Source organism: Phyllobates terribilis, unplaced genomic scaffold, assembly GCF_046119375.1.
Source record: "Phyllobates terribilis strain yellow unplaced genomic scaffold, ASM4611937v1 Scaffold_5__5_contigs__length_657084704, whole genome shotgun sequence".
Lineage (NCBI taxonomy): Eukaryota > Metazoa > Chordata > Amphibia > Anura > Dendrobatidae > Phyllobates > Phyllobates terribilis.
The window spans coordinates 372,853,422-373,129,276 of NW_027362765.1; the positions used below are offsets into that span (position 1 = coordinate 372,853,422).

The following is a 275,855-nucleotide window of genomic DNA, read 5'->3' on the forward strand; positions in this document are numbered from 1 at the left end:
CTCTCCATCTCCATCTCCTCCTCTTCAGCCTATCTACGCTGAACAGACGGGAATAAACTGGTGTGGGTAGTACCCTCTGTAGCACAGGCAACCATCTCCTGTTCCTCCTCCTCCTTCCCAGGCTCATCCCTCCTCCTCATTAACACCCAATCTGTGTTTAGAAGATGAAATGAGGCTGGGTAGTATCACCCTGTGTACTTTTTTTCTCCATCTCCACCTGGTTGACATGCAAAGCTTCCCCTTTAATTGTGAGCATCCAGTGTTTAAGTAGACAAAGAAACAGAATGTTTACGCTGATTATGGCGTCATCGACGCTCCCCATCTTGGTTGATTCCTCTAAGTTTTATAGAACATCACTGATGTTAGACATCTCAACAAGATTCACCCAGTGTGCTGTCAGGGAAATGTAGCTCTGATACCAAAGCCTAAGAACACTTGGTGTTCGACATGCGTATGGTTGCGTAAATTTTTTCCTGCCTCCGTCCCCCCTCCACCTCTTACCAGAGGTTTCCCCACCTGTTATTAATTTTGTCATATTTCCCCTTAATTTTTAAAATGTTTGTAATAAAGGACTATTAGTTCCAACACATAGTGGCAATATGAATCTGGGTGCTGGATCATATCTTTTCTTCCTGTGCAGTCTGCAAATGTGTCCATTTAGTGCTTGGGCCTGAGGGTGTGTGGCTGGGTATTTCCGTTTGTGTTCTTAGGCCTGGTGTAGGGACAGCTGAACGCTGTGTTGGGACAAAGAATTTGACATGGTTGCTCAAAGTACTTGTGAATATGCAACCACAGGTGCAGGGTGGGAGGAATCCACGCTTGCGTCCTGGACAAGGGATTGGCAAGCATGTAGCACAGGGGAAGAGACAGTAGTGTCACCCACAGGCACTGATTGTGGACCCAGACGTTAGGCCCACTTAGTCAGGTGCTTTGAAGACATGTGCCTTAGCATGCTAGTGGTGGTTAGGCTGGTAGTGGTCTGGACCCTGTTGATCTTGGTATGGTACAGGTTGCAAATGACCATTCTGTTGTTGTCTGTACTTTCCTTAAAAAGTGCCAGACTGGGGAGCACCTAACCCTTGGTCTGGGAACTTGTCACGTGTGGGTGCTCCGGGGAACAGTTGCCCGCCTTCTCCCTCTGGCCACCCCACTGCCTCTTCCTGCCTGTTCGGGTGCAGAGGATCCCTCCCCCTCTGCGCTGCTGTCCTCGCTCTGCATGGCACCCTTCCCAGGTTGGGTCAGTGACTTCATTGTCCACCACCGCATCTTCCACTTCCGCACTCTGGTCCTCCTGACTTGCTGACTTATTAACATCACTTGTTGGCAACAGTGTCTCATCATCATCTACCTCTTGAGACACTAATTACCGTTCCCCATTGTGGCCTAAGTGCAGGAAAACCTGAAGACACGATCGCCATGATCTGATAAATCCATTCATCCAGCACCATGACAACCAGCACTCGCTGAGCCTCCTGGTTATGTGATCTCCTGACTCCTCCCACACATGTGACCGATCACATGACTGTGACATCACCGCAGGTCCTGTAAGCACAGAGCAGCCATATATCCAGTATGCGGCTCTGCAGGCGGAGGAGGAGGTATGTGGAGATTCCCCATTACCGGGCGCAGCCAGCATTAACCCCTTAGGGTCCCGGCTACTTTTAGTAATCAAGCATTTGTTTGTCAAAACTCAGAATTAGTGATGATTGAGCATGAAAACGCTCGGTACTCTAATCCAGCAGGTTGGACGGGCTCGAGTAATGAATATAATTGAAACTCAATGAGAAACTCGAGCATTTTTCCGGCAGACCCTAACAGGAGGGCTGGGGGGCAGTAAAATCACTGAAATGGATGGGAACAGTGCTCAAATGACATGGGAACAGCATGGGGATGACCCCTGGAAGCATTTCTGACTCCCAGGTCGCTGCTGAAATCAATGTTGTCAGAGTTTTACGCCACTTTAACGGACTCACAATAAAATATACGAAAACGAAGATAAAATGGATTTTACATGAAAAAATGTTAGGAAACGTTCTTTCCTGTATAATGACTTCTATGTAAGGCAAAATAAAAAAGAGAAAAAAAAAACCTCCCCCTCCACCCCTTCATAGCCCGGCCATCTCTCTCCGTATTACCCCAACACCAATGACTGCAGTAGATGACATAGTAGAGGGGGAAATAAAACTACACTCACCAGTAGTCACTAGTAAATTTAATCTTAACATTTCACTACTAGTGATGAGCGAGCGTGCTCGACACTACTCGGTACTCGCCCGAGCATCACAGTGCTCGGCAAGTATTTCCGGGTTGCTCAGGCAGGAGCTCGGGTCCCCACCCCACATGTTTGGCGCTCTTTACAGAACCAATGGACATGCAGGGATTGTCTAACACTCACTGTAATGCCGTAGCCATGTTGGTTGTGACATTACAGTGATTGGCTGGCCGCATATCGTCATCTGGTCTATATAAGACCTGGTGCCCCTATGTTCGTCACAGTCTAACCCGGAAACAGGCAGAGTATGGAGAGGTGCTGCTGTGTGAGGGACAGAATTAGCAGTATAATAGTTAGGTATAAGTATTCCACACCAAGATAGATAATCCATCTAAACTAACAGTCCTGAGGACTAATTCAGCTGCATATATTCAGTGGTGATAGCAGGAGTTAGGCAGGCAGGGTTTGTGGACACTGGACACTGTATACAGCACAATAGGGTCCATTGCACGTTCTGTCTGCTCCTGCTGTTACAGATATCCGTAGACATAGCCCGAGATATCAGGGGCCAGGGCTAATTTTTTTTTAGCTTAATCGTGATTAGTAGTTTAAAAAGCAATACAGTACACCATTTTGCTGCTCCATTTGCTTGTTAGCAGAATACAGGCATTTTTTTTTTCATTCTAATCACATTTCTGTATTGTAGAAACAGAGACAATTTTCCATCATCACATGTGATCCCATATTACTACCGTAATAATACAGAAATTTTGTGGAGCGTGCCAAATATACTCGTTTTAAAGTCTGGCAGCTGTGAGTTGTTGAGCCTATTCACACGTGGTCGCTGAACAATACTATACTAAAAGGCCACAGCCTAAAACCGTGGTCATCACACCTGATCCCATATTACTTCCGTAATAATACAGAAATTTTGTGCAGCGTGATAAATATTATACTCCATTTAAAGCGCACCTGTCAGCTGGATTATGCTCAGTAAACTACATACACTGATAGGTGGGCGACATTACACTGATTAATATGATACCTTGGTTGGTGAAATCCGTCCTGTGGTTCTTGTGTAATCTTTACTTTCAGTTTTGAGATAATGATATGCTTGTGTGCCGGGGTGGGACTGTGGGATGGGCTCTATCTGGTGCTCTGCTTATGTATGCTGTTATGACAGCTCACTGTGCCTTCACTGACCTGCCTCTTATTTTACATAATGCATCTAGTAGTGCGAGGCTAGGTAAAATAGGAGGCAGGTCAGTGAAGGCACAATGAGCTGTCATAAAAGTATACAGATGAATATGTAAGCAGAGCACCAGATAGAGCCCATCCCACAGTCCCACCCTGAAGCACGAGAATATCATTATCTCTAAACTGAAAGTAAAGGTTACACAAGAACCACAGGATGGATTTCATCAATCAAGGTATCCTATTAATCAGTGTAACGGCGCCCACCTGACAGTGTATGTAGTTTACTGAGCACAATCCTGCTGACAGGTGCGCTTTAAAATGGGCAAGCCGCTTAGCAAGGGACGGGGAAGTGGACGTGATGGTGCATGCAGAGGCCTAGGCCGTGGGCAACCTGAAATTGTGCCACAAGAAGCACCCACATCTTCTCGCCCTACCTTCCTGTCCCAATTACTAGGGGGACCACAGCACACCACTATTGAACCCAGAGCAGTGTCAAAGGGTTGTTGGTTGCATAGCAAATAATTCTTCCAGTCATTTTGTCACGCAAGGTGGTGGAAAGACTAAGTGCAACACGAAGGGATAAGGGGAAGGAAGCCCAGACACAAGAGAAAGGGGAAGTGGAGACCTCCTAGGCTGATCTGAATCACTTTGTCTCCCCTAATGTCCCTATATTGGTTCCTCACCAATCGCCGCACTGGAACCTAAAACCCTGTATTTCCCGCTAGTCAGTCCCCACTAACAGCTAAGGACAACAAGGTAGACAGACACAGGGAAAAGTATCTTAGGTTGAATCGACTTCTGAGAGATTACAATACGTCCTCTCAGCTCCAGGAGGAAGTAGCAGCAACAGCTCCAAGCCTCCACAAGGGGTCATGTGAATATCACCGGCACCTAACTATAGCAACAGGAAGTATTTAAACACCCAGGTCTGAGTGTCAATCAGCAGGAGGGAGGTAGTCGCTGGGTCCTAGAGTGAGACAGATCAAAGAAGGTGTCTGTAATGCCAAACGAAGGGATCTCCTGCAACCAACTGCAGGGCGACTCTCTGTCACATCTGACACACCCGTGACACATTTTGGCACCACCACCACCCTGTCTTTTGACACCACCACCACCTTGTCTTCCACACAGTCTGGGTCTCAGTAGCCGTGAGTCAGGACCACATATTCCTCACCCTGATCCTCTTTCCTCTCATCATGCCGAATGCCCGAAGACAAGTCATCCCACCCTTGGGCACTCCGAAGAGCTGTTCATTTTTCCATTTATGGATTCGGGCATTTCGCCCTGCCAGCTTCAAGCAGGGCAAGAGGAGATCACATGTAGCAATGCCCAAATATTTGAGCAGCCGCGGGCACGCGAAGGCGACGGTGGGAATGTGCAATTACTGTTGCAAGAGGTGGATGATGATGAAACACAATTGCCAGAAAGTCAGGAGGAGGACCAGGGTGCGGCATGGAAGACGAGGTGGTGGACGATGAAGTCACTGACCCAACCTGGCAAGGTGACATGCATAGCGAGGACAGCAGCACAGAGGGGGAGGGAGGTGTAGAACTACAACAGGCAGGAACAAGCCGTGGGGTGGCCACAGACACAAGGCAGGCAACTGTTCCCCGGAACACCAACACGAGGGAAGTTGGAACTCGTAGGTCTTCTTTTTATAGACTGTCCAGATAACCTCAAAAAGGCCATTTGCTACCATTCCAGCATCTGCAGGGGCAGCAAAACTACCAGCCTGACCACCACCAGCATGCTCAGGCACAGGGGCGGACACAGACTGTAGTGGGCCCCTGTGCAAGAATTTTTTGGGGCCCCCCCCCCCTGCCCTTCATAGGGGGCATGAAGGCCCCCCCCCCCCGTGCATCTCTCATCCCCCTGTGCATCTCTGATTCCCCCCACTCCTAGTTAATTAATTGTATTTAAAAAAAAAAAAACTTGTTATACTTACCTCCAGGGCCGGCTCCAGGTTTTTGTGGGCCCTGGGCGACAGAGTTTCAGTGGTCCCCTTTAACACATACCATGATTCATGATGCACAGATACCACAGAGAAATATATATATATATATATATATATATATATATTATATATAGTACAAGGCCAAGGATTTCACTTACTACATTACATGAGCGATATCTATTGTAAATTCTACAATAGCCCAGAAACCGGCGAATCCTCACAGCGCACAGTTCAGACCGGACAGTATAGTCCTCCATACGGTATTATGGGCACCATATAATGCTCCATACCGGATACTGACCCCCTTATAATGCTCCATACAGGATACTCGTCCCCATATAATGCTCCATACAGGATACTGGTCCCCATATAACGCTCCATACAGGATACTGGTCCCCATATAACACTGCATACAGAATACTGGCCCCCATATAACGCTCCATACAGAATGCTGACCCCCATATAACGCTCCATACAGAATATTGGCTCCCATATAACGCTCCATGCAGGCTGTTCCCCCCCTTATAATGCCCCATTACACGAGCGATATCTATTGTAAATTCTACAATAGCTCAGAAACCGGCGAATCCTCACAGCGCACAGTGCAGACCAGACAGTATAGTCCTCCATACAGTATTATGGGCACCATATAATGCTCCATACAGGATACTGACCCCCTTATAATGCTCCATACAGGATACTGGTCCCCATATAATGCTCCATACAGGATACTGGTCCCCATACAATGCTCAATACAGGATACTGGTCCCCATATAACACTGCATGCAGAATACTGGCCCCCATATAACGCTCCATACAGAATACTGTCCCCCATATAACGCTCCATACAGAATACTGACCCCCATATAATGCTTCATACAGAATATTGGCCCCCCATATAACGCTCCATGCAGGCTGTTCCCCCCTTATAATGCCCCATTACACGAGCGATATCTATTGTAAATTCTACAATAGCTCCGAAACCGGCGAATCCTCACAGCGCACAGTGCAGCCGGACAGTATAATCCTCCATACAGTATTGTGGGCACCATATAATGCTCCATACAGGATACTGACCCCCTTATAATGCTCCATACAGGATACTGGTCCCCATATAATGCTCCATACAGGATACTGGTCCCCATATAACACTCCATACAGCATACTGGTCCCCATATAACACTGCATACAGAATACTGGCCTCCATATAACGCTCCATACAGAATACTGTTCCCCATATAACGCTCCATACAGAATACTGACCCCCATATAACGCTCCATACAGAATATTGGCTCCCATATAACGCTCCATGCAGGCTGTTCCCCCCTTATAATGCCCCATTACACGAGTGATATCTATAGTAAATTCTACAATAGCTCAGAAACCGGCGAATCCTCACAGCGCACAGTGCAGACCAGACAGTATAGTCCTCCATACAGTATTTTGGGCATCATATAATGCTCCATACAGTATACTGACCCCCTTATAATGCTCCATACAGGATACTGGTCCCCATATAATGCTCCATACAGGATACTGGTCCCCATACAATGCTCCATACAGGATACTGGTCCCCATATAACACTGCATACAGAATACTGGCCCCCATATAACGCTCCATACAGAATACTGTCCCCCATATAACGCTCCATACAGAATACTGACCCCCATATAACGCTCCATGCAGAATATTGGCCCCCATATAACGCTCCATGCAGGCTGTTCCCCCCTTATAATGCCCCATTACACGAGCGATATCTATTGTAAATTCTACAATAGCTCAGAAACCGGCGAATCCTCACAGCGCACAGTGCAGACCGGACAGTACAGTCCTCCATACAGTATTATGGGCACCATATAATGCTCCATACAGAATACTGACCCCCTTATAATGCTCCATACAGGATACTGGTCCCCATATAATGCTCCATACAGGATACTGGTCCCCATATAACGCTCCATACAGGATACTGTCCCCCATATACCACTCCATACAGAATATTGGCCCCCATGTAACGCTCCATGCAGGCTGTTCCCCCCTTATAATGCCCCATGCAGGATGACACCCCCCTTTTAATGCCCTATGCAGGATGTCACATCTACCCCCCCCATATAATGCCCCTTGCAGGATGTCACTTCCCCCCTTTTAAATGCCCCATGCAGTATGTCAGACCACCCCCTCCCTTATAATGCCCCATGCAGGAGGTCACCCCCCCTCCTTATAATGCCCCATGCCGTATGTCACACACCCACCCTCCTTATAATGCCCCATGCAGATGTCAATTCCCCCCTCCCCCTCTTATGCCCCATGCAGGATGTCACTTCCCCCCTTCCCCTCTTATAATGCCCCATGCAGGATGTCACACTCCCCCCCCCCCACCCCCATATAATGCCCCATGCAGGATGTAAGTTCCCCCCTCCCCCTCTTATAATGCCCCATGCAGGATGTCACACTCCCCCCCACCCCCATATAATGCCCCATGTAGGATGTCACACTCCCCCCCACCCCCATAGAATGCCCCATGTAGGATATCAATTCCCCCCTCCCCCTCTTATAATGCCCCATGCAGGATGTCACACCCTCCCACACCCAAATAATGTCCCATGCAGGATGTCAAGTCCCCCCTCCCCCATATAAAGCCCCATGCAGAATGTCAATTCCCCCCTCCCCCTCTTATAATGCCCCATGCAGGATGTCACACTCCTCCCCACCCCCATATAATGCCCCATGCAGGATGTCACTTCCCCCCTTCCCCTCTTATAATGCCCCATTATGGATGTCACACTCCCCCCCCCCCACCCCCATATAATGCCCCATGCAGGATGTCAATCCCCCCCCTCTTATAATGCCCCATGCAGGATGTCACACTCCCCCCCCACCCCCATATAATGCCCCATGCAGGATGTCAATTCCCCCCTCCCCCTCTTATAATGCCCCATGCAGGATGTCACACTCCTCCCCACCCCCATATAATGCCCCATGCAGTATGTCACACCCCCCCAATATAATGCCCCATGCGGTATGTCACCCCCCCATATAATGCACCATGCAGGATGTCACGCCCATTCTCCCCCCACAATATAATGCCCCATGCCCCCATACATAAAAAAAAAAATCAAATACTCACCTCTCTTCTCACCTGATGCTGATCCGGAATCCACAGCGTCGCCCGCGTCTTCACGCTGTGACAGCTCAGGAGAGATCGCGCGCTGTGTAAAGACATCACCGCGCCCTCTGACCTGTTACGTCACAGTCAGAGGACGCAGAAGACACTGCGGAGGCAAGGGGAGGGGTAAGTATTGTGCCGGCGCCGTCACATGACCGGAGATGTCCCTGCGCTCAGCATGGGGTCGGGGGCCCATGCTGAGCGCAGGCACATCTCCGGTCATGTGACGGCGGGGGGTCATGTGACGGTGGGGGGTCCTGCGGGGGGGCCCCATGAGGCGACGCACAAGAGAGGGGCCCCAACGGGGCTCCGAGGGGGCCCCGACAGCCTGGGCCCCATGTTGGAGTCAGGGCAGTCATGCCCTGATGGCGGCCCTGCTGGAGGCTGGAGGGGCCCCCTCTCCCTCAGGGGCCCCCGTTCAATGAACCGGCTGCACGGGCGGTAGGTCTGCCCCTGCTCAGGCACATGACAGCAAAACACCCGACTAAGTGGGCCGAATGCCAGAGTCCAGAAACAGTGTCTGCGGGTGCCACCACTATCTGTTCCGCTATTGTGCTTGCACACCAATCCCATGTCCATGGAACAGGCAAAGATGCCTCCCACTCTGCACCTGTCGTTGCACACTCGCAACTACCATCAGCAAACACGTTCACGTCCTTGTCCCAGTGCAGAGTTCAGTTGTCCCTACCCCAGTCCTTGGAACGCAAGAGCAAATACGCAGCCAAAGCCCCACAGGCCACACTGCTAAACTCACACATTTTGCGAATGCTTGCGCTCGAACTGTTGCCTTTTAGGCTCGTGGAGACGGAATCTTTCTGCAACCTGATGGCGGCGGCCGTCCCTCAGTACTCGGTCCCCAGCCGCCACTATTTATCCCGGTGTGTCGCCCCGCTTTACACAAGCACGTGTCCCAGAACATTAGCCTTGCCCTCAACAACACAGTTACTGGGAAGGTCCACCTAACCACGTACAAGTGGACAAGTGCTTGTGGGCAGGTATGGTACATCTCGCTGATTGCACACTGGGTTAATATAGTGGAAGTCGGGACCCAGTCAGACCTTGAGATGGAACACGTCCTCCCGATGCCGAGTATTGCGGGCCCTGGGTCAATCAGGGTTGCCCCCACATTCTACAGCTCCTGCACCTCCTCCTCCTCTTCAGTCTCCATCTCCGAAATTACCACATCAGTCGGAAGCTGGAAGCACTGCAGCACTGCCCTGCCTCAGCCAAGCGGAAACAGGCTGTGCTGAAGCTAATATGCTTAGGTGACAAACCGCACACCGCTGAGGAGTTGTTGACAGCTCTAAAAGAGCAGGCAGATCTGTGGCTGTCACCGCCAAACCTACAGACAGGCATGGTCGTGTGTGACAATGGCTGGAACCTGGTGGCAGCTCTGAAGCGAGGCAAGTTCACATTCATACCATACCTGGCCCATGTGCTTAACCTAGTGGTTCAGCGGTTTCTCAAAACCTACCCTGATCTGCTTGTCAAAGTACACATTTTAGAAAGTCAGCTACAGTTTCCACCACCCTTGACGTGCTTCAGCAGCGTTTGCAGTTTCCAGCTCACCAACTTGTGTGCGATGTCCCCACACGTTGGAACTCAACGTTGCATATGTTGGGAAGGATTTGTGAGCAGCAGAGGGCAGTTGTTGAGTACCAGCTTCAACACTCTCCCATCGGCATTCAGGTCAGCCTCCGCACATAAGACCTCAGGAGTGGGCATGGATGTCAGACATCTGTGCTGTCCTCCAAAACTTTAAGGACTCCACCAAGATGATGAGCAGCGATGACGCCATAATTAGCGTCAGCCTCCCGCTTCTCTGTCTTCTGAAACGCTGGCTGCTCACAATTAAAGAGGAGGCATTGCAGGCGGAGCACGATGAGATAGAGCAAGGAACCATACAGGGTGATTCCACACAGCCCAGCCTCATCTCATCCCAACATGCATTGGGTGACAATGAGGAAGAGGAGGAAGAACAGGAGCTAATTTCCTGCGCTATAGATGGTACTACCCACACAACTGTCATACCATCTGTTCAGTGTGGATGGCCTGAGGAGAGCATGATCTGTCATCCTCTTGGTGAGGACACGGAAGTCTTGCCTGTTAGCAGTCTGGCAGTCATGGTTTATGTTACGCTGCCTTTCCCATGACCCTCGTGTTGTCTAAATTTTGTGTGACAGTCATTACTGGTTGGTGACACTTCTAGACCCATGCTGCAAGGACAACTTTCTATCTCTCATTCTCGCAGCGGACAGGACTCCTAAAATGGTGCAGTACCAGAGGGCCCTTGTTGCGGAATTATTAAAAAAATTCCCATCTGAAAACGCTGGTGGCAGAGGTCACAGTTCCTTGGACAATCAAGGAGTACAGGCGAGAGAGACACAAATCCAGCAGAGGCAGGGGAACACTATCAAAGGTCTGGGACACTTTTCTCAGACCCTCCCATCACACAGGCCCTGATGCGCGGGGTACTCTCACAAGGAGGGATAATTTTACGAAGATGCAGAAGGAGTACCTTGCCGACCGTACCAACGTCCTCCATGATTCCTCTGTGCCTTATAATTATTGGGTATCCAAGCCGGACACATGGCATAAACTGGCTCTCTATGCCTTGGAGGTCCTGGCCTGTCCTGCCGCTAGCGTTTTGTCAGAGCGGGTTTTTAGTGCCACCGGGGGCATTATAATTGATAGGCGCATCCACCTGTTAACTGAAAATGCTGATAGGCTGACTCTTATAAAAATGAACAAGGGCTGGATTGGGCAGACTTCTCGACACCACCGAATGATAGCAGCGTAACATAAACTCAAATCCAGTGTCTTTTTTTGGAAGGTCTATTCCCATGCACTTCTTCACACCCAGACATGGGTATACACTTCCTGAATTTTTCTATTTTTTGTTGTCCTCCTCCTTCCCTCATCCTCCACTACCATATCACCAGGATGACAATGATGCAACACCCACATAATTTTTTTTAAAGGGAATTTGTCACCCCCCTGGGACCTATCACACTGCTAATATGGGCATACAGGTGAAAGAAATTTGGATCTACACTTACCTGAATGGCTCATATTAGCGGTCTGCTTGCTTTGTAATTCCTTTTTATTAAATTAGTTCTGCCAAGCTTCGCATCTGGGGGATGCCAAGAAATACCCGCCTACTAGCTCCATTTCCATACTCACCCCACTTCCCCTGCACGTCACATGGCCCTGTGATGTGCAGTTCCCGGCCGGATCCCGCGCCTGAGCAGTTTACCGTGTACGGACGGCTGCCTATGCACTAAGTGCAAGGGCTGCCAAAAATTAGAAAGAGGGACTGCAATACACCCTCGAAGACATGTGGAGGGGGGCCTCAGAAAATATTTTTTTCTCCCATTTTAAAGGCGTGGGACTCCCAGACTGGTAAGGCCTATGCACTAAGTGCAAAGGCTGAAAATTGTGTGTGTGTGTGTGTGTATAGATAGATAGATAGACAGTTGTGCTCAAAAGTTTACATACCCCGGCAGAATTTTTCCTTTCTTGGCCTTGTTTCAGAGAATGAGTGATAACAAAAAAACTTTTTCTCCACTCTAGGTTATTGGTTGGGGGAAACCATTTATTGTCAAACTACTGTGTTTTCTCCTTTTAAATCTTAATGACAACCAAAAACATCCAAATGACCCTGATCAGAAGTTCCCATACCCCATTTCTTAATACCATGTATTGCCCCCTCTAACATCAATGACAGCTTGAAGTCTTTTGTGGTAGTTGTGGATGAGGTTCTTTATTTTCTCAGATGGTAAAGCTGCCCATTCTTCTTGGCAAAAAGCCTCCAGTTCCTGTAAATTCCTGGGCTGTCTAGCATGAACTGCGCGCTTGAGATCTCCCCAGAGTGGCTTAACGATATTGAGGTCAGTAGACTGAGATGGCCACTCCAGAACCTTCACTTTGTTCTGCTGTAGCCAATAACAGGTCGACTTGGCCTTGTGTTTTGGATCGTTGTCATGTTGGAACGTCCAATTACGTCCCATGTGCAGCTTCCGCGCTGCTGAGTGCAAATTTGCCTCTAGTATTTGCTGCATTCATTTTTCCTTCAACTTTTACCAAGTGTCCTGTGCCTTTGCAGCTCACACATCCCCAAAACATCAGCGATCCACCTCCGTGGTTTACAGTAGAAATGGCGCATTTTACATTAGGTATATAATATATGCGTGCAAACTTAACAATACTAATAAGGAAAGAAAATATGTAGCCCTGAAAAGGACTATTGTTTTAATGGTGCAGCAGCAGTATACTAGTACTGCAATAATAGCAATTTAATAAACCCTGCCTATATTTATCTAATACAAAACTATCCCTCCTCCATGAAAACAGGGAAGGAAAGAGGGGGAGAGTCAGCTCACCGGTATGCAGTCCGCAAATCCTCTATCCAGAGATCCTCGCAGGGCGCCGCCCTGGCTCGGGTCGGTGCAGTGATGAGAAAAAAAGGGGAAATCTCCAGCGTAGGATAAAGTTAAAACCTAGTCATTTATTAAATCCAAGATTAAAAAAATGGAGTTTATCCTAGAAATACAAGCAGCATCACATATATCATCTCCAGTGAGGAAAAATCCATCCTCCACCAGCTATCCCTACACCGAATGCAGGTAACAGCGGTTTTACGAAAGAATGGACAGTATGTAGCCCTGAAAAGGACTATTGTTTTAATGGTGCAACATCGGTATACAAGTACTGTAATATTAGCAATTATTAAACCTTGCCTATATGCCTCTAATACAAAAACTATTCCCCCCTCCACCAGCTATCCCAACACTGAATGCAGATAACAGCAGTTTTAGTACAGAAAGGACAGTATGAAGTCCTATATTATTGAGAATAATCAGGGGTGTACATAGAAATCAAGGGGTCTCATAGCAAAAATCCTAATTGTCCTAAAAAAATATTTACTAGTGCAAGCGAATCACAGTACTTATGTGCAGTCACAGTAGGGCATACCTCCCATCTTTTAAGGACAGGGAGAGGGATATTTATAGTGTCACGGTCACAGTAATTGCCAATATTGAAACCCCTTAGTGTTCTAACCCACTATAATAACACTTTCATGCCCCCTTAGAGTATTATGACCCTAAAATGCCCCTCACACACTGTGTGATTACCCCACATTGCCAACACAGTATGTCGTCTCTAGTGCCCCTTACACAGTATGATGTCCCCAGTCACTTCTCCCACCCCTCCACCCCCTTCATGGTATGATGTCCCACAAACAGTTTGCTGGCCCACAAACAGTTTGCTGGCCCCCATATACCTTAACACAGTTTAATGTCTCCACAACCTCGCCCCTCCACACACGGTATGATACCCCCAGTCACATCCCCCATGATAAAATGCCCCTACACAGTATGATGGCCACGATAGCCACCCACGCAGTATGATTCCCCCACAGGTCCAGATGCACAGTATGGTGGCTCTGTGCATTCCCCTCACGCACAGTATGATTATCCCACATTGCCAACACATATGGTATCTCCTTAGTGCCCCACACAGTATGATGTCCTCAGTTCCTCCCCCTCCCCCCCACGGTATGATACCCCACAAACACCCACACAGTATGGTCCCCCCACAGTTTCACATGCACAGTATGATGGCCCTGATAGCCTACAGACAGTATGTCGGCTCCACACACAGCATGCTGCAGCCACAAAACCTCACACAATATAACGGTTCTTACAGTAGCCTACCCCACAATGTGATACTCCCACATTGATCTCCCCCACAGTATGATGCTTTCACAGTCCTCCACACTGTATTATGCTGACAAAAGTAGGGCAAAGTACAAAGTATGATGCCCACACAGAACTCCACACAGTATGATGCCCCTCAAAGTTGCCACCACTCATTATGATGCCCCCACAGACACCACCATAAAATATGATGCCCTGACACACTTTGATGCCCCCCCCACAGTCCCCACCACACCGTATGATGCCCCCACAACCTCTTACAAGAAATGCAAGTTTACTATGCGGGATGCTGCTCTGACCTGACATTTGTTTGTATCGAGCAGATGTTCTTCATGCAGTCCGACCTACTGTGTGTCCTCTGTAATTTAGGACAAGTTGTGATTGATGGCAATTGTCATATTTAAAATCCTGACAGAGTGCACTAGATAAAAAAATACTTTTTTTGCTAAATAAAGGTATTTAGAAAAATTTTTAATATATGAATGTGTATCTTTTACATTATTTATCTATTTTATTTCTCGGAGAACCCCTTTAAGGGTGTATGTACACATGTTGATTTGTCACTTTTTTGCCACAATTGCAAGATTTGGTAAAAAAAAAGTCCAATACTGATTTATGTAACTAATACTTCCCAATTTTTCCAAAAAATACCAAGCTCCTGCAAAAAGAGGAAACCTCTCAGAAAAGTGGGCAAATCTCCAGGGTGCCGGAAACCCCCTAGTAGGGCAGATGGGTCTGGGTCAAAATAAGAAGAGAAAGGGTGTGCAGCCTAGAATATGGCTTGGTCTGTTATAAATGGTGTATATTTCTGCAACAAAAAATATGGCTAATTTTGCAGGATGGAAACCTGATCTTCCGGTAGAGCGATTTAGAATAGTTGGCAAATATGATATAACTACGGTAAATCCTCATGGTTCCTCACCTCTTGAGTTCTGCGCCTTTTGAATTTTTGCCATTTTTCTCGTATTTTTTACTTCAGCTTCTCTTGTAGTGACCATATATATCACTATCAATGTATTCAACCTAGTTTTCTCGAGTAGCTGAGTTGTCTCCCTCCACAATCAGAAACTGCGCCGTATTCTTCAATAGACAAGCCCAATCTTGTGGATACCGCGCACACTACACCAGATCTGTATGAGCCTCATCTGTATGAGCTCCTATAAAACCATCTCAAAGAGGATGTACTAACTCCTTTTAATACGATATTGAAGATCTATCCTTGCGATAAGTCAACAATAGCAGATCAATAGGGGTTTGATACCCGATACCAAACACCTGTTATTAGCTCTCAGAAAAGTCTGGTGGCTGGGAGCATCGTTGTGAAAGGGAAGAAGCATGAAATCAGCAATGTGACTCTCAGGCTTGGTGGAGGTTCCAGAGGTCGGAACCCCAATCATCAAGTCATAGCATGTCCTTGTGATATGCCATCATGTAAAAGATTATACCCCTTTAAATGTTTTCCCTTATTATTCTCAGTAATTGTATTTTCTACAAGGGATTTTACATCAGCTCATCTTCTTTCTATTTAGATTCCAACAAAATCCGATCCTCTAAGTGGAGATTCTCTGTATAAGAGAATTTTCCTGATTGACCTGTCAAGGATGGATAGAGCCAGAGATGGAAATATGGCAGAGAGTATGCTAAATCTGACCTTAGAGATACTCAAGCGAATTACTGGAGAGGTGAGAGATTCTGATGGTGTCAATTACATAATCTACAGTAAAAACAGATGATATGACCGGAGAGGTGAGGACTCTGGAAATGCCTCAAGTAAGATTTATTAATGTGTCTCTCCATGAACAGGATTACATGGTGGTGAAGAAGAAATCTACTGAACATTGTCAGACCCCTGTGTCTGAGGGATGGGTAGAAACATTGAGCCCAATCGCGAGGTCTCCATCACACCCCTCGATACATGAGGACATCAATGACCAGAAGATCCTAGAACTCACCTACAAGATGATTGAGCTGCTGACTGGAGAGGTGACACTGCTGGGAATGCTGGGACATTATACAGTGACGTTGACGTTATGAAGGGATCGGGGGGATGATGTTATCATTGTGTGTGTCAGGTTCCTCTAAGGTGTCAGGACGTTACTGTCTATTTCTCCATGGAGGAGTGGAAATATATAGAAGGACACAAGGGTCGGTACAAGGATGTTATGATGGAGGTTCCTCAGCCCCTCACAACAACAGGTAGACATGACAAAATGAGAAGATTTCACATATCTTTCTTATGTATTGAATTGATTTTAAATGTATTAATATACTGACAAGCAAAAGGGTAACAATGTTTTGAACTTTTAACATTCAATCTCCATATCTCACTATCCACTACTACTTTGAACATGAGACTACCATCATTACGTAGACCATTTTTTATTTTACTCACTTAAATAGCACCATTAATACCACAGCGCTTTACAGACATTATCGGCATTGTCCCCCATTGGGGCTCACAATCTAAATCACAAAATCAGGGAGAACATACAAACTCCTTGCAGATGTTGTCCTTGGTGATATTTGAACTCAGGGCTTCAGCCTTGTAAAGCTGCAGTAATAACCACTGAACTACCATGCTGCCCATAATCGTGGCTATCTCACACATATATTTGACTTGCAACTGTTTTGCATATGAATAGTTATGCAGATTCTTGTCATTGTTACTTTTTTGGTTCTAAAAATCTAAATTTGAATATTTATTATTTTGTAAATCCACCTTTGGCTTTCAACACTGCCTGAATCCTTCTGGGCTACTCTCGATTAGTTTCAAACATGTATCATCCGAAATCTGATCCCAAGTCTCTTCTACACGTTCCCAATGTTGGTGCATACTGGTCAACTTACTTGTGTAAGTAGACAGCTTTTTCTTCACCTCTATCCACAAGTGTTGGATTGGGTTGAGGTCTGGGGACTGTGGAGGCCAATCCAGCACCTCTACTTCATTGTCATTGAACCATATCTTCACCAATTTCGACGTATACTTTGGTTCGATGTCCTGCTGGAACACTATGTCGTCCTTTTCATAGTACTCGAGAGTATGAAGGATTTTGTCTTGTAGGATACTCACATATAGCTCAGCACTGAGACCACCATTGATCCTACTCAACTATCCCACTCCGTTGGCTTTGAAACAACCCCATAATATCAGGTTTCCTCCACCGAACTTGACAGTTCCTTCAATTTCTCTATCCGTTAGCCCCTTTTTCCCTTGTTTCTTCCAGACCCATTTGCACCCATCAGAGTCTCGTCTATTGACTTTCGTCTCATTGCTCCAAATCACACTTTTCCAATATTCTAATGTCCACTTTTCATACTTTTTTGCAAACTCACGCCGACGCTGCTTATGACATGTAATATGGCCGCCGGAAAGGTCCTTGATGGGAGATATGCTTCACTGTGGTTGGTAGCTTCGGTGATGTAAACCCAGGAAAGCATGCTCCAGCACATATAGTGGTTGTCATTAAGATTTAAAAAGAGAAAACACAGTAGTTTGACAATAAATGGCTTCACCCAACCAATAACCATGAGTGGAGAAAAAGTTTTTTTGTTATCATTCATATTCTCTGAAACAAGGCCAAGAAAAATTCTGCCGGGGTATGTAAACTTTTGAGCACAACTGTATTATGACTTGGCCTTGCAGGACGCCAAGGAGTACGCCAAATTGAAAACGGAGATCTTGGCACGCTTGGGAGTGACTCTGACTTATTAGGGTGCAACGGGTGCACAACTGGGCCTATTGCAGTGACAAACCTCCCCAGTCCCAAATGTTCGACCTCCTACACCTGGTCCAAAAGTGGTTGCAACCTGAATCTTCCTCCCCAGCACAGATGGTGGAGAAAGTTGTCATGGACAGGTTCATACACTCTCTTCTGAGGTCGATGCAGTCCTGGGTTGCCCAGGGAGATCCCCGTAATGCTGATGACCTGGTGAGATTGATGGAAAGGTACCAGGCGGTAGAGAGTTCCTTGGGGAAGCAAGGGGTTGTAGCATCCTGCATACTGGGGTTCCCAAAGTGGTGCGGCTACCCAAAAGAGGGGCACTAGAGCCACATCTGGGGGGCGTCCTAGAGCCCAGGAGGGGTCCGAGTTGCTGCCAAAGGCCCCATCCAAGAACATACCCCACGTCTCATAGCCGCCCGTTGCACCATAACCACCGAGCCAATGGATTGCAGCGCATGACGGCGCTTCCCGTATTTTGCATATCCTGCTGCAGTGCTGTACCTCCCCTGTGGCTCACTTTTGATGCCACTGCATATCATTGAGGTCCCGTTCGATTGCATCGCCATGGATCTAGTGGGACCCCTGGTTAAGTCAGCCAGAGGACATCAGTATATCCTGGTGGTACTAGACTATGCTACACGGTATCCGGAGGCCATACCACTATGAAACTCCTCCAAGTGTATAGCCCGGGAGTTGGTCCATATCTTTTCCAGGTCGGGGTTGCCTAAAGAGATCCTAACGGACCAAGGGACTCCATTTATGTCAAAGGTGATGAGAGAGTTGTGCAAGTCCCTGGCTCCCTGCAAATCACACAACTCAGTCTACCATCCACAGAAAGATGGCTTGGTAGAGAGGTTTAATAAAACCTTAAAGGCCATGTTGAAGAAAAGAAACACGGCTGGGACTGGGACTGTCTACTGCAATACCTTTTATGCTCCATCAGAGAAGTCCAACAGGCCTCTACTGGATTTTCTCCTTTTGAGCTGTTGTATGGCCGACACCCCCTGCAGACTCCTGGATGTAGCAAAGGAGACCTGGGAGGCTCAGTCTACACCCTACAGGAGTGTAATCAAATATGTGGCCCAGATGCAAGAGAGGATTTCTGAGGTGATGCCCATTGTGAAAGAACACCTCCTCAAAGCACAAGAGGCACAGTCGAGGGTGTACAATAGGTTGGCGAGGGTGAGACACTTCAACCCTGGGGATCGGGTACTGGTGCTGGTACGTACTGTGGAGAGAAAATTCCTGGCTAAGTGGCAGGGCACCTTTGAAGTAGTGGAAAAGGTTGGCGATGTCAATTATAAAGTCCACTAACCAGGGAGAAGGAAGCCCTACCTGGTGTACCATGTCAATCTGATTAAGCCATGGCGAGATAGGGAGCCCGTGGAAGCTCCGTGTTTGGTGGCGAAGTCGGAAGCCGACGTGGGAGAGGTTAAGGTGCCAGAATCGCTGTCAAGTGCCCAAAAGCAACAGTGCAAGGAGTTGCTACAGCAGAACAGGGACCTGTTCTTCGATCTACCGGGGTGTACTCAGATTATACAGTATGAAGGGCTTACGGAGCCTCATGTCTGAGTAAACATGAAGCCATATCAGATTCCTGAAGCCCACCGAGAGGTAATCGTGAAAGAGGTGAAGCGCATGCTGAGTCTGGGAGTCATTGAACAGCCAAAAGTGGCTGGTTCAGTTCCACAGTCTTAGTGCCAAAACCAGATGGAGAATGGCGGTTTTGCAATGACTATAAGAAACTGAATGAGTTCTCTGTTTGATTCGTACCCAATGCTGAGTGTAGATGAACTAATTGAAAGGCTAGGGCCGGCCAGGTACATTACCACCCTTGACCTCACAAAAGGATATTGGCAAATTCTTATGTCCCAAGATGCCAAGGAGAAGACAGCCTTTTCAACGCCAGATGGGTGTTTCCAGTACACAAAGAGGCCGATTGGGTTGCAAGGAGCTTCAGCTACCTTCCAGAGAGCGGGGATCGGATCCTAGCTTCCCACAAGAAGTATGCAGTGGCCTACCTGGATGATATTGTGATCTACAGCCAGGATTGGGGAAGCCATCTGAGCAAAGTCCAGGCGATTTTCGATGCTCTACGGAAGGCGGGGTTTTCCATCAACCCGAAGAAATGTGCCATGGGCATGGAGGAAGCCAAATATTTGGCTATGTCGTAGGCAGAGGCGAGATAAAGCCCCAAATAAAGTTGACCCGATCCAGGGTTGGCCGCAACCTCTCTCAAAAAAGCAGGTCAGAACGTTCCTGGGCATCGTGGGCTACTATCGCCGGTTCATGTCTAACTTCGCCATGTCTGCCTTTGACAGACCTCCTTAAAGGGACAAAATCTGCTATGGTTAAGTGGTCTCCAGAAGCTGGGACGGCCTTCCAGGAACTAAATCAGGCCCTATGTAAACAGCCAGTGTTGGTGACACCGGATTTCTCTAAAGTGTTTGTTGTCCAAATGGATGCATCAGATACTGGGCTGGGTGCTGTCGTATCACAAGAAATGAACGGGGAAGAGCACCCCATAATGTATTTAAGCCGCAAGCTGACACCTTGTGAGAAGAATTACTCCATAGTGGAGAAAGAATGTTTGGCCATCAAGTGGGCATTGGACTCTCTAAGATACTACCTATTAGGCATGAAGTTTAGGCTAGTGTCAGACCATACCCCATTAAGGGGGATGAGCGAAAAGAAGGGGACAATGCCCAAGTGACCAGGTGGTTCCTAGCCCTTTAGGATTGTAGCTTCCATGTGGAGCATAGACCTGGGAAACTGCATGGCAATGCTGACGCACTATTGAGGTTCCACTGTAGCAAAAGGTGATAGCGGAAGGTGCTTTGGGCAGAGGGGGGTTATATAAGATGGCCGCCGGACAGGTCTTTGAGGGAATATGTATCACCGAGGTTGGTAGCTTCAGTGATGTAAACCCGAGAAAGCATGCTGCAGCACGTATAGTGCTGAGAGGGTTAATAGGGCATATCAGGGACGGTTTTTACGAGCAGTCATAAGAGATGGGAAGGAATGGCTGCTCACATATCCCTACCCCAGGGCGTGGTTTTTGTACATAAAATGGAGACCGAGTGTCTCATTCAGTGTCTGTGGCTGGAGGTGTGGAGACCTCCAGCGTGTTTGTGCTAAAGGACACTGACTGCGAGTGGGTGAACCCGCACTACTGTATGGACTGTTTATTTTCTGTTTTATTACTCTGTGCTGGACAAGGCTGTGTTTTGTTTTGCTTATGCGGAGCAGTTTTCTTGGGAAATCTCCTACATGGCTGCTCTGCGATTTGAACCGGTGACCTTTCGCTTGGGAATCAACCTAATAACACACTGAGCTATTAGGGAATGTGAGAACAGGTTGTAATTTGTAGTATATAGGAGAAAAAAAGATTTTTCCACCACCAGGAGCAAAACAGTAACAATGCAGTGATATGACAAGAATCTGCATAACTGATCATGTGCTAAATAGTTGCAAGTAAAATTTATGTATGAGATAGGCAAGATGATTGTTTATAAAATAATAGTAGTCTCACATTCGAAGCAGTAGAGGATGGTGAGATCTGGAGCCTGAGTCAAAAGTTCAAAACATTGTTACCCTTTTGCTTGTCATGCGTGTTCGGGGTCTGGGCTGGAGACCCACCTCTGCAATTGATCATGGGTAATTTATTACTTATTTCCTTGACACTAATACTCCATGTGGAGCTGTGTGTGTTCTGTGGGATTCCATATCACTGCTTGAAATCTTGATCCCTCTCTTTTTACTATCTTACATGTGATTCTGACTGGGTAGGGGTGCATATGTTGAGAGAGCAGGCCACAGCACGGGACTTTGTTCCGAATCAGGTCTGATCTTACTTTAGGCTGCCTTTTGTGTCACAGTGCACATATACAGGTGCGTCTCAGTAAATTAGAATATCATCAAAATGTTAATTTATTTCAGTTCTTCAATACAAAAAATGAAACTCATACGTATATTATATAGAGTCATTACACACAGAGGGATCAATTCCAAGTGTTTATTTCTGTTAATGTTGATGATTATGGCTTACAGCCAATGAAAACACAAAAGTCGTTATCTCAGTAAATTAGAATACTTTATAATAACAGCTTAAAAAATGTTTTTAAAATCCGTAATATTGTCCTACTGAAATGTATGTTCAGTAAATGCCCTCAATACTTGGTCGGGGCTCCTTGTGCATCAATTACTGCATCAATGCGGCAATGTGGCATGGAGGGATCAGCCTGTGGCCTGCTGAGGGGTTATGGAAGCCCAGGTGGCTTTGATAGCAGCCTTCAGCTCGTCTCCATTGTTGGGTCTGGTGTCTCTCATCTTCCTCTTGACAATACCCCATAGATTCTTTATAATAGATTCTCTATGGGGTTAAGGTCAGGCGAGTTTGCTGCCAATCAAGCACAGTGATACTGTTGTGTGTAAACCAGGTATTGGTACTTTTGGCCGTGTGGACAGGTGCCAAGTCCTGCTGGAGAATGACATTTCCATCTCCAAAAAGCTTGTGGGCAGAGGGAAGCATGAAGGGCTCTAAAATGTCCTGGTAGACGGCTGCGCTGACTTAGGTCTTGATAAAACACAGTGGACCTACACCAGCAGATGACATGGCTCCCCAAACCATCACTGATTGTGGAAACTTCACACTAGACCTCCAGCAGCTTGGATTGTGGCCTCTCCACTCTTCCTCCAGACTCTGGGACCTTGATTTCCAAATGAAATGGAAAATGTACTTTACATTTACTTAGTGTGTCAATAACTGCCTTCTTTCAAGTCACCAGTCTTCCCCATGATTGTGGAGCCTACTGAAACAGACTAAGGGACCTTTTTAAACGCATCGGAAGCCTTTGCAGGTGTTTTTTGTTAATTATTGTAATTTACTGAAATAATGACTTTTGTGTTTTCATTGGCTGTAAGCCATAATCATCAACATTAACAAAAATAAACACTTGAAATAGATCACTCTGTGTGTAATGACTCTATATAATATAGGAGTTTCACTTTTTAGATCGAAGAACTGAAATAAATTAACTTTTTGATGATATTCTAATTTAGTGAGATGCACCTGTACATGACTCATTTAATGGTACAGATCAGACCTTTGCGTATTATGTTTGTCCCCACACATGGATCCTCTATACCCTGATTAACTGTATTTGAGGTTGTTTCTCTTAGCCCTCCTAATGGGTTCTGTGTACTGTTTCACTTGTACAAACTGTCTGTGATATGTAAATTAATCATGCAATACAATTTTTAAAGAAATTTAATAAAGTAATATTTTCATAATAGCTCTAACTCTATGTCCTCTATTTTGTAATAATTGAGAGAGTTGCTGTATTCTGGGACACTGGTCCTTAAATGCTAAACTAAAGATGATTTTCTGGAACTTTTTGTGCATATTGATATTTTTATGTAGAAATTATATAAAATATATCTTTTCTTTTGTACTTCACATTTAAAAATGTTACGATGAAAAAAAAGTCCGTTATTAAAAGGAGACCGAAGTCATAAATGACTTACGTAGAGGCCCAAATAGAGAAAAAGCTTGACAATGAAGGCAAAGGCACCCGGCATCTGATTCTGTGCCATCGACATTTTACAAGAAATGTACATGGATTCTGGCATCCATGGACAGTCTTTGCAAGAGTCACTCCACTTGTCCCTGTCCCAGGGAACACTCTGGAGTTCACTCTTTTACAAGGATCTGACCTTATCGGTAAAGATTCCTGGGCTGCGTCTACGGTGAAGCTGCTAGTCAGTGAAGCAAGAGCGAATAGAATAGAGAAAAATAAAATGTGGGGGAATTATACTGTTTGAATGGCTTTTTAGGGGGGCATTATACTGTTTTGAGGGATTTGTGGCCGGCATTATACTGTTTGGAGGGCTATGTGGGCTACCTATACTGTTTGGAGGGCAATGTGGGGCCATTATACTGTTTGGAGGGCAATGTGGTGCCATTATACTGTTTGGAGGGCAATGTGGGGGCGTTATACTGTTTGGAGGGCAATGTGGGGCCATTATACTGTTTGGAAGGCTGTGTTGTGGGTCACAGTGGGGGTATCATACTGTGTTGGAGTCACCACATTTTGCTGGGTAGGTACAGTAGGGTCATCATACTGTGCATCTGGAGTGTGTTGTGTAGGAATTCACTGTATGATACTGTGCTTGTGGGGCACTTTTGTTGTCATCATACTTTATGGGGGCAATGAAAGGGGAATCAAGAGCTTCAATAGGAGGAAAATTACTCTGTAAAGGCTGCAAAGTTGTGAGATATTCTGTTATGTGCCCCACCGAATATTATTTTTTTTGGGGGGAAGGGGGGGCAATTAGAACTTCTGCTATGGGTCCCCATGATTTTTATGTACACCACTGGAAGCAGAAGCTATGTAACTCAATTATGTATGTAGAAACCATGAACTTAACTATGGGATCATTTTCCAGTTTTATTTGCTCAGAGTCAAGATTGAAGAGATCAGGAATTCAAGATACAATAAAGTGGTGAAAGTGAGGTATTGTGGCACAGGAATAAAAGTGAGGCTATGTATAGTATGGATCCGATGAGGGGATGAGATGGTATAATTGATGAGTTGTAGTCTAACAGCCAGTGAGCTGAAAATGGAGACTGAAATGAAATCTAACTCTATGTAGACACATGGATTGCGTGATCTGTGTCCACATCAAACGAGACCAGAAAGTGGCAAAACAAAACCAACAACAATAGCGTTAAAAAAAAGTATATTGATAGCATTAAAAACAAAACCACTCCATTTTTGTCATCCTTGACTGGTGGGAAGTTCTGAAGGTATAGAAGAAGGATGACTTGTGAATCACTTAAGTATTTGGGGGAGAATGCGGTCTTGAAATGGAAAGGAACCAAATGGCAACAGACACTGTCAAAAATTGAAGAGAGAAATTAAGATCTTCCAATTTTTGACAATGTATTTTAAAATTAGATAAAGCAGTATATTAGATAGATTTGGATAACAAAGTAAGGAGTGATAAATGTGCATAGGAGATTAAAAACAGAAGATCATCACCATAACCTTGCGACTTATAGTTTTTACTGTAAGTTCGGGTAAAGCGTTATAAAACCGAGGCATTTTTTTAAGTTATTATTACTAAAAAAAAAAAAGTTTTATTTTTGGCAGATGACTTTACCAGGAGCTCGGCAGACTCTCTGAAATCAGATTTAAAATTAGATGATCTTGATGTCACAACAGCTACGTATGAAGGGTCTGCTGTTATCACAGATAAATCCTCGTCTTCTGATTCATCACAGACTGATAAGCAAAATGAAATTCACATAAGGAGTGAGAAACCTCAAACAGCTCAGAAAGGTGAGAAACCATTTTATGCTCAGAATGTGGAAAATGTTAGTTTTAACCAGAAATCACAGCATGTTATTAGGGAGGAGCGAACTCATGGATGTTTGGGTTCTCCAGGTTCGGCCATACCCAAACTTAACCTCGGACCCCAGAACCTATTCAAGTCAATGGGAGCCCAAACATCTGGCGGTTCCCACATTGGCATCTGTGTGACAGCTTGGAAAACAGTGGCTTTGAACAGCGGGAAACTTACTAACGTTACCGCCGGTCACAATTCCCATGCTGTCACACAGAGGACAGAATGTGAGCCAGCAGCTGTGACCAGCGGTGACAATGTTACCGCCGGTCAGGCATTGGCTGATAACTGCTACTCTCATCAGCGTCGCCTGCTCTCGCTGATAGCTGCAAGCGCAGGCAACGCTGATAAGAGTATTCACCAGCCGGCGCCTGTGCATATTAAGAAATATGCCAGTGACATATATAATTAGTGCAGTGCTTGTTTGTAGCTTACTGTACATGTATTTAGCTAATAAAGAAATAAAAGAAAAAAAATGTGTGGGGTCCCCCTTATTTTTAATAACCAGCTGAGGGAAAGCAGACAGCTAGGGGCTGGTGTTAATATTCTGGGAAAGAGGCCAATATCCATGGAGCTTCCAAGGCTATTAATATCTTCTCACATTTGTCTGCATAGCCTTTACTGGTTATTTGAAAGGGGGACCCCCCAAAAAATTACATGGGGTCCCCTCTATTTTTAATACTCAGCCAGGTATAAGCAGACAGCTGCGGGTTGATATTAATAGGCTGGGAAGTGGACATGGATATTGCCCCCCTCCCAGACTAATAACACCAGCCCTCAGCCGCCCCAGAAATGGCGCATCCATTAGATGGGCCATTTTTGGCGTTTAGGCTTGGCTCTTCCTGCTCGCCCTGGTGCATTGGCAAGCGGAGTAATGGTTTTGAGGTTGATGTCAGCTGTGTAATGTCAGCTGACATCAAGCCCAGGGGTTAGTAATGGAGAGAAATCTATCAAACACCTCCATTACTAACCCCGTAGTCAAAAATAATAAATACCCACACAGAGGAAAGTCCTTTAATTGTAAAAATCACTCCCTGGCAATTACCCTCATTTACCCATTTATTACCATACAAATAAAATTTATACCTACCTGTCCGCCGTAATCCATAAGGAGGTCACACGATGATCCCTAACTCTGCTACATCCAGTGTATGGATCTCTGTTCAAAGAATGCAGCTTCATACACTGAAGTAGCAGAAACTGATGGGTGTCGCGCTGCTCTCTGCGAGACCTGGCTGCTGTGAACTGAGATGGCATCAGTAAGGTTATCTCAGTTCACAGCGGCCGGTTCTTGAGAGGCCAGCGCCGCTATGAACTGACTGATGAGCAATTGCAAGTCCAGCACTCATTAGTCCGGCATCCGGCACTTGAGCTACCATGAGACCCAGGGGCTGTGAACTCAGGTAACCTTAAACCAGAGTTCACAGCCATTTGGTCTCCCAGCGGCTGTGAGGCCCAGAAAAATTGATGTAACCTTTAGGCTGAGTTCACACGATGCGTTTTTCATGCGTTTCCGCGGCGTTTTTGCAGTTGCGGAAACGCATGAAAAACGCATGGTAGAAGGGCAGCAATGTTCCCCAATTGAAATCCGCATGTGCTGTGCCCATGATGCGGATTTTTCCGCAGCGTAAACGCTGCGGTCAAAAATCCGCAGCATGTCAATTAATTTTGCGGAAACGCTGCTCTTTTGCCGCCATTGACTTGCATTAGACCGCATGGAATCCGCATCACTGTATATGTTGATGCGCTTTTCATGCGGTCTAATGTGCGGATGGTACCCGGGGGTGGATGAGAGGACTCTCATCCAGACCCAGGTACCATTAAAAAAAAAAAGAATAAAATAAAAAATATATATATTCTCACCTTCTGACGGCCCGCGCTGCGTCCTGCTGGCTTCCCGGGCACTTCGCGGTTGAATGAAGGACCTTCGCTGACGTCAGAGTCATGTGACCGGGTCACGTGACGCTGACGTCGGAAGGTCCTAAAGTCTTCACTGCCGGCAGCCGGGACCGATGAAGCAGGACACCGGGGGCCATCAGAGGGTAAAGTATAGATTTATTTTTTATTTTTTGACATTCACACACTATATAAATCCATGCCGGTTGCATGGATTTATATAGTGTAAAGTTGACAAGCACTTTCCAAGTGATGCTAAAATCGCTTGGGAAGCGCTTGTCAACCCGCATGCGGAAATGAAAGTGAAGACCGCTTCATTTCCGCATGTCCCTGGCTGGAAACCGCATGTACAATCCGCATGCGTTTTTTCCTGCCAGAGAGATGCAGAAACGCTCAGGAAAAAATCCTGAGCATTTCTGCATCGTGTGCACATACCCTTAAGGGTGATTTTAAGGTTACTAGAGTTTCCAGCTGCTGCAACACCTGGAGGCTGTGAACTATGGTTACCTCGGGTGTGTTTTTTACTGTAGTTGTTATTAAATAAATAAATTAAAAAATGACGTGGGGTCCCCACGGCCAAGAGAAAGCTAACAGCTGTGAGCTAGTGGTCTGGGAAGGAGCCAAAATCCATAAATGTTCCCTGCCTATTAATAACCTTTCTCAGCTGTCTGTGTAGATTTTACTGGTTGTTAAAAATGGGGGACCCCCCCAAAAAATTATGTACTGTCCCCCCTAGTTTAAATAACAAGCAAAGGCTAAACAGACAGCTGCAGGCTGATCTTAATATTCTGGTAAGGTCCATGGATATTGGCCCCCTCCCAGGCTAATAACACCAGCCCCCTCAGCCGCCCCAGAAATGACGCATACATCAGAATGTTACATTTTTTTTTACCCAGGAATCATTCTTACTCATGATAGGACTCAGATGAAGGTAAAGCCATTTTCATGTTCAGATTATAGGAAATATTTTAGTCACAAATTACATCTTGATTTGTGGTTTAAGCTGTAATTTCAATCATGTTCGGGGAAAATGTTACAAAATAGAAACAGACTTTCAAGGTATTATAACAAAAAAAAATTTTTATTCTTGACAGGTTACTGTACCATGAACACAGAGGGACAGATGATATCGTCAGATTTTGAAGCAAATGATCTTAGTATCATAAAAGCTACGTATGAAGAGCAACCTATTATCACATCACCTTCTAATTCATCACAAACTGATAAAATGTACAGAAGTCTTATAAACCATCAACCGGTTCACAAAGGAGAGAAGCGATTTTCATGTTCAGACTGTGGAAAATATTTTAAACAGAAATATCTTGTTATACATCAGAGAATTCACACAGGGGAGAAGCCATTTTCATGTTCAGAGTGTGGGAAATGTTTTCCCACTAAATCACATCTTGTTTTCCATCAGAAAATGCACGCAAAGGAGAGACCATTTTTATGTTCAGTATGTGGGAAAGGTTATATTCAGAAATCACGGCTTATTAGACACCAGAGAAGTCACACAGGGGAGAAGCCATTTTTGTGTTCAGAATGTGATAAACGTTTTACAAGTAAACCCCAGCTTGTTATACATTACAGATGTCACACCGGGGATAAGCCATATTCATGCAAAGAATGTGGGAAATGTTATGCAATTAAATCACATCTTGTTACACATCAGAGAATTCACACGGGTGAGAAGCCGTATTCTTGTTCAAAATGTGGAAAATGTTTTTCCCAAAAATCATATCTTATTATACATGATAAAAGTCACACTGGAAGGAAGCCTTGTTCATGTTCGGAATGTGGGAGATGTTTTACCAAGAATTCACTTCTTGTTGCACACCAGAGAATTCACACAGGGGTGAAGCCGTATTCATGTTCAGAATGTGATAAATGGTTTCGCAATAAATCATATCTTGTTGCCCACCAGAGAATTCACACAGGAGAAAAGCCATATTCATGCCCAGAATGTGGGAAATGTTTTACTCATCAATCAACTCTTCTTACACACGGGAGGACTCACAAAAAGGAGAAGCCTTATCCATGTTCCCAATGTGGAAAATATTTTAAGGATAACGGACAGCTTATTATACATGAGAAAAATCACACAGCGGAGAAGCCATTTTCTTGTTCAGAATGTGGGATATCTTTTAAACAGAAATGGAGTCTAACTAGACATCAGAGAAGCCACACAGGGGAAAGGCCATTTTCATGTTCAGAATGTGGGAAATATTTTAAGCTGAAATCGCATCTTACTACACATCAGAAAAGTCACACAGGGGAGAAGCCATTTTCATGTTCAGAATGTGGGAAATGTTTTACAAATCAATCAAATCTTAATACGCATCAGAAAATTCACACAGGGGAGAAGCCATTTTCATGTTCAGAATGTGGGAAATGTTTTATAAATCGATCATATCTTGTTAAGCATCACAGAATTCACACAGGGGAGAAGCCATTTTCATGCTCAGCGTGTGGGAAATGTTTTACACAGAAAATAACACTTCTTAAACATCAAAAAATTCACATGAGGAAGTAGCAGTTTTCTTTTTACAATAACAAATCGGACAAGATAGAAAAAAAAAAAAAACATTTACGGTCACAATAAAGTTAAATATACAAGAGAAAAGAGACAAAAATTGAAAACTAAATGATTGTGAAATGCATGAAATTATCAATAGATTTCTGTTAATTCTATTTGCTTTTGGTTAAGATAACAGCCCTACATATCAACCATGTGCGTACAATATTTCACGTTAATATACTGTATATAATTGCACCTGAAAACTTGTTTCTGCTCGTTAATAAAAGTTTTATTAAAACTTTAACTATTATAAAACTGTATGTGTTTGAGCCCGTTTGTTTTTTATATATTATATTATAGCCTCAAAACCTAATGTCGTTGAGGGAGAGGTAATGGGCATTTTATGTAGAGGAAAAGGAGAATTACACCATAGATCCCAGATATTATTCAGTGTGGTAGGAGATACTCTAGTGTTGTAGACAATCATTCTATATGGGATTGTTAAATACACAGTGAGTGGAAAACTAAACATACTGCCATACAGTACATCAATTACTGCTCTAGTTTTGCTTGCTTGGAAAATAGTCTCAAGTAGTAGTAGTAAACGCATAGCTCTCGGATTCAGCAGAACTGTCTCGATCTGAGCTAGGAGTCCCGCTGTCTCAGGAGGTCAGGGCCATGCCCCAAGTTCTACTCAGTGAGCGATGTCCTCGCTGCAGTGGTCTTCATTGCTACGTAGCTCTTCCTCCTCAGGGGATTGGGCCGGCATCTCTACTATGCACACAATTGTATTCAATTTAAATAAAAAAATATTTTCTTTTATGTGATAAAATCTCACCAGGATTTGAACCCACAACCTGCATCATTGTAGGCAGTAGAAAAAGCTGAGAACCTCAGCCTGCACTAACAAGTATACTCCCCTCTTATCTCCTCTTCCCACAATCGTATACAAAATTTCTCCCGTGCATCCCCCCCACTCTGGAACTCTCCACCCCAACACATCACACTCTCGCCTACCGTGGAAACCTTCAAAAGGAACCTGAAGACCCACCTCTTCCGACAAGCCTACAACCTGCAGTAACCACCGCTCCACCATACCGCTGCACGACCAGCTCTACCCTCACCTACTGTATCCTCACCCATCCCTTGTAGATTGTGAGCCCTTGCGGGCAGGGTCCTCGCTCCTCCTGTACCAGTCTCCGACTTGTATTGTTCAAATTTATTGTAATTGTTTGTGCTATGTATACCCCCTTTCACATATAAAGCGCCATGGAATGAATGGCGCTATATTAATAAATAATAATAATAATTATATATACTTGAAAGTGCAGTGTGGGCTCTATATACCAGTGCATGTATAGTCCCTGTATTCTAGAGGGAAAATAAAAGTAAGTTTTTTTCTTTTCTTCGTTTAGTGGTCTGTATTTTACAGGTTGTAATTAGTTTTTCAAAAAGATTTGTGAGACCCTGGTGCAGTGGTCCTATCGGTAGTCCGTGAGCTCTGCAAACTTCCTGCTACCTGCTGGCATAGAATGACCCAGGCATGAACTTGCACCGTTCCAACCAATCAGAAGAGGAGCCAGGAATGCCGACAGTTAGGAGGAGCTTTGAAGGGCTCTGATCAGATGACCATTGACTACCGATGTGGCCATTGGTCAAGGTCCCATAAGTCTTTTCGATTAATTCTAGTTGTAATGATTTATACTTTTTTTTTTAAGGGGAGGATGTAGTGAACTAGCGTGGTAAAGCTTCTTTTGATTCCTTCTCTTATACTTTTTTTTACTCTTTTGCAAAATAAAATCAATTTTTATGTAAAAAAAAATGTTTGTTTGTTTGTTTTTTACGATTATTTAAAGCAGCACTCCAATAAAATATTTTATTCTCTAGCCCCTCTGCCATCTGTATTGTGTACTTGGTTAATGCATTAGTATATTTACTGATTGTCGTCTTCCCCGGTCATCAGCGCCTTTCTGGTTCTCTTCTGCACCACATGCCTGGAGGTGACAAGTCAGAACCACACAGCGTCATCTGTTTGGACCGAATTTTAAATCAAATAGCCAAAAGGTCAAAAATTCCATTTTAATTAATTCAAAATAAAACATAACTTTTAATTGTTAAATTAAAAATCTAAGTAACTATTGCAAGTCACAATGCTTGGTCCTATCTATGTATGACGAATCCACAGCGGTCACATTGCTGCGCTAGTTGGGTCATTCACTTGTAATACACATTAGAATAGATCTACTTATTTGGTGTACTGGTCCAGTAGGCTCACATGGTATCACTAAAGTAGAACAGAAGGCTAGCCGTTCATTATCTAACCATGAGGGATTGTATCTAGTGATGAGCGAGTACTAAAATACTTGAGTGCTCGGTACTCGAATCGAGCAGATCAGATGCTCGGACGGGTTTTACTTGAGTACCGAGTATATTGGTAGTCAATAGGAAACTCGAGCATTTTTCTGGAAGACTCTAACAGGAGGACTGGGGGCAGGAAAATCTCTGAAATTGATGGGAACAGCATGGGGGAAACCCCTGGACACATCTCTGACTCCCAGGTCGCTCCTGGGAACAATGTTCTCAGAGTATTACTCCACTTTTTTTGGACTGAAAATAAAACATATTGACTATCGCCTATGACTACAGTAGATGACATTGTAGAGGGGGGAAGAAAACTACACTCACAGGTAGTCACCGGTAAATGTAATTTTAACATTTCACTACTTTATCTTGCATGTCGTGTGTGTGACATGGTCAGACAGAGGGGGGTATTCCTCTGTGACTGAACGGCTCTCCCCAACTTGGGTAATTATGCTGTAACAGCTAATGGGATTTTTGATTCTATGGTGGTGTTGCATGGGCACTTTTTGAAATGTGTTGCCACTGTGGCTAGAGACTCGCTTATTCTTTGGTGCCCATGCTACACCACTGATTTTCAACCTATATCCCCTCATTAGTATAGCTATATATGGGTACTTTAGTGTAACCCCAGCGTAATAATTTCCCTTTATGACATTGGTTTTGTGTCTTGTAATTCCAATAAACTCTGTGTGGCTATAATTTTCTAAACCACTAGGTGGCACCATAGTACTGTATTGTTTATTAGTACTATTTATTTTAATTACTCACTTATATAGCGCCATTAATTCCACAGCGCTTTACAGACATTATGGGCACTGTCCCCATGGGGGATCACAATCTAGATTCCCTATCAGGATGTCTTTGGAGTGTGGGAGGAAACCAGAGAACCCGGAGGAAACCAACACAAACACAGGGAGAACAAACAAACTCCATGCAGATGTTGTTCTTGGTGGGATTTGAACCCTGGACCCCGCTGCAAGGCTGCAGTGCTAACCACTGAGCCACCATGCTGCCCGGCACTTTACTAGGCACTTTAACCCCTCATGAAATTTGTTATTTAAACATTCTAAGGATTCATCTGAATAAACGCTTATGCCACTTTGATGCCTATCTTTGCAATAACTCATACTTTTTTAATGTTGAACCCTGTTTTTAATCATGTTTAAATAAAGACTTGTGATTTTATTAATAAGGTCTCTATTCTCTTCATATCAGTTTATACAGTGGTGGCCAAAAGTATTGGCACCCCTGCAATTCTGTCAGATAATACTCAGTTTCTTCCTGATTGCAATCACAAATTCTTTGGTATTATTATCTTCATTTAATTTGCTTGCAAGGAAAAAACACAAAAAGAATTGTACTAAAGCCAAATTGGATATAATTCCACACCAAACCTAAAAAAGGGGGTGGACAGAAGTATTGGCACCCTTTGAAAAATCATGTGATGCTTCTCTAATTCATGTAATTAACAGCACCTGTAACTTACCTGTGGCACCTAACAGGTGTTGGCAATAACTAAATCACACTTGCAGCCAGTTAACATGGATTAAAGTTGACTCAACCTCTGTCCTGTGTCCTTGTGTGTACCACATTGAGCATGGAGAAAAGAAAGAAGACCAAAGAACTGTCTGAGGACTTGAGAAACCAAATTGTGAGGAAGCATGAGCAATCTCAAGGCTACAAGTCCATCTCCAAAGACCTGAATGTTCCTGTGTCTTCCGTGTGCAGTGTCATCAAGAAGTTTAAAGCCCATGGCACTGTGGCTAACCTCCCTAGATGTGGACGGAAAAGAAAAATTGACGAGAGATTTCAACGCAAGATTGTGCGGATGGTGGATAAAGAACCTCGACTAACATCCAAACAAGTTCAAGCTGCCCTGCAGTCCAACTATCCGTCGGCGTCTGAATGAAAAGGGACTGTATGGTAGGATACCCAGGAAGACCCACTTCTTACCCCGAGACATAAAAAAGCCAGGCTGGAGTTTGCCAAAGCTTACCTGAGAAAGCCTAAAACGTTTTGGAAGAACGTTCTCTGGTCAGATGAGACAAAAGTAGAGCTTTTTGGCAAAAAGCATCAACATAGAGTGTACAGGAAAAAAAAAGAGGCATTCAAAGAAAAGAACACAGTCCCTACAGTCAAACATGGCGGAGGTTCCCTGATGTTTTGGGGTTGCTTTGCTGCCTCTGGCACTGGACTGCTTGACAGTGTGCATGGCATTATGAAGTCTGAAGACTACCAACAAATTTTGCAGCATAATGTAGGGCCCAGTGTGAGAAAGCTGGGTCTCCCTCAGAGGTCATGGGTCTTCCAGCTGGACAATGACCCAAAACACACTTCCAAAAGCACTATAAAATGGTTTGAGAGAAAGCACTGGAGACTTCTAAGGTGGCCAGCAATGAGTCCAGACCTGAATCCCATAGAACACCTGTGGAGAGATCTCAAAATGGCAGTTTGGAGAAGGCACCCTTCTAATATCAGGGACCTGGAGCAGTTTGCCAAAGAAGAATGGTCTACAATTCCAGCAGAGCATTGTAAGAAACTCATTGATGGTTACCGGAAGCGGTTGTTCGCAGTTATTTTGGCTAAAGGTTGTGCAACCAAGTATTAGGCTGAGGGTGCCAATACTTTTGTCTGGCCCATTTTTGGAGTTTTGTGTGAAATGATCAATGATTTGATTTTTGCTTCATTCTCTTTTGTGTGTTTTCCTTGCAAGCAAATTAAATGAAGATAATAATACCAAAGAATTTGTGATTGCAATCATTTTCAGGAAGAAACTGAGTATTATCTGACAGAATTGCAGGGGTGCCAATACTTTTGGCCACCACTGTATGTTAATTAGGAGATGCTTGAATAATTTGGCCTACTTATCGGTGTATTCTTTCCACAACTCTGCAGCAGTGTGCTTTTTGTCACCTAAACAAATTAGTTTCAGCAGAGCCTGTTGCCGCTTCACCGATGCAGTGCTTCCAGTTTACGACTAATATGGACGACACGCTCCGAGATGACAATTCGGAGATTGAGGAGGAGGAGGAGAACGTGCAGTAACTGGTGAAGGAGGTGGAAACCCTGATGGAAATAGAGCCTATAATCTTTGTTATCGGTAACACGTGTGCCATCGCAGGGTCCAACTGGGTCCTGGACTCCATAAGGTTCACCCAGTGTGCCATCAGGGAAATGTAGCGTCCTTGACCACAAGCTCTTTTCCATGTGTAGGTCGTTAAGTGGACCTTCCCAGTGACTGTGTTGGTCAGGGCACTGGTGATGTTATGGGACATGTGCGGGTGTAAGGCGGGGACTAGTGATGAGCGAGCATGCTCGTCACTGCTTGGTACTCGCCCGAACACCTCACTGCTCGAGATGCTCAGCGAGTATTTCCGGGATACCCGGGCGGGAGCTCGAGCATCAGGTATTCCACAGCTATATATACATGTAAATGAACAGTCCTTCTGAGGACTAATCCAGCTGCATATATTCCTGGTGATAGCAGGAGTTAGGCAGGCTGGGTTTGTGGATAGTGTATACAGCAAAATAGGGTCCATTGCATGTTCTGCCGCTGACCAATACTATTCATTAGGTGCCCAAAGTGACTTATAATTATTGGGTATCCACACTGGACACGTGGCAAGAACTGGCTTTCTACGCCGCTAGCGTTTTGACAGAGCGGGTTTTTAGTGCCGCTGGTGGAATTATAACTGAAAAGCGCATCCGCCTGTCAACTGAAAATGCTGACAGGCTGACTCTTATAAAAATTAACAAGGGCTGGATTGGGCCAGACTTCTCAACACCACCGGATGATAGCAGTGTAACAAACTCAAATCCAGTGGCTTTTGGGGGGTCTATACTCATGCACCTCTTCACATCCATACATGGGTATACCCTTCCAGATTTTGTCTATTTTCTGTTGTCCTCTTCCTTCTTCTCCTCATCCTCTGCCACCATATCACCAGGGTGACTGTGATGCAACACCCACATCATTTTTTAAGGGTGTTTATGATGCCTGTGTAAGAGGGTGACCAGGATCTGGTCATGCACCTTGTCTGTATATATACACATAACACTATATCCTGTCTTAAATGTAAACATGTGTTATTATCAATTGCCTGATGTGTCAGTTATAGGGTCAGTATAGGTTAGTGCAGATGGGATATTAGAATAGTAGAAGAGTAAGGCTAAGTGGGGGCACTATAGCTTAAAGCAGATATAGTTGCAGGTTAGGAAAGAGTTAAGGGGTTTGTGAGCTGCTCAGTGTGGGAGGAGCAGATTCAGTGAAGCACAGAGACATTTCCTGGTTGCAGGCAGTTCTAGAAGAAGAGAGAAAGATGTAAGGTGATAACAGGTGGTGGTCCAGGGGGCACCGTTGGCACAATCTGTCCAGCAGAAAAGGACCCGTATTCAGATAATCTGAAACAGACATTTCTGTACGTTCGGGACCTACGGTCCACAGGATTCACAGTGAGGTGTGTGTCCAAAAGCCTTCATTGAAGGGGAAGTCGGACGGGAAATAGTCAGTACGGGATTCTTAAAACTGCGAGGGTCTCATAGACCAGGAACGTCCGCTATGGAAGGGATAGCTCAGGACAAACGGACAGAGAACATCAATACGTGCGGTGTATCAGACGGTAACCCTGGAATAGTATGTGATCAATGCTGTATGCTGTGTGAAGATGATTACAAGTGTTCTAGTAAAATTCTTTTTTATAAAACGGAATGGAAGTTCCTAAATGTGTGTGCGGCGGTTCCTGAGGTGAAAGAACCGAAGACAACAGAGAGCTGCAATCAAAACGTGAGTGTTCTGCACCACACACACAGCACAGGAGATTTGGGACATTTATCTTTGTCATGGGAACACATCATCCGTTTGCCACAACTACTACCCTGAGTCTCTTACACCTGTAGGAATATTTTATTCCTAGGGGTAAATGTTTTAAGTGCATGGGCATTACCAGTATAGGAGACCAACTCCTTAACAATTCTGAACAGCTAATCACAGCATTTCTCAGTGTTTCAGGCAATCTGATTGTCTGAAACACTGATGTGCAGTCTAGGATTGGTGCTCTAAGCCAACGATCCTAGGCTGTTGCGTAGCAATGCAAGCCCTGGCCCCAGCATGCTCTGATTGATGCAATTGACAATAACATCGATCGCACCAATCAGAGCACGTAACCGCATGGTGACCGGGGGCTGACAGGGCGGTGACCGGCCTGTGACCTGCCTATCACTACCCTGTGACCCCCTGTGATGGCAGCCCTAACCCCAGCCTCTTCTGATTGGTGCGATCGATGTCATCGTCGATCGCACCAATCAGAGCCCGTGACCGAGCGGTGAACGGGCAGTGACCGGCCTGTGAGCTGGCTGTCATCGCCCTATCACCCCCCTGTGACCGCCCTGCATCTCCTCACAGTTGCTAAGGATTAGTACAGGGCGGTCATGCTGCTGATCGCTGGTGTGACACCACAAGACCTTCTCCTACCTCCTCGGTCTGCTGCTCTAGTCTCCTGCTCCGGTCTGCTGCTTGGTCTGCTGCTCGGTCTGCTGCTAATCCGGTCTGCTGCTCCTGCTGTTGCTGAAAGAAGAAGAGAGAAGGCTTTGGTAAGTACATCTTTCTTCAACCACCCAATCCCCCCCCCCTCTTTTTACCCCACAACCCCTTTCTGCCAATGAGCGCTGAACTACTGATCAGTAGTTGATTGCTCGTTTTTTGGCTTTTTTTTTTCGAGCATTCTGCAGCGTCCGAGCGCTGATCAGTGACTACATCACTGATCAACGTTCGTGCTCATTGGTTTCCAGGACTTTTTTGTCCCTGTCCATTTTTTCTCCCCCTTCCCACTTTGCACCACCTCCGTGCGTGCATCCAGCAGCCGCTAAGCATTGATCGGTGACGCAAATCACCGATCAGTACTCGTGCTCGCTACTTTACACTTTTTTTCCAGACTTTTTTTTTCTTTTGTAGAGGGCGGCCGTGCTGTCGGTGCTAGGCCTTGTGGTCTCACAGATACATGTGACACCACAATCTCTGCTCCTGCTGTGACAGAAGACATCAGACAGAAGAAGACAAGACAACTTGATCCCTCCTCATCCACTCCATTCCCACTCTCCCCCCTTCCTCCCTCCCCACCCCACCGTTCTACCACTGAGCACTGATCAGTACTTGATCACTCAACTTTTAGCAGTTTTTTTTTCGCATTTCCTGTAGGGCCGAGCGCTGATCAGTGACCACAGATCACTGATCCGCACTTGTGCTCGCTGATTTACACTTTTTTTTCCACCCCTCTTTGCACCATACTTCCGTGTGCACATCCAGAAGCCGCCGAGCGTTGATTAGCGACGCAGTTCACTGATCTGCAATCGTGCTCGCTGTTTGCACCACCTCCAGCTGTTCCTTTTTTTATCATTTTCTTTCAGAAAAAAAAGTTTACACCAAGCACATTGACACACAAACACACTGAATAAAGTACTGACATGCATACACCACATACATAAAAAAAAAAATGTCCTGCTCGTCACAAACCCGATACTCAGTAGAGGAGGCTTACGATTTCCTTGCCTCCGACACTGACAGTGAGGGAGAGGATCCCACCTTTCTTTCTTTTTCTGACTCCTCATCCTCGTCCTCTTTCTCCTCAGGTGCTGCTCAACCGCCACGCAGACGCCCCAGGAGAGAAGATGAGCCAGTGCCCCCCATTACTGACACCGTGCGGACCTTGCCCCCTGAAAATTATGAGCCAGTGATTCCTGATTTTGTAGCGGAATCAGGAATCAAGTTTGACACCACTGGCCTCACAGAAACAGACTTTTTCAAAGTCTTTTTCTCTGAGGATTTTGTAAACCTCATGGTGGGCCAAACTAATTTGTACACTCAACAATTTTTGGCAGAAAACTGCTCTTCATAATTTTCTAACTGGTCTCCTGTAGACGCAGTAGAAATTATGAAGTTTTAGGGCGTGGTCCTTCATATGGGAATCCTGAAGAAGCCAGAAGTTCGGCAATACTGGAGTGTTGATGTTTTGTATAACACTCCAGTGTTCCGAATGGTCATGACCCGGACACGTTTTGAGGCTATCCACAAGTTCTTGCATTACAACGATAATGCAAGGTGTCCTGCACACGATGACCCGAACTTTTCAAAGTTCGGCCGGTCATCGAGCACTTCAACAACAAGTTTGCTAAAGTGTACGTGTCCCAAAGGGACATCTGCGTGGATGAGTCCCTAATTCATTTTAATTTATAGAACCGAGGACACTAACATAATAGGGGTAGGGATCAACCAATAGCACACCAAAAAGCATATAAGGAAAGAGAAAACAAAAAAGTGACGCGCAAGAAACACTGGGATCACCATAATGAACTATAATTAAATTTTATTAGAGAAAAAAAAGATGATTATGAACAATTTAAAAACATTTAAAAAGCAAAACATGTTATGATAAATCCGTTCCATCAGATGTGTCCATGATAAGACAAAAACACCTCTCCTCCAATGTGACCTCAGACTGAATTAGCTGTATTAGTATACCAAATTCACCAAGTACGCTAACGTAAAGAGAATTAATCATGTATGAATCATGACCTACAAAGATAATCAGAGGGCCTTTCTAGAAAAGGAGCAGGCAGCAGTACTGTAGAGGACATGGTGGATAAGTGCTGCATGGTGCTGGAAGTTTCAACAGACCTAGTGCCCAACCGTGAAGGTGGCACTAGTACCTGGCCTTGTTGTGGTGGTGCTGTCATGCAAATCATTGACCCAGTGTACCGTGAAAGACATGTACAGTCTCTTGCCATAATTGCCGCTTCTATGTTGATGGTGGAGTGCTGCTGACCACACAACAACAATTCCAACGATGGGCCACCATGTGAGTGTTCAAATCAGGGACAGTTTTCTTCAAGAAATAATGTTGGCTAGGTACAGTACAGACCAAAAGTTTGGACACACCTCATTTAAAGATTTTTCTGTATTTTCATGACTATGAAAATTGTACATTCACACTGAAGGCATCAAAACTATGAATTAACACATGGAATTATATACTTAACCAAAAAGTGTGAAATAACTGAAAATATGTCTTATATTCTAGGTTCTTCAAAGTAGCCACCTTTTGCTTTGATGACTGCTTTGCACACTTTTGGCATTCTCTTGATGAGCTTCAAGAGGTAGTCACCGGAAATGGTTTTCACTTCACAGGTGTGCCCTGTCAGGTTTAATAAGTGGGATTTCTTGCCTTATAAATGGCGTTGGGACCATCAGTTGTGTTGTGCAGAAGTCAGGTGGATACACAGCTGATAGTCCTACTGAATAGACTGATAGAATTAGTATTATGGCAAGAAAAAAGCAGCTAAGTAAAGAAAAACGAGTGGCCATCATTACTTTAAGAAATGAAGGTCAGTCAGTCCGAAAAATTGGGCAAACTTTGAAAGTGTCCCCAAATGCAGTTGCAAAAACCATCAAGCGCTACAAAGAAACTGGCTCACATGAGGACCGCCCCAGGAAAGGAAGACCAAGAGTCACCTCTGCTTCTGAGGATAAGTTTATCCGAGTCACCAGCCTCTGAAATCGCAGGTTAACAGCAGCTCAGATTAGAGACCAGGTCAATGCCACACAGAGTTCTGGCAGCAGACACATCTCTACAACTGTTAAGAGGAGACTTTGTGCAGCAGGCCTTCATGGTAAAATAGCTGCTAGGAAACCACTGCTAAGGACAGGCAACAAGCAGAAGAGACTTGTTTGGGCTAAAGAACACAAGGAATGGACATTAGACCAGTGGAAATCTGTGCTTTGGTCTGATGAGTCCAAATTTGAGATCTTTGGTTCCATCCACCGTGTCTTTGTGCGACGCAGAAAAGGTGAACGGAAGGACTCTACATGCCTGGTTCCCACCGTGAAGCATGGAGGAGGATGTGTGATGGTGTGGGGGTGCTTTGCTGGTGACACTGTTGGGGATTTATTCAAAATTGAAGGCATACTGAACCAGCATGGCTACCACAGCATCTTGCAGCGGCATGCTATTCCATCCGGTTTGCGTTTAGTTGGACCATCATTTATTTTTCCACAGGACAATGACCCCAAACACACCTCCAGGCTGTGTAAGGGCTATTTGGCCAAGAAGGAGAGTGATGGGGTGCTACGCCAGATGACCCGGCCTCCACAGTCACCAGACCTGAACCCAATCGAGATGGTTTGGGGTGAGCTGGACCGCAGAGTGAAGGCAAAAGGGCCAACAAGTGCTAAGCATCTCTGGGAACTCCTTCAAGATTGTTGGAAGACCATTTCTGGTGACTACCTCTGGAAGCTCATCAAGAGAATGCCAAGAGTGTGCAAAGCAGTCATCAAAGCAAAAGGTGGCTACTTTGAAGAACCTAGAATATAAGACATATTTTCAGTTGTTTCACACTTTTTGGTTAAGTATATAATTCCACATGTGTTAATTCATAGTTTTGATGCCTTCAGTGTGAATGTACAATTTTCATAGTCATGAAAATACAAAAAAATCTTTAAATGAGAAGGTGTGTCCAAACTTTTGGTCTGTACTGTATCTTCCAATGAGCCTGAGCACACACCATCATTTCCCAAAAGGTAATATAGTCCACTAAGTGGTACGGCTATGACGACACCACCAGCAGCTTGGCCAGGTGGGAGTTGAGTTTGCACACAAGCAGATGACTGAAAGCGAATAGTTGTTTCTTGACCACACCATCAGGTTTGGAAAACTGAAAATGAAGAGGAGGAAAAGTAGGACAAGCTGTAGATGATGATGATGATAATGCTGTAGATGATTACAATGACCAGGATGCAGTAAAAGTTGAGGAGGATGGGGTGGAAGATTACAGTCCTGCTTACATTAAGTTGCAAAATTGCTGTAATTTTTTACATTCCCTGAATAAAAAAAAACAACTAAAATCTAAACAAAAAAATTATATATACCCAAAAATAGCTTCATTAAAAAATTCATCAACAAAACAAACCCTCGTCAGGACAAATTGACCAAAGAAAGAATAAAACATTACAACTTTTGATAACTCAAAATAAAATATTGTTTGATAAGATAATGCTTATAATAAAAGACGTATAAAAACTGATATAAGTGATAAAGGAACAGAGGAAGGAAAGGGCAGAAACAGAAAAACCTGACGACACAATCCTGACAACCAGCACTCGCTGAGGCTTCTGGGCATGTGACCCCTGACTCCTCCCACACATGTCACTGATCACATGACAGTGACATCACCGCAGGTCCTGTAAGCACAGAACAGCCATATATCCAGTGTGCGGCTCTGCAGGAGGAGGTATGTGGAGATTCACTCTTAGGTCACGGCCCCACTATCAGTATTCGGTCAGTATTTTTTCTCAGGAGTTGGAGCCCAAACCAGATGAGGATCAGAGAAAAGGTAGAATAGAAACAAGTCACCAATTCTGCATTTATCACCCACTCCTGAGAAAAAATACTGACCAAATACTGATAGTGGGGCTGTGGCCTAATTGGGTGCAGCCATAATTAACCTCTTAGGGACCAGCCTACTTTTAGTAATCAAGCATTTGTTCGTCAACTGTTAAAATGTTTCCTTTTATGTCGCCGTGTGAGGGCTGTTATTTTTATCCCTCTTAAATTGTTGCCATTTTCCATGCAGCATAAAAAATATTGTTTTCTTTTATTCTAAAACTTTTTTTCATTTTTAATGCACCACTCCAGCTGTTTTTTTATTGCACCACTGGAGTGGTGCTTTACATGTAATTCTCCTACCTCATACTCGCCTGCCGCTGTCTTCATCATTTCCATCCTTCTCCTATCGGTCTCCTGCGAAAAGTGACTTGTTGGTAGTTCCAGTGTTTCATGGAGCGGCGCAGAGGTCACTTTTCAATACATCTCTATGAGAGCCTTGTTCTGGCTTTCATTACTTGCATTGAGAGCTTGCGACGTAACTTCTGACTTCCGGCCACTCGGATGTAATGGGCAGAAGATGGTGCATCGGAACTGGAGTGGCGTCAGTAAAAGGTTAAGCCGCCGGAGGGTGAGTATAAAAACTGGGGCTTACATTTAAAGCGCCACTCCAGTGCTGAAAAGAAAAAACAAAAAAAAAACACTGTAGTTAGTGCTTTAAGGTTCTTAATTTTTGAAGTGTTCAACTATTTTTTTTCATCTAATTTACATTTATGTAAAGCAGCACTCCGATGAAAATTGTTATCTTCCATCCCACCAGACAGCGTCGCTTCCTCTATGTCACCCTGTGAGAGCCTTGATGTGATTCTCATAGGCTTACATTGAGAAAGTTTACAAAGAAGATGCTGTGTGATCTGATGGGTAGGTCATATTTTGTTAAGAATAATCAGGGGAGTACTTAGAAATAAAAGGGTCTCAGAGCAAAAATCCTAATTGGGCTCCCCGTTCATCTAAAAATAAATATTCACTAGTGCAAGCGATACACAGTACATAGGTGCAGTCACAGTAGGGCATGCCTCCCATCTTTTAAGGACAGGGAGAGGGATATTTATAGTGTCATGGTAATTGCCCCTATTGAAACCCCTTCACACACAGTATGATTACCCCACATTGCCAACACAGTATGGCGTCTCTGTATAGTGCCCCCCACACAGTATTATGTCCCCAGTCACTTCCCTGACAAGGTATGATGCCTCACAAACAGTTTGCTGGGCCCCATAGACCTTCACACAATATAATGTCCGCACAGCCCCCCCCCCTCCACACACAGTATGATACCCCCAGTCACGTCTCCCACAATAAAATGCCCCTACACAGTATGATGGTCACGATAGCCACCCACACAGTATGGTGCCCCCACAGTTTCAAATGCACAGTGTGATGGCCATGATAGCCCACAGACAGTATGATGGCTCCACACACAGTATACTGCAACCACAGCCCCTCATACAATATAATGGTCCCTAAAGCAGCTTACCCCACATTGTGATACTCCCAAAGTGATCTTCCACACAGTATGCTTTCACAGCCCTCCATACTGTATGATGCCCAGTAAAGTAGGGCAAAGTATAATGCCCACCCAGATCTCCACACAGTATGATGATCCCCACAAAGTATGATGCCCCTCAAAGTCGCCACCACACATTATGATGTCCCCACAGACCCCACCATTAAGTATGATGCCCTGACACACTATGATGCCCTGACAGTCCCCACCACACAGTATGATGCCCCCACAACCTCTTACAAGAAATGCAAGTTTACTATGCGGGATGCTGCTCTGACCTGACATTTGTTTGTATCGAGCAGATGTTCTTCATGCAGTCCGACCTACTGTGTGTCCTCGTAATGTAGGACGGGTTGTGATTGATGGCAATTGTCATGTTTAAAATCCTGACAGAGTGCACTAGATAAAAAAAAAAACTTTTTTTTGCTAAATAAAGGTATTTAGAAACATTTTTAATATATGAATGTGTATCTTTTACATTATTTATCCATTTTATTACTCGGAGAACCCCTTTAAAGGTGTATGTACACATGTTGATGTGTCACTTTTTTGCCATAATTGCAACAATTCGGTAAAAAAAAAATGTGCAATACTGATTTATGTAACTAATACTTGCCAATTTTTCCAAAAAATACCAAGCTCCTGCAAAAAGAGGAAACCTCTGAGAAGAGTGGGCAAATCTCCAGGGTGCTGGAAACCTCTAATAAGGCAGCTCTTCTGGGTCTAAATAAGAAGAGAATGGGTGTGCAGCCTAGAAGATGGCTTGGTCTGTTATAAATGGTGTATATTTCTGCAAAAAAATGTGGCTCATTTTGCAAGATGCAAACCTGATCTTCCGGTAGAGCGATTTAGAATAGTTGGCAAATATGATATAACTACAGTATATCCTCATGGTTCCTCGCCTGAATCCCTCTTGAATTCTGCGCCTTTTGAATCTCTGCCATTTTTCTCGTATTTTTTACTTCAGCTTCTCTTGTAGTGACCGTATATATCACAATCAATGTATTCAAACTAGTTTTCTCGAGTAGCTCAGTTGTCTCCCTCCACAATCAGAAGCTTCACCATATTATTCAATAGACAAGCCCAATCTTGTGGATACACAACACTAGATCTGTATGACCTCCTATAAAACCATCTCAAAAGGTGATGTCCTGTTACTATGATATTGAAGATCTATCCTTGAGATAGGGTCAACAATAGCAGATCGATGGGGGTTTGACACCCAACACCAAACACTTATTAGCTCTCACAAAAGTTTGGCGGCTGGAAAAAACAGTGAAGGGGAAGAAGCAACGAATCAGCAACGTGACTCTCAGGATCAGTGAACACTCCAGAGGTCAGAACCCCAATCAAGTGATAGTATGTCCTAGCTATATCCCATCACGTAAAAGATTATACCAATTTAAATGTTTTCTCTTATTGTCTTCAGTAATTGTATTTTCTACAAAGGATTTTGTATGATGTTACATCAGCTCATCTTCTTTCTATTCAGATTCTGACAATATCGGATCGTCTGCGCTGGTATCTTCTATATAAGAGAATTATCCTGATTGATCTGTCAAGGATGGATAGAGTCAGAGATGGAAATATGGCAGAGACTATACTAAATCTGACCCTAGAGATACTCAAGCGAATTACTGGAGAGGTGAGAGATTCTGATGATGTTACATTACAGGTGAGGTGAGGACTCTGGAAATTACTGAAGTAAAATGTATTAATATGCCTCTCCATAAACAGGATTACATGTTGGTGAAGATGACCTCTAGTGATCACTGTCAGGCCCCTGTGTTTGAGGAATCGGTAGAAACCCCGAGCCCAATCCCGGAGCCTCCACCGCACCCCCGGATACATGAGGACATCACTGACCAGAAGATCCTAGAACTGACCTACAAGATGATTGAGCTGCTGACTGGAGAGGTGACACTGCTGGGAATGCTGGGACATTATACAGTGACGCTATGAAGGGATTGGGGGGATGACGGTATCATTTTATGTGTCAGGTTCCTATAAGGTGTCAGGACGTCACCATCTACTTCTCCATGGAGGAGTGGGAGTATCTAAAAGAACACAAGGATCGGTACAAGGATATTATGATGAAGGTTCCTCAGTCCCACAACAACACAACAACAACAGGTAGACATGACAAAATGAGACTATTTGATACATCTTAATGTATTGAATTGATTTTATTAATACCATATATACTCGAGTATAAGCCGACCCGAATATAAGCCGAGGCCCCTAATTTTACCACAAAAAGCTGGGAAAACTTATTGACTTGAGTATAAGCCTAGGGTGGGAAATGCAGCAGCTACTGGTAAATTTCTCCATCCTGGTAAGCATTGCCCCCTCATCCCCAATCTTGGTATGCATGTGACGCGCCCCCTGGGCCAGTGCTGTAGGGGATACCCGGAGCCGGATCTGTATGGGGGCAGTAGTCCTTGTGGCGGTGACCCGGTCCGTGCCCAGGGTGTCAAACTAAGTGGCAGTCTATGGCAGTAGATGTTATTAAGTGTCGACTACGCCACCCGTTGAGTGCGGCTTTGAAGCCGCCGCTGCAGAGCAGTCCACTGAGGCCGGTGGTATATGTGCAGCAGTGATGGTATAACCCCCAACGGGAGGGGTATGGCCTCAGGGCAGCAGGTGTAGATGATGGGGGTTGTGATGATGCAGAAAGGAGACTCAGAGTCAGGAGATGCAGTTCAGGGTTTTTACTTACTGGTGTTCTTTTGGTCACTCTGGCCTTGAGTGACCACCCGAGCCGTGCTGCGTCCACCAGGTCCTGGACTCGGCTAACCCCCAGGCAATTCCGGAGCGTGGTCCTGAGCTCCTTTCTGACTCTCCCTTCCTCTGGCCGTTCCCACCAGGGATCCACTTTTGGCCGGCTCCCTCGGGTCTCTTGGTGGTCAAGCCTCCTCTGGGCTCCCTGACCCTATACTCGGTGTGCCTTTCTAGTGGATTTGGTGAGGGTCGTGGCAGATCCTGACCACGACCTCCGGTTCCTGGCTAAGGTTCGTTTTGGGCCTCCGCCAGCTTGGGATCCGGTACCCTTGTCCGCCAACCCTTCACCCTTCTGTCCTTATTCTGGGATCTTGGGGTTCCTTCTTGTTTCCTCTCTGGGTCCTTCTGACTCCTCTCTCTCTCTCTGCAGGCTCTGCTCTGGAGCTGGGCCCAGCCGGAGCCACAGCTCCCTGTCAGCCCTCCTGGCTGAGCTCCTCTGCTCTGCTCCTCAGGCTAAACTCTGACTCACCCTGTCCTAAGATGGTGCCCACCTTATATACTCCCTCTATGTGTGAGCTCAGGTGACCAGCACCCAATGAGCTCCTATCTTTACCCAGACTACTCCCTCTATCTGCCCCTACACTACTGGGATGTTCCACCCCCCTCCCACTCCAGCCAGGGACAGACGCAGTCGTACCTGCACATATACTGGTGGGAGTACCGTCGTTCTGTCCCCCGGAAATGGGATGTATGTAGTGCATGCAGCCTACTGAGCTCAGTTCCACACTCCATCCTTACCCGGGAGTGGAATACCACACCTCTGGCTTGAGGTGTAATACCCCTGTAGCAGCCGAGTCCTCAGGGTGCTACATTCCCCCCTGGTAAATCACAGCACGTCCTCAGGCTGTAAAAGAATAAAAACATCCACAAACATACAATTTTTTTTTCAAAAACATCATAAACATATAAAACACTATATATATCATAAAACTTTTTCATATAAACATTCTTGTTTCTCCGGCCACGGTGCAACTTGTGACCGGGTAAAGTGAGAAAAAACACAGTTTCCTATAAAACCGGTAGGGGGCGCTTTAAGAAGCGCAACTATGTGCAAGGGGAATATGGCCGCTCTCAGTCCTCGGCCAGTGGGGAAAGGAATGGCTGTTCACAGTCCTCAGCCTGTTAAGGGATAGGGACACTCGGGTATTCACTTGCTGGTCCCGACAGGGACTACACTTTGGTAGCAACAGTTTTTGTACCCACACGGGTAACTATTTACATATTCTATTTACAGTTCATCAGTGGCGGTGTGCTCTTGGCTGAGGGTAATCTTTAGACCCGTCCGGGTCCTCTTGATCCTCCTCACCCCGTAGCTCCTTCTCAGTAAGTCTATGCACGTGCAGGGCATACGGGCCCTTGGCGCACTGATGCCGGGTGAAGGTGACCTCATCACCCAGGTATAGGTCACGACCTCTGTGTCCCTCCGGCAGATGACTTTCAACGTCTCTGCGGGTGACAAAGACGTCGCCGGGGGTCTTGTGGTCCCGGATGAAACCCCACCTGTGCTCCAACTGGAATTTGATTACAGTCCCGGTGGCACGGGGACCGTGGGCTGCACGGGGGTTCCTCCTGGTCCGGCTCTTCTGCTCTGCGCTCTGTATCTGCAGCCGCTGCTCACGGACCCGCCTCTCTCTCCGTTCCCGGTCGAAGACCTCTAACTGCTGCCGGCAGCACTCCGCACGCTCAGCTGCGGCCGCCCGAGTTTCTTGGGTGAACCCCATGAGATCTCCTCCAGTGGGGTCCCACTCAAACTGTGTCTCCTCCAACGAGAGCGGGGTCCTCTTGACGGGCTTCGGAGCCGGAATCAGGGGCTCGCACAGGGGCCTTTCCTTTTGGAGCTCAAGTTGGTAATACTCCGGTGGCCATATAAAGGGCTGCCCATCCGGGCAAGTGTGCTGGGCAAACAAGTCTTCACCCAGGTGCGGCACTCTAGATGTTGAGGGCGCGGTAGCAGAAGCGGCGCCCGGATTGACCAGGCCTTGCGACCAGGCCTGTGGCACCCTGAATGTAAAGGGCACCGTGAAGACGGCGGCGCCCGGGGTTACCTGGCCCAGTGACCAGGCCGGTGGCTCAGTGGAGGTAGAGGGCGCTGTTGGCACTGCGGTGCCCGGGGGCACTCGGCCTTGCGACCAGGCCGGTGGCGTCTCCTGCTTGGCCGTGCTCTGGATCGAGGCGCGTAACGTCACAGGGGGCGTGGCCGCGGCTCCGGCCGCTTGAGGCCTAGCTTGGAGCGATGACGCAGCGGCTACGGGAACGGTGAGTGGGGCTTCGGGCTCTGCGACGGGGAGCTGGGGCAGGTTTACGGCTTCTGGGCACGGGATATTGTCGTCCCCATTACCTGCCTTCATCTCTTCGGCTCCCTCCGCGGCGTCGTCTCCGGCCGTCGTCCCTCCTTCGCCGTCCTCAGAGGTGGACTTGCTCCTCGCTGCGGGTGGCATGCTTCGCTGGCAGGCTCCAGCCTGCAGGGCCATCTCTCGGGTCCACTCCGCCAGTGTTTCCTGCTGCACCCGGGCCATCCTTCGTGCGAGGCCCTCCAGCGCGGTCTGTGCACGCTCCCGGTCTCGGGGGAGCTGTGCCAGGATCTCCAGCAGGTCTTGTGGAGTGGTAGCTTGCAACAGGCTCCTGACCACAGGGTCGGTGCTGCCTGACTCTCCCTCCATCTCCGGGTGTGTTCTCTCTGGACTCCTCCAGGCTGCTCCTATCTTCTTCCTTTTGTTCTGTATCCGCCCACATTGGGGGTCGTCCTGGGGCAACTTTGTGATTGCCAGTTCCAGGGGCAGTTCCCTCACGCTGATGGACATATCAATCATCACAGTCTCTGCTGGTGGGGGCGGTTTCCACTTTTGGCGCCATTTCCGATCCTGGCCCACGATGGGAGGTGGCCTCTTGCCATCCTCTGGCACGCCCATAATGGCGTCCGCTCTGCCAAGGCGGGAAATCTTCTCAGATGGCGGGAACCGCTTCCCAGTGGCGGGAAACACTGCAGATGGCGGGAAAAGACTGCAGATGACGGGCAAATGGCGGGAACTGATCCGAGATGGCGTCCGATGGCGGGGACCCTCTGGAATTGGCGGGAGACTTCGTTTTGAGGTAAATGCGAATTTTTCTTCAGGCACGCAGTACCCGGTTGTTGCGGGCACGTGAGCCTGCCGACTACGCCAAAAGTTGACGCGCCCCCTGGGCCAGTGCTGTAGGGGATACCCGGAGCCGGATCTGTATGGGGGCAGTAGTCCTTGTGGCGGTGACCCGGTCCGTGCCCAGGGTGTCAAACTAAGTGGCAGTCTATGGCAGTAGATGTTATTAAGTGTCGACTACGCCACCCGTTGAGTGCGGCTTTGAAGCCGCCGCTGCAGAGCAGTCCACTGAGGCCGGTGGTATATGTGCAGCAGTGATGGTATAACCCCCAACGGGAGGGGTATGGCCTCAGGGCAGCAGGTGTAGATGATGGGGGTTGTGATGATGCAGAAAGGAGACTCAGAGTCAGGAGATGCAGTTCAGGGTTTTTACTTACTGGTGTTCTTTTGGTCACTCTGGCCTTGAGTGACCACCCGAGCCGTGCTGCGTCCACCAGGTCCTGGACTCGGCTAACCCCCAGGCAATTCCGGAGCGTGGTCCTGAGCTCCTTTCTGACTCTCCCTTCCTCTGGCCGTTCCCACCAGGGATCCACTTTTGGCCGGCTCCCTCGGGTCTCTTGGTGGTCAAGCCTCCTCTGGGCTCCCTGACCCTATACTCGGTGTGCCTTTCTAGTGGATTTGGTGAGGGTCGTGGCAGATCCTGACCACGACCTCCGGTTCCTGGCTAAGGTTCGTTTTGGGCCTCCGCCAGCTTGGGATCCGGTACCCTTGTCCGCCAACCCTTCACCCTTCTGTCCTTATTCTGGGATCTTGGGGTTCCTTCTTGTTTCCTCTCTGGGTCCTTCTGACTCCTCTCTCTCTCTCTGCAGGCTCTGCTCTGGAGCTGGGCCCAGCCGGAGCCACAGCTCCCTGTCAGCCCTCCTGGCTGAGCTCCTCTGCTCTGCTCCTCAGGCTAAACTCTGACTCACCTTGTCCTAAGATGGTGCCCACCTTATATACTCCCTCTATGTGTGAGCTCAGGTGACCAGCACCCAATGAGCTCCTATCTTTACCCAGACTACTCCCCCTATCTGCCCCTACACTACTGGGATGTTCCACCCCCCTCCCACTCCAGCCAGGGACAGACGCAGTCGTACCTGCACATATACTGGTGGGAGTACCGTCGTTCTGTCCCCCGGAAATGGGATGTATGTAGTGCATGCAGCCTACTGAGCTCAGTTCCACACTCCATCCTTACCCGGGAGTGGAATACCACACCTCTGGCTTGAGGTGTAATACCCCTGTAGCAGCCGAGTCCTCAGGGTGCTACACATGGCCCCCTCATCCCTAATTATGGTATGCATAGCCCCATCATCCCCAATCCTGGTATGCATGGCCCCCCATCACTGCACACATGAAAAAAATAAACACTTCTACTCACCTTCCTACCTCTCCTTTGCTCCAGCGCTGCGTCCTGTCTGTCAGTAGCTGATCTCAGCATCTGCCATGCGCCCACAGACACCGAGGTGTGCTGCAGGGATATTCACTCCTTTCCACGCTGGGACTATGGGCATTGAGAGGAGTGAATATTCATTTTCTTTTACAGGGCACACTGTCAGCTGGAGCCGCGGCTCAGCAATCCTCTGTGCCTCCTGCTAAAGAAAACGAATATTCACTCTTCTCCACGCCCATGGGAGTGAAGAAGAGTGAATATTCATACTCTCTAATAGGCACAGAGAATCGCTGAGCCGCTGCAGGAGCTATTAAAGAAAATTAATTTTCTTTAGCAGTGGGCACACATGGTAGCTGCAGCAGCCGGTTACTGCGTGTGCCCCACTCCTCCGCTGCCGCAACCCCCCCACCCCCACCCCGCCACCCTCCACAGCTGGAATATATATAATACAAGTATATACAAGTCGAGGGGGGGCTTTTTCAGCATAAAAAATGTGGTGAAAAAGTCGACTTATACTCGAGTATATACGGTGTGTCTTATCAGCTCCATTTCAGCAGCCACACTTGGTTGCTATGACAGCGGTATTGTTCTGCCTTCCTTCACTTATGATGCTGTGGGGGATTTAGCATACATCTTAACCCTCATTCATACTCAATTAAATAGACTGTAGCATTCTATAATCTTGATTTAATGGCAATGGTATGAACGTGATAGTGGTAAAAACTATAACACAATACAAAATGATGACAGTCAGTACTGGGTACATTAAAGAAACTAGCACTAACATAGTGATAATACAGGTTACAGTAAACAGGAGTAACTGAGGTAAAGATCACTGCCACAGGCTCTATACAGAATGCATCAACCTGAGTACAGTGCAAGAGGCATTAACTAAATGGTGTATCTCAGAGCACAATACACTTCAGTTTACAGTATTTCACACCAAACATGTGACTGTATTTGCTCTTACCGGAATCATCTGACAAGAGGAAAGTTGTAGAAAGTGAAGAGCCAGACACACGTCTTATCTGCTTCCCTGAAAGTCCGGGAAAACCGATTACAGGAACTCCTTCTCCCTGAGGAATGGGATGGTCCCTCTGCACACATTATTCTTAAAGGGGACAGACTCTTGTGACTATAAGAGTATTACTAGATGATGTGTAGCTTCTAAACAACATAATCAGACAACTGGTGACCTCTACAGGTCGTAGCTAGAATAACTCTATGAACATTCCCTTAGCTGCTCATGAGTAGACAGAACAGGTATCTTTTAACCACACACTTGAAGAAGAAATCTGCAAGACAAGAAGCGAAACCCTAACATCCTGATCTATTGCACCTTACTGTGAGTTCTACTAGATTGTGATTATTGATGAGCGAGAACTAAAATGCTTGAATGCTCGGTACTCGAATCGAGCAGGTCTGACGCTTGGACGGGTAAAATGAAAGTCAATGAGAAACTCAAGCATTTTTCCGGAAGACCCTAACAGGAGAGCTGAAGGAGGGTGGCAGGAAAATTGCGCAAATGGATGGAAGCAGCTCTCAAATAACATGGGAACAACATGGGAAAATGCTTGGACATATCTCTGACTCCCTGAGAACAATGCTGTCAGAGTATTACTTTTAAAACATACAAAACCGAAGATAAAATGGATTTTACAAGAAAAACATTCTTTCCTGTATAATTACCTGTATATAAGGCAAAATTAAAAAGAGAAAACAAACCCGCCTCCTCCTCCCCTTCATAGCCGGGCCATCTCTCACCGTGTTTCCCCTATGACTACAGTAGATGACATAGGAGAGGGGGGAATAAAAGTACACCTCCCGGTAGTCACCGGTAAATGTAATTTTAATGTTTTACTGCCTTATCTAGGCATGTGGTGTGTGTGACATGGTGAGACACATGTTTAATTTATGGAGGAGGGACTCTGAAACTCACAAAACCTATGGGGACAATACAAGAACTGCCAAAAATTAGAACGAAGAGGGACTCCGAAACAGCCTGTATTAGACATAAAGGAGGGCCTTATACGCATTCTGTTAAAATTGTTAGGTAGTGGAACTCCTAGACTCATAAAGCCTATGCATTAAGTGCAAGGGCTGACAAAAATTTGAATGAGGGACTGCAATACACCCTGGAAGACACGTAGAGGAGGGCCTCAGAAAACATTTTTTCCCATTTTTAAGGAGTGGGACTCCTAGACTAGTAAAGCCTATTCACTAACTGCAAAGGTTGAAAAACATTTACCCCTGGGGGCTATATACAGTACAGACCAAAAGTTTGGACACACCATCTCATTTAAAGATTTTTCTGTATTTTCATGACTATGAAAATTGTACATTCACACTGAAGGCAACAAAACTATGAACTGACACATGTGGAATCATATACTTGACAAAAAAGTGTGAAACAACTGAAAATATGTCTTATATTCTAGGTTCTTCAAAGTAGCCACCTTTTGCTTTGATGACTGCTTTGCACACTCTTGGCATTCTCTTGATGAGCTTCAAGAGGTAGTCACCGGAAATTGTTTTCACTTCACAGGTGTGCCCTGTCAGGTTTAATAAGTGGGATTTCTTGCCTTATAAATGGGGTTGGGACCATCAGTTGTGTTGTGCAGAAGTCTGGTGGATACACAGCTGATAGTCCTACTGAATAGACTGTTAGAATTTGTATTATGGCAAGAAAAAAGCAGCTAAGTAAAGAAAAACGAGTGCCCATCATTACTTTAAGAAATGAAGGTCAGTCAGTGCGAAAAATTGGGAAAACTTTGAAAGTGTCCCCAAATGCAGTTGCAAAAACCATCAAGCGCTACAAAGAAACTGGCTCACATGAGGACCGCCCAAGAAAAGGAAGACCAAGAGTCACCTCTGCTTCTGAGGATAAGTTTATCCGAGTCACCAGTCTCAGAAATTGCAGGTTAACAGCAGCTCAGATTAGAGACCAGGTCAATGCCACACAGAGTTCTAGCAGCAGACACATCTCTACATCAACTGTTAAGAGGAGACTTTGTGCAGCAGGCCTTCAGGGTAAAATAGCTGCTAGGAAACCACTGCTAAGGACAGGCAACAAGCAGAAGAGGCTTGTTAAGGCTAAAGAACACAAGGAATGGACATTAGACCAGTGGAAATCTGTGCTTTGGTCTGATGAGTCCAAATTTGAGATCTTTGGTTCCAACCACCGTGTCTTTTTGCGACGCAGAAAAGGTCAACTGATGGACTCTACATGCCTGGTTCCCACCGTGAAGCATGGAGGAGGAGGTGTGATGGTGTGGGGGTGCTTTGCTGGTGACACTGTTGTGGATTTATTCAAAATTGAAGGCATACTGAGAAAAGCATGGCTACCACAGCATCTTGCAGCGGCATGCTATTCCATCCGGTTTGTGTTTAGTTGGACCATCATTTATTTTTCAACAGGACAATGACCCCAAACACACCTCCAGGCTGTGTAAGGGCTATTTGACCAAGAAGGAGAGTGATGGGGTGCTACACCAGATGACCTGGCCTCCACAGTCACGAGACCTGAACCCAATCTGTTAGAACCTTGCTGTTAGGTTTTTTTTCCTTTGCTGGTCACATGACCTTGTTGGCCTATTTAATCCTGCTCCGCCCTTCTGGCTTTGCTGGACTTCATTGTATATCTACTTTCTAGCTAGCCTGTGCTCTGTATCTAACTCTGTTAGTTTGCTTGGTCTACGGACCTCTAGGTTCTATCTATTTTGTTTGTTCGTCTGTCTGCTACTATTTCTGTTAGGAGGTGTCCCATATTCCTCCCAGTCCTTAGTACTTGTAGGGATTCCCTCCCCAAATCTATAGGTCTCCGTACAGACTAGATTAGGACTTTAGCAGGTCTGATCGCAGGATCAGGTTCCCTGTTACATCGTAGGGATTCAGCTGAGTCTTATAGTAGGGACAGATCTCCTCTCTTTCCTTAGCTTTGGTAGCAGAACATAACAGTAAGTCCAGCCTGTAAATTCTCTAAGGAAAGATTTTTTTTTTGTTCCATCATGGTGTCGGTTCAGGATTTGGCTAAACACCTGCAGGGACTCTCTCTGGAAGTGGCCGAGCTCCGTCAGCACGTGAGTAACTGTCCTGGAGCATATTTCTTGGAGCCTAAGGTATGTTTGCCGGATTTATTTTTTGGTGAACATCGAGAATTTTTTTCATTTAAAAATGCTTGCTTATTGTATTTTCGTTTGAGACCCAAGTCCTCTGGGGATGAATCCCAGCGCGTAGGGTTCATAATGTCACTTTTGCGCAAAGAGCCTCAGGAGTGGGCCTTTTCTTTGCAACCTAGTGATACATGCTTCAGATCAGTGGATAGTTTTTTTTCTGCTTTAGGACTATTATATGATGATCCTGACCGTGTGGCATCAGCTGAGACTGAGTTGAGACGTTTAAAACAAGGATCAGGTAATATGGAAAAATATTGTACACATTTTCGTCGTTGGTCCACTCAAACAGGGTGGAACGATTCTGCTCTGAAAAGTCTATTTCTTGCTGGGCTCAGTGAAAAGGTTAAAGACCTGCTAATTGCTTATCCTACACCTGAGGATTTGCAACAGGCTATGCAATTAGCTATACGGGTGGACAGAAGACTGCGTGCTAGGGTTAATGAGAGCAAATCCTCTGCTATGTCAGTTTCTGGTTATGATAATGTGTGTACTAACAGTGGTGAACCGATGGAGATTGGATCGGTGGCACCTCGCTCTCAAGAAAAACACCGTCGTATTTCAGAAGGCTTGTGTTTCTATTGCGGGAAATCTGGTCATTTGATTAAAGGCTGTGAGCTTCGTATGAAGAAAGAAAAAAAAATGGTCAGTCACGCCCGTATTGCCTGTTTAAATTCCAAGGGTATATTTTTAGCTGCTTCCACGATTGCTCAGGAAAAATTAATGGAATTTCGGGTGTTTGTTGATTGCGGGTCTACACTGAATGTTATTGATGGGGGATTCGTGGAAAAACTCAATTTAAAACCTGAACCTTTATCATCCCCCATTGCTGTGGTTTCTGTGGATGGCTCCCCTTTGAAGAATATTACTCTCAAGGTCAGTGAATTTCCTCTCACTATTAATGGTGTTCACCATGAGAAATTGGATTTGGTAGTGTTGAATAACTTGCCTTCTCCAGTAATATTGGGTTTGCCCTGGTTAAAATTTCACAATCCTGTACTGGATTGGTCTACCAGTGAAATTAAATCCTGGAGCCATAAATGTTATGACAAGTGTTGTAACGGGCGTATTGCAGCTTTGGATAGGGGAGAATTGCCTGTTCCTATTCAGGATTTTTGGAGAGTTTTTTCTGAGAAAGAATCGCAGGTTTTGCCTCCCCATAGAGACTATGATTGTTCTATTGAATTTGTCCCTGGAGCGACTCTTCCTAAAAGTCGTTTATTTAACCTTACTATTCCTGAGAGGAAGGCTTTGGAGGAATACATACAGACAAGTTTGGCCGCCGGTCACATTAGGCCCTCTAAGTCTCCTGTGGCGGTTGGATTTTTTTTTGTAAAAAAAAAGGACGGCGGTTTACGTCCTTGTCTGGATTTTCGTGAGATTAACAAAATTACGGTACGCAATCCTTACCCACTGCCATTGATTCCTGATCTGTTTAACCAGTTATTGGGGGCCAAGTGGTTCTCTAAAATTGACCTTAAGGGGGCATACAATCTGTTGCGCATGAAGGAGGGTGATGAATGGAAGACTGCTTTTAACACTCCTGTGGGTCATTTTGAGAATCTGGTTATGCCTTTTGGTCTTACTAATGCTCCTGCATTTTTTCAGAATCTGATTAATGACATCCTTAGACCTTTGATCGGTAAAAATGTGGTTGTGTATTTGGATGACATTTTGATTTATTCGCCAGATCTGGAGTCTCATTGGCGGAGCGTGCGTGAGGTATTACAGTTATTAATGGACAATTCGCTTTTTGCTAAGCTGGAGAAATGTGAGTTCGCTGTACAGAGAATTAGTTTTTTGGGCTACATTATCTCCAGCAAAGGTTTTGAGATGGATCCGGTTAAGGTTCAGGCTGTGCAGGAATGGCCTAGGCCTATTGGTTTGAAATCAATACAGAGGTTTTTGGGTTTCGCCAATTACTATAGAAAATTCATAAAAAATTTTTCTAGTATTGTCAAACCTCTGACTGATCTCACCAGGAAAGGTGCTGATGCGGTTCAGTGGTCTTCTGAGGCCATTGAAGCTTTTGTGTATCTCAAGGAGAGGTTCACCTCTGCTCCCATCCTTATGCAGCCTGATGTTACTAGGCCGTTTTTGGTTGAGGTTGATGCTTCCTCTGTGGGGGTTGGCGCAGTATTGTCGCAGGATAACGGGGATGGATTACATCCCTGTGCATTTTTTTCAAAAAATTTTTCGGAGACTGAATTGAATTACGATATTGGTAATCGGGAATTATTGGCTATTAAACTCGCATTTGAACACTGGCGCCACTTCTTGGAAGGTGCGGAATTTCCCGTTCAGGTTCTTACGGATCATAAAAATCTGATATATCTTGACGCTGCCAAGCGCCTGAATGCCCGTCAGGCTAGGTGGGCACTGTTTTTCTCGCGGTTTAATTTCTCCGTTACTTACATCCCTGGTACTAAGAATGTTAAGGCGGATGCCTTGTCTCGCAGTTTTTCTCCCATAGTCGGTGCTGAGAAAGAGGAAAACATTTTACAAGAAGGTGTTGTGATAGCTGCTTTAGACTCCGTTTTGGAAGATGAGATTCTTAAAGCTCAGGAGAATGCCCCATCTAACACTCCTCATGGGAGGTTGTTTGTGCCTGGGACCTTTAGGAGAGATTTGTTTGTTGAGTGTCACGAATCTCGGTTGGCAGGTCATCCCGGAATCTCTGAGACCAAGAGACTGGTGGGTCGCAGTTTTTGGTGGCCTGGATGGCAGAAGGAAGTCATTAAGTGGGTGCGCCAATGTACTATATGTGCTAGATCTAAGTCCTCACATACTCCTGCTGCGGGGTTGCTTTGTCCTTTGGAGGTCCCCAGTGCTCCTTGGACACATTTGGCTATGGACTTTATAACTGACCTTCCCCCCTCTGAGGGTTTTACTGTCATCTGGGTGGTCGTGGACCGTTTTAGCAAGATGTGTCACTTGGTTCCCTTCGTCAAACTGCCCTGCGCTAAAACTCTCGCTAAGGCCTTTGTCAAGGAAATTGTCAGACTTCATGGCGTTCCTACTGACATTGTTTCTGATAGGGGTCCTCAGTTCGTGGCTCGTTTTTGGCGTGCCTTTTGTGACAGGTTGGGAATTCATTTGTCGTTTTCGTCCGGATATCATCCTGAATCTAATGGCCAGACAGAAAGGAAAAACCAGGATGTTGAGCAGTTCTTGCGTTGTTTTGTGGCAGACAATCAAGAGGGGTGGTCTGAGTTTCTGCCACTTGCCGAATTTGCTCTGAACAATCATACATCTTCTTCTGCTGGTTGTTCGCCTTTTTTTTGTTGTTCTGGGAGACATCCGTCGTTTGGGTCGTTCTCCAAGTTGGGATCTGCCGTGCCTGAGGAGGAGAATTTTTCCGGTGATTTGGAAAGAGTTTGGACGGATGTGCGTGGTAATCTTCAGGAGGCCAACAGAAAATCTAAAGACTACTTTGATAGGAAACGACAGGAGGTTTTGTTCGCTGTTGGTGACATGGTTTGGTTGTCCTCTAGGAATCTGCGGTTGAGGATTCCTTCTAAGAAATTGGGTCCCAAGTTTGTAGGGCCCTTTAAGGTGCTTCAGGTTGTCAACCAATCTGCTGTTAGGTTGGAGGTTCCTACCTCCTGGAGAATTAATCCGGTCTTTCATGTCTCTCTGTTAAAAAAAGCTGTTGTGTCGGATGGTGACGCCTCTGCCTCTGTTCCTCCGGTGGTGGAGGACGGGGAATATGAAATTTCTCGCATCCTTGACTCTAGACGGTATAGAGGTAGTTTGCAGTATCTTGTGGCCTGGAAAGGTTTCGGACCCGAGGATAACTCTTGGGTGAGGTCAGATGATGTTTCCGCGTCCAGACTTATCAGAGCGTTTCACAGGAGATTTCCTGATAAGCCTGGTCCTAGGGGATCCGGAGGATCCTCTTAGAAGGGGGGGTACTGTTAGAACCTTGCTGTTAGGTTTTTTTTCCTTTGCTGGTCACATGACCTTGTTGGCCTATTTAATCCTGCTCCGCCCTTCTGGCTTTGCTGGACTTCATTGTATATCTACTTTCTAGCTAGCCTGTGCTCTGTATCTAACTCTGTTAGTTTGCTTGGTCTACGGACCTCTAGGTTCTATCTATTTTGTTTGTTCGTCTGTCTGCTACTATTTCTGTTAGGAGGTGTCCCATATTCCTCCCAGTCCTTAGTACTTCTAGGGATTCCCTCCCCAAATCTATAGGTCTCCGTACAGACTAGATTAGGACTTTAGCAGGTCTGATCGCAGGATCAGGTTCCCTGTTACATCGTAGGGATTCAGCTGAGTCTTATAGTAGGGACAGATCTCCTCTCTTTCCTTAGCTTTGGTAGCAGAACATAACACAATCGAGATGGTTTGGGGTGAGCTGGACCGCAGAGTGAAGGCAAAAGGGCCAACAAGTGCTAAGCATTTCTGGGAACTCCTTCAAGATTGTTGGAAGACCATTTCCGGTGACTACCTCGTGAAGCTCATCAAGAGAATGGCAAGAGTGTGCAAAGCAGTCATCAAAGCAAAAGGTGGCTACTTTGAAGAACCTAGAATATAAGACATATTTTCAGTTGTTTCACACTTTTTTTGTTAAGTATATAATTCCACATGTGTTAATTCATAGTTTTGATGCCTTCAGGGTGAATTTACAATTTTCATAGTCATGAAAATACAGAAAAATCTTTAAATGAGAAGGTGTGTCCAAACTTTTGGTCTGTACTGTATATATGATAATTGTAGAGTTATGCTTTATACACATCCTGTAAAAATTATGACGGATGGTATCATACACAGCTTGGAAAAATTAAGAGCGAGGACCACCTGATGACCCTCTAAATATTATGAGTGAGGGCTGTCTGATGCCCCTCTTAAAATTATGAGCGAGGGACGCATTTTGACCCTATAAAAATTTGGAACGAGGGCCGCATGATGACCCTCTTGATATGATGGAGGAGGACATTTGAATTGGCATTATGTTCCGCTGCTGTCATCTTGTGGGGTTGAGATGTCTGGGCCAATCCAGGCCTTGTTCATTTTGATAAGAGTCAGCATGTCAGCTTTTTTAGTTGACAGGCAGTTGTTATGCCCCCGGCGGCACTATAAACCCGCTCTGACAAAATGCTTGCGGCAGGGTAGGCCAGCAATTCCAAGGGACATTATTAGGGATATAATATATTCCTGCAAACTTTGCTGTATTAATAGGGAAAAGAAAATATGTAGCCCCGAAAAGAACTTTTTGTTTTTAGGTTGCAGTATACCTAAAGAAAGACGGTAAGGCAATAAACCTTGCCTATATGCCTCTAATCCAAAACTATCTTTCCTCCACAAGCTCTCCTACACTGAATGCAGATAATAGCAGTTTTACTAGAGAAGGGACAGTATGTAGCCCTGAAAAGAACTTTTGTTTTAATGGTTCAGCAGCTAATTGTGATCTATGTTGCCATATTGCCATGACTTAATCTTGCTACATCGATATTTTTGTGTAGAAATGTTATAAAATATGTTTTCTTTTCTTTTGTACTTTAAGGGGTTTCCCCACGAATGAGTTAATTTTAATCAATAGATCTTGGAATAATAATAACTTCCACAATTGGATGTGTTTAAATAACATGTTCCTGTGCTGAGATAATCTTATAATTGTGCCCCTGCTGTGTACTGTGTAATGGCCGTGTCTGACCGTACAGGAACATGGTCTGATCATATCACATCTCCTGGGCAGGGGAGGAGGCAAAAGAGTATACAGGCAGGACAGCAGGGAATCACAGCTGATTCTTTTTGTGAGGTAAAACCTTTCCTTGCCTGTTTTTAAACAATGTTTCTCTAATCCCCTCCACGACAGCACCAACAGGAGGTTGCCTCCCCATCCTAATTAGAAACAGGAAGCAAGAGGTTAAATAGCCCTCCCCTTCCCTCTAACCCCAGTGTTTTTCCTGTCCCTAAGTGATGAAGAGGTTTCCTTCTGGTGGGGCTCAGCCGGCGATCAGCTTCTCCAAATTTCATACCTTTCAGCCGGACAGCCGTGGATCGATCGCCCCATGCCTTCCTTCCATGCCGCTACTCCTGCCTCCTGGTGGGACCGCACCATCCTCCAGTACTTAGGCAATGCTGGGTGGTGAGAAGAAAATGGCTGGGGGCCTCCCGTAGCTCCCCAGCCAGTTGCCGATGTCTTTCCCTCTCCCTGCGCACAACGCTCTCCTCCGGAGCATCACTGGCTGCATAGCGCGCGAGTGGGAAGTGACGCACGCCGGTCCATTCATTGGGTGCGTCGGCACTTCCGGTTGCGTTCCATTTTGGCGGGAAATTTTACATTTTTAAAAAAAAAAAGCGCAGTAATCAAAATTGGCTGGACCTGACGTCAGGAGAGGGGGTGCCTCATCCTATTGGATGAGGACAGTGCTGGATCTCAGTTCCTGTATTAAAGAACCCTGATGGAAGGCACCATAAGGTAGGACTGAGATTCTAATGATAGATGTGTGTGCCTAAAGCTGCATCTGCAGAGCCCAGCGCAAACCTTGGCCCAGTGAGTATGTCTGGTAAGGGTAAGTCCGTCTTGGTGCAGGATCCGTCCTTATGTCTTCCCCTTGTTGTTTTAGGGTGACAAGAATTCTGCAACAAAATCAAAAGAAAAACCCGCAAGTCACAGGTGTGCCATTCGCAATAAGAAGCTCCCACACGCCCACAAAAAGGCCCTATGTCAGCCGTGTACGGAGAAAATTATCCGTCGGGAGCAACCCTCCCTAATGGATGAAGTCAGAGGAATGGCGCGCCAGGAGATCCAGTCTTCCTTAGCCACCTTCTCACAATCCTTTTCTGGGGGTCCCTCAGTATCCAAAAAGAGAAAGTATGCCCCAGAAGATTCCTCAGGCTCAGAGGCAGAAAATTCAGCCCCTGAGGAATGTTTGGAGGAAGGATATTTCATCAGGCTCCCCACAGCTTATGCCTGACAGCCTGGCTTCTGAGGCCTTAATCCTGAAAGTAAAAGGGCTCTCGAATGTCATAATAGACACCCTACAGAAAAGCAGGAAGTAGGTCTCTATGCCATCTATTTAAAATACAGAAGACCTTTTCTACGTGGTATGGTTCTACTCCCATCGATCCCTTTCATTCCGATATTGCCAGGATATTGGACTTTTCACAGGATGGTCTATCTATAGGGCTAAAACCCAGCACCTTGAAAGTCCAAATTTCTGCTCTAAGTTCATTCTTTGACCAAAACCTGGCAGACCACCAGTGGATAAAGAGGTTCATGACAGCAGCCTCTAGAATACTGTATGTCCGAGAAGGCAATGGTACTCACCAGCCAAGGTTTCAAGAAAAAATGCACACCAGGACACGGCCGGCCCCCTTTTGTTAGAAGGAGGATAAGGGCGATTGTTCATCAGCATTCTGCAGCTGTGTTACCTCCTTCTAACAAAAGGGGGCCGGCCGTGTCCTGGTGTGCAATTTTTTCTTGAAACCTTGGCTGGTGAGTACCATTGCCTTTTGCTATTTTCTAAAAATTCTGTCTATTGTTCTGGCTATGCTGTCTGTTTTTAATGTTAGAGTAGGGACTCGCAAAACCGTGAGGACCCTTGACGATGGGTTGCGAGCTTACGTATTTTGGCCAAAATATCAACTAATACCTCATATGATATTTTTTGCACTTTTTTTATCTGCCAGGGCACGGCCAGGCCCAGTAATGGTGACCTTGTGAGTTGGGGCTTCACAACTCTGCGATGCACGGAAAGGGTGCCGGGCATCCCGCCTAGTTGAATAGTAGGGGCGTGTAATAGGATGCTGGCTGGGCACGGGGCCGCGAGTGTGTGAATTGCACCCTACTGCAAGTTTCATCTGTGTGCAGTTTTGGTGCTGGGCAGTCGCCCCTCCAGTGAGAGTGGATAAGGGCGATTGTTCATCAGCATTCTGCAGCTATGTTACCTCCTTCTAACAAAAGGGGGCCGGCCGTGTCCTGGTGTGCATTTTTTCTTGAAACCTTGGCTGGTGAGTACCATTGCCTTTTGCTATTTTCTAAAAATTCTGTCTATTGTTCTGGCTATGCTGTCTGTTTTTAATGTCCGAGAAGGCCCATCCTGGTTCCAACCTGGGACCTAAATATAGTTCTAAAGGGTCTAACTATCCAGCCCTTTGAACCTATGACTCAAACTCAGATGGACAAATTATCTTGGAAGGCAGCTCTGTTAGTAGCAATAACAACAGCAAGAAAAGTTGGCAAGATCCAGGCCCTTTCCATCAGGGAACCTTATCTGAGAATCATGGATGACAGAATAATCTTCCGCCTACACCCTTCTTTCCTTCCAAAGGTAGCATCCCATTTTCACATGTCCCAGGAGATAATTGTCCCACCGTTTTGTCATAATCCCAAAGACAACAGAGAATCAGAATTCCATTCTCTAGATGTCAGAAGAATCAACCTTTACTATCTACAACAGACGGAGCCTTGGACGAAGGATCAGAACCTTTTTGTCCAGTACTGGAGACCAAACAAAGGGAAGAAAGCCTCTAAGAGTTCTCTAGCTAACTGGATTAAAAAAGCAATCAGAGGCATATAAAAGTCAAGACCTGCCTCCTCCGGTGTCGCTAAAAGCTCATTCCACCAGAGCCATGTCCGCCTCATGGGCTGAAAGGGCCAGCGCTTCCATTGAGCAGATCTGCAAAGCTGCTACCTGGTCCTCGGTCCATACCTTTACCAAGCATTACCGATTAGATTTGATGTGTGGTAAAGATTTAGGCTTTGGCAAATATGCAAATTGCCTCTTCAGAGAAAAAGAGGACTTTAACTCTATAGCGCCACCTATCAGAAGCAGCAATCCTACAAGTCACAATCAACCCTTTAACGAATTGTGCAATATGACTTAGGATAAAAGCCAAATCAGAATCTAAATTTGCAGACACGGTGTTTCGGGCTGTTGGCCCTCATCAGTGCAAAATATAGATGAGAGGCTCTGGACTGAGGTCTAAGGGGTAACGTTTCTCCTAGTGGAGAGTGACATACCAGCTCTAGCACGTCAAGGTAAGGAGGCTTATTCACTGTGCAATGCTCCTCTGGGAAATTTAATATGCAAATTGCCTCTTCAGAGAAAAAGAGGACTTTAACTCTATAGCGCCACCTATTGGAAGCAGCAATCCTACAAGTCACAATCAACTGCTTTGGCAGGAAAGCTCTCCAGGCTATAGTCCCTCCCTATCGATATTCTCTGGTATTACTCCTGTTGGTGCTGTCGTGGAGGGGATTAGAAAAAATAGAATTAGACTTACTGGTAAATTCGGTTTCTAAGACTCTCCTTGACTTTACGGGTAATTTACCCCCTATGAAACTTTGTTCACTTAAATTACTTGCTGTTAATAAATATTTCAAGCATTCATACTGTGTGGTCCTTGGAAAAACACTGAGGTTAGAGGGAAGGGGAGGGCTATTTAACCTCTTGTTTCCTGTCCCTACTTAGGATGGGGAGGCAACTTCCTGTGGGTGCTGTCGTGGAGGGTCTTAGAAACTGAATTACCAGTAAGTCTAATTCTATTTTTACTTCAAAGAAAGAATCAGCTGCAATCTCATTCTGTAATATCTGTATACTCTTTTGCTTCCTCCCCTGCCGAAGAGATATGGTATGATCAGACCGTGTTTGCACACACGGTCAGACACAGCCATTACACAGTACACAGCAGGGGCACATTTATAAGATTATCTCAGCGGAGGGACATTTTATTTGAATGCATCCAATTGTGGAACTTATTATCATTCCAAGATCTATTGATTAAAAATAACTTTTATTCATGGGAAAACCCCTTTAAAAATGTTACAATGAAAAAAAAGACCATTATAAAAGGAAACAGAATGGCCTACATAGAGGCCCAAATAGAAAAAAAACTTGACAATATCGGTTTCTGTGCCACGGATAATTTATATCAAGTGTGCATGGATTCTGGCATCCATCGACAGTCTTTGCAAGAGTCACTCCGCTTAGCAAGTCCCAGGGAACCCTCTGGAATTCACCCTTTTACAAGGATCTGACTTTAGCTGTAAAGATTCCTGAGCCGCGTCTGTGGTGAAGCTGCTATTCAGTGGCGAATGTGCAAATAGAATAGAGAAAATGAAAATGTGGGGGGCCTTATACTGTTTGAAAGCTATATAGGGGGGCATTATACTGTTTGGAGGGCTATGTGGGGGCGTTATACTGTTTGGAGGGCTATATGGGGCCATTATACTGTTTGGAGGGCTATGTGGGGGCGTTATACTGTTTGGAGGGCTATATGGGGCCATTATACTGTTTGGAAGGCTGTGTTGTGGGTCACAGTCGGGGCATCATGCTGTGTTGAAGTCACCATATTTTGCTGGGTAGGTACAGTAGGGTCATCATACTGTGCATCTGGAGTGTGTTGTGTAGGAATTCACTGTGTAAGTATCATACTGTGCTTGTGGGGCACTTTTGTTGGCATCACACTTTATGGAGGCAATGAAAGGGGAATTTAGGGTTTCAATAGTAGAAAAATTACTCTGTTAGGACTGCAAAGTTGTGAGATATTCTGTTATGTGCCCCACCGAATATTATTTATTTATTTTTTGGGGAGGCAGGGCCCGATAAGAACTTCTGCTATGGGGCCCCATGATTTCTATGTACGCCCCTGAAAGCAGGACTTGTGTAACACAATTATGTATGTAGAAACCATGAACTTAACTATGGGATCATTTTTCAGTCATGTCTACTAAGCAATCTTATTTGCTCAGAGTCAAGATTGAAGAGAGCAGGAATTCAAGATACAATAAAGTGGTGAAAGTGAGGTATTGTGGCACAGGAATAAAAGTGAGGCTATGTATAGTATGGATCCGATGAGGGGATGAGATGGTATAATTGATGAGTTGTAGTCTAACAGCCAGTGAGCTGAAAATGGAGACTGAAATGAAATCTAACTCTATGTAGACACATGGATTGCGTGATCTGTGTCCACATCAAACGAGACCAGAAAATGGCAAAAAAAAGCCAAATATCAATAGTGTTGTGCATGTGTGAAGAGGTGGGAAATTCACTGTGTGAAGAGGTGGGAAATTCTGAAGGTGTAAAAGAAGTAGGACTTGTGGTTGTGAATCACTAAGTATTTGGGGGAGGATGCGGTCATGAAATGGAAAGGAACCAAACAGGGCAACAGACACTGTCAAAAATTGAAGAGAGACATCAAGATCTTCCAATTTTTCACAATGTATTTTGAAATTAGATAAAGCAGTATATTAGATAGATTTGTATAACAAAGTAAGGAGTGATAAATGTGCACGGTAGATGAAGAACAGAAGATCATGTAGTTTTGTAGTTCTAAATTCAGCTAAGTTTGGGTAAAGCGTTATAAAATAGAAACATTTTTTTAAGATATTATTACTCGAAAAAGAAAAATTTTATTTTTGTCAGATGGCTTTACCAGGAGCTTGGCAGCAACGTATGAAGGGTCTGCTGTTATCACAGATAAATCCTCGTCTTGTGATTCACCACAGACTGATAAGCAAAATGAAATTCACATAAGGAGTGAGAAACCTCAAACAGCTCAGAAAGGTGAGAAACCATTTTATGCTCAGAATGTGGAAAATGTTTTAACCAGATATCACAACTTGTTATACTTCAAGAGAAATCACACAGAGAGGGGCCATATTCATGTTTCGAATCAAATCTTCTTATCAATCAGTTAAATGACACACAGTGGAGAAGCCACCTACATGTTCAAAATGTGGGAAATGTTTTCACTAGGAATCATAACTTGTTATATATGATAGAATTGATATGCGGGAAACAATTTTCATATTCAAAATGCTAAAAGTGTTTTACCCAGGAATCATATCTTCTTTCTAATGAGAGGAATCAGATAAAGGCAAAGCCATTTTCATGTTCAGAATATAGGATTAATTTTTACATCTTGATTTTTAGCTGTAATTTCAGCCATGTTCGGGGAAAATGTTACAAAATAGAAACAGACTTTTAAGCTATTGTAACTCAACAATAATATGTTTTATTCTTGGCAGGTGACTGTACTATGAGCACAGAGGAACATCTCATATTGTCAGATTTTAAAACAGATGATCTTGGTATCATAAAAGCTACATATGAAGATCAAACTATTATCACATCATCTTCTAATTCATCTCAAGCTGATACAATATACAGAAGTCTTATAAACCATCAAAGAGTTCACAAAGGAGAGAAGCCATTTTTATGTTCTGAATGTGGGAAATGTTTTTCAAATCAATCAAATCTTGAAAGGCATCACAGAAGTCACACAGAGAAGCCATTTTCATGTTCAGAATGTGGGAAACGTTTTACAAAGCAATCAAAACTTTATACACATCAGATAATTCACATAGGGGAGAAGCCATTTTCATGTTCTGAATGTGGGAAATGTTTTACAACTCAATCAAATCTTGATAGGCATCAGAGAATTCACACAGGGGAGAAGCCATTTTCATGTTCAGAATGTGGGAAATGTTTTTCAAATCAATCAAATCTTTGTACACATCAGAGAATTCACACAGGGGAAAAGCCATTTTCATGTTCAGAATGTGGGAAATGTTTTACAACTCAATCAAATCTTTATACACATCAGAGAATTCACAAAGGGGAGAAGCCATTTTCATGTTCTGAATGTGGGAAATGTTTTGCACGGAAGTCAATTCTTCTTAAACATCAAAATATTCACATGAGGAAGTAGCAATTTTCTTTTTCAATATGTGTTACTGACAAATCGGACAAAATAAAAAATAAAAACATTTATAGTCACAATAAAGCTAAATGTACAAGAGAAAAGAGACAAATTGAAAACTAAGTTATGATTGTGAAAGGCATTAAATTATCAATACATTTCTCTTAACCAAAAAAGCAAATAGAATCAAGATAACACTCCTACATATCAGCCATGTGTGTAGAATATTTCATGATAATATACTGTATGTAATTGTGCCTGAAAACTTATTTCTAATTATGAAGAAATGGCAACAGGGAGACCCCGCAGAATTTCGCTCTTGCCACCACTTGGGATGTATCCACACCCCGCCACCCGCCTAACGTCACAATTACGTCAGATGAAGCACGTGGTACGGATCTGCCCTTTTCACCAATGTGACGTTCCACACCCCCCTGAGGGACGTGTAAGGTCAGATTAGTACAGTTATGCACAGACACTCCTTATCCACACGGGTACAGGGAGGCACCAGGGAGTGAGAAGAGAAGGCCAACTCAGTCACTGACGTGGCACCACACTCGCACACAACCCTGACAGGCTGAGGGGCTCCTTTCACTATCTCCAGTGAAGCAGAGCCTAGTTGGCCTGGGAGAGCTGCCACCAGTTTCTATTAGATATAACGGACTTATATCTTAGAAACCCGCCCGGTAGCGTGTTCGTTGGACTGAACAATGGACGTGAGGATCGAGATAAAAGAACAGCCCAAGGTTAAATAATATATTTGATCGCCGTAAGGGCGCACTAGACAAACAATATATACATAAGGGTTATACATACACCATGGTCAGAGTTGCAAGCACAATAGCAAGGGTACAAAAGATATAAAGCAGTTATACAAGTCAATTACTGGTTAGATGTAAAGGCCTGGCTTGTGGGAGAGGGCTGCCACATGGGAGGCTTGTGGGCCCTCTCTTATTGAACAGACTCCTTCCACACGACATGACGTCACAGCCCCCCCCAGGAAAAAATACACTGGGATGGGTCATCAGGGACTGATGAACTCTCTGGGTCCCTCCCACTACCGCCCCCTGCTTGAGCCCAAGTCTCAACCCCGGTTCTCTCCCAGCTACAGATTCCCAAAAACTAAGATGGGTTATATCAGTGTTTCCCAAACCCCATCCTCACGGCCCCCCACAGGTCATGTTTTCAGGATCTCCTTAGTATTACACAGGTGATTGAAGTATCATCAAGGCATCAGGAATTCTCTCACCTGTGCAATACTAAGGAGATCCTGAAAACATGACCTGTGGGGGGCCGTGAGGATGGGGTTTGGGAAACACTGGGTTATATGATCCAGCCGGGCCCCTGCTACACGTGGATACCAAACACTAGGGTTCTAAGGGCCCCTGCAAGGTTGTGCTAGGTATCTCCCCATCCAGGCACGCTGGACTGTGTTTAAAGCTAGGGTGACGTTTCCCATTCCCTCAGGATCCCAAAAAAATTCTGGTTGGTTTATCACTGAGACATATCATCTTCCCATAACTCGCTGTTGAATTATAGTAGGTCACACAGGAGCACATGGCATGGGGAAAGGGACAAATCCTGTGCAGCTGCTGTGGGATTTGTTACCCCCCTGCTCCTCTGCCCCCTCCTTTCTGATTGCTGCAAAAGTATTCAAAAGTGTCGGCTTGTACTGTACATGGAGATGTTTGTAACCCTGCCAAACAGTGCATAGTGATTGACATGGGATTACCTTGAATATTTTCACACTAATCTTTAGTAAAAGTTTTATTAAAACATTTACTATTATAAAAATGTATATATTTGTGTTTGGGATGGTCCTCCTTTGATTTTTAGATATTACCTTATATCTTCAGAACGTAATAGCGTTGAGGGAGAGCTAATGGGCATCACCAGGATTCAAATCCACAACCTGCATCATTTGCAGTAGCAAAAGCTGTGAACCACAGCCTGCACTAACACATATATGAGAATTTTCTATACTTCGAAGTGCAGGGTGGGCTCTATATGCCAATACTTTTCTCGTCCCTGTATTCTAGCGGGAAAATAAAAGTAAGAATTTTTTTTCTTCCTTTAATGGTCTCTATTTTACAGTTTGTAATTAAGAGTTTTTCAAAAAGATTTGCAAGACCCTGGTCCAGTGGTCATATCTTTAGTCAGTGAGCCCTGCAAACCTCCTGCTACCTGCCAGCAAGGAATGACCACATGCATAACTTTGCACCGTTCCTGACAATCAGAAGAGAAGCCGTGGATGCCGGCAGTTAGGAGGAGTTTTGCATGGTTCTGATCAGTTGACCATTGATTACCGATGTGGCCACTGGAATAGGATCTTGCAAGTCTTTTCAATTAACTCTACTTGTAATAATTTATGCTTAACCCCTTCACCCCCAAAGGCTGTTTGCACGTTAATGACCAGGCCAATTTTTACAATTCTAACCAGTGTCACTTTATGAGGTAATAACTGTGGAACTGTGGAAAAGGTTGAAAGTTGTCCAGCGATTTCTGATTTTTCCAGCAAAATTTACAAACCATTTTTTTAGGGACCACATCACATTTGAAGTGACTTTGAGGGGCCTTTTTGACAGAAAATACCCAAAGTGACACTATTCTAAAAACTGCACCCCTCAAGGTGCTCAACACAACATTCAAGAAGTTTATTAAAACTTCAGGTGCTTCACAGGAATTTTTGGAATATGGAAGAAAACAATGAACATTTAACTTTTTTTCACAATGTACAAAACAAAGTTATATTGTGGTACCGTGTTAGCCAGAAAAATCGATGTAAATACTTTTATGCCCAAAAATGTCAAAAGTATTCTCTGAGTGATACGTTTATTGGCTAACCAGAAAAAAATATATATATGCAAGCGTTCAGAGCACAGAGGCTCCTTCTTCAGGCAATATTACAAATGAAAAAAAAAATATTAGTCATTTTTGGGCATAAAAGTACTTACATCAACTTTTTTTCACAAAAATGTACTTTTTTTGTACAATTTCTCTTGAGCATGCCGATACCCCATATGTGGGGGAAAACTACTGTTTGGGCGCACAGCATGGCTTTGAAGGGAAGGAGAGCTATTTGACTTTTTGAATGTAAAATTTGCTTGAATAGTTAGCGGATGCCATGTCGCGTTTGGAGAGCCCCTGATGTGCCTAAACAGTTTAAACCCCCCACAAGTGACACCATTTTGGAAACTAGACCCCTCAGGGAACTTTATCTAGATATGTGGCGTGCACCTTGAACCCCCAGGTGCTTCACAGAAGTTTATAACATTGAGCCGTAAAAAATAAAATGTTCACATTTTTACCATAAAAGTGGTTTTCAGCCCCAAATTTTGCATGTTCATAAAGGTAACAGGAGAAATTGCACCAAACCATTTGTTGAGCAATTTCTCCTGTGTAAGCTGATACCCCATTTGTTGGGGAAAACCTCTGTATGGGTGCACGGCAGTGCTCGGACGGGAAGTAGCGCCATCTGACTTTTTGAATGCAAAATTTGCTTGAATAATTAGTGAATGCCATGTCGTGTTTGGGGAGCCCCTAAAGTGCCTAGACAGTGGAAACCCCCCACAAGTAACACTAATTTGGAAATTAGTCCCCTCAGGGAACTTATCTAGATGTGTGGTGAGCACCTTGAACCCCCAAGTGGTAAACAGAAGTTTAAAACGTGGAGTGGTTTAAATCAAAAAAATCCCATTTTTCCCACAAAAATGTTTTTAGCCCCAATTTTTTTATTTTCAAAGGGGTAACAGGAGAAAATGGACACCAAATTTGTTGTGCAATTTCTCCTGAACACTCAGATACCCCATATGTGGGGGGAAAACTATTCTTTGGGCACAAGGCAGGGCTCAGAAAGGAAGGAGTGACATTTTGGAACGCAGACTTTGATAGAATGGTTGGCCGGTGTCATATCGCGTTTCTGAGAGCCCCTAAAGTGCCGAAACAGTGGAAACCCCTCACAAGTAACCCCATTTTGGAAACTAGAGCCCTCAAGGAATTTATTTAGATGAGTGGTGAGCACCTTGAACCCACAGGTGCTTAACAGAATTTTACAACGTGGATCTGTAAAAATGAAACAAATATTTTTTCCCACAAAAATGTTGTTTTGGCCCCCAATATTTTAGTTTTTAAAAGGATGGCAGGAAAAAATAGACCCCAACATTTATTGCACAATTTCTCCTGAGTACGCCGATACTCCATATGTGATTGAAAACTACTTTTGAGGCACAGTGCAAAACTCAGATGTGAAGAAGTGCCATATTGGAGTTCATATTTTGCTAGGCTGGTTTGATGGTGCCATGTCACATTGGCAGAGCCCCTAAGGTGCCAGAACAGCAGAACCCCTCATAAGAGACCCCATGTTACAAATTACACCTCTCAATGAATTCACCTAGGGGTGCAGTGAGCATGTTGACACCACATGTGCCTCACAGAATTTTACACCATTGGGCGATGAAGAAAGAATAATTACATTTTTACCACCAATGTTTTGCTTTAAATTTTCACAATGGGAAATGGGTAAAAATGGCACCAAAATTTGTAACAATTTTTGCTGAATGTAGAAATACCCCATATGTGGCTGTACAGTACTGCTTAGCCACATGGCAAAACTCGGCAAGGACGGAGAGCTATTTGCTTCCTGGAGCGCAGATTTTCCTAGAATAGTATGCAGACTACAGAGACCCTAAGTGCTAGAAGAGCCGAAACCTCCCTCAAGTGACCCCATTTTGGAAATTATATCCCTTTGGGAATTTATCTACAGGTGTGGTTAGGATTTTAACTACATGAGTGTTTTCTAGAAACAAGCAGCAATGGATGCTGCTGAGTGAAAATTGCAAACTGCCGTTGTGACCAGTTCGTTATGCTCAGCTCATCTTGATCCCTACAGAAATGCCAAACATGTGGATGCTAACTGCGGGTTAGGCACACTGTGGCGCTCAAAAGGAAGGTTGGCATTTGTATTTGTGAGCACAGATTTTTCCGAATTTCTGTTGGGGGGCAAGGGCTATTTCGCATTTTCCAGAACCTGTGTGCTACTAGTAACGTGGAAGCCCCCTATATTTCCGTTAATAGATGACGGACCTGAGTGGGGACTTCCTTTTTTTGTGGATTGAGTCTAAGCTTTTATTGTGATCCAAAATATTATGTAAAATGTTCCCATTTATCCTGTGCTCTACGCTGAGCACTATCAGGGTTTCCATTTAAATCACAAAGGAGATTTGAGCAGAAAGACAGCACTCACCAACAGTCGCTGACACAGAGTCCTTTAATCTAGACTGGACATTTCAGGAACAGCGGATGGCTAAGGGGTGCGGGGGTGAGATGAAGACGACGGCTGTTTCGCGCACCAAACTGTGCTTCTACGGGTCCATTAAGGCGAGTGGCGCGGCACTCTTTTCCTTTATGTGTGAAAGGTAAGTGGTATCTGTCCCAACACACCTGAATGATAACAATCAAAATGTGCACAACATCTGAAATATACACAGACATTAAAATAGTGACATTAAAAACAAAATAACAAAAACACGGACATGTCGAGCTTATTAAGTCCAAAGGACCCTGGCCATTAGAATTAAGAATTAGTCTAGCTTCTTTTTGTAGTAACAGCCGATTGTGATCGCCACCTCTAATTGGATATTTAACCTTTTCAATCCCCGAAAACCGTAACAAATTCGGATCGGCATTATGCATCTCGCGCATATTTTTTATTAAACGGGGGGCTCCTTTTCCAGGCGTTATTGATCTATAGTGCTCCCTAAAGCATACAAACAACGGCCTTGTTTTCCCTATGTAAAAAAAATCTACAGGGACAGAATAGGGCATACACTATAAATTTGGATTTACATGTGATGAAATCCTAAACACTAACACTACATGTAACTTGACCTAGTTGGAAAAATGTATCCGTCAGATGTAAATGACAAAAAGAACATTGTCCGCATTTGAAATTTCCTAATGGAATGCCTCTTTCCAGCCAATTTTTATTATCATTTTGTAATCTATTCTTTACCAATTGATCTTTTAAATTATTACTACTTTTGTATGCAAAAAGTGGTTTTCTCATAGCCTAGTCTTGTAAATCCTTGTCTGATTCTATCAAGTGCCAGTTCCTTCTAATGACTGTTTTTACAATTCTGTCACTTCTCTTTTTATTTGTTTTAAAAAAAATTCTTCTGTGGAATCTGGGACACTTTCTATTGCACCATCAAGAAGGGATGCAGGATAGCCCCTGAGCATGAAATTCTCCTTCATATCTACAGCTTGTTTTTGAACTAGATTCATTGGTGCTAATTTTCCATAATCTAAGGAATTTGCTATGTGGGAGACTCATTTTAGTATGGAAAGGGTGTACACTTTCAAAGTGCAACATAGCATTTGACGCTTTGAGTTTTTTAAAGGTTGTAGTGTGGGTTTCGCCTCCAACAATATAAATATTTACATCAAGGAATTCTAAAGAATTTCCTCCCCAATTAGCCGTGAATATCATATTTTCAACAGTTGTCATATTTAAGAAATTTACAAATGCCAAAAACTCCTCCCTTTTCCCCGCCCATACAATAAACATGTCATCCACGTAACGAAAATACATGTCTAATGTATGGGTTTGAAGAGGAAGTAATATATTATTCCTTACTCTGGTCAGAGGTTACAGATTGTAAGGCTGAACAGAAGACCTGGTGCCACTTCACTCCCTTGTGAGTTTCCAGTTAAATCTCCGAGTGACATATTTCAGATGAAACTCCCAAGGGATCCATTCACTATAATGAGGCAGCAGAGTTACTCTGGACTCCGTCAGGTCTCTGATTAACGGTGTCCTTTTTTTCAGAAGTTCACAAAACTGGCCGTCGGCACTTTTATGCACGCCTAATAAGAAGACGAACACTGTGGGATCACAGGCCAGACTGCGTCCATGGTGCCTCCATCTGCCTCATTACAGGGAATCTTCCGCTGGGGGTTGTGTCTGAATCAAATATTTCAGAGATATACACGGAAACCCGGTATAAGCTTTCAGTGCAGAGTGCAGGATAAATGTGAGCCGAGCCTTACTGCGATCTTTTGGAAACAGAACAAAATCAGCAGCGAGTGAAGAATTGGTTTTATTTATATTTTACGTTGTTCCTCGTGCGGTATAAATGATTAGACACCTTTATTCTTCGGGTCGGTGCGATTACAGCGATACCGGATTTATATCGGGTTTTTATGTTTGGATGCTGTAACACACTAAAAACGCTTTTTTTGTTTTTTTCATCGCCATATTTTGAGAGCTATTGTCATGGGTGTGTCAGATGCAACAGACAGTTGCTCTGTATCTGGCTGCAGAAGGTCTCTGCGTTTGGCATTGCAGATGCCTTCTTAATCCTTCTGACCTTTGGACCCAGCGACAACCTCCCTCCTGCTCTGATTGACACACCTGGACCTGGGTGTTTATAAACTCTTGTCTGCTTCGGGGAGTTGCCAGTGATAGTCACTTTTTCCCTTTGTGAAGGCTTGGAGCTACAGCAGTCGGCTTACCTCCTCTCTGGTGCCCTTGGAGAACATTTGGTGTTGTCTCTCTGGAGTTTGCTCAAGCTAAGTTTCTCCCACCCTTGTTTATCACCCTTGTTGTCTTTAGTATATAGTGAGGACTGACCAGTGCTCTACCCCCTCCCTATCCAGGGCCTAGCTCTAGGGATATACAGGGCTTAGGTTTCCTGCTCGGTGATTGGTGTGGAACCAATATAGGGACGGTAGGGTAAGCAGGGTATATTGCCCTCACACGATAGCGCAAGACATGTAGTTAAACCCCGTCTTCTTTAAGAAAAAGAGGCTGTGAACTTCTTTTATTGATTGGAGACAGGAAAGGGTGAAACTATAGGGATGTAATAACAGGGTATTCAGAACATATACTGCACAATGCATAGATACAGATACTCTGCAATACAGGGTATAACATGAGGTAATTGTTACACGCACGCCGATAGGTTCAGATAGGGGTGAGACAGGTTACATGAATTCTTTGGAATTCTGGGGAACCGTTACTCAGGGCGACCACAGACCTTGTGCTGCAGCTTCTCTCAGGCACACAGGGGTATTCACCCTCAGGCACAGACACATAGGTTGTTTCACTTGCTGATCAGACACATTTGACAAGAGTCCTCATAAACGGTAGAACAGTAGCATTTAATAAGAAGCCGCTCAGCCAGTGCAAGTTAAGTCTTATAAGCAACAGGCTCCAGTGACAAACAGTACAGTTTCCTTAGCAGCAGAGCAGTTCACAGTCTTCCCAGTAGTACAGGACAGCACAGTTCTAAAGCAAAGGCACATTAACCCCTTTAGAGCCCATGACGTCTTAGTACGCACATTTGCGTACTGCCAGTTCAGTGAGGGCTGCTGCGCTGAGCCCTCACTGAACCGAGCACATGTCAGCTGATTCTTACAGCTGACATGTGCCCGCAACAGCCGCGGGTGGAATCGCGATCCACCCGCGGCTGTTAACCTGTTAAATGCCGCTGTCAATCTCCGACAGCGGCATTTAACGCGCGCTTCCTGGAAGCGCGTCCTAAGCACCGCCCACCGGCGACCACGTCACGTGATCGCGGGTCGCCGATGGGCGTGCATGACAACCCAGGGTCTGCAGCAGACGCCTGTGGTTGTCATGATCTGGTCGCTATGAGCGCCACCTAGTGGTCGGTGCTCATAGCACAGGACCATTTCTGCTGCATACAGGGGACCCACTGGTCCCATGTATGTAGCAGAGCCGATCAGACAACTGCTGCATCTAGTCTCCTATGGAGACTATTGAAGCATGCAGTAAATGAAAAAAAAAAGTTTTTAAAAAAATAAAAAAAAATAAAAAATATATAAAAGTTTAAATCACCCCCCTTTTGCCCCATTCAAAATAAAATAATAAAAAATAAACCCCACATACACATATTTGGTATCGCCGCGTTCAGAATCGCCCGATCTATCAATATAAAAAAAAAATTAATCCGATCGGTAAATGGCGTAATGAGAAAAAAATTCTAAACGCCAGAATTACGTTTTTTGGTCGCCCCAAAATTGCAATAAAATGCAATAACGGGCGATCAAAACATCGGATCTACCCCAAAATGTTATCAATAAAAACGTCATCCAGGCATGCAAAAAATAAGCCCTCACCCAGCCTCAGATCACGAAAAATGGAGACGCTATAAGTCTCGGAAAATGGCACTATTTTTTTTTTTACCAAATTTTGGAATTTTTTTTCACCACTTAAATATAAAAGAACCTATACATGTTTGGTGTCTATGAACCTGTAGAATAAGAAGGGCAGGTCAGTTTTAGCATTCAGTGAACATGGTAAAAAAATAAATAAAAAACAACTGTGGTATTGCACTTTTTTTGCAATTTTACCACACTTGGAATTTTTTTCCCGTTTTCCCGTACATGATATGGTAAAACTAGTAATGGCGTTGAAAAGTACAACTATTCCTGCAAAAAATAAGCCCTCACATGGCCATATTGACCAAACAATAAAAACGTTATGGCTCTGGGAACAAGGGGAGCAAAAAACGAAAAAGCAAAAACGACAAAACCCAAGGTTGCGAAAGGGTTAATGAACACAGCATTCTTTACAGCACAGTGAGATGGAAGAGAAGGGGGGGGGGGTTTGCTCAGGGAGATGATCCCTGTAACACCATTTCTTACAGTCCTTATCTTTCTGCTTGACAATACTCTGCACTGCTAGTTCAGGAACTCTACCTGACCTTTGCTTAGCTTCACTCCTGACTTGAATCCTTTTCACTTGCAGGGGCGCTTCTGTCAGATGCAGAACACACACACCACCTTTCTCTTCTGCTCCAGCCAGACAGTAAACAACTTTCCCACAATCCCCCTGGGGCTCTGCTAAATCACTCCCCTTCTCCTGTGACTGTGTTAACCCCTCTAGTTGCTGGATGCTTCTGGAGCACAATGTGGCACCCCAGGGGTCTGGTTGCCACAGTAATAGAAATATTACCTCTGAGAGCAAGTGGGAGGTTTCTCTGGTCAGGAGCCCTAAGCATGCAACACTTCCTGCCCAGACCTGGGAGGGGAGGAAACTGCCCTTATAAACTGGGTCTGGGGCGGGATTAGTGAGTTGAGTCAGAGCCTGGAGACAGTTCCAGACACAGGGAAAGAAACAGCAGGAGCTCTGTAGGAGCTAGGAGCAGAAGACCAGGGGCTGGAAGCTAAGCAGAGATATAGCTCGCCCTGGAAGAAGAATCTGATAACCGGACACCGGAGTCCGAGGCTGTGGGGACTGATATCCACCCAGCAGCAGAAACCAGCCGGCAGGGGATTCCAGGTCCTCTGGCCATAGAAGCCCGAAGGCTCAGTCACAAGGAAGGGACCAGCACTGCCATCCAGGAGCGGAGGCTAACAGAAGGCCCCAAGTCACCAGCCATAAGGGTGAGCACCACACGGTATACTCGGGGACGTGGGCTACTTCTACCCGCTTACAGCAAGGTAGCCAGAAAGAGTGCAGATAGACGGGGAGGCCTACAACTCCACCTGGCCAGGGGAACTCCTGTTTCCTCGCAGACTGACCAGGCCCCTTATGTTAGCCAGTACTCCCGGGAGGGTCTGCCTTAATATCACCAGTAAAGACCCTGAACTGCACTGCAAAGACTCTGAGTCGTTCCTGCTTCATTGCCGCACCACCACTCCCGTGCACTATCACCCTCACCATCAACTACACTGCCCTGGGGCTCCACTCTTCCCATGGGGAGTCACACTACCTCAGCTGCACACACCATCAGCCCCAGCGGTCTGCCTTGCAGCGGCGGTCCGCGCTGACCGCAATCCACGGGTGGCGTAGTCGGACAATTAACCTAAAACCCCCACAAAATACCGCCATCGGCCTGACCACCCTGAGCCACGGGACTGGGTCACCGCCATGGATTCTACAACCCCCAGAGACCCGGCTCCGGGTATCCCACACACGTCCACACTAGGCCCAGGGGGCGAGTCAACAACACTTCCTTTGCATTTGATTCGGTTCACCAAGTGTCTCATACGTCAGCATCACGGGCCTCCTCACTTCTCGAGTCGACATCTTCCAGGTGGGTTGTTCCTCAGATACCACGGGTTCTTTGGTCACAGGAATTTCTTCCGCCGCACTCATTTCCTGTGCTTCCTCAGATGCTCTTGGAGCTGCCTCTGCAAGTTCATGTACTTCTCCTGAGTCACCTGTTTCCGCACGGTCTGGTAATTCCGCTCCTCCTGAGTGTCGATCGGTCTCTTCAAGGACCGGTGTTCGATCATCAGATCTGAATTGTACTTCATCTGTACTCCTTTGTACGAACTCTGGAGCCTCAGGACTTAGTTCACTCTCCTGATGATGGTACATCCCTCTCCTTGCCGGTCCAAGAAATACAACGGTGTGTTCTTCTCCATCGAAACTTTCAAGGTCACTATCCACCTCTGGAGCTTCAGTCTGTGGTGGTCCCTTAGTCGATCTCGGACGATGTCGGTCTACTTTTGGGAAGTCTTGTTGTGGTGGGAGATAATCATAGGGTAGTAGTAAATTCCGATGGACTATTCTGGTTTTCTTGTCTCCCGTTTCCAATCGGATTTCATACACTGGGCTATCATCAGCTTTCCTCCTTACGACCACATACACCTTGTCTTCCCAGTACGAACAAAGTTTTCCTGGACCGCCTTTCTCACGTACTTTCTTGACTAGCACCCGGCTTCCATTTCCAAATGTACTCCGGATACTGTAAGTCTCTGACACCGGAGTATGGAACATGATGTTGATTGGCAGTCTTGGCGATCGTCCATACAATAGGAAAAAGGGTGAGTAACCCGTTGCATCGCTCTTTGTACAGTTATGGGAATGTACCACTTTTGACAGAGAACTCTTCCAGTCTTTCTTCTCATCAGCTGTTAAAGGGCACAATATCGACAATAATGTCCGGTAAAAACGTTCCACTTGTCCATTGCCCTCTGAGTGATAGGGCGTTGTGTGGGATCTCTGAATACTACAGTACTTTCCTAGCTTGACAAAGAGCTGGTTCTCAAATTCTCTTCCTTTGGTCATGGTGTAACCTCGTAGGGAACCCAAACCTCAAAGCAAAATAATTGAAGATCTTCTCTGACGCTGTTCGACCTGATTTATTAGTGGTGAGCATATGCTTGAGCAAATCGAGTGAAATTGTCCATCGCCACCAAGATGTAACCACTCTTACTCGTCTCGAGATGTAAAAAGTCTATTGAGACCATTTCAAATGGATACATAGTTTGGATGTTGCCCATAGGTGCCTGGGTTGATGTGTTGGGACGTTTAACTGTCAGACACCCACACTTCCTGGTCACGTACCTCTCAATATCTCTCTGCATGTACGGCCAGAAAAACGTTCACAGATCAAGTTGGTTAACCTTTCCACTCCCAGGTGTCCCATGTTTTCATGGAGTTCTTTGAAGACCAACCTACGGAATACTCTGGGTAGTACCAAGTGCCAGTTTTGTCCTCCTTTATGATACAGGATACCGTCTTTACTGAGGTAGAGCTTCGTCCATTCTTTAATTAAAACAGATACTGCTGATTGTCTCTCTCCCTTTTACTTGGAAACTGATTTTAGTCCACATAAAGTAGTATTCTACAATCATCTGATCTTCCCTTTGTGCTCTACGGATTTTCCCTTTTGGTAGTTGTTGAATAGACCAGGGATGATCTTGTTCTCTCGCTTTTATGGTGGTTTCCACCGGCAACTGACATCACAATGGTGTATCTTCCTCCTGATAAGCTTGTAGTGCTTGGGTAGTGCTCTCAATTGCTTCCAGACTGACTTCCTCCGAGCATTCTTGCATGAACTCCTTAGGCTCTAGTGACATTCTTGACAATCCGTCAGTATCTGTATTGCATTTTCTTGACCTGTACTTGATGCTAAAATTTAAGTCAGCAAGTTCAGCGACCCATCTCTGACCTGTTGCATTCAGTTTGTCTGTAGTAAGGACATAGGTCAAAGGGTTGTTGTCAGTGTATACCTCAAACTCTTTGCTGTAATAGAAATAATCTCTAAATCGTTCACAGATAGCCCATTTCAGTGCCAGGAACTCCAATTTTCCGGAATGTAGATGGTAATTCTTCTCGGCATCTGTCAATGTTCTAGAACCGTAACTGATGACTCTCAATTTTCCAGGAAAAAATATAAGCAATCTGACACATCAAACAACAATTTGTATCACACATAACACTCACCGCCCCTATTCGGGGCCGCTCCGTGGACTGCGGCGGAGGGGTGAAACTCCAGGAGTAAGCATGCATCTATGTGTCTGGTCTGGTTTTTTTTTTATTATTATTTTTATTTTTTTTTTATATATATATATATATATATATATATATATATATATATATATATATATATATATTTTTATTATTATTATTATTTTATTTTTTATTTTTTTATTTATTTATTTATTTATTTTTTGCTACCCATCATATCAGTCCAATGCCTCCCTAAAAAAATTTTTAGATTTCTTGTAGGAACGCCACATGGTAGATAATTATAGATTTTGACAAAATAGTCATTTGGTTAACATAGGGTGAAAATTTGAGAAATGACACTATTGGTAAGAAATATATGTATACATGAGTCCACCTATATTCATCAATTAGACTCCAGGCTCCACAACAGAGAGGAAGAGTAGATTTGAGTTGGGTGTTACCTCTGAGGGTGACCCCACCCACAAGTAAAGATGCTGGGTATAAGAGTTCAGTCAAACCTAAGGTCTCATACTCACCTGATGAAGGCTCTATGAGCAGAAACGCGTTGTGTGATCCTTTTTAAAGACTCCCTTCTCCCTTCCCCTTTGTACATCCATGTCCCTTATGTGTATTCACGGTTTTATGATTTTTTAATAAACCTACAAATATTAATCCTTGGTGGAATATCCTTCATGTGATTGCACCACAATTGGAAGATTCAACAATTTTTTGGTTACTCTTTCTTCCACGGGAGCGCCTCCAGAATCCATTTGTCTCAATTTGTTCACGTGGTGGCTGTCTGTCGGGTAGAACAAATATACCACCACCGTCTATGGAAGAGCTGCAAACCGTGGTCTGAGAACCCTAATAACGGACAAATTCCTCAAATAGAGTTGTGCCTATCAGCACAACTTGCTCAGGTGAGCATAAAAGATTTTATATTCTTTTAAAAATTTCCAGTCTCTACTTACTACGCTCAGGTAGCGCTCTCTTTCCCTTTTTCCTCCACTTCTTTCTACCCAGGACCGTGACCATTGGCATTCCTTGGCATAATGTCCTTCCTCACCACATCTTACAGTGGACGCACCGTACTCTGATTTGATGAATGGCACGCTTCACAAGCCGAGTATCTTCTGTTTTGGAACCCACTCCTGGGTCTGAGAGATACAAGTTCTGGCCTGGAACGAATCAACTCTCGCAGTTCTCTCTTTTGTTGGTGATTTAAGGTTCCCTCTCGGAGGTGGCACTGGATGGTGTCCATGATGATCTTCGGACTGGCCACTGCGAGTCTCCAACTGCAGCTGACTCATTTTTATGATTTTAGGAGCAGAGCCTCTCTTTCACTTTTCACTTTCGCTCTCTGACTCTAAAGTAGCGGCCTCATTCATTTTTTTCAATTAGGACTTCGTCCAGAATGGCAGGATCTTTTAGGTACTGTTTCAGCTGCAACTCGATGTCTTTGCTGATTAACCCTGTTCCCAATGATCTCAAGAACTTCTTCTGGACTAGTCCAGCATCAAACTTCTCTTCTGCTTCTACATCTCTGGATGCAAACAACAGTCTACCCTTCAGTTCAATTACTCTGAACAAGAAACTTTGGGGTGATTCATTATTTTTCTGTGAGAGGATAATGTGTCGGTGGAACAATCCTGAAGTATCCTCTTCTTTATAGTGCCCTTTTAAAATCATCTTCAGCTGTTGCAAGGTCAGTTGATTCTTCTTTTCAAGCATACTACAGAGGTTCAGTCCTGGGCTGATCGCTTTCACCACCACCTCAACGATCTCATCTAGCTCGTAGCCTTTCTGTAAGCCTGCATCGATCTGGTGCAACAAGTTCATATAAGACATTTTCTCTTTCTGTTCACACTCTCCAATCTGTCCCATAAACGGTAGAACAGTAGCATTTAATAAGAAGCCGCACAGCCAGTGCAAGTTAAGTCTTATGACCAACAGGCTCGAGTGACCAACAGTACAGTTTCCTTAGCAGCACAGCAGTTCACAGTCTTCCCAATAGTACAGGACAGCACAGTTCTAATGCAAAGGCCCATTAATGAACACAGCATTCTTTACAGCACAGTGAAATGGAAGAGGGGGGGAGGGTTTGCTGAGGGAGATGATCCCTGTGACACCATTTCTCACAGTCCTTATCTTTCTGCTTGACAATACTCTGCACTGCTAGTTCAGGAACTCTACCTGACTTGTGCTTAGCTTCACTCCCAACTTGAATCTTTTTCACTTGCAGGTGCGCTTCTGTCAGATGCAGAACACACACACCACCTTTCTCTTCTGCTCCAGCCAGACAGTAAACAACTTTCCCACAATCCCCCTGGGGCTCTGCTAAAACACTCCCCTTTTGTGACTGTGTTAATCCCTCTAGTTGCTGGATGCTTCTGGAGCACAACACTTCCAGCCTCATGTGCTTGAGTTACTTCTAAGGCTAAGTGCCCACGATGCAGAAATGCTGCATATTTTTCCCGCATCTCCCTGGCAGGAAAAACGAATGCGGATTTTACATGCGTTTTTCCTGCCAGGTAGAAGCATTTTTGCATGCGGGTTATCAAGCGCTTTTCCAAACGATTTTAGCATCACTTGGAAAAGTGCTTGCATGCAACCGGCATGGATTTATATAGTGTGACCAAGTAATAGTTAAAAAAAAAAAGAATAAGTATGATAAAAAATAAAGATTATACTTACCTCCCGATGGCCCCTGGTCTTTTCTCCGCTGCGTCCTGTCTCTTGTACTGCTCGCAGTGGTGTGAAAGGACCTTTCATGACATCATTTAGTCATATGACAGGTCACGCTACCGCCGGCGCTAGCGAGCCACCCAACACATCGGTCGCATCGCTGAGGAGACTGGGGGCCATCGGAAGGTAAGTATAATCTTTATTTTTTATTTTAATTTTTTTTTAACAGGTATCATGGTACCCTGGTCTGGAGGAGAGTCTCCTCTTCTCCAGACTCGGGTACCATCCGCACATTGAATCGCTTAATAATCGCATGTGCACATGTAATCATGCGGATATTAAGCAATTCAATGCAAGTCAATGGCGGCAATTACGCTGCGTGTCCGCAAAATTAATGGGCTTGCTGCATATTTTTCTGCAATGATAATCCGCAGCGGAAATTTCCCCAGCATGTGCTCAGCACATGCGGATTATCATTGGGAACCATGGGGCACGTATTACCAAGCGTTTTTTAAGCTTTTTCGCTGCGGAAATTTCGCGGCAAAAACGCTTTAAAAACACAGAGTGGGAACGCAGCCTAATAGTTGCTGAATGCTTTTAAAGCAAAAGCACTACTTCTGCATGTCACATAATGTACAAGCTGATGATTACCTAACTAGTACTTAAACATACTTGTAGCAATACTGCATTAAAACACATAAACAATAACTCACCAATAGTGATGAGCGAGCACTTAAATGCTCGGGTGCTTGATGCTCGGGTTGAGCAAATTGGAATACTTTGGTGCTCGACCCAAGCAACGAGCCCAATGTAAGTCTATGGGAAACTTGAGCATTTTTCAGGCGACTCCCCCCGGCGGTCTGCAGAGGGCCTAAAATTTGCCCAAATCGATGGGAACAGTGCTCAAATGACATGGAGACAGCATGGGGAAGACCCCTGGAAGCATTTCTGACTCCCAGGTCACTGCTGTCAACAACGTTGTCAGAGGTATTACGCCACTTTTACGGACTCACAATAAAACATACCAAAACGAAACCAAAATGGATTTTCCTGGGAAATATGTTAAGGAACATACTTTCCAGGGTAATGACTTGTATATAAAGCAAAATAAATAACCAAAAACAAAAATGCTCCTCCACACCTTGGGCTATGTTCACACATAGCGTTTTTGATGTGTTTTTTCACTTTTGCATTACTTTCAACCGTGACAAATGCATTCACCAGAAAATGTCATTTAAACATTTTACAACCTTATCTGGCCATGTGGTGTGTGAGATATCATCAGACACATTGTGTTTCATTTATGAAGGAGGGACTCTGAAAGTCACAAAGCCTATTTTTATAGGGCCATCAGGCGGCCTTTACTATTCTTAAAGGGCCAGCAGTCGGCCCTCACTATTCTTAGAGAGCCATCAGCCGGCTATGTTTTATTATTCCCATTACTAAAGAGTGGGTCTCCTATACTGTTATTGCGTATGCAGTGAGTGCCAGGGCTGCCCAAAATTTGGACACACCCCAATACCACTTTGAAAATTTGGATGCACCTCAATACCCCTTTGAAGAGACTTAGAGGAGGGCCTCCTGAAAACAATATTCCCATTATTAGGAAGTAGGTCTCCCATTGTGTTTGACAATGCAGTGAATGCAAGGGTTGCCAAAAATTTAGAGGCACTCCAATGCCCCTTGGAAGAGACGTGGAGGTCAGAGGGCCTCCTGAAAACAATGTACCCATTATTAGGAAGTGGGTCTCCCATTGATTTTGCCTATGCAGTGAATGCAAGGGTTGCCAAAAATTTGGAGGCACTCCAATGCCCCTTGGAAGAGACGTAGAGGGCCTCATAAAAAATATTCCCATTATTAGGAAGTGAGTCTCCCATAGTGTTGGCCTTTGCAGTGAATGCAAGGGTTGCCAAAAATTGGCAGGCACTCTAATGCCCCTTGGAAGAGACGTGAAGGAGGGCCTCATAAAAAAATGTTCCCATTAAAAAGGAGCGGGCCTCCTATACTTGTAATGCCCATGCACTAAGTGTATGGGCTGACAAACATTTACCCCTGGGGGGTATACATGAACATACTGTATAAAAAATTTTTTTTACGGGCATCATGAACACCCTTTAAAAAAATTATGTGGGTGTTGCATCACGGACCACGGTCACCCTGGTGATATGGTAGTGGAGGATGAGAATGAGGAGGACAAGAGCAAATAGCCAAAATCAGGAAGCGTATACCCATGTCTGGGTGTGAAAAGGTGCATGGGAATACACCTTCCAAGAAAAGACACTGGATTTGAGTTTATGTTACGCTGCTATCATTCGGTGGTGTTGAGAAGTCTGGCCCAATCCAGCCCTTGTTCATTTTTATAAGAGTCAGCCTGTCAGCATTTTCAGTTGACAGGCAGTTATAATTCCACCAGCGGCACTAAAAACCCGCTCTGATAAAATGCTGGCGGCAGGGCAGGCCAGGACCTCCAAGGCATAGAGAGCCAGTTCATTCCACGTATCCAGATTGGATACCCAATAATTATAAGGCACAGAGGAATCACGGAGGACGTTGGTACGGTCGGCAAGGTACTCCCTCAGCATCTTCCCAAACTTTGCAGTCCTTGTGAGAGTACCCCGCGCCTCAGGGCCTGTGCGATGGGAGGGTCTGAGAAAACTCTCCCAGAACTTTGACAGTGTTCCCCTGCCTCTGCTGGATTGAAGTTGTGTCTCTTTCGCCTGTACTCCTTGGTTGTCCAATGAAGTGTGCCCACTGCCGCCAGTGTTTTCAGATGGGAATTTTTCTAATAGTTGCGCAACAAGGGCCTTCTGGTACTGCCCCATTTTTGTACACCTGTCCACCTCAGGAATAAGAGATATAAAGTTCTCCTTGTAGTGTGGGTCTAGAAGTGTCAGCAATGACTGTCACCCAAAATTTTGAGAACGCGAGGGTCATGGGAAGGGCAGCGTAACATAAACTCAGCCATGTGTGCCAGACTACTAACAGGCAAGACTTCCATGTCCTCACCAAGAGAATGACTGACCATGCTCTCCTCCTCCTCCTCTCTGTCCTCTGGCCATCCACGCTGAACAGACGGTATGACAGCTGTGCATGAAACTAGCTCCTGTCCTTCCTCCTCCTCCTCCTCCTCTTCCTCATTGTCACCCAATCCACGTTGGGATGAGATGAGGCTGGGCTGTGTGTAATCACCCTGTATGGTTCCTTGCTCCATCTCATCGTGCTCCGCCTGCAATGCATCCTCTTTGATTGTGAGCAAGAGAGAGTTTCAGAAGACAGAGATGAGGGATGGTGCTGCTAATTATGGCGTCATCACAGCTCACCATCTTGGTGGAGTCCTCAAAGTTTTGGAGGATGGTACATATGTCTGACATCCATGTCCACTCCTGAGGTCTTATGTGTGGAGTCTGAACTGACTACCGACGGCCTTGTTGATGCTGGTAATCAACAACTGCCCTCTTCTGCTCACAAATCATTCCCAACATCTGCAGTGTAGAGTTCCAATGCGTGGGGACATCACACACCAGTCTGTGAGCCGGAAGCTGCAAGGGCGGCGGAAGCTGTAGTTGACTTTCAAAAATGGGCACACAGGTGGCGTACTTTAACAAGCAGATCCGGCAGCTCCGGGTAGGATTTGAGAAACCGCTTAACCATGAGGTTAATCACATGGGCCAGGCATGGTACGTGTGTGAGCTCGCCTCGCCTCAGAGCCGCCACCAGGTTCCGGCCATTGTCACACACGACCATGCCTGGCTGTAGGTTTAGCGGTGTGAGCCACAGATCTGCCTGCTCTTTCAGAGCTGTCCACAACTCTTCAGCATTGTGCGGTTTGTCACCTAAGCATATTAGCTTCAGCACAGCCTGTTGCTGCTTGGCCGAGGCAGTGCTGCAGTGCTTCCAGCTTGTGACTGATGTGGTCATTTCGGAGATGGAGGCTGAAGAGGAGGAGGAGGCTGAAGAGGATGAGGTGCAGGAGCTGTAGACCGTGGGGGCAACCCTAATTGACCCAGGGCCCACAATCCTTGGCGTCGAGAGGACGTGTTCCGTCCCAAGGTCCGGCTGGGTCCCGGCTTCCACTTCGTTAACCCAGTGTGCCGTCAGCGAGATGTACCGTCCCTGCCCACAAGCACTTGTCCACGTGTCCGTGGTTAGGTGGACTTTCCTGGTAACTGCGTTGTTGAAGGCACGGCTAATGTTTTGGGACACGTGCTTGTGTAATGCGAGGATGGCACACCGGGAGAAATAGTGGCGGCTGGGGACAGAGTACCGAAGGACGGCCGCCGCCATCAGGTTGCGGAATGCTTCCATCTCCACGAGCCTAAAAGGCAACATTTCGAGTGGAAGCAGTCGTGAAATGTGAGAATTTAGAAGTGTGGCCTGTGGGGCGTTTGCTGCATATTTGAGCTTGCGTTCCAAGGACTGGGGTATGGACAACTGAACGCTGCGCTTGGACAAGGACATGGACGTGCTTCCTGATGCTGCTACTTGAGAGTGTGCAACGACAGGTGCAGGGCAGGAGGCATCTTCACATGCACTAAGGACAAGGGATTGGCTTGCATGCACAACAGCGGAAGAAGCAATGGTGCCACCCGCAGACACTGTTCCTGGACCCTGGGGTTCGGCCCACAAAGTTGGGTGCTTTGCTGCCATGTGCCTGATCATGCTGGTGGTGGTCATGCTGGTCGTTTTGCCACCCCTGCTGATGCTGGCCTGGCAGGTGGTGCAAATGGCCTTGGGGTTATCGGCAGAGTCTTTAAAAAACAAACAGACTTGGGAAGACCTAACAGTTGTACTGGCAACTTCCTTCGTGTTGGTGTTACGGGGAACGGTTGCATGCGTCCTGTCTGCTGCCACCACACTGCTTCTTCCTACCTGTTGGGGTGCTCTGCCTCCCTCCCCCTGTGTGCTGCTGTCCTCGCTCTGCATGTCCTCACTCTGCATGTCCTCCTGCCAGGTTGGGTCAGTTACTATATCATCCACCACCTCGTCTTCCACTTCTGCACCCTGGTCCTCCTCCTGACTTTCTGGCAATTGTGTCTCATCATCATCCACCTGTTGTGACACTTTCCCACCGTCGCCTTCGTGTGACCGTGGCTGCTCAAATATTTGGGCATCGCTACATGCGATCTCCTCTTGCCCCGCTACAAGTGGACCGGACGAGAGGCCCGAATCTATAAATGGAAAAGTAAACAGCTCTTCAGAGTGTCCAAATGTGGGATCAGTTGTCTCCGGGCACTCACAATGGTGGGAGGAAGGAGGATCAGGGTGAGGAATATGCGGTCCAGACTCACGGCTACTGAGACTTGACCGTGTGGAAGACAGGGTGGTGGTGGTGGCTAAGTTACTGGAAGCATTATCCGCTATCCAACCGACAACCTTTTGACACTGCTCTGGGTTCAATAGTGGTGTGCTGCGGTCCCCTAGGAATTGGGACAGGAAGGTCGGGCGAGAAGATGTGGGTGTTTGTTGTGGCACAGTTTCAGCTTGCCCACGACCTTGTCCTCGGCCTCTGCATGCACCATCACCATCACGTCCAGTTCTCCGTCCCTTGCCACATGCCTTGCCCATTTTAAATGGAGGACAGTATCTTCCACGCTCACTACAAATGACTGAGTTCGGAGCGAACTTATATGTTATCCGTGTGACGGAGAAAACAGAATTTTAAATACCTGGCCTGTAGGTAAGTAGTTTGAACAGCAAACTGGTGTGAATTGCTTCACTGACACACTGAAAGAAATTTTTAATGGAGGCCAGAAATGGCAGAATTTTCTGAGAACGTATATGTGATCCGTGTGACGGAGAAAACACAGTTTTAAATAGCTGGATTTCTAGCGCTGTAATATGGAAAGGACCTGGCTGTATTCTGCAGTGCCAACAAGCAAATGGCGCAGAAAAACCGTGTTCTCTGGATTGCTTTTTAAGCAAATAATGAGGATTAAGATCCAAAGAAAAGTATTCCTGGTCCCTGAGACCTGGGCCTTTGTATAGAAATATCTAACAGCAGCAGAAGGCAGAATTGGAATGGAGCCTCTTGTGCTATATGCACTGCAGTCTGCTATATACACTGCCTGCCTGCCTATACACCCTGCCTGCCTGATATCTCTGCAGATGGATTAGTCCTCAGAAGGACTGTTTGTTAAGATGGATATGTGTAATGTACGTTTTTTCTCCCTACACTACCTAATACACAAGCAAATCTCTCCCTGACGCAGCAGCTCTCCCTACACTGTCTGATACGGAGTGACTGTGACGAGCACAGCAGCGCCAGGTCTGATATACACCTGATGACGCTGTGCGGCCAGCATATCACTGTAATGCCACAACCACCATGGCTGCGGCATTACAATGAGTGGCAGGCAATCCCTGCATGTTGATTAGTGCTCTAAAGAGCTCCAAACATGCAGGGAGGGGACCCGAGCATTCGCCCAAGCATCTCGCTAGTACTCGGCGAGCTCCGAGCATCTCGAGTACTGAGATGCTTGGGCGAGTACTTGCGAGTATGCTCGCTCATCACTACTCACCAACTATGCTTGAACAGACTGTTTTGCAAGAACAAGACAGAGCAACATGTGAGGTGGTTTCTCCTCAGAGGAATGAAGGAAAATGGTTGCTGGTATTCCCTCAGTGTAATAATAAGACCAGAATGCATTGCAAAATCCCAGAATGCCTCAGGAATCTTCCACAATACACGCAAACTGAAAGTAAAATGTATACATAAAAATCACCAGCAGATGGTGATGTTGCTAAACAATGCAGAGTTCTTGTAATAAACATAACTTAAGTTTCAAGAAAGCAGATTCACTGTGCCAGAACAGCACACTCCCCGCTTGACGTCAACCGACGTCACCATTGTGTTTATTGAACGAGAACAACAGAACGAGTTCCCCTACTGGTCTGAGAAACAATTTGGGCTCGCCCAGTTTCCCTATTCTGACTTCTACTTTGCGTACAATTCCGTCCTTGCTCGGGAACATCTGGGTAATGAGACCTAACAGCCGTTAGTTTCGTCGAGACTAACAGTCTTTCATTAGTACTACATCGCCGAGAAGTTTTCAAGCTTTCATGCGTCAGTCTTGTAGATCCCTCTTGTAAGAAGATTGAGTCGAGGATTCTCCTTGCGACACCTATCATTCTCTCCCATACACCTCCCATGTGTGAAGAATGTGGCGGGTTGAAAGTCCAAGTACATCCTTGTACGTTTAGGTATTTTTCCACGTCATTCACATCCAAGTTGGAAGAGAGTTGCAGTTCTCTTGCTGCTCCAACAAAGTTCGTACCTCGGTCAGATCGAATATGTTTGACAGGTCCTCTGATGGCAATGAAGCGCCGGAGAGCATTTATGAAGCATGAAGTATCCATAAATTAGATTACCTCTATGTGCACAGCTCTAATGGATAGACAAGTGAACATAATCGCCCATCGTTTCTAGCGTGGTTTCCTCTGGTTTGTCGGACAACCAGAGACCAAGGATCAAACACATCTAGGCCGACGTTGGTGAAAAGTGGATCTGTGCTAAGTTGGTCGTATGGAAGATCTGCCATCTTCGGAATCTGTGACCTATTAACCGCCAAATCTAAGCGACACTACTCTGTCCTCCTCCTCCTAGACTTGTCATCTGCCTTTGACACAGTGGACCATTCCCTCTTACTACAAATTCTCTCATCTCTCTGCATCACAGACTTGGCCCTATCCTGGATCTCCTCATACCTAACAGACAGGACATTCAGTGTCTCTCACTCACAGACCACCTCCTAATCTCGCCCCCTATCTGTCGGTGTCCCCCAAGGTTCAGTTCTAGGACCCCTGCTCTTCTCCATCTACACCTTAGGCCTGGGACAGCTCATAGAGTCTCATGGCTTTCATTATCACCTCTATGCTGATGACACACAGATCTACCTCTCTGGACCCGATATCACCTCCTTACTAACCAAAATCCCACAATGTCTGTCCGCTATTTCATCCTTCTTCTCTGCTAGATTTCTAAAACTTAACATGGACAAAACAGAATTCATCATCTTTCCGCCATCTCATTCAACCTCCCCAACTGACCTATCCATCATAGTCAATGGCTGCCCACTCTCCCCAGTCCCTCAGGCTCGCTACCTTGGGGTAACCCTGGACTCTGAACTCTCCTTCAAAACACATATCCAAGCCCTTTCCATTTCCTGCCGACTCAAAAATATCTCCAGGATCCGCACATTCCTCAACCATGAATCTGCAAAAACACTAGTGCACGCCCTCATCATCTCCCACCTTGACTAATGCAACCTCCTGCTCTGTGGCCTCCCTTCCAACACTCTCGCACGCCTCCAATCCATCCTAAATTCTGCTGCCCGACTAATCCACCTGTCCCCCCCGCTATTCCCCGGCCTCTCCTCTCTGTCAATCTCTTCACTGGCTCCCCATTGCCCAGAGACTCCAGCTCAAAACCCTAACCATGACATACAAAGCCATTCACAACCTGTCTCCTCCATATATCTCTGACCCAGTCTCCCGCTACATACCCGCACGCAACCTCCGATCCTCACAAGATCTCCTTCTCTACTCCCCTCTAATCTCCTCCTCCCACAATCGCATACAAGATTTCTCCTGTGCTTCCCCCCTACTCTGGAACTCTCTACCCCAGCACATCAGACTCTCGTCAACCGTGGAAACCTTCAAAAAGAGCCTGAAGACCCACCTCTTCCGACAAGCCTACAACCTGCAGTAACCACCACTCCACCAATACCGCTGCACGACCAGCTCTACCCTCACCTACTGTATCCTCACCCATCCCTTGTAGACTGTGAGCCCTCACGGGCAGGGTCCTCGCTCCACCTGTACCAGTCGCCGTCACATTGTGTTCAAGATTAGTGTAATTGTTCTTGTATGTATACCCCTTCTTCACATGTAAAGTGCCATGGAATAAATGGCGCTATAATAATAAATAATAATAATAATAATAATAATAATAATAATAAATACCACAAAGTTTCTTGCAAGTAACACAGTTAAAGATTAATCTGCATACACATCTCTTAGCCCCAACTATCCACATTCCAGCTGCTCATACGGCTCCCTCTGTGAACATACGACCTTGGTGCTTCGTCTGCTCATGGTAATGCTGAACAAGCAGAGCAGTGCTGTCCAAGAACTATCACAGTATGTTTCTCTGCAGAATCTATTTTAGCTTCTTTAAGCCATCCTCCTATTCTTAAGAGACTATCACAGTCAATGACTGGGTTGAGTTTCCTCAGAACACTATCTTTTGGCATTGGTTTTTGGTTGTTTACATAGTCGATTTCTTTGGTGTCGTTTTCATGCTGTACAGCTAGGATAATTACATTTTTTGACTTCTTTAGATCGAGAGCTGTGTGGACAAGTTTACAATGGTGCCATCCTGAGCAGTGTAGCGTCGGCGTCCCTGCCTCCTGCTAGGCAGGGACGCTGTTCCCCTCACCTCTCCGCTCCGTGCCCGGCGTCTTCCTCCCGCTCTGCTGGCAGCGCGCGCTGCTTCCCGGCCACGGTGCTTAGGGCGCGCGCTCCCCCTCTCTTAAAGGGGCCGCGCGCGCCGTCCTAAGGAGTCCCCGGCCAATGGCCGGAGGACTTCACCATATATAAGGCACCTCCTCCAAAATGGAGGTGCCCGAGCAATGTTGTTGCAAAGCCTTCACTCTGCTTCAGCCCTCAGGTCCCGTTACCAGTTTCCTGCCAGTCACCTGCCAGATTCCTGCTTGTTACCTGCCAGTCACCTGCCAGATTCCTGCCTGTTACCTGCCAGTCACCTGCCAGATTCCTGCTTGATACCTGCCTGATATCCGCTTACCTGCTTGCAAACCTGCGGTCCGACGGTCTGCCTTCCGACACCTGTCAGTCTGTCTATGGACCAGCCTGCCCGCTCACCTGGGAGCGCTCACCTGCTACCTGCCTGCTAGCCTACCTGGAGGCTCTGCCGTCACTTGCCGTGACCACCTGCCTGTCCAGAGACTCTTGCCCGCTCACCTGGGAGCGCTCACCTGCTACCTGCCTGCTAGCCTACCTGGAGGCTCTGCCGTCACTTGCCGTGACCACCTGCCTGTCCAGAGACTCTTGCCCGCTCACCTGGGAGCGCTCACCTGCTACCTGCCTGCTAGCCTACCTGGAGGCTCTGCCGTCACTTGCCGTGACCACCTGCCTGTCCAGAGACTCTTGCCCGCTCACCTGGGAGCGCTCATCTGCTACCTGCCTGCTAGCCTACCTGGAGGCTCTGCCGTCACTTGCCGTGACCACCTGCCTGTCCAGAGACTCTTGCCCGCTCACCTGGGAGCGCTCACCTGCTACCTGCCTGCTAGCCTACCTGGGGGCTCTGCCGTCACTTGCCGTGACCACCTGCCTGTCCAGAGACTCTCGCCCGCTCACCTGGGAGCGCTCACCAGCCACCTGCCTGCTGTCCTTCTACCCAGAGACTGTCCCTGTCACTTGCCGTGACTACCTGCCCTTCTACCCAGAGACTCTCCCTGTCACTTGCCATGACTACCTGCCCTTCTACCCAGAGACTGTCCCTGTCACTTGCCGTGATTACTTGCCCGTCTTCCCTGGGCGCCACCCGCTTCCTTACAAGGACCGCCCCCTTGTATAGTTGCTCAGAGGTTCCGCCTCCCAGACCCGTTACAGTTTGCTCGGGCCATGGAACCCGGTGGCACCCAAGTTCCCTCGCTCTCGGACCTGTGTCATGAACTGTCCCGTCAGAGGTCCCAACAGGAGTCCATCCTGAGTCACCTGCGGAATGTCAACTCCCGCCTGGACACTCTGACTGCTCCACCAGCTACCACCGCTAGTGTCATGACTCGCAACCCGGCAGCGCCGCTGCCCACCAATACCATGGTATCCTGCCCCGGACCCCGACTTTCTGCACCTCCTCGCTTCGGAGGTGACTCCGCTCAAGCTCGGGGCTTCATAAAACAGTGCACCCTGCACTTTGAACTTCTGTCCCACCAGTTTATCTCTGACCGGTCCAAAGTAGCCTTTATCATGTCCCACCTCACGGGGGAGGCTCTGGCTTGGTTAAATCCTCTATGGGAGAGAGGAGACCCCCTGGTGTCCGACCTGCCAGCCTTTCTCACGGCTTTCCGGAAAGTCTTCGACGAACCCGGACGGAAGACCTCATCCGCATCGTCTCTGCTACGCCTCCATCAAGTAAATCTCACCGTAGGCCAATATGCCATACGGTTCCGTACCCTTGCTTCGGAGCTGGCCTGGGATAACGATGCCCTGGTGTCTGTCTTCTGGGAGGGTCTGTCCGGCCATATTAAAGATGAACTCGGTCGGGACATTCCTACCACTCTCGACGACTTAATAACACTTGCCACCCGGATTGACATCCGGTTCCAGGAGCGCGCCAAAGAGGTCACCCGTGAGAGGAGGTTTCCACGTCTAGCTCCTACCTTCCAGAAACCCGTCACTCCCTCCGTTACTCCCCAGGCACACTCACCTGAGCCTATGCAGGTCGACCAGACCAAGATGGTCAAAACCCGTCAAGACTTACGCCATGCCGAGGGGAGCTGCTTCTACTGTGGCAGTAAGGAGCACCGGATCCGTTCCTGCCCAGAGAGGTCGGGAAACGCCTGTGTCTAGGATAGCTCAGAGAGGTCACCCTAGACAAAAGTAAACCCTCTCCATCCCTGATGCTGTCAGTCTCTATCATCTGCGGAGAGAACCGCTATTTTGAACTGGCTCAACTTGACTCAGGAGCTGCTGGAAATCTCATCTCTCAATCCCTGGTAGAGAAATACCGCATTCCCACCAAACCTCTGGCCGTACCTTTATCTGTCGCCGCCGTGGATGGGGGCCTCTTACCACATCCCATCCAACTCATCACCGAATCTCTAACTCTACAGGTGGGAATGCTGCATTCTGAGAGCATCTCCTTTCATGTTCTGCCTGGACTCTCTCACACACTCTTGCTAGGCCTACCTTGGCTCCAGAAACATGCACCCGTGCTTGACTGGCAGACCGGAGAAGTCCTTCGCTGGGGACAGGACTGCCATAAGACTTGTCTAGTTCCCGTTCATCCTGCTCGTCCTTCTCCTACCCCAGTCAATCTACCCGGTCTACCGGTTCCCTATTGGTCTTATGCGGATGTCTTCAATAAAAAAGAAGCAGAGACATTACCCCCTCATAGACCATACGACTGCCCAATCGACCTGATACCCGGCTCTACTCCTCCCCGTGGGCGTATCTACCCTTTGTCCGCTGCAGAGACCCGGTCCATGTCAGAATATATTGAGGAGAATCTGGCCCGGGGATTTATCTGGAAATCTACCTCCCCGGCGGGAGCAGGCTTCTTCTTCGTCAAAAAGAAGGACGGCTCACTCTGTCCATGTATAGATTATAGAGGCCTTAACCAGATTACAGTGAAGAATAAATACCCCCTCCCGCTCATTCCTGAATTATTTGACCGTCTGAGGGGGGCTAGAATCTTCACCAAACTGGATCTCCGTGGGGCGTATAACCTGGTCCGTATCCGTCAGGGGGATGAGTGGAAGACGGCATTCAACACCCGGGACGGCCTCTATGAGTACCTTGTAATGCCCTTCGGTCTCTGTAACGTCCTGCCGTCTTTCAAGAGTTGGTCAATGACATCTTCCGTGACCTTCTCTACTCCTGCGTGGTGGTGTACCTGGACGACATCTTGGTCTTCTCTCCGGACCTTCCTACTCACCGGAGGGATGTTCGTCAGGTCCTGCTCAGGCTCAGGCAGAACCACCTCTACGCTAAATATGAGAAGTGCATCTTTGAACAGACCTCTCTTCCATTTCTGGGCTACATAATCTCTCAGACCGGCCTACAAATGGATCCTGAGAAACTGTCTGCCATCCAGAAGTGGCCCCGACCAGAGGGGTTGAAGGCTATTCAGCGGTTCCTGGGCTTCGCCAACTATTACCGCCTCTTCATACCGCACTTCTCTTCCCGGACTGCCCCTATCTCTGTGCTCACCCGTAAGGGCACTAATCCCAGAAGATAGCCACCCGAAGCTGAGGAGGCCTTTCTTTCCTTAAAACAGGCTTTCTCCTCCGCCCCGGTGCTGCATCGTCCGGACGGCAACAAACAATTCTTCCTAGAAGTTGACGCTTCCTCCTCCGGAGCCGGGGCGGTACTTACCCAAAAGTCATCTTCCGGAAGAATGGTAACCTGCGTTTTTTTCTCCAAACTCTTCTCCTCTTCTGAGCGCAATTATTCTATTGGAGACCGAGAATTGTTAGCCATTAAGCTGGCACTGGAGGAGTGGCGTTACCTGCTCGAGGGGGCTCTTCACCCGGTAATAATTTACACGGACCACAAGAACTTGGCTTACCTTCAGAGCGCCCAGAGACTTAACCCGCGCCAAGCCCAGTGGTCCTTGTTTTTTGCCCGCTTTGATTTTGTTCTTCATTTTCGCCCGGCAGACAAAAACATCAAAGCTGACGCCTTGTCCCGATCCTTCCTGGTATCTGATCTAGAGGAGGAACCTAAGCACATCATTGATCCCGCCAGAGTAATGCAAGTGGCCCCCGTGAATCTAAATCGTCTCCCTCCCGGTAAGACGTTCGTAACAGTACCTGATCGGAGGAAGGTCCTACACTGGGGTCACTCGTCTAAGCTAGCTGGCCACGCCGGTCAGAAAAAGACCCTCCAGCTTATTACCCGGCATTACTGGTGGCCTACCCTGCACAAGGATGTAATAGACTTTGTTTCAGCCTGTGTGTCTTGCGCCCGCAACAAAGTTCCGAGACACCTGCCAGCCGGTCGCCTCCTTCCTCTTCCAGTACCTGCTGCCCATTGGCAGCATATTGCTATGGACTTTATAACGGATCTCCCTGTCTCTGCCGGTTGTACGGTCATTTGGGTGGTCGCTGATCGCTTTTCCAAGATGGCGCACTTCATTCCCCTGCCGGGCCTCCCGTCTGCACCCGAACTGGCTAAAGACTTTATCCGCCACATCTTCCGTCTTGTAACATACCTGGCGGCGTCCTTGCATAGTGGTCCATCTCCCACTGTGCAAGAGCGCGCACTTGATCTCCTGTCCAGAATGTCTCTCTGGCTTCCCTCCTTGCTGTCTGTTTGTCTGTTTTGGCTGCATAGGGCGACGCCCGCTGAACTTCCTGTTTCTTGTACCTGCTGCGGACACGCCCCTGTTGCACCTTCAGCCTATTGCTGTCCATCTTTGGGTATTTATACCACCTTCTTCCTCAAGATGGCGCCTGAGCATAGTGTTTCTTTCAGTGTGTGCTTGCACTCTGAAGGTGCCAGGTCCCGTTCTTTGTCTCCTGCTTTGCGGTATCAGTTCCCGTGTCTGAACTGAGTCCTGTCTATGTCTCCTGCCTTGCGGTATCAGTTCCCATGTCTGAACTGAGCCCTGTCTGTGTTCTCTTGTCTGCCTATCCTGGAGGCTGTATTTCCAGGCCTGTCTGAACACGCTCCTAGCCTGTTCCTCCCGCCTTTTAGGGGCCGATTACCTAGACCTGTTCCTGTGTCTTGTCTGTCCTGTCTGAACACGCTCCTTGCCTGTTTGTCCCGCCTCTCTGGGGGCCGTATTCCCAGACCCGCTCCTGTATCCCGCTGCAGTGTCGGTCTCCTCCGTACACTCAGTTCCAGTCTGAACTCTTTCCTATCCTTTACCTGTTTTGCCTCTATGTCCGTTCCCTTCCTTTTTCTGCAGAGTCTGAACTCGTACCTAACTCCTGCTTGTTGTCTCTGTACTCCTGTTTGTGAGTTTGTGGTCCACTCGCTACTTCACAGCAAGTATCCTGTGGGTATCTGGCTCTGCCTTTCTCTTCCTGTCTGTTCCGTGTGAACAGAGCCCTGTCCCCCCTGCTCTGCCTTGCTTACCGTTCCGGCGGTTCTAGCCTGCTCCTACTCCTTTGTTCACCGCTCCGGCGGTTCTAGCCTGCTCTGACTCCTTTGCTCACCGCTCCGGCGGTTCTAGCCTGCTCTGACTCCTTTGCTCACCGCTCCGGCGGTTCTAGCCTGCTCTGACTCCTTTGCTCACCGCTCCGGCGGTTCTAGCCTGCTCTGACTCCTTTGCTCGCTGCTCCGGCAGCCTTGCTCCGCTCGGACTCTTTTGCTCGCTGCTCCGGCAGTCTCGCTCCGCTCTTATCCTTTTGCTCACTGCTCCGGCAGTCTTGCTCCACTCTTGCTCACCGCTCCAGGCGGCCTCGTCCTGCTTTACTCTTGCTCACTGCTCCGGCAGTCTCGCTCAGCTCTGACCCTTTGTTCACCGCTCCTGGCGGCCTTGTCCTGCTCTACTCTTGCTCACCGCTCCAGGCGGCCTTGTCCTGCCCTGTTCTCGCTCACCTCTCTGGGCGGCCTCACTCTGCTGTGTTTGTCCGCCACATCTGTGGTTCTGTTCCTGAGTCCCAGTGTGTACTGGGTCCTATCCCGCCAGTGTCCCTACCTGCTAGTGCCTCCCTGTCTGCACTCTAGCTGTGCTTGCCTGTACCCCTCTGCCTGTATTGTTCCTGAGTCCCAGTGTGTACTGGGTCCTATCCCGCCTGTGTTCCTACCTGCTAGTGCCTCCCTGTCTGCACTCTAGCTGTGCTTGCCTGTACCCCCCTGCCTGCATACCCGCCTGCCTGCATACCAGTCGTGCCTGCCTATACCCACCAGTCTGTGTGCCAGCCTACCAGTCTGTTCCTGTATTCCCCTGTGTGGGTCAACAGCCGTGTCCGGGGTCTGTCCTGGAGTAGCACCTGGTCCCTCTGCTCGGTTCCTCCTTGGTGCACTGGCGTCGTATGCCGTCGTGCGACCCTGGTCGGATCGGGTGAATACCTAGTTACGCCCCTCCAGGCATTCACTCTCCGGCACAGTCCAGTGGAATCACTACAATCACACGCACACGCCGCTCAGCCCGGGCGTGTGCATTACACGTCTCCTTGGCCTGCCCCTCCACATCGTGTCAGATCGTGGAGTTCAGTTCACCTCACGCTTCTGGAGAGCCACATGTAAGTTGCTTGACGTCACTCTGGACTTCTCCTCCGCTTACCAACCACAGTCCAATGGTCAAGTGGAGCGGATCAATCAGAACCTGACCAGTTACCTCCGGCACTTCGTTAATGCCCACCATTCGGACTGGGTGGATCTCCTACCATGGGCCGAGTTCTCTTACAATAATCACGAGAGCGAATCTTCCTCCAAATCCCCGTTTTTTGTAGTCTTTGGTCAGCATCCTCGAATCCCGTTTACCGTCTCCACCTCGGTGGACAATCTGGCTGCGGTATCTCTCGTTAGCGAATTCTCCTCCATTTGGGAGAGTACCCGATCCGCACTCCTTCAGTCGTCTGAGCGGATGAAAAAACACGCTGACAAAAAACGCCTGGATCCTCCACAATTCCGTCCTGGAGATAAAGTCTGGCTCTCGTCCAAGTATGTCCGGCTCAAGATTCCCTCCTACAAGTTAGGGCCTCGGTTCATAGGCCCACTGGAAGTTATCAAACAAATCAATCCGGTGGCCTATAAATTGAAACTCCCGGCCAACTTACGGATCCCTAACTCCTTCCATGTATCTCACCTCAAACCCGTGGTACTTAACTCTTTTTCCAAGTCTACAGGCACGCCCCCTGCTCCGGTTTCCGCTGAGAACGAGTTTGAGGTAGAGAACATTCTGGCCATCAAAAGGGTAAGAGGAAAAACCTTTTTTCTGGTAGATTGGAAGGGGTTTGGTCCTGAGGAGAGAACGTGGGAGCCCCGGGAGAACATCCATGCCCCTCTCATCCTTGATAAATTTCTGTCTGGCCTAAAAAAGGGGGGGCCTAAAGGGGGGGGGTACTGTAGCGTCGGCGTCCCTGTCTCCTGCTAGGCAGGGACACTGTTCCCCTCACCTCTCCGCTCCGTGCCCGGCGTCTTCCTCCTTCTCTGCTGGCAGCGCGCGCTGCTTCCCGGCCACGGTGCTTAGGGCGCGCGCGCTCCCCCTCTCTTAAAGGGGCCGCGCGCGCCGTCCTAAGGAGTCCCCGGCCAATGGCCGGAGGACTTCACCATATATAAGGCACCTCCTCCAAAATGGAGGTGCCCGAGCAATGTTGTTGCAAAGCCTTCACTCTGCTTCAGCCCTCAGGTCCCGTTACCAGTTTCCTGCCAGTCACCTGCCAGATTCCTGCTTGTTACCTGCCAGTCACCTGCCAGATTCCTGCCTGTTACCTGCCAGTCACCTGCCAGATTCCTGCTTGATACCTGCCTGATATCCGCTTACCTGCTTGCAAACCTGCGGTCCGACGGTCTGCCTTCCGACACCTGTCAGTCTGTCTATGGACCAGCCTGCCCGCTCACCTGGGAGTGCTCACCTGCTACCTGCCTGCTAGCCTACCTGGAGGCTCTGCCGTCACTTGCCGTGACCACCTGCCTGTCCAGAGACTCTTGCCCGCTCACCTGGGAGCGCTCACCTGCTACCTGCCTGCTAGCCTACCTGGGGGCTCTGCCGTCACTTGCCGTGACCACCTGCCTGTCCAGAGACTCTCGCCCGCTCACCTGGGAGCGCTCACCAGCCACCTGCCTGCTGTCCTTCTACCCAGAGACTGTCCCTGTCACTTGCCGTGACTACCTGCCCTTCTACCCAGAGACTGTCCCTGTCACTTGCCGTGACTACCTGCCCTTCTACCCAGAGACTGTCCCTGTCACTTGCCGTGATTACCTGCCCGTCTTCCCTGGGCGCCACCCACTTCCTTACAAGGACCGCCCCCTTGTATAGTTGCTCAGAGGTTCCACCTCCCAGACCCGTTACAAGCAGTTTCCCTTCGCTGATGAGGTTGTCTTGTACGACTGAGCTATGTGGGTCAGGCACGCGATGTCACAGACGAACGAATTCCAAGTAGAGAACCTACTGAATCGCTGGGGTCCCAGGTGGCGTTTCAAAGTCTCTGTATGCAAGGCTGACACTTGAGGGCGTATTTCTACATCAGCATGTGGATCTTCTAGTTCAAGCAAGGCTGTTTCTGACATGCTGGGCAATGGTCTATACAAAAACTCAGGGCTTTTAAACCAAATTGTGTCTTTGAGGTGATTGGCAGCAATGAATTCGGTTGCCTGGTCCGCAGGGTTGAGATGTGTAGGTACGTATTTCCATTGTTCAGGTGAGGTAGACCTTCTGATTCTGAGCACTCTGATGCTGACGTAGACATAGAAGCGTCTCACTTCATTATGGATGTACCCTAGTACTATCTTGCTGTCAGTGTAGAACTCAACGTATTTAATCTCCAGGTTTACTTCCATAGTGACGAGTTCGGCCAACTCGACTGTTAATACAGCGGCACAAAGTTCCATGCGTGGTACGGTGTGTTCACGGAGCTGTGTTAGTTTTGCTCTGTTCATGAAGAACCCTACATGGCATTGTTCACTGGTGTCTATCGTCTTCAGATAAGCTACTGCAGCAATTGCCTTGATTGAAGCGTCAGAGAACACACAAAGGATTTGTGTCTCTATCTTGGTAGTAGGTACAGATACATACGAGCGTGTTATATGAAGCCTTGATAAGGCTGTGAGGGAATTTCTCCAAGCCATCCACTTGGTTCTCTCTTTCATGGGAAGAGGAGTGTCCCAGTTTGACACCTCTTTGGTGAGGCAGGTGCGGGCTGGGCCGAGAGGCAAATGCCCCCTGGGCCGTTCCTCCAACAGCTGTTTCCGGCCGCTCTGCTAGAAAGCAGGTGCAGGCTCTGTACATGTAAATATGTACAAGTCCCGGCCCGGCAGCCGCTTCCCAGCCCTGCAGACTCCCCTCAGTGTGTGTAGGGTTTCTGCTCAGATTACGTCATCCAGCACTCAGGCAGCTTCTGTTCTGACCAGACAAGAGTTTGTGAGCAGAGTGCTGACCCAGCATCGGGTCGCTGGGGAGAGGCAGGAGATCTGTGATGTTCTTAGGAGGAGGTGATAGGACGAGGCTCCACTCACGCTGTCGGTATGTAATGTTAATGGCCAGATCAGTCGTCTGTCTGCAGTCATTCTATCTGTGGCATTCTCTGATTTATGGCAGCAGACTGACCCTCACACAGTTCAGGTCGCACTGTCAGTGGGGTCATTGGCTCCAGTGTTGCCTGATCTATATGGAAGGTCAATCTGCAGCTATAACTCAGTGAGGATCAGATTCAGCGACTGCAGACAGAAGTGTACAGCAACAAAACCTAACAAAAGGGTTTATGGGGTATGATGTATTAGTCACGTAATTAATAATCAATGTATCAAAACACCCAAACACCCAGAAGATGTAGAGAAAAACTATATTTAGATTTGAGAGTCCTCAGTGGTTGATACCTTTTAATGGCTAACTGAAAAGATGGTAACAAATTGCAAGCTTTCGAGACTACTCAGGTCTCTTCATCAGGCATAGTATACACACAAAATCTGAAGAGTCACATATTTATACACAATAAGACACACAAAAAATGCAATAGGTAAGACAGGTGATGAAAAGCAGAGTTATTACGGAAGAGATAAACAGTTCTGGCTATAAATATTTTAGCAGTTAATAGATAAGGAGTGTGAAGGTTTTATTGTCCTGTGACTAGGTCCAGTGTTGTGATGACCTCACAGGTCTGAGGAGCACATTCCTTAGTTGATGTAGAATGACATAAATCCATGCGACACATTCATTCCTGCTCTGAAAGTGTTAAAGGTCACCATCAGTTTATATTCTGAGATTCTTCTTTCTCTTTGAGATTTGAAGTTACCTTTTAATACCAGTAATTTCATGTCTTTTATGCTGTGATCAGGGGAACAAAAATGCTTGGCTACAGACAGATCTATTCTTTTTTCTTTTATTGTCTGGCGATGATGATTCATCCTTGTTCTAAGTTTTTGCCCTGTCTCCCCTACATAAAGACCCCCAGCTGGACATTTTGTGGTATACTATGCCTGATGAAGAGACCTGAGTAGTCTCGAAAGCTTGCAATTTGTTTCCATCTTTTCAGTTAGCCATTAAAAGGTATCAACCACTAAGGACTCTCAAATATAAATATTTTTCTATCTACTGGCTAACACGGTACAAGAATATATATTTTCCCTATACCACAATACATGCAAACTGAAAGTAAAATGTATACATAAAAATCACCAGCAGATGGTGCTGTTGCTAAATAATATAGAGTTCTTGTAATAAACATAACTTAAGTCTGAAGAAAGCAGTTTCACTGTGCCAGAACAGGACACAGGGTGTTATTAGATCTGCCAAGGAGTCTCCACTCCCCTTTCCCTGGTGTCTGGGCTTCCTTCCCCTCATCCCTTCTTGTTGCACTTAGTCTTTCCCACACTGTGTGTGACAGCTATAATCTTTCCATATTTCGCATACTTCTGCCGACAGAATCATGTAAGGGCTTGTTTTTTGCGGGACAAGTTGACGTTTTTATTGGTACCATTTTTGGGCACATGACATTTTTTGATCGCTTTCTATTCAGATTTTTGGGAGGCAGAATAAACAAAAATCAACAGTTTTTTTTTTTTATACCGTTCCGCGTGTGATAAAATTGATGAGGCAGCTTTATTCTTCGGGCAATTAAGTTTACAGCGATATTACATTTATATAGTTTTTTTATGTTTTGCCGCTTTTACACAATAATAACAATTTTATATAAAAAAAATAATTTTGCATCGCTTTATTCTGAGAGCTATAATTTTTTTATTTTTCGGCTGATGGAGCTGTATGGCAGATTATATTTTGTGGGACAAGATGAGGTTTTCAGCAGTACCATTTTTATTTACATTCGTCTTTTTGATCGCGTTTTATTCCACTTTTTTTCGGCGGTATGATGATAAAGCATCGTTTTTTGCTTCTTTTTTTTTTTAACCGTGTTCACTAAAAGGGTTAACTAGTGGGACAGTTTTATAGGTCGGGTCGTTCCGGCCCGACCTATAAAACTGTGGAGAGTCTGTGGAGAGTCGGCTCTGTGGTAGGCGCAGGTTCACACATGGATGCAGTTCGTTGGTGCAAACAAACAGGCGATTTATTCAATATCCATAAATCGGTCAGAGTAAGAAATAACAACACCTCTTTCTGGCACAAAAAGGTATAACAGAACCAAACTCAAAATAACAAGTCCATACAGCACGGCCTCAACCGTTTAAATGCAGATGCCTTTCTCTGCCTTCAGCAAGGTCTGAGCAGAACATGCAAGCCTGCTCACCTTGCACAACACACACAGACAGACTGAGACAGGCGCTGCTGTCTTAAATCAGGTCTTCCAAGACCTGGGCTGGAGGTAAGTGAGCAGCTGTCCCACCCCCCCCTCCCCCAGCTCTTTCAGCTGCTCGTAAAACCCAGCCCTATAATCCGGGACCATGAAGCGCCTCTCAGCACTATACTGTAGTGCCGGCGTCCCTGCCCTCTGCTAGGCAGGGACGCTGCTCCCCTCACCGCTCTGCTCCGTGCCCGGCATCCTCCCCCCGCTCTGCTGTCAGCGCGCGCTCCGTCCCGGCGTCCTCCTCCTGCTCTGCTCTCAGCGCGCGCTCCTTCCCGGCCCCTGTACTTAGGGCGCGCGCGCGCGCGCTCCCCTCCTCTTAAAGGGGCCGCGCGCGCCGCCCTAAAGAGTCCCCGGCCAATGGCCGGAGGACTTCATCATATATAAGGCACCTCCTCCAAAATGGAGGTGCCCGAGCAATGTTGTTTGCACCTGTGTCTCACCTGTGCTTCAGCCCTCAGGTCCCGTTGCCAGTTTCCTGCCAGTTTCCTGCCAGTTTCCTGCCAGTTACCTGCCAGTTACCTGCCTGATTCCTGCCTGAATACTTGTTACCTGTCTGCCAGTCTGAGGTCCGACGGTCTGCCTTACTACTCCTGTCAGTCTGTCTAAAGGACCAGCCTGCCCGCTCACCTGGGAGCGCATATCAGCTACCTGCCTGCTTGCCTGAGGTCCGACGGTCTGCCTTACTACTCCGGTCAGTCTGTCTATGGACCAGCTTGCCCGCTCACCTGGGAGCGCTTCTCCGTTATCTGCCTGCTTGCCAGCCCGGAGGCTCCGTTGTCACGTGCTGTGACCACCAGCTATCTCAGAGACTCTTGCCCGCTCACCTGGGAGCGCATCTCCGTTACCTGCCTGCTTGCCAGCCCGGAGGTCCCGTTGTCACGTGCGGTGACCACCAGCTATTCCAGAGACTCTTGCCCGCTCACCTGGGAGCGCTTCTCCGTTACCTACCTGCCTGCCAGCCCGGAGGTTCCGCCGTCACGTGCCGTGACCACCTGCTATTCCAGAGACTCTCGCTTGCTCACCTGGGAGCACACATCTACCATCTGCCTGCTAGCCTACCCGGAGGCTCTGCCATCACAGGTCGTACCTACCCCTTACCCAGAGACTGCCCTGATCACTTGCCGTAACTCCCTGTCCGTTCACCCAGAGACTGCCACCCGCTCCCTTACAAGGGCCGCCCCCTTGTATAGTAGCTCAGAGGTTCCGCCTTCCGGACCCGTTACAGTTTGCTCGGGCCATGGAACCCGGTGGCACCCAAGCTCCCTCGCTCACGGACCTGTGTCATGAACTGTCCCGTCAAAGGTCCCAACAGGAGTCCATCCTGGGTCACCTGCGGAATGTCAATACTCGCCTGGACACTCTGACTGCACCACCTGCAGCCACTGCCAGTACCATGACTCGCAACCCGGCAGCTCCGCTACCCACTAATACCATGGTAACCTATCCCGGTCCCCGGCTGTCTGCACCTCCTCGCTTCGGAGGCGACTCCGCCCAGGCTCGGGGCTTCATAAATCAGTGCACCCTGCACTTTGAACTTTTGTCCCATCAGTTTAATTCCGACCGGGCCAAAATTGCCTTTATCATGTCCCATCTCACCGGGGAGGCCCTGGCCTGGCTAAATCCTCTATGGGAGAGAGGAGACCCCCTGGTGTCCAACTTGCCTGCTTTTCTCTCGGCTTTCCGGAAAGTCTTCGACGAACCCGGACGGAAGACCTCATCCGCATCCTCTCTGCTACGCCTCCGTCAGGAGGGTCTCACCGTGGGCCAATATGCCATACGGTTCCGCACCCTTGCCTCGGAGCTGGCCTGGGATAACGACGCTCTGGTATCCGTCTTCTGGGAGGGTCTGTCCGGTCGTATTAAAGATGAACTTGCTGGTCGGGACATTCCTACCTCTCTCGATGATCTAATAACCCTTGCCACCCGGATTGACCTACGGTTCCAGGAGCGTGCCAAAGAGGTCACCCGTGAGAGAAGGATTCCACGTTTAGCTCCTACTTTCCAGAAACCCGTCATTCCCTCCATCTCTCCCCAGGTACACTCTCCTGAGCCTATGCAGGTCGACCAGACCAAGATGGTCAAAACCCGTCAGGACTCACGCCGTGCCGAGGGGAGCTGCTTCTACTGTGGCAGTAAGGAGCACCGGATCCGTGCCTGCCCGGAGAGGTCGGGAAACGCCTGTGTCTAGGTTCGCTCAGAGAGGTCCACCTAGACAAGAATAAATCCTCTCCATCCCTGCTGTTGTCAGTTTCGATCATCTACGGGGAGAACCGTTATTTCGAACTAGCCCAACTTGACTCTGGAGCAGCCGGGAACCTTATTTCACAGTCCCTGGTTGAGAAATACCGCATCCCCACCAAACCTCTGGCTGTACCCTTGTCTGTCGCTGCCGTGGATGGGGGCCTCTTACCTCGCCCCATTCAACTCATCACCGAATCCATTACCCTGCAGGTGGGAATGCTGCATTCTGAAAGTATCTCCTTTCATGTTCTGCCTGGACTCTCTCACGCCCTCTTGCTAGGTCTGCCCTGGCTCCAGAGACATGCACCCGTGCTAGACTGGCAAACCGGAGAGGTCCTTCGCTGGGGACAAGACTGTCATAAAACCTGCCTGGTTCCCGTCCATCCCGTCCGTCCCTCTCCTACCCCAGCTAATCTACCTGGACTTCCGATTCCTTATTGGTCTTATGCAGATGTCTTTAATAAAAAGGAGGCAGAGACATTACCACCACATAGACCATACGACTGTCCCATCGATCTGCTACCCGGTACTACTCCTCCCCGTGGGCGTATCTATCCTTTATCCGCTGCTGAGACCCGGTCAATGTCCGAATATATTGAGGAGAATCTGGCCAGAGGATTCATCCGGAAATCTACCTCCCCGGCGGGAGCAGGCTTCTTTTTCGTCAAAAAGAAGGACGGCTCTCTCCGTCCCTGTATAGACTATAGAGGCCTAAACCTGATCACGGTGAAGAATAAGTACCCCCTTCCGCTCATTCCAGAATTATTTGATCGTCTGAGGGGGGCTAGGATCTTCACCAAACTGGACCTTCGTGGGGCGTACAACCTGGTTCGTATTCGTCAGGGGGATGAATGGAAGACGGCATTCAACACCCGGGACGGCCACTATGAATACCTGGTAATGCCCTTTGGTCTCTGTAACGCTCCTGCCGTCTTTCAAGAGTTGGTCAATGACATCTTCCGGGACCTTCTCTACTCCTGCGTAGTGGTGTACCTGGACGACATCTTGGTCTTCTCTCCGGATCTCCAGACTCACCGGAGGGACGTTCGTCAGGTCCTGCTCAGGCTAAGGCAGAACCATCTCTACGCTAAATTTGAGAAGTGCCTCTTTGAGCAGACCTCGCTTCCGTTTCTGGGCTACATTATCTCTCAGACCGGCCTACAAATGGATCCTGAGAAACTGTCTGCCATCGAGAAATGGCCCCGACCGGAGGGGTTGAAGGCCATTCAGTGATTCCTGGGCTTCGCCAACTACTACCGCCTCTTCATACCACACTTCTCTTCCCGGACGGCCCCAATTTCTGCGCTCACCCGTAAAGGTACTAATCCCAAAGAGTGGCCACCCGAAGCAGAGGAGGCCTTTCTTTCCCTTAAACAGGCCTTCTCTTCCGCCCCGGTGCTGCATCGCCCAGATGGCAACAAGCAGTTCTTCCTGGAAGTTGACGCCTCCTCCTCTGGAGCCGGAGCGGTACTTACTCAAAAATCATCTTCCGGGAGGATGGTAACTTGTGGCTTCTTCTCTAAACTCTTCTCCTCCTCTGAGCGCAACTATTCCATAGGAGACCGAGAGTTATTGGCCATCAAACTGGCATTGGAGGAGTGGCGTTACCTGCTCGAGGGGGCTCTTCACCCGGTAATAATTTACACTGACCACAAGAACTTGGCTTACCTCCAGCATGCCCAGAGACTTAACCCGCGCCAAGCCCGGTGGTCCTTGTTTTTTGCTCGTTTTGATTTTGTCCTTCATTTTCGCCCGGCTGACAAAAACGTCAAGGCGGACGCCTTGTCTCGATCCTTTCTGGTGTCTGATCTCGAGGAGGATCCGAAACATATCATCGATCCCGCCAGAGTAATGCAGGTGGCTCCCGTGAGTCTAAATCGTCTTCCTCCTGGTAAGACGTTCGTACCAGTACCTGATCGGGAGAAGATCCTACACTGGGGTCATTCGTCTAAACTAGCTGGCCACGCCGGTCAGAAAAAGACCCTCCAGCTTATTACCCGGCACTACTGGTGGCCTAACCTGCACAAGGATGTAATAGACTTTGTTTCTGCCTGTGTGTCCTGCGCCCGCAACAAAGTTCCGAGACACCTGCCGGCCGGCCGCCTCCTACCTCTGCCAGTACCTGCTGCCCCCTGGCAGCATATAGCGATGGACTTCATTACTGATCTGCCCGTCTCTGCCGGTTGTACGGTCATTTGGGTGGTCGCTGACCGCTTCTCCAAGATGGCTCACTTCATTCCACTGCCAGGTCTTCCGTCTGCACCCGAGCTGGCTAAAGACTTTATCCGCCACATCTTCCGTCTTCATGGCCTGCCCCGTCACATCGTGTCGGATCGTGGGGTACAGTTCACTTCCCGTTTCTGGAGAGCCACTTGTAAATTGCTGGACGTCACCCTGGACTTCTCCTCCGCTTACCACCCACAGTCTAATGGTCAAGTGGAGCGGATCAATCAGAACCTGACCAGTTACCTTCGGCACTTCGTTAATGCCCACCATTCTGACTGGGTGGATCTCCTGCCATGGGCCGAATTCTCGTACAACAATCACGAGAGCGAGTCTTCCTCCAAATCCCCGTTTTTTGTAGTCTACGGTCAGCATCCTCGGATCCCGTTTCCCGTCTCCACCTCGGCGGACAATCCGGCTGCGGAATCTCTTGTTAACAAATTTTCCTCCATATGGGAGAGTACCCGGTCCGCACTCCTTCTGTCATCCGAGCGTATGAAAAGACACGCTGACAAAAAACGTCTGGACCCTCCTCAATTCCGCCCTGGGGATAAAGTCTGGCTCTCGTCCAAATATGTCCGGCTCAAGATCCCTTCCTATAAGTTAGGGCCTCGGTTCATCGGCCCACTGGAGGTCATCAGTCAGATCAACCCGGTGGCCTATAAATTGAAACTCCCGGCCAACTTACGGATCCCTAACTCCTTCCATGTGTCTCTCCTCAAACCTGTGGTGCTTAACTCTTTTTCCAAGTCTACAGGTACGCCTCCTGCTCCGGTTTCTGCTGAGGACGAGTTTGAGGTAGAGAACATTCTTGCCACCAAAAGGGTAAGAGGAAAGACCTTTTTCCTGGTAGATTGGAAGGGGTTTGGTCCTGAGGAGAGAACGTGGGAGCCCCGGGAGAACATCCATGCCCCTCTCATCCTAGCTAAATTTCTGTCTGGCCTAAAAAAGGGGGGGCCTAAAGGGGGGGGTACTGTAGTGCCGGCGTCCCTGCCCTCTGCTAGGCAGGGACGCTGCTCCCCTCACCGCTCTGCTCCGTGCCCGGCATCCTCCCCCCGCTCTGCTGTCAGCGCGCGCTCCGTCCCGGCGTCCTCCTCCTGCTCTGCTCTCAGCGCGCGCTCCTTCCCGGCCCCTGTACTTAGGGCGCGCGCGCGCTCCCCTCCTCTTAAAGGGGCCGCGCGCGCCGCCCTAAAGAGTCCCCGGTCAATGGCCGGAGGACTTCATCATATATAAGGCACCTCCTCCAAAATGGAGGTGCCCGAGCAATGTTGTTTGCACCTGTGTCTCACCTGTGCTTCAGCCCTCAGGTCCCGTTGCCAGTTTCCTGCCAGTTTCCTGCCAGTTTCCTGCCAGTTACCTGCCAGTTACCTGCCTGATTCCTGCCTGAATACTTGTTACCTGTCTGCCAGTCTGAGGTCCGACGGTCTGCCTTACTACTCCTGTCAGTCTGTCTAAAGGACCAGCCTGCCCGCTCACCTGGGAGCGCATATCAGCTACCTGCCTGCTTGCCTGAGGTCCGACGGTCTGCCTTACTACTCCGGTCAGTCTGTCTATGGACCAGCTTGCCCGCTCACCTGGGAGCGCTTCTCCGTTATCTGCCTGCTTGCCAGCCCGGAGGCTCCGTTGTCACGTGCTGTGACCACCAGCTATCTCAGAGACTCTTGCCCGCTCACCTGGGAGCGCATCTCCGTTACCTGCCTGCTTGCCAGCCCGGAGGTCCCGTTGTCACGTGCGGTGACCACCAGCTATTCCAGAGACTCTTGCCCGCTCACCTGGGAGCGCTTCTCCGTTACCTACCTGCCTGCCAGCCCGGAGGTTCCGCCGTCACGTGCCGTGACCACCTGCTATTCCAGAGACTCTCGCTTGCTCACCTGGGAGCACACATCTACCATCTGCCTGCTAGCCTACCCGGAGGCTCTGCCATCACAGGTCGTACCTACCCCTTACCCAGAGACTGCCCTGATCACTTGCCGTAACTCCCTGTCCGTTCACCCAGAGACTGCCACCCGCTCCCTTACAAGGGCCGCCCCCTTGTATAGTAGCTCAGAGGTTCCGCCTTCCGGACCCGTTACATATACGTGCTGGAGCCTGCTTTCCGAGTCCTACATCGCCAAGGCTTGGCACCTTGGGGACACATAGCTCCCGTCCACGACCTGTCCGTCTGCAACCTTGTAGTACTTTTATTGTTTGTTTTTTTTTCCATAATATTTATTTATGGGTACAAAATATATATTTTTTATTATTTTGCGATTTTTAAAAAAACACATTTACAACTTTTTTTTTTTACTTTTTTTCCTACTTTTTTTACTTAGTCTCACTATGGGACTTTCACTTTCTGCAGTCTGATCGCTTATACCTTATAGCTGTCAGCCCTGCAGACACAAGTTAATTAGATCATGCACTGCGCATAATCTAACTAGCTTGCTAGTGCCTGATGACCCTGATGTTGTCATGTTATGGTCAGGTCTCCGATCCAAGATCAGAGGGGCTTTTGTCCCTCTGCTCACTCGCTAAATGCTGCGATGCTGCAGCATTTAGGGAGTTAAAGTGCTGGGAGTGGTGTGGGGGGGTCAGCTGTCAGAATCAGCTGACACCCGGTGGCGATCGTGTGAGCACAGCCTCTGTGCATGCACGATCCGTATCTATACGTACCTGATCATTAAGGCCCAGGCCACAGGGACGTATAGATACATCTCATGTCAGAAAGTGGTTAAAAGCGTAGTCCGGTCAAAAGTGATAAGTCTGCAGTCTCTGTGACTGCAGACTTATGAATCCCCCTAGCGCAGGCAGTATGCGCTGCGGGGATTCGCCGGTATGAGACCCGGGACGGAGGGTATGTATATGTTATACATACCCCGGCCAGTGGGCGCAGCCTCGCTTTCTATACACTTTTATTGAGCGAGGCCGAGCCTTCTAGTTAGACATGCCCACTGGCCGTCCACGTCTCTCGACGGGGCGTGGCCTTGCTCCATACGAGTGAATGCAGCGAGGCGGCGCTGAATGTCCGGGGGTATGTATAACTTATACATAGCCGCCGGTCCCGGTTCTAAGATTGGTGAGTCTCAGCGCTGTGGGCATTCATAAATCTGCAGTCACACAGAGTAACTGCAGACTTATCACTTTTGATCGGACAACTCCTTTAATATATTTTTTTTACTCTTTTGCAAAATAAAATCAATTTTTATGGGAAATTTTTTTTTGGGGGGGAGGGGGTTTACGATTATTTAAAGCAGCAATACAATAAAATATTTTATCCTCTAGCTCTACTACATTAGTATATTTACCGATCGTCGTATTCTCCGGTTATCAGCGCCATTCTGGTTCTTTTCTGCACCACATGACTGGCAGTGGGACAAGTCAGACCATACAGTGTCATCTGTTTGGACCAGATTTTAAATCAAATTGCCAAGGGCCAAAAAATCCCATTTTAAGCAATCCAAAATAAATCATAAATTTTAATTGTTAAATTAAAAATCTGAGTAACTAATGCAAATCACATGTTCAGGTACAAATTAAAATTACAATGCTTCTTATGGTCCTGTCTATGTAAGAGGAATCCCCAATGATTACATTGCTACACTAGCTGAATCATTCACTTGTAGAGGGGAGCACGCGGGGCCGCTACCATCATGCTGTGTGCCAAAACTATCTTTTCTTTGCCCAATGCTTCTTCTGCTATTAAGGACTGAGACAGGGGTATGTGCTACATGGGAGGACTTGCTGTACTCACTGTTACACCATTCATGGAACCAACACCGACTTCAAGCGAGACAGGAGATCGTAGACCCGGGTTAACAGACTCACTTTTACTGTTCAATTCTTCCATACACGGCTGCAGTATACAGATCAAGATAAGTTCTCTGGTTAGTGAAGTACCCTTGGTAATGTGCCCTTCCAGTGTTTGTTCTCGTCCCTTCCTGAGACCCAACATCTTCCACTTCTTCAACCCATCGGAGAATCTCCCTTCTTTGGATATAGAGGCCTCGCCTTGAGCGCCTCTAACAGGCCATGAGCCTAGGACTGTGCCAGCGTCCAGATTCTGTCTCAAATGTGTCCTCATTCTGTTCTGATAACTTGCACTAGTAAAACACTTCTTCACTGCTGCTACTGCTGATGGAGTCTGTTTTCTTGTCTGCTCAGTCTTGCTCCACACTCCGTCTCTTTCTCCCCCAACTAGACTGTCTGTAACCAGGAAATGCTTTTCTATAAAAACTGCTCTAATGCTGTAACTCCTCCCAGCTGATGATGTAACCCTTGTCCTAACTCTCTGGTGTCTAGGCAGTGTAGTGCAGCTGAATCCCTATCTATTGTATAGTTCCCCCCCTGGGCAGACCGTCCACATCCCAGGGACGGCCTTGAGCAAAGCCTATAGGAGAACCAGCATACAATAATCAGCCACAGGGATTTCACAGCAAACACTTTATCATAAAGCACATAAACCTATAACAACCCCTTCTTGACCCGACGTCTTCATCACCCAGCAGCCCCCTACACACTTGTAATACACATTTGAATAGATTTACTTATTTGTAGCTACATATGTGTACAGGTCCAATAGGCTCACAGTGTATAACTGGCGTAGAGCAGAAGGCTTGCCGTCCATTATCTAACCATGAGGGATTGTATCGTTTTTTGTGATATCTAATGACCAGCGGAAGAAGGCGCTATTAAAATAGAGTAAGAGCCTCCCCAACTGGTTTCACCCTTACAGACTTCATCAGGGAAATGAAGCAAATGCAAACCAAAATGGCTGACCAAACTATTAATAGCCTCCTCATCTGACATTAGACCAATCTCATCATTATGATTCCCTCTTCAATACAGAGTATATAACTGCAGGGTCCATCCACTCAGAAACAGGGGTCAGCTCTGTTTAAAATGATCACAGCCCTGGAGGTCTGCTCACCTTCAGGGACACTGAGTCAGTCCAGAGGCTCTAACTTTACCTCCTGAACCACACCCTGGGGTGGAGATATGGTGAACAGCCATGACACCCAACTCTTTACCTGTTCACAGAAACCTGGTCCTGTCATGGCCAATTAACCCCTCTCAGCACATAACATGCTGGAGCAGGATTTTAGGTTCATATCACTGAAGATAACAACCTCAGTGAAACATTTCTCCCCTCCAGTATTTTACCAGTGACCCTCTTACACAAACTATCAGAATGGTCTATTGGATGCAGACAAAACAGAGTAGGTCGCCATGGCGTCCACTCCATACTATGGGCTTCAAAAAGATGGCAGCGACACTGGCACAGTGGAGCAAATGTCACTCCAGAAAAATCTTCAAGACAATTGTGTTGGCCTTATACATTAAACTCCTTAAAAATGGCCATGAAGCCTGTGCAATTTAAAAATATGTCAAGTCTTAAAACAAATGGAGCTGTTCTTGTACTTTGAGCTGCTTCAAAATGGCCAACGTACCTGCAAAATAGAAGATAATGTACTAGAATAGACAATGAAATCTAAAAAGTTCCAAAGGGACCTACAGGATTATCAAATTCACAAGGTATACAGGTGTTATAACAACCATGCAAAAGGAACCATGCTTATCCAGAACATCCTCACTTTTGTTGGTATCTTCTAACATCAGCAACACTGAGGTACCAGAAGGTCAATACACATGCTTAGCAAGACAAAGAACACAAAAGGGAGGACACCAGGAATTACAAAATTACAAACCCATTTGGTCCAGGCTGGAGGGACCTAAATTTGATGCGGGGCATCACTATGTATGTAATGGTGGCATAAGATCAGTGGCCCAAAGTCATTTAATCCCTTAAAAACACCAGATATTCAAATCTGTGAAAATTGGCTATTTGCCCACTTTGATGCCAGTTCAAATGCCTAGAACCCATTTGGGCCAGGCTGGATTGACCCGAATTTGATATGGGCCATCACTATCTGTGTATTGTTGGTGTGAGATCAGTGGCCCAAAGTCATTTAACCCGTGAAAAATACTAGTTACTTATTCAAATCATCAAAATCAACTGTCTGCCCACTTTGATGCCAGTTCTAATACAAAGAACCCATTTGGGCCAGGTTTGAGTGACCTGAATTAGATGTGGAGCATCACTATCTGTGTATTGGTGGGTTGAGATCAGTGGTCCAAAGTCATTTACCCCTTTCAATAATGCCCTTCTGTGCCCACTTTGATGCCAATTTTTGTGCCAGTTTTAGAATTTTTTTAAGCTGTTTTTAAGTGTATTCACATCAGGACACCTCGCTGCATTGTATTTTATTATTGTGATGTTTTACTTTTGTTGTTAAACCTGTAGAAAACACAAAAAAATTGCCGAATAAGAAACCAACTTGAGCATCATGAGCCCATGAGAGTTAGGCTGTGTGCCCACGATGCATTTTTTCAGCGTTTCCGCAGTGGCAATTCCGCCGCGGAAACGCTTAAAAAACGCTTGGTAGAAGGTCTGCCATGTTCCCCAATGATAATCCACATGTGCTGTGCAGATGCTGCGAAAATTTCTGCTGCGGATTATCATTGCGCAAAAATCCACAGCACTACCATTAATTTTGCGTAATCGCGGCGTTTTCGCCACCACTGACTTGCATTGAATCGCTTAATATCTGCATGACTACATGTGCACATGCGGATATCATGTGATTCAATGTGCGGATAGTACCCGGGTCTGGAGAAGAGGAGACTCTCCTCCAGACCCGGGTACCATAGTACCTGTAAAAAAAAAAGAATTTAAAATAAAAAAATAAACATTATACTCACCTTCTGATGGCCCGCGGTCTTCTCTCCGGTGCGTCCTGGCTCCCCGACGGCTCGTGATGGTGTAAAAGGACATGACTAAATGACATCATGGAAGGTCCTTTTACACCACCGCGAGCCTCACAAGACACCAGACACACCGGAGAAGGAGACCGGGGGCCATCGGAAGGTGAATAAAATGTTTTTCTTTCTTTTTTTTACCATTTTTATTCTTTTTTTAACTATTAACTTGGTCACACTATATAAATCCATGCCGGTTGCATGGATTTATATAGTGTGACCAAGTTGTCAAGCACTTTTCCAAGTGATGCTAAAATGGCTTGGAAAGCGCTTGTCAACCTGCATGCGAAATCGCATGTGCAAAATGCGTGACATACGCATGTCCCTGGCAGAAAAAATGCATGTAAAATCCACATGTACAATCCGCATGTACAATCCTCATGCATTTTTTCTGCCAGGGAGATGCAGAAACGCTCAGGAAAAATCCAGAGCATTTCTGCATCGTGGGCACATAGCCTTAAGGTGTTTTTGATGCACATTCCACACAGTCTACTGTACAGCCATACACGGTTCTGCTACATGCATACTGTGAGCACAGTATGACCCGACACAAATTTCAGCTCATCGAATGCACATCACTGCTTATATACCCCGAGCACCCGGTCATGTGATCTCCTGACTCCTCCCACCCATGTGTGACATCACCACAGGTCCTGTAAGCACAGTATAGCCATATATCCAGTGTGCGGCTCTGCAGGCAGCGGAGGTAAGAGGAGATTCACTGTTACCGGGGGCAGTGGCCAGTATCCCCTTCACGAGCGTCCTGTTTTGGGTCTTAATTACTAAGATTTTTTTTTTAATTGCAATCAGAGAAAAAGAACTTTGTACTTTGAATAATCTGTATGTATATTTTCTGTACATGTATTGTGTGTATATCAGGGCTGTGGATTCGGAGTCGCTGTCTATTTTGGTGGAGTCAATATAAAATGGACTGACTCCGACTCCTAAAATAAATAATAAATTGGGTGCAGCAGTACAATACAGGATGAGCTGTACATTTTTTCATAAGAATTTGGGAAAGTTATGAATGTCCTATAAACGTCTGTTCTGTTCCTGATCTCAGGATCTAGGCAGTGTGACAAGCATCACATCACCGGGTCTTATAAATGCAGCAAGCCAATCACAGTAATGCCAGTAGCCAACAAGACTAGGGAATTACCGTGCATGGCAGGCAATCCCCGCATGTTTATTGGCTGTCTAAAAGCTGCAAAACATGCGGAGTGGGGACTCAAGCTTGGCGCTGCAACAAGTTTTTCACCCCTGGATTTGGGGATCCTCTGCCATTCTTCCTTGCAGATCCTCTCCTGTTCCATCAGGTTGGATGGTGAACGTTGGTGGACAGCCATTTTCAGGTCTCTCCAGAGATGCTCAATTGGGTTTAGGTCAGGGCTCTGGTTGGGCCAGTCAAGAATGGTCACATAGTTGTTCTGAAGCCACTCCTCTGTTATTTTAGCTGTGTGCTTAGGGTCATTGTCTTGTTGGAAGGTGAACCTTCGGCCAAGTCTGGGGTCCAGAGCACTCTGGAAGAGGTTTTCATCCAGGATATCTCTGTACTTGGCCGTGTTCATGTTTCTTTCAATTGCAACCAGTCGTCCTGTCCCTGCAGCTGAAAAACACCCCCATAGCATGATGCTGCCACCACCATGTTTTATTGTTGGGTTTGTATTGGGCAGGTGATGAGCAGTGCCTGGTTTTCTCCACACATACTGCTTAGAATTATCACCAAAAAGTTCTATCTTCGTCTCATCAGACCAGAGAATCTTATTTCTCATAGTCTGGGAGTCCTTCATGTGTTTTTGAACAAACTCTATGCGGGCTTTCATATGTCTTGAGGAGAGACTTCCGTCGGGCCAATCTGCCATAAAGGCCCGACTGGTGGAGGGCTGCATTGATAGTTGACTTTGTGGAACTTTCTCCCATCTCACTACTGCATCTCTGAAGCTCAGCTACAGTGATCTTGGGGTTCTTCTTTACCTCTCTCACCAAGGCTTTTCTCCCACGATTGCTCAGTTTGGCTGGATGGCCAGGTCTAGGAAGAGTTCTTGTGGTCCCAAACTTCTTCCATTTAAAGATTATGGAGGCCACTGTGTTCTTAGGAACCTTGAGTAATGCAGAAATTCTTTTGTAGCCTTGGCCAGATCTGTGCCTTGCCACAATTCTGTCTCTGAGTTCCTTGGGCAGTTCCATTGAGCTCATGATTCTCATTTGGTCTGACATGCACTGTGAGCTGTGAGGTCTTATATAGACAGGTGTGTGCCTTTCCAAATCAAGTCCTATCAGTTTAATTTAACACAGCTGGACTCCAATGAATGAGTAGAACCATCTCAAGGAGGATCACAAGGAAATGGACAGCATGTGACTTAAAGGGTCTGAATACTTATGACCATGTGATATTTCAGTTTTTCTTTTTTAATAAATTTGCAAAAATTTCTACATTTTCTGTTTTTTTCAGTCAAGATGGGGTGCAGATTGTACTTTAATGAGAAAAAAATGAACTTTTTAGAATTTACCAAATGGCTGCAATGAAACAAAGAGTGAAAAATTTAATCCCTTTAAAACCCATGACGTACTAATACGCGTCTGTGCCCTGGGCTTTAAGAGCCTGACCCGTATTAGTACGTCATCGCGATCGCGCGCGCACACAGGCTGTGCGGGCGCGATCGCCGCCGGGTGTCAGCTGATTGTCACAGCTGACACCCGGTACTATGTGCAGGGAGCGGTCCTGCACCGCTCCCGGCACATTAACCCCCGCAATGCTGCGATCGAAGTCGATCGCAGCATTGCGGTGGCTAAGGGGAGGTGATCAGTATACTCACCTCCTCTTCCGGCCTCCAGCGTTGTCTGCCGCGGCTTCCCGGTTGTTGCCATGACGACCCAACATCCGGGTCACCAGACAGCAGGAAGATTGTTTGGTCATGCGCAATTCATGACCAAACAATCTTATCACTGTGCTGACTGCCTGCATAGCACAGGGATGGTGCTCCATCCCTATGCTATGCAGGCGATCAGAATAAAAAAAAGTGAAAGTCCCATAGTGGGACAAAGTAGAAAAGTAAAAAAAACTCTCAGAAAGTGAAAAAAAAATTGTAAAAATATAAAAAAAAAAATAATCCACTAAAAATAAAAATATAATGTACCCATCAATAAATATTATTATGAAAAAAAACAAACAAACAAAACTACACATATTTGGTATCACCGCGTCCGTAACGACCTGACCTATAAAAATGTTCCACTAGTTAACCCCTTCAGAACACGGTAAAAAAATTAAATAAAAAAAGAAACAAAAAACAATGCTTCATCATCATACCGCCAAACAAAAATGGAATAACGCGATCAAAAAGACGAATATAAATAAAAATGGTACCGCAGAAAACGTCATCTTGTCCCGTAAAAAACAAGCCGCCATACAGCTCCATCATCCGAAAAATCAAAAAGTTATAGCTCTCAGAATAAAGCGATGCAAAAAAATAATTTTTTCTATAAAATAGCTTTTATTGTGTAAAAGCGCCAAAACATAGAAAAACTATATAAATGTGGTACGTCTATAAACGTACTGACTCGAAGAATAAAGCTGCCTTATCAATTTTACCACATGCGGAGTAGAATAAAAAAATGTAAAAAAACACAATTCCTGAATTGTTGGTTCTTGTTTATTCTGCCTCCCAAAAGCTGGAATAGAAAACGATCAAAAAACGTCACGTGCCTGAAAATGGCACCAATAAAAACGTCAACTCATCCCGCAAAAAACAAGCCGTCACACGAATCTGTAGACCAAAATATGGAAAAATTATAGCTCTCAAAATATGGCGATGCAAAAACTAGATTTTATAAAATATGTGTCTTTTAGTGTGTGACAGCTGTCAATCATAAAAACCCGATGATTCTGGTATTGCTGTAATCGCACCGACCCGAAGTATAAAGTCATCTAATCACTTATACCGCACTAGGAACGGCGTAAAAAATAAACGCTAGGGCTGGGGTTGGGGTTGTTTTTTTTTTCAAAAGTAGAAAAAAAAAGAAAAAAAAGGCCGATATGGCAACTAGTGTTGAACGCAAGTGCTCGCTACTTGAGTTTGCATCGGGTGCTCGGGTATGCACTGAGTATCGCGGGTGCTCGAGTCTCTGCCCCATATGCTTCGCGGCCAAAAAAAACTCACGGGGATTGCCTGCCATGCACGAGCGATCCCCGCATGTTTTTTTTGGGGTGTCTAATAACCGTGAAACATGCGGGCGGGGACTCGAGCATTTCACTTGAGCACCTGTGATACATGGTGCATACCTGAGTACCCGATGCAAACACAAGTAGCGAGCACTTGCGCTCAAGAGTAATGACAACTTATTCAATATGATGACCTAATGTTATCAAATTCTGTGTCGTACCTCTGGGTTCAAAATGTTCACTATACCCCTTAATAAAATCCTTGAGGGGTATAGTTTCTAAAATGGGGTCACTTGTGGGGGAGCTCCACTGTTTAGGCACATCAGGGGCTCTCCAAATGCGACATGGTGTCCGCTAACAAATTGAATGGAAAATCGGCTCAAATTGTTAGCGGAAGTGTTTTGTTTTCCACTTTTTCATTTTTACGAATCAATTTGTGAAGCACCTGGGGATTCCAAGTGCTCACTATGCATCTAGATAGGTGCCTTGGGTGGTCTAGTTTCCAAAATGGAGTCACTTGTGGGGGAGCTCCAATGTTTAGGCACACAGGGGCTCTCCAAACGCGACATGGTGTCCGCTAACAAATTGGAACCATGTTGCGTTTGGAGAGCCCCTGTGTGCCTAAACATTGGAGCTCCCCCACAAGTGACCCCATTTTGGAAACTAGACCACCCAAGGCACCTATCTAGATGCATAGTGAGCACTTGGAACCCCCAGGTGCTTCACAAATTGATTCGTAAAAATGAAAAAGTGTTTTTTTTTTCCACTTTTTCATTTTTACAAATCAATTTGTGAAGCACCTAGGGGTTCCAAGTTCTCACTATGCATCTAGATAGGTGCCTTGGGGGGTCTAGTTTCCAAAATGGGGTCACTTGTGGGGGGTTTCCACTGTATAGGCACATCAGGGGCTCTCCAAACGCAACATGGCGTCCGCTAATTATTCAAGCAAATTTTACAATCAAATGGCGCTCCTTCCCTTCCGAGCCCTGCTGTGCGCCCAAACAGTGTTTTTTCTCCACATATGGGGTATATGCGTGCCCAGGGGAAATTGCACAACAAATTTTGGTGTCCATTTTTTCTTGTTACCCCTGCGAAAATAAAAAAAATTGGGTCTAAACTAACATTTTTGTGAAAAAAGTTAAATGTTCATTTTTTTTCTTCCACATTCCAAAAATTCCTGTGAAGCACCTGAAGGGTTAATAAAGTTCTTGAATTTAGTTTTGAGCACCTTGGGGGGTGCAGTTTTTAGAATGGTGTCACTTTTGGGTATTTTCTGTCATAAAGACCTCTCAAAGTGACTTCAAATGTGATGTGGTCCCTAAAAAAATGGTTTTGAAAATTTTGTTGGAAAAATGAGTAATCGCTGGTCAACTTTTAACCCTTATAGCTCCCTAACGAAAAAAAAATTTTGGTTCCAAAATTGTGATGATGTAAAGTAAACATGTGGGAAATGTTATTTATTAAGTATTTTGTGTGACATATCTCTCTGATTTAAGGGCATAAAAATTCAAATTTTGAAAATTTCAAAATTTTAAAAATTTTCGGCAAATTTCCGTTTTTTTCACAAATAAACGCAAATGATATCGAAGAAATTTTACCACAGTCATGAAGTATAATATGTCACGAAAAAACAATCTCAGAATCAGGGGGATCCCTTGAAGCGTTCCAGAGTAATTACCTCATAAAGTGACAGTGGTCAGAATTGTAAAAATTGGCCTGGTCATTAACGTGCAAACCACCCTCGGGGGTAAAGGGTTTAAAGGGGTCTGAATACTAAAATATAAAGGGATAAATATAAGGGAGATAACATTGTTGATGCCACTGTTGTTTCTACTGATCTATCTATCTATCTATCTATCTATCTATCTATATATCTATATATAGTACAGACCAAAAGTTTGGACACACCTCATTTAAAGATTTTTCTGTATTTTCATGACTATGAAAATTGTACATTCACACTGAAGTCATCACAACTATGAATTAACACATGTGGAATTATATACTTAACAAAAAAAGTGTGAAACAACTGAAAATATGTCTTATATTCTAGGTTCTTCAAAGTAGCCACCTTTTGCTTTGATGACTGCTTTGCACGCTCTTGGCATTCTCTTGATGAGCTTCAAGAGGTAGTCACCGGAAATGGTTTTCACTTCACAGGTGTGCCCTGTCAGGTTTAATAAGTGGGATTTCTTGCCTTATAAATGGGGTTGGGACCATCAGTTGTGTTGTGCAGAAGTCTGGTGGATACACAGCTGATAGTCCTACTGAATAGACTGTTAGAATTTGTATTATGGCAAGAAAAAAGCAGCTAAGTAAAGAAAAATGAGTGGCCATCATTACTTTAAGAAATGAAGGTCAGTCAGTGCGAAAAATTGGGAAAACTTTGAATGTGTCCCCAAGTGCAGTTAAAACCATCAAGCGCTACAAAGAAACTGGCTCACATGAGGACCGCCCCAGGAAAGGAAGACCAAGAGTCACCTCTGCTTCTGAGGATACGTTTATCCGAGTCACCAGCCTCAGAAATCGCAGGTTATCAGCAGCTCAGATTAGAGACCAGGCCAATGCCACACAGAGTTCTAGCAGCAGACACATCTCTTCAACAACTGTTAAGAGGAGACTTTGTGCAGCAGGCCTTCATGGTAAAATAGCTGCTAGGAAACCACTGCTAAGGACAGGCAACAAGCAGAAGAGACTTGTTTGAGCTAAAGAACACAAGGAATGGATATTAGACCAGTGGAAATCTGTGCTTTGGTCTGATGAGTCCAAATTTGAGATCTTTGGTTCCAACCACCGTGTCTTTGTGCGACGCAGAAAAGGTGAACGGATGGACTCTACATGCCTGGTTCCCACCGTGAGGCATGGAGGAGGAGGTGTGATGTTGTGGGGGTGCTTTGCTGGTGACACTGTTGGGGATTTATTCAAAATTGAAGGCATACTGAACCAGCATGGCTACCACAGCATCTTGCAGCGGCATGCTATTCCATCCGGTTTGCGTTTAGTTGGACCATCATTTATTTTTCAACAGGACAGTGACACCAAACACACCTCCAGGCTGTGTAAGGGCTATTTGACCAAGAAGGAGAGTGATGGGGTGCTACGCCAGATGACCTGGCCTCCACAGTTACCAGACCTGAACCCAATCAAGATGGTTTGGGGTGAGCTGGACCGCAGAGTGAAGGCAAAAGGGCCAACAAGTGCTAAGCATCTCTGGGTACTCCTTCAAGATTGTTGGAAGACCATTTCCGGTGACTACCTCTTGAAGCTTATCAAAAGAATACCAAGAGTGTGCAAAGCAGTCATCAAAGCAAAAGGTGGCTACTTTGAAGAACCTAGAATATAAGACATATTTTCAGTTGTTTCACACTTTTTTGTTAAGTATATAATTCCACAAAACCCTCATACACTTACAGACTCCCTTCACTCATCACTGTCCCCAATCTCCTCTTTTTCCTGTCCTGATCTGGCTGTAAACCCCTACAATGACACTCTCAGAAGCACGCTGGGCCAAGTAGCGCCCCTCACCCTCAGAACCTCTAAACACAGAGGAAAACAGCCCTGGCTCACATCGCAAACCCGATTTCTCCAGCGTTGCTCTAGAAGTGCCGAACGCCTATGGAAGGAAACTCGCACACTAAAAGACTTTATCCACTACAAATTTATGTTAAAAACATATAACTCTGCCCTTCACCTCGCCAAACAGACCTACTTCACCACCCTGATCTCCTCACTATCCAACAACCCCAAAAAACTCTTTGATACCTTTCACTCCCTCCTCAGTCCTAAAGCGCTCTCTTCTTCCCATCCCACTACATGCACCCCTGACCCCATCCCCTCACATCTACTCCAGTCTCTTTCTTCAGTCGTCACTACTCACCTAACTAAAATCTTCAACCTCTCCCTCTCTTCTGGTATCTTCTCCTCCTCCTTCAAACACTCCATCATTACTCCATTATTAAAAATGCCCTCTCTTGACCCTTCCTGCACAAACAACTACAGACCAGTCTCCAATCTTTCCTTAATCTCTAAACTCTTGGAGCGCCTGGTCTACTCACGCCTTACCAGTTACCTCTCCACTCACTCTCTTTTAGACCCATCACAGTCCGGCTTCCGCCCCCTACATTCTACAGAAACTGCACTCATCAAATTAACCAATGACCCTCTGACAGCAAAACGTAATGGTGACCACTCTCTGCTCATTCTTCTTGACCTCTCCGCAGCCTTTGACACTGTTGACCACCACCTCCTACTCTCTACGCTCCAATCAATCGGCATAAAGGACACTACTGTCTCCTGGTTCTCCTCCTACCTATCTGACTCTTTCAGTGTATCGTTTGCTGGCTCCACTTCTTCCCCTCTTCTCTCCCTATTGGGGTTCCTCAGGGTTCAGTCCTTGGCCCTCTTCTCTTCTCTCTCTACACAGCCCCAATTGGATAGACCATCAGCAAATTTGGTTTTCAGTACCATCTTTATGCTGATGACACACAACTATACACCTCATCCCCTGACCTTAACCCCGCTGTACTACAGAACACCAGTGACTGTCTGGCCGCAGTTTCTAACATAATGTCCACTCTCTACCTGAAACTCAACCTTTCCAAAACTGAACTTCTTCTGCTCCTGCCGTCTACTCACCTCTCGAAATCTGACATCTCTCTCTGCGTGTGTGGCACCATAATAATGCCGAGCCAGCAGGAGCATTGTCTGGGCATTGTGTTTGACACCAATCTCTCCTTCACCTTCCACATAAAATCTCTTGCCTGCTCTTGTCGCTTGCACCTGAAGAACATCTCTAGAATCCGCCCCTTTCTCACCTTGGAAACAACAAAAACCCTCACTGTTGCCCTGATCCACTCCCGCCTCGACTACTGTAACTCTCTATTAATTGGCCTCCACCTCACTCGACTTTCCCCCCTCCGGTCCATCTTTAATGCTGCAGCCAGGGTCATCTATTTGGCTAACCGTTACTCAGACTCCTCCGCTCTGTGCCAGTTATTGCACTGGCTGCCCATGAATTATAGGATCCAATTTACATTGCTTGTTCTCACCCACAAAGCTCTCCACAGTGTGGCACCCCCCTACGTCTCTTCCCTCATTACTGTTTATCGGCATACCCGTTCTCTACGCTCCGCAAGCGACTTTCGACTAACATCCGCACTGATCCGTACCTCCCACTCCCTGCTTCAAGACTTCTCCCGAGCTGCACCTATTCTTTGGAATGCTCTACCCCAAGAAATTAGGATGAACCACAATTTACACAGTTTTAGGCGCTCCCTAAAAACACACCTGTTTAGGGCAGCCTATCACCTTCCCTAATCGAAGTCCTTTTATCTTCTTATAGCCCATCCGAACCAAAAACCACTACAGATACTGGCTGGTGATGAGCTCATGCAGCCTTTATCTATCCGTCATCCCCTCAAGATGGCTGGACCATCCTTGTAAATAAGCCATTGTACTTTGTGTCACCCCCACCTCATTGTAGATTGTAAGCTCTTACGAGCAGGGTCATTATTTTTGCTGTAATTATTGTATTATCTTTAGCTATGTTACTTATGACTGTATATGAACCTGTGAATTGTTAAGCGCTGCGGAATATGTTGGCGCTATATAAATAAAGATTATTATTATTATAAGATTATTATGTGTTAATTCATGGTTTTGATGCCTTCATTGTGAATGTACAATTTTCATAGTCATAAAAATACAGAAAAATCTTTAAATGAGAAGGTGTGTCCAAACTTTTGGTCTGTACTGTATATACATACACACATTTACATATACGTTTTAAAATGTGAAAAGCAAATCCAAAAAGTTTTAAAATTGCTGTAATTTTTTACATTCCATGAATAAAAAAATAATAAAATCTAAACGAAAAAATTATATGTACCCCAAAATAGCTTCATTAAAAAATTCATCAACAAAAAAACCCTCGTCAGAACACATTGACCAAAGAATAAATAAAACATTATATCTAGTGTTGAGCGAGTATGTTCTATTAACCCTTTCGGCGAGTACGCTCGGGCCGAGCTCCGAGTATTTACAGCTGCTCGGTGATATGGTTGAGTCGCTCCCGTGTGCATGATTTGCAACTGTTTGACAGCTTTATTACATGTGAGGAATGTCTATTTCTTACACATTCCTCACATGTAATAAAGCTGTCAAACAGTTACAAATCATGCACACGGGAGCGATTTAACCTCATCACCGAGCAGCTGTAAATACTCGGAGCTCGGCCCGAGCATACTCGGAACAGAACATACTCGCTCAACCCTAGCGCCAACATATACCGCAGCTCTTTACATACATTATCATCGCTGTCCCCATTGGGGCTCACTATCTAAATTTCCTATCAGTATGTCTTTGGAGTTCGGGAGGAAACCGGAGGAAACCCACGCAAACACGGGGAGAACATACAAAACTCCTTGCAGATGTTGTCCTTGGTGGGATTTGAACCCAGAACCCCAGCGCTGCAAGGCTGCAATGCCAACCACTAACCACCGTGCTGCCCACATGCTTTATATGTAATTCTCCTACCTCATACTCACCTGCCGCTGCCTTCATCATTTCCATCCTTCTCCCATTGGTCTCCGGTGCAAAGTGACTTGTTGGTAGTTCCAGTGTTTCACCGAGTTCTGCATAAGTCACTTTTCAATACATCTCTATGAGAGCCTTGTTCTGGCTTTCATTACTTGCATTGAGAGCTTGCGACGTAACTTCTGACTTCCAGCCACTTAGATGTTATCGGCAGAAGATGGTGCAGCGGAACTGGAGTGGCGTCAGTGAAAGGTGAAGCCACCGGAAAGGGGAGTAGAACCGGGGCTTACATTTAAAGCGCCACTCCAGCTCTGAAAAAAAAAAAAAAAAAAACGCTGGAGGTAGTGCTTTACATTTCTTAATGTTTGCAGTGTTAAACTATTTTTTTTTCAATGTTTTTTTTAATAAACTTTATTTACATTTATGTAAAGATGTAAAGCAGCACTCTGATGAAAATTGTTATCGTCCATCCCACCAGACATCGTCGCTTCCTCTATGTCACCCTGTGAGAGCCTTGATGTGATTCTCATAGGCTTACATTGAGAAAGTTTACAAAGAAGATGCTGTGTGATCTGATGGGTAGGTCATATTTTGTTGAGAATAATCAGGGGAGTACTTAGAAATAAAAGGGCCTCAGAGCAAAAATCCTAATTGGGCTCCCCGTTCACCTAAAAAAAAATATTCACTAGTGCAAGCGATACACAGTACATAGGTGCAGTCACAGTAGGGAATGCCTCCCATCTTTTAAAAACCGCAAGAGGGATGTGTATACTGGCACGATCACAGTAATTTAGCCCCTATTGAGGCCCCTTAGTGTTCTTACATGCTACAATACCACTTTCATGCCCCCCATAGAGTATAATGCCCCTGACACACATTATGATTACCCCACATTGCCAACACAGTATGGCGTCCCTGTAGTGCAGTTTCACATGCACAGTGTGATGGCCCTGATAGCTCACAGGCAGTATGATGACTCTACACACGGTATGCTGCAACCACAGCCCCTCATACAATATAATGGTCCCTACAGTAGTGGTAGTCAGTGGCGAGGGAAGCTATAGTTTCTTCGTCACCCTGTCCCGCTACAGGAAAATGGGGACTCGTGTGTCCCTAGGTGTGTGTAGTGTGCAGGGTTCGGTAGTGGGCTTTACTCGCTTTCATGCTCGGCCCTTTTTAGGTGCAGTTCTTCTGAGTTGTGAATAAGAGTCGACACAGGTCTTGTAAAGCAAACAACACAAACTAGTTTACTTTGCCAGCACGGCCTTGAAGACAGGTAGGATAACATGTACAATGCAAGTTGCATATTACGTCATTCAAAGGTGTTTAAATACAGTCCCAGTCCCCACACAGTGCTCCTCACTGTATGTAGCAGGCCTAGGGGAAAACTGCCTCTGGACTTACATGTAGGGAAGCTCCTGCTTTACCCCACGGCTCCCAATGCCCGACTCTAACAGGGACCACCTCGCTTCTGAGGCTCCCTAGTCCTGACACGTCCAATAATGCCTATAGGCTGGAAGAGGCCAGAATCCACAAATTGACTATTTTAGTATGGACTATACTGTAGTGTGCCCATTGCTGTCAATCCTCCATATCTTCCCCACACACCCGTCCTTCTCTCTGTGCTCCTAGCTCGACTGACTTCTCTTAACTGACTAAGGTGGCCGAATCTAACCCTCAGAGATCCCTCAGTCTCTAGCTTGTCACTGAGGGCGGCCCAACCTAGTTAACACTGTGTATCCCAACTGACATACAGGAGAGAGTAATGTGAATATACAACTCTAATGGCCGTCCCATAAATAACACATTTTATATTACACAGAATTACTAAAACAGCTTTAGTGGGGAGTGGGACTCCTACCACCCCCTCACACTGAATACAAACACATGGGCCATGCATACGGTGAACAAGTCTGTAGGACAGTGTTCACACCACCAAAAGACTAAAAAACACAAGAACACAGTAAAACAAACGTATAAAAATACTCTTGTAAAAAAGTAACAGTAAACAGCAAGTGCTAGTGCAAAGGTGATCTCCCACACTGTACAATGCCCAGTAAAGTAGGGCAAAGTACAAAGTATAATGCACGCACAGAACTCCACATAGTGTGATGGTCCCCACAAAGTATGATGCCCCTTAAAGTTGCCACCACACATTACGATGCCCCCACTGACCCCACCATTAAGTATGATGCCCTGACACAATCTCATGCCCCGACAGTCCCCACCACACAGTATTATGCCCCCACAACCTCTTAGAAGGAATGCACATTTACGATGTCTGACCGGATGCTGCTCTGACCTGATGTTTGTATCGAGCAGATGTTCTTCATGCAGCCTGACCTACTGTGTCCTCTGTAATGTAGGACAAGTTGTGATTGATGGTGTGGTGCCCCTGAAGGTTCAGTCACCACAGAGGTACTGCACCTCACCCAGAGGTGTGGTGTCTCCTTCTCTCAGGTAAGGAAGGAGTGCTGCCCGGAACCCCAACACCTGCACTCAACACTACACTACTCCAGGCCGGCTGGAAGGGCAAGATGCACTGTGTTTCTGCTGAGCCCTGTCCCTGGCTGGAGTGGGGGGAAACCAAAGAGAGGGGGAACCAGTAGTGGGTGTGGGTGGAGGATGTAGAGTAGGGAAGCACCATTATAGGAGGTATATATAAAGGGAAGCCATCTTAGGGTGGCAGAGCAGTACTGTGCAGTGGGTAGTAAGGAGAGGAGGGGAGCAGAGTCTCTTCAGGAGCTCTGCTCCACAAGTGGGGCCTAGTAATAGAGGCCCAGGAGGGGAGCAGAGGAGAAAGGCTCCGTTAACAGAAGGGATCCCAGGGGGTACGGTGAGTGCAGGATGGCACCATACGCCCGAATCTGCCAAGTGTCAGAGGGATCAGGCCGCAAGAAGCGAACCGGTCCCTGGACCAGCCGTGTTACTCCAGGTCTCAGCTGGAAAACCGGAGGCTTCTGCACTTCCATAGTGCAGTTGCCACAGTCTCACCCTAGTCACCGTGAAGGGCATCAAGTAGGTCCGGGAACTCCAGGTTGCCCAGAGGGACTTCAGAGCACCCGATCGGGACTGTGTGTGGGAAGCGCAGGGCAGGAGGGAGAAGACCCAGCGCAGGAAGTCGGTCTAGAAAGGAACATAAAGAAAGCGGGGTTCCGTCAAGCGCTCCTGATATACCTGAGAAAGTGCTGAACCCCTTGTCTGGTAGACGCAGTGCGACGCGGGAGGCTGACACCCGTACAGTGTACCTGAGGAGCTTGAACAGAACTGTGAGTAAAACTCGGATAACTGCACTCCACTGCCTCCGTCAATTATTTCCGCTGCGCCATCTCTCCTGCACCACAAGCCCCAGCGTCACCATCATCTATACTACACTGCCCTGGGGCCCGCTCCACCTGTGGGAAGCCGTTCCAACTCAGCTGCCCTATCAACCGCCCCAGAGGTCTAAAGCAGGGCTGGCATCTATTACCAGAAACCACAGGTGGCGTCACAAACACTTCCTAAGAACTACAAATCCCATATAAATAATTTTCCTTTCCTCTTTTTGTTGACCGCCCTGGGCCACGGACCGGGCCGCCGCCACTGTGACATATCCCTTTCCCCAGCATCTATAGGCCCGACACCGAGTACCCCATGGCCCTGGGGGCGCATCAATGGCAATTGTCATGTTTAAAATCCTGTTAGTGCAATAGATAGAATACTTTTTTTTGCTAAATAAAGGTATTTAGAAAAATGTTTAATATATAAATGTATATCTTTTACATTATCTATTTTATTACTCGGAGAACCCCTTTAAGGGTGTATGTACATTTTGATGTACATGTTGATGTGTCATTTTTTTGCCATAAGTGCAACAATTTGGTAAAAAAAATGTGCAATACTGATTTATGTAACTAAGGCTATGTGCCAACGATGCAGAAATGCTCAGGATTTTTTCCTGAGCGTTTCTGCATCTCCCTGGCAGGAAAAAACGCATGCGGATTGTACATGCGGATTGTACATGCGGATTGTACATGCGGATTGTAGATGCGTTTTTCATGCCAGGGACATGCGGGTGTGAAGCGTTCTTCACATGCATTTCCGCATGCGGGTTGTCAAGCGCTTTCCAAGCGATTTTAGCATCACTTGGAAAAGTGCTTGACAACTTGGTCACACTATATAAATCCATGCAACCGGCATGGATTTATATAGTGTGACCCGAGAGAATGTCAAAAAATAAAAAAATAAATCTATACTTACCCTCCGATGGCCCGCGCTGTCTTGCCTCGCTCGGTCCCGGCTGCCGGCAGTGGTACACTGAAGGACCTGCCGACGTCAGCATCGCGTGACCCGTCACATGACTCTGATGTCAGCGCAGGTCCTTCATTCCATCGCGAAGTGCCGGGAAGCAAGGAGGAGCGTGCCGCGGGCTTCCAGAAGGTAAGTATACATTTATTTTTTATTTTATTCTTTTTTGGGTACCATCCGCACATTAGAACGCACCAATTACACAAGTACAGATGAAGTCTTGTGGAATTGGCGCGTTCTAATGCAAGTCAATGGCGGCGAAAACGCAGCACTTCCGCAAAATAATTGGTAGTGCTGCGTTTTTTTCCGCAATGATAATCCGCAGCCGAAATTTCCGCAGCATGTGCACAGCACATGCGGATTATCATTGGGGGACATGGCAGGCCTTCTACCAAGCATTTTTAAGCGTTTCTGCAGCGTTTTTGCCGCTGCGGAAACGCTTAAAAAACGCATCGTGGGCACACAGCCTAATACTTGCCAATTTTTCCAAGAAATACCAGGCTCCTGCAAAAAGAGGAAACCTCTGAGAAGAGTGGGCAAATCTCCAGGGTGCTGGAAACCTCTAATAAGGCAGCTCTTCTGGGTCTAAATAAGAAGAGAAAGGGTGCGCAGCCTAGAAGATGGCTTGGTCTGTTATAAATGGTGTGTATTTCTGCAAAAAAAAGTGTGGCTCGTTTTGCAGGATGGAAACCTGATCCTCTGGTAGAGTGATTTAGAATAGTTGGAAAATATGATATAACTACAGTAAATCCTCATGGTTCCTCACCTGAATCCCTCTTGAGTTCTGCGCCTTTTGAATCTCTGCCATTTTTCTCATGTAGAGACCGTATATATCACAATCAATGTATTCAAACTAGTTTTCTCGAGTAGCTCAGTTGTCTCCCTCCACAATCAGAAGCTTCACCATATTATTCAATAGACAAGCCCAATCTTGTGGATACCGCGCACACTACACCAGATCTGTATGACCTCCTATAAAACCATCTTAAAGGGGATGTCCTTTTATTACGATATTGAAGATCTATCTTTGCAATTGGTCAACAATAGCAGATCGATGGGGGTTTGACACCCAACACCAAACACCTGTTATTAGCTCCCTCCAGAGCCTGGTGGCTGGGAGCGTCATTGTGCAGGAAAAAACAGTGAAGGGGAAGAAGCAGCGAATCAGTAACGTGACTCTCCGGATCAGTGAACACTCCAGAGGTCAGAACTAGTGATGTCATCTGCGTGACAGCGTGGCAAATCAGGGATGTTCATGGTCGGAGATTAATTTTTTGCGCGAACAAGCCAGAACCCCGAACACGAACCCGAATTTGAAATGCCGAACAAATTCGCTCAACACTAGTCGGAACCACAATCAAGTGATAGTATGTCCTAGCTACAGTATATGCCATCACGTAAAAAATTATACTAATTTAAATGTTTAAATCATGCAATGATTAAGGACAGCAGTCCGAAACGCGTCTGTGGTTAATATACCTTCTGGGAGAGGTTGGTGACAGTGGTTACATGTATTTTTAATGGATTTTTGTGAATAAAAATTTACTATTTTATCTGAAGCTGGAACCCTTCCTATGTTTAATTTAAATGTTTTCTCTTATTGTCTTCAGTAATTGTATTTTCTACAAAGGATTTTGTATGATGTTACATCAGCTCATCTTCTTTCTATTCAGATTCTGACAATATTGGATCCTCTGAGCTGGTATCTTCTATATAAGAGAATTTTCCTGACTGATCTGTCAAGGATGGATAGAGTCAGAGATGGAAATATGGCAGAGACTATACTAAATCTGACCCTAGAGATACTCAAGCGAATTACTGGAGAGGTGAGAGATTCTGATGATGTTACATTACAGGTGAGGTGAGGACTCTGGAAATTACTGAAGTAAAATGTATTAATATGCCTCTCCATAAACAGGATTACATGGTGGTGAAGAAGACTTCTAAAGATCACTGTCAGGCCTCTGTGTTTGAGGAATGGATAGAAACCCTGAGCCCAATCCCGGGGTCTCCACCGCACCCCCAGATACATGAGGACATCAATGACCAGAAGATCCTAGAACTGACCTACAAGATGATTGAGCTGCTGACTGGAGAGGTGACACTTCTGGGAATGGTGGGACATTATATAGTAACGTTATGAATGGATCCGGGGATGACGGTATCATTGTGTGTGTCAGGTTCCTATAAGGTGTCAGGACGTCACCGTCTACTTCTCCATGGAGGAGTGGGAGTATCTAGAAGAACACAAGGATCGGTACAAGGATATTATGATGGAGGTTCTTCATTCCCACAACAACACAACAACAGGTAGACATGACAAAATGAGACTATTTTATATATCTATCTTATGTATTGAATTGATTTTATTAATATGTCTTATCAGCTCCATTTTTGCACCTTCAGCAGTCACACTTGGTTGTTATGACAGCGGTATCTTTTAACCACATATTTGAACACTAAAAAAGAAATCTGCAAGACAAGAAGCGAAAACCCTAACATTCTGACCTAATGGACCTTGCTGTGAGGCCTACTAGATTGTGATTATTGATGAGCGAGCACGAAAATGCTTGAATGCTCGGTACTCGAATCGAGCAGGTCGGACACTCGAACGGGTAAAATGGAAGTCAATGAAAAACTCAAGCATTTTTCCAGAAGACCCTAACAGGAGAGCTGAAGGAGGGTGGCAGGAAAATCGCTGAAATGTATGGCAGCAGCTCTCAAATGACATGGGAACAACATGGGGGAAACGCTTAGACACATCTCTGACTCTGACTCCTAGGTCGCTGCAGGGAACAATGTTGTCAGTATTACACCACATTCTTCTCTGTATAATCACTTGTATATAAAGCAAAATGCAAAATTGAAAAGAGAAAACAAGCCCACCTCCTTCACCCCTTAATAGCCCAGCCATTTCTCACCGTATTTTCTCCTCGCCTATGACTACAGTAGATGACATAGTAGAAGGGGAAATAAAAGTACACCTCCCGGTAGTCACCGGTAAATTTCATTTTAACATGTTACTACCTAATCTGAGCATGTGGTGTGTGTGACATAGTCTGACACATCCTGTTTAATTTATGAAGGAGGGACTCTGAAACTCACAAAGCCTATGGGGACAATGCAAGAACTTCCAAAAATTAGAAAGAAGAGGGACTCAGATACACCCTGAATTAGACATAAAGGAGGGCCTCATACACATTCTGCTAAAATTGTTAGGTAGTGGGACTCTTAGACTCATTGAGCCTATCACTGAGTGCAAGGGCTGACAAAAATTTGAAGGAGGGACTGCAATACACCCTGGAAGACACATAGAGGAGTTTTTTTTTACCATTTTTAAGGAATGGGACTCTTAGACTGGTAAAGCCTATGCACTAAGTGAAAGGGCTGAAAAACATTTACCACTGGGGGCTATACATACATATATATATACAGTACAGACCAAAAGTTTGGACACACCTTCTCATTTAAAGATTTTTCTGTATTTTCTTGACTATGAAAATTGTACATTCACACTGAAGGCATCAAAACTATGAATTACCACATGTGGAATTATATACTTAACAAAATAGTGTGAAACAACTGAAAATATGTCTTATATTCTAGGTTCTTCAAAGTAGCCACCTTTTGCTTTGATGACTGCTTTGCACACTCTTGGCATTCTCTTGATGAGCTTCAAGAGGTAGTCACCGGAAATGGTCTTCTAACAATCTTGAAGGAGTTCCTAGAGATGCTTAGCACTTGTTGGCTCTTTTGCCTTCATTCTGCGGTCCAGCTCACCCCAAACCATCTCGATTGGGTTCAGGTCTGGTGACTGTGGAGGCCAGGTCATCTGGCGTAGCACCCCATCACTCTCCTTCTTGGTCAAATAGCCCTTACACAGCCTGGAGGTGTGTTTGGGGTCATTGTCCTGTTGAAAAAAAATTGATGGTCCAACTAAACGCAAAACGGATGGAATAGCATGCCGCTGCAAGTTGCTGTGGTAACCAGGCTGGTTCAGCATGCCCTCAATTTTGAATAAATCCCCAACAGTGTCACCAGCAAAGCACCCCCACACCATCACACCTCCTCATCCATGCTTCACGGTGGGAACCAGGCATGTAGAGTCCATCCATTCACCTTTTCTGCCTCGCACAAAGACACTGTGGTTGGATCCAAAGATCTCAAATTTGGACTCATGAGACCAAAGCACAGATTTCCACTGGTCTAATGTCCATTCCTTGTGTTCTTTAGCCCAAACAAGTCTCTTCTGCTTGTTGCCTGTCCTTAGCAGTGGTTTCCTAGCAGCTATTTTACCATGAAGGCCTGCTGCATAAAGTCTCCTCTTAACAGTTGTTGTAGAGATGTGTCTGCTGCTAGAACTCTGTGTGGCATTGACTGGTCTCTAATCTGAGCTGCTGTTAACCTGCGATTTCTGAGGCTGGTGACTCGGATAAACTTATCCTCAGAAGCAGAGGTGACTCTTGGTCTTCCTTTCCTGGGGCGGTTCTCATGTGAGCCAGTTTCTTTGTAGCGCTTGATGGTTTTTGCAACTGCACTTGGGGACACTTTCAAAGTTTGCCCAATTTTTCGCACTGACTGACCTTCATTTCTTAAAGTAATGATGGCCACTCGTTTTTCTTTACTTAGCTGCTTTTTTCTTGCCATAATACAAATTCTAACAGTCTATTCAGTAGGACTATCAGCTATGTATCCACCTGACTTCTGCACAACACAACTGATGGTCCCAACCCCTTTTATAAGGCAAGAAATCCCACTTATTAAACCTGACAGGGCACACCTGTGAAGTGAAAACCATTTCCAGTGACTACCTCTTGAAGCTCATCAAGAGAATTCCAAGAGTGTGCAAAGCAGTCATCAAAGGAAAAGGTGGCTACTTTGAAGAACCTAGAATATAAGACATATTTTCAGTTGTTTCACACTTTTTTGTTAAGTATATAATTCCACATGTGTTAATTCATAGTTTTGATGTCTTCAGTGTGAATGTACAATTTTCATAGTCATGAAAATGCGAAAAATCTTTAAATGAGAAGGTGTGTCCAAACTTTTGGTCTGTACTGTATATATATATATACACTGCTCAAAAAAATAAAGGCAACACTTAAACAACAGAATATAACTCCAAGTAAATTAAACTTCTGTGAAATCAAACTGTCCACTTAGGAAGCAACACTGATTGACAATCAATTTCACATGCTGTTGTGCACATGGAATAGACAATAGATGGAAATTATTGGCAATTATCAAGACGCCCTCAAAAAGGAGTGGTTCTGCAGGTGGGGACCACAGACCACATCTCAGTGCCAATGCTTTCTGGCTGATATTTTGGTCACTTTTGAATCTTGGTTGTGCTTTCACACTCGTGGTAGCATGAGAAGGACTCTACAACCCACAGAAGTTGCTCAGGTAGGGCAGCTCATCCAGGATGGTACATCAATGCGGGCTGTGGCAAGAAGGTTTGCTGTGTCTGTCAGAGTAGTGTCCAGAGGCTGAAGGTGCTACCAGGAGACAGGCCAGTAGACCAGGAGACGTGGAGGGGGCCGTAGGAGGGCAACAACCCAGCAGCAGGACCGCTACCTCCACCTTTGTGCAAGGATGCACAGGAGGAGCACTGCCAGAGCCCTGAAAAATGACCTCCAGCAGGCCACAAATGTGCATGTGTCTGCACAAAAGGTTAGAAACCGACTCCATGAGGGCCCGACGTCCACAGATGGGGCTTGTGCTCACAGCCCAACACCGTGCAAGACGCTTGGCATTTGCCACAGAACACCAGGATTGGCAAAGTCGCCACTGGCGCCCTGTGCTCTTCACAGATGAAAGCAGGTTCACACTGAGCAATGTGACAGATGTGATAGAGTCTGGAGACGTCGTGGAGAGTGATCTGCAGCCTGCAACATCCTTCAGCATGACCGGTTTGGCAGTGGGTCAGTAATGGTGTGGGGTGGCATTTCTTTGGAGGGCCGCACAGTCCTCCATGTGCTCGCCAGAGGTAGCCTGACTGCCATTATGTACCGAGATGAGATCCTCAGACCCCTTGTGAGACCATATGCTGGTGCGGTTGGCCCTGGGTTCCTCCTAATGCAGGACAATGCCAGACCTCATGTGGCTGGAGTGTGTCAGCAGTTCCTGCAAGATGAAGGCATTGAAGCTATGGACTGGCCCGCCCGTTCCCCAGACCTGAATCCAATTGATCACATCTGGGACATCATGTCTCGCTCCATCCACCAACGTCACGTTGCACCACAGACTGTCCAGGAGTTGGCGGATGCTTTAGTCCAGGTCTGGGAGGAGATCCCACAGGAGACCATCCACAACCTCATCAGTAGCATGCCCAGGCATTGTAGGGGGGTCATACAGGCACGTGGAGGCCACACACAATACTGAGCCTCATTTTGACTTGTTTTAAGGACATTACATCAAAGTTGGATCAGCCTGTGGTGTGTTTTTCCACTTTAATTTTGGGGGTGACTCCAAATCCAGGCCTCCATTGGTTAATAAATTTGATTTCCATTGATGATTTTTGTGTGATTTTGTTGTCAGCACATTCAACTTTGTACAGAACAAAGTATTCAATGAGAATATTTCATTCATTCAGATCTAGGATGTGTTATTTGAGTGTTCCCTTTATTTTCTTGAGCATTGTATGTATATATATATAATGTAAGAGGATTGCAGAGTTAGGCCTCATACACATCCTGTAAAAATTGTGAAGGATGGAATCATACACACCCTGGAAAAATTAAGAGCGAGGGCTACCTGATGACCCACTAGAAATTATGAGCGAGGGCTGCCTGATGACCCTCTGAAAATTATGAGCAAGGGCCGCCTGATGACCCTCTAAAAATTATGAGCGAGGGCCGCCTGATGACCCTCTGAAAACTATGAGCGAGGGCTGCCTGATGACCCTCTAAAAATTATGAGCGAGGGCCGCCTGATGACCCTCTGAAAATTATGAGCGAGGGCCGCCTGATGACCCTCTGAAAATTATGAGCGAGGGCCGCCTGATGACCCTCTGAAAACTATGAGCGAGGGCTGCCTGATGACCCTCTAAAAATTATGAGCGAGGGCCGCCTGATGACCCTCTGAAAATTATGAGCGAGGGCCGCCTGATGACCCTCTGAAAATTATGAGCGAGGGCCGCCTGATGACCCTCTGAAAATTATGAGCGAGGGCCCCATGATGACTCTCTTGATATGGTGGAGGAGGACATATTGTGGCTATATGTTCCGCTGCTGTCATCCTGTGGGGTTGAGAAGTCTGGGCCAATCCAGGGCTTGTGCATTTTGATAAGAGTCATCCTGTCAGCTTTTTTAGTTGACCGGCTGTTATTATGCTCCCGGCGGCACTATAAACCCTCTCTGACAAAATTCTTGCAGCAGGCTAGGCCAGCACTTTCAAAGCGTAGAGGGACATTATTAGGGATATAATATATTCCTGCAAACTTTCCTGAATTAATAAGGAAAAGAAAGTATGTAGCCCCAAAAATTACCTTTTGTTTTTAGGTTGCAGTATACCTATAGAAGGACTGTAAGGCAATAAACCCTGCCTATATGCCTCTAATCCAAAACTATCTTTCCTCCACAAGCTCTCCTACACTGAATGCAGATGATAGCAGTTTTACTAGAGAAGGGACAGTATGTAGCCCTGAAAAGGACTTTTGTTTTAATGGTGCAGCAGCAGTATACAAGTGCTACAATAGCAATTAAACCCTGCCTATATGCCTGCTCTAATCTAACCTCTCCCTCCTAAATCTACTCTCCCTGAACTGCTTCCAGAGGAGAGTGTGCCAATCATCACGTTACTGGGTCTTATATAAGACCCAATGACGTGATTCGGCTGGACAATCACAGTAATGCCAGTAGGCAACATGGCTACGGCACGACCATGTATGGCAGACAATCCCTGCATGTTTATTGGTTGTCTAAAAGCCGCAAAGCATGCAGGGCGGGAACTCAAGCATGGAGCTGGAGCACCCGTGATACTCAATCGAGTAACGAGCGTACTTGAGCACTCCAATGCTCGATCGAGAATAGATCAGTGGCTAGCATGCCCGCTCATTACTAATTGTGATCTATGTTTCCGTATTGCCATGACTGAATCTTGCTACATTGATATTTTTATGTATAAATGTTATAAAATATGTTTTCTTTTCTTTTGTATTTTACACTTAAAAATGATACAATGAAAAAAAGACCATTATAAAAGGAAATAGAAATCATAAATGGCCTACATAGAGGCCCAAATAGAGAAAAAACGTGACAATATGTGGAAAGGCACCAGGCATCTGATTCTGTGGCACGGATATTTTACATTAACTGTACATGGATTCTGGCATCCATCGACAGTCTTTGCAAGAGTCACTTTGCTTAGCAAGTCCCAGGGAACGCTCTGGAATTCAACCTTCTGATTTTAGCTGTAAAGATTCCTGGGCTGCGTCTACGGTGAAGCTGCTATTCAGTGGAGCATGTGTGAGTAGAATAGAGAAAATGAAAATATGGGGGCATTATACTGTTTGGAGGTCTATTTAGGGGGGCATTATACTGTTTGGAGGACTATATGGGGCCATTATACTATTTGGAGGGCTAAATGGGGCCATTATACTGTTTGGAAGGCTGTGTTGTGGGTCACAGTGGGGGTATCATACTGTGTTGGAGTCACCATATTTTGCTGGGTAGATACAGTAGGGTCATCATACTGTGCATCTGGAGTGTGTTATGTAGGAATTCACTGTGTAAGTATCATACTGTGCTTGTGGGGCACTTTTGTTGGCATCATACTTTATGGGGGCAATGAAAGGGGAATCTAGAGCATCAATAGGAGAAAAATTACTCTCTTAGGACTGCAAAGTTGTGAGATATACTCTTATGTGCCCCACCGAATATTATTTATTTATTTTTTGGGGAGGCAGGGCCCGATTAGAACTTCTGCTATGGGGTCCCATGATTTCTATGTACGCCCCTGAAAGCAGGACTTGTGTAACACAATTATGTATGTAGAAACCATGAACTTAACTATGGGATCATTTTCCAGTCATGTCTACTAAGCAATCTTATTTGCTCAGAGTCAAGATTGAAGAGATACAATTCAAGATTCAAGATACAATAAAGTGGTGAAAGTGAGGTATTGTGACACAGGAATAAAAGTGAGGCTATGTATAGTTCCAATGTTCCTATGTATGGATCCAGTGAGGGGATGAGATGGTATAATTGATGAGTTTTAGTCTAACAGCCCGTGAGCTGAAAATGGAGAATGAAATGAAATCTAACTCTATGTAGACACATGGATTGTGCTATCTGTGTCCACATCAAAGGAGACCAGAAAGTGGCAAATAAAACCAAGTATCAATAGTGTTGTGCATGTGTGAAGAGGTGGGAAATTCACTGTGTGAAGAGGTGGGAAATTCTGAAGGTGTAAAAGAAGTAGGACTTGTGGTTGTGAATCACTAAGTATTTGGGGGAGTATGCGGTCATGAAATGGAAAGGAACCAAATGGCAACAGACACTGTCAAAAATTGAAGAGAGACATCAAGATCTTCCAATTTTTGACAATGTATTTTGAAATTAGATAAAGCAGTATATTAGATAGATTTGTATAACAAAGTAAGGAGTGATAACTGTGCACGGTAGATGAAGATCAGGACATCAACAGCGTAAACTTGCGACTTTGTAGTTCTAAATTCAGCTAAGTTTGGGTAAAGTGTTATAAAATTGAAAATTTTTTTTAAGGTATTATTACTCGAAAAAGAAAAATTTTATTTTTGGCAGATGACTTTACCAGGAGCTCGGCAGAATCTCTGAAATCAGATTTCAAATCAGATGATCTTGATGTCACAACAGCTACGTATGAAGGGCCTGCTGTTATCACAGATAAATCCTCGTCTTCTGATTCATCACAGACTGATAAGCAAAATGAAATTCACATAAGGAGTGAGAAACCTCAAACAGCTCAGAAAGGTGAGAAACCATTTTATGCTCAGAATGTGGAAAATGTTTTAACCAGAAATCACAACTTGTTATACATCAAGAGAAATCACACAGAGAGGGGCCATATTCATGTATTGAATCAAATCTTCTTATACAGTTGTGCTCAAAAGTTTACATACCCCAGCAGAATTTTTCCTTTCTTGGCCTTGTTTCAGAGAATATGAATGAAAACAAAAAAAAAATTTCTCCACTCACGGTTATTGGTTGGTAGATTTTCCATTTGTTAATCACAGTTTGAACGCTGCTGACTTGCATTATCAATTCCTTGGATATCTTTTTGTATCCCTTTCCTGTGTTATACAGTTCAACTACCTTTTCTCATAGATCCATTGACAATTCTTTTGCTTTCCCCATGACTCACAATCTAGAAACGTCAGTGGCTGGATGAAAGATGCAAGAGTCTGTCTGGATCCCAGAAACTCTCTCAGCTTTTATGCACGCACACTGATTACAAGCAAACAGGACACAGGTGAAGATGTTACCTTTAGTAGCCATTCCAACCCACTTGTGTCAAATTCTGTGCATGTTATCAGGCCAAAATCACCAGGGTATGTGAACTTTTGATCAGGGTCATTTGGATGTTTTTGGTTGTCATTAAGATTTAAAAAGAGAAAACACAGTAGTTTGACAATAAATGGCTTCACCCAGCCAATAACCATGAGTGGAGAAAAAGTTTTTTTGTTATCATTCATATTCTCTGAAACAAGGCCAAGAATGGAAAAATTCTGCCGGGGTATGTAAACTTTTGAGCACAACTGTACATCAGTTAAATGACACACAGAGAAGAAGACACATACATGTCCAAAATTTGTGAAATGTTTTCACTAGGAATCATAACTTGTTATATATGATAGAAGTCATATGAGGGAAACAATTTTCATATTCAAAATTATAAAAATGTTTTACCCTGGAATCATATCTTCTTACTAATGAGAGGAATCAGATGAAGGCAAAGCCATTTTCATGTTCAGAATATAGAATTCATTTTTGCATGTTGATTTGTGGTTTTAGCTGTAATTTCACGATGTTCGGGGGAAAATATTACAAAATAGAAACAGACTTTTAAGCTATTGTAACTCAATAATAATAGGTTTTATTCTTGGCAGGTGACTGTACTATGAGCACAGAGGAACATCTCATATTGTCAGATTTTAAAGCCGATGATCTTGGTATCATAAGAGCATATGAAGAGCAAGTTATTATCACATCATCTTCTAATTCATCTCAAGCTGATAAAATGTACAGAAGTCTTATAAACCATCAAACAGTTCACAAAGGAGAGAAGCCATTTTCATGGTCAGACTCTGGAAAATATTTTAAACAGAAATCGCATCTTGTTTTACATCAGAGAATTCACACAGGGGAGAAGCCATTTCCATGTTCAGAATGTGGGAAAGGTTTTACAAGTAAAGCAAAACTTGCTATACATTATAGATGTCACACAGGAGAGAAGCCATATTCATGCAAAGAATGTGGTAAATGTTTTACAGTTAAATCACATCTTGTTGCACATCAAAGAATTCACACGGGTGAGAAGCCATATTCTTGTTTAAAATGTGGGAAATGTTTTTCCCAAAAATCATATCTTATTGTACATGATAAAACTCACACTGGAAGGAAGCTTTTTTCATGTTCGGAATGTGGGAAATGTTTTATCCAGAAATCAAATCTTCTTGCACACCAGAGAATTCACACAGGGGTGAAGCCATATTCTTGTTCAGAATGTGGGAAATTGTTTTACAATAAATCATATCTTGTTTTACATCTGAGAATTCACACAGGGGAGAAGCCATATTCATGCCCAAAATGCAGAAAAATTTTTGCTAATAAATCAACTGTTATTAAACATGAGAGAACTCATAAAGAAGAGAAGCCTTATTCATGTTCCCAATGTGGAAAATATTTTAAGCAAAAGGCACAATTTATTATGCACGAGAGAAATCACACAGGGGAGAAGCCATTTTCTTGTTCAGAATGTGGGATATATTTCAACCGGAAATGGAATCTTACTAGACATCAAAGAAGTCACACAGGGGAAAGACCATTTTCATGTTCAGAATGTGGGAAATGTTTTAAGTTGAAATCGCATCTTACTACACATCAGCGAATTCACACAGGGGAGAAGCCATTTTCATGTTCGGAATGTGGGAAATGTTTTACAAATCAATCAAATCTTACTAAGCATCAGAGAAGTCACACCGTGGAAAAGCCATTTTCATGTTCCGAATGTGGGAAATGTTTTACAAAGCAATCAAATCTTAGTAAGCATCAGAGTAGTCACACAGGGGAGAAGCCATTTTCATGTTCAGAATGTGGGAAATGTTTTACAAATCAATCAAATCTTGATAGGCATCACAGAAGTCACACAGGAGAGAAGCCATTTTCATGTTCAGAATGTGGGAAATCTTTTAACCAGAAAACACATCTTACAAGACATCAGGGAAGTCACTCAGGGGGGAGGCCATTTTCATGTTCTGAATGTGGGAAATGTTTTGCACAGAAGTCAATTCTTCTTAAACATCAAAAAATTCACATGGGGAAGTAGCAATTTTCTTTTTCAATATGTGTTACTGACAAATCTGACAAAATAAAAACATTTATAGTCACAATAAAGCTAAATGTACAAGAGAAAAGAGACAGAAATTGAAAACTAAATTATGATCGTGAAATGCATGAAATTATCAATACATTTCTGTTAACCAAAAAAGCAAATAGAATCGAGATAACACCCCTACATATCAACCATGTGTATAGAATATTTCATGATAATATACTGGATATAATTGTGCCTGAAAACTTGTTTCTAATCTTTAGTAAAAGTTTTATTAAAACATTTACTATTATAAAAATGTATATGTTTGTGTTTGGGGCGGTACTCCTTTGATTTTCAGATATTACGTTATATCTTCATAATGTAATAGCGTTGAGGGAGAGATGATGGGCATCACCAGGATTCAAACCCACAACTTGCATCATTGTAGGCGGTAGCAAAAGCTAATGACCAGGCCAATTTTTACAATTCTAACCAGCGTCACCTTACGAGGTAATAACTGTGGAACGATTCAACAGATCCCACTGATTAAGTGTTTTTTTTATGACATATTGTACTTCATGATTGTGGTAAAATTTCTTCGATATCACTTGCGTTAATTTGTGAAAAAATCTGAAATTTGGCGAAAATTTAGAAAATTTCACAATTTTCAAACTTTGAATTTTCATGCCCTTAAATCAGAGATATGTCACACAAAATATTAATAAATAACATTTTCTACATGTCTATTTTACATCAGCACAATTTTGGAGCCAATTTTTTTTGTTAGGAATTTATAAAGGTTAAAAGTTGACCAGCAATTTCTAATTTTTCCAACAAATTTTACAAACTGGGACCACATCACATTTGAAGTGACTTTGAGGGGCCTTTATGACAGAAAATACCCAAAAGTGACACTATTATAAACACTGTACCCGTCAAGGTGCTCAAAATCACATTCAAGAAGTTTATTAACCCTTCAGTTGCTTCACAGGAATTTTTGAAATGTGGAAGAAAAAAATGAACATTTAACTTTTTTTCACAAAAATTTTACATTAGACCCACATTTTTTTATTTTCGCAAGGGTAACAGGAAAAAATGGACCCCAAAAATTTGTTGGACAATTTCTCCTGAAGACGCCGATACCCCATATGTGGGGGAAAACCATTGTTTTGGCGCACACCATGGCTCAGAAGGGAAGGAGCGCCATTTGACTTTTTGAATGTAAAATTTGATTGAATAATTACTTAGCGGACGCCATGTCGCGTTTGGAGAGCCCCTGATGTGCCTAAACAGTGGAAACCCCTCACAATTGACACCATTTTGAAAACTAGACCCGTCAGGGAACTTATCTAGATGTGTGGTGTGCACCTTGAACCCCCAGTTGCTTCACAGAAGTTTATAACATTGAACCATAAAAAATACAGTTTTCATATTTCTTCCACAAAAATATTTTTCAGCCCCAAATTTTGCATTTTCACAAAGGTAACAGGAGAAATTGCACCAAACCATTTGTTGTGCAATTTCTCCTGAGTAAGCTGATACCCCATATGCTGGGGAAAACCACTGTTTGGGCGCACGGCAGGGCTCGGAAAGGAAGGAGACTTTTTGAATGCAAAATTTGCTTGAATAATTAGAGAATGTCATGTCACGTTTAAAGTGCCTAGACAGTGGAAACCCCCCACAAGTAACACCATTTTGGAAATTATTCCCCTCAGGGAACTTATATAGATGTGTGGTGAGTACCTTGAACCACCAAGTGGGTCACAGAAGTTTAAAATGTGGAGTTGTGAAAATAGAAAAATCCCACTTTTCCCACAAAAATGTTTTTAGCCCCAATTTTTTTATTTTCAAAGGGGTAACAAGAGAAAATGGACCCTGAAATTTATTGGGCAATTTGTCCTGTGCATGGAGATACCAGATATGTAGGGGAAAACTATTGTTTGGGCACACGGCAGGGCTCATAAAGGAAGGTGTAACATTTTGGAACGCAGACTTTGATGGAATGGTCGGCGGGTGTCATATCGCGTTTGGAGAGCCCCTAACATGCTTAAACAGTGGAAACCCTCCACAAGTGACCCCATTTTGGAAACTAGACCCCTCAATGAATTTATTTAGATGTGTGATGAGCACCTTGAACCCACAGGTGCTTCACAGAATTTTACAACATGGATCTGTAAAAATGAAACAAATATATTTTTCCCACAAAAATGCTGTTTCAGCACCCAAAATTTTCATTTTTAAAATGATAGCAAGAAAAAATGGCCCCAAAATTTGTTGTGCACTTTCTCCTGAGTATGCCATATGTGATTGAAAAGTATTTTTGAGGCACAGTGCAAAACTCAGAAGAGAAGAAGCGCCATGTTGGAGTTCATATTTTGCTGGGCTGGCTTGACGGTGCCATGTCACATTGGGAGAGCCCCTAAGGTTCCAGAACAGCAGAACCCCCCCCCCCCATAAGATACCGCATTTTACAAACTACACCTCTCAATGAATTCATCTAGGAGTGCAGGGAGCATGTTGACACCACATGTATCTCACAGAATTTTACACAATTGGGCTGTGAAGAAAGAATAATTACATTTTTACCACCAAAGTTTTGGTTTAGCCCCAGATTTTACATTTTCACCCTGGGAAATGGGTAAAAATGGCACCAAAATATGTCACACAATTTTTACTGAAAATAGAAAAACCCCATATGTAGCTGTACAGTACTGCTTAGCCACATGGCGAGACTTGGGAGGGACGGAGAGCTATTTGCTTCCTGGAGTGCAGATTTTCCTAGAAGAGTATGCAGACTCCATATACAGAGACCCTAAGTGCTAGAAGAGCAGAACCCCCCCTCAAGTGACCCCATTTTGGAAATTATACCCCTTTGGGAATTTATCTACAGGTGTGGTGAGGATTTTAACTACATGGGTGTTTTCCAGAAACAAGCAGCAGTGGATGTTGCTGAGTGAAAATTGCAAACTGCCGTTGTGACCAGTACGTTGTAGTGACCAGTATGTTAAGCCCAGCTCTTGCTTCTGGAGACATACACCCGTAAATTAGGCGGGCTCTGATCGCTGCAGAAATGCCAAACATGTGGACGCTAACTGCGGTTTAGGCACACTGTAGGGCGCAAAAGGGAGATGGGCACTTGTATTTGGGAGCACAGAATTTTTGGGGGGCAAAGGGCCATTTCGCTTTTCCAGAGCCTTTGTACTACTAGTAATGTGGAAGCCCCCTATATTTCCGTTAACAGATGACGGACCTGAGTGGGGACTTGCTTTTTATGTGGATTGAGTCTAAGCTTTTATTGTGATCCAAAATGTTTTGTAAAATGTTCCCATTTATCCTGTGCTCTACGCTGGGCACTGATATCAGGGTTTCCATTTAAATCACCATGTGACGTAATTCAGATGAAACCCCCAAGGGATTCATTCACTATAATGAGGCAGCAGAGGTACTCTGGACTCCGTCTGGTCTCTGTTTTAGGCTGCGTGCCCACGATGCGTTTTTCATGCATTTCTGCTGCGGAATTTCCGCAGCGGAAACGCATCAAAAACGCATGGTAATCCGCACCCCATGGTCCCCAATGGCATTCCGCAACGTCAATGCACATGCTGCGGATTTTTCCGCAGTGTTTCTGCAGCGCAAATAAATCCGCAGCATGTTCATTAATTTTGCGAAAGCGCCGCCATTAACTTGCATTGAGACGCATAGAATCCGTGTCTGTACATTTGTACAAGCGGATTCTATGCGTCTCTATGTGTGGATGGTACCCAATTCTGGAGGAGAGGAGACTCTCATCCAGACCTGGGTACCATTGCACCTGTGAAAAAAAAATAAAATAATAAATAAAGTTTATATTCACCTGTCCGGTGGCCCCTGCATCACTTCTCCTTCCAGGACCTGAGATGACGTCGCGGTCATGTGACCGCAGGCTGTCTCGCGAGATGCCGGCAACCCGGAAGAAGCCAGGAGGAGCGCGACAGCACACACTGCGGGGATCGTGGGTAAGTATAGCTTTATTTTTTTATTTTTACGGTCACACTATATAAATCCATGCCTTTTGCATGGGTCGGTGCGATTACAGCGATACCAGATTTATATTGGGTTTTTATGTTTGGCTGCTGTCACACACTAAAAACGCTTTTTTGTTGTTGCAAAAAATAGTTTTTGCATCGCCATATTTTGAGAGCTATTGTCACGGGTGTGTCAGATGCAACAGACAGTTGCTCTGCATCTGGCTGCAGAAGGTCTCTGCGTTTGGCATTGCAGACACCGTCTTAATCCTTCTGACTTTTGGACCCAGCGGCAACCTCCCTCCTGCTCTGATTGACACACCTGGACCTGGGTGTTTATAAACTCTGTCTGCTTCGTGGAGTCGCCGGTGATACTCACTTTTTCCCTTGGGAAGGCTTGGAGCTACAGCAGTCGGCTTACCTCCTAGTTGGTGCCCTTGGAAGACGTTCGGTGTTATTTCTCTGAAGTCTGCTCAAGCTAAGTTTTTCCCCCCTTGTTTGTCTCCCTTGTTGTCTTTAGTTAATAGTGGGGACTGACCAGTGCTCATTCCCCCTCCCTATCCAGGGCCTAGCTTTAGGGATATACAGGGCTTAGGTTTCCTGCTCGGCGATTGCTGTGGAACCAGTATAGGGAAGGTATGGTAGGCAGGGTGTTATTAGGTCTACCTAGGGGTCTCCACTCCCCTTTCTCTAGTGTCTGGGCTTCCTTCCCCTCACCCCTTTGAGTTGCACTTAGTCTTTCCCACACTGTGTGTGACAGCTATAATATTTCCATATTTCACATACTTCAGCCGACAGGATCATGTAAGGGCTTGTTTCTTACTGGACAAGTTGACGTTTTTATTGGTACCATTTTCGGGCACATGACATTTTTTGATCACTTCCGATTTTTGGGAGGCAGAATAAACAAAAATCAACAATTCATTAATTGTTTTTTTTGTTTTTTTTATGCCGTTCTGTGTGTGATAAAATTGATAAGGCAGCTTAATTCTTCGGGTCATTACGTTTACAGCGATACCACATTTATATAGTTCTTTTATGTTTTTACACAATAAAAACTATTTTATAGAAAAAATATTTTGTTTTGCATTGCTTTATTCTGAGAGCTCTAACTTTTTTATTTTTCAGCTGATGGAGCTGTATGGCGGCTTGTTTTTTGCAGGTCAAGGTGATGTTATAAGTGGTACCATTTTTGTTTACATTCGTCTTTTTGATCGCGTTTTATTCCACTTTTTTTTTTCGATGATATGATGATAAAGTATCGTTTTTTGCTTCTTTTTTTTTTTACCGTGTTCACTAAAGGGGTTAATTAGTGGGATAGTTTTATAGGTCAGGTCGTTCCGGCCACGGCAATACCAAATATGTACACTTTTATTGTTTTGGGTTTATTTTCATAATAATATTTATTTATGGGTAAAATATATATATTTTTTATTCTATGTTTTTTTGTTTTTTTTTAAATACTTATATAACTTTTTTTAACATATGTGTACAGGTCCAATAGGCTCACAGTGTATAACTGGCATAGAGCAGAAGGCTCTCCGTCCATTATCTAACCATGAGGGATTGTATCCTTTTTTTGTGATATCTAATGACCAGCGGAAGAAGGCGCTGTTAAAATAGAGTAAAGCCCCCATCTCACATAGCGAGATCGCTAGCGAGATCGCTGCTGAGTCACGGTTTTGGTGACGCAACAGCGACCTCACCAGCGATGTCGCTATGTGTGACACTTTGCAGCGATCAGGCCCCTGCTGTGAGGTCGCTGATCGCTGCATAATGTTCTGGACCATTTTTTGGTCTTTGCCCTCCCGCTAGTCAGCACACATCGCTGTGTGTGACCAGCGGGAGCAGCGATCAGGCTGGTAACCATGATAAACATCGGGTTACTAGGGGCACACGCGCACTTAGTAACCCGCTGTTTATCATGGTTACGAGCCTGCTAAAGTGAGCGGTAACCTCCCGCTCACCGTAGCAGAGTGGTAACCATGATAAACAGCGGGTTACTAAGGGCGCGTGTGCCCCTAGTAATGCGCTGTTTATCATGGTTACCAGCCTGCTCCTGCTTCAGCAGGCTGATAACCAGGAGCAGGACATCGTGGAAAGATTTTTTCCACGATGTCACTGCTCCCCTAATCGCTGGTGAGCCTGCCTGTTTGACAGCTCACCAGCGATCACATAGCGACGCAGCAACGATCCCTGACAGGTCGTTTCGTTGTCGGGATCGCTGTAGCGTCGCTATGTGTGACGGGGCCTTAAGGGCCTCCCCAACTGGTTTCACCCTTATGGACTTCATCAGGGTGATGAGGCAAATGCAAACCAAAATGGCTGAACGAACTATTAATAGCCTCCCCATCTGACATCAGACCAATCTCATCATTATGATTCCCTCTTCAATACATTCTGTATAACTGCAAGGTCCACCCACTCAGAAAAAGTGATCAGCTCTGTTTAACATGATCACAGCTCTGGAGGTCTGCTCACCTTCAGGGACACTGAGTCAGTCCAGAGGCTCTACCTTTACCTCCTGGACCACACGCTGGGGTGGAGATATGGTGAACAGCCATCACACCCAACTCTTTACCTGTTCACAAAAATCTGGCCCTGTCATGGCTAATTAACCCCTCTCAGCCCATAACATGCTGGATCATGCTTTCAGGTTCACATCACTGAAGCTAACAACCTCAGAGAAACATATCTCCCCATCAGTATGTGGCACCCCAGGGGTCTGGTTGCCACAGTAATAGAAATATTATGCCTGAGAGCAAGTGGGAGGTTTCTCTGGTCAGGAGCCCTAAGCATGCAACACTGCCCGCCCAGACCTGGGAGGGGAGGAATCTGCCCTTATAAACTGGGTCTGGGGCGGGATTAGGTTAGACAGAGACAGAGCCTGCAGAACAAGCAGAGCAGACAGAGTCTGAGAGTCAGAGCCTGGAGAGGGAAAGCAAGAACTAGGAGCTCTGTAGGAGCAGGAGTGAGTGCCAGAGGCTGGAAGCTAGAAAGCTCGCCTTGGCTGAAGACACTAAACCCGGACACGGAGTCCGAGGCTGTGGGGACATCCAGGTCCAGCAGCAGAATCCAACCGGCAGGGGATTCCATGTCCTCTGGCCATAGAAGCCCAGAGGCACGGTCACAAGCAAGGGACCAGCACCGCCATCGTGAAGCGGAGGCTGACGGAAGGCCCCAAGTCACCGGCCATACGGGTGAGCACCACACGGTATACTCAGGGATGTGGGCTACTTCTACCCGCATAGAGCAAGGTAGCCAGGAAAGAGTGCAGATAGTCGGGGAGGCCTACAACTCCACCTGGCCAGGGGAGATCCTACTTGCTTACAGACTGACCAGGCCCCTACTGCTAACCAGGGTCTGCGTTATTCCATCAGTAAAGACCCTGAACTGCACCACACGTCTCTGTGTTTCATCGCCGCACCAGCACCATCAGTACTGGGACGCTCACACCATTACTCTCATCATCCACACTAGCTGCCCTGAGGCAATACTTCTCCCGTGGGGAGTTATCCCATACTTGGCTGCGCATACAACATCAGCCTCAGCGGTCTGCAGCACAGCGGCGGTCCCCACTGACCGCAATCCACGGGTGGCGTAGTCAGACATTTGTTATCACACTCAGACTGCCACTGGTTTGACCGCCCTGGGCACGGACCGGGTCACAGCCACGGAGGACTACAACCCCCAGCGATCCGGCTCCGGGTATCCCCTGCACAGCACAGGCCCAGGGGGCGCGTCAACTTTGGTGTAGCCGGCAGGATTCAAACCAGCCCGTCACCAGCGGGTATTGCGTGCCTGAAAAAGACTTTTGTACTTACCTGTGGTGAAGTTTCCCGCCGTCTGGAGTCGTTTCCCGCCATCGGACACCATCTTCGGTCGTTTCCCGCCATCTTCTGCCGTCTTCCCGCCATCCGCAGCCGCTTCCCGCCATCGGACGCCATCTTCGGGACGCCGCACGGGAAGAAGAGGGGCGTGGACACCGAAAGCGCGCGAGATCCGAAGCTCCGCCCCACGCACTGACGCTGCGCAAGGTCCTGGAAGGGAGGAAGAGCGACGCTGACGTCATCGGAGCGCGACGCCAGGTCCTCTACCCCGACGATTGACTGCGGAGCCGCGGCCTACGGAAGAAGAGCATCACAAGGTAGGCCACGGTCCACTAGGGGGGGAAGGAGGATGTCGGACACCGAGGGGAGCTCCACCGCCACACCGGCCGCCAGCGCAACCGCTGCAGCGGTCATGCCATTCACCATGCCCTATATCCCGGGGGCAACCTGGCTACCCCAGTACTCAGGGGAGTCACATACCCTGAGTGACTTTAGGGAAAAACTGGATAGCCTCTTCCAGGTATACCCCCTCACGGAAGAGCAAAAAGTAAGCATCCTGGTGGCCCAGTTAATCGGGGCAGCCCAAAGGGAGGTAAAGTCCTGGTCACCTGGGAAGAAGAGGACTGTCAGAGAAATACTAGTCCGGCTGAAAGACACATTTGATACCCGAACCTCAGCCGAAATAAAGCTCAGATTTTACGGGTGCAAACAACGTGCACATGAAAGTATAAGAGACTATGCTCTAAACCTACAAGAGGCCCTAAGAGCCATTAAGCAGGCAGACCCTGACAGCGTGGGAAATGAAGACAAGCTGTTGACCGAACAATTTATTGAGGGTCTACTGTGCAATGCCCACCGAACCCAGTTGCGGGCAATGGCCTTACAGGGCCCTGACCTGGACTTTGCACAGTTCAAGGACAGAGCCATCCGGGTGCTCCGAGAACCGGCACCAGGTGGCGCTGTGACCCACAGGCGCCCTGCTATCACTTATCACCAGGACGCGGCGCCCTTGTCTGCAGGGCCTGTGGGAGCTGATGCGCAGGCTTTGAACGATGACCCGGCTACAGACCTGCACCATCAGGTCCAAGAGCTGACTAAGAGCGTTGCCGCCCTAACCAGAACTGTGCAGTCTTTGCAGGTCTCTTCTCCAGGAAAGATCCAGCTGGCATCCGGACTGGAGGACGTCCCGTGGCGCCGACTGAGGAGGACCCCACCGGCCAGAGGGAGACCCAGCGACAGGTACAACGAGGACGGACGACCCATCTGCCGCCGCTGCAATCAACCCGGACATATGGCAAGGTACTGTCATTTAAACGGGCACAACCTGGGGTAGAGGGCCAACCCCCAGGCTTAAGATCATCAGGCCCATTGAACTGCCGTGATAAATACGTAGGGGGACATCCGGTCTTGCCTGTGGTACTGGATGGCATTCCTATGAGTGCCCTACTGGACACCGTGTCACAGGTCACCACCATCCCGTACGTGCTCTTCAAGCGGTACTGGAATGACTCGGACATAACCCGCTACCCAGATGACGACCTGAGCATTATCACCAGCAATGGTCAGCCCGTGCCACAGATAGGATTTAAGGAAGTGACCATCAAGGTCGGTAAAGTTGAACTGCCGGCGCAAGGACTGATCATTGTGGACATTGACCGTCGCGAGAGTCACCCAAAAATAACCCTAGGTACTAACGTAATCGAAAACTGTCTTGCAGAGGTGATTCTTATTTTGCAACAGGTTGCCAAGAACGCCAGTTCCAGCCAGCAGCGTGTCCTCCAAAAAGAGATCCGGGCACTGATGAAGCGGCAACAAGTGGAACTATCAGGTGGTGAGATAGGTAGCGTGAGAATGTGTGACCCGTTCCCTATTGTCATGCCCCCAAAAAGTGAGATGATGATTTGGTGCCGGGCAGCTATTGGTCTAAGAGGTAGAGACTACCAAGCAATGGTAGAACCCGTCTACTCAGACAGTAGGCCCACTATTTTGACAGCACGGGGGGTGGTCGATGTACGCCATGGGAGGGTGCCCGTCCGCATCATCAATATCGGGGATAGAGAAGTATACCTGCCCCGGTATGCCACGCTAGCCAAATTGTTCACCATCAACCAGAACTCTGTACAGGCCATGGAACCCTTGCCTCCATCTCAACCAGAGGAAGGTAACGGCTCTAAGAAACCAATGGAGGACTGGTGTCAGCAACTGCATTTGGGTACTGACTCCACTCCCTCACACCAAAAACAGGGAGTCTACTGGGTGGTTCAGGAGTACGAGAGAGTGTTTAGCAAACACCCGCTAGACTTTGGGCGAGTAAAGGGGGTAGAACATCACATCCCAACGGGAGACCATCCTCCCATAAAGGAGAGATACCGACCCGTACCCCCTGCACACTATCAGCACGCCAAGGGGATGCTAAAAGACATGAAGGAGGCTGGGGTAATTAGGGACAGCTGTAGCCCCTGGGCAGCTCCACTAGTCTTAGTGAAAAAGAAAGACAACACCATGAGAATGTGTGTAGACTACAGGAAGGTCAACCTTATCACACACAAAGATGCGTACCCGTTACCAAGGATAGAAGAGTCCTTAGCTGCATTAAAATTTGCTAACTTCTTCTCTACTTTGGATCTCACTAGCGGGTACTGGCAGGTTCCTGTAGCAGAGGCGGACCGTGAGAAGACCGCATTCACCACCCCGATGGGACTCAGCGAATTTAACTGTATGCCGTTCGGGCTCTGCAACGCACCAGGAACCTTCCAACGGTTGATGGAATGCTGTCTGGGACACCAGAACTTCGAGACGGCCCTATTATACCTGGACGATGTCATCGTCTATTCCAAGACCTATGAGGACCATCTGGAACACCTGGCGGAAGTGTTTTAAGCCCTGGCGAACTATGGCCTAAAAGTAAAACCCTCAAAGTGTCATCTACTGAAACCAAAGATACAGTACCTGGGACACGTGGTGAGTGCTGACGGAGTAGCCCCCGACCCTGACAAGATCACCGTGATTAAGGACTGGCCAAGACCATCCAGCATAAAGGAAGTGCGGCAGTTCCTCGGGTTGGTAGGCTACTACCGAAGATTCATTCCCGGTTTTACCAAGAAGACAGCTCCTATGCAGGACCTCCTGATAGGCCAGTCCAGGAAGGCCAAAAACCAGAAGCCACCCTTCAAATGGGAAAAGCTGGAAGAGGAGTCCTTCCGCCAGCTGAAGATGGCCTTCACGGGGGATGAAATCCTGGCGTACCCTGATTACAGCCAGCCCTTTATCCTCCATAAGGACGCAAGCAACGTCGGGCTAGGAGCCTTACTGTCCCAGATCCAGCAGGGGAGAGAACGGGTAATTGCTTACGCCGGCCGAAAACTGCGACCCACGGAAAGAAACCCTGAGAATTACAGCTCGTTCAAGCTAGAGTTCCTGGCAGTGGTGTGGGCAGTAACCGAACGTTTCAAGCATTACCTTGGCTCTTCTAGGTTCACCGTGTACACGGACAACAACCCGTTGACACACCTGGACACTGCAAGACTGGGTGCCCTAGAGCAGAGATGGATGGCCCGCGTGTCCAATTATGAGTTCACGATCAAATACCGGGCAGGATGTTCCAATACCAACGCGGACGCCCTGTCCAGGATGCCAAACCTACCGGACGAAGGGGAGGATCCAGAAGAATTGGAAGAGATCGAACTCCCTGCGTTTCACCGTCATGGGATTACCCAGTATTCCCACCGTGTGAGGGGCCAGCGATCCGCTACGTTCAACCCCTTACCCCACTACAACTGTGCGGAGACGCAACACAGTGACCCCGCAGTCCGTCTGGTGAAGGAGATGCTGACCCAGGCTGACACCCGCCTGGACCCAGACGCTCCGGAAGAGACCAAGCAACTGTGGACGGAGAAGAGCAGACTGTTTCTCTACAAGGAGAAGTTATGCCGCAGAATGGTCAATTCCCGGACACATGAACTGATCTGGCAGGTTGTGGTACTGAGACGGGACGCAGCTATGGTGCTGGAGGCCTACCACAATGGGGCAGGGCACTTCGGATGGAAGAAGCTGGAGTTCCTGCTGCGTGAACGGTTCTACTGGATAGGCATTAGAGGAGCCATTGAGAGGTGGTGTAGAGACTGTGGCCCGTGCAATCTAAGAAGAAGGGACCGTGCCAGCCAGAGGACTCCCCTGCAGCCCATCATCACCAGGCAGCCGCTGGAATTGGTCGCTCTGGACCATGTTAAACTGGCTCCAAGCAGAAGCGGGTATGTCTACGCCCTAACCATCGTGGATCACTACTCCCGGTTCCTGGTGGTGGTCCCTGTCAAAGACCTGACGGCTCAGACAGCAGCCAGAGCCTTCCAGCTGCACTTCTGCCGCCCACACGGGTACCCGGACCAAGTGCTGACGGACCAAGGACCAGCCTTCGAAGCGGAGGTCTTCCAGGAGTTCTGCAACCTGTATGGCTGCAAGAAGATAAGAACAACGCCCTATCACCCCCAAACCAATGGACTCTGCGAGAAAATGAACCAGGTGGTGATAGATCTGCTAAAAACATTGCCCCTGGAAGAACGCAGTCTGTGGCCTGAGAAACTGCCCGATCTGGTGGACCTGTATAACCACATCCCGGTAGGTTCCACCAACTGTACCCCGGCTTACCTAATGCGAGCAAGACCTGGTAAGCTGCCTGTTGACCTGGATATGGGAGTCCTGATACCCGAGGACACCTCGCCAGAGGCAGACTGGGATACAGAACGGCAGCAGCAGTACCGGAAAGTACAGGAGAGCGTCGAGCGAAGTCTCTGCCAATCAAGAGAAAGGCAGGAGAGGACTTATAACCAACATGCTCCCGCTGTTCCCCTGGTACCTGGAGAGCAGGTCTTGAAAAGAAAACGGCGGCTCCATAAGTTGGACGACCAGTGGGAAAAGGACCCGTACACCGTACTGCCCTCAAGCCACAATAATCCAAAGGTGTACGTCATCAGCAAGGATGGAGGAGAGACCACAGCCACTGTCTCCAGAGACCACCTGAAAAAGTGCCCCGAGAAGTTGCAAAGCACGGATGAAGATCAGGAAGACCCTCAACCCGCAGAGGAAAAGGAGGAAATGATCGGCACCATACTCGGAGACTTTCCCCGGTCCTGGACACAAGTAAACAACGCTATCGTGGAGCCCGTCCTCACCTTTCTCCAGCCAGCCCCTCAAGTGCCTACAGAAGACCAGGTAGAGCTGGAAGAGCAGCCGGCCCAGGAGGCAGAAGAATCCACACCAGCAGCGCAGGAGGATCAACCCTCTGCTAGTAGTGAGCCTGCCGTGCCCCTAGTGAGCCAAAGAGTACGCAGACAGCTGCCCAGCTTACCCATAACACCTCCTACACCCAATAGTGCAGGACTAGTTAGTGAGCTCCGTAGGTCCACTAGAGTCACTAGAGGTCAGATGCCCGCTCGCTGGAAAATATAAAATAATGCACTGTAAATTTACCTGTTTCTTGAAAATGTTTATGGTTTTTGTTGTTGCCTGTTACTAATTATGTTTCTCAGTTACCCTGCAGATTTATTTGGAGTAACAGGTTATGGACGCTGGATAACCGGAACAATCTTGTAGATAGTTGCACATTGTGCCTCTTGCGAAGACGGCCGCGGAAGAGAAAACCTGTCTGGCGTGGCCTCCTTGCGGTCCAAAGTAGCTAGCTTCAGCCTTGCAGCCACGCCCAGGGCCAACGCAAGGGGTTTGCTTTGGACAGGTCCCCTACTTCGCTTAAAGCTTCACCTTGGGTGACATGGACGCCATCTTGTTTCACAAACTTCACCTTGGGTGATATGGACACCCGGTTGCGGACACGCCGTGACCTTTAAAGAACTAAAGCTTCTTGTAAATATGTTATTGTATTATCGTTTATACCCTTGTATTTATGTTTCTTTAAAAATGTGTTTAGTCCCGGAGTACTAAAATTTACTAGGGGGGAATGTGGCACCCCAGGGGTCTGGTTGCCACAGTAATAGAAATATTATGTCTGAGAGCAAGTGGGAGGTTTCTCTGGTCAGGAGCCCTAAGCATGCAACACTGCCCGCCCAGACCTGGGAGGGGAGGAATCTGCCCTTATAAACTGGGTCTGGGGCGGGATTAGGTTAGACAGAGACAGAGCCTGCAGAACAAGCATAGCAGACAGAGTCTGAGAGTCAGAGCCTGGAGAGGGAAAGCAAGAACTAGGAGCTCTGTAGGAGCAGGAGTGAGTGCCAGAGGCTGGAAGCTAGAAAGCTCGCCTTGGCTGAAGACACTAAACCCGGACATGGAGTCCGAGGCTGTGGGGACATCCAGGTCCAGCAGCAGAAGCCAACCGGCAGGGGATTCCATGTCCTCTGGCCATAGAAGCCCGGAGGCACGGTCACAAGCAAGGGACCAGCACCGCCATCATGAAGCGGAGGCTAACGTAAGGCCCCAAGTCACCGGCCATACGGGTGAGCACCACACGGTATACTCAGGGACGTGGGCTACTTCTTCCCGCATAGAGCAAGGTAGCCAGGAAAGAGTGCAGATAGTCGGGGAGGCCTACAACTCCACCTGGCCAGGGGAGATCCTACTTGCTTACAGACTGACCAGGCCCCTACTGCTAACCAGTACTCCCGGGAGGGTCTGCGTTATTCCATCAGTAAAGACCCTGAACTGCACCACACGTCTCTGTGTTTCATCGCCGCACCAGCACCATCAGTACTGGGACGCTCACACCATTACTCTCATCATCCACACTAGCTGCCCTGAGGCAATACTTCTCCCGTGGGGAGTTATCCCATACTTGGCTGCGCATACAACATCAGCCTCAGCGGTCTGCAGCGCAGCGGCGGTCCCCACTGACCGCAATCCACGGGTGGCGTAGTCGGACATTTGTTATCACACTCAGACTGCCACTGGTTTGACCTCCCTGGGCACGGACCGGGTCACAGTCACGGAGGACTACAATCCCCAGCGATCTGGCTCCGGGTATCCCCTGCACAGCACAGGCCCAGGGGGCGCGTCAAGTATTTTACCAGTGACCCTCTTACTCAAACTATCAGAATGGTTGTCACGGGTGTATCAGAGGTGACAGACAGTCGTCCTGCAGTTGGTTGCAGGAGGTCTCTATGTTTGGTATTACAGACATCTTCTTAGATGAGAGGCTGTCTCTAGGACCTAGCGGCTACCGCCCTCTGGCTAATTAGCTCCCTGGCCTGGGTGTATAAATACCTGGTGTGTCTGAGAGGGAGGGGCTGGCTATATTCAATACTACTTGTGATGCTTTAGCAAGAGCAGTACTTCGTCCTCTCTGGAGCTTGAGGCCGTGTGCGTATCTGGAGTCGTCTAAAGCTAAGCAATCCCGCCCTGTGTTATGCTGGCGTGTCCTTTAATAAAATAAAACTTAAAGGACACGTCGGGGTCCACCGGACTGCAGAGGAGCTGCAGCAGCTGAGTCCCAGAGGAATGTTCAGCACAGAGAAAGAAATGAACTAGTGTCTTAAGTGCACACACTAGTAGTAACTAAACAAGGTACAATGCTGTGAGTTAACAACACTCCAGAAACGAAACTAATAAACTTCTGCACTGCAAGACACCACTGTGCAGAGCAGGAAGGATTTGGCAGCATGAAACGCCTGAGCACTAGATGGCGGCGTATAGAGCTGCAGATAGCTGCAGGCCAGGAAAGGCCTGGAACCTAAGTTCCAAAAGAGGAGGATCTCTGCAGCACCCAACACATGGGTGTAAAAGCGGCAGTGTGACCACACATACAATGGCGGACCCTGGAATACTGGATCGGTAGCAAGGACGCTTCCATGGCGTGGACACCAACCGGTGAACCGACACGGTAGAGTGTGCTGCTCACAGCATTCCCCTAGCCCTAATTGATGGCTAGGATGACTAGGGAGCTTTCAGCAGGAACCCTTGACAACGACTCTCACACACTGCATTTATGGCCAGAGACCTCACCCCAGGATAGAAAGAGATAGACTAGGCACCGGGGCGGAGCCCACAGAGCCCTTAAATACACTAAAGACAGCCCCAGCCCCCCAGGACAACCAACCACGCTGTACCAGACAGCAGGGGGCGTAGCTTAGTGGCACATGACCGCAATGGGCGTGGCTTAGCGGCACATGTCCGCAAGGGGCATGGCTTAGCGGCACATGAGCAGAAACCACACTTAGAATCCCTAGAGCAGAACCTAAATGCTGACAATTACTGATCAGCAGGAAAGGGCCTGGCCGGACGCCGCGAGAAAGCCCTTCTTCTGCGTACTGGCCTAACACCCTGTCAGTCTTCCCTTGTTGTCTATAGAGTTTAGTGGAGAATCGACTAGTGCTCACCTCCTTCCTTATCTAGCCTTAGCCATACGCCAGGGAAAGTCAGGGCGAGGCACGCGCGTGGGGATTGGTGCTGAGCCAATATAGGAATGGGTAGTTGAGACAGGGTGATACTAGACCAGAAAAGGAGGTCTCCACTCCCCCCTTTCCCTAGTGTCTGGGCTCCCTTTCCCTCTTCCCTCATTTTTGCACTTAGTCTTTCCCATACCTTGCGTAACATTATAGCCGGCCCGAACACATTTTGAAAAAGGAAAAAAAAAAACCTGACATTTTGGATTTTTTTTTCTCTGTGTGTTTTTGGACGTGGACCTTTTTTTTTTCTCTTTCTCCCTTAGTACGGGTTCAGTTGCAGAGCTCGCAGAGCAGCTCTGCCGTCTGTCTCTGGAGGTTAATTATCTCAGCTGTGAGGTTCAGCAGCAGCATCAGCGGTTACAGGTAGCCAATGTGGAGGTCTCTGCAGGTAGGCCTGTCCAGCCTGAACCCAAGGTTGCCCTCCCGGACAGGTTTTCAGGAAGTAGGGACAAGTTTTTTTGTATTTAAGGAGGCATGCAAATTGTATTTCAAACTTCGTCCTTGCTCCTCTGGTAATGAGGAGCAGGTTGGTATTGTGATCTCTCTATTGCAGGGAGATCCTCAGTCATGGGCGTTTTCGTTACCGCAGGACTCGGGTTTGTCTGCAGTCTGTGGAGGAGTTTTTTGGAGCTCTGGCCCCTTGGCAGTATATGAAACCACTCAGTCCTTGGAGGCTGCCATGTCGTTGGCCATGCGTCTTGATAGACGCCTTTGGGATAGATGGGAGCAGGGTCGGACTGGGGTGTCTGGGGCCCACAGGGAGAACTGACTCTAGGGCCCCACCTACAGCCATATGCAAATATCTGTTATCCGCTATCCCTGTTATAGTGGAGCATTGACAGGCGGCTCCTGCACATCTACTGTGCGACACTAACTGGGATGTACAATTACGGTAGTTTGCATTAAAGGGGTTCTTTGGTTAAAACAAGTTATCACCGATCCATGGGATCCACAGGATCGGTGATCACTTATTGATCGTTTGGGTCCGAACATTGGAAAACGCACCTATCGGAAGAATGGGGAAGTTTCATCCCTGACAGGCCACTTATCCCCATTTTAAAATGCAGCTTCCAAAAAAGAGCAGCGCTCACAGTCACTGAGGGAATGACTGGATGAGTGGTCGCATCTCACATGCCGTTCCAGTCTAATGGGGAGAAAAGCTTCACATTCTGCCGATTCTGTGCCAGCAGTCAATATTATCACTGATCCTGTGGAGAGGTGATTACTTGTTTTCACCAGAGAACCCCTGTAAGTGCATCTCTGCCGCTCTGGTCCAAGTATTTAATCTCTAAGGCCACGGCCCCACTATTAGTATTCGGTCAGTATTTTTTCTCAGGAGTGGGAGCCAAAACCAGGTGAGGAACAATCAGAGAAAAGGTATAATAGAAACAAGCCACCAATTCTGCATTTATCACCCACTCCTGGTTTTGGCAGCAACTCCTGAGAAAAAATACTAACCAAATACTAATGGTGGGGCTGTGGCCTAATGGAAAAAAATATTTTCCTAGTTAATATCAGCAAGAACAAAATGACTGCCATACACAACACAGTCCACTATATCAACACCAATAATACCACATACAAAAGGGACAAATATCGCCACACCATGACTAGATCACATATTACCACCACATAGTGACCGAATAATACCACATACAAGGAACAAATACGGCCATACCATGACCAGACCACATATTACCACCCCAAAGTGACCAAATACTACAATACTGATCATGAATACAAACCACAATACTAACAACACTGTTATTACCACCAGTGACATTATACACTGGAGCTCAGTATATAGTGTCAGTGTACAGGTAATACAGGGTTCACCAGTGACATTATACACAGGAGCTCTGTATATAGTGTCAGTGTACAGGTAATACAGTGATCACCAGTGACATTATACACTGGAGCTCTGTATATAGTGTACAGGTATTACAGTGGTCACCAGTGACATTATACACAGGAGCTCTGTACATAGTGTATAGTGTACAGGTAATACAGTGATCACCAGTGACATTATACACAGGAGCTCTGTATATAGTGTACAAGTAATACAGTGGTCACCAGTGACATTATACACAGGAGCTCTGTATATAGTGTACAGGTAATACAGTGGTCACCAGTGACATTATACACAGGAGCTCTGTATATAGTGTACAGGTAATACAGTGGTCACCAGTGACATTATACACAGGAGCTCTGTACATAGTGTATAGTGTACAGGTAATACAGTGATCACCAGTGACATTATACACAGGAGCTCTGTATATAGTGCACAGGTAATACAGTGGTCACCAGTGATATTATACACAGGAGCTCTGTATATAGTGTACAGGTAATACAGTGGTCACCAGTGACATTATACACAGGAGCTCTGTATATAGTGTACAGGTAATACAGTGGTAACCAGTGATATTATACACAGGAGCTCTGTATATAGTGTATAGTGTACAGGTAATACAGGGATCACCAGTGACATTATACACAGGAGCTCTGTATATAGTGTCAGTGTACAGGTAATACAGTGATCACCAGTGACATTATACACTGAAGCTCTGTATATAGTGTACAGGTAATAGTGGTCACCAGTGACATTATACAGAGAAGCTCTGTATATAGTGTATACATAATACAGTGATCACCAGTGACATACACAGGAGTTCTGTATATACTATATACACACATGGTCAGAATTGTTGGTACCCCTCGTTTAATGAAAGAAAAACCCACAATGGTCACATGTAATACACTGACTCACCAGTGATGTCTCTAAGTGAAGTCCTTCATCTTCGCTTTTCTTCTTCATCTGGCACAGTCCGCCATCACTTCTTCCAGCCAGGAATCATCTCTGCAGAAAATAACACACAGTTAGCAATAACTGATCTCTTCTAGAGAATATTCCCACTTTTCCCCCCGACTTCTACACTACACCAGTTAAAGAAAAAAAGCAACATAGTTCCATCCTGCAAAGTAACAGGACTCCTCTTTTGTCCCATCCCATGGAAAACAATTTCCTAAAAAGTAAATTATATTGCAGAAGTAATAATGTAATAATAATAATAATTGGAATCTAAAGTAATAATGTTCCCCACTGGCCACCATAAACTAATAAAGTATGTTCCTCAATCTGGCTCCCAAACAGTAATTAAGTCCCTTGTCTAGCCAGGCATCCCCATATGTCCCTTCTGGCCTTCATTTGTCTAGTGTGACCCCTCCATATATTTATCCTAGCACACGTGTATCGAGCCTGCCCCCTCCCATATACCCATCCTAGCTCCCCCATGTGGCCAGTCTGCCCCCCCACATATCCATCCTTGCCTCCATGTTTCCAACCTGCGCCCCCATAAATCCCCCCCATATATCCTCCATGTGTCCAGCCTGCCCTCTACATATCCATCCTGGCCTCCATGTGTCCAGCCTCCCCCCTCATATATCCATACTGCCCTTACCCCCTGCATATATCCATCCTGACACCCCCCATATATCCAGCGTGCCCCTCCATATATTTATGCTAGCCCATGTGTATCGAGCCCACCCCCCCACATATTCTTCCTAGCCTCCCATGTGTCCAGCCTGTCCCCCCCCCCATATATCCATCCTGGCCTCCATGTGTTCAGCCTGCCCCCCTATATATCCATCCTGGCCTCCATGAGTCCAGCCTGCCCCCCCCATATATCCATCCTGGCCTCCATGAGTCCAGCCTGCCCCCCCATATATCCATCCTGGCCTCCAAGTGTCCAGCCTGACCCCCATATATCCATCCTGCCCGCCATATATCCATCCTGGCCTCCATGTGTCCAGCCTGCCCCCCCATATACCCATCCTGCCCACCCCCCTTTGCCTGGGTCCAGCCAGGGTTCCCTCTTGTGTGTCTAGCCAGGGCCCCTCCTTGTGTGTCCAGCCAGGGCTCCCCCTTGTGTGTCCAGCCAGGGCTCCCCCCTCTTGTGTGTCCAGCCAGGGCCCCCCTTGTGTGTCCAGCCAGGGCCCCCCCTTGTGTGTCCAGCCAGGCCCCCCCTTGCGTGTCCATCCGGGCCCCCCCTTGCGTGTCCAGCCAGGGATCCCCTTGCGTATCCAGCCAGGGCTCCCCCCTCATGTGTCCAGCCAGGGCCCCCCCTCATGTGTCCAGCCAGGGCCCCCCCTCATGTGTCCATCCAGGGCCCCCCCTCGTGTGTCCATCCAGGGTTCCCCCCTTGTGTGTCCATCCAGGGTTCCCCCCTTGTGTGTCCAGCCAGGGCTCCCCCCTCGTGTGTCCAGCTTGGCCCCCCCTCGTGTGTCCAGCTTGGCCCACCCTCGTGTGTCCAGCCAGGGTTCCTCCTCGTGTGTCCAGCCAGGGCCCCCCTCGTGTGTCCATCCAGGGTTCCCCCCTTGTGTGTCCCGCCAGGGTTCCCCCCTTGTGTGTCCCGCCAGGGTTCCCCCCTTGTGTGTCCCGCCAGGGTTCCACCCTTGTGTGTCCAGCCAGGGTTCCCCCCTTGTGTGTCCAGTCAGCTACCCCCTTGTGTGTCCAGCCAGGCTACCCCCTTGTGTGTCCCGCCAGGGTTCCCCCCTTGTGTGTCCCGCCAGGGTTCCCCCCTTGTGTGTCCCGCCAGGGTTCCACCCTTGTGTGTCCAGCCAGGGTTCCCCCCTTGTGTGTCCAGTCAGCTACCCCCTTGTGTGTCCAGCCTGGCTACCCCCTTGTGTGTCTGTCCAGCTGGGCCCCCCTTGTGTGTCCAGCAGGGCCCCCCCTTGTGTGTCCAGCAGGGCCCCCCTTGTGTGTCCAGCTGGGCCCCCCTTTGTGTGTCCAGCTGGGCCCCCCCCCTTGTGTGTCCAGCTAGGCCCCCCCTTGTGTGTCCAGCTGGGCCCCCCTTGTGTGTCCATCCAGGGTTCCCCCTTGTGTGTACAGCCGGCTCCCCCCTTGTGTGTCCAGCTGGGCCCCCCCTTGTGTGTCCAGCCAGGGTTCCTCCCTTGTGTGTCCAGCCAGGACCCCCCCTTTTGTGTCCAGTTGGTTCCCACCTTGTGTGTCCAGCCAGCCTACCCCCTTGTGTGTCCAGCTGGGCTCCCCTTGTGTGTCCAGCCAGGGTTCCCCTCCTGTGTGTCCAGCCAGGATCCCCCCTTTTGTGTCCAGCCAGACTACCCCCTTGTGTGTCTGTCCAGCTGGGCCCCCCCTTGTGTGTCCAGCTGGGTCCCCCCCTGTGTGTCCAGATGGGCCCCCCCTTGTGTGTCCAGCTGGGCCCCCCCTTGTGTGTCCAGCTGGGCCCCCCCTTGTGTGTCCAGCTGGGCCCCCCCCTTATGTGTCCATCTGGCCCCCGCCTTGTGCGTCCAGCCAGTGGGTCCAGACCATTACACACACACACACACACACCTCTTACCTTCCTGCGCTCCCGTGCGGTGTCCTCCTCCTGAGTTGCGCGCCTCCTTCACAGCAGGCGCATGACGATGACGTCATACGCCGGCCGGCGAAGGGAGACACGCAGCTTCAGCTGCTTCACTGGGACGTGCGCCGCGGTGGTTCAGGTAATGAACGCTGCGTGCGCGCGTCCCTGCATACATTGTGCCTGCGCTTTTAAAGGGCCCGTGCCCCTTAAAACCGCAGGATTTTTTTTTTGTTCTCTTCTCCCCCTCTACTCTGCAGCAGGGGGCGGGGCCCACCGGGAAAATTCCCGGTATCCCGCCAGCCCAGACCGACCCTGGATGGGAGAGACCACCTTCTCCGGGGCCTTCATGTCGGGGTTGTGTACCTCTGCCAGGGAAGTGGTCTGGGGGTGAACCAGTACTCGGGGAGGTGGAGGAACCCATGCAGTTAGGGGGTGTCTCTGCATCATACATTTTTCTTAACATTTTGGTGATCAGAAACTAAAACTAAAAGCACACTGGCATGTCAGTAACATTCTTATTTCTGATGTGCAAATCTGCCTATAAAGCAGCCAATTCATTCTCTACCTATCTTAATCCTCATCATGACTGCAGTTCATGACCGTGAGATCTTATCTGAATTTCTGTTGCTATTTCACTGGCACCACCAGCCCCCTGAGGAAGCCCTTTGTGGTGAAACTTGTTGGGGAGGCTATGTGATTTTAATAAGAACTAGTGGTGCCAGTGAAATAGCAACAGAAATTCAGTAAAGATCTCATGGTCATGAACTGCAGTCATGATGAGGATTAAGATAGGTAGAGAATGAATTGGTTGCTTTATAGGCAGATTTGCACATCAGAAATATGAATATTACTAACACGCCAGTGTGTTTTTAGTTTTAGTTTATGATCACAAAAATTTTAAGAAAGTATATAATAAAAGTCATGCTTTAACGCAACCCTAAATCAGGGTTTATTTAGCCCTCTGGATAATTAGGTATTTGCTATATGTTTCCCTATAGGGGTGTGAACACCTTTTGTTGGATCTGCATCATACATCTTCCCGGAAGAAAAAAGGCGTATGTTTTTTTTTGTGGGAAAAGGGACATTTTATCGGGACCTGTCCTTCAATTCCTAAACAAAAGGAGACTCGATTAACTCTTGGTAGTCTGGGGTTGAATAAACCAGGGGTGCATTTGTGGCCAAACTGCAGTTCCCGCTTTGTCCTGACCGCAAAGGTGGTGCTAGAAAGCAAAACCGAGAAAACTTCTGTGTTTGTTGACAGTGGAGCTGGAGTCAGCATGGTGGATTCTGAGTTTGTGAAAACTCATGGTCTTGCTTTGCTGTACTTTAGATAAACCTATTTCCATTTTCGCCATCAACTCGGCACCACTGGCACAGAAAGCATTTACTCAGATTGTACATAAAGTAAAACTGAGGGTGGGGTCAGTTCATGGTGAAATAATCCCGTGCTATGTCCTGGACAATCTTCCCACACTGATTGTCTTGGGTATCCTTTGACTTGTTAAACATAATCTGTTGGTGGATTGGCAAACCGGGGAGATTATTGAATGGAGAGATTACTACCATAAGAACTGTTTAGATATTTCCCTTGCTACTGTCTCTTAGGAAATATTGCCTGCTTTTCTGTCTGGTTTTAAGGACGTTTTTTCTAAGAGGGGGTGTCAGGATTTGTCTTCTCATCGTGCTTATGACTGTCCTATTAACCTGACCCCCAGAGCTAAATTACCGAAGTCCAGACTGTATAATCTTTCTGGCCCTGAGAGACAAGTGTGGCACCCCAGGAGTCTGGTTGCCACAATGGCATTGCCTCCCTCAGAAGGGGTAATGCTATGCCTGGAAGCAAGCAGGGGTCCCATAGTCAGGTATACTAGTATGCAACACTTTCATGGCTCCAGACCAGCAAGGGGATCTCCTCCCCTTAGCAACTGGAATCTGGAGGCGGGGTTAGTTCGAGTTAGTGAGAGGAGTTGAAGTCAGGAGATCAAAGAGGAAAGACCTGGAGAGTGAAGCTGCACGGCAGTTCACCCCAGAGAGAAGCACAGAAGAACCGGGCACCGGAGTCCGAGGTTGTGGGGCACTGAAGGCCCAGCAGCAGAAACCAGAGGGCAGGAGACTGCAGGTCTCCTGGCCCCATCAGACGCCCGGAGGCTCAGCAGCACATAAGGCCCAGCACCGCCACGTGGGAGCGACACTCCAGGAGGGCTCGAGCTGCCTGCCATGTGGGTGAGCACAAAGACGTTTTACTCAGGGACGAGGGCCGCAGCACAGCTATAAGCAGCAAGGCCAAAGAGATTAGTGCAAAGGGAAGGCCTACAACTTCACCTGGCGAGGTGGATTCTCATCTTGCTTCCAGGCCGCCCGGATCTCTACTACCAGCTAGTACCCATGCCCCGGTCTGCCTAACCACCGCAAGTAAAGATAAGAGGAAACCACCATTAAGTTGTGGACTGGTCATTATCTACGCCATCCCCTGCACTACACTGCACAGCAACATCTATAACATCACCACTTCCTTCCCTGGAGCTAAGCTCTGCCTGTCGAGAGCTGAACCAACTCTGCTGCGTCATCATCAGCTCCAGAGGATCTGCACCGCAGCGGCGGCTCCATATAGCCGCATACCACAGGTGGCGTCGCGAACATTATATATAAAGACTATATTGCCCTTTTCACTTTATTCCCCTTTTATTGACCGCCCTGGGTCACGGACCGGGTCACCGAAACTGTGACATCCCCCAGCATTGACCAACCCGGCTACCGAGTACCCCACGGCCCAGGGGGCGCATCAACTTGGCGTCACGAACAGGATTCACGAAGCCCGGTATAACCTGGTCCTGTGTGCCATAGACTTTACTGAACTGTGTCATCACGTCATTTGCCGTCTGCCGAGGGGAAGCAAGAGGCCCCGATCCGGAACCGCCGGGTAAGCGATCCCTCCCGCCTGCAGAGCAGCATACTGGTACGTCAGCAGAAACTCAGGACCTGGCTGAGGTTCACTAGGGGGGAGGAAGATGCCCAACCTGGGAGAGGAATCAGCCACAGGCGCGGCCGCCGCCACTGTAATGCCGTCATCAATGCCATATATACCGGGGGCGGCGTGGTTGCCCCAGTACTCAGGGGAGTTGCACATCCTGAGTGACTTTGAGGAGAGACTGCGCAGTTTATTTAAAGTGTACCCCCTGTCTGAGGACCAAAAAGTCAGCATCCTCATAGGCCAGCTAATCGGTGTAGCCCAGAGAGAGGTGAAGTCCTGGCTGGGCAGGGAAAAGGCACTGTTGAGGAAATACTGGCCCGGTTGAAGGACACCTTTGACACCCGCACAGCAGCAGAGATTAAAATGAAGTTCTACGGGTGCAAACAAAGGGTACAGGACAGTGTGCGGGTCTATGCTCTAAACCTGCAGGAGGCGCTGCAGGCCATTAAACAGGTGGACCCTGACAGTGTGCGAGACGAGGACAGATTGCTAACTGAGCAGTTTATCGAGGGGCTCCTGTCTAGCGCCCACCGGACACAGCTGCGCATTATGGCTCTGCAAAACCCTGATCTGAACTTTGCGCAATTTAAAGACCGAGCCATCCGGGTGCTGCGAGAACCAACCCCAAGTGCCACTGCACCCCTCCGGCGCCCAGCTATCGCATACCACCAGGAGGTGGCGTCCTTTTCCCCAGCACCTGTGGAGGCTGATGCGCAGACCCTAGATAATGAGCCGTCTGCAGACCTATGCCTTCAGGTCCAGGAACTGACCAAAAGTATGGCTACACTAACCAAAACCGTACAGGCCATGCAAGTGTCTCCAAAGGAAAAGATCCAGCTGGCTTCCAGTCCAGATGACGTCCCCTGGCGACGACAGAGAAGAATTCCACCGACCAGAGGGAGGAATAGCGATCGCTACAACCAGGACGGACAAACCATCTGCCGTCACTGTCAAAAGGCGGGGCACTACACAAGATTCTGTAATTTAAACGAGGAACCCCTGGGGCAGAGGGCCAAACCCCAGGAGTAAGACGACCAGGCCCACAAAGCTGGCGAGACAAGTACGTGGGAGGACGACCGGTCCTACCTGTCATGCTTGATGGCATCCCGATGAACGCGCTGCTGGACACTGGGTCCCAGGTTACAACGATGCCATATGTCCTTTATAAATAATACTAGACTGATTCAGACATTACCCGCCGTCCAGATGAACATCTTAGCATCTATGCCAGCAATGGTCAGCCCTTGCCTCAGGTGGGGTATAAAGAGGTGACCATAAAAGTTGGCCGAGTAGAATTGCCATCACAAGGAATGATTATTATTGATATTGATCGCCGAGAAAGTCATCCTATGATAACTATAGGTACCAATGTGATAGAGAATTGTCTTGGGGAAATTATTATTTTGTTGCAACAGGTCGCAGAGACTGCCAGTTCCAGTCAGCAGCGAGTTCTGCAGAAGGAAATCAGAGCCCTGATGAAAAGACAACAGGAAGAGCTGTCTGGAGGAGAAGTTGGCAGTGTCAGAATGAGTGATCCATTCCCCATTGCAATGCCCCCTAGGAGTGAAATGTTAATATGGTGTCGAGCAGCAATAGGTCTCAGGGGTCAAGATTATCAGGCCCTGGTAGAATCCGTGTACTCTGATAGTAGGCCCACCATCTTGACAGCCAGGGGGGTAGTCGATGTCCGCAAGGGGAGAGTACCGATACGCATCCCGAATTGTGGGGAGAAAGAGGTCCATCTACCCCGGTAAGCTACCCTTGCTAAGCTATTCACTGTCAGTAACTACGCAATAAAGGCAGTGGAACCCTTGCCTCCATCCAAACCGGCGGAGGATAATGGCTCCAAGGGGCAGATGGAGGATTGGTGTCAGAAGCTACAAGTGGGCACTGACTCCACCCCTTTGCACCAAAAGCATGGAGTATACCGGGTGGTCCAAGAATATGAGCGAGTCTTCAGCAAACACCCACTAGACTTTGGGCAGGTAAAAGGGGTCCAACATCATATTCCCATGGGAGATCATCCGCCTATTAAAGTGAGGTACCGACCTGTACCCCCAGCTCACTATCAATGTGCCAAAGGAATGTTATGGGAGATGAAGGAGGCTGGGGTGATCAGAGATAGTTGTAGCCCCTGGGCAGCTCCATTAGTTCTCGTTAGAAAGAAGGATGGTACAATGAGGATGTGTGTTGATTACAGGCAGATTAACCGCATTACACATAAGGACGCCTACCCATTACCCAGAATTGAGGAATCATTAGCAGCATTGAGATCAGCTAACTATTTCTCCACTTTCGATCTCACCAGTGGGTACTGGCAGGTTCCTGTGGCAGAGGCGGACAGAGAAAAGACCGCGTTTACAACACCAGTGTACCTCAGCGAGTTCAACTGCATGCCATTCGGGCTCTCCAACGCCCCAGGAACCTTCCAGCAGTTAATGGAGTGTTGCCTAGGACACAAAAACTTCGAAACCGTCCTGCTGTACCTAGACTACGTAATTGTCTACTCGAAGACATATGAAGACCACCTAGAGCACCTGGCCGAGGTGTTCGAAGCCCTATCTGCTTATGGCCTGAAAGTAAAACCGTCCAAGTGCCACCTTTTGAAGCCCAAGGTGCAGTACCTAGGTCATGTGGTAAGCGCCGAAGGTGTAGCACCAGACCCTGAAAAAGTCACCGTGATCAAGGACTGGCCAAGACCCTCCACTATCAAGGACGTGCGGCAGTTCCTCGGGCTGGTAGGCTACTACAGGAGATTTATCAAGGGTTTCACCAAGATAGTGGTGCCCATGCAGGACCTCTTAGTGGGCCAGTCCAAGAAGGCCAAGAACCCGAAACCTCCGTTCAAATGGGGTAAGCCAGAAGACTAATCTTTCACTCGACTGAAAATGGCTCTTACTGAAGATAAAGTCCTGGCCTACCCTGACTATGGCCAACACTTTACACTCTATACAGATGCCAGCAACGTGGGATTGGGAGCGGTGCTGTCCCAGGTACAGCAGGGCAGAGAGAGAGTGATTGCCTATGCCAGCAGGAAGCTCCGGCCCACGGAAAGGAACCCCGACAACTATAGTTCCTTTAAGTTGGAGTTTCTAGCCATAGTTTGGGCTGTAACAGAGCGCTTCAAACACTATCTCGCCTCCTCCAGATTTACAGTCTTCACAGACAACAACCCGGTGACGCACCTGGAGACTGCGAAGCTTGGTGCCCTAGAACAACGATGGATGGCTCGACTGTCTAACTACGAGTTTACCATCAAGTATCGGACGGGGCATAAAAACACTAATGCTGATGCGCTGTCCAGGATGCCCAACTTGCCAGATTGGGGAGAAGACCCAGAAGAGCTGGAGGAGATAGAGCTACCCGCTTTTCATCGTCACGGGGTGACCCAGTGCTCCCACTGTGTGAGGGACAAGCGCTCTGCCAACAGAGAGGCCACATTTAACCCATTGCCCCACCATGGATAGGCAGAGACGCAGGATAGCGACCAGGCTGTCTGCCTGGTAAAGGAGTTGCTGACACAAGCTGACTCGCACCCTGATCCGGATGCTCCACAGGAGACCCAACAGTTGTGGAAGGAGAAGGGCAAACTGTTCATCTATGAGGGAAAGCTGTGTCGAAGAAGCATCAACTCCCGGTCCCGGACACACAAACTGGTCTGGCAGGTGGTAGTCCCGAGGCGGGATGCGCCAATGGTCTTAGAATCGTACCACGATGGAGCAAGACACTTCGGGTGGAAGCAGTTGGAAGTCCTGCTACGTGAGCGATTCTACTGGGTTGGCATGAGGAAAGCAATCGAGAGATGGTGTCGAGAATGTGGTCCATGCAACCTGAGACGGAAAGACCGTGACAGCCAGAGGACTCCCCTGCAGCCCATAATCACCAAACAACCACTTGAACTGGTAGCCTTGGACCACGTGAAGCTAGCCCCAAGCCGGTCAGGCTATGTCTATGCTCTCACCATAGTAGACCACTACTCCCGGTTCTTGGTAGTAGTGCCAGTGAAAGACCAGACGGCTCAGACTTCAGCCAAAGCGTTTCAACAACACTTTTGTCGCCCGCACGGTTACCCTGAACGAGTGCTTACTGACCAAGGTCCAGCCTTCGAAGCAGAAGTGTTCCAGGAATTCTGTAACTTGTACGGCTGCAAGAAAATAAGGACAACCCCGTATCATCCCCAGACCAACGGGTTGTGCGAGAAGATGAACCAGGTGGTAATAGACTTGTTGAAGACGTGCCCCTTGAAGAACGTAGCCTGTGGCCAGAGAAGTTACCAGATTTGGTGAACCTATATAACCTCATCCCAGTGAACTCCACCAACTGTAAAACCGCTTACCTGATGAGAGCAAGACCTGGTAAGCTACCCATTGACTTAGACATGGGAGTTTTAACACCAAAGACAACATCACCAGATGCAGATTGGGATACAGAGTGGCAGCAGCAATACCGCAAGGTGCAAGAGTGTGTTGAGAAAAGTTTGTCCCAGGCGAGACAGAAGCAAGAGAAAACTTATAATCAGCACGCACCTGCCGTTCCCTTATCACCTGGAGAACAGGTACTCAAGAGGAAAAGACGAGTCCACAAATTAGATGACCAGTGGGAGGTTGAGCCATACACTGTCTTACCTTCGAATTCCAATAACACCAAGGTGTGCCTCATCAGTAAAGATGGAGGGGAAACTTCAGCGGCAGTCTCAAGAGACCATTTGAAGATATGCCCTGAACAGTTGAAACACCAAGAAGAAGACCAAGACAGCCCTCAGCCCACAGAAAAAGTGGAAGAAACGGTCCAGACAGTCCTTGGAGCATTTCCCCGGTCTTGGACGCAGGTGAATAGAGCAATTGTGGTACCCGTCCTGACCTTTCTCCAAGAGGCCTCACCGGAAGCTGCAGAGGCTCCAGAACATCTGGAAGACCAGTCGGCCCCAGAGACAGATGCTTCATCAGCAGCAGATCAGGAGAATCTACCCTCTGCTAGCAGTGAACCTGTCGTACCCAGGGTGAGTCAAAGAATTCATGGAGATTACCCAGCTTACCAGTGTTACCTCAGACTACCTGTAGTGCAGTTCACACTGAACCCACCACACCAGGGGTAGACACTAGGGACCAGGGTAGGTTAGTGAGAACAAATGTATTACGTAGATCGAGTACAAAAGGTCAGCTCCCTGCCCGCTGGAGGAACTAAAGTGTATGTTATATATAGTTTTAACCGTTAAATAATAATAATAATAAGTTTTTATTTTTATAGCGCCAACATATTCAATTTTAGGGGGGACATATACAGACAATACAGAATAAGCATATCTCATATCGAAAGGAGTGAGGGCCCTGCTCGTGAGCTTACAGTCTATGAGGAAGTGGGGGAGACACAAAAGGTAAAAAGTACATATATTGTATAATGCAGCCTTGATATACTAAATAGGATAAATAATAATACATGGACTGGTCGTCAGCCAGTATGTGTGCAGTCCTGACAGAGGCTATTATGTGCATGGTTGGTATGAACCCGAAGTTGAATTAGATTTTAATATGGGGGAAAACTGGGACGGACAGAGTGTGTTTAGGCGATACGCCAGTCTAAAGAAATCTGTTTTTAGGGTTCGCTTGAAACTGTGGGTATTGGGAATTAATCGAACTGTCCTGGGTAGTGCATTCCAAAGAATTGGCGGCTAATCCTAGATATATACAGTATATTTGTTTTATTAAATTTATGGACAATTGGACCACAGGACCAGGTGTGGTCAGGACAATGTTGAAAATAGTTAATAATTGACCTTGAAAATAAACCGCAGGCATGGCCGAAAACCAGGCCCACCAACAGAGTGCCCTGAAGCCACGCCCAGGGACGATACACAAAGTGGGTTGATGCGGTTTCCACCAGCCAAACTTCAGTTAGCCTGAAAAAAGACAATTCCTGGATTGTGGCGTAAGACTAAGCGCCGCAGTGACTACTATATGTTTTTGGTTGGGTTTTTATAATTTTTGACTTTGTAAACTATTTGTAATGTGAATTGCTATTGTTAATTGGTAATTTTAAAAGGTATCCTCAGTCCGGGAGTACTGAAGTTAACTAGGGGGGAATGTGGCACCCCAGGAGTCTGGTTGCCACAGTGGCATTGCCTCCCTCAGAAGGAGTGATGCCATGCCTGGAAGCAAGCAGGGGTCCCCTAGTCAGGTATACTAGCATGCAACACTTTCATGGCTCCAGACCAGCAAGGGGAGCTCCTCCCGTTAGCAACTGGAATCTGGAGGCAGGGTTAGTTAGATTTAGTGAGAGGAGTTGAAGACAGGAGATCGAAGAGGAAAGACCTGGGGAGTGGAACTGCACGGCAGTTCACCCCAGAGAGAAGCGCAGAAGAACCGGACACCGGAGTCCGAGGTTGTGGGGCACTGAAGGCCCAGCAGCAGAAACTGGAGGGCGGGAGACTGCAGTTCTCCTGGCCTCATCAGATGCCTGGCGACACAGCAGCACCATAGGGCCCAGCACCGCCACGTGGGAGCGACATTCCAGGAAGGCCCGAGCTGCCTGCCATAAGGGTGAGCACAAAGACGTTTTACTCAGGGACGAGGGCCGCAGCACAGCTATAAGCAGCAAGGCCAAAGAGATTAGCTCAAAGGGAAGGCCTACAACTTCACCTGGCGAGGTGGATTCCCAACTTGCTTCCAGACCGCCCGGACCTCTACTACCAGCTATTACCCGTGCCCCGGTCAGCCTAACCACAGCAAGTAATGATAAGAGGAAACCGCCATTAAGTTGTGGACTGGTCATTATCTGCGCCATCCCCTGCACTACACTGCACAGCAACATCTATAACCACCACTTCCTGTCCTGGAGCTAAGCTCTGCCTGTGGAGAGCTGAACCAACTCTGCTGCGTCATCATCAGCTCCAGAGGATCTGCACCGCAGCGGCGGCTCCATATAGCCGCATACCACAGGTGGCGTCACGAACATTATATATAAAGACTATATTGCCCTTTTCACTTTATTCCCCTTTTATTGACCGCCCTGGGTCACGGACCGGGTCACCGCCACTGTGACATCCCCCAGCATTGACCAACCTGGCTACCGAGTACCCCACGGCCCAGGGGGCGCGTCACAAGCCATGAAGGATTTCATTGCGGAAAGTCTGGAGAAGGGATATATCAGACTCTCATCTTTGCCCATGGCGGCAGGGTTCTTCTTTGTGAAGAAAAAAGATTGTGGTCTACGTCCCTGTTTAGATTTCCGGGAATTAAATCAAATTACCACCCGTGATCCATACCCTCTTACTCTGATTCCTGATTTGTTCAGACAGGTTGTGGGAGCTAAGGTATTCTCCAAGTTGGATTTAAATGGAGCCTACAACCTGGTTAGAATTAGAGAAGGGGACGAATTGAGAACAGATTTCAATACCCCGGAAGGACATTTCGAGAGTCTGGTTATGCCTTTTGGTTTGACCAATGCACCTGCGGTATTCCAGCATTTCATAAATCATATTTTCCATCATTTGGTGGGTAGGTATATGGTGGTCTATCTGGACGATATTTTGGTTTACTCATCCGGTTTTGAGACTCATCGGGGGCATGTTGAGCAGGTGCTCCAGATATTAAGGGATCAAAAACTTTATGCCAAACTAGAAAAATGTGTTTTCGCTGTTCAGGAGGTGCAGTTTTTGGGGTATTAGTCATCTTCGAGTTTTCGGATGGATCTGGAGAAGATCTGTGCAGTCCTTGACTGGGAACATCCCGAGAACCTGAAGGCTCTACAACGTTTTCTGGGCTTTACTAATTTTTGCCAGAAATTCATAAAAAGTTACTTTGTTATTGTGAAACCCCTTAGTGACATGACTAAGAAGGGGTCTGAGTTTTCCAAATGGTCGGATGCTTCTGACTCGCCCCCTGGGCCGTGGGGCACTCGGATCCGGGCAATAGGGAGACGATGGGGGTAGTAGTGGCGACCCGGTTCCGTGGCTCAGGGTGTGCAGGCCAATGGTAGTCTGCTACGTTCTGCTGATAATGTCCGACTACGCCACCCGTGGATTGCGGTTATTAGGAACCGCCGCTGCATGCAGACCGCTGGGGCTGATGAGGTGTGCAGCTAGGGTAGTGTGACTCCCCACGGGAAGAGTGCGGCCCCAGGGCAGTATAATGGATGGTGGGAGTGATGGTAGTGAGGGTCCCAGTGCTGATAGTGCTGGAGAAGCAAGGAGCACACAGACAACAGGTTGCAGTCCAGGGTCTTTACTAGAACAGGTAAATTGACCCATAAACAGTCCCAGCTAGGAGGGGACCTGGATGTCTGAGAGCAACGGGGAAATTGGCCCTGGTCAGGGTGAGGGTGTAGGCCTACCGTGCTTTCTGCGCTCCTTCTGGCTATCTCCTCCTGATAGGGTAACAGCCCACGTTTCCGAGCTTTCCGTGTATTCTCGCCTGTATGGCCTGCGACGTGGGTTCCTTTCTGCTCCCAGCCTTGTACGGCTTTACTGGTCCCTTCGGTTGTGGCAGGGCCTCCAGGCTTCTTAGGCCAAGGAATATACAGTCCCTTGCGGACTGGTTCTCTGCTGGGGGATGTGGAATCCTTCCAGCCTCAGACACCAAAGTCTGGTAAGGTCAGTCTCTGATTTGCCAAGACAGGCTCTCTTCGCCTCTCGTCTCTGGCTGGTGGCTCTCCTACTGCCACACTTCCTCTTAGGTGCAGTGCAACTGTCTGTCCCTGCTCCACTCTGGGACACGTCTCAGAGCTGAGACAGGCCATCCACTTCTCTCTAACCCTGCCCCCAGCACCAGCTTTTATAGGGGCAGCCTGCTCCCCCTACTGGCCTGAGACAGGAGGCATTGCATGCTAATGTTCCCCTGACTAGAGAACCTTCCCCTTGCTCTCAGACACAGCTTTAATACATTTTGTGGCATCCAGGCCAGGGTGACACATTCCCCCCTAGTGAAATTTAGTACTCCGGGACTAAACAGTAAACAAAGACAATATGCATAACCATAAAACAATAATAGACAAACGACGCACAAATTGAGTTCTTAAGGTCACAGTGTGGCCTGTGACCGGGTGTCCATATCACCAGCACAACGGGGAGCCTTAACCAGGTGGGGGTCTGTCCTACCCCAAGTCCTTCACAGTCTTAGTTCATTCCTGGGTTAGGCTCCGAACGCAGTCCATACAAGGTCCCGGTTATAAAAAGTCCATAACCTTTGAGTCCTTACGGTAGCTGCAAGAAACTGAAACACACTATTAATAAACATGCAGGTAACTTGGCAAACATTTCAACATTTTGCAACAGGGTTATTTACAATTTTAGTACACTCTATATTCTCCAGCGAGCGGGTATCTGTCCCTTTGTGCTCCTGGTTGACCTCCTTAACCCGCTGTCTGGTGGTGGACCAACCTGGCTTTCCCCACTAGCGTTAGGGGTACAGCTGTCAGCTGGGCGTACAGGTAGGGCAGGTAGCTGTCTGCGGGTTCTTTGGCTTACCGCAGGCATGGCAGGCTCACTGTCAGCAGAGGGTTGACTCTCCTGGGCTGCTGGTACAGGCTCTTCTGCCTCTGGAACCGCTTGCTCCTCTTCACCTTCCGGCTCTGGTGTTGGTTGTTGCTGTGCCGGTTGCAGGAAATGCAGGACAGGTACCACTATGGCATCATTTATGCGAGTCCAGGACTGAGGGAACTCTCCGAGAACGGTGCTGATCATTTTTTCCTTGTCCTCTGCGGGTTCAAGGTCACTCTGATCCTCTTCTGCGCTATGGAGTTGCTCGGGGCATCTTTTGAGGTGGTCCCTGGAGACGACACTAGTGGTTTCTCCTCCGTCCTTGGTGATTACGCACACCTTTGGGTTGTCGTGGTCAGACTGCAGTACGGTGTAGGGTTCCCTTTCCCACTGGTCGTCCAACTTATGTAGCCTTCTTTTTCGCTTTAGGACTTGCTCACCAGGTTCTAGGGGACCAGCAGGGGCGTGTTGATTGAAGAGTTTTTCTTGCCTCTCTCTCACTTGGGCCAGGCTCTTCTCCACACTCTCCTGTACCTTCTTGTACTGCAGTTGCCTTTCCGTATCCCAGTCTGCATCCGGAGAGGTGTCCTCAGGTGTTAGGACTCCCATCTCCAGGTCTACGGGCAGCTTACCTGGTCTAGCTCGCATCAGGTAAGCCGGGGTGCAGTTTGTAGCATTCACCGGGATATTGTTGTATAGGTCTATCAGGTCCGGCAGTTTTTCTGGCCACAGGCTGCGTTCCTCCAGGGGCAACGTATTCAGGAGATCAATGACTATATTGTTCATCTTCTCACACATCCCGTTGGTTTGTGGATGGTAAGGCGTCGTCCGAATCTTCTTACAGCCATAGAGGTTGCAGAACTCCTGGAAGATTTCAGCCTCGAACGCTGGACCCTGGTCTGTCAGGACCTGTTCCGGATACCCGTGTGGACGGCAGAAGTATTGCTGGAAGGCTCTGGCCGCTGTTTGGGCTGTCAAGTCCTTTACCGGGACCACCACTAGAAAACGGGAATAGTGGTCCACGATTGTCAGGGCATAGATGTATCCAGACCGGCTTGGAGCCAATTTGACGTGGTCCAGAGCTACCAGCTCAAGAGGCTGCGTGGTGACGATGGGCCTCAAGGGTGTCTTCTGGCTGGTGCGGTCCTTCCTCCTTAGGTGACAAGGGCCACAGTCTCTGCACCACTTTTCTACAGCTCCTCTCATGCCGACCCAAAAGAACCTTCCTCTTAGCAGGAACTCCAGTTTCTTCCAACCAAAGTGTCCCACTCTGTCATGGTAAGCCCCCAGGACCATAGCTGCATCCCGCCTTGGGACCACGACTTGCCAGGTCAGCTCGTGCATCTGGTGGTTAACAATCCTTCTGCACAACTTGCCTTCGTAGAGGAACAGCTTGCTCTTCTCCTTCCATAGCTGCTTGGCTTCCTCTGGGGCATCTGGATCTAAGCGGGCGTCTTCCCGGGTCAGCAGATCTTTCACCAGGCGGACTGCAGGGTCACTATCTTGGGTCTCGGCCCAGCTGTGGTGAGGTAGGGGATTGATCATCACAGTTGTTAGATCCTCCTCCTTCACGCGGTGAGGGTATTGAGCGGCTCCATGCCGGTGAAACGCGGGGAGTTCTACCTCCTCCAGCTCTTCTGGGTCTTCGTCACCTTCAGGTAAGTGAGGCATCCTTGATAGGGCGTCAGCGTTGGCATTGGTTTTGCCGGCCCGGTACTTGATCACGAAGTCATAGTTGGAGAGACGGGCCATCCACCGCTGTTCTAGGGCACCCAGTCTTGCATTGTCCAGGTGTGTCAACGGGTTGTTGTCCATGTACACGGTGAACTTTGCAGAGGCCAGGTAATGCTTGAAGCGTTCCGTCACGGCCCACACCACCGCCAAGAATTCTAGCTTGAAGGAGCTGTAATTCTCCGGGTTCCTCTCAGTGGGCCTCAGCTTCCGACTGGCGTATGCGATCACCCGCTCTCTGCCCTGTTGGTTTTGGGACAGTACGGCTCCCAGTCCCACATTACTGGCGTCTGTGTGGAGAATGAAAGGCTGGCCATAATCAGGGTAGGCCAGGATCTCATCCCCCGCGAGGGCCATCTTTAGCTGGCGGAAGGACTCCTCTTCCGGTTTATCCCACTTGAAGGGTGGCTTTTGACTTCTGGACTTAGACTGTCCGATCAGGAGGTCCTGCATAGGAGCTGCCATCTTAGTGAACCCGGGGATGAACCTTCGGTAGTAGCCTACCAACCCGAGAAACTGTCTCACCTCTTTGATGTTCGAGGGGCTTGGCCAGCTCTTGATTGCCGTGACCTTGTCAGGGTCGGGGGCCACTCCTTCCGCGCTTACCACGTGACCTAGGTACTGGACCTTTGGTTTCAGCAGGTGACACTTCGATGGTTTCACCTTCAGGCCATAGCCTGCCAGGGCTTCGAACACCTCGGCCAGGTGCTTTAGGTGGTCCTCGTAGGTTTTCGAATAGACGATCACGTCGTCCAGGTAAAGGAGGACCGTCTCCAAGTTTCGGTGCCCTAGACAGCATTCCATCAGCCGCTGGAAGGTCCCTGGTGCATTGCAGAGCCTGAAGGGCATACAGTTGAACTCACTCAGTCCCATCGGGGTGGTGAAGGCGGTCTTCTCCTTGTCAGCCTCTGCCACAGGAACCTGCCAGTACCCGCTAGTAAGGTCCAAAGTAGAAAAGAAGTTAGCTGATTTTAGTGCGGCTAAAGACTCCTCTATTCTAGGCAGCGGATATGCGTCTTTGTGGGTGATACGGTTGATTTGTCTATAGTCGACGCACATTCTCATGGTGCCGTCTTTCTTTTTGACCAGAACCAAGGGGGCTGCCCAGGGGCTACAGCTGTCTCTAATAACCCCAGCTTCTTTCATCTCTCTTAGCATGCCCTTTGCGTTCTGATAATGTGCAGGGGGTACAGGCCTGTGTCTCTCTTTTATTGGTGGGTGGTTCCCTGTGGGGATGTGGTGTTCTATCCCTTTTACCCTGCCGAAGTCTAGCGGGTGCTTACTAAAGACCCTCTCGTACTCCTGTACCACCCGGTAGACTCCTTGTTTTTGGTGCAGGGGAGTGGAGTCAGCACCCACGTGGAGTTTCTGGCACCAGTCCTCCTTTTGTTTCTGGGAGCCATTACCCTCCGCCTGTGGAGATGGAGGCAAGGGTTCCACGGCCCTGATAGCTTTGTGTTCGACAACAAACAGTTTGGCGAGTGTAGCGTACCTGGGTAAGTGTACTTCCCTCTCCCCAATGTTGAGGGACATCAACCACCCCCCGGGCTGTCAAAATGGTGGGCCTGATGTCCGAGTACACGGGTTCTACCATGGCTTGGTAGTCTCTACCTCTCAACCCGATTGCAGTCCGACACCAGATCATCATTTCACTTTTGGGAGACATGGAAATGGGGAATGGGTCACTCAGTCTTACGCTACCGATCTCACCACCAGACAGTTCTACCTGCTGCCGTCTCATCAGGGCTTTTATCTCCTTGTTGAGGACTCTCTGTTGGCTGGAACTAGCATTCACCGCCACCTGTTGTAGAATTACAATTACCTCTGAAAGACAATTTTCAATTACGTTAGTACCCACAGTTATTTTAGGGTGACTTTCACGACGGTCAATGTCCACAATAATCACTCCCTGTGCCGGTAGTTCAACTTTACCAATTTTAATGGTCATCTCCTTGAACCCCATCTGCGGCACGGGTAAGCCATTACTGGCGATGATGCTCAAGTTACTGTCTGGATACCGTGTGATATCAGCATCAGTCCAATACTGCTTAAAAAGTACATAAGGGATAGTGGTTACTTGTGACCCAGTATCCAGCAAGGCGCTCATGGGGATACCGTCCAGCACCACGGGTAAAACCGGGCGCCCCCCAACGTACTTATTACGCCAATTGTAAGGGCCTGGTGATCTTATGCCTGGGGGTTGGCCCTCTGCCCCAGGTTGGACCCGTTTAAATTACAGTACCTGGAAATGTGTCCGGGCTGGTTGCATCGACGGCAAATGGGCTGTCCATCCTCTGCGTAGCGGTCTGTGGGCCTCCCTCGGAACGACGGGATCCTCCTCTGTCGACGCCATGGGACATCCTCCGGACTTGAAGCCAGCTCGATGGGTCTTGACGGGTCCACTTGCAACGCCTGGACGGTCCTGGTCAACGCCGCGACGCTCCTGGTCAGCTCCTGGACTTGGTGGTGCAGGTCTTTCGACGGGGCTTGGTTCAGGGCCTGTGCATCAGCCCCCACGGGGTCCATAGAGGAGGGCGCCGCCTCCTGGTGGTAGGTGAGAGTAGGGCGCCGGGGGTTTATAGCGCCACTGGTTGCAGATTCACGGAGCACCCTTATGGCCCTGTCCTTAAATTGGGCAAAGGTCAGGTCGTGGTTCTGAAAGAACATGAGGCGCAGTTGGGCCCTGTGGGCGCTAGACAGCAGACCTTCTATGAATTGTTCTGTTAGTAACTTATCCGTTTTCTGCACACTGCCAGGATCAGTTTGTTGAATAGCCCTCAAGGCTTCCTGCAGATTTAGGGCATAGTCTCTGATGCTGTCCTGTGCCCGCTGCTTACATCCATAGAACCTCATTTTAATTTCAGCAGAGGTACGTGTGTCAAAGGTACCCCGCAGCCGGGCCAGAATACCCTTTACAGTCCTTTTCTCCTCAGCGGGCCATGATTTTACTTCCCTCTGGGCTGCGCCAATTAACTGCCCTGTCAATATGCTGACCTTCTGTTCCTCTGTCAGGGGGTAAATGTGGAACAAACTGTATAGCCTTTCCTTGAAGTCAGTTAGGGCATGGGGCTCCCCTGAGTATTTGGGCAGCCAGGCCGCTCCAGGGATGTAGGGCAGGGAAAAGGGCATCACCGCTGCTGCAGCTGCGTTGGTGGTAGTGGGCGCCTCTGTGTCCGACATCTTCTTCCCCCCTAGTTAAGCGTGGCCTACCTTCCGACGATCCTCTTCTGTAGGCCGCGGCTCCGCTGCTGCTGCTCTGGACGAGGACCTTGCGTCGCGTTCTGATGATGTCAGCGTCGCTCTTTCTCCCTTCCAGGACCTTGCGCAGCGTCGGTGCGTGGGGCGGAGCTTCGGATCTCGCGCGGTTTTGACGTCCACGCCCCTCTTCTTCCCGCGCGGCGTCCTGAAGATGGCGTCCGATGGCGGGAAGCAGCTGCGGATGGCGGGAAGACGGCAGAAGACGGCGGGAAACGGTCCAAGATGGCGTCTGATGGCGGGAATCGGCTCCGGATGGCGGGAAACGACTCCGGACGGCGGGAAACTTCGCCACAGGTAAGTTACAAAAGTCTTTTTCAGGCACGCAGTACCCGGTGGTTGCGGGCACGAAATCCTGCCGACTACGCCAAAGCTGACTCGCCCCCTGGGCCGTGGGGCACTCGGATCCGGGCAATAGGGAGACGATGGGGGTAGTAGTGGCGACCCGGTTCCGTGGCTCAGGGTGGTCAGGCCAATGGTAGTCTGCTACGTTCTGCTGATAATGTCCGACTACGCCACACGTGGATTGCGGTTATTAGGAACCGCCGCTGCATGCAGACCGCTGGGGCTGATGAGGTGTGCAGCTAGGGTAGTGTGACTCCCCACAGGAAGAGTGCGGCCCCAGGGCAGTATAATGGATGGTGGGAGTGATGGTAGTGAGGGTCCCAGTGCTGATAGTGCTGGAGAAGCAAGGAGCACACAGACAACAGGTTGCAATCCAGGGTCTTTACTAGAACAGGTAAATTGACCCATAAACAGTCCCAGCTAGGAGGGGACCTGGATGTCTGAGAGCAACGGGGAAATTGGCCCTGGTCAGGGTGAGGGTGTAGGCCTACCGTGCTTTCTGCGCTCCTTCTGGCTATCTCCTCCTCATAGGGTAACAACCCACGTTTCCGAGCTTTCCGTGTATTCTCGCCTGTATGGCCTGCGACGTGGGTTCCTTTCTGCTCCCAGCCTTGTACGGCTTTACTGGTCCCTTTGGTTGTGGCAGGGCCTCCAGGCTTCTTAGGCCAAGGAATATACAGTCCCTTGCGGACTGGTTCTCTGCTGGGGGATGTGAAATCCTTCCAGCCTCAGACACCAAAGTCTGGTAAGGTCAGTCTCTGATTTGCCAAGACTAGTGTTGAGCCACCCCCGTAGTGTTCGAGTTCGGTTCGGTTCGTCGAACACCCGTGTGTTCGCCGAACTGTTCGTCGAACTGTTCGTCGAACACCTTCGAACACCGTTAAAACCAATGGCAGGCAAACAAAAACACATAGAAACACATAGAAAACACCTTCAAAGGTGTCCAAAAGCTGACAAACTGCTCAGAAGACACAACTAACACATGGAAAAGTGACAAGTGCATATAGTCATGAGAAAAGAAAAGAGGTGGAGGAGTAAAAGGAGGGGGAGACACAGATATAGGCATGTCATGCCCTTCTAAAATCCAAAAAGTGAGAAGCCGACACGTTCAGTCCGCTCCTGCCCGTGCCACCTCCGTGTCGCCGGGTTTGTGCCAGAGCCGCGGTGAACCCTGACGGCCAGCCCCCTCTCCCAATACTGGTGCCTGTCCGCTGGTGGGTCGAGCGAGCCCCCCTGTGGTGGAGGCAGCTCTAAGCTTTTTAATTTAAATTGTCTCTCTAATTTGAATGAATACACTTTAAATCCATTTACAAGGATCTATTGGAGGGCAAGTCTCATGCCAGCAGCCGCGTAATTCCAGCTCCAGTAGCGTCCACTAAAGCTGCTGCAGTTAAAAAGCTTTTATAAGGATCGAGCTCGGCTGTCCACCGCAAGGCATCCTACTGCCAGTCCCAGCCCCTATGCCTTGGGGTGCCTCCTGATGCTCTTCACTGAGTATCCCGTGGTCCCGAAGCATTTCCTTTGAAAAAATTAAGTGTCCAAACTACAGGTGGTGTAGCTTGCTTAACAGCCGGGATAATCCGCTGACTAGCAGACACTGCTACTAGGCACAAAGTATTTCCTGGGCTAGATGCAGTTAAAAATTTGTAATTAGATACTCTCGTTGGATGCTGAGAAAGCATTCCATAGAGTCTCCTGGCACGCCATATATGATTCTTTTAAAAAGCTTGGGGTAGGGGTCTAGGGGACCCTTTTATAGCCAAAATCACGGCCCTGTATCGCAATACGTCACCTAGGCTGAAGATAAATGGAACTGTAGCACCCTGAGGGCTCGGTTGCTACAGAGGTATTGCACCTCACCCAGAGGTGTGATATCTCACTCTCAGGTAAGGATGGAGTGTGGATCAGGACCCGACACCTGCATGCATTACACCACATTGCCGTGGGGCAGGGCGACCAATATGCCCCTGAGATGGGCACGACAGTCCCTGTCCCTGGCTGGAGTGGGGGGAGGGAACACTGAGGAAGGGGAACCCTGTAGTGCAGGAGCAGGGAGGAAGCAGTTCCTGGGTGCATTGAGAAGGGAGTATAAAAGGTGGGCACCATCTTAGTTCAGTGCAGAGAAGTATGAGCAGAAGTGGCAGGGAGCAGGGGCTCTGCATGAGCTCTGCTCCGGAGGCGGGCCTAGTAACAGAGGTCCAGGCCTGGAAGAGGGAGAAGGAAGGAAGAGGAGCGGAGAAGGCTCCAGGAACGAGGAACGAAGGGATCCCAGGGGTGCGGACGGGCGAGTCGCTACCGCACGCCCGAATCCACCTGCATGGAAGGGTCAGGCCAAAGGGGGAGACGGGTCCCCGAAACTAGTAGAGGCAGGAAACGACCCTCAGCTAGAAACCGGAGGCTGTGACATTTTATGTGGCGCAGCCCCTCGCTACACCAGCTAGGAGGGCAGCCCATAGGGTCAGGGAAACTGGCGCCAAGTTTACCAAGAGGAGGCCCGAGGCAGCCAGACAGAAGGGTTGGTAAGAAAGGCCAGACAAAGGACACACAAAGGGGGTCCTGTGAAGCGCTCCAAAGTTATCTGGGAGTTGTCTGAGCCCCTCACCTGGTGAGCACAGTACGACGTGGGCAGCCGTTACCTGCAGACGTGGTCTGGATAATAAGAACTGTGAGTAAAGGCCCTGGACTGCATCACTGACTCCGTTTCGTTACTGCTGCTGCCCTGCACCATCACCCCCATCCTCCGCATACACTGCCCTGAGGCTATACTCTTCCCGTGGGGAGTTATGCCACGCTCTGCTGCACCCACAACACCAGCCTCAGCGGTCTGCCCTGCAGCGGCGGTTCACTCTGACCGCAATCCACGGGTGGCGTAGTCGGACATTTAAACATCAAAACCACATAAATAGTTCCGCCACTGGTTTGACCACCCTGAGCCACGGAACCGGGTCGCCGCCACGAAGACTACAACCACCAGCATCCACCAAAAAGGGTCCGGCTCCGGGTGTCCCAAGGCCCAGGGGGTGCATCAGAACATTTTCATCACCTTTCACAATCACCAATGGGACAAGGCAGGGATGTCCTCTGTCCCCTCTCTTATACATCCTAGTGACGGAGCACCTGCTCTCATCAATTCGCCATAACCCCAATATTAGGTGGATTGAGGTGGGAGGCACCGAGTACAAGTGCTCTCTATTTGCTGATGATGTACTAGTATATATCACTCAATCACATATATCCATCCATGCTGTTATGGCTGAAATAGATCACTTTGTTACATGGTCAAATTTTAAAATCAATGCAGCGAAGTCTGAGGCCCTCGATGTCTCCCTCCCCAAATCCATATAGGATTCCATCCAGTCCAACTTTCCCTTTGCCTGGCCCTCACAGGGTATCAAATACTTAGGAATTCCTATTCATAGAGACCTCTCCCATCTATGTTATCTTAATTTTGGGCCTTTTATTGAACAACTCCATACAGACCACGGTTGGCAAGTTAGAACTGTAAGATTCACTACGTGAACCACTGGTGTTTTGTGGAAAAGCACATGTACACTGTGTTCCAAATTATTATGCAAAAAGTGTTTAGGAGTGATAAGGGAAGAATTTGTTTGTTTGTCAAACTCATTGATGGTGATGTGTGTCAGGGCTCTTTATATCACTGTAAGCAATTGCAGACACCTGTGCTAATTAGTTTGGCAGGTGTGTCCAATGAAAGGCAAGACTACTTAAGAAGGCTGTCTCACATTATTAAGCAGCCTACATTTTCTGCCAAAATGGGAAAGAAAAAGGATGTGTCGGCTGCTGAGAAGCAACAAATTGTGGAGTGTTTAGGTCAAGGCATGACTACAATCAACATTGTGCGATGATCAGGATGAAGTGTCTTGGCAATCAAGAAGTATGTAGCTGATTCACAGTACACACGTGTGCGTGCTGATAAGGGCAAATTGAGGACTCTTTCCTACAGGCAATTACGTCAGGTTAAAAGAGCAGCGGCAAAAAAGCCTTGTCATAGCAGCAGACAAGTTTTTGAAGCTGCTGGTGCCTCCAACGTCCCCCGAACAACAAGATGCAGGGTCCTTCAGAGGTTTGCAGCTGTGCATATGCCATCCTGTCGACCTCCTCTATCCACTTCACACAAGCAGAAACGGCTCCAGTGGGCCAAACATTACATGAAGACTGATTTCAAAACTGTTTTGTTCACGGATGAGTGCCGTGCAGCGCTCGATGGTCCAGATGGATGAAGTGGAGGATGGCTGGTTGATGGATACCCCACGCAAACACGGCTACAGCGCCAACAAGGAGGAGGTGGAGTAATGTTTTGGGCTGGAATCATGGGGAGAGAGATTGTCGGCCCCTTTAGGATCCCTGAAGGCTCTAAAGATGAACTCCATGATGTATGTGGATTTTCTCAAACAGCACTTCCTGCCATGGTTCAAGAAGAAGAACCATGTATTTCACAGCAAGATCATTTTTTTGCATGATAATGCAGAATCTCATGCTGCACATAAAACATCTGCATCTCTGGCTGATATGGGCATAAAAGGGAACAAACTTATGGTGTGACCCCCATGCTCCCCTGACCTCTACCCCATTCAGAACCTCTGGAGCATCATCAAAAGGAGTGTCTATGATGGCGGGAGGCAGCTCACATCTAAGCAACAGCTCTGGGAGGGTATTCTGTCCTCATGCAAAACAATTGAAGCAGAAACCATCCAAAACCTGACAAATTCAATGGACGAGAGAGTTCAGAAGCTCCTTTCGAACAAGGGGTCCTATGTGAAAATGTAACATCACCTAGAATAAAGTTTTGAGTTGAAAACTGTTTGATTTCAGTTTCTAATAACCTGCTAATGCTTATAATTTCAAAAATGACCATTTTTTTGGTCTTTATTAAAATGAAAAGGTTGATCGAAAAGTTTGGGGGATCTAAGAGTGTGGCAACCCAGTAGTCATGATTACTTCGAATTCTGACAATATGAGGGTCATGTTGCAGGTAGTGCAGCAAGAAGGCACTTATGTGTCTTGCGCATCTCGGAGCCCCAAAATTATTTTCCGGGCTAGATGCAGCTACAAATTATTATTAATTTTAAATCTGGTGGAGCTTATTATAGATGGCCTAATAGGATCAGTGCTGCACACTGCTACAAAGCCCAAATTATTTTCCAGTCAAGATACAGATAAACATGATTAGTAATTTGAAAGCTTAAAACGGTTGGTAGGGTGATTTTAACCAATCATCAAGCTTTTACTCTCCCCAGGATGACACAGGGGTAGAAAAGTCGTTTCGGATCCATGATTTGTTCATCTTTATGAACGTGAGTCTGTCTACATTATCAGTGGAGAGCCGCGTGCGCTTATCTGTCAGCACACCACCAGCAGCGCTGAACACACGTTCAGACAGAACGCTGGCTGCGGGGCATGACAAGATCTCCAAGGCGTAAGTGGCTAGCTCCGGCCATTTATCCAGATTGGAAGCCCAAAAAGAGCAAGGGTCCAGTGACACAGTCATGGCTTCAATGTTTACTTGGAGATACTCCTGTACCATCGTCTCTAGGCGTTGACTATGTGTCAGACTTCTTGTCTCCTGTGGCCTTGCAAAGGATGGGCTAAAAAAGTGGTGAAATGATTCCGCAAAATTGATGTTACCAGCAGATACTGTGGTTCTGTTATGGTTTGAGTGCTGAACACTTGACGGTCCCACGGTTGGCAAGTTGGAACTGTGAGATTCACTACGTGCACCACTGGTATTTTGTGGAAAAGCACATGTAAGATTCTGCAACAGTCTCTGCTGATACTCCTGCATGCGTGCATCCCTTTCTATGGCAGGAATAATTTCGGCAAATTTACTTTTGTACCGGGGATCTAACAGTGTGGCAACCCAGTAGTCAGGATTATTTCTAATTTTCACAATTCGAGGGTCATGTTGCAGGTAGTGCAGCAAGAAGGCACTCATGTGTGTTTTCGCATCCAGGAGCACCAAGTCCCTGTTGTGTTGGTGGCGAGGTAACAATCATGCTTCCTTCCTCTGTCCTCTCCCCCCAACCTCGCACAACAGAAATGTGATCAAGGTCTCCCTCATCTGATGAGTCTTCCATCAGTTAGTCCTCCACTTCTTCCTGGGCTCCTGCACCTTCCTCACTAGTTTGGCTGCTACCATGCGCCCTGGTAAAACCATCTCCCCCACCCTCACATGCCTGCCGCCTTGGTGCTGCCGACCGTCTGGACCTTGCAGATGTTAGCCCTTCCGCATACAACTCCTCCTCCTCTACTTCCTCCACCTCCTCTTGTGCCACCACCTGACTCCGAATTCTGTTTAACATGTGCTCCAGCATGTAAATCACCGGAATAGTCATGCTGATAATGGAATCGTCAGCACTAAACATCTTCGTCGCCATTTCAAAACTGTGCAGAAGGGTGCATAGGTCCCTGATCTGAGACCACTCCTCCAGCGTGATTTGCCCCACCTCCGGATCTCGTTGGCCCAGGCTATACGTCAGAACGTATTGCACCAGGGCTTGTCGGTGCTGCCACAGTCGCTGCAACATGTGCAGAGTTGAATTCCACCGGGTAGGCACATCGCATTTTAGCCGGTGAAGTGGCAGGCCCAACGACTTCTGTAGAGATGTAAGTCGCTGAGCTGCGGGATGCGAACGGCGGAAGTGAGCACACAGCGACCGTGCCCTCTGCAGAAGGCCATCTAGTCTGGGATAGTGGGCTAAAAATTGCTGGACAACCAGGTTCAACACGTGAGCCATACAAGGCACGTGTGTGACATTGCCCCGGCGAAGGGCCGCACCCAGGTTTGCAGCATTGTCGCACACGGCCTTCCCTGGTTTCAGGTCCAGTGGAGACAACCATTCATGAAATTGGTTCTCCAGAGCTGACCACAACTCCTCAGCTGTGTGACTCACATTTCCCAGACATTTCAAAGTAAAAACCGCCTGATGACGTTGAGCCCTACTGCCAGCATAGTAAGGAGGTGTGCAGGATCCCTTCTGCGCAGTTAGAAAGCTTGTGGCATGACCAGACAGGCTTTGGGTGCAGGTGGAAGACCGAGAGGAGGTTGAGGAGGCAGAAGCAGTGGAGGAACTTTGACATAAAGAGGATTGACGCACAACTCGTGGGGACGGCAAGACTTGGACAGCAGCCCCTTGTCCTGCTGTCACCATAGTTACCCAGTGCCCAGTCAGCGACATGTAACGCCCCTGTCCATGCCTACTCGTCCAAGTGTCTGTGGTGAAATGCACCCTGTCACACACAGAGTTTCTCAAAGAAGCGGTGATGTTGTGTGCGACATGCTGGTGGAGCGCAGGCACACCTTTCTTTGAGAAGTAGTGCCGACTGGGCATCTGGTACTGGGGCACTGCGACGGACATAAGGTCTCGAAAATCCTCTGTGTCCACCAGGCGGAAAGGCAGCATTTCTGTAGCCAAGAGCTTGCAGATGGTGAAATTCAACCTCTTAGCTTTCTCATGGCTAGGAGGAAATGGTCTTTTACTTGTCCACATCTGAGGGACCGAGGGCTGGCTATTGTGCTTAGACGGGGTTGATAAGGGTGTCCCCGGCAAACTGCCGGTTTGTGAGGAAGATGCAGGCGGACATGTTAGGTTGCCTTGATCCAAAGGTGGTGCTATCGATGTCGGACAGCGCTCAACACCAGCTGGTGTTACCACCTCCAAAGAAAATGATGACCTGCCAATCACGCTGGCTGTTGCGGGTAAAGAGGTGGCAGGTCTGCGCCCCAAAACAGGTGTGACTGCTGTCCCCCCAGTCACAGAGGATGAAGAGGCCGCGGATGCACAAGATATGGCAGACGGTGGTTGGCCCGGCCGGCTAGGCCGCATTGTAGCACACTGAGCTTCCCACTGCAACTTATGCTTCATGTCCATGTGCCGGTTCATGCATGAAGTACTCAAACTATGTATTTTTTGGCCTCTACTTAGCTTTTGCTGACAAATGTTACAGATAACACGAGTTGGGTCATCTTTATCGATCTGAAAAAATGCCCAGGCTATGCAAGGCTTAGCACCCATGCGACCTGAAGAGCCACCACGACTTGTGGTGAGAGGCAGAGTTGTGTTTGAGGATGCAGTTGTTGACGTGCTTCCAGTACTACGTCTCTGTCCAGGAAGGCGCAACCTGACCTCGTCGTCACTAGCATCTTCCTCCACCTCCTCTGCTGACCTCATCTCTTGGCTGACTGAGGGTTGACAGTAAGTGGGATCTCCAACCTCATCATCATCACCCTGTGCGTTATCACACCCGTCGTCCTCAGAGCCAACCTGTTCCTGCCCTGACAAAAAACTAAAGTTGTCGCTCCAATCAGGTATTTGAGTCTCATCATCGTCTTCCTCATTGTCTCCACCAACAGGAGTTACAGTTTGGGAATGAGGGTCTACATTATGGTCAGAACCTTCTGCGTCTGGTCCTGGATCCGACTCATAAAGATTCTGGGCATCAGTGCAGATCATTTCCTCGTCTGGATTCACAGAAGCGCTGGAGTCGACCTCTGATTCCCAGGCTATAGTATGAGTAAACAGCTCTGCAGACTCAACCATCTGTTCTACCTCATACTCAGACGGGCAGCTGGAGATTTGGGAGCTGTGAGGAAGCAAGTGCGATTGGGGTGACACCTTTGAGGACTGGAGTATTTGTGATGTTGAAGTTGATGTGGAGGAGAGCCCACTTAAAGGAGCACTTGATATCCGTTGAAGCACCTGCTGTTTTTGTGCCTCATCTGGAATTTGTAGCGATTGGCGTGGCCGTAAGAAAGGGATCTTATCACATTGTCCGCTAAAAGAAGTAGACATTTTAGTTTGGCTGGAAGATGGTCTTTCTTCTGCAGATGTTACTGTTGCTTTAACACCTACCCCACGGACACAACCTTTTTTCCCCTTCCCAACACGCCTATTCCCCTTTCCACCAGCAGCAGGCCTTTTTCCACTCATTTTGGTGGTTAACTAATTCACAACTCTGGAGTTGTTTGCACAAAAAACAATGGATGGGAACCGAGCAGAGCTGAGTGGCCAAACTGTGGTATTAGGCCAAAACTATTGGCTGGGTTAGATGCAGAAAAAAATTATATTCAATTTGCAACCTGATGGAGGTCAGTATAGATGGACTAATAGAGAAAGTCCCACACACAGCTAGAAGCCCAAATATTTTTTCAGAGGTAGATGCAGAAAAAAATTGTATTCAGTTTGCAACCTGATGGAGGTCAGTATAGATGGACTAATAGAACAAGTCCTACACACAGCTAGAAGCCCAAATATTTTTTCAGAGGTAGATGCAGACAAAAAATTATTTTTAATTTGCAACCTGATAGAGGTCAGTATAGATGGACTAATAGAGAAAGACCCACACACTGCTAGAAGGCCAAATATTTTTTCAGAGCTGGATGCAGATAAAAATTATTTTTAATTTGCAACCTGATGGAGGTCAGTATAGATGGACTAATAGAGAAAGTCCCACACACTGCTAGAAGGCCAAATATTTTTTCAGAGGTAGATGCAGAAAAAAATTATATTCAGTTTGCAACCTGATGGAGGTCAGTATAGATGGACTAATAGAACAAGTCCCACACACAGCTAGAAGCCCAAATATTTTTTTCAGAGGTAGATGCAGATAAAAATTATTTTTAATTTGCAACCTGATGGAGGTCAGTATAGATGGACTAATAGAGAAAGTGCCACACACTGCTAGAAGGCCAAATATTTTTTCAGAGCTAGATGCAGACAAAAAATTATTTTTAATTTGCAACCTGATGGAGGTCAGTATAGATGGACTAATAGAGAAAGTCCCACACATTGCTAGAAGCCCAAATATTTTTTCAGAGGTAGATGCAGAAAAAAATTATATTCAGTTTGCAACCTGATGGAGGTCTGTATAGATGGATTAATAGAACAAGTCCCACACACAGCTAGAAGCCCATTATTTTTTCAGAGGTAGATGCAGAAAAAAAATATATTCAGTTTGCAACCTGATGGAGGTCAGTATAGATGGACTAATAGAGAAAGTCCCACACACTGCTAGAAGGCCAAATATTTTTTCAGAGCTGGATGCAGATAAAAATTATTTTTAATTTGCAACCTGATGGAGGTCAGTATAGATGGACTAATAGAACAAGTCCCACACACTGCTAGAAGGCCAAATATTTTTTCAGAGGTAGATGCAGAAAAAAATTATATTCAGTTTGCAACCTGATGGAGGTCAGTATAGATGGACTAATAGAACAAGTCCCACACACAGCTAGAAGCCCAAATATTTTTTTCAGAGGTAGATGCAGATAAAAATTATTTTTAATTTGCAACCTGATGGAGGTCAGTATAGATGGACTAATAGAGAAAGTGCCACACACTGCTAGAAGGCCAAATATTTTTTCAGAGCTAGATGCAGACAAAAAATTATTTTTAATTTGCAACCTGATGGAGGTCAGTATAGATGGACTAATAGAGAAAGTCCCACACATTGCTAGAAGCCCAAATATTTTTTCAGAGGTAGATGCAGAAAAAAATTATATTCAGTTTGCAACCTGATGGAGGTCTGTATAGATGGATTAATAGAACAAGTCCCACACACAGCTAGAAGCCCATTATTTTTTCAGAGGTAGATGCAGAAAAAAAATATATTCAGTTTGCAACCTGATGGAGGTCAGTATAGATGGACTAATAGAGAAAGTCCCACACACTGCTAGAAGGCCAAATATTTTTTCAGAGCTGGATGCAGATAAAAATTATTTTTAATTTGCAACCTGATGGAGGTCAGTATAGATGGACTAATAGAACAAGTCCCACACACTGCTAGAAGGCCAAATATTTTTTCAGAGCTAGATGCAGATAAAAATTATTTTTAATTTGCAACCTGATGGAGGTCAGTATAGATGGACTAATAGAGAAAGTCCCACACACTGCTAGAAGGCCAAATATTTTTTCAGAGCTAGATGCAGACAAAAAATTATTTTTAATTTGCAACCTGATGGAGGTCAGTATAGATGGACTAATAGAGAAAGTCCCACACACTGCTAGAAGGCCAAATATTTTTTCAGAGCTAGATGCAGAAAAAAATTATATTCAGTTTGCAACCTGATGGAGGTCAGTATAGATGGACTAATAGAACAAGTCCCACACACAGCTAGAAGCCCAAATATTTTTTCAGAGGTAGATGCAGAAAAAAAATATATTCAGTTTGCAACCTGATGGAGGTCAGTATAGATGGACTAATAGAGAAAGTCCCACACACTGCTAGAAGGCCAAATATTTTTTCAGAGGTAGATGCAGAAAAAAATTATATTCAGTTTGCAACCTGATGGAGGTCAGTATAGATGGACTAATAGAACAAGTCCCACACACAGCTAGAAGCCCAAATATTTTTTCAGAGGTAGATGCAGATAAAAATTATTTTTAATTTGCAACCTGATGGAGGTCAGTATAGATGGACTAATAGAGAAAGTCCCACACACTGCTAGAAGGCCAAATATTTTTTCAGAGCTAGATGCAGACAAAAAATTATTTTCAGTTTGCAACCTGATGGAGGTCAGTATAGATGGACTAATAAAACAAGTCCCACACACAGCTAGAAGCCCAAATATTTTTTCAGAGGTAGATGCAGAAACAAATTATATTGAGTTTGCAACCTGATGGAGGTCTGTATAGATGGATTAATAGAACAAGTCCCACACACAGCTAGAAGCCCAATATTTTTTCAGAGGTAGATGCAGAAAAAAAATATATTCAGTTTGCAACCTGATGGAGGTCAGTATAGATGGACTAATAGAGAAAGTCCCACACACTGCTAGAAGGCCAAATATTTTTTCAGAGGTAGATGCAGAAAAAAATTATATTCAGTTTGCAACCTGATGGAGGTCAGTATAGATGGACTAATAGAACAAGTCCCACACACAGCTAGAAGCCCAAATATTTTTTCAGAGGTAGATGCAGATAAAAATTATTTTTAATTTGCAACCTGATGGAGGTCAGTATAGATGGACTAATAGAGAAAGTCCCACACATTGCTAGAAGGCCAAATATTTTTTCAGAGCTAGATGCAGACAAAAAATTATTTTCAGTTTGCAACCTGATGGAGGTCAGTATAGATGGACTAATAAAACAAGTCCCACACACAGCTAGAAGCCCAAATATTTTTTCAGAGGTAGATGCAGAAAAAAATTATATTGAGTTTGCAACCTGATGGAGGTCTGTATAGATGGATTAATAGAACAAGTCCCACACACAGCTAGAAGCCCATTATTTTTTCAGAGGTAGATGCAGAAAAAAAATATATTCAGTTTGCAACCTGATGGAGGTCAGTATAGATGGACTAATAGAGAAAGTCCCACACACTGCTAGAAGGCCAAATATTTTTTCAGAGCTGGATGCAGATAAAAATTATTTTTAATTTGCAACCTGATGGAGGTCAGTATAGATGGACTAATAGAACAAGTCCCACACACTGCTAGAAGGCCAAATATTTTTTCAGAGCTAGATGCAGATAAAAATTATTTTTAATTTGCAACCTGATGGAGGTCAGTATAGATGGACTAATAGAGAAAGTCCCACACACTGCTAGAAGGCCAAATATTTTTTCAGAGCTAGATGCAGACAAAAAATTATTTTTAATTTGCAACCTGATGGAGGTCAGTATAGATGGACTAATAGAGAAAGTCCCACACACTGCTAGAAGGCCAAATATTTTTTCAGAGCTAGATGCAGAAAAAAATTATATTCAGTTTGCAACCTGATGGAGGTCAGTATAGATGGACTAATAGAACAAGTCCCACACACAGCTAGAAGCCCAAATATTTTTTCAGAGGTAGATGCAGAAAAAAAATATATTCAGTTTGCAACCTGATGGAGGTCAGTATAGATGGACTAATAGAGAAAGTCCCACACACTGCTAGAAGGCCAAATATTTTTTCAGAGGTAGATGCAGAAAAAAATTATATTCAGTTTGCAACCTGATGGAGGTCAGTATAGATGGACTAATAGAACAAGTCCCACACACAGCTAGAAGCCCAAATATTTTTTCAGAGGTAGATGCAGATAAAAATTATTTTTAATTTGCAACCTGATGGAGGTCAGTATAGATGGACTAATAGAGAAAGTCCCACACACTGCTAGAAGGCCAAATATTTTTTCAGAGCTAGATGCAGACAAAAAATTATTTTCAGTTTGCAACCTGATGGAGGTCAGTATAGATGGACTAATAAAACAAGTCCCACACACAGCTAGAAGCCCAAATATTTTTTCAGAGGTAGATGCAGAAAAAAATTATATTGAGTTTGCAACCTGATGGAGGTCTGTATAGATGGATTAATAGAACAAGTCCCACACACAGCTAGAAGCCCAATATTTTTTCAGAGGTAGATGCAGAAAAAAAATATATTCAGTTTGCAACCTGATGGAGGTCAGTATAGATGGACTAATAGAGAAAGTCCCACACACTGCTAGAAGGCCAAATATTTTTTCAGAGGTAGATGCAGAAAAAAATTATATTCAGTTTGCAACCTGATGGAGGTCAGTATAGATGGACTAATAGAACAAGTCCCACACACAGCTAGAAGCCCAAATATTTTTTCAGAGGTAGATGCAGATAAAAATTATTTTTAATTTGCAACCTGATGGAGGTCAGTATAGATGGACTAATAGAGAAAGTCCCACACATTGCTAGAAGGCCAAATATTTTTTCAGAGCTAGATGCAGACAAAAAATTATTTTCAGTTTGCAACCTGATGGAGGTCAGTATAGATGGACTAATAAAACAAGTCCCACACACAGCTAGAAGCCCAAATATTTTTTCAGAGGTAGATGCAGAAAAAAATTATATTGAGTTTGCAACCTGATGGAGGTCTGTATAGATGGATTAATAGAACAAGTCCCACACACAGCTAGAAGCCCAATATTTTTTCAGAGGTAGATGCAGAAAAAAAATATATTCAGTTTGCAACCTGATGGAGGTCAGTATAGATGGACTAATAGAGAAAGTCCCACACACTGCTAGAAGGCCAAATATTTTTTCAGAGCTAGATGCAGACAAAAAATTATTTTTAATTTGCAACCTGATGGAGGTCAGTATAGATGGACTAATAGAGAAAGTCCCACACACTGCTAGAAGGCCAAATATTTTTTCAGAGCTAGATGCAGACAAAAAATTATTTTTAATTTGCAACCTGATGGAGGTCAGTATAGATGGACTAATAGAGAAAGTCCCACACACTGCTAGAAGGCCAAATATTTTTTCAGAGCTGGATGCAGATAAAAATTATTTTTAATTTGCAACCTGATGGAGGTCAGTATAGATGGACTAATAGAGAAAGTCCCACACACAGCTAGAAGGCCAAATATTGTTTCAGAGCTAGATGCAGAAAAAAATTATATTCAGCTTGCAACCTGATGGAGGTCAGTATAGATGGAGTAATAGAACAAGTCCCACACACTGCTAGAAGGCCAAATATTTTTTCAGAGCTAGATGCCGACAAAAAATTATTTTCAGTTTGCAACCTGATGGAGGTCAGTATAGATGGACTAATAGAACAAGTCCCACACACAGCAAGAAGCCCAAATATTTTTTCAGAGGTAGATGCAGAAAAAAATTATATTCAGTTTGCAACCTGATGGAGGTCAGTATAGATGGACTAATAGAACAAGTCCCACACACAGCTAGAAGACCAAATATTTTTTTCAGAGGTAGATGCAGATAAAAATTATTTTTAATTTGCAACCTGATGGAGGTCAGTATAGATGGACTAATAGAACAAGTCCCACACACTGCTAGAAGGCCAAATATTTTTTCAGAGCTAGATGCAGATAAAAATTATTTTTAATTTGCAACCTGATGGAGGTCAGTATAGATGGACTAATAGAGAAAGTCCCACACACTGCTAGAAGGCCAAATATTTTTTCAGAGCTAGATGCAGACAAAAAATTATTTTTAATTTGCAACCTGATGGAGGTCAGTATAGATGGACTAATAGAGAAAGTCCCACACACTGCTAGAAGGCCAAATATTTTTTCAGAGCTAGATGCAGAAAAAAATTATATTCAGTTTGCAACCTGATGGAGGTCAGTATAGATGGACTAATAGAACAAGTCCCACACACAGCTAGAAGCCCAAATATTTTTTCAGAGGTAGATGCAGAAAAAAAATATATTCAGTTTGCAACCTGATGGAGGTCAGTATAGATGGACTAATAGAGAAAGTCCCACACACTGCTAGAAGGCCAAATATTTTTTCAGAGGTAGATGCAGAAAAAAATTATATTCAGTTTGCAACCTGATGGAGGTCAGTATAGATGGACTAATAGAACAAGTCCCACACACAGCTAGAAGCCCAAATATTTTTTCAGAGGTAGATGCAGATAAAAATTATTTTTAATTTGCAACCTGATGGAGGTCAGTATAGATGGACTAATAGAGAAAGTCCCACACACTGCTAGAAGGCCAAATATTTTTTCAGAGCTAGATGCAGACAAAAAATTATTTTCAGTTTGCAACCTGATGGAGGTCAGTATAGATGGACTAATAAAACAAGTCCCACACACAGCTAGAAGCCCAAATATTTTTTCAGAGGTAGATGCAGAAAAAAATTATATTGAGTTTGCAACCTGATGGAGGTCTGTATAGATGGATTAATAGAACAAGTCCCACACACAGCTAGAAGCCCAATATTTTTTCAGAGGTAGATGCAGAAAAAAAATATATTCAGTTTGCAACCTGATGGAGGTCAGTATAGATGGACTAATAGAGAAAGTCCCACACACTGCTAGAAGGCCAAATATTTTTTCAGAGGTAGATGCAGAAAAAAATTATATTCAGTTTGCAACCTGATGGAGGTCAGTATAGATGGACTAATAGAACAAGTCCCACACACAGCTAGAAGCCCAAATATTTTTTCAGAGGTAGATGCAGATAAAAATTATTTTTAATTTGCAACCTGATGGAGGTCAGTATAGATGGACTAATAGAGAAAGTCCCACACATTGCTAGAAGGCCAAATATTTTTTCAGAGCTAGATGCAGACAAAAAATTATTTTCAGTTTGCAACCTGATGGAGGTCAGTATAGATGGACTAATAAAACAAGTCCCACACACAGCTAGAAGCCCAAATATTTTTTCAGAGGTAGATGCAGAAAAAAATTATATTGAGTTTGCAACCTGATGGAGGTCTGTATAGATGGATTAATAGAACAAGTCCCACACACAGCTAGAAGCCCATTATTTTTTCAGAGGTAGATGCAGAAAAAAAATATATTCAGTTTGCAACCTGATGGAGGTCAGTATAGATGGACTAATAGAGAAAGTCCCACACACTGCTAGAAGGCCAAATATTTTTTCAGAGCTGGATGCAGATAAAAATTATTTTTAATTTGCAACCTGATGGAGGTCAGTATAGATGGACTAATAGAACAAGTCCCACACACTGCTAGAAGGCCAAATATTTTTTCAGAGCTAGATGCAGATAAAAATTATTTTTAATTTGCAACCTGATGGAGGTCAGTATAGATGGACTAATAGAGAAAGTCCCACACACTGCTAGAAGGCCAAATATTTTTTCAGAGCTAGATGCAGACAAAAAATTATTTTTAATTTGCAACCTGATGGAGGTCAGTATAGATGGACTAATAGAGAAAGTCCCACACACTGCTAGAAGGCCAAATATTTTTTCAGAGCTAGATGCAGAAAAAAATTATATTCAGTTTGCAACCTGATGGAGGTCAGTATAGATGGACTAATAGAACAAGTCCCACACACAGCTAGAAGCCCAAATATTTTTTCAGAGGTAGATGCAGAAAAAAAATATATTCAGTTTGCAACCTGATGGAGGTCAGTATAGATGGACTAATAGAGAAAGTCCCACACACTGCTAGAAGGCCAAATATTTTTTCAGAGGTAGATGCAGAAAAAAATTATATTCAGTTTGCAACCTGATGGAGGTCAGTATAGATGGACTAATAGAACAAGTCCCACACACAGCTAGAAGCCCAAATATTTTTTCAGAGGTAGATGCAGATAAAAATTATTTTTAATTTGCAACCTGATGGAGGTCAGTATAGATGGACTAATAGAGAAAGTCCCACACACTGCTAGAAGGCCAAATATTTTTTCAGAGCTAGATGCAGACAAAAAATTATTTTCAGTTTGCAACCTGATGGAGGTCAGTATAGATGGACTAATAAAACAAGTCCCACACACAGCTAGAAGCCCAAATATTTTTTCAGAGGTAGATGCAGAAAAAAATTATATTGAGTTTGCAACCTGATGGAGGTCTGTATAGATGGATTAATAGAACAAGTCCCACACACAGCTAGAAGCCCAATATTTTTTCAGAGGTAGATGCAGAAAAAAAATATATTCAGTTTGCAACCTGATGGAGGTCAGTATAGATGGACTAATAGAGAAAGTCCCACACACTGCTAGAAGGCCAAATATTTTTTCAGAGGTAGATGCAGAAAAAAATTATATTCAGTTTGCAACCTGATGGAGGTCAGTATAGATGGACTAATAGAACAAGTCCCACACACAGCTAGAAGCCCAAATATTTTTTCAGAGGTAGATGCAGATAAAAATTATTTTTAATTTGCAACCTGATGGAGGTCAGTATAGATGGACTAATAGAGAAAGTCCCACACATTGCTAGAAGGCCAAATATTTTTTCAGAGCTAGATGCAGACAAAAAATTATTTTCAGTTTGCAACCTGATGGAGGTCAGTATAGATGGACTAATAAAACAAGTCCCACACACAGCTAGAAGCCCAAATATTTTTTCAGAGGTAGATGCAGAAAAAAATTATATTGAGTTTGCAACCTGATGGAGGTCTGTATAGATGGATTAATAGAACAAGTCCCACACACAGCTAGAAGCCCAATATTTTTTCAGAGGTAGATGCAGAAAAAAAATATATTCAGTTTGCAACCTGATGGAGGTCAGTATAGATGGACTAATAGAGAAAGTCCCACACACTGCTAGAAGGCCAAATATTTTTTCAGAGCTAGATGCAGACAAAAAATTATTTTTAATTTGCAACCTGATGGAGGTCAGTATAGATGGACTAATAGAGAAAGTCCCACACACTGCTAGAAGGCCAAATATTTTTTCAGAGCTAGATGCAGACAAAAAATTATTTTTAATTTGCAACCTGATGGAGGTCAGTATAGATGGACTAATAGAGAAAGTCCCACACACTGCTAGAAGGCCAAATATTTTTTCAGAGCTGGATGCAGATAAAAATTATTTTTAATTTGCAACCTGATGGAGGTCAGTATAGATGGACTAATAGAGAAAGTCCCACACACAGCTAGAAGGCCAAATATTTTTTCAGAGCTAGATGCAGAAAAAAATTATATTCAGCTTGCAACCTGATGGAGGTCAGTATAGATGGAGTAATAGAACAAGTCCCACACACTGCTAGAAGGCCAAATATTTTTTCAGAGCTAGATGCCGACAAAAAATTATTTTCAGTTTGCAACCTGATGGAGGTCAGTATAGATGGACTAATAGAACAAGTCCCACACACAGCTAGAAGCCCAAATATTTTTTCAGAGGTAGATGCAGAAAAAAATTATATTCAGTTTGCAACCTGATGGAGGTCAGTATAGATGGACTAATAGAACAAGTCCCACACACAGCTAGAAGACCAAATATTTTTTTCAGAGGTAGATGCAGATAAAAATTATTTTTAATTTGCAACCTGATGGAGGTCAGTATAGATGGACTAATAGAGAAAGTCCCACACACTGCTAGAAGGCCAAATATTTTTTCAGAGCTAGATGCAGATAAAAATTATTTTTAATTTGCAACCTGATGGAGGTCTGTATAGATGGATTAATAGAACAAGTCCCACACACAGCTAGAAGCCCAATATTTTTTCAGAGGTAGATGCAGAAAAAAAATATATTCAGTTTGCAACCTGATGGAGGTCAGTATAGATGGAATAATAGAGAAAGTCCCACACACTGCTAGAAGGCCAAATATTTTTTCAGAGCTAGATGCAGACAAAAAATTATTTTTAATTTGCAACCTGATGGAGGTCAGTATAGATGGACTAATAGAGAAAGTCCCACAGACTGCTAGAAGCCCAAATATTTTTTCAGAGGTAGATGCAGAAAAAAATTATATTCAGTTTGCAACCTGATGGAGGTCTGTATAGATGGATTAATAGAACAAGTCCCACACACAGCTAGAAGCCCAATATTTTTTCAGAGGTAGATGCAGAAAAAAAATATATTCAGTTTGCAACCTGATGGAGGTCAGTATAGATGGACTAATAGAGAAAGTCCCACACACTGCTAGAAGGCCAAATATTTTTTCAGAGCTGGATGCAGATAAAAATTATTTTTAATTTGCAACCTGATGGAGGTCAGTATAGATGGACTAATAGAACAAGTCCCACACACTGCTAGAAGGCCAAATATTTTTTCAGAGCTAGATGCAGATAAAAATTATTTTTAATTTGCAACCTGATGGAGGTCAGTATAGATGGACTAATAGAGAAAGTCCCACACACTGCTAGAAGGTCAAATATTTTTTCAGAGCTAGATGCAGACAAAAAATTATTTTTAATTTGCAACCTGATGGAGGTCAGTATAGATGGACTAATAGAGAAAGTCCCACACACTGCTAGAAGGCCAAATATTTTTTCAGAGCTAGATGCAGAAAAAAATTATATTCAGTTTGCAACCTGATGGAGGTCAGTATAGATGGACTAATAGAACAAGTCCCACACACAGCTAGAAGCCCAAATATTTTTTCAGAGGTAGATGCAGAAAAAAAATATATTCAGTTTGCAACCTGATGGAGGTCAGTATAGATGGACTAATAGAACAAGTCCCACACACAGCTAGAAGCCCAAATATTTTTTTCAGAGGTAGATGCAGATAAAAATTATTTTTAATTTGCAACCTGATGGAGGTCAGTATAGATGGACTAATAGAGAAAGTCCCACACACTGCTAGAAGGCCAAATATTTTTTCAGAGCTAGATGCAGACAAAAAATTATTTTCAGTTTGCAACCTGATGGAGGTCAGTATAGATGGACTAATAAAACAAGTCCCACACACAGCTAGAAGCCCAAATATTTTTTCAGAGGTAGATGCAGAAAAAAAATATATTCAGTTTGCAACCTGATGGAGGTCTGTATAGATGGATTAATAGAACAAGTCCCACACACAGCTAGAAGCCCAATATTTTTTTCAGAGGTAGATGCAGAAAAAAAATATATTCAGTTTGCAACCTGATGGAGGTCAGTATAGATGGACTAATAGAGAAAGTCCCACACACTGCTAGAAGGCCAAATATTTTTTCAGAGCTAGATGCAGACAAAAAATTATTTTTAATTTGCAACCTGATGGAGGTCAGTATAGATGGACTAATAGAGAAAGTCCCACACACTGCTTGAAGGCCAAATATTTTTTCAGAGCTAGATGCAGAAAAAAATTATATTCAGTTTGCAACCTGATGGAGGTCAGTATAGTTGGAGTAATAGAACAAGTCCCACACACTGCTAGAAGGCCAAATATTTTTTCAGAGCTAGATGCCGACAAAAAATAATTTTCAGTTTGCAACCTGATGGAGGTCAGTATAGATGGACTAATAGAAAAAGTCTCACACAAAGCTAGAAGCCCAAATATTTTTTCAGAGGTAGATGCAGAAAAAAATTATATTCAGTTTGCAACCTGATGGAGGTCTGTATAGATGGATTAATAGAACAAGTCCCACACACTGCTAGAAGCCCAATATTTTTTCAGAGGTAGATGCAGAAAAAAAATATATTCAGTTTGCAACCTGATGGAGGTCAGTATAGATGGACTAATAGAGAAAGTCCCACACACAGCTAGAAGCCCAAATATTTTTTCAGAGGTAGATGCAGATAAAAAATATATTCAGTTTGCAACCTGATGGAGGTCAGTATAGATGGACTAATAGAACAAGTCCCACACACAGCTAGAAGCCCAAATATTTTTTTCAGAGGTAGATGCAGATAAAAATTATTTTTAATTTGCAACCTGATGGAGGTCAGTATAGATGGACTAATAGAGAAAGTCCCACACACTGCTAGAAGGCCAAATATTTTTTCAGAGCTAGATGCAGATAAAAATTATTTTTAATTTGCAACCTGATGGAGGTCTGTATAGATGGATTAATAGAACAAGTCCCACACACAGCTAGAAGCCCAATATTTTTTCAGAGGTAGATGCAGAAAAAAAATATATTCAGTTTGCAACCTGATGGAGGTCAGTATAGATGGACTAATAGAGAAAGTCCCACACACTGCTAGAAGGCCAAATATTTTTTCAGAGCTAGATGCAGACAAAAAATTATTTTTAATTTGCAACCTGATGGAGGTCAGTATAGATGGACTAATAGAGAAAGTCCCACACACTGCTAGAAGTCCAAATATTTTTTCAGAGGTAGATGCAGAAAAAAATTATATTCAGTTTGCAACCTGATGGAGGTCTGTATAGATGGATTAATAGAAGAAGTCCCACACACAGCTAGAAGCCCATTATTTTTTCAGAGGTAGATGCAGAAAAAAAATATATTCAGTTTGCAACCTGATGGAGGTCAGTATAGATGGACTAATAGAGAAAGACCCACACACTGCTAGAAGGCCAAATATTTTTTCAGAGCTGGATGCAGATAAAAATTATTTTTAATTTGCAACCTGATGGAGGTCAGTATAGATGGACTAATAGAGAAAGTCCCACACACTGCTAGAAGGCCAAATATTTTTTCAGAGCTAGATGCAGACAAAAAATTATTTTTAATTTGTAACCTGATGGAGGTCAGTATAGATGGACTAATAGAGAAAGTCCCACACACTGCTAGAAGGCCAAATATTTTTTCAGAGCTAGATGCAGAAAAAAATTATATTCAGTTTGCAACCTGATGGAGGTCAGTATAGATGGACTAATAGAACAAGTCCCACACACAGCTAGAAGCCCAAATATTTTTTCAGAGGTAGATGCAGAAAAAAAATATATTCAGTTTGCAACCTGATGGAGGTCAGTATAGATGGACTAATAGAGAAAGTCCCACACACTGCTAGAAGGCCAAATATTTTTTCAGAGGTAGATGCAGAAAAAAATTATATTCAGTTTGCAACCTGATGGAGGTCAGTATAGATGGACTAATAGAACAAGTCCCACACACAGCTAGAAGCCGAAATATTTTTTCAGAGGTAGATGCAGATAAAAATTATTTTTAATTTGCAACCTGATGGAGGTCAGTATAGATGGACTAATAGAGAAAGTCCCACACACTGCTAGAAGGCCAAATATTTTTTCAGAGCTAGATGCAGACAAAAAATTATTTTCAGTTTGCAACCTGATGGAGGTCAGTATAGATGGACTAATAAAACAAGTCCCACACACAGCTAGAAGCCCAAATATTTTTTCAGAGGTAGATGCAGAAAAAAATTATATTGAGTTTGCAACCTGATGGAGGTCTGTATAGATGGATTAATAGAACAAGTCCCACACACAGCTAGAAGCCCAATATTTTTTCAGAGGTAGATGCAGAAAAAAAATATATTCAGTTTGCAACCTGATGGAGGTCAGTATAGATGGACTAATAGAGAAAGTCCCACACACTGCTAGAAGGCCAAATATTTTTTCAGAGCTAGATGCAGACAAAAAATTATTTTTAATTTGCAACCTGATGGAGGTCAGTATAGATGGACTAATAGAGAAAGTCCCACACACTGCTAGAAGGCCAAATATTTTTTCAGAGCTAGATGCAGACAAAAAATTATTTTTAATTTGCAACCTGATGGAGGTCAGTATAGATGGACTAATAGAGAAAGTCCCACACACTGCTAGAAGGCCAAATATTTTTTCAGAGCTGGATGCAGATAAAAATTATTTTTAATTTGCAACCTGATGGAGGTCAGTATAGATGGACTAATAGGGAAAGTCCCACACACAGCTAGAAGGCCAAATATTTTTTCAGAGCTAGATGCAGAAAAAAATTATATTCAGTTTGCAACCTGATGGAGGTCAGTATAGATGGAGTAATAGAACAAGTCCCACACACTGCTAGAAGGCCAAATATTTTTTCAGAGCTAGATGCCGACAAAAAATTATTTTCAGTTTGCAACCTGATGGAGGTCAGTATAGATGGACTAATAGAACAAGTCCCACACACAGCTAGAAGCCCAAATATTTTTTTCAGAGGTAGATGCAGATAAAAATTATTTTTAATTTGCAACCTGATGGAGGTCAGTATAGATGGACTAATAGAGAAAGTCCCACACACTGCTAGAAGGCCAAATATTTTTTCAGAGCTAGATGCAGATAAAAATTATTTTTAATTTGCAACCTGATGGAGGTCTGTATAGATGGATTAATAGAACAAGTCCCACACACAGCTAGAAGCCCAATATTTTTTCAGAGGTAGATGCAGAAAAAAAATGTATTCAGTTTGCAACCTGATGGAGGTCAGTATAGATGGAATAATAGAGAAAGTCCCACACACTGCTAGAAGGCCAAATATTTTTTCAGAGCTAGATGCAGACAAAAAATTATTTTTAATTTGCAACCTGATGGAGGTCAGTATAGATGGACTAATAGAGAAAGTCCCACAGACTGCTAGAAGCCCAAATATTTTTTCAGAGGTAGATGCAGAAAAAAATTATATTCAGTTTGCAACCTGATGGAGGTCTGTATAGATGGATTAATAGAACAAGTCCCACACACAGCTAGAAGCCCAATATTTTTTCAGAGGTAGATGCAGAAAAAAAATATATTCAGTTTGCAACCTGATGGAGGTCAGTATAGATGGACTAATAGAGAAAGTCCCACACACTGCTAGAAGGCCAAATATTTTTTCAGAGCTGGATGCAGATAAAAATTATTTTTAATTTGCAACCTGATGGAGGTCAGTATAGATGGACTAATAGAACAAGTCCCACACACTGCTAGAAGGCCAAATATTTTTTCAGAGCTAGATGCAGATAAAAATTATTTTTAATTTGCAACCTGATGGAGGTCAGTATAGATGGACTAATAGAGAAAGTCCCACACACTGCTAGAAGGCCAAATATTTTTTCAGAGCTAGATGCAGAAAAAAATTATATTCAGTTTGCAACCTGATGGAGGTCAGTATAGATGGACTAATAGAACAAGTCCCACACACAGCTAGAAGCCCAAATATTTTTTCAGAGGTAGATGCAGAAAAAAAATATATTCAGTTTGCAACCTGATGGAGGTCAGTATAGATGGACTAATAGAGAAAGTCCCACACACTGCTAGAAGGCCAAATATTTTTTCAGAGGTAGATGCAGAAAAAAATTATATTCAGTTTGCAACCTGATGGAGGTCAGTATAGATGGACTAATAGAACAAGTCCCACACACAGCTAGAAGCCCAAATATTTTTTCAGAGGTAGATGCAGATAAAAATTATTTTTAATTTGCAACCTGATGGAGGTCAGTATAGATGGACTAATAGAGAAAGTCCCACACACTGCTAGAAGGCCAAATATTTTTTCAGAGCTAGATGCAGACAAAAAATTATTTTCAGTTTGCAACCTGATGGAGGTCAGTATAGATGGACTAATAAAACAAGTCCCACACACAGCTAGAAGCCCAAATATTTTTTCAGAGGTAGATGCAGAAAAAAAATATATTCAGTTTGCAACCTGATGGAGGTCTGTATAGATGGATTAATAGAACAAGTCCCACACACAGCTAGAAGCCCAATATTTTTTCAGAGGTAGATGCAGAAAAAAAATATATTCAGTTTGCAACCTGATGGAGGTCAGTATAGATGGACTAATAGAGAAAGTCCCACACACTGCTAGAAGGCCAAATATTTTTTCAGAGCTAGATGCAGACAAAAAATTATTTTTAATTTGCAACCTGATGGAGGTCAGTATAGATGGACTAATAGAGAAAGTCCCACACACTGCTTGAAGGCCAAATATTTTTTCAGAGCTGGATGCAGATAAAAATTATTTTTAATTTGCAACCTGATGGAGGTCAGTATAGATGGACTAATAGAGAAAGTCCCACACATAGCTAGAAGGCCAAATATTTTTTCAGAGCTAGATGCAGAAAAAAATTATATTCAGTTTGCAACCTGATGGAGGTCAGTATAGATGGAGTAATAGAACAAGTCCCACACACTGCTAGAAGGCCAAATATTTTTTCAGAGCTAGATGCCGACAAAAAATAATTTTCAGTTTGCAACCTGATGGAGGTCAGTATAGATGGACTAATAGAACAAGTCCCACACAAAGCTAGAAGCCCAAATATTTTTTCAGAGGTAGATGCAGAAAAAAATTATATTCAGTTTGGAACCTGATGGAGGTCTGTATAGATGGATTAATAGAACAAGTCCCACACACTGCTAGAAGCCCAATATTTTTTCAGAGGTAGATGCAGAAAAAAAATATATTCAGTTTGCAACCTGATGGAGGTCAGTATAGATGGACTAATAGAGAAAGTCCCACACACAGCTAGAAGCCCAAATATTTTTTCAGAGGTAGATGCAGATAAAAAATATATTCAGTTTGCAACCTGATGGAGGTCAGTATAGATGGACTAATAGAACAAGTCCCACACACAGCTAGAAGCCCAAATATTTTTTTCAGAGGTAGATGCAGATAAAAATTATTTTTAATTTGCAACCTGATGGAGGTCAGTATAGATGGACTAATAGAGAAAGTCCCACACACTGCTAGAAGGCCAAATATTTTTTCAGAGCTAGATGCAGATAAAAATTATTTTTAATTTGCAACCTGATGGAGGTCTGTATAGATGGATTAATAGAACAAGTCCCACACACAGCTAGAAGCCCAATATTTTTTCAGAGGTAGATGCAGAAAAAAAATATATTCAGTTTGCAACCTGATGGAGGTCAGTATAGATGGACTAATAGAGAAAGTCCCACACACTGCTAGAAGGCCAAATATTTTTTCAGAGCTAGATGCAGACAAAAAATTATTTTTAATTTGCAACCTGATGGAGGTCAGTATAGATGGACTAATAGAGAAAGTCCCACACACTGCTAGAAGTCCAAATATTTTTTCAGAGGTAGATGCAGAAAAAAAATATATTCAGTTTGCAACCTGATGGAGGTCTGTATAGATGGATTAATAGAACAAGTCCCACACACAGCTAGAAGCCCATTATTTTTTCAGAGGTAGATGCAGAAAAAAAATATATTCAGTTTGCAACCTGATGGAGGTCAGTATAGATGGACTAATAGAGAAAGTCCCACACACTGCTAGAAGGCCAAATATTTTTTCAGAGCTGGATGCAGATAAAAATTATTTTTAATTTGCAACCTGATGGAGGTCAGTATAGATGGACTAATAGAACAAGTCCCACACACTGCTAGAAGGCCAAATATTTTTTCAGAGCTAGATGCAGATAAAAATTATTTTTAATTTGCAACCTGATGGAGGTCAGTATAGATGGACTAATAGAGAAAGTCCCACACACTGCTAGAAGGCCAAATATTTTTTCAGAGCTAGATGCAGACAAAAAATTATTTTCAGTTTGCAACCTGATGGAGGTCAGTATAGATGGACTAATAAAACAAGTCCCACACACAGCTAGAAGCCCAAATATTTTTTCAGAGGTAGATGCAGAAAAAAAATATATTCAGTTTGCAACCTGATGGAGGTCTGTATAGATGGATTAATAGAACAAGTCCCACACACAGCTAGAAGCCCAATATTTTTTCAGAGGTAGATGCAGAAAAAAAATATATTCAGTTTGCAACCTGATAGAGGTCAGTATAGAAGGACTAATAGAGAAAGTCCCACACACTGCTAGAAGGCCAAATATTTTTTCAGAGCTAGATGCAGACAAAAAATTATTTTTAATTTGCAACCTGATGGAGGTCAGTATAGATGGACTAATAGAGAAAGTCCCACACACTGCTTGAAGGCCAAATATTTTTTCAGAGCTGGATGCAGATAAAAATTATTTTTAATTTGCAACCTGATGGAGGTCAGTATAGATGGACTAATAGAGAAAGTCCCACACATAGCTAGAAGGCCAAATAGTTTTTCAGAGCTAGATGCAGAAAAAAATTATATTCAGTTTGCAACCTGATGGAGGTCAGTATAGATGGAGTAATAGAACAAGTCCCACACACTGCTAGAAGGCCAAATATTTTTTCAGAGCTAGATGCCGACAAAAAATAATTTTCAGTTTGCAACCTGATGGAGGTCAGTATAGATGGACTAATAGAACAAGTCCCACACAAAGCTAGAAGCCCAAATATTTTTTCAGAGGTAGATGCAGAAAAAAATTATATTCAGTTTGCAACCTGATGGAGGTCAGTATAGATGGACTAATAGAGAAAGTCCCACACACAGCTAGAAGCCCAAATATTTTTTCAGAGGTAGATGCAGATAAAAAATATATTCAGTTTGCAACCTGATGGAGGTCAGTATGGATGGATTAATAGAACAAGTCCCACACACAGCTAGAAGTCCAAATATTTTTTTCAGAGGTAGATGCAGATAAAAATTATTTTTAATTTGCAACCTGATGGAGGTCAGTATAGATGGACTAATAGAGAAAGTCCCACACACTGCTAGAAGGCCAAATATTTTTTCAGAGCTAGATGCAGATAAAAATTATTTTTAATTTGCAACCTGATGGAGGTCTGTATAGATGGATTAATAGAACAAGTCCCACACACTGCTAGAAGCCCAATATTTTTTCAGAGGTAGATGCAGAAAAAAAATATATTCAGTTTGCAACCTGATGGAGGTCAGTATAGATGGACTAATAGAGAAAGTCCCACACACTGCTAGAAGGCCAAATATTTTTTCAGAGCTAGATGCAGACAAAAAATGATTTTTAATTTGCAACCTGATGGAGGTCAGTATAGATGGACTAATAGAGAAAGTCCGACACACTGCTAGAAGCCCAAATATTTTTTCAGAGGTAGATGCAGAAAAAAATATATTCAGTTTGCAACCTGATGGAGGTCAGTATAGATGGACTAATAGAGAAAGTCCCACACACTGCTAGAAGGCCAAATATTTTTTCAGAGCTGGATGCAGATAAAAATTATTTTTAATTTGCAACCTGATGGAGGTCAGTATAGATGGACTAATAGAACAAGTCCCACACACTGCTAGAAGGCCAAATATTTTTTCAGAGGTAGATGCAGAAAAAAATTATATTCAGTTTGCAACCTGATGGAGGTCTGTATAGATGGATTAATAGAACAAGTCCCACACACAGCTAGAAGCCCAATATTTTTTCAGAGGTAGATGCAGAAAAAAAATATATTCAGTTTGCAACCTGATGGAGGTCAGTATAGATGGACTAATAGAGAAAGTCCCACACACTGCTAGAAGGCCAAATATTTTTTCAGAGCTAGATGCAGAAAAAAATTATATTCAGTTTGCAACCTGATGGAGGTCAGTATAGATGGACTAATAGAACAAGTCCCACACACTGCTAGAAGCCCAAATATTTTTTCAGAGCTAGATGCAGAAAAAAATTATATTCAATTTGCAACCTGATGGAGGTCAGTATAGATGGACTAATAGAATGATGCTATGCCCAAAAGATTTTACTTCACTAGGTGCAGTAAAAAAATTGGTATTCTATACACAGGTGGTATATCTTGCAACACAGATAGGCTGCTCCACTGACTAACACACTCTGCAATAGGCCAAAAAGGATTAGCTTTGCTAGATTCAGCCAAATGCTGTGAAAAAAACTTGCACAGCACTGGCACAGACCTGCCTGGCAAAAACTGATAGGAACTGATGTAACCTAGTCCTGAAAAGGACTGCAATTACAATTAGTCTTTACTCCCACAATCTATCTATTTAAGAGCACAGACCTGCCTGATAAAAGTCGTAGGAAATGCTGTAACCTAGTCCTTAAAAGGACTGCAATCACAACTATTCCCTACTCCCAAGCTATCTGTAGATTTGTGCGAAAATTGGCTTGAAATTAACAAGGTATAGCGCACACAGCAACAGCGGTGCCGTCTAACACGCAGCTGCAGCAGTGAGAAAATGGTGGCGACAGGGAAAATGGCTTGGTCTTATAGGGCAAGGACATGTGACATACACTGCCAATGACACATGCCCTTGCTTGTGTGAAAAAAGCACTTCGCTCCGTGTGTGCGCTGCTGATAGGCTGACAGATTGCACCTCCCCACTGTAAATGCGGGAAAGAGAAAAAAAAATGGAGATCTTCATTATTCCTGCAGAGATCCATCCCCTGCCCCTCCCCCCACCCCGCTGTACACTCAAACTGCATATTAACATTAATTTTCATCATTACTGAGAAAAAATCCAGTTATGATTTTGGTGCACGAACAGTTATCGAACATAACCTCGAACAGCCGAATTTTTCTCAAATTGTTCGTGTTCGCCGAACGGCTCGAACACCGCCCAAAACAGCTCGAATTTGAGATTGGCGAACAGTTCGAGTAGAACAACGCTCATCTCTAGCCAAGACAGGCTCTCTTCGCCTCTCGTCTCTGGCTGGTGGCTCTCCTACTGCCACACTTCCTCTTAGGTGCAGTGCAACTGTCTGTCCCTGCTCCACTCTGGGACACGTCTCAGTGCTGAGACAGGCCATCCAGTTCTCTCTAACCCTGCCCCCAGCACCAGCTTTTATAGGGGCAGCCTGCTCCCCCTACTGGCCTGAGACAGGAGGCATTGCATGCTAATGTTCCCCTGACTAGAGAACCTCCCCCTTGCTCTCAGACACAGCTTTAATACATTTTGTGGCATCCAGGCCAGGGTGACACACTTCCCTCCAGGCTTTTTCTTCCTTAAAGAATAATTTTGCCACTGCACCTATACTCAGTCAACATGATGTTTCTCAACCTTTTATTGTGGAGGTTGTTGAGTTGGATGTCGGGGTTGGGGCTGTGTTGTCTCAGGGTTCGTCCCCTGGTAAATGGCGTCCATGCACCTTCTTTTCTAAAAAATTGTCTTCGGCTGAGAGAAATTATGACATGGGTAATAGGTAACTTTTGGCGATCAAATTGGCATTCGAGGAGTGGCGACATTGGTTGGAGGGGGCTGTCCATCCTATTACTATTATTACTGACCATAAGAACCTGTCATATCTCCAGTCAGCTAAGCGTCTCAACCGTAGGCAAGCCAGATGGTCCCTGTTTTTTTACTAGGTTCAATTTTGTTGTCATTTTTCGTCCATAGGTCAAAAATGTCAAGGCTGATGCTTTGTTCTGGAGCTTCCGTGGTGGTGGTGACCATGAGAACCCTGCCTCGATATTACAGAAAGAGGTAATCATTTCGGCACTTTGTCCTGAACTGGAGGGCAAGATTTTGGAGGCACAGGGGGATGCCCCTGCTTCCTGCCCTTAAGGAAAGTTATTTGTATCATCTGATCTGCGCCGCAAAGTAATTAAGGAACATCATAACTCTGTGCTTGCTGGGCATCCAGGTGGTAAGGCAACTGCGGACCTCTTCTCATCGTTTTTGGTGGCCAGGGTTGCATCGGAATGTGATTGAACACGTGGCTGCTTGTATTTGCACGCGTTCTAAGGTTTTGCATACCCGTCCGTCTGGTACTCTTCTTCTGCTACCTATCCCTAGTAGGCCATGGACACACTTGTGCATGGATTTTATTACTGACCTATCCAATTCTGCAGGCAAAGCGTTTGGTGGTAGTAGATAGGTTCAGTAAATGGTTCACTTCGTGGCATTGCCTGCACTTCCAAATGCCAAGACACTTGCTCAGTTGTTCATAAATGAGATTGTGAAGCTTCATGGGGTTCCCTCCGATGTGGTGTCAGATAGAGGGATCCAGTTTATTTCCAAGTTCTGGAAGGCATTCTGTTCTCGACTGGGGGTGCAGCTGTCCTTTTCCTCTGCTTTCCACCCTCAGTCGAATGGTCTGACTGAGCATGTCAATCAGAACTTGGAGACCTACCTCAGGTGTTTCATCTCTGAAAATCAGGAGGATTGGGCATCCTACTTACCGCTGGCAGAATTTGCCGTTAATAATCATCGGCAAGAATCCACTGGCAGGTCATCGTTCTTCAGTGCATACGGTTATCACCCACAGTTTGGTACCTTTAGTGGGGGGTGAGCTTCAGGAGTTTCTGAGGAGGAACAGTTTGCTTTGTCGCTCTCCTCGGTATGGCAGGGTGTTCTGAGTAATTTAAAAATTATGGGAGACAGGTATAAACATATGGTTTGCAGAAAACCCTTGACAGGTCCGGACCTGAATGTGAATGACTTTGTGTGGTTGTCTACCAGGAATATAAGGTTGAAAGTTCCTTCTTGGAAGCTGGGACCTAGGTTTATTGGTCTCTATAAATTAACCGCCGTCATTAACCCAGCAGCGTTTCGTCTTGAACTTCCTCAGGTCCTTAAGGTCCACAATGTGTTCCACAGGTCCTTACTCAAAAAGTATGTGGAACCTCTTGAGCCCTCACCTCTACCACCACCCCCAGTAATGGTTGATGGTAATATGAAGTTCCATATTTCGAGGATTGTAGATTCTCGTCTCAGTCATTCTCTAAAATACTTGGTGCACTGAAAAGGCTATGGTCCAGAGGACAGGATATGTGTTTCAGCATCAGAGGCGAACGTTCCCAGATTGGTTCGCTCATTTCACACCTCTTTTTCTGAGAAACCCTGTCCTGAGTGTCCAGAGGCCACTCGTAGGGGTGGAGGGGGGTACTGTCACAAGGGTATCATAGGTGACAGACAGTTTCCCTGCAGTTGGTTGCAGGAAGTCTCTATGTTTGACATTACAGACATCATCTTAGATGAGAGGCTGTCTCTAGGACCTAGTGGCTACCTCCCTGGCTAATTCACTCCCTGGCCTGGGTGTATAAATACCTGGTGTGTCTGAGAGGGACGTGCTGGCTATATTCGTTACTACTTCTGAGGCTTTAGCAAGAGCAGTACTTTGTCCTCTCTGGAGCTTGAGGGCGTGTGCACATTTGGAGTCATCTAAAGCTAAGCAATACCCCCCTGTCTGTCTACCCTTGTTGTCTATAGAGTTTAGTGGAGATTGACTAGTGCTCATTTCCTTACTTCCCTAGCCTTAGCCATACGCCAGGGAAAGTCAGGACGAAGCACGCGTGTGGCGATTGGTGCAGAGCCAATATAGGGAATGTAGTTGAGACAGGGTGACACTAGACCAGACTAGGAGGTCTCCACCCCCCCCCCCCTTACCCTAGTGTCTGGGCTTCCTTTCCCTCTTCCCTCTGTGTTGCACTTAGTCTTTCCCACACCTTTCGTGACAATGGTCTATTGGATGCAGCCAAAACAGAGCAGGTCGCCATGGTGTCCGCTCCATACTAGGGGCTTAAAAAAGATGTCCACGATACTGGCACAGTGGAGCAAATGTCAGTTCAGAAAAATCTTCAAGACAATTGTCTTGGCCTTATACGTTAAACTCCTTAAAAATGGCCATGAAGCCTGTCCAATTTAAAAATATGTTAAGTGTTAAAAAAATGGAGCTGGTCCTATACTTTGAGCTGCTTCAAAATTGCCCCCGCGCCTGCACAATAGAATATAATGAACTAGAATAGACAATGAAATCTAAAAAATTTCAAAGGGACCTTCAGAATTATCAAACTCACAAGGTATACAGGTGCTATAACAGCCATGCAAAGGAACCATGCTTATCCAGAACATCCTCACTTTTGTCGGTATCTTCCAACATCAGCAACACTGGGGTACCAGAAAGCCAATACACATGCTTAGCAAGACAAAGAACACAAAAGGGAGGACACCAGGAATTACCAAATTACAAACCCATTTGGGCCAGGCTGGAGGGACCTAAATTTGATGCGGGGCATCACAATGTATGTAATGGTGGCATGAGATCAGTTGCCCAAAGTCATTTAAGCCCTTAAAAAACACCAGATTTTCAAATTTGTGAAAATTGGCTATTTGCCCACTTTGATGCCAGTTCTCATGCCTATAACCCATTTGGGCCAGGCTGAAGTGACCCGAATTTGATATGGGCCATCACTATCTGTGTATTGTTGGTGTGAGATCAATGGCCCAAAGTCATTTAACCCGTGAAAAATACTAGTTACTTATTCAAATCATCAAAATCAACTGTCTGCCCACGTTGATGCCAGTTCTGATACCCAGAACCCATTTGGGCCAGGTTTGAGTGACCTGAATTAGATGTGGAGCAGCACTATCTGTGTATTGGTGGGTTGAGATCAGTGGCCCAAAGTCATTTAACCCTTTCAATAATGCCCTTCTGTGCCCACTTTGATGCCCATTTTTGTGCCAGTTATATAATTTTTTAAGCTTTTTTTTAAGTGTATTCACATCAGGACACCTCGCTGCATTGTATTTTATTATTGTGACGTTTTACTTTTGTTGTTAAACTTGTAGAAAACACAGAAAAAAAATTGCCGAATAAGAAACCAACTTGAGCATCATGAGCCCATGAGAGTTAAGGTGTTTTTGATGCACATTCCACACAGTCTACTGTACAGCCATACACGGCATGACCCGACACAAACTTCAGCTCATCGAATGCACATCACTGCTTATATACTCTGGGCACCCGGTCATGTGATCTCCTAACTCCTCCCACCCATGTGTGACATCACCACAGGTCCTGTAAGCACAGTACAGCCATATATCCAGTGTGCGGGTCTGCAGGCAGCGGAGGTAAGAGGAGATTCACTGTTACCGGGGGCAGTGGCCAGTATCCCCTTCACGAGCGACCTGTTTTGGATCTTAATTACTAAGATTTTTTTTAAAAATTGCAATCAGAGAAAAAGAACTTTGTACTTTAAATAATCTGTATGTATACTGTATTAACTGTATATGTATTGAGTGTATATCAGGGCTGTGGAGTCGGAGTTGCTGTCCAGTTTGATGGAGTCGGTATAAAATGGACTGACTCCGACTCCTAAAATATATAATAAATTGGGTACAGTCAGATAATATGAAAAATGATCCAGCGTATCCGGCTATACACTTAAATAAAACATAGCTTTTATTGAGCCATTAAAAAATGCTGCTACCCTTATAATAAATCTTGGTGCACACAAGGATCACAAGTAGCTCGACCTACGCGTTTTGACATCCAGTCTTAATCATGGTCTGTCTGACCTGTGGACTAGTGATTAGGTAAGTTGTAATTAAATATAATAGTTATCATGTGCACAATAGTCTCTGAGGTCAGTATGATTAGCATAGACAAAAGTGACATAAAAACGTTGGTCACTAGTGATGGGCGAGCACTAAAATGCTCGGGTACTCGTTGCTCTGGTCGAGCACATTGGAATGCTCGGGTGCTCGACCCGAGCAACGTACCCAATGTAAGTCTATGGGAAACTCGAGCATTTTTCAGGCGACTCCCCCCGGGCGGTCTGCAGAGGGCCTAAAAATTGCCCAAATCGATGGGAACAGTTCTCAAATGACATGGGAACAGCATGGGGAAGACCCCCTGGAAGCATTTCTGACTCCCAGGTCACTGCTGTCAACAACGTTGTCAGAGGTATTACGCCACTTTTACGGACTCACAATAAAACATACAAAAACGAAACCAAAATGGATTTTTGCTGGGAAATATGTTAAGGAACATCCTTTCCAGGGTAATGACTTGTATATGAAACAAAATAAATAACCAAAAACAAAAGTGCTCCTCCACACCTTGGGCTGTGTTCACACATAGCGTTTTTGATGCGTTTTTTCACTTTTGCATTGCTTTCAACCGTGACAAATGCATTCACCAGAAAATGTCATTTTAACATTTTACAACCTTATCTGGCCATGTGGTGTGTGAGATATCATCAGACACATCGTGTTTCATTTATGAAGGAGGGACTCTGAAAGTCACAAAGCCTATTTTTATAGGGCCATCAGGCGGCCTTTACTATTCTTAAAGGGCCAGCAGTTGGCCCTCACTATTCTTAGAGAGCCATCAGCCGGCTCTGTTTTATTGTTCCCATTACTAAAGAGTGGGTCTCCTATACTGTTATTGCGTATGCAGTGAGTGCCAGGGCTGCCCAAAATTTGGACGCACCCCAATACCACTTTGAAAATTTGGATGCACCCCAATACCCATTTGAAGAGACTTAGAGGAGGGCCTCCTGAAAACAATGTTCCCATTATTAGGAAGTAGGTCTCCCATTATGTTTGCCTATGCAGTGAATGCAAGGGTTGCCAAAAATTTGGAGGCACTCCAATGCCCCTTGGAAGAGACGTGGAGGTCAGAGGGCCTCCTGAAAACAATGTTCCCATTATTAGGAAGTGGGTCTCCCATTGTGTTTGCCTATGCAGTGAATGCAAGAGTTGCCAAAAATTTGAGGCATTCCAATGCCCCTTGGAAAAGACGTGGAGGTCAGAGGGCCTCCTGAAAACAATGTTCCCATTATTAGGAAGTGGGTCTCCCATTGTGTTTGCCTATGCACGGAATGCAATGGTTGTAAAAAATTGGGAGGCACTCCAATGCCCCTTGGAAGAGACGTGGAGGAGGGCTTCATAAAAAAATGTTCCCATTAGAAATGCGCGGACCTCCTATACTTGTAATGCCCATGCACTAAGTGTATGGGCTGACAAACATTTACCCCTGGGGAGTATACATGAACATACTGTATAAATTATTTTTTTTTACGGGCATCATAAACACCCTTTAAAAAAATTACCACAGTCACCCTGGTGATATGGTTGTGGAGGATGAGGAGAAGGAGTAGGACAGAGCAAATAACCAAAATCAGGAAGCGTATACCCATATCTGGGTGTGAAAAGGTGCATGGGAATACACCTTCCAAGAAAAAACACTGGATTTGAGTTTATGTTACGCTGCTATCATTCGGTGGTGTTGAGAAATCTGGCCCAATCCAGCCCTTGTTCATTTTTATAAGAGTCAGCCTGTCGGCATTTTCAGTTGACAGGCGGATGCGCTTATCAGTTATAATTCCACCAGCGGCACTAAAAACCCGCTCTGATAAAACGCTTGTGGCAGGGCAGGCCAGGACCTCCAAAGCATAGAGAGCCAGTTCATTCCACGTATCCAGCTTGGATACCCAATAATTATAAGGCACAGAGGAATCACGGAGGACTTTGGTACAGTCGGCAAGGTACTCCCTCAGCATCTTCCAAAACTTTGCACTCCTTGTGAGAGTACCTCGCGCCTCAGGGCTTGTGTGATGGGGGGGGGCTGAGATAATTCTCCCAGAAATTTGACAGCGTTCCCCTACCTCTGCTGGATTGAAGTTGTGTCTCTCTCGCCTGTACTCCTTGGTTGTCCAACGAAGTGTGACCTCTGCCGCCAACGTTTTCAGATGGGAATTTTTTTAATAGTTCCGCAACAAGGGTCTTCTGGTACTGCCCCATTTTTGTAGACCTGTCACCCAAAACTTTGAGAACGCGAGGGTCATGGGAAAGGCAGCGTAACATAAACTCAGCCATGTGTGCCAGACTACTAACAGGCAAGACTTCCGTGTCCTCACCAAGAGGATGACTGACCATGCTCTCCTCCTCTTCCTCTCTGTCCTCTGGCCATCCACGCTGAACAGATGGTATGACAGCTGTGCAGGTAGTACCGTCTATAGCGCATGAAACTAGCTCCTGTTCTTCCACCTCTTCCTCATTGTCCCCCAATCCACGTTGGGATGAGATGAGGCTCGGCTGTGTGTAATCACCCTGTAAGGATCCTTGCTCCATCTCATCGTGCTCCACCTGCAATGCATCCTCTTTGATTGTGAGCAGAGAGCATTTCAGAAGACAGAGAAGCGGGATGGTGTCGCTAATTATGGCGTCATCGCCGCTCACCATCTTTGTGCAGTCCTCAAAGTTTCGGAGGATGGTACATATGTCTGACATCCATGTCCACTCCTGAGGTCTTATATGTGGAATCTGAACTGAATACCGATGGCCTTGTTGATGCTGATACTCAACAACTGCCCTTTTCTGCTCACAAATCCTTCCCAACATCTGCAGTGTAGAGTTCCAACGTGTGGGGACATCACACACCAGTCTGTAAGCTGTAAGCTGCAAACGCTGCTGAAACACGGCAAGTGTGGCGGAAGCTGTAGGTGACTTTCTAAAATGGGCAGACGGGCGGCGTACTTTAAGAATCAAATCAGGCAGCTCCGGGTAGTATTTGAGAAACTGCTGAACCACGAGGTTAAGCACATGGGCCAGGCATGGTAGGTGTGAGCTCACCTCACCTCAGAGCCGCCACCAGGCTCCGGCCATTGTCACACACGACCATGCCTGGCTGTAGGTTCAGTGGTGTGAGCCACAGATCTGCCTGCTCTTTCAGAGCGGTTCACAATTCTTCAGCATTGTGTGGTTTGTCACCTAAGCATATTAGCTTCAGCACAGCCTGTTGCCGCTTAGCCGATGCAATGCTGCAGTGCTTCCAGCTTGTGACTGATGTGGTCATTTTGGAGATGAAGGCTGAAGAGGAGGAGGAGGCTGAGGAGGATGAGGTGCAGGAGGTGTAGACCGTGGGGGCAACCCTGATTGACCTAGGGCCCGCAATCCTTGACATCGGGAGGACGTGTTCCGTCCCAAGGTTCGACTGGGTCCCGGCTTCCACTATGTTAACCCAGTATGCCGTCAGCGAGATGTACCGTCCCTGCCCACAAGCACTTGTCCACGTGTCCGTGGTTAGGTGGACTTTCCCGGTAACTGCGTTATTGAGGGCACGGCTAATGTTTTAGGACACGTGCTTGTGTAATGCGGGGACTGCACACCGGGAGAAATAGTGTCGGCTGGGGACCGAGTACCGAGGGACGGCCGCCGCCATCAGGTTGCGGAATGCTTCCGTCTCCACGAGCCTAAAAGGCAACATTTCGAGCGCAATCAGTCGTGAAATGTGAGAATTTAGTAGTGTGGCCTATGGGGCGTTGGCTGTGTATTTGCGATTGCGTTCCAAGGACTGGGGTATGGACAACTGAACGCTGCGCTGGGACAAAGACGTGGACGTGCTTTCTGATGCTGCTACTTGAGAGTGTGCAACGACAGGTGCAGGACAGGAGGCATCTTCGCATGCACCATGGACAGGGGATTGGCTTGCATGCACAACAGCGGAAGAAGCAATGGTGCCACCCGCAGACACTGTTCCTGGTCCCTGGGATTCGGCCCACAAAGTCAGGTGCTTTTACTGCCATGTGCCTGATCATGCTGGTGGTGGTCAGGCTAGTCGTTTTGCCACCCCTGCTGATGCTGGCCTCGCAAGTGGTGCAAATGGCCTTTTTGGGGTTATCGGCAGAGTCTTTAAAAAACAACCAGACTCGGGAAGATGTAACAGTTGTACTGGCAACTTCCTTCGTGTTGTTGTTACGGGGAACGGTTGCCTGCCTTCTGTCTGCGGCCACCACATTGCTTCTTCCTGCTTGTTGGGGTGCTCTGCTTCCCTCTCCCTGTGTGCTGCTCTCCTCGCTCTGCATGTCCTCCTGCCAGGTTGGGTCAGTTACTATATCATCCACCACCTCGTCTTCCACTTCCACACCCTGGTCCTCCTCCTGACTTTCTGGCAATTGTGTCTCATCATTGTTCACCTCTTGTGACACTTTCCCACCCTCACCTTGGTGTGACCGTAGCTGCTCAAATATTTGGGCATCGCTACATGGGATCTCCTCTTGCCTCGCTTCAAGTGGACCGGGCAAGAGGCCCGAATCTATGAATGGAAAAGTGAACAGCTCTTCAGAGTGTCCAAGTGTGGGATCATTTGTCTCCGGGCACTCGGCATGGTGGGAGGAAGGAGGATCAGGGTGAGGAATATGGAGTCAAGACTCACGGCTACTGAGACTTGACCATGTGGAAGACAGGGTGGTGGTGGTGGCTAAGTGACTGGAAGCATTATCTGCTATCCAACCAACAACCTTTTGTCACTGCTCTGGGTTCAATAGTGGTGTGCTGCAGGACCCCTAAGAATTGGGACAGGAAGGTCGGGCGAGAAGATGTGGGTGTTTGTTGTGGCACAATTTCAGCTTGCCCACGTCCTTGGCCTCGGCCTCTGCATGCACCATCACCATCACGTCCAGTTCCCCATCCCTTGCCACGTGCGTTGCCCATTTTAAATAGAGGACAATATCTTCCACGCTCACTACAAATGACTGAATTTGGAGCGAACTTATATGTGATCCGTGTGACGGAGAAACCACAGTTTTAAATATTTGGCCTGTAGGTAACGATTTTGAACAGCAATCTGCTGTCAATTGCTTCACTGACACACTGAAACAAATTTTTAATGGTGGTCAGAAATGGCAGTATTTTCTGAAAACGTATATGTGATCTGTGTGATGAAGAAAACACAGTTATAAATACCTGGCCTGTAGGTAACTATTTTGAATATCAATCTGGTGTCAATTGCTTCACTGACACACTGCTTTTTAATGAAGGTCCGAAATGGCAGTATTTTCTGAAAATGTACAACCCCTGGCAAAAATTATGGAATCACTCGGAGTATGTTCATTCAGTTGTTTAATGTTGTTGAAAAAAAGCAGATCACAGACATGGCACAAAACTAAAGTAATTTCAAATGGCAACTTTATGGCTTTAAGAAACACTAAAAGAAATCAAGATAAAAAAATGTGGTACTCAGTAAGGGTAATTTTTTTCATACCAAGCAGAGGGAAAAAAATATGGAATCACTCAATTCTGAGGAAAAAATTATGGAATCATCAAAAACAAACACACAAAAGAACACTACAATACATCACTAGTATTTTGTTGCACCACCTCTGGCTTTAATAACAGCTTGCAGTCTCTGAGGCATGGACTTAATGAGTGACAAACAGTACTCTTCATCAATCTGGCTCCAACTTTCTCTGATTGCTGTTGCCAGATCAGCTTTGCAGGTTGGAGCCTTGTCATGGACCATTTTCTTCAATTTCCACCAAAGATTTTCAATTGGATTGAGATCCAGACTATTTGCAGGCCATGACTGACCTTATGTGTCTTCTTTCTAGGAATGTTTTCACAGTTTTTACTCTATGGCAGGATGCATTATCATCATCTTGAAAAATGATGTCATCATCCCCAAACATCCTTTCAATTGATGGGATAAGAAAACTGTCCAAAATATCAATGTAAACTTTGGCATTTATTGAAGATGTAATGACAGCCATCTCCCCAGTGCCTTTACCTGACATGCAGCCCCATATCATCAATGACTGTGGAAATTTGCATGTTCTCTTCATGCAGTCATCTTTATAAATCTCATTGGAACGGCACCAAACAAAAGTTCCAGCATCACCTTGCCCAATGCAGATTCATGGTTCATCATTGAATATGACTTTCGTTCAGTCATCCACAGTCTACGATTGCTTTTCCTTAGCCCATTGTAACCTTGTTTTTTTCTGTTTAGGTGTTAATGATGGCTTTTGTTTAACTTTTCTGTATGTAAATCCCATTTCCTTTAGGCGGTTTCTTACAGTTCTGTCACAGACATTGACTCCAGTTTCCTCCCATTCATTCCTCATTTGTTTTGTTGTTCATTTCCTGTTTTGGAGACCTATTGCATTAAGTTTCCGGTCTTGACGCTTTGATGTCTTCCTTGGTCTACCAGTATGTTTGCCTTTAACAACCTTCCCATGTTGTTTGTATTTGGTCCAGATTTTAGACACAGCTGACTGTGAACAACCAACATCTTTTGCAACATTGCGTGATGATTTACCTTCTTTTAAGAGTTTGATAATCCTCTCCTTTGTTTCAATTGACATCTTTCGTGTTGGAGCCAAGATTCATGTCAGTCCACTTGGTACAACAGCTCTCCAAGGTGTTATCACTCCTTTTTAGATGCAGACTAACGAGCAGATCTAATTTGATGCAGGTGTTAGTTTTGCAAATGAAAATTTACAGGGTGATTCCATAATGTTTTCCTCAGAATTGAGTGGATCCATACTTTTTTCCCTCTGCATGGTCTGGAAAAAAATACCCTTACCGAGTACCACATTTTTTATCTTGATTTCTTTTAGTGTTTCTTAAAGCCATAAAGTTGCCATTTGAAATTACTTTAGTTTTGTGCCATGTCTGTGATGCTTTTTTTCAACAACATTAAACAACTGAATGAACATCCTCCGAGCTCGGTGATTCCATAATTTTTGCCAGGGGTTGTATATGTGATCCGTGTGATGGAGAAAACAGAGTTTTAAATACCCGGCCTGTAGGTAACTATTTTGAACAGCAATCTGGTGTCAATTGCTTCACTGACACACTGAAATTTTTTTTAATGGAGGTCAGAAATGGCAGTATTTTCTGAAAATGTATATGTGATCTGTGTGACGGAGAAAACACAGTTTTAAATATCTGGCCTGTAGGTAACTATTTTGAACAGCAAACCACTGTCAAAAACTTCGCTGACACAGTGAAAAAAAATTTGAATGGAGGCCAAAAATGGCAGTATTTTCTGAAAACGTATATGTGATCCGTGTGACGAAGGAAACACAGTTTTAAATAGCTGAAATTTTAGCACTGTAATATGGTAAGGACCTGGCTGTATTCTGCAGTGCCAACAAGCAAATGGCGCAGAAAAACGGTGTTCTCTGGATTGCTTTTTAAGCAAATAATAAGGATTAAGATCCAAGAAAAAATATTCCTGGCCCCTGAGATCTGGGCCTTTGTATAGAAATATCTAACAGCAGCTGAAGGCAGAACTGGAATGGAGCCTCTTGTGCTATATGCACTGCAGTCTGCTATATACCCTGCCTGCCTATATACACTGCCTGCCTGATATCTCTGCAGATGGATTAGTCCTCAGAAGGACTGTTTGTTGAGATGGATATGTGTCATGTACGTGTTTTCTCCCTACACTACCTAATACACAAGCAAATCTCTCCCTAGCTCAGCAGCAGCTCTCCCTACACTGTCTGATCTGGAGTGACTGTGACAAGCATGGCGGCGCCTGGTCTGATATAGACCTGATGATGCTGTGCGGCCAGCCAATCACTGTAATGCCACAACCAACATGGCTACAGCATTACAATGAGTGGCAGGCAATCCCTGCATGTTGATTGGCGCTCTAAAGAGCGCCAAACATGCAGGGAGGGGACCCGAGCTCATGCCGAGCAACCCCGGAAATACTCGGCGAGCTCCGAGCACCTCGAGTACTGAGATGCTCGGGCGAGTACCGAGTACTTGCGAGTATGCTCGCTCATCACTATTAGTCACACATCCATTGCTATCTTCTAAAATTAATATCGTTAACATGTAAAAAAATAAAAATATTTGTGACAGAAATATATGATTAATATAAAAACCATGTCCAAGCTGTAAACTATACTGTCATTAATATTGTAATATTAGATGCTGCCTAAGATTCAATCCGAAGGGTACTCGAGTTTCTAACCTAAAAATCCAAGATGATTCCCTATTTAGAAGTTTACGTCTGCGGTCTCTCTTTCTCCCCCTCCTCCCCCCAGATAAGGTATATACACTTTTTCTATGTCCTGAAATTTAAGTTCCAAAACTTCCCCTTTATGGAACGTTCGGAAATGCTTTGACATTGCTGAAATATTAGTAGCCAAGAGATTAACCGCATCAGATATGTGTCTTCTAATTCATACTTTTAATGGGCCCATAGTACAACCAATGTATTGGATCTTACATGTCATACATTCAACAAGTTATATAACCCAGGGCATGCTGCAATTAATAAAATCATGTATTTTGTACATACGATTATTATGTAGTGAAGAAAAAGGTATCCTCCGTCACTGCGTGAGAACAAAATTGCACAGATAAATATGCGTTTGATATGGAGGTCAGTAAAGTCTGTGATAGATTGGCAAAAAGAGGTTATTGTAGCATCGGCATCTCTGCCTCCTGCCTGGCAGAGACGCCGTTCCCCTCACCGTCGCGGTCCCGGTCCGGCGTTGTCCTGTTCCTTTGCTGCTAAGGCGCGCACTGGGCGCAGCTTCCCGGGCACTTTGCTTAGGGCGCACTCCCTCCCTCTTAAAGGGGCCGTGCGCGCCTGTGTAAGGTTGTTGTTTGTGTGCTAACACTCTCCTCAGCCCTCAGGTTCCTTGCCTGCCAGTCTGTCTAACAGTCCTGCCCGCCAGCCTGCCTACCCGGAGCACCTGCCAGTTAACCGCTGTGCCCGCCTGCCTGCCTACCCGGAGCACCTGCCAGTTAACCGCTGTGCCCGCCTGCCTGCCAACCCGGAGCACCTGCCAGTTACCTGCAGTACCCGCCTGCTCATTTACCCGGAGTACCTGTCTGTCTATCTGCCGTACCCGCCTGCTTGTCTACCCGGATCATCCGCCAGCCTTCCTGCCGTGCTCATCCGCTGTACTAGTCAGCTTCTGTCATTTGACCCATGGGAGTCCCCTGCTCTCACACAAGGTCGGTCCCAGAGTGGCACCTGGTTCACCTGCCCGGTCCCTCCTTGGTTCACGGAGTCGACTAAGCCACCGTGTGACCTGGGTTGGTCCGAGTAGGCACTTAGTTATGCCCCTCTGGTCCCTCCTTGCATCAAAGCACAGAGGTTCCACCACCCGGACCCGTAACAGTTATCCTGACTGGAATCTTAAGAAAGCATACAAAGTGTTATCAAATTTAAAAGTACGGATTAAAGACACATAATTCATTTGCATTTTATCGCATGAAATAAGTATTTGATACAATAGAAAAACAAAACGTAATATTTGGTACAGAAATATTTGTCTGCAATTACAGAGGTCAGACCTTTCCTGTAGTTCTTGACCAAGTTTGCATACACTGCAGCAGGGATTTTGGCCCACTCCTCCATACAGATCTTCTCCAGATCTTTCAGGTTTCAGGGCTGTCACTGGGCAACATTAAGTTTCAGCTCCCTGCAAAGATTTTCTATTGGGTTCAGGGCTGGAGACTGGCTAGGCCTCTCCAGGACCTTGAAATGCTTTTTACGGAGCCAACTCCTTAGTTGCCCTGGCTGTGTGTTTCGGGGCATTGTCATGCTGTAAGACCATCCACGACCCATTCTTCAATTATCTTACTAAGGAAAGGAGGCTGTTGGCCAAAATCTCGCGATGACTCCATCCTCCCTTCAGTACGGTGCAGTCGTCCTGTACCCTTTGCAGAAAAGCACCCTCAAAGTATGATGTTTCCCCCACCATGCTTTATGGTTGGGACGGTGTTCTTGGAGTTGTATAAGTCCTTCTTCTTCCTCCAAATTTGGCGAGTAGAGTTGATACCAAAAAGTTCCATTTTGGTCTCATCTGACCACATGACCTTCTCCCATGACTCCTCTGGATCATCCATATGGTCAGTGGTGAGCTTCAAATGGGCCTGGAAATGTGCTGGCGTGAGTAAGGGGACTTTGCGTGCCCTGCAGGATTTTAATCCATGATGGTGTAGTGTATTACTAACGGTAATGTTTGAGAATGTGGTCCCAGCTCTCTTCAGCCCATTGACCAGGTCCTCCCGTATAGTTCTGAGCTGATTTCTGACCTTTCTCAGAATCATCCTTACCCCACGAGGCGAGACCCTGCATGGAGCCCCTGATCGAGGAAGATTGACAGTCATTTTGTGTTTCTTCCATTTTCTAATAATTGTGCCAACAGTTGTTTCCTTCTTACCAAGCTGCTTGCCTAGTGTCCTTTAGGCCATCCCAGCCTTGTGCAGGTCTACAATTTTGTTGCAGGTGTCCTTAGATAGCTCTTTGGTCTTGGCGATGATGGAGAAGTTAGAGTGTACTTGATTGATTGTGTGGACAGGTGTCTTTTATACAGGTAACGAGTTCAAACAGGTGCAATTAATACAGGTAATGAGTGCAGAGTAGGAGGGCTTCTTAACCTCTTTACCCCTGAAGGTGGTTTGCACATTAATGACCAGGACAATTTTTCCATTCTGACCACTGTCATTTTATGGGGTAATAACTCTGGAATGCTTCAATGGATCCCACTGATTCTTAGATTGTTTTTTTTTTTTCGTGACATATTGCACTTCATGATAGTGGTAAAATATATTCAATATGACTTGCTTAACTTTGTGAAAAAATCGGAAATTTGGCAAAAAATTTGAAGATTTTGCAATTTTCAAACTTTGAATTTTCATGCCCTTAATTCAGAGAGATATGTCACACAAAATAGTTTTTAAATAACATTTCCCACATGTCTACTTTACATCAGCACAATTTTGCATCCAAATTTTTTTTTTAAATTATAAGGGTTAAAAGTTGACCAGCGATTTCTCATTTTTCCAACAAAATTAACAAAACCATTTTTTTAGGGACCGCATCACATTTGCAATGACTTTGAGGGGCCTTTATGATAGAAAATACCCAAAAGTGACACCATTCTAAAAACTGCACCCTTCAAGGTGCTCACAACCACATTCAAGAAATTTATTAACCCTTCAGGTGCGTCACAGAAATTTTTGGAATGCGGACACAATGAAAATTTATCATTTTTTCACAATTTTACTTTAGACCCAATTTTTTTATTTTTGCAAGAGTAACAGGATAAAATGGACCCCAAATTTTTTTGTTCAATTTCTCCTGAGCACGCCGATATCCCATATGTGGGGAAAAAACACTGTTTGGGCACACGGAAGGGCTCGGAAGGGCAGGAGCGCCATTTGACTTTTTGAATGTAAAATTTGCTTGAATAATTTGCGAACGCCATGTCGCGTTTGGGGAGCCCCCAATGTGCCTAAACAGTGGAAACCCCCCACAAGTGACACCATTTTGGAAACTAGACCCCTCAAGGAACTTATCTAGATGTGTGGTGAGCACCTTGAGCCTCCAGGTGCTGCACAGAAGTTTATAACATTGAGCCATAAAAATACAATTTTCCCTTTTTTCCCACAAAAATGTTTTTCAGTCCCCAATTTTGAATTTTTTAAGGGTAATAGGAGAAATTGCACCATAACATTTGGTAGTAAGCTGATACACCATAATGTTGGGAAAACCACTGTTTGGGCGCACGGCAGGGTTCATAAGGGAATGAGCTCCATTTGACTTTTTGAATGTAAAATTTGCTTGAATAATTATCGGAAACCACCCACAAGTGACCCCATTTTGGAAACTAGACCCCTCAAGGAACTTATCTAGATGTGTGGTGTGCACCCTGAACCCCCAGGTGCTTCACAGAAGTTTATAACGTAGAGCGGTGAAAATAAAAAAAATCTAACTTTTTCCACAAAAATAATCTTTTAGTCACAAATTTTCACAAGAGTAAGAGGAGAAAATGGACCCCCAAAACTGTTGTGCAATTTCTCCTGAGTACGCCGATACAACATATGTGGGAAAAAACACTGCTTGGACGCACGGCAGGGTTCAGAAGGGGAGGAGCACTGTGTGACTTTTTCAATGCTAAATTGGCTGGAATCAAGAGCGGATGCCATGTTGCATTTGGAGAGCCCCTGATGTGCCTAAATAGTGGAAACCCCCCACAAGTGACCCCATTTTGGAAACTACACCCCTCAAGGATTTAAGGGGTATAGTGAACATTTTGAACCCAGAGGTACGACACAGAATTTGATAACATTAGGTCATCATATTGAATAAGTTGTCATTAGTCTTCAGCGCAAGTGCTCGTTACTTGAGTTTGAATCGAGTACTCGGGTATGCTCGAGTGACATGCTCGAGTCCTCGTCCTGCATGTTTCACGTTGTTAGACACCCAAAAAAAAAGCATGCGGGGATTGCCCGTGCATGGCAGGCAATCCCTGCGGTGTGTTTTTTGGCTGTATGACAGCCGTGAAACATATGGAGTGCAGACTTGAACATGTCACTCAAGCACCCTCAATACTCGGTGCATACCCAAGCACCCGATGCAAACTCAAATAGCGAGCACTTGCGCTCAACACTAGTTGCCATATCGTCATTATTTTCTTTACTCTTTTTTACTTTTTTTTAATTTATTTTCTTTACTTTTGAAAAAATCCCAATCCGAACCCCACCTTTTACACTAAACCTAACCCGATCCTAACCCTACCCCTAACCTAACCCTAACTCTACCCCAACCCTACCCTTAACCCTACCCCTAACCATAAATTTCAGAGATTTACACGGAAGCCCCGGTGTAAGGGCTCAGCGCAGAGTGCTGGATAATTGTGAGCCGAGCCTTACCTTGATCTTTGGGAGGCAGAATGAACAAATCAGCAGCAGGTGAAGAATTGGTTTTATTTATTTTTTGCGCTGTTCCTCGTGCGTTTTAAGTGATTAGACAACTTTATTCTTTGGGTCGGTGCGATTACAGCGATACCAGATTCATATCATATTCATATTCATTCATATTTATGTTTGGCAGCTGTCACACACTAAAAGACGCTTTTTTTTGCCAAGACTAGCTTTTGCAATCATTTTTCCATATTTCAGTTGACAGAGTCATGTAAGGGCTTGTATTTTGCTGGACAAGTTGACATTTTAATTGGTACCATTTTCGGGCACGTGACATTTTTTGATTGCTTTCTATTACGATTTTTGGAAGACAGAATAAACAAAAAACAATTCAGGAATTGTTTTTTTTTATACCGTTCCGTTTGTGTGGTAAAATTGATAAGGCAGCATTATTCTTCGGGTTAGTACTTTTACAATGGTACCGCATTTATAAAGTTTTATTTATGTTTTGGCGCTTTTACACAATAAAAACAACAATTTTTTTTTGCATCATTTTATTCTGAGAGCTATAACTTTTTTATTTTTCGGCTGATGAAGCTGTATGGCAGCTTGTTTTTTTTTATTTACATTCGTCTTTTTGATTGCATTTTATTCCATTTTTTGTTTGGAGGTATGATGATAAAGCATAGTTTTTTGCTTCGTTTTTTTTTTTTACCGTTTTCACTAAAGACGTTTTATAGTGGGACAGTTTTATAGGTCATATCGTTCCGGATGCGGTGATACCAAATATGTGTACTTTTATTGCTTTTTTTGTTTTTTTTTCATAATAATATTTATTTACTGGTACAGTATATTTTTATTTTTTTGGATTATGTTTTAATTTTTTTAAAATATATTTTTCCATTTTTTTTTTTTTACTTTTTTTACTTTCTGACACTTTAACACTTTGTCCCACTATGGGACTTTCATTTTTTGCAGCCTGATCGCTTGTATAGCATAGAGATGCAGCAGCAACCCTGTGCTATGCAGGCTGTCAGCTCTGCACAGGCACAAGTTAAGATAGATCATGAGCAGTGCACAATCTATCTTAACTTCCTGATGCCTGGTGACCCGGATGTCGTTATGGCAATGATCAAGGTAAGAGGGGCTCTCTTACCTCTGCCTGCTCCCCATCCCCATCCCCATCCCGCGCTGCTGCTACACTGTGTGCCGGCTATTAAGGAGAGTGAATATTCAGTGCTCCCCACGCCCATGGGCGTGGTGAGCACTGAATATTCATTTTCTTTAGCAGCGGGTATAGTGTAGGCTGCAGCAGGCAGCTGCTGCCTCCTGTGCCCCACTCTTCCACCGCTACCGCTCTCCCCACACCACTCCCCATAGTATATATATATATATACCCCCCGCAATCGGACTATAACACACAGGCCCCACTTTCCTCCAAAATTTTGGAGGAAAAAAGTGTGTCTTATAGTACGAAAAATACGGTGTGTATTGTGTTTGTGTATATACAGTATATGTATTGTGTGTATGTACAGTATATGTATTGTGTGGATATACAGTATATGTTGTGACAGAGTCACTGGTGATATATGTGAAGGGAGATATGTTTCAATGCGGCTACTAGCTTCACTGAACTAAACCTACAAATTTCCACCAGCATGTTATGTGTTAGGGGTTAAACCACCATTTTAAAAGGGAGTGGGTTTTTGTGAATGACATTGAGAAGAGTGGGAAGTCATTCACCATATCTCCACCTCAGGGTGTGGCTGGGGAAGTTAAATGCTCAGTCACTGTTTTTTTATCTCTGGTGTGGTCTGGAAGTGGAGAAGGAAGTCTCCAGACTGTGTGTGGAAGCCAGAGAGCTCCACAGAAGGAATTTGTGGTGAAACCTTTATGTGCTACCCAGAGCGAGGGAAACCCTCGCTCGCCTATGGACTGTACTATACTTTATCTTTTTGTTTTTCGTTATCCCGGAGACAACGTGTTTATTTTGTGGAACCCTGCTAAGGTTTATGCCATATATTAATCAAAACCTGCAGAAAGTTAAATTGAGATGTGTTTCCTGTGTCTGCCTCTGTGAGAGCCGAGCAAGTCACTTTACCACCATGTGCTATATGTGTGTATATTCAGTATATGTATGTATTTTTAGGTTCTTCATGCTATAATATAACATTTGCGGCTGCTAAATTTCAAAAGATTCACTCGTCTTTATTATTAGGTTAAAGAGGTCCAGGATTCTGTTATTAAATGTCTGCGCTTAGGGTAGGTCATCAGTGTCTGATAGTTGGGAACCCAGCAGCCCCACTGATCAGCTTCTATTAAAGAGAATGTGATCTGAACTCCTGTACCTGAGAACGGCCACTACACGGTCTACGGAGCTGTGCTGTTCTGGCTCTATACACTGTGTAAATCCTGCAACTGGGGGGAAAAAAATATCACAATACAAGAAAGAAAATGACTTAAAAAAATGCAATTTTTTTACAAGTATTTCTGATCACGGTCTCGCCTTTTATACAAGTCCTCTGTTTACTGTTCTTTCCTCGCTTCCAAAACTGCCTCCAAAAGAACCTGAAAGTAGAAACGCACCCCAAATGTTAATTATTTGTAGTATTTTGAAGGTTTATATGATTTTTCATGTGCTCATCTTCTTTCCATACAGCTCCGCTGATATTTTCTATATAGGATAATTTTCTTGACGGACCCATCGATAATGTATGAAGCCCGGGACAAGATGGCAGAGAGGATATTACACCTCACCCTAGAGATCCTCTTCTGGATTACTGGAGAGGTGATGTGGCGTCATCAGAATTTCTCACATCATTCCCATCTTTGGTAATAACATGTCTGTAGTGATATCTATTACTGTGTCTCTCCATAAACAGGATTACATAGTGGTGAAGAAGACCTCTAGTGAGCACTGTCAGGCTCCTGAGTCTGAGGAACAGGGAGGAACCCTTAGGCCAATCACACACCCTGGGATACATGAGGACATCAATGACCAGAAGATCCTAGAACTGACCTACAAGATGATTGAGCTGCTGACTGGAGAGGTGACACTGCTGGGAATGCTGGGACATTACACAGTAACGCTATGAAGGGATCGGGGGATGACGGTATCATTGTATGTGTCAGGTTCCTCTAAGGTGTCAGGACGTCACCGTCTACTTCTCCATGGAGGAGTGGGAGTATCTAGAAGGACACAAGGATCGGTACAAGAACGTGATGATGGAGGACCACCGGCCCCGCACATCACCAGGTAATAGACAGGACTAAATACACGTGGCCTATAATTATCTGTATGTAAAGAATGAATTCAGTCCCTGTATGTGTTTCCTACAGTTCTATCCAGTAATTGGACAACACAGGAGAGCTGTCCCCGTCCTCCTCTTCCTCTGGATCATCAGGTAAATGGAGACGGAGTCCATGAAATTTTCCCTATGAAGTATGAAGATCTTGTTGAAAGTTCAGTCTTGTTTCATCCAACAAGGTTCACGCAATCACAACTATTTCACAACAGAATATAACTTCACCATTATATCCATAAAATACAATGGTTGATTCCCCAACCACCATAAGTAATTCACCCAACACCTTAAATATCCTTCATCACATCTCTCTACAATGTCATGCACAGATATTCGCATGACATAAAAAGTACGCGAGGTAAGATAAAACTCAAACGTATAAACACACATGGCGTAAACTGCTTTGAAAAGGTTTTGGTGTTTTTATGCCAGTTTCTCACAGCTTTTGCCAAAATTGGTGGAGCTGGGACAGGATGTGGGCACACCGGGGATGTAACACCACAGCTCGTCTAAATCATGGTGAGCTGTAACATTCCTTAGTCCAGAAATCTTACTCCAGTCAGGGGCTGGAGTAAAATTTCTGGGATAGCACTGGGAGGTTCACGCCACTCATCAGATTTTCCCTCATCACACACCCCCTCAACAAGACTGGTGAGAAAAATGGTGCATGTGGTTCATGAATTTTGAGCAAAATCAGAAAAGCTTTTTATTTTTGTCTCTGATCTTTTTTTTTTTTAGTGCAAAAAGACCCATTTTCTGCTAAAATTTGTGGTGGGGATAGTTCATGAGTTCAGATGTACAGAAAAAGACTCGAGGAGAGGAGTGGTATAAATTTGGGCAAAAATTTTGTGAATTTTTAAAAAGTCACAAATGATAAAAAAGCCAAAAACATCTGGAAACTCCAAACCGTGACCACAATGACGAACATAAAAAAAGCAGGGGTGGCACGGTGGCTCAGTGGTTAGCACTGCAGTCTTGCAGCGCTGGGGTCCTGGGTTCAAATTCCACCAAGGACAACATCTGCAAGGAGTTTGTATGTTCTCCCCTTGTTTGCGTGGGTTTCCTCCGGGCTCTCCGGTTTCCTCCCACACTCCAAAGACACACTGATAGGGAATCTAGATTGTGAGCCCCAATGGGGACAGTGACGATAATGTATGTAAAGCGCTGCAGAATATGTTAGCGCTATATAAAAATAAAGATTATTAAAGCAAAAAAACAGGCAAACACATAACATAGCCTTTAAAAAAAAGTTGCAAAATAAAAAAAATAAGGCACGGGTGAAAAACACCAAAAACTAGAAAACAAGAGGCTGAAATGCAATAGTAAAATGGGTTCGTGATCTGCTAATCCTCATGACAAAATCTGTGGCCTGGGAAAAAAAAGTAATTAAAAAATAGAGTAAAGGCACTCGCATTGCCCAAACTTTGATGACAAAAAAAAAAAATGGCGTCTCCAATTTTCTTTTGACTGCTACATTGTTTTTTAATCAGGATGAAGATCTGAACCTTAATAATGCCCCAGACATAATAATAAAAGTAGAGGAGATGGATGTCTGGGGAGAGGAGGGGTGTAAAGAGGAGATTCTTACAGATAACCGCTCCGGTGAGTACTAAAAACAGATTACAATCGATTCTATCACTGGCTACAACAATTGTGTAACATTTATTAAAGGGAACCTGTCAGTAGAATTTCAGTGGAGGAGCTGACTCCCTTTTACTACAGGACTTTTTAATAAATTATATAAATTTATAATTTTCTAATGTGCTTGAGTTCAATCAGCCAGAACATGATAAAACGCAGCAAAAACATGCGTATGGCAAAAAAGCATTTTTTTACATATATTCACTAACGTGTTGGGTAACGACATCAGAACTGTTGAAAATAAGGATTTCTTGTTAAATAAGATGCAAGTAACTTAAAAGATGCCATGATTTTCCTTGTTCTTTATTGAAATATGCAAATTATAGATTTAGACTGAAGGCAGAAAAAGATGGAAATAAGGTGTAGAGAAACAATTGTGAAACAAAGCAGAATATCTGTCACATCTTAGATTCCTTCCTTTTAGGAAGTGAGGAGCCATTGCGTCTTCCTGGCTTTTCCATTATTATGTTCTGGTATCTCTTCAGACCATTAACATAATAAATGTGTATTCACATCAACCCTTACCAGTCCCATCACCTATCACTTGGATAAGTCAACGATGTCACCACATAAAGTGACACAACCTCATTTTTTTAAAACTAGAATGTATCAAAATAAGAAGTACAAAAAGGTTGATAAAATGATATGGTTATATTACTCAAAGATAGTAATAAGTTTTATTCTTGGCAGATGACTTAGCTAGGATCTCGGAGAAACATCTAATATCTACAGATTTTAAAGAAGAAGATTCTGATATCACTCAATATACACATGAAGAATGTAGAGTTTTTCCAGATAAAGCCTCAGCCCTTCACAGGAAAGATCTACAATGGAAGCCTTTCGAACAGGTCCTATCGCCTCATTTGTCACAAACTGTTAAAGAAAATGAAATTCACATTGTGGATCAATCTCACAGATCTCACAAAGGAGAGAAGCCATTTGTTTGTTCAGAATGTGGAAAATGTTTTCGCCATAAATCATATCTTGTTATACACGAGAGAATTCACACAGGGGAGAAGCCGTATTCATGTTCAGAATGTGGGAAATGTTTTATCCAGAAATCGCATCTTGATAAACATGAAAAAAGTCACACAGGGGAGAAGCCATTTTTATGTTCCGAATGTGGGAAATGTTTTAACCACAAAACAAATCTTGTTTTGCATCAGAGAATTCACACAGGGGAGAAGCCATATTCATGTTTAGAATGTGGGAAATGTTTTACAGATCAATCAAATCTCGGTAAGCATCAGAGAAGTCACAAAGGGGAGAAGCCATATTCATGCTTAGAATGTTGGAAATGCTTTATCCAAAAATCTGATCTTCTTATACATCAGAGAACTCACACAGGGGAGAAGCCATTTTCATGCCCAGAATGCGGAAAATGTTTTACTGATCAATCAAATCTTATTAAACATGAGAGAAGTCACAAAGAGAAGAAGCCTTTTTCATGTTCCCAATGTGGAAAATATTTTAACCAAAAAGCACATTATATAATACATGAGAGAAGTCACACAGGGGAGAAGCCATTTTCATGTTCAGAATGTGGGAAATATTTTAATCAGAAATCGCATCTTACTACACATCAGAGAAGTCACACAGGGGAGAAGCCATTTTCATGTTCTGAATGTGGGAAATGTTTTACACGGAAATCAATTCTTCTTAAACATCAAAAAACTCACATGGGGAAGTAGCAGTTTTGTTTTTTCAATAATAAAACATTTACAGTCACAATAAAGCTAAATGTACAAGAGAAAAGAGACAGAAATTGAAAACTAAATGCTGATTGTCAAATGCATGAAATTTTGAATACATTTCGGTTACCCAAAAAGCAAACAGAATCGGGATAACACCCCTACATATCAACCACGTGCGTAGAATATGTCACATTATTATATTGTATTTGCATCTCAAAACTCAAAATTTTTATTATTATTAAAATGTATATGTTTTTGTTTGGGCTGGTCTTCCTTTGCATTGAGGGAGAGCTAATGGGCATTTTACGTAGAGTAAAAGGAGAATTACACCATAGATCCTAGATATTCTTCAGTGTGGTAGGAAATAGTGTTGTAAACAATTATTCCATATGAAATTGTTGAATAAACTACAGAATGTGGCAATTTAAAGATACTACTATACATCAATCACTGCTCTAGTTTTGCTTGCTTGGAAAATAGTCTTGAGGAGTCGTAACTGGGTAAGATGTTGTCACTACTCCTCGTTAAGAAGACCCAACAGCAGGGGCATAATGATCTCAGTCGTAAAAGGTGCGAATGCGACCGTCCCAGTGAGGGAGGAGGGCCCGCCGACCCCAGCATCTACTTCAGCTGGATGTTCATCTGAGGACGTACATTCAGCTCAATGTTTTGCAGGGAAGGGACCCTCTGGTTCCCTGCGCTGCAATACACACTATCGACAATCAGAGGCTGGGAGAGGCGTCGGCGTGCCAGATGTCAGCTGCCGACATCAGATGTTGGCCTCTGATTAGTTGCCGGAGTGTATTTCAGATCAGGGAGCTGGAGCGTCCATGCGGTGCAATACATTTCAGCTGAATGTATGTCCTCAGACACACATCCAGCTGATGTAAGCCGCTTCCTGCACGGATTTGGAAGAGGACGATGAAGAGGAAGCCACATGTCGAAGGAGCGGAGGAAGATGAGAAGAATTTTTTTTTAGATGTAGAACGGGGACATATATACCAGAAAGGTGCCCAGGATGGGGGACATATATACCAAGAAGGGGGACATATATACCTGGATGGAGCACAGGTATACCAGGATGGGGGAGACATATACCATCGTGGGTAGGCGAGTAAAATTGTTTATTTTTTTATGCATTAAAGAACAGCGGCAGAACCGTGGACATACAATCATGGCCGAAAGAGTTGGCACCCTTGAAATTGTTCCAGAAAATGAAGTATTTCTCCCAGAAAATGATTGTAATTACACATGTTTTGTTATACACATGTTTATTTACTTTGTGTGTATTGAAACAACAGAAAAAAGGCAAATTGGACATAATTTCACACAAACCCCCAAAATTGGGCCGGACAAAATTGTTGTCACCTTTCCAAAATTGTGGGTAAACAACTTTGTTTCAAGCATGTGGTGCCCATCCATACTCACATGTGGCAAGTAACAGGTGTGAGCAATATGGAAATCACACCTGAAACCAAATAAAAAATGGAGAAATTGACTTAGTCTTTGCATTGTGTCTGTGTGTGCCACTAAGCATGGAGAACAGAAAGAGGAGAAGAGAACTGTCTAAGGACTTGAGAAAAAACATTGTTGAATAAAATCAACAATCTCAAGGTTACAAGTCCATCTCCAGAGATCTTGATGTTCCTTTGTCCACGATGCCCAACATATTCAAGAAGTTTACAACTCATGGCACTGTACCTAATCTCCAGTGACGTGGACGGCAAAGAAAAATTGATGAAAGGTTGCAATGCAGGATAGTCTGGATGGTGGATAAGCAGCCCCCATCAAGTTCCAAAGAAATTCAAGCAGTCCTGAAGGCTCAGAGTGCATCAGTGTCAGCGTAAACTATCCATCAACATTTTATTGTAATGAAACGCTATGGCAGGTGTAAGGCAGCGCTAGTCATCATACTGGGGGATACTCGCTGCACCGGGTAAATCAAAGCACACCAGCAATGTCCTTCCGGTATTTCTCAATGCTGCAGTTTATTGCACTTCATAAACCACACATGACCGGGTCCAACTCAGTGGCCCGCCGACACACATATATATAGCGTTCACGAGCCAAGTGGCAGACAGGCCCACTTAGCCCAGGTTACAGCCTTCAGCAAGGTAATACTTTAGCAATGTCCATATCACAATGTCCATATAACACAGTGTATTACCTTTGCCGGGTTTAGCTGCTGCAGTCCATTAGGCTTGCCACCACTGTGGCTTTGCGGCTTCCCAGGTAGGGGTCTCCAGCCGTCGTTCCCTCAAAGGCCACTGACATCCACACAGGATCCAGGCTTTGCCTTTCAGGACTCTTCCTCAAGCCTCTGCCTTCCAAGGCCACTAGCATCCACACAGGATCCAGTCTCGACCTTTCAGGCTGCCAGGCTTCACTCGGCCTCTCTAGGCCTCACACGGTCGGTGTCCCACACACACGGGAACAGGCTTTACGCCTCTCTCAGAACACACCTGTCTCCCATCAAGCAGGGTTTATATATCCATCCCGTGCACACACACACACACACACACAGGACCTTGCTGATGTCACAGTCATGTGATCAGACAGACATTCTGTGCACGCAGGACCTGTGCTATGTCACAGTCATGTGACCAGTCACCTGAGGGGCAAGGTACATGGTCAGGTAAAACACATCCTGGACCATTACCGTAATGTCAGCAAGTCGCTGCATTACATATCCCCCCCCCTCTGTTCAAACTTGTGGGGTTGAACACATAATATACACAATCACTATAACCCCTAGCTCTGTTCAAACTTGTGGGGTTGGACAGATAATATACACAATGACATTATAATCCCCAGTTCACATAGAGACCATGTACTTTACAATTGTGCTACTCAGCCCCTGGAACATTAGTCAACGACATTAGCCCATTCCCTAGGAACCTACCATTTGTCACTGTCACTGACTTAGTCAGGTCACCTTTCCGGGTCGTAACCTTGTCAGAGCTCCCCCGCTCCCAGCGGTCAGTTGTAACCTTGTCAGGTCTCCCCCGCTCACAGCGGTCAGTCGTAACCTTGTCAGGTCTCCCCCGCTCCCAGCGGTCAATCGAAACCCTGTCAGGTCTTCCCCGCTCCCAGCGGTCAATACAGCAGCGCGACTCACATACCCTGGTATCTAAGGTCCGTTCGACTCCGTACTGTCCTGTCCTCTATTGGGTCGTTTGTATGGGCTGCTCAAACCTGAGTTACTGGAGGTCTCACTACCTCTAAACCCACGCCCACTACTCTCAGGACATCTTGAAAGGTCCCTAACTCCAGCTATAGCTGTTCTGTTATTTAGGGGGCCCTTTCTCTGTCTGGTCTCATAATTTCTAGACGGCTGCCATCTTCTGCTACTCAGATGATGCTGTCTATCCACTCGCAGTCTAGCGAGATTCAACTGTTCTACCTCTCGCAGGTAGGTCACTCGGTACTCCAACAACATGCGCATATATCCCAGGCTTTCTTCTGTTCCTACAGCGGAGAATGATACCATGCCGTCTTCGTCTGGTATCCAGTCCTGACGATCACGTGGACTGCATACTTTCACCACACCAGACTTCTTGACCATCATCTGCATGACTCGACCATTTCTCCCAACGAGCTTCCTCACCAGAACATGAGGCACCCGGATGACCTCTTCACGCATACTGTGAGCTTTCCTCATCAACTCCAGTTGTCTAACGGCTTGTTCCGTCTTCAACCGGAGAAACCGCTTCGTGTGAATACATCGCCAGTGCATGTCACTTAGGATAGCCACCCTCTTCACTGTGACTTCGGTCGTGGACAGGACAACCAGCTGTTTAGCTTCTGAGGTCAAGTACACCTTACAGGCTCCCACGGCCTTCTTAAACTCCTCATGCACGGACTCACTGGTGCATTCTTCCCTCAAATCCTCGGGTACATCTACGAGGCACTTGTACCGAGACGTTTCGGTCTCACCAGTGGTTTCCAGACGATCAACCAGCTCAGGTTTCAGGGACAACTGACCTCCAGCTTCTTCACCCTGTATGCTTTCCCTGAACTGACTCACAGATACAACTTCACGAATTTCCCTCTTGACCACTTCCATCTCATATTTATCTGTGGTTAACACTCTCTTAGCTCTCCTCAGGTCCACCCTCTCTTGGTATAAGGGAGTGAGTGCAACGTGTTCGCCCTTTTCCTTCTCCAAGAAGGCCTTGTTCACTGAGTGATACTTTGTCAGGCGACTTTTGAGCCCGGAAACTTCTTCCTCTAGCTCCGCGACTCGCCTCTCAGCGGTCCGTCTCCGAAGCTCTTCCTGCTTCAACTGTTCCTTTAACAGTAGAGTTCTATCAGACTTCTCTGTCTCCAATGTGCCCACTCGGCTCTCAACAGCCAGTCTCTCAAGCTTCTCTTGCGTCCAGTGAGCTTGTAGCAACTCCTTGAGCTCCCTGATCTCGGCCCCGACATCCACCGAATCACCTGAGCTCGTACTATTTGAGGAGGTATCTGTTTCATACCTCCCATCTCCAGTGGCCAACTCCTGGCCCCGGTCTGTGGCTTCTCCGACAGACTCCTCCATCTTGCTGACTCTCTCCTCAAGGCACGTCTCTGCCCTCTGGAGATCATCACAGAACATCTGCAGCTCCTTCACCTGAGCTTCCAGACCTAGGGTCTTTCTGCGGAGATCACCATTTTCACCACGGGTGTCCTGCAGAGTGGTCTCAACCACTTGGCGCATGTGCTCTGCATCCGCCTTAACCTCCTCTAGTTTTTCGGTAACCTTGAGGAGATCCTCATAGTCTCTCTTAGTTTGTTGCAGTTCCCTATTGAACTTTTCATGCCTCTTTTCTGCCTCTTCCAGGGCGGATAGCTCTCGGTCTCGCTTAGTACAGAGAGTCCACCAGTCGCTCCTTCTCCTGCATTAGGGGCTTTACTTGGTCCTGGAATTGCTGCAGCTCCCTCATGAGTTCACCATGCTCCTTCTTTGAGTCACGCAGCTCCCGGTTGAACTGTTCGCGCAGTCGTTCTAGGTCTTGATCACGTCCAGAAACCTCAACCTGCAGCGCCCCTCTTAAGGCAGACAGCACCCTATCCCTCTGGTGTAGACCCTCATCCAGCCTTTGCTTCTCCTGTATCAGCTCCAACTGTACCAGGGCAAAACGATCTTTCATCTCGCACAACTCATCTTCAGACATCGCTTTGTCAAACTGCAACCGAACAACCTCCTCTTGGGTTCTGCGGAGGTCCTCTTTAATTTCTTGGAACACTTCCTTCCATTGGTTACTTTCCTCCAGGTTTTCCCATAGTTGCTGCACGTCACTCTGCCACTGCTGCCTGATAGGCTCCAGCTCTTGGTCTCTGGCCACCTCCTCTTTCAGGGCTGTCAGACCCTTCTGACCCGCTACTGCACCGGAGGTTGTCACAGGCAACGTCACCTCCCCCTCTGCCTCTAAAGGAGGATCTACCCTTGAAGCAAAGGCACATAGTACTATACCTTCTCCACTTTCACTTTCAGCAAGAACTACAGGAGCAACCCCCTTACGGCCCTTGCGCCGTCTACGAGATGGGGACTTTCTCACCTCGCCTAGCCCCTCCTGACTGACCTCTCCTACTACTTTTGTAGTGTCACCGTCAGCTACGGGGTCTGTGTCACTCCCCATGGTGTTGTGGACTAACAGGTCACCTCCCACTTTGACGTCACCCCCTTCTACTGGGGCTACCCCGTTATCAACGGTCACATTGTCATTTTTAGGAGGTACCAACCCACCACCAGTAATTTTTTTTGATTTTCTATCCTCCACGCTGTTTTGAACAACCGCCCCTTTTTTAGACTCCGCCCCCTTTTTAACAACCACACCGGCAGGGGAATTTTTACAAGAAAAATCAACAATAGTCTTAGGACTCAGTTCACAACAGCTCTTACCACCTCCCCGGGCACTCTGGGACAACGATGGCGCCCCTGGAGAGTTCATAGGATGGTCCACTGCCGCCATTCCACATGGTGCCCATAGCTCCCGCACCATGTCCAGTTTCATGTCCAGTAGACGTTTCTCATATATGCGGTCCGACTCATCAGACCCATTTGCTGCTCCGTTCACAGCCATCGTGGTGCACTGTTCACACCAGAACTTCACCGCTCTCCCTTGAAAAATTTTCATGGCCCCGCTGAGCCACCGCAAAACCGGATTTGAGTGCGATGAGAATCTTCGCAACCCCGCCGAGTTGCAGCAAAAACCGGATTTGAGTACAGCGACAATCTTCGCAACCCCGCCGAGTTGCAGCAAAAACCGGATTTGAGTGCGGCGACAATCTTTGCAACCCCGCCGAGTTGCAGCAAAAACCGGATTTGAGTGCGGCGACAATCTTCGCAACCCCACCGAGTTGCAGCCAGATGCTTTAATCCACACTCGTCGTCCTGTGCCGTTGCCCCTAGCAACCGGGCTGCAGTTGCCCCTAGCAACCGGGTTGTCGTTGCCGCTAGCAACCGGGCTGCAGTTGCCCGCATTCTCCACCATATGTAAGGCAGCGCTAGTCATCATACTGGGGGATACTCGCTGCACCGGGTAAATCAAAGCACACCAGCAATGTCCTTCTGGTATTTCTCAATGCTGCAGTTTATTGCACTTCATAAACCACACATGACCGGATCCAACTCAGTGGCCCGCCGACACACATATATATAGCGTTCACGAGCCAAGTGGCAGACAAGCCCACTTAGCCCAGGTTACAGCCTTCAGCAAGGTAATACTTTAGCAATGTCCATATCACAATGTCCATATAACACAGTGTATTACCTTTGCCGGGTTTAGCTGCTGCAGTCCATTAGGCTTGCCACCACTGTGGCTTTGCGGCTTCCCAGGTAGGGGTCTCCAGCCGTCGTTCCCTCAAAGGCCACTGACATCCACACAGGATCCAGGGTTTGCCTTTCAGGACTCTTCCTCAAGCCTCTGCCTTCCAAGGCCACTAGCATCCACACAGGATCCAGTCTCGACCTTTCAGACTGCCAGGCTTCACTCGGCCTCACTAGGCCTCACACGGTCGGTGTCCCACACACACGGGAACAGGCTTTACGCCTCTCTCAGAACACACCTGTCTCCCATAAAGCAGGGTTTATATATCCATCCCGTGCACACACACACACACAGGACCTTGCTGATGTCACAGTCATGTGATCAGACAGACATTCTGTGCACGCAGGACCTGTGCTATGTCACAGTCATGTGACCAGTCACCTGAGGGGGAAGGTACATGGTCAGGTAAAACACATCCTGGACCATTACCGTAATGCCAGCAAGTCGCTGCATTACACAGGATACCCAAGAGGACCCCACTGCTGACTTAGAGACATAAAAAAGCTAGACTTCAGTTTGCCAAAATGTACATGAGTAAGCCAAAATCCTTCTGGGAAAGGGTCTTGTGGACAGATAAAATCAGGATAGAGCTTTTTGGTAAAGCACATCATTCTACTGTTTAACTATAATGGGATGTGGCCTACAAAGAAAAGAACACAGTACCTACAGTCAAATATAGTGGAGGTTCACAGATGTTTTGGGGCTTTTTTGCTGTCTCCAGCACTGGGTGCTTTCACTGTGTGCAAGGCATCATGAAATCTGAAGATTACCAAAGGATTTTGGGTCGCAATGTAGTGCCCAATGTCAGAAAGCTGGGTTTGCATCATAGGTCATGGGTCATCACAATGACCCCAAGCATAGTTCAAGAAGCACCCAGAAATGGATGGAAACAAAGTTCTGGAGAGTTCTAAAGTGGCCATCAATGATTTTGGATCAAAATCCCATTGATCACCTGTGGAAAGATCTTAACATTGCTGTTGGGAGAAGGCATCCTTCAAATATGGGACACATGGAGCAGTTTACAAAAGAAGAGTCGTCCAAAATACCAGTTGAGAGGCGTAAGAAGCTTGTTGATTGTTATAAGAAGTTCTTTCTTCCAAAGGGTGTGCAACCTAATATTAAGTTGAGGGTGCCAACAATTTTGTCCGGCCTATTTTTGGGGTTTTGTGTGAAATTATGTTCAATTTGCCTTTTTTTCTTAGTTTTTTTTTTTTAATTGTTCCAACACACAGAAAAGAAACATGTCGCTGCAGATTTCTTAAGCGCTACACATCAGCATTAACCCCCTCTTACTCCAGCCATCTTGTGCATGTTTGAGAAAGGTCTGACTGGCTGAAATATCACATTTATATGCACAGCACTTGGTTGTCTTTGCACAATAAATTCAACATTTTCTTTGATTTATTTAGTGCCAGTTTCTTCTCTTTATATACTACAGGGTTGGACCCTATCTGAGCACCCTCCGGATTTTGGAGTGCCATACTTTTTACACTATATATTGGTATTGGAAATAGTCCATCAATCTTCAAATTTCATGTATTTAACGTCTACATATGCTTCAGGGGCTCAGAGTGCGACTGAATTTGTTTGTATGCTAGAATTTTTAATATGTTATTTAAAGGAGAATCAGGACTACAGTGAAAGATGATTTATTGTGAGTAGACAAAATCACTTTCCCTTCTAGCTCTGCATCAGACCATACAATTGAGATACAGCAAGATCACAGGAGGTAGGGCTAGTAAATAAAGAAGCCAAGAGACTCATCTTGAAATCTAGTTTAAGGGATGCCTCCATGTCTAGCCTGTAATGATAGATGAATGTACAGTACAGACCAAAAGTTTGGACACACCTTCTCATTTAAAGATTTTTCTGTATTTTCATAACTTTGAAAATTGTACATTCACACTGAAGGCATCAAAACTATGAATTACCACATGTGGAATTATATACTTAACAAAAAAGTGTGAAACAACTGAAAATATGTCTTATATTCTAGGTTCTTCAAAGTAGCCACCTTTTGCTTTGATGACTGCTTTGCGCACTCTTGGCATTTTCTTGATGAGCTTCAAGAGGTAGTCACCGGAAATGGATTTCACTTCACAGGTGTGCCCTGTCATGGTTTAATAAGTGGGATTTCTTGCCTTATAAATGGGGTTGGGACCATCAGTTGTGTTGTGCAGAAGTCAGGTGGATACACAGCTGATAGTCCTACTGAATAGACTGTTAGAATTTGTACTATGGCAAGATAAAAGCAGCTAAGTAAAGAAAAACGAGTGGCCATCATTACTTTAAGAAATGAAGGTCAGTCAGTCTGAAAAATTGGGCAAACTTTGAATGTGTCCCCAAGTGCAGTTGCAAAAACCATCAAGCGCTACAAAGAAACTGGCTTACATGAGGACCATCCCAGGAAAGGAAGACCAAGAGTCACCTCTGCTTCTGAGAATAAGTTTATCCGAATCACCAGCCTCAGAAATCGCAGGTTAACAGCAGCTCAGATTAGAGACCAGGTCAATGCCACAAAGAGTTCTAGCAGCTGACACATCTCTACAACAACTGTTAAGAGGAGACTTTGTGCAGCAGGCCTTGATGGTAAAATATCTGCTAGGAAACCACTGCTAAGGACAGGCAACAAGCAGAAGAGACTTGTTTGGGCTAAAGAACACAAGGAATGGACATTAGACTAGTGGAAATCTGTGCTTTGGTCTGATGAGTCCAAATTTGAGATCTTTGGTTCCAACCACCGTGTCTTTGTGGGACGCAGAAAAGGTGAACGGATGGACTCTTCATGTCTGGTTCCCACCGTGAAGCATGGAGGAGGAGGTGTGATGATGTGGGGGTGCTTTGCTGGTGACACTGTTGGAGATTTATTCAAAATTGAAGGCATACTGAACCAGCATGGCTACCACAACATCTTGCAGCGGCATGCTATTCCATCCAGTTTGCGTTTAGTTGGACCATCATTTATTTTTCAACAGGACAATGACCCCAAAGCACACCTCCAGGCTGTGTAAGGGCTATTTGACCAAGAAGGAGAGTGATGGGGTGCTACGCCAGATGCCCTGGCCTCCACAGTCACCAGACCAGAACCCAATCGAGATGGTTTGGGGTGAGCTGGACCGCAGAGTGAAGGCAAAAGGGCCAACAAGCATCTCTGGGAACTCCTTCAAGATTGTTGGAAGACCATTTCCGATGACTACCTCTTGAAGCTCATCAAGAGAATGCCAAGAGTGTGCAAAGCAGTCATCAAAGCAAAAGGTGGCTACTTTGGAGTACCTAGAATATAAGACATATTTTCAGTTGTTTCGCACTTTTTTGTTAAGTATATAATTCCACATGTGTTAATTCATAGTTTTGATGCCTTCAGTGTGAATGTACAATTTTCATAGCCATGAAAATACAGAAAAATCTTTAAATGAGAAGGTGTGTCCAAACTTTTGGTCTGTACTGTACGTGGAGAGCTGACAATCTGTTAGCCCATAAGAAGGTTGTAAAACAGGCCTGCACAACATACGGCCTGTGGGCCCCAGGCCAAAGGTTTTGCTGCGGCCCCCAGACCTGTCAGGGAGATGACGCTCCCTTCTTTCTATATTCAAATGTATTCATGTACTGATTGTGGTTCTGGCGCTACATTCATGTACTGACTGTGGTTCTGGCACCGCATATGGCGAAATTCTACTCCGTTTCTATTCCAAAAACTCAGTGTAAGTTAGCATATGTTCACACTTATTTTTTGGAGCACAAACTTAGCAGAATCTCTCCAAATCCTCCTCAAATACTCAAAACTTGGTCCTGGTGATATGTGATATATTAATGTACTGATGGTGGTTCTGATGATGTATTTATATAAGTACCCTGTTACATTTTTTTTGCGGCCCTTGGGATTTGTTTAGTGTGACAATGTGGCGCTTGGACCAAAAAGTGTTGTGCACCCCTGATGTAAACCCTTGACAACATAGGATAATCCATCTTAATATAGAAACTTTACATAGTTACATAGGTTTAAAAAATACCTAGGTCCATCAAGTTCAATCTTTCTCCACCTATTATACTTTATAAATTTCCCTTCCTCTATTTTTTCTCAGAAAAGTTTTGAAAACACTTGGACCAATTCATCAAAATTTTTACGCCACAGAAATTGTGTAAAAGCTTTGAAAGTTGCAACATTTTTGTGCAAAGTGGAGTTGTGTGAAAATGTTTGTACTTTATTGCGTTTTCAAGCCACAGTGGATCAGCTCTACTGAAATGCGTGAAGCTATAGATGAATCAGTGTTAGGGGGGTATGGCTACGCTGTTGAAGTAATTAAATTTGCTGGCATTTTGTACACCAGAAATTTACTCTAGTCCCTGATTGGAGTAGCATTTCTGGCACAGTGCATGGAGGCAAACACCACTTGCTAGAGGTGCCGAATTTATTAAGTGGCGTGTGCCTTTTAAAGAATTCAGTGCCGTGTACTCTGTCAAGGCTGGTGTAGGGCGAGATTGCACTACGTTAGTCTCAATAAATAAGAGGGAGGCTGAAATAATAGTGGCACTCACCACTGGTACTTAAAACGGCATCTTTGTTGAGGGAACATGCACATGAAGTGGACCTAGGAAAACAGAGACGAGTGGCAGCTGTTTCGCGTGAAACACAATTCTTCCGGCTCATACGTCACAGGGGAGAGAACCTCCTTCTAACGAGTCTACAATCAAGCAGCCAGGTACAAAAACTTTTTAAAAAAAAACTTATCACAAAAATACAATAACAAAGTTAAAACTACAAAGCACCAATTCACATGGTTATACTTAGAGTATAAATGGACTCAAATCATGTCGCTCATTGAACCTCAGTGGAACCAGAGATTCTATTTTCTGGATAAAGTAAATCTTTTTCTTAAGTAAACAGTTATGTCGATCTCCACCTGTCAGTGGTACGGGTTCATAGTATAACCCTAAAAATCTCATGCAGCTTGGATCTCCATTGTGGCTATCTCTCATATGGTTAAATAATCTAGGCGATCCTTTCCCCGTTTTTAGTGAACAAATATGTTCACTGAACTGTTTATACAGCGGGCAGATAGTTTTACCTATATAGAACTTACCACAATCACATACAGTAGCTTCCAAAAATATTCACCTTCTTATCCCATCCCCCTCCCCCTTGGCATATTTTGTGTTTTGCTACCTCACAACCTGGAATTTCACTGTTTTTTTTTTAGAGTTTGCATCAGTTCATGTAAAGAACATGCCGACAACTGTGAACATTTGATTTATTTTTATTGTGAAACACACAACAAATAGGATAAAATAACTGAACACTTCAGTGTGCATAACTATTCACCCCCCTAAAGTCAGTACTTTTCAGAGCCTCCTTTTGCGGCAATTACAGCTGCAAGTCGCTGTGGATAAGTCTCTATGAGCTTTCTACATCTTGTCACTGGGATTTTTGCCCATTCCTCAACGCAAAACTGCTCCAGCTACTTCAATTTAGATGGTTTCCTCTGGTGAACAACAATCTTCAAGTCTGACCACAGATTCTCAATTGGATTAAGATCTGGGCTTTGACTAGGCCACTCCAGAACATTTACACATTTCCCCTTAAATCATTCGAGTGTTGCTTTAGCAGATGCTTTGGGTCACGGTCTTGTTGGAAGATGAACCTCCTTCCCAGTTTCAAATCACTGACAGACTGAAACAGATTTTGTACAAGAATATCCCTGTATTTCGCACCATCCACCTTCCCCTCAACTTGGACCATTTTCCCTGTCTATGCTGCCAAAAAACATCCCCACAGCATGATGCTGCCACCACCATGTTTCACTGTGGGGATAGTGTTCTTGGGGTGATGAGCTGTGTTGGTTTGGCGCCAGACATAGCGTTTACCTTGGTAGCCAAAATCTTACATTTTGGTCTCATCTGACCACAGCACCTTCCTCCAGACATTTGGGGAGTCTCCCACATGTCTTTTGGCAAACTTAAAATGAGCCTTACAATTTTTGTGTGTAAGTAAAGGCTTTTTTCTGGCTACTTGTTAATAAAGGCCACCTCTATTAATAATTTTTATTTATATAGCACCAACATATTCCGCAGCACTTTGCAACTAAGCGGTGACATAGACAGACAATAAATTCAGTACAAGGTAAGGCAGTTTAAACAGTTAGAGTGGCAGGTTTGTGGTGGCACCATGTTCTTTCCATTTGATAACAATGGATTGGATGGTGCTCCGGGGGGATCATCAGAGATTGGGATTTTTTTTATAACCCAACCCTGACTTGTACTTCTCAACAACTTTGTTCCTGACTTGTTTGGAGATCTCATTGGTCTTCATGGTGCTGTTTGGAGATCTTCTTGGTCTTCATGGTGCTGTTTGGAGATCTCCTTGGTCTTCATGGTGTTGTTTGGAGATCTCCTTGGTTTTCATGGTGTTGTTTGGTTAGTCCTGACTCTTGTTAATGGCGTTGCAGCCTCTGTGGCATTTCAGAAAAGGTAAAGTGTATATACTGACAGACCACGTGACACTTAGATTGCACAGAGGTGGACTTCCTTTCACTAAGCATGTGACTTATGAAGGGAATTGCTTGCATCACAAATTTTTAGATGCTTCATAGCAAAAGGGGTGAATACATATGGACATGCCAATTTTTAGTTAGTTGATCCTATAAATGTAATTTATGCCTATATTTTTCTCACTTAACCAACTTAGACTATTTAGTGCTCATGCATCACACACAAATTGGATTACAAAAACATTTATACAAGGAGGGTGAATACTTTCACAAGCCACTGTATAATGAAATAAACTAGAAACTTACTCTGGCAAGGAGAACTTCATCAATTGGAGTTCTTCTTCCAAAGGCTTAATGACAATACATATAATATTCATCTTACATACACTGCTAGCTCTAAGGAGATTGATTTTTTTGGACCCTAAAATTATGAAAGATAATGATGATTCTTTGAAAACGGACATTTATAGAAGATCATCTCATCCCCCACAGGTTCTTAAATCAATACCAATAGGGCAATTCTTGAGAGCACAACATATCTGTTCAATGGAAAGTCTCTTCGAAAACCAATCATCATAGCCAAAAAGATGATTTAAGGCTCGACATTCTAAAAACGATATTATTCAACGAGGTTATGACCGAGCCAAAAACACTTAACGAGATCAACGTTTGAGACCTGCCCAACAAAAAACTGACAGCCAGGTATATCATATCATGCTCAATGGAGAGAAATGACCAACATATTTAAACGGTACTGGCTGATCTTGATGTCCGACACTGTACTGAGTAACATTGTGCCTCTTATTCCCTCTATAACCCCAAGAAGATCAAAATCTCTAAATGACTTGCTAGTTCGCAGTCATTATGTTCCACCACCGTCGCAATGTTTTTCAAAATTATAGGGTCCAAAGTGGGGTTGTTACCCATGTGGTTCTTGTAGTGCCTGCCCACAGATTGATCTAGCATTTCATTTTTTCGACTCTTCAAACTCTAAAACATTCAAGATTGTTTATTACATCAACTGTCGTTCAACTGGTGTTATGTATTGGGCCATTTATCCCTGCAAGCTCATCTACAAAGGCTTAACAAACCGTGAACTTCGAGTGAGGGCTCTTAAACATATATGAGCCATCAAAAAATGCTGCAAAAATACCTGAACTAGATAAGATTGAAAAATTAAAAAACCTTCCAAAATATTTTAAGGAACATCATAATTGCAACTGGCACCTTTTACGCTTTAGAGTTATCCATGAGATTCATCTGAGAGCCAGAGGTGGTAACATGAAAAAACTTTTGGAACAAAAAGAAGTTAAGCGGATCACTATTTTAGATACCAACAAACCAGGGCCAGCTCCAGGTTTTTCTGGGCCCCAGGCGAAAGAGTCTCAGTGGCCCCTTTAACACATACCACGATTCATGATGCACAGATACCGCAGAGAAATATATATATAGTACAATGCAAAGATTTCACTTCTTACATTACATGAATGATATCTATTGTAAATTCTACAATAGCTCAGAAACCGGCCCCCATAAAATGCTCCATACAGAATACTGGCCCCCATAAAATGCTCCATACAGAATACTGGCCCCCATAAAATGCTCCATACGGAATACTGGCCCCCATATAACGCTCCATACGGAATACTGGCCCCCATATAACGCTCCATACAGAATACTGGCCCGCATATAACGCTCCATACAGAATACTGGCCCCCATATAACGCTCCATAAAGAATACTGGCTCCCATAAAATGCTCCATACCGAATACTGGCCCCCATATAACGCTCCATACGGAATACTGACTCCCATATAACGCTCCATACAGAATACTGGCCCGCATATAACGCTCCATACAGAATACTGGCCCCCATATAATGCTCCATACAGAATACTGGCTCCCATAAAATGCTCCATACGGAATACTGGCCCCCATATAACGCTCCATACAGAATACTGGCCCCCATATAATGCTCCATACAGAATACTGGCCCCCATAAACGCTCCATACAGGATACTGGTCCCCATATAACACTCCGTACAGGATACTGTTCCCCTTATAACGCTCCAAACAGGATGCTGGCCCCCATATAATGCTCTATGCAGGCTGTTCCCCCCCACATAATGCCCCATACAGGATGTCACCCCCCATATAATGCCCCATGCAGGATGTCACTTCTCCCCCCATATAATGCCCTATGCAGGATGTCCCTTTCCCCCCCCCCATATAATGCCCTATGCAGGATGTCCCTTTCCCCCCCATATAATGCCCCATGCAGGATGTCCCTTTCCCCCCCATATAATGCCCCATGCAGGATGTCACCCCTCATATAATGCCCAATGAAGGATGTCCCTACCTCCCCATATAATGACCCATGCAGGACGCCCCCCCCATATAATGCCCCATGCAGGATGTCACCTCTCCCCCCCATATAATGCTCCATGCAGGATATCACCCCCCTCTCTTTAAAATGCCCCATGCAGGATGTCACGCCCCATATAATGCCCCATGCAGGATGTCACCCCCATATAATGCCCCATGCAGGATGTCACCCCCATATAATGCCCCATGCAGGATGTCACCCCCCATATAATGCCCCATGCAGGATGTCACCCCCATATAATGCCCCATGCAGGATGTCACCCCCTCATATAATGCCCATGCAGGATGTCACCCCCATATAATGCCCCATGCAGGATGTCACCCCCGCCCCCATATAATGCCCCATGCAGGATGTCATCTCTCCCCCCCATATAATGCCCCATGCAGGATGTCACCCCCCATATAATGCCCCATGCAGGATGTCACTCCCCCATATAATGCCCCATGCAGGATGTCACCCCCCATATAATGCCCCATGCAGGATGTCACCCCCATATAATGCCCCATGCAGGATGTCACCCCCTCATATAATGCCCATGCAGGATGTCACCCCCATATAATGCCCCATGCAGGATGTCACCCCCGCCCCCATATAATGCCCCATGCAGGATGTCATCTCTCCCCCCCATATAATGCCCCATGCAGGATGTCACCCCCCATATAATGCCCCATTCAGGATGTCACTCCCCCATATAATGCCCCATGCAGGATGTCACCCCCCCATATAATGCCCCATGCCTCCATACATTAAAAAAAAAAAAAATCAAATACTCACCTCACTCCTCACCTGCTGCCGCTGCTCAGGTCCGGACTCCAGCGTCGCCGGCATCGTCCCGCTCTGCGCTGCCTGTGACGGCTCAGAGGAGGGCGCGGTGGAAAGACGTCACCACACTCTCTGACCTGAGACGTCACAGGGAGCGCACAGCAGGAAGACAGCGGATCTGCGGGGGCACGGGGAGAGGTAAGCATCCGGCTGCCGGGGCCCTGAGCAAGCAGGGGAGAAGGGCGGGCGCTGGCACCTCTTTCTTCCGCCCATAGCCCGGCAGGGTGCCCGACGGCGAGTGGGCCCCCCGCCTGCTCAGGGCACGGCACTTGCACGGGTGCTAACGCTGGCCCTGCAACAAACCTAATGATCTTGTTCATTTGCACCTTTCCTTCCTTAATTGTTGTCAACATTGTTGTGGGGATCTGGGCCTGTGCCCCTCATCCGTGTCCTTTTCAGTAGATCTACATTATAATCAGATTTCTTGCTGTGTTCCTTTTATAGAATCTGTGAATTGGATAGCGTGGTTATTACATCTCTGAATACTTTATTGGACTGGAGATCAAAATTTGGTTTGGGTCTTACACAATTAGATATTGTATTTGTTAATTGATGGTTTATAATAATAATACTTTGACCAGGTTAATTTAGATGTTGGTCTTTACAAGATGATATATAATTTTTTTTTAATTATTTTTCATTTTACATATTTTTAATTTAATTTTATTTATGTATTTATTTTATTTTGTTATGTTACTTATAATATATATATATATATATATACAGTATATATTGCTTTTACTTTTCTTTTATTTTGTATTGTTTATATTTATTATTTATTAATTTTTATTTTTTAATTTTAAATGTATTTTTTTTTTATATATTTTCATTTATATTTTCTGTTTATTTTTTTCTTTAAAAAATAAAAAGACACTGCTGTACTTTGCACTTCTTTCACTTTTGTACTTGCCCTTTTGCTGATTTCTGTATTTTTATGTACTTGTGTAAACTTATATCTTCATATATTAGTTTACATTGACTCATTTTTCTGAATATAAAAAATGTTTCGTTTTTTTTGCGTGTAATTTTTCATTATTCTTGTTCTAATTATTGTTCATTATGTTTATTTCTTTTTCATTACAATATGTTCGTATATATCCTCTTTGCAAAGTCTCTTCCCTTTTTCAGATATGTAGTAATGAAACTGATCCACAAGATGGCGACAACACTACTAAATGTATTAAATACGAAAAATATCTCTATAATAATAATAATAATAATAGTTTTTATTTTTATAGCGCCAACATATTCCGCAGCACTTTACAAATTTTAGAGGGGACATATACAGACAATACAGAATAAACATATCTCATATCGAAAGGAGTGAGGTCCCTGCTCGCAAGCTTACAGTCTATGAGGAAATGGGGGAGACACAAAAGGTAAAAAGTACATATATTGTATAATGCAGCCTTGATATACTAAATAGGATAAAAAATAATACATGGACTGGTCGCCTGCCAGTAGGTGTACAGTCCTGACAGAGGCTTTTATGTGCGTGGTTGGTATGAACCTGAAGTTGAAGAAGATTTTAATATGGGGGAAAACTGGGACGGACAGAGTGTGTTTAGGCGATACGCCAGTCTAAAGAAATGTGCTTTTAGGGTCCGCTTGAAACTGTGGGTATTGGGAATTAATCGAACTGTCCTGGGTAGTGCATTCCAAAGAATTGGCGCAGCACGCGAGAAATCTTGGAGACGGGAGTGGGAAGTTCGGATTATGGAGGATTTTAATTTTAGTTTTAAGTCATTTGCAGAACGGAGGGCACGTGTAGGGTGGTAGACTGAGACGAGGGAGGAGATGTAGGGGGGGTACTGAAGCATGGAGCGCTTTGTGGGTAAGCGTGATAAGTTTAAATTGAACTCTATATTGGAAGGATAACCAATGCAATGACTGGCACAGGGAAGAGACATTGGTGTAGCGGTTGGAGAGGAATATGATCCTGGCTGCTGCGTTAAGGACGGATTGGAGAGGGGACAGTTTAGTAAGAGGGAGACCGATTAGTAGAGAGTTGCAGTAGTCCAGACGGGAATGATTACATTTTTCTCTTCCGTTCACTAATTGATAGCAGAGCTGGGCTGTGAATAGTATATTTTTCTCTTCCGGTCACTAATTGATAGCAGAGTTGGGCTGTGAAGAACTCCGGTGACCGTTGATCAGGATAATGGTCTTTTACGGATCTGCTGTGACCGGGAGCAGTGTGGATGAGTCCAATGTGTTTTCCGAGAAGTTGCACGTAATTTTAGCTCCATGATAAAACACCTTGTTCCATGTGTCTTGTGTCTTCTGTCCTCAGGCTGATGAGGGCGAATCTCTGTCTCTGATCAGCGAAACGAACACGGCAACAGTTGGTGGACTCAACCCGGGGGCAATTTATTCCTTCCAGGTGAGAGCTAGAACGGAGCGAGGCTATGGAGCCTACAGCGGGAACATGTACTTCCAGACCCTGCTGGGAGGTGAGCAGCGCGGCACGGCTCCGGTAATCCATACTCCACTGAATAATGTATTGCACAGGGAAAGCTCATTGATACACAAAGACAAGCAGAGCAATTAGTGAAAGCCGATCCATCGCGCTGAGCGCAGAGTCCCCGGTTGGGAGCGGAGCGCAGCACTACACATGTCAGCTCCGATAATGCAAACCTAATGTGCATCACATCTGGATGAATTATATACGATCGAGCAGGAACGCACGGCTGCAGATGCCATATATTATGTATATGAGGCTACACTCCAAGAAAATTGTTGTGACAGACTCTTAGCATTTCTGGCATGTGGAAAGCTGGGCCAGGTCGAGGGACAAGCGCTGCAGGCGATCTTACAGGGAACCTCCACCTTTTATCATCATGTCATTTTTAGCTTCAGCATTCAGTCCTGATTAGTTTCTTATTAGATCTTTATTAAGGTCAAACTCAAAGCTTTGTATTCCTGATAAAGAAAAGCTGCTGCATAGAAGTAAATGATGAAGTTCTGGTGTCTGCAGCACTACCACTAGGGGGAGCCGACTGCATAATATATGCATTGTGGTCCCCTACTGGTGGCTGCAGTCAGGATCTTATCATGTATCTGTATATAGGGAGCTCCCCCTAGTGGTGGCTGCAGACAGGATCTTATCATGTATCTCTGTATACAGGGAGCTCCTCCTAGTGGTGGCTGCAGTCAGGATCTTATCATGTATCTGTATATGGGGAGCTCCCCCTAGTGGTGGCTGCAGACAGGATCTTATCATGTACCTCTGTATACAGGTAGCTCCCCCTAGTGGTGGCTGCAGACAGAATCTTATCATGTATCTCTGTATACAGGGAGCTCCCCCTAGTGGTGGCTGCAGACAGGATCTTATCATGTATCTCTGTATACAGGGAGCTCCCTCTAGTGGTGGCTGCAGACAGGATCTTATCATGTATCTCTGTATACAGGGAGCTCCCCCTAGTGGTGGCTACAGACAGAATCTTATCATGTATCTCTGTATACAGGGAGCTCCCTCTAGTGGAGGCTGCAGACAGATTCTTATCATGCATCTCAGTGTACAGGGAGCTGCCCCTAGTGGTAGCTGCAGATAGAATCTTATCATGTATCTCTGTATATAGGGAGCTCCCCCTAGTGGTGGCTGCAGACAGAATGTTATCATGTATCTCTGGATACAGGTAGCTCCCCCTAGTGGTGGCTGCAGACAGAATCTTCTAATGCATCTCTGTATACAAGGAGCTCCCCCTAGTGGTGGCTGCAGATAGAATCTTATCATGTATCTGTGTATACAAGGAGCTCCCCCTAGTGGTGGCTACAGACAGAATCTTATCATGTATCTGTGTATACGGGGAGCTCCCCCTAGTGGAGGCTGCAGACAGAATCTTATCATATATCTTTGTATACAGGGAGCTCCCCCTAGTGGTGTCTGCAGACAGAATCTTATCATGTATCTCTGTATACAGGGAGCTCCCCCTAGTGGTGGCTGCAGAGAGGATCTTATCTTGTATCTCTGTATACAGGGAGCTCCCCCTAGTGGTGGCTGCAGACAGGATCTTATCATGTATCTCTGTATACAGGGAGCTCCCCCTAGTGGCGGCTGCAGACAGGATCTTATCATGTATCTCTGTATACAGGGAGCTCCCCCTAGTGGTGACTGCAGATACAATTTTATCATGTATCTCTGTATACAGGGAGCTCCCCCTAGTGGTGGCTGCAGAGAGGATCTTATCTTGTATCTCTGTATACAGGGAGCTCCCCCTAGTGGTGGCTGCAGACAGGATCTTATCATATATCTCTGTATACAGGGAGCTCCCCCTAGTGGCGGCTGCAGACAGGATCTTATCATGTATCTCTGTATACAGGGAGATCCCCCTAGTGGTGGCTGCAGATAGGATCTTATCATGTATCTCTGTATACAGGGAGCTCCCCTAGTGGTGGCTGCAGACAGAATATTCTCATGTATCTCTGTATACAGGGAGCTCCCCCTAGTGGTGGCTGCAGGTCTCTATATTTTTATCTTTATGCAGGACATAAAGATGAATTATGTAATTTGCACAGAATAATGGGTGACCTTCACTTTTAACAATTAGATTGGTTTCAAAAGAATGATGAAAAAAAAAAGGAAAATAGAAGACAAAATAGTCGAAATAGCCAGAAGCCCATATTCCACATTTTGTTGTGGGGCCACATTGTTACTTGTAACACCCCTGCAGTTTGTGCAGCCCCCTTCCTACCCCCTGCGGGGTTTATTATTTGTAGGTGCCGCTGCAGAAAATAGTTTTTGTGGTGGGAGATCTCAGTGTCGTTATAAGGATATACAACCACCGCTCTCATCTATTCTTCCATTTTCTTATCTCCACCGTAGAAATAATGGTAGATTTTATAGTTTGAGGCTCAATGTCCAAATCACAGTGACAGGAAGTGTTGTCATGAGAGCACAACCCAGAACACACACTTATAGGTAGTAGTGTGATCCCATTAATATTTGCAGTATGTGTCAGTGATAATGAAGACCTAGCAGGCTCCCCACCATACAGGCGACTTGTCTCTTGGGTGCAGACCACCCTGTACGATATATGGTTATAATGCACCAGATAACAACATAACATATAATGGCTGCACATTTCTTTTAGGTGGGGAAAGGTCGGAACTGTCGCAGGACAAGCTGCCTCTCATCGTGGGGTCCTGCCTCGGGGCTTTGGCCTTCATTGGTCTCTCCATCCTCTTGGTCCTTATACTTCTCTATAAAAGGTTATTTTATAATTCTTGGATCTTTTTTTTATCAATCATGGAAATACACAAGAAGATAAACCTCACAGTCCTTAATAAGAGTCACGATCTCCAGTCCTCCATTCCCTAAACAGCAGGACCAGTTTTATAGAAAATGGATTTGCGGGCTACAAGTTAATATAAATAAAGCCCCTGGTGGTCTAGAGTCCCCCAGGGGTCTGTCTATAGGGGGGTACTGATAATGTGTTCATGCTGGATTTATACTTGACAGTAAACTGGATGATTATAGCCTTGAAGATTCTTCGAGAGACATTAGTGAAGGAGATTAATGGTAGAGTCCCTGGTGGTCTAGAGGTCCAGAGGTGCGTATGACCAGGGGTTATGGCTGTAGGAGGTACCCGCTCTGTCTTTTTTCTAGCAATTAATAAAGGTTATAGTGTATGATCGTAACTTTTGGGGTACTTTCGAAAAGACTGGTAAGAGTGTGGGGGTCGTGATGACATTCCACTCGTCCTCCAGTCACTCCAAATTCAAACTATGAGCATGGGTCAACCATTCAAAGAATGAGTCAGACAACAAGCTGGTTCAAACTCAGAGCACGCTCAAAAGACTACTACAGACAACGTTCTCAGCAATGTTCTGTGTTTATTTTTTACATGCATAAACCTAAATACACTACATAATGGGAGGGGATAGGGGTTGTCCGGGGCGGGGTAAGCCATGAAAGTCCAGTGTCTGGCCACTCCTGATTGGTCCACATCTCCTTATCTCAGTCTCTGGGCAGATATTGCAGCCGTCAGCTTATAATCTTTTCTCTGAAATAAGTCTTGGCAACACTGGAACTGTCTTAGTTTAAGTTTCGATTTGAGTAATATGTAGCAAGGAAAGCTTATTGCTATAAGACACAAAATGGTGGTTAGTACATTAGCAAAAAAGCGTATAAAAGTTACAAAAGTATAAAAGTTACAAAAATATATATTCTCTTTTACCCCGACATTCCCCCCTAAACACTAAGCTTTCCCTTGCTTCGGGTCCTTTGAGACTGTCCATGTGTGGGGAGAGGGGAGGTGGATTTCTTCACCCAATCATCTTAGAAGCTGCCCCCTTATGGGACGCCCCCAGACAATTGAGCCCTATCCTGGGTGACACATGGAGTTCTCCCAACTGTCCCTAAACTAAATCTCTCAATTGAACTTTGTCATGGGGTGGGGCTGGTCAGGCTTGTTCAAAGGAGTGTATTTCTCCATATCTTCTCTTGATTCAGAAAGGTCCCGGAGGTTGGGACAGCATTGGTTATAGCTTTCCTGTATAAGGGGACTATGCAGCATAGGACCACTAGGCCCAATACTAGTAGACCTCCTATCACTAAACAAGCTTGTTGGAGGAATCCCTTGAGCCCTCCCAACCATCCTGAGAAGAAGGAGGTATCTACCCCTGTGTGGTAGCTGTCCACCCTGGGACAGACAGTAAACATATGGAAAGGATATAGAAGAAGGTAATCATCTTTTACAGACTCGTTCTGTCTCTCTTGCAGTGGGAGGCGTGAATCCAGGTGCTCTTGCCCTCAAGCTTCAGAGCCGTCGGGGTGGTGAGAAGCACAGTGTACGGTCCCTCGAACCGCGGCTGGAGGCAGTCTTTCCGGACAAACTTCTTCACATACACTAGATCGCCTGGGATGAAATCATGTACTGCATCACCTGTAGATTCTGGGAGAGAAGCAGATACTGGAGAGCGGGTGTTAGTCAATTCTCTAGACAAGGCAATCACAAATTTTACCACTCTATCATGTGTTTCAGACAACTCTTGGGGCCTAATCTCTCCTATCTTGGGTGGGGGTCCCAAACAAAATTTTTATAGGGAGTCAGCCCATGTTTGGCCTGAGGAGTGTGTGTGATATGATACAATACTATGGGGAGTAGGTCGGGCCAGGGGAGGGGATGATCTTGGGTCATTTTCAAGAGCTGGGTCTTGAGTGTGGAGTTCATCCTTTCCACTTTGCCTGAACTGGCAGGATGGTATGGAGTGTGGAGGCCCAAATCTGTTCCCAACATGTTCCAGAGTTCTTTGTAGATATTTGCTGTAAAAGCTGGTCCTTGGTCCGATTCTATGACTTGGGGAACTCCAAATCTGCAGGCAATTTCGGTGATCAGTTTCTTGGCTGTGACTTTAGCAGTCATGTTGACAACCGGGTAGGCCTCGGGCCAGGCTGAGAACATATCCACGGCTACCAAAACGTACTCGTATTTTCCTGCTTTAGGCATTTGGATATGGTCGACTTGTATTCTCTGCCAAGGGTAGTCTGGTTTAGCCAGGTGTTGAAGAGGGACCCGTGCCGTACACGTTGGGTTGCAGGTAGCGCAGACAGAGCAGGATTTTGAGTACGCAGTCACAGTGGAAGAGATTCCGGGTGCAAAGTACAGTTTCTTGATACATGCCAAGGCTTGATTCTTTCCTCTGTGTGTAGGCCCGTGAGCCCATGCTGCCACAGCTGAGTACATGCGTCTAGGCAAGCAAGGCTTCCCATCCACTTGGTAAAGAGTCGAGTTGACCTTTGAATCTTTGCGACCTGCCAGCACGGCTCCTGCCGCTTTCCATTGCTTGACTTCTTCAGTGGGGGTCTTCCTTTGTTCCTCACCCAATTTTTCTTCAGGCATCCTGACCCCCCTGGATTCCACTCGTGTCTCCACTGGACTTGTATGATCTTCCGCCGGCTGTTCTTTGGCTCTTGCTCTAGTGAGCGCCACAGCTACAGTTTGCAGGGTCTCCCCCATCTCTTCTTCCTTTTCCTGCCACTTTGATGACACATTCTCCACTGCTGCAGTCTTGGCTGCTTGGTCAGCTAGGTGGTTGCCCCTGGCTTCTCTGGATTCTAGTCTTCCATGAGCCTTGACCTTGATAACAGCAACCTGAATGGGTAGTTCCAGGGCCTTCATTAGGGCCTTAATCCATGAGACATGTTTCACTGGTGTACCTGCAGCTGTGATGAATCCTCTAGACTTCCACAAGAGTCCAGAATCATTGCAAATTCCATGTCCATACCTGGAATCGGTATATATATATTCGCCTTTGTTCCTGCTGCCAGGTAGCAGGCCTCTGTGAGAGCCACAAGTTCAGCTTCTTATGCAGACATGTATGGTGGTAGAGCTTCAGCCTTGAGGACTGTTAGGTCTGTTGTGACAGCATATCCCGTGTGGAACTTCCCTTGAAGGTCTGCGAAACGGGATCCATCAGTCCATAGGTGCAAGGCAGGGTCTGCGAGCGGATGTGCCACCATATTCTCTGGAGCAGAAGTCTCTTCCTGCAAAATTTTTATACAATCATGAGGTTCCACCAATGGACCTTCACCCTCTTCACCTTCCCCCCTAGAAGGTGGAAGCAAAGTGGCAGGGTTGATAGTCAGACATCTGATAAATGTTATATTGGAGGGCAACAATAGGGAACACTGCAGCCGCAGGTGTCTTTGGTTGGTTAGATGTTTCGGAGATGTTAGTTGCAGAACAGCCGAGAGATCATGGTCAGCCTGTATAACTAGATCATGTCCAAGGACAATATCAGCTGACTTGTCAAGGAGAATGTGAGCAGCGTGGACCGCCTTAAGGCACGTGGGGGCAGTTCGGGCGACAGGGTCCAGGCGGGCTGAGTAGTAGCCCAAAGGCCGATACTTAAGATCATAGCGTTGTGCTAGAACTCCAGAGGCATGACCTTCCGATTCCGAGACAAAAAGGTGAAATGGCTGAGTATAGTCTGGTAAGCCCAAGGCCGGGGCAGAGACAACAGCTTGTTTAAGGCGGTCAAAACATAGTCTGTGTTGATGAGAAACACGTGGATCTTCGGCATGAAGCCAAACTGAGCCTTCATTCTTGAGACAGTCGTACAGAGGTTGCATGAGCTTTGAGGCATCAGGGATCCATTGCCTGCAGTAAGTGATGAGGCCAAGGAAAGTCTGCATAACGGAATAGGTGGTTGGGAAGGTGATATCCATGATGGCTTTCTTTCTTTCTTCAGTCAGATGTCTAGCACCTTGTGAAATACAATGTCCGAGGAAAATGACCTTGGGCAGACACCATTGGACTTCGCCTTTCGAGACTTTACAGTTAGCTGAGTGAAAAAAAACAGAATAGGGATGCTGACATCTCCGGCAAATTTTCTTCAGTGCCACAGAGTAAAAGATTATCCACATACTGTAGAAGGGTGACCTGAGGGTTCTCTTGAACCCATGGCTCCAGAATAGACTTCATAGAATGAGTGAATTGGTTAGGAGAGTTCTGGGCTCCTTGTGGAGTCCTGGTCCATGTAAACTGTGCTCCTTGAAAGGTGAAGGCAAAAAGAAACCACGAATCTTCGTGTAAGGGTATACTGAAGAAGGCGTTGGCCAGATCTAACACCGTAAACAAGGTGGCCGTTGGAGGCACCTGAGACAAAAGGGTGTTTGGGTTGGGTACCACTGGAGTTTCTAAAATGGTAGCTGCATTGACGGCTCTGAGATCCTGAACCAACCGGTATCTTGGAGGCTCTCCCGGAGCGGTTTTCTTTTTTACAGGAAAGAGGGGTGTATTGCATGGAGATACACATCTGACAAGGACTCCTGATTCCAGGAGGGAAACGACTTGGGTACTCAAGCTTTGTTCTTGTGCAGCCTTGAGGGGGTATTGTGGCAACCGTGGGTACCTATGTCCAGGCTTGAGGTGTACTCGGACCGGGGGAACCTGCAGGAGGCCGACGTCCTCTGGCCCACTGGACCACAGAGAGTGAGGGAACTGTGAGGTATCAAGAAGAGTGTGAGGTTGTATGGTCATCATCATGAGACGGAAGGCTTTAAGAACACAGCGGTCTTCAGTCCCTTGTTCGGAATGAGGGTCCCGCAAAAGAAGCTCCATACCATGGTTTCCGAAGGTAATTGTTGCCTTCATCCGCTCTAAGAGATCGGCTCCCAACAGATTGATAGGGCAAGTTTCAGAGACCAAGAAACTTGTGAGTACTCCGGTGAACGGTCCTGTAGACACAGGGACTGTGAGTGGAGAAGGTAATATGTTGGCCTTCCACCCCAACACAGGTGAGGGTATCCGGTGATAGGGATACAGAAGGAGGGAGCTGTGCAGAGGAAATGACAGATGTGGCCGCCCCAGTGTCCACCAGGAACTCCAGTGGTTGATGGTCCACCTGTAAAGTGACAGTCCCACAGGCGGCCGTGAGATGCGTAGCCGGGAAAGTGGACACTGGTTGACCGAGCCGTCATTGGCGTGGATGAGATGGTTCACGGGAAGGTCCATGGTTGTGTGGACCATCACGGAACGACCGGTCATGGTACTGTCTGCGAGTTGGACAGTCTCTGAGGATGTGGTCAAGGCTACCACACTCCCAACACAACATTCGTCCTTCAGAATCACGAGGTTGTCTTCTGTTTCTAGATGGTCCCTTGTCATCTCTTCTGTCTTGTTTTCTATATGTGGGAGGAGTATCATCACTTGTGCCTTTAACCATTACCCACTTGATTCCATGTTGGTTGCCAGGGGGTGGGTACCTTTCATGAGCTTGATATACCATGGCAGGTGCGGCTTTCTTCTTTGGCTTAGTATCTTTTTCCATTTTTAGCATTGATTTTTGGAAAGCTTTAACGAAGTCCACCGCGTCGTTGAAAGAAGAAGAACGAATCTCGGGCCGTACTCTCAGGACTTCATCTCTGAGAGCGTCTTGTAGGCCATCTACTATGGCCTGAACCAACAGGACGGCCTGCGTCTTGACGTGAGGACTGTATCCGAGATCCTCAAAATGCATGCTGAGTCTTGCAGCATATCTTTCCACTGATTCATCAGGGTCTTGTTGAACATCTTGTACAGATCCAGCTTGATCTGACAAGCGATCCTGAGCCCAGGCTTTTAACTGTTTCATGTATTCTAGGCCGGATTCATACGTACTAAGGGATCCTGCTTTTGTGGAATCCATGGCCTTTTCGATAGTAGGCAAGAAATATTCCTTGGCCTTCACAGATGTGATACCTGCCAAATCAGCCCAGGTTGCACCATAAATGGCTCTGGTTGTGTCCAAGCGTCTAGCATACTGCATGGGAGATTTATCGGGATCAGGAAGCTTTGAGACCAGAGTGTCTACTTGTACTGGGGTAAAGGGTTGATATTTGATCATCCCTAAAGGTCCAGGAACTTGTTGAGGACCGGGCAGCGTCGCTTGTTCCTTGGTGGTGTTTGGGGTGGCCGCTAGGGAGGATTCTTCAGGCAACAGAACCGCATTGGGAATCGGTGTCGGGGAGGAGGTTGCCACTAGTAGCTCAAGGGCCAAAGGCATAGCAACATGAACTGCAGGACTACGGACACAGACAATGCGTATCGAGTCCAATCCATGAGGGAGGGTCTCTATGCCTTCCTTGAGGGCCAGTACATGTTCCTTCATGCACGGCCCGAGTGGGTAGCCGAAAATTAGAGAAGATATGAGTGGTATCGCTAAAGTGCGTCTGGGCATATCCTGATGGCTCAATTTTCTTGCATGAAGGAGTACTGAACGGATGGTAGATGCGAGAGTGGAACGTGACTCTTCAGGGTTCCGGGAGTCATAAATAGGACCCACTGCATGTATGACGACATCAGCGGGCAGTTTACCCGCACGGGTGACTAAGGTCTGGCCTTGTGAAAGCTCTCCGTTTTCGGCTAAGTGAGCCTGGCATTCTGCAGCCAGAGTAGAACCAGCAGCAAGGGAAATTTTGCGAGCCAATCCTCCAACATGGCTCATACGGGTGTTTGCAGGGTTGACTATGGATGTCACCATAGCCTATTGACAGAGTGACAGGGCGTCCTGATGGGTCTACTAGGTTCCGGGAGCGGCAGGGGTCCCAGACTTCTGAGGGGCTGGGGGGTGGTGCTCTTTCAGCAGTTGCTTGGAGCAAGGGCCGGAGTATGGGTAATGGATGTGGGGTGGAAGATGCCATAGGAGACGTATGGGATAAAGGAGGGGGGGCTGGAGTATCTTGAGCCCATCCCTCCTCTGGCCCCGTATCGTCTTGAGTAACAGTATGTTGGCGGAGGGAGAGCAGTCTGGCCTGAAATTCTGGGGAGTTGAGGAGGATATCCCCAGGGTTGTGAGTGACTCCCATAGGAAACAGGGGAAGCGTCTCAGCATCGTGGACTGGAGCAGAGGGTGTCACATTAGTTTCAGATGGGTGCTCTGGGACTGCGGGCTTTTCCACCTGTGCTGGTGGCTGGTAATATGCACCGGACGGATCTAGTAGTGGATATAGGCCGGATTGGGGCTTTCCGGGCCTCCCACAACAAGTAAGAGGTGTAGCAAGATGGCCGTTGGAGGGAGGAGGTGGAGTGGGATTGTTCTTGGGGGCAGGCTGGGCATCGTGCCATGGGCGGCCCCCCCCCACAGACACAGCAGAACTTCGCCCAGGGCGGGTTCTGCTGTCAGCACATACGACACGTCCATCCTTCCCATGATTTAGCGTCGGCGCCATTATAGGGTGGTGGCTGAGGGCTCGGTGTAGTGACAAGCATCAACGGGGTTACGGCCAATTTAGGGTCACATAACAAATCACATTCTGCAGCTTTCATGTATCCGAACAAAGGCTCGGCATTCTCTGTTCCCCCCCTGCACCATCTACTCTAAGATGTGTCTGAGCCTGGTGCAGGAGTCCTCACCTAGCTTTCCCAATTTCTGTGTAACACATTCTTTCTACACTGAAAACTAAAGACTGCCTGTACTGGATAAGCTTATCATGTTATACAAATTCCTAACATTCTTCTTGCCTTCTTGCCTTCCCGTAACTCCACTAATTGGCTTAACTCCTACAGCAGCATTCCGCAACTTACGAGATCTTTCAAATTTGAATATACGCAACATTTTCTTATAGAATGCAATGATCTGTCGCGACTCAGATCACTGGTGCAGCCGACAGGTCGCCACCCGTCAGTGTAGAATACTCCTCAATACACTGATAAGATAGAGAGTACACCTCAATCTATCCCTTCCCTAACCTTGAATGGCGACTTTACAGTACGACTCACCACGGCACCCTGACTGACAGCAGAACCCCTCCTTATGAGGTTTCTCTGTATAAGACGAAGAGTACCCCTCAATCCGTCTTCTTTCCTACTACGGCACCACCCGTCAGTGTAGAGTACACCTCAATACACTGATGAGATAGAGAGTACACCTCAATCTATCTCCTTTCCTAACTTTGACTTTACAGCAGTCTCTGTGGTAGACGAAGATCCTTTCTCCCTTACACTACAATTCAGGAATGCTTTGAAACCTCGATTATCAGTCACGGGAGGCAGCTATCTAAGAAAAGTACAGTGACCGGGGGAGGAGGAGGTGGTGTTCACACGAGCACGCGCAGGCATGCGACGTCACTCATTTTAACACTTGCTGGTTCAGGACGTGGTGCGGGACGCCTAAGGTCTCACCACTCGACCGGTCACCCACCCAGATCCAACCTGACAACCCAACAGGAACCGCTGCGGCTGACACACAGGCAAGTGAGACATATAAAATACATCTCAACTTACCGTGTTCGATGGAGGTTGATCAGGCCTCAAATTCAGCCACCGCGGTCACCACCAGGGAAATCAGCGATATGGGTCCGGGAGGGCAGCGTACCGCTAGCCACGCCGCACGTTGAGCGCCATTTGTGGGGGTCGTGATGACATTCCACTCGTCCTCCAGTCACTCCAAATTCAAACTATGAGCATGGGTCAACCATTCAAAGAATGAGTCAGACAACAAGCTGGTTCAAACTCAGAGCACGCTCAAAAGACTACTACAGACAACGTTCTCAGCAATGTTCTGAGTTTATTTTTTACATGCATAAACCTAAATACACTACATAATGGGAGGGGATAGGGGTTGTCCGGGGCGGGGTAAGCCATGAAAGTCCAGTGTCTGGCCACTTCTGATTGGTCCACATCTCCTTATCTCAGTCTCTGGGCAGATATTGCAGCCCTCAGCTTATAATCTTGTTTCGTTTCTCTGAAATAAGTCTTGGCAACACTGGAACTGTCTTAGTTTAAGTTTCGATTTGAGTAATATGTAGCAAGGAAAGCTTATTGTTATAAGACACAAAATGGTGGTTAGTACATTAGCAAAAAAGCGTATAAAAGTTACAAAAGTATAAAAGTTACAAAAATATATATTCTCTTTTACCCCGACAAGAGGTTGATGGTGAAGTTCCTGGTGGGTCTGTTGTGTGCCCAACTGGGTGTTACTAGGTAAATGCCCAGCATGTGATCATAACTTTGTGGGTACTTTGAAAGATAGAGAAGAAGGGGTTAATGGGATTGTCCCTGCTGGTCTAGAGACAATTTCTTAGCCTTTGGTACTTGTGTCTGTAGGAAGAGGCACTGAGCAATATGCTGTAGGATTATAACTTCGGGGGTACTTGTCCCTGGTGGTCTAGAGCTTAAGTTCTCAACTTGTCGTGCATGTTTGCAAGGATATTTGTACAGTGTTCATGCTGGCTTTATATAAGCAGTATAGTGAATGATCATTACTGAAGGAGTACTGTGCAATAAACGGTTATGGGGGTGATGGTGAAATCCCTGCTGGTCTAGAGCCTTTGGTACATGTGTCATGGGCTTTGTCTGTAGGGAGTACTCATAAAGTGTTCATGCTGACTTTTATTAAGCAGCACAGGGTATGATCCTTATCTTGGGGGTACTCTGAGGGACAGTGGTGAAGGAGTTTAATGGAAGAGTCCCTGGTGGTCTAGAGTTAACTTCTTAGTCTATAGTACATGTGTCTCAGATGTCTATAGGAGGATGCAGGGAGCAGTATGTATGATTACACAGAACGGTTGAGAGTACTTTGAGAGACACCGGTGAAGGAGTTAATGGAAGAGTCCCTGGTGGTCTTGAGCCTCAGCTCTTCACCTGTGTCCCTGTATATATGGCTGTAGAGGATGCTCATACTGTGTTCTTGCTGGCTCACGTAGTCTTCAAGTTTAGTTTCCTTGGTCCTGTTCGTAAAAGTTCTATCTTCAACAATCACTTGTTGACTTCAAGTGTCACAGTATCCAGTCTGGTACAAAGAGTTACTTCATGTGATTCACTATTTCCCACTTTTCCAAAACTTAAACCACTCTCAAAATCCATCATGGTGAAAACATATCCGCACAAAATAATCTACATATTTTGTAAAAATGTAAAAAAAAAAAAACAAGGATGCAAAAGTATTCATACCCTATTGAGCCGAGTGGAATCCTCCGAAAAGTATGTCTCATGCATAGTAAAACATCAAAAATTCAAAGGGTGTGAATACTTTTTGCAGGCGTTGCACATGGTACAGGAAATTCTACTGGTTATTGTTTTTATTACTGTATTGATATTACTTTTGTCCTGTTCTGTAATTATAGTAAAAGACGGGAGACGCCGTATACCGACCGACTGCAGCACTATATCACTTCCAGAGGTGAGTGCAGCCTCCGAGGCCCCCCGTCGTAGCTTGTTAGAGAGGGGGAAGTATTTAGTATTTTGCGCCATTTTTTTTTTCTAGTTGCAAATAAGTCGCTAATTTTTGCTCAAAAATTTGCAACATTTTGCTATTTTTTTTATCACTCTCGCTGCTTTTAAGAAGTGGGTGCGATCTGAGGGGATCAGGTCAGCTGTGCAGATAAGGTGCAAAGTCACTAGAGTAGAGGGAAGGAGTAAAAAGTAAAAGAAAATCAGTTCTAGATAGAAGCGTTAGATTGAAAGTCGCACCAAATTTATCAAACGACCTGCAACACTTTGATAAACTTGGAACAAATAATAGCGACGCAGCCACGAACAAAGCAGACTTCAAAAATTCATCTCATGGGAAATTCCTTCCATTGTATTTACCTGCTGCTGCCACCAGAGGGAGCATATGAGACAAAGATTTTCCATCTCTGCGTATAGATTTAATCAATTTTTATGGATTTAATGCTGGTGTTTTTACCCTATAAATTAAAGTGCACCTGAAAATAAAAAACATCGTAATAAATTTTATTACAAAAATCTGCTTCTTTCTCCTCCTGGATTGATCATTCAATCTCCCAATTCTCAATTGACATTTTCCCATTATTGAGATAGGAGATAACAGTTGGTGCTCATAAAGTTCTATGGAGAACTGTAACTCTTTTCATGAGAACTTGCAGCGGAATCTCTCTGTATTCCTCTAGCTCCTCCCTCTTCCTCCATAAAATTTTTAAAGCACCAAGTGTCCTCTCTTATCTCAGTAATGGGAAAATCTGTATTCACTGAATACACATTTTACAGATTTCAACTTGAATTGAGGGTGAAAGATCAGTCCGGGAGGGGAAAGAAGAAGATTTTGCTTTTTTAAAATGTATTACAAAGTTTATTGCAAAGCAGCAAATCTATAAAAATCGCTAAAATCTATATGCAAAGAGCTCCCCCTAGTGGCATTTTAAAGCAGTCAGAGCGTGTGTGTGTATATATACGGTATATATATATATATATTAGAATGATTCCCATTGCAAGTTTCAATAGTACGTTTCTTATTTTCCTTAATACTACTTCAGAGCTGCATGCATAATTCTGACATCTGAATGAGGCCTCACTGACAACGTTCAGTAAGCTTAGGGACTGCTTCAGCCCTATGAGAGCCTCCTACAATGTAAGGGATGACGCCTGATACAAGAATAACACTTTCCAGAATGCACAAATCTTTATCTAACACTTTGCAAACTCTGTACAAGCAGGAAACCCTGGGAGATTTCAGCTCTGAAGCAGAATTGAGAATGCAGCTGTGGAGGGACTGAACCGTTTACTCATTAACTCTATATATAAATATTATAATGCTGCTCAGAGACTATAATGTGCCGGACAGAAGTTTTATATCCTGCTCTGACACACGACCGGCCTCCGTTTATCCCAGGTATAGGGGTGAAATATTACATCGATCCGTCCACATACGGGGACCCCGCGGAGGCCGTGCGGGAATTCGCTCGAGAGATCGAGGTGTCCTATGTGAAGATTGAAGAGGTGATCGGCACAGGTAATAATGGACTGTGTGGCGCAAAGAGGAGGCTCCACATGTAAGAACCAAGAGTCCCGGGAGGGACACAGTAAAGGACGGATAAATGTGATAGAGACCTAGATATGTGGTGGATGATCTACAGTGGTGGCCAAAAGTATTGGCACCCCTGCAATTCTGTCAGATAATACTCAGTTTCTTCCTGAAAATGATTGCAATCACAAATTCTTTGGTATTATTATCTTCATAGAATCATAGAATGGTAGAGTTGGAAGGGACCTCCTGGGTCATCTGGTCCAACCCCCTGCTCAAAGCAGGATTCACTAGATCATCTCAGACAGATGTCTGTCCAGCCTCTGTTTGAAGACGTCCATTGAAGGGGAACTCACCACCTCTCGTGGCAGCCTGTTCCACTCATTAATCACCCTAACTGTCAAAAAGTTTTTTCTAATATCTAATCTGTGTCTCCTCCCATTTAGTTTCATCCCATTGCTTCTAGTCTTTCCTTGTGCAAATGAGAATAAAGATGATCCTTCTACAATGTGACAGCCCTTGACATATTTGTAGACAGCTATTAAGTCTCCTCTCAGTCTTCTTTTTTGCAAGCTAAACATTCCCAAATCCTGCAACCGTTCCTCATAGGACATGGTTTGCAGACCAGTCACCATTCTGGTCGCTCTTCTCTGAACTTGCTCCAGTTTGTCTATGTCTTTTTTAAAATGTGGTGCCCAAAACTGTACACAGTATTCCAGATGAGGTCTGACCAAAGAGGAGTAAAGACCGATAATGACTTCACGTGATCTAGACTGTATGCTTCTGTTAATACATCCCAGAATTGTATTTGCCTTTTTTGCTGCTGCATCACACTGTTGACTCATGTTCAGTCTATGATCTATTAGTATACCTAAGTCTTTTTCACATGTACTGTTGCTTAGCTCTATTCCTCCCATTCTGTATATGCTTTTTTCATTTTTATTGCCCAGATGTAGTACTTTGCATTTTTCCCTGTTAAAAACCATTCTGTTGGTTGCTGCCCACTGCTCCAGTTTATTTAGGTCTTTTTGAATCCTCTCTCTCTCTTCTCTAGTATTAGCTATCCCTCCTAGCTTTGTGTCATCAGCAAATTTAATCAGTTTACCCTCAATTCCTTCATCTAAATCATTGATAAAGATGTTGAACAATACAGGTCCCAGGACGGAGCCCTGTGGTACCCCACTTGAGAAATTCATCCAGCTGGATGTGAAGCCATTTACAACCACCCTTTGAGTCCGATCACTAAGCCAGTTATGAATCCACCGTTGCCTGGTCCATTGCATACTTGGTCATTTTTTCAATAAGGATGATGTGAGATACTTTGTCAAATGCTTTGCTGAAGTCAAGATATACTATATCTACAGCATTTCCCTGATCCACCCAGTCAGTGATTCTGTCATAGAAGGAAATTAAGTTAGCCTGACATGACTTGTTAGTTACAAACCCATGCTGACTCTGGTTAATCACTTCATTCTTATCCATGTACTTACATACATGTTGTTTAATAATTTGTTCAAAGATCTTTCCTGGTATAGAAGTCAGACTCACCGGCCTATAGTTCCCTGGGTCCACCTTCTTCCCCTTTTTGAAGATAGGAACAACATTTGCTCTTCTCCAGTCTTCTGGGACTTCTCCTGTTCTCCAAGAATTTTCAAAGATTATGGAGAGTGGTTCTAAAATTTCTTCTACAATCTCCTTCAGTACTCTGGGGTGTAATTCATCTGGACCTGGAGACTTGAACTCATTTATGTTAGCTAAATATTCCCTCACAATCTTTCTGTTTACTGATAACTTGGATTCCTCTATTCCTTTAAAAGGACAGTGAAGATCAGTTGATGTTACATTTTCTTTCTGAGAGAAAACAGATGCAAAATAGCAATTAAAAAGTTCGGCCTTCTCAACATCCTCTCTTACCATTTCTCCATTTTCATCCTGTAAAAATCCTATAGCATCTTTGACTTTTCTTTTACTTTTGACATACCCCCAAAATCCTTTTTTATTGCTTTTGACATCTCTTGCAAGCCTTAATTCATTGTCAGCTTTAGCTAACCTGATACGTGCCCTGCAGGATCTGCAGACTGCATTATAATCTTCTTTAGATATGCCTCCCTCTTTCCATTTAATAAACATTTCTTTCTTTCTTTTTAGCATGTGTTTAAGTTCTGTGTTCATCCATCCTGGTTTCCTTAAATGCTTCCCATTCTTCCTACTTTTCGGGATTGTTAACGATTGTGCTTTGAGAATCTCATTTTTAAAAATTTCCCATCCTTCCTGGACATTTTTGTCCTTAAGGACATCCAGCCATTGGATCCCTCCTATTCTCTTTCTGAGTCTCTTAAATCTGCCTTTCTAAAATCTAACCTTGAAGTTTGAGTCTTCACATGTCTTCCTCCTCTAGTTATCCAAAATTCTATAATAGCATGATCGCTGCCTCCTAGGGTCCCAGCCACCTTTACCTCCTCAACCATTTCCTCCCTGTTTATAAGAATTAGATCCAAAGTAGCAGATCCCCTTGTTTTCTCCCCTACCTTTTGGAAGATAAAGTTGTCAGCAAGAGAGGATAAGAATTTGCTTGACCTGTTAGTTTTACTTGAGAGAGATTCCCAACAAATGTCTGGATAGTTGAAATCTCCCATGACCACTACGTCATATTTTTTGGAGAACTTGGTCATTTGATACATAAAGAGTTCATCCATATCTTCACCTTGCCCAGGTGGCCTGTAGTAAATGCCTACAATGGTGTCCTTTCCGTTGTTCTCTCCTTGTATTCTTACCCAAACAGTTTCCACAGAACTCCCAGTCTCTGAAGCTTCAATCTCTGTGCAGATATACGCTTTTCTAACATACAATGCAACACCTCCTCCTCGTTTATCAAGTCTGTTTCTTGCAAATAAGTTGTATCCTTTTAGCCTTTTATTCCAATCATGTGTATCGTCCCACCAAGTTTCAGTGATTCCAATGACATCATATTCCTTTTCCTGCATTAGTAGTTCCAATTCTCCTTGTTTGTTGCCCATGCTTTGTGCATTTGTATAAAAACATTTTAGTTTGTGATTGGTTTCTCTTCCTCCCATATTTTTATTATTTAGATTTTTTTGTCTTTGTTCTTCTTTTCCACTTCCAGTAGCAGAGATCTCAATAGTATTTGTCAGCTGTATGGCTTTTTCTGGCCTTTTGCTTCCCTTCCCACATTGTTCTAGTTTAAAGCTCTTCTGATGAGTGTAGCAAGGCGACTTCCAAATACATGTTTTCCAGTCTTCGTAAGGTGCACCCCATCTCTAGCAAGTAGTCCATCGTATAGGTAATTCATTCCGTGATCCAGAAATCCAAATCCTTGTTGACGGCACCATTGACGTAGCCAGTTGTTCACCTGTAGAATCTTATTCCACCTCATTGTTCCATGGCCATCCACTGGGAGGATGGATGAGAAGACCACCTGCGCTCCCAATTCTTTCACTTTCTTGCCTAAGTCTTCAAAGTCACTGCAGATGGTTTCCAGGTCCTTTCTTGCGGTGTCATTTGTCCCCACATGTATTAGCAGGAATGGGTAGTGATCTGTAGGTCTGAAGAGTCTTGATATCCTGTCAGACACATCTTTAATTTTTGCTCCTGGAAGACAGCACATTTCTCTTGAGGTTATGTCTGGTCTGCAGATAGCGGCCTCTGTTCCTCTTAACAGGGAATCCCCCATGACCACCACTCTCCGTTTTTTCTTCACAACATTCTTCTTTCTCCATCCAGGAGGATTCTGAGGGCTTACAAGGTTATTCATTGCTGGCAAAGTCTTATCTTGCTGTATTTCTTCATGGTTCTCCTGTGTGAGAGCCTGGTACTGGTTCCTGAGCAGTATGGGTGCTGACTGCCTCTCGATCCTCCTGCTTCTGTGGGTCACATGCTTCCATTCCTCTGTTTCGTCAGGTGCAGTTCGAATTTCTTCTCTTTCTGAATCATGAAGAGATAATTCTGCTCTGTCTAAGAACTCTTCACCTTCCTTAATGATTTTCAAGGTAGTTAACCTCTCTTCTAGATTTCGCAACTTTTCCTCCAACAGGGACACAAGCTTGCATTTCTGGCATGTGAAGTCTGGCTTTTCCACTGGCAAGTCTGTGAACATGTAGCAGGATATGCAGCTCACCAAATGGCTCCTGGACTCTTCCATGTTCTTATTGTTAATGTTCTGAAAACAGTGAAAAAAGCTTAAAAAAAAAGCTTCAAAATGCGCGCGCCGGTAGGCGCGCGGTTTACCGATGTCCTCTTTTCAGCTCCAACAGCCAAAATCCAGTGTTCTTTGAGCTCGCGGAGACTCTTCACTTACCCCAAAATGCAGTGGGAATATGCAAATTATCTCCTCAGGACTCCTCCCCTGGTTTGGTCTTCATTTAATTTGTCTTCAATGAAAAAACACAAAAAGAATTGTCCTAAAGCCAAATTGGATATAATTCCACACCAAACCTAAAAAAGGGGGTGGACAATAGTATTGGCACTGTTTGAAAAATCATGTGATGCTTCTCTAATTCGTGTAATTAACAGCACCTGTAACTTACCTGTGGCACCTAACAGGTGTTGGCAATAACTAAATCACACTTGCAGCCAGTTAACATGGATTCAAGTTGATTCAACCTGTGTCCTGTGTCCTTGTGTGTACCACATTGAGCATGGAGAAAAGAAAGAAGACCAAAGAACTGTCTGAGGACTTGAGAAACCAAATTGTGAGGAAGCATGAGCAATCTCAAAGCTACAAGTCCATCTCCAAAGACCTGAATGTTCCTGTGTCTTCCGTGCGCAGTGTCATCAAGAAGTGTAAAGCCCATGGCACTGTGGCTGACCTCCCTAGATGTGGACGGAAAAGAAAAATTGACGAGAGATTTAAACGCAAGATTGTGCGGATGGTGGATAAAGAACCTCGACTAACATCCAAACAAGTTCAAGCTGCCCAGCAGTCCGAGGGTACAACAGTGTCAACCCGTACTATCCGTCGGCATCTGAATGAAAAGGGACTGTATGGTAGGATACCCAGGAAGACCCCACTTCTTACCCCGAGACATAAAAAAGCCAGGCTGGAGTTTGCCAAAACTTACCTGAGAAAGCCTAAAACATTTTGGAAGAATGTTCTCTGGTCAGATGAGACAAAAGTAGAGCTTTTTGGGAAAAAGCATCAACATAGAGTGTACAGGAAAAAAAAAGAGGCATTCAAAGAAAAGAACACGGTCCCTACAGTCAA

At 45.7% G+C, this 275,855-nt stretch overlaps 4 protein-coding genes and 1 long non-coding RNA gene across 7 annotated transcripts; 4 read left to right on the forward strand and 1 right to left on the reverse strand.

The window, feature by feature from the left end:
- The first annotated feature begins 1,506 nt into the window (after positions 1 to 1,506).
- LOC141273222 (uncharacterized) lies at positions 1,507 to 69,437 on the forward strand. Its single transcript, XM_073684792.1, has 7 exons — positions 1,507 to 1,598; positions 15,781 to 15,933; positions 16,055 to 16,234; positions 16,324 to 16,447; positions 25,113 to 25,316; positions 28,371 to 29,767; positions 67,675 to 69,437. The coding sequence occupies exons 2-7, from the start codon at positions 15,853 to 15,855 to the stop codon at positions 68,215 to 68,217; spliced, it is 2,529 nt and encodes an 842-aa protein (XP_073540893.1). The 5' UTR covers positions 1,507 to 1,598; positions 15,781 to 15,852; the 3' UTR covers positions 68,218 to 69,437.
- On the reverse strand, positions 29,272 to 113,966 carry LOC141273223 (uncharacterized). Of its 2 annotated transcripts, none has more exons than XR_012322078.1 (3): positions 113,447 to 113,966; positions 37,626 to 37,718; positions 29,272 to 31,788 (listed from the first exon to the last, which is right to left on the reverse strand). It is a non-coding gene; the product is annotated as an uncharacterized lncRNA (long non-coding RNA). The 2 variants fall into 2 exon arrangements; XR_012322077.1 differs by having other exon boundaries at positions 29,272 to 31,822.
- On the forward strand, positions 42,337 to 67,688 carry LOC141273219 (gastrula zinc finger protein XlCGF66.1-like). 2 transcript variants are annotated; one of them, XM_073684789.1, is made up of 7 exons: positions 42,337 to 42,433; positions 45,585 to 45,737; positions 45,830 to 46,009; positions 46,093 to 46,225; positions 64,977 to 65,035; positions 66,930 to 67,070; positions 67,535 to 67,688. In XM_073684789.1, the coding sequence occupies exons 2-6, from the start codon at positions 45,657 to 45,659 to the stop codon at positions 67,038 to 67,040; spliced, it is 564 nt and encodes a 187-aa protein (XP_073540890.1). In that variant the 5' UTR covers positions 42,337 to 42,433; positions 45,585 to 45,656; the 3' UTR covers positions 67,041 to 67,070; positions 67,535 to 67,688. The 2 variants fall into 2 exon arrangements, with proteins under 2 accessions (XP_073540890.1, XP_073540891.1); XM_073684790.1 differs by lacking the exons at positions 64,977 to 65,035; positions 66,930 to 67,070; positions 67,535 to 67,688 and adding an exon at positions 62,127 to 62,775.
- A 3,175-nt stretch (positions 113,967 to 117,141) lies between the features above and the next one.
- On the forward strand, positions 117,142 to 144,283 carry LOC141273215 (uncharacterized). Its single transcript, XM_073684784.1, has 6 exons — positions 117,142 to 117,217; positions 133,168 to 133,320; positions 133,413 to 133,592; positions 133,675 to 133,804; positions 141,259 to 141,447; positions 142,584 to 144,283. Exons 2-6 carry the CDS (start codon positions 133,240 to 133,242, stop codon positions 144,020 to 144,022), a joined length of 2,019 nt encoding a protein of 672 aa, XP_073540885.1. The 5' UTR covers positions 117,142 to 117,217; positions 133,168 to 133,239; the 3' UTR covers positions 144,023 to 144,283.
- A 72,610-nt stretch (positions 144,284 to 216,893) lies between these two features.
- Positions 216,894 to 238,083, forward strand: LOC141273217 (uncharacterized). Its single transcript, XM_073684787.1, has 7 exons — positions 216,894 to 216,968; positions 232,963 to 233,091; positions 233,186 to 233,353; positions 233,436 to 233,559; positions 233,643 to 233,707; positions 235,099 to 235,210; positions 235,940 to 238,083. Exons 2-7 carry the CDS (start codon positions 233,014 to 233,016, stop codon positions 236,938 to 236,940), a joined length of 1,548 nt encoding a protein of 515 aa, XP_073540888.1. The 5' UTR covers positions 216,894 to 216,968; positions 232,963 to 233,013; the 3' UTR covers positions 236,941 to 238,083.
- The last annotated feature ends 37,772 nt before the right edge of the window (positions 238,084 to 275,855 follow it).

Excerpts from the sequence above, each read along its gene's own strand:
- LOC141273222 (XM_073684792.1), top strand. The coding sequence starts at position 15,853 with ATGGATAGAGCCAGAGATGGAAATATGGCAGAGAGTATGCTAAATCTG. Across the intron at positions 16,448-25,112 it reads TCAGCCCCTCACAACAACAG|TTTTATTTTTGGCAGATGAC; the intron begins GTAGACATGACA and ends AAAAAAAAAAAG. Across the intron at positions 25,317-28,370 it reads ACCTCAAACAGCTCAGAAAG|GTTACTGTACCATGAACACA; the intron begins GTGAGAAACCAT and ends TATTCTTGACAG.
- LOC141273219 (XM_073684789.1), top strand. The coding sequence starts at position 45,657 with ATGGATAGAGTCAGAGATGGAAATATGGCAGAGACTATACTAAATCTG. Across the intron at positions 46,010-46,092 it reads TTGAGCTGCTGACTGGAGAG|GTTCCTATAAGGTGTCAGGA; the intron begins GTGACACTGCTG and ends TTTATGTGTCAG. Across the intron at positions 65,036-66,929 it reads TCTTAGAAACTGAATTACCA|ATGGCTTTACCAGGAGCTTG; the intron begins GTAAGTCTAATT and ends TATTTTTGTCAG.
- LOC141273215 (XM_073684784.1), top strand. The coding sequence starts at position 133,240 with ATGGATAGAGTCAGAGATGGAAATATGGCAGAGACTATACTAAATCTG. Across the intron at positions 133,321-133,412 it reads TCAAGCGAATTACTGGAGAG|GATTACATGGTGGTGAAGAA; the intron begins GTGAGAGATTCT and ends CTCCATAAACAG. Across the intron at positions 133,805-141,258 it reads CCACAACAACACAACAACAG|ATGACTTTACCAGGAGCTCG; the intron begins GTAGACATGACA and ends TATTTTTGGCAG.
- LOC141273217 (XM_073684787.1), top strand. The coding sequence starts at position 233,014 with ATGTATGAAGCCCGGGACAAGATGGCAGAGAGGATATTACACCTCACC. Across the intron at positions 233,354-233,435 it reads TTGAGCTGCTGACTGGAGAG|GTTCCTCTAAGGTGTCAGGA; the intron begins GTGACACTGCTG and ends TGTATGTGTCAG. Across the intron at positions 233,560-233,642 it reads CCGGCCCCGCACATCACCAG|TTCTATCCAGTAATTGGACA; the intron begins GTAATAGACAGG and ends TGTTTCCTACAG.